The 239,500-nt window shown below is 41.6% G+C and overlaps 3 protein-coding genes across 4 annotated transcripts; 1 reads left to right on the top strand and 2 right to left on the bottom strand.

Moving 5' to 3' along the window:
• Window positions 1–5,157: 5,157 nt before the first annotated feature.
• Window positions 5,158–7,477, top strand: RPL30 (ribosomal protein L30). The gene is made up of 5 exons (XM_081266860.1): window positions 5,158–5,259; window positions 5,368–5,420; window positions 5,662–5,807; window positions 6,487–6,617; window positions 7,367–7,477. The coding sequence occupies exons 2-5, from the start codon at window positions 5,400–5,402 to the stop codon at window positions 7,414–7,416; spliced, it is 348 nt and encodes a 115-aa protein (XP_081122986.1). The 5' UTR covers window positions 5,158–5,259; window positions 5,368–5,399; the 3' UTR covers window positions 7,417–7,477.
• Window positions 7,478–12,130: 4,653 nt separating this feature from the next.
• MATN2 (matrilin 2) lies at window positions 12,131–149,354 on the bottom strand. 2 transcript variants are annotated; one of them, XM_081266855.1, is made up of 19 exons: window positions 149,072–149,354; window positions 135,635–135,802; window positions 101,376–101,945; window positions 93,207–93,329; window positions 75,751–75,873; window positions 61,257–61,379; window positions 50,656–50,778; window positions 43,807–43,929; window positions 40,863–40,985; window positions 40,493–40,615; window positions 28,298–28,420; window positions 26,103–26,225; window positions 22,930–23,052; window positions 18,705–19,118; window positions 15,983–16,135; window positions 14,867–14,938; window positions 14,409–14,486; window positions 13,956–14,054; window positions 12,131–12,359 (listed from the first exon to the last, which is right to left on the bottom strand). In XM_081266855.1, exons 2-19 carry the CDS (start codon window positions 135,774–135,776, stop codon window positions 12,304–12,306), a joined length of 2,814 nt encoding a protein of 937 aa, XP_081122981.1. In that variant the 5' UTR covers window positions 135,777–135,802; window positions 149,072–149,354; the 3' UTR covers window positions 12,131–12,303. The 2 variants fall into 2 exon arrangements, with proteins under 2 accessions (XP_081122981.1, XP_081122980.1); XM_081266854.1 differs by having other exon boundaries at window positions 14,409–14,543; window positions 149,072–149,353.
• A 12,783-nt stretch (window positions 149,355–162,137) lies between these two features.
• On the bottom strand, window positions 162,138–223,905 carry LAPTM4B (lysosomal protein transmembrane 4 beta). Its single transcript, XM_081266252.1, has 7 exons — window positions 223,565–223,905; window positions 202,556–202,667; window positions 190,579–190,652; window positions 190,118–190,240; window positions 185,786–185,884; window positions 181,006–181,101; window positions 162,138–162,379 (listed from the first exon to the last, which is right to left on the bottom strand). The coding sequence occupies exons 1-7, from the start codon at window positions 223,661–223,663 to the stop codon at window positions 162,302–162,304; spliced, it is 681 nt and encodes a 226-aa protein (XP_081122378.1). The 5' UTR covers window positions 223,664–223,905; the 3' UTR covers window positions 162,138–162,301.
• Between the last annotated feature and the right edge of the window lie 15,595 nt (window positions 223,906–239,500).

Here is a 239,500-nt window from a genome sequence, read left to right as displayed (position 1 = left end):
TTACTGTCTGAATTCCTGTTGGCATTCTGGTCTTCTGAGCTCCTACTCAAATCACCCATTTAGCTATGCTTATAACATTCTAAGGCTTCTCCGGCCTCCATCTCCAAAGTTTTCCAAACTCCTCCTGCAAATCAGTACTGAAGGGTTCTAAACCACCTAGTCAGGTTAGTCACAACAATGACTCTACCTACTCTCAGTACCAATCTCTCTGTTAGTCAGCTTTACATTGCTGAGACTAAAATACCTGAGAAGAGCAACTGAGAGAAGGAAAAGTTAATTTTGGCTCATGGTTTCAGAGGTTCAGTCCATGATTGTCTGACTCTGATGCTTTGGGCCCAAGGTGAGGCAGAATATCATGGCCAAAAGGTGTGGCAGCCAGAAAGGGGAAGAGGCTAAAGAGAAGATGAATGCTTCCCCAGGAACATGTTCAGTGACCCATTTCTTCCAGCTATGTCCCACCTGGCTAGAGATATTATTCAACCCATTCAAAATAGTTCTTTCAAACTGATTAGGTTACAGCTTTCATGATCTATTTATTGCACCTCCTGCATTAACACAGAAGTTTTAGGGGACACCTCAGATCCAAACCATAATGACTTAGTACTGATATGATCTAACAAGGAATACAGGCTGTCACTTTTCTCAGCAAGTAAAACCCAGAAAACACAATAAATGCAGGTGCCTACAGAGTATTAAGAAATAGGGTGGGACAATTTTGGTAAAGGAAAGATTTGTATTAATTATGTACTTATACCTGTTGGTATTTTTCAAAAATACTCTGAAATGCTATGGGCTAAAATCCAGAAGTAATAACATCCAAATGGCAAACTCTTTTCTCAAAGCATACACATTTCCATTTTAGTATGATGATTTTCAAACTTAGAAAGTTGACTAGAACAATGAACACCTGTATACCCTCCACCTAAATTCAACAATTGTTAACACTTTGCTGCATTTGCTCAAACTACTTATCCTCTAGGCCTACATATATTTTTATTTGAATCATTTGAAAATGAATTAAAGACATCATGACACTTCACCACCAAATAATTCAACATACATTTCTTTAGAATAAGAATATTCTCTATGAGAAATAAAGTATTTTTAATAATAGTGGTAGAAATTTTCTAATACAGAGTCAGCAAATTATGACCCACAGGCCAAATCTGGCCAGCTGACTGATTTTGTAAACAAACCTTTTTTTTTTTTTTTTTTTTTAACAGCCATGCCATGGTAAGTGTCGGGAGTCTCCCTGAGAACTCCCTGGGCCTTTCAAACATGGCGGTGGACAAATTGCCAGTGGACAGCTAGAACTCCCCGGGCCTTGGCCCCTAATGCAACATGGCGGTGGGCAAGTTGCCAGTGGGTGGATAACAAGTTGTTTTGAAAATTTTCTAATTGGTCCTCCCGTCTTCCGTGATTGTGGACAGCTTGTGCCCCCCATGAATCTTATGCAGGGTGGATGTGCGTGCACCGTAGGTGATGACCTGACCTTTACTATGATTGGCCCCGGGAGCTTCCTGGTTTAAGATAACTGACTCTCACTTTCTATATAAGCTAGCAGCAGTTTGCAATAAGCTGCTTCATCTTTGTCACTGCTATCTGTGTGTGTGCATTTTAATCTCGGACGATGAACCTTGGCCTTTCAGTAAGAACTCAGGGAGAAAGCAATCCTTTCTTTAAAAGTATACCAAGGAGGGCTGGGGATGTGGCTCAAGCGGTAGCGCGCTCGCCTGGCATGCGTGCGGCCCGGGTTCGATCCTCAGCACCACATACCAACAAAGATGTTGTGTCCGCCGAGAACTAAAAAATAAATATTAAAAATTCTCTCTCTCTCTCTCCTCTCTCACTCTCTCTTTAAAAAAAAAAAAAATTCCTAAAAAGTATACCAAGGACAGGAAACTAGGTATTATATAACAAAGAGCATCTCAGGAAAGTTGCTTCAAGTGCTTTAATCATTTTCTAAAATCGAAGCAATAGCTATTCTGATTATTTTGGGAGAAAGTGAATTATTAAAACACAATTTGTGTCCATCAATAGATATTTGTATAAAGAAAATATGATACACACAAACACATACAATAGGATATCACTGTGCTGTAAAGAAAGAATTAACTATGTCATGTGGAACAACATGGATTAGCTGAAATATATCATGCTAAATGGAATAGACAGGTACATAAAGACAAATACTGAATGCTCACATATAGATAGTATTTTAAAATGTTAAACTCAGAAGGGACATGGTGGTCAACAAAGCCTGAGGGGTGCGGGGATGGAGAGGGATGTTGGACAAAGGGTGCCAGGTTCAATGACAGAGTAGGAATACATTTTTGTGATCCATTGCACAGCGTGGTTATTATAACTAGTAATAATGTGTAGTTCATAATTGCTAAGGGATTAAGTTAAATGTTCTTACCACAAAAAAAGATGATGAGCATGTGAGGTGATAAATGTAATTAGCTAGATTTGATTATTCCAAAATGATACATATATCAAAATATCATACAGTAACTCATAAATACAATTTTGTCAATTAAAATTACAATAATTTGAAAATAAATATTAAATGTTTAAAATATTTTTTGTAGTTTTAGATGGACAGCATGCCTTTATCTTATTTATTTTTTTAAATGTGGTGCTAAGGATTGAACCCAGTGCCTCACATGTGCTAGGCAAGCGCTCCGCTACTGAGCTACAGCCCCAGTTCTTATAAAAAGTTTTGAAAGTCCAAAGCTCAATACAAAAGTGTAAGGCATCATTATTTCTTAGTTTGTATCTGTCTAAGCAAGCATGCCTCAGAAACATCTTGGTTATCTCATTCTTTAGGTCTTTACTTCTCAAATTTTAGGATTCATATGAGTCTTCTAGTCTGCTTATTAAACTTCGATTCCCAGATCCCACATAAATACATCTTTTCCATAGACAAATATGGGCCTAGAAGTCAGCTCCAGGTGGTTTTGATTCCTGTGACCTGGAAACCAGACTGAGAAATACTGCTTTGAAATATAAATGATGTTTCCCAAGACACCAATTCAAAACTACAATATTAAAAAAGAACATTTTATTATTAAAAAGGAACTTTTAATGTACTAACAGTTAATATATACTGTAAAACAATTTAAGCAGTATTGAAATATATTGTAAAAAAAAGATAAGGCTCTTTCTTCTCCTCTGATCTTCTAATTTCTTTCCCAGGGGTAAGTTTTGATGATTAGCTTTCCATACTTTTTTCTAAGTCTATGCAAATATATATACTGGTTAAGAATGTTGAGCATTTGATATTGTTTCTAAAATACTTTTGCTAGTAAAATAATGGTGAAATAAATATCCTTGTTTACATTTTTTTTTTTTTTGAGCAATAGTGTGAACATACTTTTGGATAGGTTTCTAAAAGTCTGATTGCTAGGCCAAAATATTTGAATACATAGAAGGGAATAAAATAAGATTTCCTCTTCCTCTTCCAACCTCCAGTCATTCTCCTGAGAAATCATTGAGATTCTGTGTTTCCTTATATTAAATGCTTTTATATGTTCATTTTGTTTTGACACAATGTTAATCCATCCTTCAAAAGAACCTGTTTCCCTAACCTATATCTAACTTAATCTTTCTGGTGGCAATCTAATATTAGTGTCTTCACTGTTTTCAAGTTCTACTGGCAATGGAATCATTGTTCAGATGTTACTTCTAATAATGCTATAAATCAAGGGTGTCCCTCAAAGGTTCTTCAGCAATGATAAGGAGTTTCCTGGAATTTAAATATTTCTGGGAAAAGTCTAGAATAAATAAGATTTTGAGCATAAAATGATTTTTATTTTTTTTTAGTTGTCAATGGACTTTTATTTTACTTATTTATATGCGGAGCTGAGAATCAAACCCAGAGCCTCACACATGCTAGGCAAGAGCTCTACCACTGAGCTACAACCCAGCCCCATAAAATGATTTTTAAAAATTAACTCTAAATCAAACTCACATAATTCTTACATTTAAATCGTGTTTGTTTGTTGCTGGACATCAAACCCAGGGTTTTGTGTATTCTAGGCAAAATACTGTATCACTGAGCTGTACCCCAAGTTCCTATCATTACTACATTTAAATTTTTTTTGTATTCTTATTATTTCTTCTCACAAATGCTCTACTCCAGCCACACTATACTAGCTACTTTATTGTTAGGTTAAATTCATCTCAAAGTCAGTCACACATTTGAATAAATTTTGGAAAAGAATCTGAGTTACAGACCAGGGTCTTAGACCTGACAATAACATTAGATATGTAAAGTTGAGAATGAAAAGGTTGTGTGTGAGGGCTTGGGGAAGAAAGACAGAAAGAGGTCCTTCCCTTTCCCGTCCTCAGGGCAAAATAATACGACAAATTGCTTACTTACCGGTCTGATTTTTTTTTTTTGAACTGGGGATTAAACCCAGAGGCGCTTCATCTTTGAGCTATATCCCAGCCCTTTTTGAGACAGGGTGTTGCTAAATTGCTGAGGATCTAGAACCTGCAATTTTCCTGCCTCGGCCTCCCGAGTCGCTGAGGTTACAGGTATGTCCCCCTTCGCACCGGGCAGATTTTACTTTTTAATTTATTTATTTTGGTACTGGTGAGGAGGTGGGACTTTCAGTACCTAATATCTTGTACAATTCGTCACTAGATATTTATATCAAGCTCCAAGGTTCACAGAAAAAAATTTTTTTAAAAAGTAGATTTCAGTGCCCCGAATCATTCTAACATAGCCACAAAAGCTGAGCCTTGGGGATGCTGCGCGTGAAGCCACCGTTCTCCGAAGGACCCGCAACCTGGGCAAGGGCAGAGGAGTGGATCCAGCTGCTTCTGCCCCGCGAAGGGTAGAGGCAGGAAAAGCGGCTCCGGCTCACCGGAGCTCTCCAGGAGCCTCCGCAGGAGCGGCGCCTTCAGCAGACAAACTGCCTCTTCTCCCGGCCCTTCTACTGTACTCTCAGTTGGTTTCGCCAGTCCTTGCCAGGTTCGACGCTTTGGTTTTCCTAAACTCGCAGCTTGTGTCCTAATGCAACATGAGGCAGAAAATTTAAGGACACAGAGAGAAGTTAACGGCCAGCCCACCATTAGAACTAGTGGTATCCATAGCAACCGACAGCGGCCGTACGCTTCTAGCTCCACCCCTTCCGTTTGCTATTTGCTTCCGCTTCCGGTCCTAGCGTCCTCCGGCTCTGCCGTAAAGAACTTTGCATTGTGGGAATTCCTTCCTTTCTAGCTCTCCGGCCATCTTGACGGCTGCTCTAGGTGAGTGAGCTCCGCAGTGCCGAGAGTTATCTGGCTCGGGGAACTCTCCCGATTGCCGGTTAAAACCTGGGGTCTTTAATCTCCTGTACTGTCTTCTCTATGTTTCAGGTTGGGGGCCGTCCCGCATCTAAGGCAGGAAGATGGTGGCCGCAAAAAAGACGGTGAGTGAGAAGGGCTGGGGCCTGAAGCCGATTCACGTGGAGACGAGTCTGAGCCGGGCCGCGCAGATCTGAGCGGGGAGGCAGCATGCCCACTGGCATTGGGAGGGTTCAAAAGGGAACCTGAGAGGCTCTCTGTGGCTTAAAAGGTTTTACTAAGAGGCTCGATTCCAGAAAGTTGGATCTTGTTTTGAGGTGGTTGTAAATGAGGCCTTCACGTTCGTATTCGATGTTTGCTTTGTAGAAAAAGTCCCTGGAGTCGATCAACTCTCGGCTTCAGCTTGTTATGAAAAGTGGAAAGTATGTACTGGGGTACAAGCAAACTCTGAAGATGATCAGACAGGGCAAAGCGAAATTGGTCATCCTTGCCAACAACTGTCCAGCTTTGAGGTAATGGAGGGAACTTCAACGTGTCGCCGACTGCAAATTCATCATGAACGAATGTCCAGAAAAGTAATCTGCGTTGCATGAATTTGATTTTATGTACAAGTTTATTTTTCGCAAACAGAATAATTATTGTGGTTGCTCTTTTGATGTTTCGTCCTTAACTTGTGTACCATCATCATTTGCTTTTGTTTCTCCTTATATTTTTTATTCTGCCATTTATCCTTATTTTTTTTAGCTTTGAGATGCTTGAAAGGTGCTTCATTGTATTCGTTGTAGTATAGAAAATCAGGTAAAAAAGTTTAGGCTGGACAAGTTGGAGGGTCTCATGGAATCACCAAATTCAGCCCTGTGTGTCACTTCTGAGCCCGGATTGATTTTTTTGAAATCGAACCTAGTAGATATTGTAAATAAGCTAAAGGAACTCGCAGAATATTAGCCATATGATTAATCCCCTACTCTCTATTTTCCATGCTAATGTATAACCTGCTCAGAGATCTTATGTAGATGTCTGGTTATTGGTGGAGCCTAGAGTGTTGGGTCTTATTCCATGTTTTCAAGAGTAGTATGTTTAATTAGAAAGTCTCACCAACATTACAATTAATAAGATAAAGAGTATCTTTTGTCTGTTAGTCACTTGGTATTGATTTGCCTCTTTTTTTTTTTTTTTTTTTGGTTCCTAAAGGAAATCTGAAATAGAGTACTATGCCATGTTGGCCAAAACTGGTGTCCATCACTACAGTGGCAATAATATTGAACTGGGCACAGCATGTGGAAAATACTACAGAGTATGCACACTGTCTATCATAGATCCAGGTACATTTTTAAATCATAAAATCATTTTTCCTTGTAATATAATACCAGTATTTCTTGTTATGGAAATGTCTTTGGTTCCTGAGTTCAGGTTGTGAGTTTGGCTAAGGGATAATTCTAGTTTTATTTTGCAGAGAATTGATAATAACGTTATAATTGGCTTTGTTATAAATCTTTTTTTTTTTTTTTTTTTTTTTTTACTTTGAGACTCTTCAATAAAACACCAAAATAATAATGACTTGGGAACTTGTAAAAAGTGAAACTATAAGGGGGAAATAATCAGATAAAATAGTAAAAAACTAATCTTTGGTTGCCTGAGAATGGACAGGTAAAATTAGATTGAGGGTTGGGGTGAAGTGTTATGTTTTGAACCTGTGAATTTTAGATAACTCACAAAATTCTGCGAATATTCTCGCTGTTCTGATGTTTGTAATAATCAGGGCAGGCTAAACATTCGCTATATTAAGACCATGCATGGTGTCCCCAGACCTAGTTCTTTCCCTGGGTCTGGTTTTATAAATGCTGGTGATAAACCCAATCTGATTTACAATATGATCATTTTGTATGACCATATTATGACTGTGATCTTGATCCACCTTTTGAAAAATGATAGTACAGCTAGTGGGGTAACTTGCAAATAATCAATACTAAGTTGCAGACTTGTCTAAAAGAACATGTAAACAAAATACAGAAATTTTGTTACTACCAGTTGCCATTAAATGTATTGTAAAATTACTGTTTTTATTTTCTAGGTGATTCTGATATCATTAGAAGCATGCCAGAACAGACTGGTGAAAAGTAAAACGTGTAAAATTTTTCTTTAATAAAACTTGGCAGAGAGTGTTTTAAAAACACTGCATTCATTTTGGTTATTTTCTTTGTGTCTTTTAGTTTTTGAAAACTTTCCTGGAGGTAATATAAAGAGGCAGAGGGGGGAGCTGGATGTGACAAGACTTTGGGTAAAGACTTATACATCATAGTTTCCATTTTCTTGTTTTTCTAAAGGGAAAGCATTGAGTATCCCTTACCTGAAAAGCAGAAGACCAGAAATGTTTTGCAGATTTTGAAATATTTGCATGTACATAATGAAATCTCAGAATGGGACCTGAGTCAACACAAAATTCATTTGTGAATTATATACAGTATTTTAAAAAATATATTTTTAGTTGTAAGTGAGCACAAATACCTTTATTTTATTTAGTTTTATTTATGTGGTGCTGGGGATTGAACCCAGTGCCTTATGCATGCTAGGCAAACACTGTACCACTGAGCCACAAAACTCCAACACGTATACGTATATTTAATAATTTTATGCATGAAACATTTTGAGGTCATGGATATTCTACTTATGTCAGTTCTCAGAAAATTTCAGATCGAGGATGTTCGTATGCTAGGTTTTTAAGAGACTTAATTTTCATAATTCTAGTCTGAGGATATTATTTGCATTTTTATATTTGAATGTGTTTGAGATGCTTTGAGGTTAAACAGCCAGAATTACAATTTATCAAATCTGAGTAGTAAGAGTTAAGCGAAATGTTTCCCCATCTACAGTGTTTTCATAGGCTGAGAAAAGTACTATTGAACTTTAATGAAGAGATAGAAGAAATATATGTGGATGACTTAAGAATAAGCCCAGATCTTCAGTAGGTTTTGTCAAATTGCTGGGATGAGTTTTGTATCATTTAGTCCTAAAAGACATGAAGTATGTTTGGTGTTGAGATTTTGGGGAAAATGTATACCATGTATCTCATAGAACCCCTTTCCCACATATATTAATGTACTTTGGAACATTAAGAGGAATTAATATAGGGGAAAATAATAGACAGGAAAAGAGGATGCCTTACATTTACAGTCCAAAAGGTCAGCCATTTACTGAACTTAGAGTCAGGGCTATCTCTTAATAGGTATATAATAGCATTTTGTTATATATTGTGTCATTCCCCTTGGGTTTATTTTAAGGTAACATCTCCTGATCTTGGTGTTAAATCAGAGGTTGTAGATACACTTTTGGGAGCATACTGATGTTTGACAGTGCAGTTCTTTGGGAGAGATGAGGATACTGAAACTATTTTTTATTTCTGGTTTCCATTTCATTGAAACATAACCACCAAATATCATGTCCACCTTTTTATTTATTTTATTTATTTATTTATTTTTTTAAAGAGAGAGTGATAGAGGGAGAGAGAGAGACAGAGAATTTTTCAATATTTATTTTTTAGTTATCGGCGGACACAACATCGTTGTTTGTATGTGGTGCTGAGGATCGAACCCGGGCCGCACGCATGCCAGACGAGCGCGCTACCGCTTGAGCCACATCCCCAGCCCACGTCCACCTTTTTAGATTAGCGTATCTTGTTAAGAGCCATTGGGTTATTTTAAGTGGTATAAGGTGTTCATGTTTACATCAGAGACTGTATTCTTAAGATGTTTGAAATCTTTGTCTTTGATAAGAATTGCTTGGTCTGACTACCATAGTTCAAAATTTTGCCTCTTGGTTAAGGAAGTATATGCTTCTTATATTTGCTTTGTTAATTTTTCCCACTAATGAAAGTTCCACCCTACTGAGTTATTTTCCCCTCTAGTTTAACTTGTTCCAATTTACTTTAAAAAGTGTGGGAATCTGGGGGGCTGGGGTTGTGGCTCAGTGGTCGAGCGCTTGCCTCAAATGTGTGAGGCACTGGGTTCGATTCTCAGCACCACATATAAATAAAAAATAAAGATCCATCAACAACTAAAATGAGTAAAATAAATAAAAATTTAAAAAATGTGGGTTCCAGTCTACTATATCTTTGCAGTGTTTTTGTGATACAACTTCTTGGCTGTGCAATCTTTCTGCAAAAGTTTAAATAGGAAACATTTCCTGGCCTGAGATAAAGTGCCATTAAACTGCTGCTGGAGAAAATGCCATTAGGACCGTCTAAAGTGGCATTTTCTTCTTTGATTGCAATAAAAATAATGTGTTTGCCTCTAAAACAAGAGGAACTACAGAAAATCCCAGTCAGTTGAATTTACTTCATACCTCTACTGTTAGGAATAGAGATAGCTGTCCCAATGAAGAGGTTGGTTGTTGTGAAGTGTAACAGCTGGAATTGGTACAGGATGGTGGCAGAAGCAAAAGGTTATAAAAAATTTTAAGTTTTAGGTTGGTCATGAATGCATGACCAGCTGGGTAATCTGGAAGATGATCATCTGGAGTTTTTGGTCTGCTGTCACATCTACAACTACCAGCTCCCATTCTGCATTTCTGGGCCTACCTATACTTATTCTGAGGATAAGTTCAGCATCATCTTTCAGTCTAGATTAGGTGCCTCTGAGTTACCTTAAAACCTATTTTATGGCATTAATATCTGCCTCTCATTAAGCTAAGGTCTTGAAGACAGTCTCAATTTTGTCACCAAAAACTATTCGAGTGAATAATATTTTCTAGTGCTTCAACAATGGCATTAAGCTTATGACTGTCCAGAATTTTATCTTCATCTAACTGATGGTACTTTTTCAGTAATTTTGTGCATTTATTGTTAAATTCACTGCCTCCTATTTTGTTCAAAAGATAATGTAGGGGAGGGAACTACCAAAAAACAAAAGCAGAAACAATTCATTCTCACTCAGCATACACTTACCATCTCTGGGTCAATACTGTTGGCTGCTGAAGAATAAAAATATAATAGTTAATTCTGAGCATTTGAAAGGTTTGGGTCCTTTTACTAAATGTATATACAATTGATCCTTTGATAACACATGACAGTACTGTTATTTCCATTTTAACAGATGAAATTAAGACAGGTGATAAATGATGAAAGTGGAATGCAAAACACTTCATGTAAAAGTGGCAAAAACAACAAATATTTTATATTTTAGGCATTCCCTAAGTTAAATATCTTGGATTAATCACATTTTGATGCTTTGGTTGGAAGCCTTTGTTTTCCATGAAACTGCCTCCTCTCCACACCAAGTTGTAGAAATATTTAATAGCTTAAAAGAGGAATTGTAGTCTTGAGCCACTAGAGGGAGCTTGAACACAACAGAATGTAAAGTCTAACTGAGCAAACTAAGCAGTGCCTGAATTGGTTATATCTCAAAATTAATGTGAATGCAAATCAATACAGCTTCCTAATGAAAACGTCTACATTTAGGGTTAAATGGGTTTTTCAGATAAGGTTGAGGCCTTAAGAGATGTTCTTCCCATTCTGCCACACTGCCTTTTGGGAGCTTATTCTGATGTAAACACTTGTCTTGAGATACTTCAGTATAGGCTTAATCAAGATGTTTTGTTTATAAGGCATCATTTGGACTCATTAAAGTATAGTGGCTTCCTTGGGGAAAGTTGACTTTTTTTTTAAAGCTTTTTTTTTTTAACACAATACCTTTATTTTGTTTGTTTATTTATTTTTATGTGGTGTTGAGGACCAAACCCAGGGCCTCACGCATGCTAGGCTAGTGCTCTACCGCTGAGCCACAGCCTCAGCCTGAAAGTTGACTTTTTGTCTTAGTTTCTTGTTCAGTTTATCTTCCTAAGCTGACATAGTTGAAGTCCTTTTGGACTATTCTCACTTCCTTATTTTCCTCATTAGATGTATGTCACTCTGGAATATTTTCTGTACTTAAATATACATGTTAGTGTATTATATCAGTTCCCCTTCTGATAATGTTTAGGTTTTTGCTAGTATGTTGCTTTTACAAACTCTAGTAGCATTCTTGTACAGATCTCCTTGTATGTATGTACTAAAATCATTGAGTAATATACCTGTAAGTCCTGCTACAGTTACAGGGTTGCCTGCATCTTCAGTTTCATTTAGTGAAGGCGGATTTATTCTGCAAAGAGACTGCCAATTTGCACTCTTCCTAGCAGTGTATAAAAGTCTTATAGTTCCACATCCTTAAGAATACTTGACAAACTTTCATTTTTGCCACTAGTGGAGTAAAAAAAAAATGTTTTTGTTTTACCCTGCATTTCCTAATCACTGAGATCAAACTTTTTTTTAAATGTGCATAATTGGCCATTTTCATGTATACATATCTTGCATTTAAAATTAAGAATTTGGGGGGTTGGGGCTGTAGCTCAGTGGTAGAACGCTTGCCTTGAAAGTGTGAGGCCCTGGGTTTGATCCTCAGCACCACATAAAAATAAATAAATAAAGACATTGTGTTCATCTACAACTTAAAAATATTTAAAAAAAAAAAATTAAGAATTTTGCACAGGATGCTATTCTCTGATAAATTTTAATATTGTATAAAAAATTCAACTTGTTACACAAGTACATATGTCCTATTATTTTGTGCATACATCCATATACATATATCAAGGTAAAGTCCAATACAAAAAATTAGCATTTCCTATGGCCAGTGTTCTAAGAAGTAAGACTGCAAAATATTTTGTAGTCGATGAGATTGCAACACTAAGGCAGGATGAGGCAGAAGCAAATTATATCCACAGAACATTACAAAATACCTTGCATAGCTTATTTATTCTTATGGTAAACTCATCTTAAAATTCTGAAATTTCCCCCCTAAATAAATTTATACAAGTTGGTATTTTATTTTCTTTGTATAGTAAACCAGCTTCCTCTGAACTGGTTGTGTTTTACTTCCTAACATTATAGACCTAATAGCCTGAGCTTTGGGGCTCTGTGCTGCTTCCATTGCAATTCTTGATACAGTGACATAAGGATGTGTGGAGTGTTTCTAGTCTTCATCTGTATCTCAGGCGATTTTCCAAGGCTTCCATTCTCTGTGTCATTTCTTCTAGTAAATCTCAAATTAAGGAAGAGGGATCTGAATTGCATATTTTCACTGACATTCTAATACAACTTGATCTATCTAAATAAAATTTTGTCCTGAAATATAAAAGGCTTTAAGCTTAAAAAAAAAATTCTTGTCAAGTATTTTAAAACCCTGACTTTTAAGTTTAAGAAACTCATTTAACACACTTTCAAGACAAATATAGTTCAAGTTAAGTTCATTTCTAAAGACACAACCATCCCACTGTTATATGTAATCATTACATACACACACCCAAATCAAGAAATAGTTTAATTTTTTTTAACTGATTCAGATTTTTAATGGCACTCATACCCCTGTTGCTTGTAAAAGAGTTTGCTATAGCACACCTCTGGGAACCAGAAATGATAATGTTGGGGATGTTGTAAAGAGAAGAATATGAAAGATTAGGACTTGAAAAGTAAAATATAAAGTCAGAAGAGAAGAGAGGGAGTTTTCACCCATGATACAAGGTAAGGCTAAAGGTAGCTTCCTGGAGGAATTTGATCTGTGCTCTTTTTATTCATAACTTTAGTATCTTGGGAAGTAGACCTTCAGAGGTGGGGTAGAAAGAGAGAAGAGGCATTAAATCAAGTGTCTTCCCAGTAAGCTCCTTAATGTCCTTTACCTGCCCTTTTGGCAGAATGGGAACCCAGATTCATCATCTATATTAACTACTGTCAAAAAGATTGTTCTGTTTTACTTAGGGGAGCCTGTCTGCAGCTTTTAGAAGGGGAATTGCTATGTGCTATTGTTTCTTATTATACAAGCCCCTTGGCCCAGAGGTAGTTCAGAATTAAACCATTTCCCTGTAGGCTAGTTGATGCACTCCGAGATACATATCAGCCAGCTTTAGTAAGCTTACTGTAATTTTAAGTTCAGAGCAGTTGGCAGTGTGATCAATGTGTAAAAAGCACCGAATCCTCATTTATCTATTATCCCAAAGTATTCCTTTTATTTATAATATTGTTTTAATGAATCATTGGATCTTACTGTTCCCTTGGTAGAATGTTTCATCTTCTAGAGTGCTGATATAAAGATATCTGCTGCCAAAAAAATGAGAAGGAAAAAAAGCCCAATAAAAGAGAAATCCTTTAGAAACTACACATTGAATCCAAATGTGGCTGCTGTGCAGTTTATGGCCAAAGAAAAGGTTGGGGGTTTAAACTGAGTTTGAAACCTCTTAAGTCTACCACATTCTCTACCTAGAGACACTGTACCTTTGATGCACTTCAGATCCAGTACATATCGTCCTAACCAAGAGGGAATTAAGTCCTTTATTTTATTTTCTTACATATTGCCTGGTTGACTGGCATTTCTGCTAATCCTCCTAGGACAGCAGATGGCAACTAAATGCCTGACACTAAATGCCTGACACTTGCCACTAAGCCTGGCTTGACCCTGTGTTGGCATGGCAATCTGCTTTTTTTTTTTTTTTTTTTTTTTAAGAAAAAGCTTTTCCTGGAGCTCACTATCCTCAACTTCCTGGGAATAATTTCACCTGATAAAAGCCATATAGAGCATTTGTAAGTTTTGGTAATATTCTTTGCATTCCATATGCAGCATAACACTAGAAAAGGATATAGCGCTGTGTTAATTGTTTTACTTCTTCATTTGCAAGGTTCTGGAACATTATGAGGTTTTCACATTTGCATTGATCGTGTTTTTCTTCCAGAGGGCTTCCTGAGAAAGCAGATGGAAAGTGTTCACCTCTGTCATCCACCAAACGTCCAGACACATAATAATAGGATTGAATCATCATATAGAGAAAACCATAGTGAAAGAAATGTTCCACTTTTTCCACACAGTCAGATCCAGTGAAGTAAATACCAGGAAAGGACTATATATGCTTCTAGCACTGAAACAGGCCTTAATTGTGGATTAGGGGACAGACTACTATTTCTCTTCTTTTTTTTTTTTTTTTGTTCTCATTCTATTTAAGTTTTCTTTTCCTCCTTCCTATTTCCTTTAAGCCAAGTTTTTTGGCAAGTTGCAATGCTGTTATAAAATTATAGTAACTATTTTACTTGGAATTACCTGAAGATTTTGTTGAGTGGAAAAGTTTTTGAGTAGACCGTGAAAGATGGTCTTCTTCAAATAGATATCTATGTTGCACTGCAAAATTAGAACAGGAAAGTAGGTCTTGGATATTTATGGTGACTGGCTCAGATTCTGTAAAGAGAAAGAAAACTGAAGTCAAACCTGCTTAACACCACTGTGGTCTAAAGTAGCCAGCAGCACGATATGGTGCTTGCTATTCCTGCCACCTAGTATAGAGCTTTACTTTGATATACTGAGGCAAAAAGTCTATTAGCAGAGCTACTAGTTACCAAATTACAAACTTGAAGTATAAATTTCCTTGTTACAGGAAAAAAGGCCTCAGTTAACATAATTTAAATCTGTCTTACTTTCATTATTTTACAACTTTTATTGGAAGAGAAACTATGGCAGAAACACCCACCAGAGATTCTGAAAACATTGTTTTAAAAAATTACCTGTTGGCTGGTGGACCCTCTTTGGCAGTTCCCCTGCTGGGGAGTCCTGTCTTCCATCAGAGTCTTCTAGAGCTGAGTGGAAAGAGGTGACCAGAAGGGATAACAGTTTTCCATACCCATGCATGTGCTTGAGGAAGCTTGTCTCAGACCAACTCCTTACCTCCTGCCATAACTCAGGTTTGGTTTGGTTTGTTTTTATTGGTAATACCAAATTCTCAAAAATGCAGTTGTTTACTGTTATAATCAATGACCATTTTAGGGCAGTTATAAGAGAAGCCTTCTCCCCTTATGTACAGCTTCTAAAGAATGCTCCCTCACATCCTCCCCCAAAATAAAAAACATATCTAGAGTGAAGGGTAGAAAAATGGTTAAATTTGTTGAATCAATTTGAAATGCCAGCAATCCAACTCGAGTGAGGCATTTCAACATGAACAAAATGGCCAAGAGGCAATGTATGATCTACTCACAGGAATCTGAAAGACCTTGCCTCCCTGGTCCCCCTTTATCTCAGAGTTTTCCTTTAGAGGATTAAGACACATCACTTAGATTGGATTTTAGAGGTGATTGTACCTGGGGCATGAGTAGGAAGAAAAATGGACAGAACTACCGTGTACAAACCTACTTGGCACAATTAGTGGATTGTGGAAAAACATTTAGAATTCAAAATTTGAATTCTAAAGGGCAGTCTAATATTCTATACACATGAGTTGTCCATGCAGAAAGGCATTTTTTAAATTTCCAACAGTGAGCTTGCAAGGATAACCATCCCTTTCCACTCCAAGTTACAGGCATATTTTGAAATTGCACCTCTTCTCTCCTGGTTTATATAATGATTGTTTCCTGCTACACGATCACTTTTCTAGGGCTTTGGTGAGGATTAAGTAGGCTGGCACCTCCTACTATTTATCACACCGCTCTGCACAGAGCAAGTGCTCAAGCTGTGGTAGTTATCAGTTTTGTCTTTCCCTCTCTTCTGTTCCCTTTTTTATGATTACTGATTCTAAGTACCACTGGCCCTGACCACCAGGAGGCACTTTTTTGATTATGCTGAAAGAATGGGTTGAGATTCCTCCTTTGATTGTTCATACTGGCCTTTCCTAGATGCTGCTATAGTACCTTCACAGATGCCTTTCTTTAGCTTTTCACTTATCTCGCCCATTGAACTGAAGTCTTCTGCATAGAAGAGATGCTTGTCAGTAGGCTCAGAGGCAATCTCCTGTAGTTCTTCCTCAATGGCTTTTCCAACCCCAACAGCATACATAGTGATACCTAGGGAGCAAAACAGGTAAGAACAAGGCAGTTAGGGATTTGCATCTCTGCTCTGGAAGTTATGTGTACTACATCCAAAGTCAGCTAGATATTAAGTGATGTGATTGAGGGAGGGGTTCATACCAACACCCCTTTCTTTGTATTTTCCCTCCATTTTGCTTTGGCCCTATGAACAAAAGAGAGGGACCCTAAAGAGAAGTGAGGGATCTGGGAGAGGTTGGGTACCCAACATGTTGCACAGCTTCAGGGAGAGTTATTTAACAAATCTGCAATTTTTCCCTGAATTAGTCTTTTGGATAAGTAGAAAAGAACACCTATCTTATGGCTTACTAAAATGGGGATCTCTTCTGGAAGAATTTTAAGAAGCAGGACAATTTATGATCTTATAACCAAGATGAACCTTCAATAATCTAGGGCCAAGTGAAACTGCCTTCTGCCTGTTTTTCTTAGGAGGACACAATCTTATGAGGAGATGGTAAGCTGAGGAGGAGAATCTGCAGATCACTGGAAATCCCCAGTCAAGAGAACAAACCTAAATGTCAACATTAGATTTCTTTGTTTGTTTGGTTTTTGGAACTTTACCACTGAGCTACATCCATAGCCATTTTTATTTTTGGTTTTGAGAAAGAGTCTAAGTTACTAAGTCTGGGCTCAAAGTTGCAATGCTGCCTCAGCCTCCCAAGTTGCTGGGATTACATGCATGTGCCTGGCTCAACATTAGATTTCAAAAGGGCTATGAATTTTCTCCAAAAGCTTTTCTAAATCAGATTAATCATTCTTCCCCCTTCCCTTGTATACTGTTCATTTGAAAGTAAAATGCAATAAGAATTAAGCTCTCCTTGTTTTCCAACAGTTTGCAGAACTGATATCTTTTTTTTTATTAAGTTGTAGATGAACATGATACCTTCATTTTATTTATTCTTTCTTTTTTTTTTTAACATGCTGAGAATCAAACCCAGTGCCTTACACATGTTAGGCAAACGCTCTACCACTGAGCCACATCCCTAGTCCAGCACTGATAATTTATTCTGGCCAATTCATTAGACAACATTTCTTAAACGCACATAAAAGGGGCCTTAAATTCAAGGGCTGAGAGTTGTGACTTGTTCTAAGTCTGTGTAAGTTCAACAGCCAAGGTCAGCATATTTGTCTAAGAGCCTAATGACTTTACATACAACTTCCTAAAAAGGGTAACTATTTTAGGATTATGTTAACTATATATAGAAATAATTAAATTCATGTGAGGATGTCACTTCCGATAAACCTTGTTTGAAGAACCATATATCTCCTACCACCCACCTTTGGGTAATGTGTGGAAATTTGTGGGGCAAGTGTAAGATAAATTTCAGTGAGTCAAGTGAAAGGGCTAACCTTTGTTCCTGAAGACGAAAATGCTTTCCCCAATGCTTTTTTAAGAACACAGGCTCTAGAGGAGTAGATGGGTTAGACATTAATTCTAGCAATCTAGTCTAATGTGAACAGCCAGTTTTACATTCCACCCAGCTGATTCAGAGCTGGACACTTTTTCTGGCTCCCACTCTCTTAGGCAAGGAAGCAAGGAGCAGACTGTACAGTAAGCAATGTCAATAAAATAGCCTCCTTTACAAAGAGAGTGGTTGAGGTCAGTGTGAACCAGCCTTTCTGTAGGAGGAATGGAGCTCACCAGTGGGGCTGGGAGTACTTTACTGAGCGTTTGTCATGCATCTTCTGCATGCCCAGTCTGATCTAGGCACTGTGCCCATAAAGTCTTGGGTGAGGCAGTGTTCTGTGCATCCCATTTGTCCCATTAGAGGATCTGCTGTGTCCTCAGCAAGTACTTACAGGAGGTGGCTTGCAAGCACACTGCTTCACAACCTCAAGTTTCCTCATCTACCCTGAGGAATCCACACCCTTCATTATAAACTGTCTCTACCAGTCATCCCAGCTTCTGGTTGTCTTTTGCCAAGGGCCACACTCTTCTACACTTCACATCCACACAACTGAAGAAACACTCAAATCCCTGCCTGCATTATACAGGAGGTCAGGAAAACCTCAAGAGGAGATGAGCTTTACTGCACAAAAAGAACTTAGTCATCATCCTTCCTAGCATTTTGATTTTCTCAAAAGCTAACTTTCTCTTCCTGCAAACACAAAAATGTTCTCTATCTTAAGGTGATCATAGTTTCAGAGCACTGGTATTTTTAAAAAATGTATGAAGATGAATGTATTTTTTAACAAGCTCTTTAAGTGATTCTAAAGCAGCATTACCAGTGTTTGGGCTCTGTTGTATGTCTGTCTGTGATTACATAGCAAGTACAGGGGTGAGTCTATCCACTGGAAGTCACACACTGGGTAGTAAAGCACATTGCTGGGTGTGGACTGTGTAGCCTCCCACTCTGGGAGACTTTCCCATCCTTCTTGAGCATTTTAACACCTCTGGGATCCCATTAAGGTTGCTAAGGGGTATAATGGTGATTGTCAGGAAACCTTATGAAAATCAAGGAATTTTATGCTAATGGTCAGCTGTGAGCACTTAGAGTTTAAGAAATCTGAACCTCAAGTGGTGGAAAGCACCTCCATTCTGTATTACCATTGGCCTTGGCTTTGCTGGCCCACTCGGACACGTCATCCTGAGCCCGTCCGTCTGTGAACACGATGGCCACTCTGGGCACCCGTGTGGAGAGGGGCCTGGCCCCTTCTACTTGGGTAAAGCTTCTCTCGAACATGTGTTTCAGGGCCAACCCTGTCATAGAGCCCTTGCCCATGTACTTCATGTGGGCTACCGCTTTCTTCATGTCTTTGGCGGAGTTGAAGTTTCTCAGGGTAAACTCTGTGCGGACCTGCGTGGAGTACTGGAGCAGCCCCACTCGAGCAGCTTTGGGAGAAATTGCCAAGGAACCTATAATGCCAGTGACAAACTGCTTCACGATCTCAAAATTCTCTTCTCCAAGGCTCTTGGATCCATCAATCACAAAGACCAGGTCAATTGGGCCTTCAGTGCATCCTACAGGAACAAAAGGAAAATTGATCTGGTTGGGTAATTAAAAATCATTTACATAAAAAAAATAGAAAATTGTGCTCTAATTGGAGGCATAACTGCTTTGGAGAACCATCTTGGTTTTTATTTAGACAATACACAGGACACGGAGCTCCAGTTGTGCAACCGGTTAGCGCATGGTACTTAGAAGACAATTCACAGGACAGATGAGGTGTTGGGAATGTCACAAGCAACAATAATTTTCATATATACTTTTATGTTTGGCTTGTCAAATCAGTAAAAATAGTAATTTTCATAAGCAAAAACACACAGCAAATGTACAAATCACCTAAGAAACCAATCCCACATTGTACCCTGATCAGTGATAGCCAGGTCTCTGAGGCACAGTGGCTACACTGAAGGGTCTGACTACACTCTAACCATTCCTATCACTTCATGCTGGGAGGATGACATCACATAAGTGCTGCCATGCTGAGTGACAAAGGAGAAGGAGATTCTTAAAATTCTGCTCAGTCATCATCTCTTCCAAGGATGGTTTCCTAGTAACCCAGATTGCATTAGCTGAATACCCGTAATTCTATCAATTTACTCAACCAAAATTTATTGAGCATCTGCCTTGTGAAAAACAGTAGACACAGCAGGATTATGGTTGTGACAAAGACAAATGTCTAATGCCAAGTTGCTTACAGTCCAACGTACTGGATGCAGCATTCCACGTTGTACAATAATTATTTTATTATGTGTTTGTCTCCTCCTTTAGTCTGTGAGTTCTTCCTCAGTAGAGGCTGGATTTCATTCATTTTTGTGCCCCTAATGTCTGGCACACAATAGGTGTTCAATAAATGTTGATTGACAGAATAAAAGAATGAGGCAGTTATCTATTGGTTAGTGGGTAGCACACCTGTAAGTACTTCCACTGCCCTGTTAAAGCTTTAAAATGAAGCTCACTGTGAATTCTGTATCTACACCAAAGATTTTTGAGCAATGCAGATGGTTGAGGGTAAAAGAGAAAAACGTTATGCAAATACTTAAGCAATTTGGGTGTGAGGAGAAGAAAAATTTCCAGATCCCAAATGGATGAGATCATTTCAAATAGACCACAGTATATTATTATAACATTCTCTTTTCTATATCAAGCTGCTGTCTAATCTTTCAAAGTGAAGCATAACAATACAAGCAAGTAAAGACCCATTTCTATGCCTGGCTGGTATAACATGCTAATGTAATCGTGTGTGTATGAATCTTGGGGACTGGGGGCTTGGGGTCCTTCTTTCTCTCTCCATTAAGTGCTTGTCTTCATTATTCAACCTATTGATTCTTTATCAGTGAAAGACGAAAAGGCCAATTCAAAGCTTCATTTACATTCATAGCCTGTTTCTGAGTCAACCAGAAAAAGACTCAGCTGGCCTCCATGTGCTTCTCCAGCAGATTTCAGAAATACTGGTACAATTTACCAGCAGCAAAAATTCCTTCCTGTTCCTCCTGTATACCAGCACTTGCAGCCTCCCCAAAGAAGGCTGCATAATGGCTCCTCAAGGAGACAGGAATGCCAGAGAGAGCAGAAAACGTCAGAAGCACCCAGACCCTTCTTTGCTTTCTGCCCCACTTGCCAGGTGCTTGTTTGCAGGAGGACCAGTCATGCTTTCTTTTGGCATTTTCTTTATGGTAGTTCATTTGTGAGCTGTGATTTACTTTCAGAACATAATTTTCACAGGGTTCTAGAATTGCAGAGTTAGATAAGACCTTGGCAGGTCATCTACTCCAGGCCTGCTGTGGTCTGAACTCCTCTCTTGATGAGAATCTATCACCCCACGACCAAAGCCCTGTCCTCAGACCACTCTGCCTGTAATGACGGCAACAGTGATCATTCATTGAGCACTTTCTGTATACCAGCCCTGGAAGACAGGGTCTCACGTATTCCTCATTCTGGCTACGTGAGCTGTTATCCTCATTTTACAGAGGAGGAAACTGAGACTCGGAGAAGTTAAATAGTCTGGCCGGGCAGTATGGGTGGGCATTCTAACTTGAAGTTCATGCTCTGAACTAATTAATCACGTATCTTTCCTAATAGAAAGTTTTTTGTCTTCATGCTGAGCTGTAGCTTCTCCCTTATGGCTGTCCCTGGGGTAGGGGTATCAAATAAATCATGAACAAGGAGATAGTTATTTGGTGTTTGAATGGTATCTCACGTATTTTTATTTTCTATAAAATTTCCCAGTTTCATTCTTTATTTACTGCTAGATATGGAACCAAATCCCCTCACCATGGTGCTTATTTTTTCTAATTCATGTTTATCTTGTTCCTTTAAATTTTCTGAAAAACAATACATGTACATAGAAAAATTCAAAAATTTCAAAAAGACATAGTGTGTGTGTTACAGTCTTATACAAAATACAGCAATGGTAACATAATAAAAACTATTGATCCCTATGCTTTTTTCATTTACAATATCTCCGGGCTATGTATAGAGCATCTTCATTCTTTTTTAAAAATATATATTTATTTTAGTTGTAATTGAACCTTTATTTTATTTATATGTGGTGCTGAGACTCGAACCCAGGGCCTCACACAAGCTCGGCAAGTGCTCTACCAATGAGCCACAACCCCAGCCCCTGCTTCATTCTTTTAACATCTACATCAAATCTCATTGTATAGATGTACCATAATTTATGTAACCCAGGGATTGAATCCAGGGATGCTTAACCACTGAGCCCATCCCCAGCCCCCCACTTTTTTTTTTTTTAATTTTTGAGACAGGTTCTCACTAAGTTGCTAAAGCTGGCCTCAAACTTGTGATCCTCCTGCCTTACCTCCTGAGTTGCTGGGATTACAGGTAAATACCACTACATCTGGTCCTTAATGAGACTCTTAAGGGCAGACATTTAGCTTGTTTTTTTTGCTGCTACAAGTAATGCTACACAAAATATCCACATGTATATGCCTTTGTGAACACACACACACATCTGTAGGATAAACTTCTAGAAGTAGAATTGCATTTAAAATATGGCTAAATTGCCCTCCTAAAGGTTGTGCTAATTCAGATATCCACTGATCTGTTTATAATTGCCTTTTTTTTTTGTACCGGGGATTGAACTCAGGGGCACTTAACCACTGAGCCACATCCCCAGCCCTATTTTGTATTTTATTTAGAGCCAGGGTCTCTCTAAGTTGCTTAGCCCCTCACTTTTCTTTGCTGAGGCTGGCTTTGAACTCATGATCCTCTTGCCTCAACCTTCTGAGCTGCTGGGATTACAGGTGTGCGACACAGTACCTGGTTTATAATTGCCTTTTACAACCTATCTTTGCCAACATAGGAACCATCAAACTTTGTGAAATCTGATAACCAATAGGTTAAAAAAAAAGTATCATAGTTTTAATCTCTTAATATATATTTTTCCTTTTATGATTTTTAAGTTGCATGCCATGTTTAAAAAGAGCTTCTCTGGGATTATCAAATAATTCTCTCAAGACTTCCTTTGCTATTTGGTGGTTTTATTTTATTTTATTTTTTTACGTTTCAAGCTTTGATCCATTATCTCATCTCTCTTTTTCTAAAGTACCATTTGCAGAACTAGCACAGTCCTACCTCTCCCAGCCAGATACTCTTCCTCAAAGATCACTCCAGCCTTTTGGCTGATAATGAACTGTCAACTAAAACCGAAAGTGCTTTCGCAGGTGCTGCTACAGTTACACCTCCTCCCCCACCCTCTGTGCACACACACTCTTCTTTATGGGAGAAGCAGAGGTGCCTGAAAATAGTCCAAAAGGCAGATGCTCCAAAGCCAAGAGAAAGCAGAGCCAAGTTCTCATCACTTACTCTTGCACCGCTTTCCATCCTCAGCTAGAACAAATCCCTCCGAGCACTTGCAGATGTAGGAATTGCCATTGTTGACACAAATGTGTTCGCAGCCATGAGGGGTCGATTTGCAGACGTCCTTCCCTGAGGAAAATGTGGGGAGGTAAACAATCCCACCAGTCAGAAAACAGCTGGCATGAACAGTCACACATGGAGAGGTTGAGGAAATAAGCCACTTAAAAAAAAATGTGCAAACCTTCTGTTTGGGGACATGGGGCAGGGGCAGAGGTGGGTATCAGGGCACTCAACCACTGAGCCACATCCCCAGCCCTATTTTGTATTTTATTTAGAGACAGAGTCTGACTGAGTTGCTCAGTGCCTTGCTTTTGCTGAGGCTGGCTTTGAACTTGTGATCCTCCTGCCTCAACCTCTCAAACCACTGGGATTACAGGCGTGTGCCACCGTGCCCAGCTGTGCAAACCCTCTAAATGGTGTCTTTTTTAGTCTCACACTTGGATAGCCCAAGATCAGGGATAAGCTCCTCCTCCCAAGAAGCTCCAATTCCCACAAGTCTGAATGGAAAGATAGGTGACTGGGTGTCTTGGATTTACTATCAAATTAGAATTGTTTGCTGAGCTTTAGCTTCTGATTCCTCTCCATGGAGATCCCAAACATTCCATTTTGTTGGTCTATGAACATTTCTCGTGTGTGAGGTTATTTTGAATTTTTTAAAGTAGTTACAGCCCTTTGATTCTCACCACCTTCTGGGAGGAAAGGAAGATGGAATAGTTCTACTCAAGGTATAAATGAAAAAACAGATCCTCAAAGAGTTTCACTGAGCCGAAGGTCATCCAACAAGCTGGTGGCCCAGCTGAGGCACAGCATCTCCTGAGTCTTCATCAGGCGATCCATAGATAACCCTTTGGCTCTTAGCCCTTTAAAAGGAGAAGCCCCACACAAAATTGGAATCAACAACTACAGAGCCCTCTAGGAAACAGGAACGGTGGGATATGACTTAGTGATCAAATTCCAGAGGTAGAAGCTGTACCTGGTGCAAAACTGCTCAACTTACTAAGCAATCAGGATGCTGAGTGAATAGATGGTGTGTGGGTGTGTGGTAGGGGTTTACACCCATGTTCAAGAAATAAAAGCAGGAACAAATGGATCAGGCAGACATAATGAGCAGAAGTGTGGATGTGGTCTCCAAAGAAGGGAAACCATAGTGTGAGCTAAGACTGAGGACGCTGGGGGGATGCCTGCAGTTGGGCCAGGGCTCCAAGGCCTGCGAGGACTCAGTTGTTCACACAGAACTTGTTGCTACAGGTAGGAGCCCTCTTCCTGAGGCAAGAATAAGGGCAGTGGGGCTGGGGTTGTGGCTCAGAGGTAGAGTGCCCACCTAGCATGCATGAGGCACTGGGTTCGATCCAGCACCACATAAAGTAAAATAAAGACATTGTGTCCACCTATTAAAAAAAAAAAAGAATGAGGTCAGTGACTTCTACCCCCACTTGGCTGTGTCAACGTGGGATATGGCTCTGCAGGAAACCCCCCCTAAATCAACCTCAAAAGCAAAGGGACTGATTTTGCCTTGCCCAATAAAGGACCATTCTGCCCACTGGGGCACAGTGTCACCAAATCAAGTAGAGATTGTGAAAACACCCACCAGGGCTGGTGCGGTAGCAAAAGCCTATAATCCCAGTGGCTGGGAGATGAAGGCAGGAAGTTGCAAATTCAGCCAGCCTCAGTAATTTAGTGAGGCTCTAAGCAGCTTAGTGGGAGACCCTGTCTTAAAGTAAAAGACAAAAAGGGCTGGGGATGTGGCTTGTGGTTAAGTAGCCCTGGGTTCAATCCCTGGTACCATTAAAAAAAAAAAAAAGGAAAACTAATAACTCATAACCAGAATCTCATGGTGAAGATAAATCCCTGCCCTATGCTTTCCTTCTTCTTTTTTAATCTTAGGGTTTTTAAAAAATTATTTCTTTATTTTTATATGGTGCTGAGGATTGAACCCAGGGCCTCACACGTGCTAACCAAGCGCTCTACCTCTTAGCCACAACCCAGCCTGGACCTTGTGCTCTTCTAATGCCCTCCTCACTTAGCTGGTGCATCCATATCTCTCTCTTTCTTGGGGACGAGGATGGCTACTTTTATGTGCCACCTTGCTAGGTTTTTGTGCCTGGTCATTTGGTCAAACGCCAGTCTAGATGTTGCTGTAGAGGTAATTTTTAGATGAATTGACATTTAAACTGGTAGACTTTGAGTAAAGCAGACTACCCTCCATAATGTGGGTGTGCCTCATCCAAACAGTTGAAGACCTTAAGAGAAGAAGACTAAGGTTCCCCAAGGAAATGGAAATTCTGCATCTAGATCACTTTCAGACCCCGGTACAACATCAACTCTTCCTGGGTCTCCCAGCCTGCTCTGCTCACATCATACTTTCCATCCCCCACATTCCCAAGAGCCAAGTCCTTCAAATCAATCTCTCTTCTTCCCTCCCATCTCTTCCCCCCTCTCTCACATACAATAGTCTTGTTTCTTCTTAATATTATTTTCTAGTTGTGGTTGGACACAATACCTTTATTTTATTTATTTATTTTTATGTGGTGCTGAGGATCAAACCCAGGGCCTCGAACATGAGAGGCAAGTGCTCTACCACTGAGCCACAACCCCAGCCCAGTCTTGTTTCTTTGGAGAACCCTAATACACTTTCTAGCCAAACTCTGTTCTGAGTGACCTATAGAAGCAAGTGATAGAAAGAATAGATTTCTCAAAAACCCACAGAAAACTCCCTTAGCCCCTCTCCCACCCTTTATCATTACTTATAAGTTCTGCCAAGAGGAAAAAAGAACTGTAGTTATCCTTGTAGTGTCCTTGTAGTGACTGCTGGCAGAGATTCTAATTCCTCCCAATGTCTAGCAGGCACTGTGCTAGGCTCTGAGCATCCACACAATGAGAATGGAAACGGTTGACAGCTGAGAGAAGAGAGAGAGAAGCAAAGAGCCTGACAACTCAAGATCCACTTAGAAATTCCCAAAGAACCAAGGTCTGAATGACTTGATCTCAGGCCAAGGTAGGAAGTCCTATTCGTGATACTGGTTAAAAGTTTTTAAAAGGAAGATTTTAAAGATTAAATGAAGGTTTGTAGCTGCCTGAGCACCACAGATGGAGAGGCTCTCCACCCCGAGGCTACTTACTTCTACAGCGCTTCCCATCCTCCGCCAGCCTGAAGCCCTCCAAGCACTTGCAGATGAACGATTCGTCACTGTTCACACAAATGTGCTCGCAGCCATGGGCCACATCTTGGCAGATGTCTTTCCCTGAGGAGGGCAGAGCCAGTCAAAACAACTGCACCAACAAAATTTTACCTGGACTTGTAGGATCCATCCGTCTTGGCCACTGCACCCCAGTGCCACTTGAGCAGATGGTAAAACTGGGGGATGAAGTTTAGGGGCTTTTGTAAGGGCTAAATCTTCCAAGTTTCTCACTAGCATCACCTTCACCATTTGCCAGCACCTACTTCAGTGTCTTATTGAAATGCAATCCATCATCAGGTTTCTGCAGACGTTGCTTCTGATACCAGAATGGAAACACTGTTGGTCTGATTACTTAGGAGATTAAACTTCAATTTAGATGAGCAGCACTGAAATCTAATTTTGGCTTTGTCCCTGACATAATATATGACTTAGGAGAATCACTTAACCTCCTGGAGTCTTAGCTTTCCTGTCTGAAAAATGAGGGTAATAATTTCAGTTACTCATCTTTTCTTCAAATAGTGTCAATTAAGTTGCTCTCTGGAAAGGGCTTCGGGAAGCTTGAGGAAGAAATGACCGATAGGGATGGGAATCATCTGCCCAGGTTACACCTCTCCCTTTGGTTATACCAAGATGTGCGTGGAGATTTACACCAGCAGTTAAGATACGCTAGGGCTATTTGTCCTAGTCAGGCCCTGTGTAAGAGGCTCTGCTTTCCGAAACAAGAATGACCTCCAGACAAGGTGGCCTCTGTGAGGGGATTGGTGCTACCAGAAAAATGACGACAACAAAATTATTAAAGGTAAATAAGCAGAGCTTCAGAGAATTTAAACAACTTTCCCAGCTAATAAATGGCAGATCAAAAAGTAGATTAAGGGTTAGGGATGTAGCTCAGTGGTAGAGTATTTGCCTAACATATACAAGGCCCTGGGTTTAATCTTCACTACTCCCACCCAAAAAAAAAAAAAAAAAAATTAAACCTTGGATTTCTTTTCTTTCTTTCTTTTTTTTTTAATTGGTACTAAAAATTAAACCCAGGGACACTTAACTAATGAGTCATATCCCCAGCTCCTTTTTATATTTTATTTAGAGACAGGGTCACACTGAGTTGCTTAGGGCCTGGCTAAGTCACTGAGGCTGGCTTTGAACTCATGTGTGATTTTCCTGCCTCAGTCTCCCGAGCTGCTGGGATTGGAGGCATGTGCCACTGTGCCCAGTTTAAACCTTGATTTTTCCACTGTACATCTTTCTGCAAGAGTATACTGCTGAACCTCTTGTTATGATTTGGATCTTAAATGTGTCCCCCTATAGTTCATGTGTTGAAAGCTCGGTCCTCAGCTGCTGATGACATTGGAAGGTGATAGAACACTGAAGTAGGTCATTGGGGGTGTGACCTTGAAGGGTATATTGGGACCCAGCCCCTTCCTCTCCTCTAAGTGAGCAGCTTTGCCTCACCATGTGCTCTCCACCATGACGCTCTGCCTTACCATAAGCCTAAAAGCAAAGGAGCCTGATCATGGACTGAAACCAAGAGCCAAAATAAATCTTTCCTCCTTTTAAGTTGTTTATCCTCGGGTATTTTGTCACTGTGACAGCAAACTAACACACTTATATGACACAGAGCATATAAATGAGCAACTTCAGTTACAACTCTGGCAATTACTTCCTTTTTATTTTTTTCCTTGTTTGACCATATTTCTTTAATAGACTTATTCACTAACTTAGGTGCTGGGAATTGAATCCAGAACCTCAACGCATGCTAAACACATGCTCTACACTGAGCTATAACCCCAGCCCTAGGCTTTATTTTTCAGGACAGTTTTAGATTTACAGAAAAAAAATGGAAAACAGTACAGAGAATTCCCATGTGCCCCACACCCAGTTTATTATTAACATCTTAAATTAGTATGGCATAGTTTTTATGATAAATGAACACACATTACTACATTATTAACTAAAGTCCATAGCTTATTTACATTCACTTAGGGCCTCCTTAAGTATCCTTTTTGTGTTTCAGGATCCCATCCAGAATCCCACAGTGACTTTTGAAAGTAACTGATTTATACGGAAATTAGAACAGTGAATTTCATGCCACGGTCTGACTCAGAGTAATGTGAGCCCATGCCAGTAAAACTTACTTTTGCAGGTTTTCCCATCGTCACGGAGTATATATCCTTCAAAGCACTGGCACACAAACGAGTCTTCACTGCTTACACACGAATGTTCACAACCATGGTTCCCCAAAGCACAAGAGTCCAATTCTGAGGATCAAATTGGAATTGGAAAACCAGAAGAAAATGACTCATATGTTAATGACTTATTCATTCATAAAAGACATTTCAGACACCTTCAATTAAAGCAGTGTCTTTTCCCACAGGGCACATTTCAGGATAGAACGTGTGTCTGTGAACAAAAATTCTTAATACACACAGAGCACACACAAACAAAATAATACAATCACCTCCACAGCAAAAATGAACAAAAAATACAAAAAGACAGTTTACAAAATGAGAGATATAAATAGCCTATAAATATTAGAAAATAAGCATAACTTCAATGGCTGTCACATGATATCAATTTATTTACATTTCTATGTAAGCATCTTTGACTCACACGTAGGTAATCCATTCATTCATTTATTTAGTCAACAAATATCCTACTTGGGCCAGGCACTGTTCTAGGCTCTGGGGATAGAACAATGAACACAACAAAATTTCTGCTTTTGGGGAAGCTTTATGTCTAGTAGGTGAGATGTGTGGAAGACCAACAGACAAACACATATGTGATATCAGGTGGGGAAAAGTGCTCTAGAGAAAAAGCAGGATATAAAGAGTGGCTGGTAGGTTGGAGCTTTTTACATGCAGCCAGATAAGTTGGCACTGAGCAGAGCCCTAAAGAAAGAGAGAAAGTAGGCTGGTGCACTCCTTTAATCCCAGGGGCTCGGGAGGCTGAGGCAGGAGGATCATGAGTTCAAAGCCAGCCTCAGCAAAAGTGAGGAGCTACGCAACTCAATTCCCCAGGACCTCTACCAAATAAATAAATGAATAATAAAGAAAGAGAGGGAGTGAGTGGTGGTGCCTGGGAAAGAGCATTGCCAGCAAGAAAGAAGAGCATTTGCCCAGAGCAGGGCCAGGAGAGAGCCAAGCAGGTCCCTGCAACCAGAGCTGGCCAGGGAGGGAGGCCAGGGAGGGCCAAGGAGGGAGCATGTGGGATTCACAGCAGGGCAGGACTGAGTGAGAAGCATAGTCATTGGAGCAGTGGAGTGACATGCCATGACTTCATTTGGAAAGGACTGATCTGCTTATAATGGAGTGTGGGGGAGGATGGTGCAGAGCGGAGCCCTGGGAACGGCCAACTGCAATCATGCTAGCAGCTCAGAGCAGCTGGTGAGAAATTGTCAGACTGTGGCTCTGTTTCTTTTTTTTTAATATTTTACTATTTATTTATTTATTTGTAGTTTTGGATGGACGTAATACATTTGTTTAATTTATTTTTATGTGGTGCTAAGGATTGAACCCAGTGCCTCACACATGCTAGGCCAGCGCTCTACCACTGAGCCACATGCACAGCCCCTGTGGCTATGTTTTGAAGGCAGAGCCTCTATTTGCTGATGGATTGATAGAGAATATTTTCACATGGACAAAGCAGAAGAGTCAAGGATGACCCCAAGGTTGCTGGAGCCAGCTATTGAAAGATGACTTTGCTCTCTATAGGACTGGGAAGTTTCTGGAGAACCGGAAGATTTGTGCACCTGTTAAAATCCTGATGCTGAGGACAGTGACTTTGTATAAAAACCATACACATTTCAGAGAGTTAACTCAATCCTCTTAGAGTGAGTAGACTTTCCACAATGTATATGCATATTGAAGGCATCAAGGCTCCAAATCACATGATGACTTTTATAATTAAGCACGAGCCATATACCTTTTTTGTGAAGCATTTTTGCAGGATTTCTCCTTGGAGGGGAGCCCTCAGAACCAACCTGAGGGTTAGTCAAGGCAGAGACTCTTATTTTCATTTACTACCAAGGAAAAAGAAGGTTTTGGAAGGCTGATACTGCCTCTCCAAGACCAATTGTTATTAACTGAAAAAATCAAACTAAAAAATGTTATCTTATGATAATAAATCTCATGTTTTTCCTGACTATACTGCATTGCTATATGCTAAAGTAAGCTTTCCAGCAAGAGAGGAATTATGCCTGTCTTTCTTCGGGCCAAAGCGTTGCCAAAATCTTTGAACAATGGGAAAATGTGGTTAACTGAATTTATAACTGCAGAAGAGATTCGAAACAAAGTTGGAGACTCTCGTTTGCTCGAACATGATTTGCTTCTCTGGGCACATTCTGAATTCATTATTAATGCAGAACATTTCCCCCACGGCTTGGGGTAGTTCCTCACGTAGTGGAAAGTACAACTGAGTGATCCATAACACAGATGGCTGGCTGGCTTACGGTTGGGGCAAGCTTCCCGCACACCCCACCCCCACACCCATGCATCTCTAATAAGGATACTCTATTTCCAAGGTAATAAAATAGCTATAGTTCTTCCAGGCCAGCTGGCCCTGCCAAGCCATAATCCAGACCCCTCTGAGCATGCTCTCCCTTCCCCCACCCTGCCCTCTTAGCTTCAGCTTAGTTATTCCTCTTGAAGAGAGGTGGGAGTCTCCCCCATCAGACCTAAAAGCTGCTGAACCCCAGGCTTTCCTGAGCCAGGGTGACCCCAGTCTGCATCTAGCAGATGGGCACTGCTTTCCCTTATCAGGGGCAGCAGAGGAAGAAGCCATGTGCCCACAGGGCATGTCTTCACCCTTGGCTACAGGCCACGAGCTCCCAGCCCAGTTGCTCAGTTCTCCTGCGCTTTCAGACTAGTAGCTGTTGGGAATTTTTGTTGTGTGCATGCTTTAAAAGCATGTGGGGAGGCCTAGCGGGTACAGCACAGTGGTAGAGCGCTTGCCTCGTGTGCATGAAGCCCTGGGTTTGATCTTCAGCAATAGCCCGCTGGGGGAAAAAAAAACCCCAGCATGTGTAGAGTTTTTACAAAAAACTGCTGCCCTCCCCTCAGAGCACCTGATTAATAGAGTAGAGAGGGTGAGTTCTCACTCTCAGAGGATCACCAGAACCTCCTGCAAAACAGGCACGTGGGCACACAGTTCCAAAGTCAAATCTACTAAAAGGCATTTCCCTCTAGAGGAGTATCTGGCAGTACCTACCAGAGTTCCAAATTGCACCTCTAACCTAGTAGCTTCACTTCTGGAACTCTCTCCTATAGACACCCTTGCATAATGTGAAGGGAAATATTTCCCAAGTCGTGTGTGGCAGCACTGTTTGTAATAGTGAAAACGCAAAACAACCCCAAGTGTCCAGCAACGGGGCATGGGCTGTTGGAGGCAAGCTTCCCGCACCCCCCACCGCCATGCATTTCTAATAGGAATATTCTATTTTCCAAGGTAATAAAACAGCTTTAGTTCTTCTAGGAGGATTGAGAGTTCAAAGCCAGCCTCAGCAAAAGTGAGGCACGAAGCAATTCAGTGAGACCCTGTCTCTAAATAAAATACAAAATAGGGCTGGGTACAACAGACATGAGTATGTCAATATGTAAATCAGTGGAAGTGTAACTGATGTGATTCTGCAATCTGTATACGGGGTAAAAATGGGAGTTCATAACCCACTTGAATCAAAGTGTGAAATATGATATATTAAGAACTATGTAATGTTTTGAACAACCAATAAAAAAAAAAAAGAAAACTTTTTTCCAGCTTAACCACTGTGTGTAAGGATCAATAAACAGTGTTTGACAAATAAAAAAAAAATAGGGCTGGGGATGTGACTCAGAGGTCGAGTGTCCCTGAGTTCATTTGCTGGTACCCAAAACAAATATAAAAATAAGAATAAACAAATAAAGGCATTCTGTGCATTTACAACTACAAAAAAAAACTTTTAAAGGAATAATGAAATTATGGCATTTGCCAGTAAATGGATGGAATGGAGACTATTATGCTAAGTAAAATAAGCCAATCCCCCCAAATCAAAGGCTGAATGTTCTGTTCTCTCTGATATATAAATGCTAACACACAATAAGGGGTGGGGGAAGAATAGAAGTTCATTGGATTAGACAAAGGGGAATGAAGGAAAGGGAAGGGAAGGATAGCGATAGGGGATAGGAAAGACAGTAGAATGAATCCGACATAACTTTCTTATATTCATATATGAACACATGACCAGTGTAACTTCACATCATGTACAACCACAAGAATGGGATTCTAAGTTATACTTCACGTATGTATAATATGTCCAAATACACTCTACTGTCAAGTATATTTAAAAAGAACAAATAAAAAACATCCAACATCATCATTTTTAAAGATTGCATTGCAATTCATTTAACCAATCTCTTATTTGATAGACACCTAGGTGGTTCCTAGTCTTTTGCTATTATAAACACTATTGTAATAAATATTTTTGCACACATAGTTTTGCATATGATATAAAGATATATCCAAAAAATACACCCGGATGTGGAATTGCCTGGACAAAGGGTCTGAACATTAAAAATTAATAAATATTTCTAAGGTATTCTTCAAAGAAGTTATTTCAATCTCTACTCCCACCAACAATGTAGGATAGTCTCTGTCATGGTTTCTAATTCAGGGTGTCTGGGGTGCTGCCTGGGTCTTCGGATTTTTTTTAAAAGTCCCATCGATGATTCTGTTAAACCCCCAGGGGTAAGATGTTGTCAGTGGACCCAAAATTTATATTTAGCAACCTTCTCAAGTGTCCCAATTATTCTTCCTCCACCATCATGGACCAAAAGCCCTCATCTTTCTCTTGGGTTGTTATATCAACTACTAACTGATCTCCACATCTCAACTCTCTATAGTCGGTCCTCCCCATGGATCCCTGGGTGCTCTTTGCAAGATGCAAATCTGCTCACATCACCCTTCTCCCTGCCTATGATCTGTGAATGCTTTTTGAATTCCAGTAAGACAGGAAGTCCTTGACAGGGCTGGCACAACTGCCCTCCAACCTCACCACCCCCACTGTCCCCTTGGCTTTAGGGTTTTGCACAGTCTTCCTTCCCCCAAAGGCTCTTCCTCCTCCACTGTCCTCTCCTGAGTCACCTTTTGCTCTTTTTCCAGCTCACTACCCTGGTCTCTCCACAAAGATCTCAAAGTTCCATGTATTTGCCTTTTTCAGTGTATCAAATTGTAGTTGAACATCAATTTATGTGATTTGGGGTTGGTCTGGGTCCGCTCCTCGTGGGCTATGTTATGGTTTAGATACGAGGTGTCCCCCCATGAAAGCTCATGTGTGAGACAATGCAAGAAGGTTCAGAGGTGAAACAATTAGATTATGAGAGCTTTAACCTCATCAGTAGATTAATCCACTCGTCTGGATTAGCTGGGTGGTACCTGTAGGCAGGCAGAACGTGGCTGCAGGAGGTGGTCACTGGGGGCATGCCTTTTGAGTTTGTATTTTGCCTGATAAACAGAGTTCTCTCACTGCTTTTCTCATGGCTATGCCCTTCCATCATGATGATCTGCCTATCCTTGGGCACAGAGACACCGAGTCAACTGACCATAGACTAAACCTCTGAAATCATGATCCAAATAAACTTTTCCTCCTCTAATTGTTCTTGTCAGGTCTTTGGGTCACAGTGACGCAAGAGCTGTCTAAAACAGGCCATGACTACGTGGGCTCTGATGCCCCAACAGACCACAGACTCTGTCCTCCTCTCCATTTCCAGAATAGAGATGGAAATAGAGAATAAAGAATGCCTGGCACACAACAGCCCCCAGAAAAGGGCTGTTGAATAAAAGAACATGTTTCCTCAATTTTCTACTCTAAAACCAAGGGTAATTAAATCCACGTCACAGGGTTTTATGCAGATGTTCCCAATGAAGTTCCCGTGAGGCGTGGATGCTGGTGGTCAGCTGGGCTCCCCCCTCTTTCCCACACATCAGCCTTGCAGAATGCATAATTCTCATTTATTCAGCAAAATGTTCAGTTTCTGCATGTTGGGGATGTTCTGAGCCACGTACAAATTCAGAGAACCACATTTAGAAAATGAGAGACGGCCAAAGGTGCATTACAATTAACTCCCTGGCCCTAGGTTCCAGTGCTTTCTACTAAGTCTGGAAATCAACTTGAGGTCAGTTTCTCCACAAATACTCCCCTGTGGAGCAGTGCTACAATGGCTCCCACCAGCTGGAGGAAGAGAGCCACCATCTCACTACAACAGGGGAGTCTTCAGCCTGGGGGACCACGGTGGGCACTCCAAGGATGGCTGCATTTGTTCAGCACGTGTTTATGGAACACTTACTCTGTGCCAGGTACTACTTTTACTTGGGGACTGGAAGAGACCCTGGAAATGCATTGATCCAGGGCCTCCCCTCCCCTGCCCTCACCCCTGTCTTTTTTTTTTTTTTTTAAGAGATAAGAAAACTGATGGTCAGGGAGAGGTAGGGTCTTTTCCAAGGCCACTGAACCTACACAGGTGATTTGTCTTGGCTATGCTGGGGGCAGAAGGAAGAGCAGATCAAAAATCTATGGATTCTGTTTCCTGGTCCAGCTGCACACCCTCTAGTCATCCTGCTTGACAGGTAGATTCCCAGGAGACAAGCTAAAAGTTTGCTCAAGGGAGGCCTGTGTCCAGACAGTTTCCTGTATCTCTCAGTGCTATAGGTGATGTGTCTTGCCTGCGTCCAATGGCTCCCTCTCAGAATACTCGGTACTGAGCACTCGAATGCTAATCTCCCTGCAGTTCACATCTGGACCCTGGGCCAGCATGTGCTGGTTAGCTTTTCTACTCCACCTCTGGTCAGATTCTCCACTCAATCTCTAGTGTTGGATTAATGTCTAGACCTGGGGATGATCCCCCTGCCACACACTCCCATGGCTTCTCCTACACATATTTCCCTAATTCTCATTCCTCAAAAGATAATATGTCCTTAATATCCCTCTTCCCTTTAAAAAATTTGAGGGGAGGTACCAGAGATTTTACTCAGGGGAACACAACCATTGAGTCACATCCCAAGACTTTTTTTGTATTTTATTTAGACAGGGTCTCACTGATTGCTTAGTGCTTCACTGTTGCTGAAGCTGGCTTTGAACTTGTGATCCTCCTGCCTCAGCCTCCCAAGCTACTGGGATTACAGGTGTGCACACTTCCCCCAGTGAAACTTTAAACTTCAACTGGGCAGAAAATAATCTAGGGCAAAAAATAAATCTGTGTCAATACCAAGGATCCCTGGCAATAAGCACATTGCAGGTGCACAGTAAATACTTGTAGAGAATAAGAATAAAAAAAACAGCCAGGCATGGTAGCACATGCCTATAATCCCAGCAGCTTTGGAGGCTGAGACAGGAGGATCACAAGTTCAAAGCCAGCCTTAGCAATTTAGTAAGGCCCTAAGCAACTTAGTAAGACCCTGTCTCTAACTAAACTACAAAAAAGGGCTCGGAATGTGGCTCAGTGGTTAAATGCCCCTGGGTTCAATCCCCAGTACAAAAAAAAAAAAAAAAAAGAATAAAAAAACAAGACCTTAAGAAAGTAACCAGACTCCAGTTCCAAGAAAGGAGTGAGAGGCTCAATTAGGAACCATTGCTTAAGAGGAACAGGTAAGGGACTTACAAGAGGTCTTAGGAGGTGGGAAGAAAACATTTCTCAAAGAAAAGATCATCTTCCTTTCTCACATGAGGAGGCAGATCACACTAGCTGTACCGAAAATGAGGTCTGCAATTTGTGATGAGGATGATAAGTTTCTAGAGGTAGCTCAGGTTTTTATGGTTGACACAAATTGCTGCTCACATCTGGATTACACATCTGGTGAGTTTCACAGGTCTGTGGGGCAGCCATGGTGGGGGTCACGTGTTCTATGCACTAGCACCTCTGTGGGTGATAGACCCTAGGTCTGGAGCTCCACATATGAAGTTATTAAAACCAACTCAATCCCAGAGGGAGACAGCCATGGTGGCCTCCTGCCAAAAAGGTAACTAAAGGCGGACAGTATTTCCTGGCTTTCTTATAATAAAAGTAGGAGCAGTGAGCTGGCTTGTAGTTCAGAGGTAGGATGCTTGCCGAACATATGAGAGGCGCTGGGTTCAATTCTCAGTTCCACGTATGAATAAGTAAACAAAAATCAAGGTCCATCAATGAGTAAGAAAATATTTAAAAAAAAACAAAACTAGGAGCAACCAATCCTTTGCTACCTCTGTATGAACTTTTGTCATACTGAGAAACAGCTGAACTGAAATTTCCATTTTTGTGAATAGCTCACAATGGGCAAGAGATCTGAAATCAGTGGACCAGGGTTCTAGTTCTGGTTCTGCCATTGACCCCCAGGCATGTTGAGGACATCATTTTCTTCCCTGAGCTGGCTTCCCACAAAAGCAAGGGATGGTCTCTAATGTTCCTTCTATTGCACCATGGTGAAGGTGGTCCTCTTCCCTCACCCCTGGCGTCCTACTGCCCGGTGGCCCATGCCCAAATTCACATGCTGACTCCCTATACTGGGATGCAGTGGTATGTGGAGGTGGGCACTCTGGAAGCTGAAAAGGCTTAGACGAGGTCATGAGGGTGGGGCTCAGTTCCAATGGTATTAGTGCCCTCTTACCGCGTAAGAAAGAGCTCACTAGTTCTCTTATGTGCACACTCTCTTTCTCTCCCCTCTGACATGTGAGGACACAGCCAGAGATGCTGGCTGTCTGCAAGAAAGGAGCAAGGCTCTCACCACAACCTGACCTTGCTGGCACCCTGATCTCAGACTTCCAGACTCCAGAACTGTGAGAAATACATTTCTGTGGTTAAGAAACAATGCCCCATCTGTGGCATTTTGTCATGGCAGCCTGAGAAGACTAAGACACTCCCCTCGCCTGGCTCAGGGCTGCATCATCCCTGGGAGGCCAAGCTAGGTGCCTCAGGCCTAAACAAGTCTTTGCAGATCAACCTGAGGTAGCTGGACTGGGAGCATGGCCAACCAAATCCCTAGGGCCCTAAGGCTGGTACTTAGATCCCCCCCCCCCCCCCCCCCGTTAGCATCCTCCACAGCCAGAGGGAGGGCCGCCCCTAGGACAGACCATGGACTCCAGAGTCCAACCCTTTCCAGGATGGTGGGTTTCTAGGGCCAGGCCAAGGAGGGCAGGCCTGGACCTGAGAGAAGGATCTTCAGGCAGCAATGCAGGGTGCCTCCTCGGGCCTCTCCTCAGTGCAGGGCAGTCTGATGGTAGGAAGTCAGATCCTGACAAGGGCACTTAGGGGTGCCCATCACTCTACAAGTTCATAAAGAATTCTGATGAATAGCTCTCCCTGTGCCACAGGAGCCCTCAGTGGATGCAGGGGAGGGAGGGAGGGAGAGAGAGAGAGAGAGAGGAATGATCCTTTCTAGTTTACAGATGAACAATCAGACCCAGAGAGGGCCAACTCCCTTGCCCAGGGTAAGAGTGACCAGATTTAATCTTTGGGGTCCCAGTTCAATACTCTTTATGTTCTGCCATGCTATTTCTCAGATGTCTGCAGAGAGCCACGGGGGAGGCCAGGTAGGAGAGCAAGCAGAAAGGTGCCCAGTGAGCCTGGGAATGGCAGGAGGAAAGGGGCACCCAGTCGGTAAAGAGGAAGAGGAAGTTCCCAATGGGGGAGGTGACACTGGTGATGGTGACACTGGGTTTCCATGGTAGGGTGAGGAGTAAGGAGAACATCCCTAAGTGGAGACGGGATAGGCTGGAAGGTGCAGGGTCTGCTCAGAGAATAGAGGACTTGCCACTTTGGCTGAAGCACAGGAAGGCAGTGTTAAAGAGGCAGAGGAGGGGTGTCTCCCATACAGCCACACCAAGGAAGGCAATTGGAAATCTACCCTACAAGACAGCGGGGAGTCATTGAAGCTTATTGAGCTGGTAGTAAACCATGTACCAGGGCCATGGGATGGAAACGCGGCTGGTCTGTCTACTCACTTGCCCACTTGGTTCACTTTACTGAGCCCTTGGGAGCTCTGACTCCAGATAAGACCGAGCTTTCCAACCTCTGACCTCCAGGACCTCACCGGCCAATAGGCTATGCACTCCATGCACATCCGGTCCATGGAGTCTTTCTTGGTGCTGGGAAGCCCTTGTACAAAGTCTACATCAGCAGTGGGGGACCTCTCAGCTGGTGGAAGAATCTACCCCAATGCTCTACCCAAATCTGAATTATCAGAGCCTGAGGGTCAGAGAGCTGAGAGGAAGGAAGGACAGGCTTCACTCCAAACCCAGAGAGCCAAGGTGCCCAGCGGGGTGTAAGGACCACAGTGTCCACTTGTACCCAAGGGCCCAACAACCTAGGCCTTAGCTCCATGTTTCAGAGAACTTTCTGGAAGGCAAGTGAGGGGCTCTTCAGACCATCTGCTGTCAAGGCTCTGAGTGGAGGCTGCCTTTATTCAGGCCAAGGAGGCCCTCAGCTACGGAGCCAGATTGACCCCAGCTGGCTCCCATCCACTGCCCAGCAGGCTTTACCAAAAGGAATAGTTATGTCATCTATCTCTGTGTCACCTGACGAAGGGCTGGGGAACAAACATCCCCATCCCCATCAGCTATGCCACAGTGAAAAACCTAGCCCACCATTACAGAACAGGGCAGTCAGACTGGATCATTCCAAAATAGGTAGAACGTCTACAATCAGGGGAAGCTCTAGAGGATACAGTGTCTCTCCTGTCCCGTTCCTGAGGACAGGGCTAACCCATCTGATAAAAGTTCTCATATAGATCCAACCATGTATAAGCATCCAGATTCATTTTTAATTACTCATAAGATGATGTCACTGTGCCATAAGTTATGAACCCACGATTAAATAAGAAAATGGGCAACATTTCAAAGTAGTGAGGGCATAAAACAGAGGTGGGAAAGCAAGACATTGAAAGGAGGGGGGCTGCACGGGCTTGGAAGGGTCTGTGAGAATTTTTTTAGAAGTCCTGCAACCATCTTCTGCTCAGTTCCTGATGATCACAGTAAAGAGGAGGACAAAGGAAGGGCACGCATAAGCTAAGATGATGGTGGAGAATTAAACCCACAAATCCCCTTGTGTCCGCCTTTGGCCTGTCGTCAGGTGGAGATGCTATTTGACACACTCACCCTTTTCTGAACCCCCAGTGCCCAGTCCCTCCTTGAGCTGGCTACAGTAGCAGTCTGGGAGGCAACTGGGCAGATAAATTATGGTCTTTTTTTTCTCCATGGCTTTTCTCAAAATGACCATCTTTTTCAATTCATTATCTTGGTCCAAGGAAAGGGGACAGCAGGGCAGCAAATCAGCTGCAGAGAAGGCTATCTGGGATCATGTATATATACATATATGTTAAAAGGAGACAGGGGTTAGGAACAGCCAAGGGAAACATGTACTCAGACAACTGCCAACCCCTCCATGTGCTGGGAGACCATCAGGGAGGGGGCAAAGGGTTTCTTAGGAGCCTCTCCTCCACCCAGAACTGACTCTGAAGTCACACAGAGCGGAATGCAAACCCCCACTTCATAGCGGGGGAACCTAGGTCTCTTTCCTTAATCGGAGCTGCAGTTTCCTCATCTGTCCTGGAAGGGACAAGGCATGTGCTAGCACAGTGCCCAGCACACAGCCAGCCACCGCCAGCAAGTGGCCCCAGTGATCATCCATATGCAAGGCAGGATGGCTGCAGGTGGAGCAGAGAGAGCATCTTGGTGCATTTTCTTAGTTCATGATTGTTATTTAGACTGAATGATTAGAAGGGACAGAGGTTTAGCAAGCTCATGGTTCTGGAGGCTGCCAAGTTCAAGAGGGAGCATGGTGCAGCTTCTGGCGAGGACCTCATCCTGCTTTTTTTCATGGTGGAAAAGTGCAAGAGAGCACATGCAAAAGAGGGGGACAAAGGAGCCAGTCTTGCTTTATGACAGCTGTTCTCTCCATAACTAACCCACTCCCTTGAGAATTAACCCTCTGCTCTGGAAAAGGCATTCATGCCTTGTGACAACCTAATCACCTTTGAAGGTCTCCATCTCTCAAGCCTGCTGCAATGGCAGTTGAATTTCAACATGGATTTCAGAGGGAACATATTCAAACCGTAGGAGAAAGCTAAGAACTAGGACTCTGTCCAGTTTCAAAATAGTATCGAGGCAGACTGTGGAAAGATCCAGAGCTGTGTCAGGGAGTGGGGGAAGGGAACCTGGGACAGAGGGAGAGGCAGGGCCCAGATGGCTAAGAGATGTAGTCACACTCATTCACAAGGGCCCAGTGGAGGCAGGAAAGAGGATGCACAGGCCCACGCACATGTCGACAGCACACCCACAGAAGGCTTGTGCCAGGTCCTGTGTGCCTTAGGACCTGAAGCATGATGGGACTTACTTGCACAGGTCTTGCCATCGCTGCGGAGCACATGTCCCTCGGGACACTGACAGGCAAAGGATCTGTCCGTGTTGACGCAAGAGTATTCACAACCGTGGTCACTTAGCAGGCAGTAATCCACCCCTGCAAAGCCAAAAGCCAGGTGAGGTCCCTGGGGCCCTGCCAGTGAGGCTTTGGGCCATGCTAACAGAAATCAAGTGACCATCATGCTGGCCACCCCTGAAGGCATGCAGTCCCCAACAGACGACCCCACAAGGTCCCTCGCAGAGGAAAAAAGGGCCACGCACGACCTGCCATCCTCTGCAGCAACTGCACATTTTACTCCTGTTGCAAACCCTTCCCTACCAAGGAGGGGCAGACAGGGACTCACTGGAGCAGGTCTTGAGGTCCTCGTTGATGAGGAAGCCTTCTGAGCACTGGCAGACGAAGGACTCCTCCGTGTTCAGGCACAGCTGCTCACAGCCATGGTCCTGCTGAGCGCAGTGGTCCACCCCTGCATTATGTCAAACACAGAAACATAAAGGGACCGAGAGGGCAACACCCCACCAGCCAAGGGATTGAAAAACAAAGCCTTCTCAGTGGCAGAGCCCCGAAGGTGGTTCCATTCTACCTCATACCCCCAGCCTCTCGGGAAAATCAGCCCTGCTTGTTTTCCTGTCCATCTCTTAGTTGATGAGAAAGTGCATACAGCTGAACGACTGGGAAATGCTGTCCCTGATGATAAAGACAGCGGCACTCTGGGCCAGGGCCTTAGCATGCCGAGTCTGCCGTCTCCATGTTGAGTGATACTGCGAACAGAAGCGATTTTGTATTCAGAGAGGAAAGTGAGGCTCAGGAAGGTCAAAGGTTCCTGCCCCAAGCCACACTGCTGATGGAGTAGCACTTAAGAATGAGGGTCTGGCATCAAACCACTTGGGACCAAGTCCTGCTTCCACCACTCCCTTGCTGCGGCTGCTGAGCAATGACCTGACCTCTCTGTGCCATCATCTTCTGACTTGAGAAATGGGGATAATGGCTACTTCTGATAGAGATGCAGTGAGAGTTAGAGGAGATGATCCATGGAAAACCCTTAGAATGGTAGCTGGCACACAGCAACCACTTAATGAATGTCTGTTATTATTGTCATCAAGTAGTGCTTAGTTTCACTTCTACTTGAAAATAAAAAAGAAAATGTGATTTTTAAACAACAACAAAAAAGCCTCATCATCAGGACACCCAAATTCAGAAAACAAACCAAAGCCTGGGCCTGCCTGTGTGGCCCATCCTGGCACCCAAACATTGCACATCTGGTCCCTGGGCAGCGAGGGCCAAAAGCCAGGAAACACACAGCTGTGGTGGACAGCTCCCACAGAGTGGTCCTGCAGGCTGCCTCCCAGATTTCCTGGATGGAGAAAGTTCCCCCTGAAACTGGACAAACACTGAAGGCCTTGTGGAGGGCCACCAAGTGAGCCTCTTCACTCCTGTAGAGCCTGGAACCAGTGCCTTCTGGAACAGTCCCCTGGTGTTGTAGGATCTCAGGAGCTACATGCCCATGTTCACATCCTGGTTCTGCCATTAACCAGTCATGGGACCCCAGGAAACTGACCTAATTTTTTTTTGTGCCACCGTTTCCCATTCTTTGAATAGGAGAAGAATACTAATGTTCAGAGGGGTGTTGGGAGACTCAAGAGAGTTGTGCATGGAAAGAGCTCATGAAATACCTACACTGAGCGAGTGCCTTCTAAGGGCTTGCTCTCATATGGCCAAGGGCTCCCTGAGCCTTGGGAGAGTGGAAGACCATGGCTTTCCCTGGGGACTCTTGAAGAGAAATGGCTTAATTGATACTTTCTTCAAGTTGACTAGATCCTAGAGATCTAGGGCCTTCCTGTGTGGCCCATCCTCTGAGTTCTTCTAAGTTCCCCAAGGCGTGCAGGGAGAGAGAGGCAGACAGGCCTGGACCTCCAGTAACCTAGGTGGGTCAGCCAAGTCATGCATGGCCTTAACTAGGAAATGAGCCAGGGCCAGCAGCTGGAAGATCCCAGCCTCCAGGAAAAAGGGAATCTCCTTTTGCAGAGGGTATCTCCTGATTGAATGGAAGATCTCCTGCTCCCCACGGGCTTCTCAGAAGGACTCAGAAACCCAGGGCAGGCTTTTACACCAATGTCCTCATTCATAGCCCTTTGGCCTCTGAGATCCATCCTTAGAAAGCCTAATCAGGGCACTTTGTTCCCTCTAAAGACTGAAGGAGAACAAGTTTCCCTGAGGATGGTTCTGGACCTCATACTTCAGCTGTGAAACTTCCCCTCCTGGCAGTTGAGGGTACAAGTGTTCAACAGCTGCACTGTTCTCATTCACAATCTATCTCTGTCTCCAAAGCTGCAGCAGATGTGTGGCTTGCTGGGTGGAAAGCCACACAAAGGGCCCCTTCTACGCCGGCCATGTCACTGAGCCTCAGCTCTCAGTGCGCCAGGGTCACAGGGACCTACCACAGCCCCCGTGTGCTCCCACCCCACTGGCCAGAGCTGGTGGAGACTGTGCCTCATAAAAAATGATGGAACCATCCAGCTGGCAAGGCCAGCAAGTTCCTATGCGTTTACATCACCAAATGAAGCTTTGTTGTGGCTCCAACACAAGAAAATTAAGAAAAGGCTTCACAAAAGTCCCATGTTTCTCAGCTCTGCCCTCGGATCAGCCAGGGTAGCCTGTTGCTTTCTGAGGTCTATTCCTTCTAGCCTCTTGTCCCAACCTGATCCTGGACACTTATCCCTTTCACAGGCCTCATGATATGAGCCATTATCCTGGTTTGGATGTTTACCTTGCACCAGGCATTGGGCCAAGAAATTGAAATGGTTCCAATTATTCCCTATCACAATGCTGGGGGATCAATGCTATTTTTTTTTTTTTGCTTAATTTATTTCAATGCCATTTTTATGTTCACTTTTTTGAATAGATGGGAAGTCAAACCTTGGAGAAGTTAAGTACAAGGTCACCCATGTAGTGTGTGGCAGAACTTAGATTTGGATTCATGCCTAGCCAACTTAGTAATTGCTTTTAATAGCAAATAGTAATATTAGTTAATACTTATTGAGGACGGGGTCCAGCAACACTGTTCTAAGTATTTTACACTTAGAATTGAATCTTTCAATCCTCATAACCCACACTATGAAATAGGCAGCACTTATGGTCCCATTTTATGGATGATAAAACTCAGGCAAGGAAATTTATGTCTGTTGGACCATCAGGCTCACAGGAAATCCAGGAGCACCAGCAATTCTTGGCTGCTAGTGATCCTGGGAGCCCCCATCCATTCATATCTGCACCCCTGGGGTACTCACGCCTGCAGGTCTTGCCATTTGGGTCTAGAGTGTAGCCCCGGCGGCAGCGGCAGTAGTAGCCCTCCTCTGTGTTGACGCATTCATGCTCACAACCAGGTTTGTTCAGTGCACAGTAGTTGATCCCTGAAGGGAGAGAGGAAAGACCCTTCTTCAGACTCTAGGCTTCTCCAGGCCTGTAAGGATGGCCTCTGGGGGTTATCACAGGCCCTAGAGGGAGAGCAGGTGGGTGCTGCCTGCAGAGGTGATCGAGGGACTGATCATTAGTTCATTCACGTGCCAGCAAGTTCCAGGCCCTGAGCTAGATGTGGGGGAGTGATGGTGAGCAAGACCAAGACCCCTGTCCTCCAGGGCTTCATCCTTTCATGAGGAGACAGACGAGGAAACAGAGTCATTAGACAACACATGGCAACACAGAGGAGGCCCTCCCTGCATCCTGGGGATCAGGAACATCTTTGAAGAGGTGATGACCAACCAGATTCCTTAAGGAAGAGAGAAGTCAGACAGGTAAATGGAGCCAGAAGAAGCAGAGAGTGATAACTCAGGAATAGGAAGCTCATGGCCTGGTAGTGAAGAGTAGGGGGCACATTTAGGGATCTTCGAGAATGGCTGGAGCAGGAGGACAGACAAGGCTGGGTAGAAAAGGTCATGCAGGGCCTTGCAAACCACAGGATGGAGCAGTGAAGGCTCAAACGGGTGGCTGGAGGTGGGAGTGTAGATGGAGGCCTTGAAGAGGAAGATTTTTGTGGTGGCGAAGGAGAGACAGGTGAACTTCGATAAACAGTGAATAAATACATTCTCCACAGAACACAGAGAAAACAGTGCCTGCTTTCCAGGAGCATCTGTGAAAGAGAACCTGACGCAGGAATTGTGCTTCTGGATTCTCCACCATTGGTTTCTTTCCCCCTTTGATGGACAAAGACCAAATCAAGGTTCAGTTGAATTGAGCTGAACTAAATTGATGTTAAAGAACTAAGAGCAGGGGTGAAGACCACATTACCCAAACCATCCCCTTCTAAGAAAAATGGAAAAGCTCATGAAATCCAATCAGACTCTTCCTTGACTTAACCTGATCACTAGGGCTGAAAGCATCGAGACAGCTTCTGTCTGCAGAGACATCTGACAATGACATTGAATGGCATGAGGCAGAATAAATAAAAGGCAATCTTGCAATATATCCAGCTACTTAAGGGAGTCAGGAAATGGCAGTTACTTTGAGAAGGTGCCAAGTGCTTCACCTTGCTCTGATCCTGATATCGTCTATATCATGAAACTGGGAATTCATATCCTGATGCTGCCCCAGGTTACTGTCCCATGGCAAATTCACTCCCATCCAAACTACTTTTCTGCCAGCAGGTGGGAGTTGCCTCCAAACCGATAGGCAATGAGCAATTGGTTTCCTGGTAGAAAAATGCTAAAACCACAGGACCCCATGCCTGTCAGTTTACAGAGGAGGTGAAGGATTGTAAAAGGAAATTAAATGAGCTTATAGAGGGTCTTTATGAGACTGGTGTTGAGGGGAAAGGTCATCGCCAACCTCATTGGTGGAGCTGGATTAGTTGAACTGCACAGCATTGTTCTCCTTCTTGGGTATGTGGCAGACACTGTTGGTTGTCTTGACAACACCATTAAAACCCTGTGGCCCTCCAGAGCATGAATCACAACTGGTGTAAGTCTGCCAGGCAACTATATTCTCCTTTGTCAGGGATTGGTTTTAGCTCTAGCCAAAAAGACATAAGGAGAAATTTACTGGGGTCCCCTAGAAGGACTGCAGACTGAGCACATGAAGAGAAGTCCATGGTACACAAGGGCTGACCTAAAAGAAATGTTGCCTTCTTGTGTCCTGGACCCTTAGCATTTTCTCTGTAATTCATTCTTCTGTACAAGGAGAAATGGAATATCTGCATGTAGTTTAAGGTCATCTGCTTGGGACTCATCAACAACCTTACCTGTGCAAGACAGAACTGAGTACCAGGAAACAAGCAAAGAGTTGTTTTGTTTTGTTTTGGGGGATACCAGCAATTGAACGCAGGGGCAATCAACCACTGAGTCACATCCCCATTCTTTTTTTGTATTTTATTTTGGGACAGGGTCTCACTGAGTTGCTTAGTGCCTCGCTGTTGCTGAGGCTGGCTTCGAACTCGCGATCCTCCTGCCTCAGCTTCCCAAACCACTGGGATTACAGGCATGCACCACCGCGCCCAGTGCAAAGAGTTTTGATTGAGAGAAATTGGCCTGGCAACAAAACACCAGCCACATACAAACAGACAAACACAAAGAACATGAAGGCACCATGGTCTGGGGCCATGTAGTGCAGGGCAAGTGAGAATCATGTTATTACTCCATCGGGGAAAAAGAAATAATCTTCAGTAAACTCAGTCTTTAAAGTCAGCATTTGGCTACTGTGTAAAACAACATGGCAGTTCCTCCAAAAATTAAACATTAACTTGAACAGATGATGCAGCAATTTCACTTGAAGGTATAGAAATACAGATTCACAACATACCAAAGCCAAGAAGTGGGAGCAGTCCAAGTGTCTACTGATGGATGAATAATGGATAAACAAAAAGTGAAGTAGACATGCACTGGGTTATGATTCAGCCTTAAAAGAGAAAGAAATTCTGACATCCTACAAATGGTTAAAACTTGAAGACGCTATGTTAAGTGATATAAGCCAGTCACAAATGGATGAGTCCACTTATAAGAGGTATTCAGAACAGGAAAAATCATAGAGACAGAGCAGACTGGTGATTGTCAGAGAATGAAGAGAAGAAGAAATGGGGAGTTATTTTTCAATAAGTAAAGTTTCAGTTTGGGGTAATGAAAAAGTTCTGGAGATGGATGGTAGGGATGGTTGTGCAAATATGAATATATATATATAATATGAATGTACTTGATACCACTGAGATGTACATTTTAAAAATGATTAAAATGAATCTGGGGATATAGCTCAGTGGTACAGTGCTTGCCTAGCATGTGGGAGGCATAAAAAAGTAAAATAAAGGCATTATGTCCATCTACAACTAAAAATTTTAAAAATGGTAAGTTTTATGTTATGTGTAGCTACCACCACCACCACCACAACAACAACAACAAAATCATTGTCACTTTGTTTTCTTTCTTTTTCTTCTTCTCCTTCTCCTTCTCCTTCTTCTTCTTCTTCGGAACCAGGGATTGAACCCAGAAGCACTTAACCACTGAGCCACATTCTTAGCCCTTTTTATTTTGTATTTTGATACAGGGTCTTGCTAAGTTGCTGAGGCTGGCTTCAAAGTTGAAATCCTCCTGCCTCAGCCTCCTGGGTCAGTGGGATTACAGGAATGTACCACCAGCCTAGCTCTCTTGGGCTTTCTCTACACACAGGAGTCATAGTGTCTTGAGGGTGTTACTTACATAATCATTCACTCATTCAAAAATATTTCTTGAGTACCTCCTGTGCACCCCATATCTGGTTATGTGAACCTCATAAACTGTGAAGTGGTGCACACAAGCCAGTCTTGGATGTAACTTGATCTGATAAAGTCCAGTGTGTCCAGTAAATCCTGAGGTCAGATGGCAGGACTGTCAGATAACAAATTAAATAGTCTTTATGCATACCAATTCAGTTGGAGACCTGAACGGGTCTGACTATAAGCATGAAAGATTAGTGACCTCAGGCAGTAAGTTATAATGCCAGATAATAGAACAGAGAGAAAGTTTTGGGAAAACTGAACAGTTTAAGGAGATGCGGGGCTGGAGTTGTGGTTCAGTGGTGGAATACTTGCCTGGCATATGTGAGGCCCTGGGTTTGATCCTCAGCACCACATATAAATAAATAAAACTAAATCCATATATAGATATATAGATATGTAGATAGATAGATAGATAGATAGATAGATAGATAGATAGATAGTTAAAAAAAAAAAAAGATGTTGAAGCAAGAAGTCCTGTTGCTCCATTTAGGAAATTCAGGGCCAGAGAAGTAGAAAGTAAGTGGCCCAAGGTGACAAAGCTGATACGAGTGACATTGCCAAGACTGGACCTCACATCTATCTCCTGGCTTAGTGTAGCCTGGGCACTTTACACTGATTTTTTTTTTTTTGAGTGTCTATGGAGAAGCCACCACCATGGTACCAGAATCAGGAATCCTGGAGGCCACCATCTGAGTAGCACCACATCAGTCCCAGGCTCCACTGGGACAGCCACCCAGCCCTGGCCTCTGTACTTGGCATCACCACCTTCGTAATTAATGTCTTAAATCAAAAACAACAACTTCAGGAAGAGAAACTGTGCCCAGATGAGGAGAAAGACAAACCCTGGCCAAGAGTCTTCAGTAAGATTCTTCCTTGAACTCTTTTTTTTTTCCCTGCAGTTTAATTGGATGACACCAAATTCCTTTGAAACACACATTTCTTATTCTGAAAATAGCCCACATCCATCAGCCTCTATTAAACATAAATGGCCATCTCCTGAACTGGATGGACATGTGTATTGCTCAGATCACTTGAGAGACATCAGACTCCTAATAACAAACCCCAGAGTTTAAGCCCAATTTCTTCACTTCCTTCTGCCACGTAATGCTCCATAGAGACCGTGAGCTCTTGCTTCTGTTTCCAGCTGTCGGCCATGATTGACCGAATGTGCAAGCATGAAGGCAGGGGTGGCTCTGAGAGGGTGACCTCAGGAGTCTAGGGCTGGGTGTTCCCAGCAAAGACGATGGAAAAAGTCACGGTGAGGCAGGACACGCAAAGAAGGGCTGCTGAGGACACCGGCTTTTAGGACACATTCTATTTTTCCTGGATGCAAAAAGTAGGCCACCTGGCTAAAGAGGAAATGAAGCTGTTACCAATGAATATACAGGAATGAGCATTAGGAACTCTGGCCAGTGCCACAGCCTGCAAAGGGGCCCAACTGCGGGCCAATTTGTGGTGGTCCAACTGCTACTCCCAGCCTCCCTCCTCCTTGGTAATGACGCATACACTGCCTTGAAGGCTTCTCTTCCTCCCAGAGCCTCTCCAGGCAGGGTGTGGGGGGAGTGGCAGAGCTCGAGGGAATCTTAGACCATTGGTAAGAGATGCAGAGCTTCAAGAAAAGTCTCCACCAATGGCCACATGCCTAACTTGTTTCCTTTTCCCCTCCATTAGTAACACAGAGGAAGTCAATGACCCTAATGAGAATCGGAGTTGAATCAGATCTAATTATTCCCTACATCAGAGCTCTGAGTGCACATGGGCATCCACCAGTGACTGGTTTTCCCTGGGTGTAATCAGGCCCTGACACACTCACGCCTAGAAAAAGGTACCAACAATGCAGAGGGGAGCAGCCAGGCCAGCAGAGTTGACCCGCTGACATACCGTAGGTATGTGTGGTCTAATGGAAAATATTCCACCTAATTGTTTTCACATTTCGAATGCTCTCAATTAAAGTTCCCATTTACTACTTGACTGTTTCCAGGTTTTTATATCCAAGCAGGGCAGTGGGAATTATCTCCTTTAAGACAGGCTCGTTTCAAAATACGGGCTCTGCAACCCTCTGCCTCCTAACAAGCTTTAACCCTTATTAGAATGAGCATGAAAGTCAATCTGTGCTTAGAAGCCGAATGGGACTCACCTGGATTCAGTTATACATACAGCCCACAGTGATTTGCAGAAGAGGTAGACAGTAAAAGTTCTGAAAACACAGTCCCGCCAAGCAGAACACTGCTATACCTATTGCCAGGAAGAGGTGAGGGTGGTAACATATAGAATAAATCCCTAAGTGGAAGCTCCAGAGAGTTCTGCAAATGACAGGGTCAGGTGACCACAAACAACCCAGCACGCATAACTGTACACTAAGGGAAGGCTCTTTGGAAAAAGTTCATGATATGCATGCCCAAAAAGGCCATCTTTTGTGGCCCTTGCCCTGTAATTCCAGCTACTCGGGGGAGGCTGAGGCAGGAGAATCACAAGTTCAAGGCTAGCAGAGACAACTTAGTAAGATCCTGTCTCAAAATAAAAAAAAAAATAAAAAGGGTTTGGGTGTAGTTCAGAGGAAGCCCCCGGGTCCAATCCCTAGTACTGTAAGAAAAAACAAACAAACAACAAAAACAATAACAAAAAAAAAACCCTTCATTCTAACAATATAGAGGAATTTAAATAATAGTTGCAATAGTTTCTGCAGGATGATGGATCTCAGAATGATTCCTTTACCCATGCATCATCCATTCAACAAACATGGGCTGCACCTGTGCATGCCAAGCACTCTGAGCTGCTGAGGACTTGGCAGTAAGAAAGACAGCCACCTCTGTCCTCGTGGGTCTTTCTTTCTGGTGTCTCTCAGGAACAGTCTGGTTTAAAGAGTTCCTGTTTGAGGTCTACACCTCTGATGTGCTGGACCACAGGTGTTTGAGTCACTCAGCACATCTCACTCTGATCTTGCTGATGCTTTGTACCCCTTGAGAGCCATGGGGGATGCTCCAGAGTCTTATTTTCCTTCTTCCTTCCTATCAAAGAGGACAGATCTGCCATCAAGTGTTTTGTCTTGTAGCACTGAGGACATCAGCTCCTTTGACATCCCATCTCTGGGCCCCGCTTTTTCTTTCTAAAGCTCCCAAATACATATTGTGGGAGTAAGGACGAGGGAGAAAGTGAACCCTCATTTCAGATAGGTGGGAACTTCAGCTTGAACCCTGACTTGGCTCAACAAATCCAATGGACAGACCCAGGGTATTCAATCTCTTTTGAAAGTCCCCTAAATAGGATCTAGTAAACAAAAAGCAAAATAAATGCAGAATCACATTCATCGACACAAATGCTGAGTTCAAGAAAAACTCGCTTAAGATTTACAAGAAGAGGAAAACTCACAAGTCCTTCCACAGCGCCCAGTGTGACTTACTTCTGCATGTCTTCTTGTCTGGATTCAGGGTGAAGCCTTTGAGGCAGCGGCAGGAGTAGGAATCATGAGTGCTAACACACTCGTGCTCACATCCGTGGTTAGGAGAAGCACAATAGTCTATCTCTGGAAAGAAAGAAGTCACAGGAATGACAAAACAATATACTGCAGCTAACAAAAGGAAACCAGGGCTTTTCAGGCTTCATTGTCCCTAAGTGGTTAAAATTCATGCCTCAAAGACTGAAGTCACGGGTAAGTCTCAATAAAGCTATCTCCACGTCTAGGGATACAGCCCATAAGAGAATCTTCTTGACAGTACGAAATGTTTTTGCAACAAATCAATTTGTGAACCTGATTCATGTCAGAGCCACTACAATTAAAATTGGGTGTTGTTTCTTGGATTACAGGCTAGGAAGAGAGAGTTTAGCTGAGTGTTTTGTGGAATTCATGCAATGAAACAACTAAACCTTCTCCAAATCCAACTTTAAGCCACTCGAACTCCCCTAACCCTGAGCCAAACAATAGGGCACAAAATCAGATCCTGGGAAGCACAAGGCCTCGGAGGGAAGGTCACAAATGAGTTTAAAATTCCTCCCTCACTACCTCAGTGGACTCTGCTGACGTAAATAGGATTTTTCATCTCAAGAATCACAGTCAGAGAATGTGAACTCTAGAGATACTCACTTAAACAAACATATTCACAAACAAAGGGTTTCAAGGAATTTGTTATAAAGGAATTTAATTTGTGTTGAAGGGTCTGAGTGAAGTATTTTGCTGTCATAGATCTTGAACATATTGTTCAAAATTGCTGGAAATGAGTGGCCACTGATGGGTTTTAAAAAAGTCTTTGTGGGGCTGGGGTTGTGGCTCAGTGGTTGAGCGCTTGCCTGGCATGCGTGCGGCCCGGGTTCGATCCTCAGCACCACATACCAACAAAGATGTTGTGTCCGCCGAGAACTAAAAAAAATAAATATTAAAAATTCTCTCTCTCTCTCTCTTTCTCTCTCCTCTGTCACTCTCTCTAAAAAAAAAAAAAAAAGTCTTTGTGGGGCTGGGGCTGGGGCTCAGTGGTAGCACACTTGCCTGGCATCTGTGAGGCACTGGGTTCGATTCTCAGCATCACACATAAATAAATAAATAAATAAATAAAGTTCTACCAACAACTAAAAAAAAATTTTTAAAAAGCCTTTGTTTCAATGAGGATTTTTATCGCTTTAAGGAACATTTGAACTATGAATATAATTTTCAAAATGAAGAATTTGGTTTTCCCAGTACATTCCAAATTAATTAAAAAGCAGACAGTAGGCTTGAAACACAAAACAATAAGATGCCAGTTCTTTCTGAATTAAAGTCATGGAAATTTTAAATGTATGCAAAAATGGACACATTTAAAATGGACACATTACATGGATGTAATATAGTACCTCCATGTGCATGTCACCCAGGTTCAAGAGAATCAATTTATGGCGGATCTTCTTTCCTCTGGGCTTCCCATCCCCATAAGATTCCATACTGCTTTAAGGCAAATCCCAGACATTTTATGTTGTCCATAATATTTCAGAATGTATCTTTAAAATACCAGGATTCTTTTTAAAGTCAGGTAGTTTCAAGTTCTCCAACTTTGTTCGTCTTTTTCAGCATGGAAGTACACACTTGTCCCAGGAACTCATGGCTGAGGCAGGAGGATTGCAAGTTCAAGGTCAGCCTCAGCAATCTGACAAGGCCCTAAGCAACTTAGTGAGACCCTGTCTCAAAATAAAAAACTTAAAAAAAAATTAAAATGGCTGTGGATGTAGCTCTGTGTTAAAGTGCCCCTGGGTTCAAAATAAGCACACACACACACACACACAAGCCCATAGATAACTGCAACATTGTAATCACCCATATAAAGGCATTTTAAAAACTTTTGCATTTGGAAGTTCTTTCAGACTTACAAAAAGTTTCAAACATAGAAATAGTATAAAAGACACCTATATAATCTTTACCCAGATTCATCTATGGTTAGCATTTTATACCATTTGATTGACCATTGGATTTTCTACATAGATAATAATGTTGTCTGATGATTAAAAAAAAAATGGTTTAGCCCTGGGTTCTAATCCCCAGCACCACACACACAAAAAATTGTTTAGATTATTCCTTTCCAATCTATGTACCATCTCTCTCTTTTTTAAAATTTTCTCTTCCTTATTGCACTAGCTAGAACCTTTACTACAATGTTAAATAGAAGTGGTGAGAGTAGACATTCTTTTGTTCCTGATCCCATAAAGAAAGTATTAAATATTTCATCATTGTTAGCTAATGGCTTTTCATTGATGCACTTTACCAGACTAAGGCAGTTGTCAATTACTTTAGTTTTTAGTTTATGAAAAGTCAATTTTTGTTTAAGTCACAAATAAATGTCATATCTTGTCCACCACTTTTTTAAAAAATCTGTTGAGATAGCTCATGTGGTTTGTTGCTTTTAGTATGTTAATATTATAAATTACATTGACCGAATTTTGAATGTTGAATGTTAAGCCAACCTTGAATTCCTAGGATAAATCCCACTTGGTCATGATGTATTATCATTTTTATATATTGTTGGATTTCATTGCTAAAAAATACTTGAAGAACTTTTGAATGTCTTTCATGAGGGATGTTTGTGTATATATATTTTTTTCTTATGCCTGATTCTGGTTTGAGTATCAGAACAATGCTGGCCTCACAGAATGAGTTGAAATATGTTCCCTTATCTTCAATTTATGTAGAATTCATATTAGTATTCTTCAAATGATTGCTACATTTCACCATGTAAGCTAACTAGATTGAGAGTTTTCTTTGGGGGAAGGCTTACAGCACAGACTCAATTTGTTTTAATAGATGTAGGCCTTTTCTGATTATCTATTTGTTTTTAAGTAAACTTTAGTAGTTTGTGTCTTTCAAGGAATTTGTTAATTTCATGAGTTGTTGAAGTTATTGGCATATATTTGTTCATTATTTTCCTTTCAGTGTTGGTAGGATCTATAGTGATGTCCACTTTTTTATTCCCATTATTGGCAATTTATGTCTTCTCTTTATTTTTTATTATCTCTATTAATAAACCCTTAGACTTACTAATTTGAATCTCAAAAAAATCACTGTTTTATTTTACCAAATATCTCTATTAATTTTTTAATTTCTTTTATTTTAGTTGAATTCTTTACAATTTTCTCTTTTGAATGTCTAACATATGAAAGTGTTAACCTCACTATGTATTAAATCATTCATCCATTTATTCAATAAACATTTTCTGAACATCGATCATGGGGCAACGCTGGATCATTAGTGAACAAAAAGGCAATCTTTTGACTGCTGAATCTTATAGGAGTCTCTTACAATCTACTATGTTGGAGAAGATTATTCATTAATCAAATAATGATGCCAATAAACATATATCCATAAATTGGGTATATATAAAACAGGATAATTTTATTAAGAAAGATATTAAAAACATGATATAGCAATGAGAAGAAAATTTCTCTTAGCAAATTATCAGGTTTTTAAAATTTCCTTTTCAAAACATTAAAGGTAGAACATAAATTGGTACAAAGTTGTGAGAGATCAGTTTTAAATATGCATCAAAAACTTTAAAGATATCAATAACCTTTGACTGAATAAATTTCCCTTTGTTTCTTGTTTTCTAATAAAATGATTAGAAATACAAGGATTTATGTGTAAGAATGTTTTTCCATTCTCAGCAGTCAAGAAACCTGTTGGACAAAATATGACATACACATCTGACAAATTTTAATGACATGTCAAAGTGATCTCAGTTCTATAAAAATATACCCATATATATGAATACATTATTAAAAAAGACTGGAAGGAAATATACCAAATTACTCCTAACTATAGTTATCTCTGGGTAATGGAGCCTAGATTATTTTATTATATGCAATTTCATTTCTATATGAACCAGTTTTCTACAATAAGTTGTGATTACTTTTGTAATCAAAAAAGTATTAAAAATAAATATACACATTCATAATTATGAAACTAGTTACCATGGAAAACAGCAGAAATAATATAAGAAAGAGAACAGTGTAGGAGGTGCCCAGAGATTTGAAGAAGAAAATAATTAAGGAACATTACTGAGAACAATGTGTATGGTCATGGATATCTCTGTCCAAATCACAAAATACAGACAAACTCAGTAGAGCAGAGTAACCACAAGCTCACAGGTATTGCTGGAATTGAGGGAGATAGGAAGTAAATGTATGACTATGGAGAAAGCAGGTCAAATGCTCTATGGATCACAGTGTCCACAACCCTGTCTCTCCTTCTATTCTGGTCACACAAGCTTCCTTGCTGACCTTCAACATGTCCTGTCTCGGGTCTTCACACTAGTGCTGCATTCCTTCTGCCTCAAAGGTCCTTCCTTTCTCATCTCCTTTAAGTGCTTGATCAAATGTTACTTTCTTTTTGAGACCTGAGGTCTTCTCTTACCCTACTCCAATACAATGTAAGCTCCAATAAAAACAGAGATTTTTTTGTTTGTTTTACCTAATGCTGCAAACCTTGTGTCTACAACTGTATCTGGCACATAGTAGATACTCAACAAATATTTGTTGAATGAATAAATAGTTCCTTAAAAAATGTTTTTTTATTTGTAGATGGATATCATACCTTTATTTCATTCATTTATTTATTTATTTATTTATTTATTTATTTATATATCTGGTGCTGAGGTTCAAACCCAGTGCCTCACACCTGCTAGGCAAGCACTCTGCCACTGAGCTACAACCTAAGCTTGAATAAATGGTTCTTAATATTAGTGGATTATTTTTTCAGGCTTTAGATGCATAAACATTGTTCATCAAGAACCAACCAGGGGGCTGGGGTTGTAGCTCAGTGGTAGAGTGCTTGCCTAGAACATGTGAGGCACTAGGTTCAATATAAAAATATTGTGTCTATCTACAACAACAACAACAAAAAAAAAAAAAACAACCAGGGGGGGAAGGGATTGGGAATACAAAAGAGAAGAATTAATTAGACACAACTTTCTTAAGTTCACATATGAATACACCACCAGTGTAACTCCACATCATGTATAACCACAAGAATGGGAAGTTATACTTTGTGTATGTATAATATGTCAAAAATACACTCTACTGTCATATATATCTAAAAAGAACAACAACAATAACAACAAAAAGGAAACCAACAAAGGGGTCACTAAGAATGGAAGACGGCTCTCATCCCCTTCTTAAGGCTTCTTCCTACTGGGCTGTTTAAAAACCTCCTTCTATGAGGATCTCAGTTCAGCAGCTCAGCACCCTCTGGGTACAGACACTCAGCCAGTTACAAACTCAATCTATCATTCTTTCATCCAGAACATATTTCTCCATCTGGTCCACAGTGACAGGTGGTGAGGGGCTCTTTTTAGTAAATTTCAACTGTCTATTAAATTCTAGATAGTTGCTATGGTATTTTCCATGGCTATTAAATGAGATAAATTTATTCTGATATGACTCATTCTTAGTAACCCCAAAGAATGTGAGAAATTCAGTTTGTTCTTTTGGTCTCTATGTGCAAAGTAGATATCAGCTCAGTCTGGGGAACTGCTTTCTAAAACTTAGAACTGAACAGAGCTGAACATAAAATTACTATGGAGCAGTTCGAGTGACCTGTCAGTAGGGGCATTCAAATGTAGGCTGGACAATATCACAGTGAGGATATTGTAGGATGGGTGGTTGGGCAAGAACTGATTGAACTTGAAGTCCCCTCCCAGCTGAGTCTCTGATTCATAGACAGAGGCCCTTGCAACAGTAAGTGGCTTTTTGCAGGCTGTAGGAGGGTATTGGGGCACAGCAAGTTAATTACATCCTGGCCAGGAAGCCTGACAGCCAATTCTTTCTAGGTCTTTTATTGCTGATTCAGTATAAAATAATGACATTCTTCTGTGTTTCTCTTTGAAAGAAAACATCAAATATTCATTCAGTGCTTTGCCTTCCTATTTGAAAAATAAGGTGGAAATATCAACCCAGTTATCAGTGGAGTCTGGAAAACAATGAGCATAATGATCCTAAAGTGAGAAATAAGGAATGGCAACATGAAAACTATGGAATCCACAATTGCCTTTATTCAGCAATATGGCATTAGATGATTATTAGGCTTGATACTGAAGACAAGAATACTTGTCCAGTGGACTAATTTCCTCTATTTATCTTATGGTAAAAATACCCCAAACAGGTGGGAGAAGGGGAGGGAGCGGACAAATGCTGAGGAATGATATTAGCCAAATTACATCATTACACAGTGTGCATGTATGAATATGTAACAACAAATCCCACCATTATGTACAACTGTAATGCACCATAAAAATATGTAGGGAAAAAATACCCTGAACCTGAAAGTGTTCTTTTTCCAGCTTGGCTCAAGAGTAAGGGTTTCAAATTAGACCTCACAACATCTTGCATCATATGATCCAACAATTCTAGGTACACACCCCAAAGAATGGAGAGCAGGGACTCAAATGGATACTTGTACACCCAAGTGCATAGCAGCATTATTCACAATCACCAAGAGGTGGAAGTAAGCAAAGTGTTCATGGATAAACAAAATGTGGCATATACATACAATAGAATGTTATTCAGCCTCCAAGAGGAAGGAGATTCTGACACATGCTACAGTGTGGATGAACCTTGAGGACACTGTGCTAAGTGAAATAAGCCAGACACAGAAGGGCAATGGTATGGTAATACCAGTCTACTTAACTGAAGTACCTAGAATAGTCAAATTTGCAGAGCCAGAAAGCAGAGGTTGCCAGGGACTGGGAGCTATTGTTTAAAGAGTATAGAGTTTCAGTTTTGAGGTGATGAGAAAGTTCTAGAGATGCATGGTGGGGACGGTTGTACAAGGTGATGTACTTACTGCCACTGAACTATACATTTACAAATGACTGCAGTGGTAAATTTTATGTTATGTATATTTAACCACAATAAATATATCTTGCCAATATTTTTCAAGTTGATGGTACATATGCATTTCTACTCTTTTCTCTGGAAAATGTTCAGACTGATTTGGATGGGTTGCTTTAGCATAAAGAACTGATAGAGGGGGTGGGGTTGTGACTCAGTGGTAGAGCACTTGCCTAGCTCATATGAGGCCCTGGGTTCGATCCTCAGTACCACATAAAAATAAATAAATAAAAATATTGTGTCCAACTAAAAAATAAATAATAAAAAAGAACTGATAGAAAAGGTGAAGCTTTTTTGAATACCACTTATTCTAAATTATCTTGCTTATTCAGGAATGTGGAGCTCTAATCATGAACATTTGGGGCCTAATTATAAATTAATGATGCTTGGTATATTAACTAGAATACCTTTTTTAGACAATAAGTGCACACTTACTAATTAGATTAGCTTTCAAGGATACTTTTGGTTAAAAATAGAGACTGAAATGTAAGAAATTGAGTATCTTTTCTTTTATTATGTTCTGGAGACCTTAAAAGAAGTAAGAAAAACATTTTTTTTTTAATCTTTCAACATGACAGCAGCAGCCACACTGCCTTGGCCGGAAGCTGCGATGGCTCGGTAATTGCTAACAAGGAGGCTGCCACGATTCTCAGCTTCTACCTCCACACTGTGTTTCTGCCTTTGCCACTGGTTCCTATTTTTCAGTGCTTATTCTTGTCTCTGCCACAAATCTGGAGTGCTTGCTTGAGTGTCTCAGCTCCCACAAGTGGGCCTTCAGCTTATTTCCTATCCTCAAATTTTCAAGTCCTCAGAGTGTCTCCATTCTCTGACCAGCCCTCTTCCAGGTCTAGCTCCTGCCCACCCACAAGCATGGTGGTAAAATGTCCTCTCTCGAGGTCAGATCACCCTGGTGATGCCTGTCCAGACCCCCAGATTTCCCAGCGCTCTGCTCTGCCCACACATTGGGGTGGCCAGTGTCTGGGTCTTGACAGGGCCCAGAGATAGCTGAACTCCTGGCTCCCAGCCTTGCTGGTGAGACCTCCCAGCTGGATCAGTCCTGCTCTGACTCCTCGCCAAACCTCCTTTCCCAGGCCCCTCCACTGTGGTATCTACTTGCATGGTCTGACTCCAGGACTCAGACCTCCTCTTTGCCTGCACCATCCTGAGACTTGGATTCTCTATATCCTAAGGAATTAGGAACAGGAGACAGGCTGAGCCACAGTGTGCGGGAGATGGTGCAGCTCTGGGAACTGGGCTGGGGGGGTGGTGTGGGGCTGGAAATCAGGTGACTCCAGCCAGGGATGACTTTCTGTAGACTGGATAGGATCTGTTTTCCTCATTCCTTACCCCAGTGAGGCAGCAGTTCCACCTGAGCTGGTTCCACTTGTCTCCTTCCCTTAACTCTTGCGGTGGGTCCTGTCTGCATCACACTGTGTCCCTCAGTCACATCCCTTCTGGCATTGTGACTGCACAGAGATGACTTGTGTTTCCCACCAACTTCCAGTGAAAGTCTTAGTTTTTTTATGTACATTGAAACTTAGCCTAAGCATGTGGTATATGCCCCCAAAATGCTAAAAGTCTTTGAAGCCAGTATCATCTTGCACAAGAACTTTACTTAGCACCAGGCAATTTGCTAAACACTTTCTATAAATTATCTCATTTAGTCTTCAAGATAATTCTACAAAGTAGGCAGTATTGTCATCCCCGTTACAGTTGAAGAAACTGAGGCATAAAATAACTTGCCCAAGATGGCCCAGAGAAAAGGCAGAGGAGCTGGGGTTTGAACCAGCAGTGCATACCCCCTTTCTGATGGGGAGTACTGACTCATCAGCCCAGAAACCACAACTCCTGGGATGTTACCCCAGCTGACTGCTGTTTCATAGTTCAGAGTGCTCAGAAGGGAATGGTGACTGGGCAGAGAGCAGTCTACTCACTCATTCACTCATTCTCTCTGCAAACAAAACAACCAACCAAACGCCAATCATGTGCTGGGTATGAAGATCCAGACTCCCCTGTTTGCTTCCCGTCCTTACATAGGTTTCCTTCTCCTGGAAGCCCGTCTCATCCTTCTTTGCCTGGTGAATGAAGGTCCTCCAAGGAGGGCCTTGCCCTGTTCACTCCTGTTGGCTCATGCTTGGGGCTTCAGAAAGGTGCATTTTCAGGGTGGAGGGTCCTAGGGATTGAACTCTCAACCACTGAACCACATCCCCAGCCCTATTTTGCATTTTATTTAGAGACAGGGTCTCACTGAGTTGCTTAGCACCTCGTTTTTGCTGAGGCTGGCTTTGAACTCATGATCCTCCTGCCTCAGCCTCCCAAGCTGCTGAGATTACAGGCGTGCATACCGCACCCAGCTCAGAAATGTGCATTTTTTTACTTAATGTGTCCCTTACTGTTCTATACACCTCCTGCCTCTACTCCAGTGTAAAGATGCTGCTGAGGGGCTGGGGTTGTACTCAGTGGTAGGATGCTCGCCTAGCATGCATGAGACACTGGGTTCAATCCTCAGCACCCCATAAAAATAAAATAAAGGTATTGTGTCCACCTAAAACTAAAAAATAAATATTTTTTAAAAAACGAAGCTGCTGATATTAAGGGATTACTTTATGTTTAAGAAGGTTTGGGGATGCTTTTTTTAATATTTATTTTTTAGTTATAGATGGACACAATATGTTCATTTTATTTTTATGGTGTGCTGAGGATAGAACCCAGTGCCTCACACATGGTAGGCCAACACTCTACCTCTGAGCCCCAGCTGCAGCCCCTGGGAATGCTTTTCTAAAAACTACAGGTCTATACAGCTTTATATAGTGGATGCATTTTGGAAAGGTTGAAAGCACTTGAACTTTTTTTACAAATTAAAATCTTATTTTCTCATTGATATGTTTCAAAGATGACTTATTCTAATTACTATTAAACCTCCCTTATTAAAAACATTGGTCCCCAATATTTTAAAAACAAGCTTCTCTCAAGTGACTCTCCCTACAGCAGGATAGTAATCCACACACACACACCAACTTCAGGGGCTCTCACATACTTTTATGTTTAAAAGAACACATTTGTAATCCTTTTGTAAAGCTAGTGATCACCTTTAGTTTATAGATTTTTATGTTCCAATTTGGGGAGCTAAAATTAATTTTGAGATTTAAGTATACACTGAAAGTCAAAGAGAACTAAACAGCTCAAACAAAAAAATTGAGCATTTCTCTGCGAAATGCCATCCACCTATTTCTACCCCACCCAGAAGAAACCGCGCTCAGTTCTCTTTGGCTCAGCGATTTTCTGGTACTTGTGTAGAGTCAGAGCTGGAGCCCACAAGCCACAAAGCATCAGTGAAAATATTCCTCAAGCCCTGTTAATACTGCCGGACACAGCCAGGCTGAGGCAGCACAGAGGAAAGTGGTCTGATTGGTAGCACACTCAGCAGATGCTGGAAGAACACACCCACATGTGGTCTTCAACAAAAGATACCCTTTGCAAATACACTGAATGGTGATATTGAGAAAGAGTGGGCTATAGTCTTAGGACAATTCAGAAAGGCCTAGGGAAGGAATAGGGGCAGACATAATCCTATGCTAATCTATGCTTGGGAGATTTCCACGGCCACAATCCCCATAGCATTAGCATCGCGTGTCTGTATGTGTGTGTGTGTATGTAACTTACTTTCACATGTTTTTTTATCTGGGTTAAGGGTAAATCCTTCATGGCACCGGCACAAGTAGGAGTTATCAGCATTTACACACTCGTGTTCACACCCATGGTTTTCTGAGGCACAGTAGTCCACAGCTGCAGAAAATAAAACACATTCAGAAATTAATTAGAAATACAGAATAAAAAAGAATGGCAGAATGGAAGCATAACTACAACAAATATAAATCAGGATCAATATTGTTGCCTCCCCCAAAGAATAAATAAGTAAATATAAATGAAAGGCTTCTGACCCCTCAGAAAAGCTTCAGGAGTCTAGATCAGACAATTCATAACAGAAGTTAAACTAAAGAATATATGAAAAATTTAAGAATAGTTTAAAAAAATCTAAATTAGCTGGTGTACACCTGTAATCTTAGCAACTCAGAGGCTGAGGTAGGAGGATCACAAATTCAAGGCCATACTCAGCAACTTAGCAAAGCCCTAAGCAACTAAGCAAGATTCTATCTTGAAATAAAAAAAAATAAAAAGCGTTGGATATGTATCTTAGTAGCAATTCCCCACTAGGTTCAATCTCCAGTTACCAGGAAAAAAAATGCAAATTAAAGTCAAAATAATCACTAGTCATATTACTAAACTGGCAAAAATAAAGGTGAGATTAAAAACCCAGTGCGGGTAGAAAAGATGGTGGAATGAGATGGACATCATTACCCTAAGTGCATGTATGATTGCACAAATGGTGAGTCTCTACACTGTGTACAACCAGAGAATTGAAATGTTATGCCCTATTCGCGTACGATGAGTTGGAATGCATTCTGCTGTCAAGTAGAACAAATTAAAAAAAAGAAAAAGAAAAGTACAATAAAAAAAGAAAGAAAGCAAGGCAGCATGAACACAGAGTTATTCATGATGGGTAGTGTAAATTAATAAAAACCCATGGAAATCAATTTGACAATGTTCATCCTGCAAATGCATCCCCAGTGAAATAACTGAAAAAGGTCAGGGAGTGGGTAAGTAAATTATATACGATAAACTATTGATTGTAGCATTACTTACAATGACCAAATATATCTGGAAAATAAGATGAACATATAATAATAAATATAAATGGTTTAGTAATTTATGAGAAAGTGCACTGGCCTGCTTCTCATTAATTCCACAAATACTGAGTATTTTTTTTATGGGCCAGGCCCTGTTTTAGGTGCCTAGTATAAGGCAAATATTCCAGTCCTCAAGGTGTTTATATTTGGATGGTGGTGGTGGTAGGAATAAACAAAATATAAAACAAACCAGTAAAGAAAACTGTCTCTTAGAAGATGGAGAATGTTCTGGAAAAAAATAATACAGCAAAGGGGAATAGGGACTGTGGGGAAGAGGGCAGGTGGGAGGGAAGATGAGGTGTGGTGGAAGTGGTAGGAAAGGCCTCTCTCAGAAGGTGGCAGTCAGGCAGAGACTTGAATAAGGTACCAGCCATGAGGTCATCTGAGAGACAGCATCCTTGACAATGGAAACAGCAAGTGCCAAGGCCAGGAGGTGGGAATATGCCTGGTGCACTGTGTGTCCATGAAAAGGCCAAGTGGAGCAGGGAGAAAGGTAAGGAATGAGAAGGATGCGGTCAGGAGGAACCCGTAGGCCACTGCAAGGACTTTGGTTTCTGTCTTCGTGAGTTGGGAGTCAATGGAAGATTCTGAACAGAGGAGTCAAGAAGAGACAATGCAGTCGAGTGTGGCAGTGCACACCTATAATTTCATCTGCTCGGAAGGCTGAGGCAGGAGGACTGCAAGTCAAAGCCAGCCTCAGCAACTTAGCAAGGCCTTAAGCAACTTAGCGAGACCTTGTCTTAAAATAAAAAATTTTTTAAAAGACTGGGGATGTTGCTCAGTGGTTAGGGGCCCCTGGGTTCAATCCCTGATACCCACCCCCCATGAAAAAATAAATAAATTGGGGCTGGGGATGTGGCTCAAGCGGTAGCGCTCGCCTGGCATGCGTGCGGCCCGGGTTCAATCCTCAGCACCACATACAAACACAGATGTTGTGTCCGCCGAAAACTAAAAATTAATGTTAAAATTCTCTAAAATAAATAAATAAATAGATAGATAGATAAGCAGTCGAGGGAGGACAAATGAGAGCAGAAAACCAGCCAAGAGCCTACCACAGCAAGAAGCAAGAGGCTTACACCAGGATGGGGGGAGGTGTTTGAAGGTTCATGGGTTGAATTGTGCCCCCAAAAACATACAACTTAGTCCTAACTCCTGAGGTGGCCTTATTTGAAACAGGGTCTTTGCTGCGGTAACCAGTTAAGATAGGTCATAGAGTAGACCCTCATCCCTTATGATTGATATCTTATAAGAGAACACCATGTGAAGACAGATACACCAGATAATGCCTCATGAGGACCTCAATGCAGCTACAAGCTGAGGACGACAAGGATTGACAGCCACCACCAGAACTAGGAAAAAGCAAGGAAGGATTCCCCCTCCTCAAGTTTCAGAGGCAGCAGGGTCTTGCTGCACCTGATTTTAGATTTCTAGCTATTTGTCCTCTGAGACATTGCTGCTGTTTTAAGTTGCACTGGTTAGGGAGATTTGTTATAACATCCCTAGGAAACTAATACTCTAGGTGTATGTTGAAGATGGGGTCCACAGGATTCTTGTTGAATTAGAGGCAAAGCAAGAGAAAAAAAAAATAAGTAAGCTGGCTCTGGGGATTTTGGAGTGAGCAATGAAAAGATGGTGTGGCCGTTAACTGAGATGGGGAAGGTGGAGGTGGAGCAGGTTTTGTGGGGAAAGGAGAAGAATTGCATTTGGGGCATTAGGTAGACATTAACATTATGATATAGTGACCAAATTATAAATAGGAAACATAAAACCTAGTTTTTTTTAAAAAAAGCAGTTCTCAAAGTTGCACATTCACAGTGATTATACCCAGATTTTCTAAAGGAAAGCCTGGAAATTAGAAATAAGAATGCTTATTGTTATGGTGATAAGATCATGGATAACTTTTTCCCTTAAAAAAAAAACTGTTGCCTTCTATAATGTTTGAGGAGATACTAACATCAAAAAATTGTAAGTAAGAACCAGGAGGGCTGGGGCTGTAGCTCAGTGGTAAAGCACCTGCCTTGCACGTGTGAGGCACTGGGTTCAATCCTCAGCACCACATAAAAATAAATAAATAAGATATTGTGTATGTCTACAACTAAAAAAAAAAAATATATATATATATATATATATATATATATATATATATATATATATATGTATGTGTGTGTGTGTGTGTGTGTGTGTGTGTATATATATGGAAAAAATATATATATACCAGGAAATAGAATCTACACAATTAATATATAAGCATCATTTAAAAAAATAAATGTATGGACAAGATAATGACACATTTAACATAATAACTAAAATATGCAAAGGGAAAAGCTAAAAATTTTTAAGAGGTAAAAGCCTGTGTAGTGTTTATTCTTTTGTTTTCAGACTTCATAATGTTTTAGTCTAAAGTATTATTTTTGTAACTTCACCTCTCTAAACAGTTCAAATGTCACCTAATATTTGTGGGTTTAATACATAAGTTGTTATGGTGGGAGCAAGATATCTACACTGACTCAGGGTCTGAATGTCATGGGACGTGCACCAGTCGCTGGAATTGAGTCATAATATAAATACTAATTAGTTCCAGATCCTTCTGGATCATCTTTCAAGAATCATTTTTCATCTTTCAAGAATCAATGGATTGTTAAACAATTTAATAGTCATGTTGGGGATGTTGAAATTAAGGAAAATCAAACCCTGGCACATGCTGCAGTCTGTATGTCACAGGAACTGACCATGCTGTGGCTCATGTGGGCCTCTGTTAGTTGTTGGCAATCCTCACTTTCAATCTCATGCTGGACCTGGCCCGCCATCTTGAAAGCCTCCCAATCCCTGATATGGGTGTCAGCCATAAGTCAGTCAATCTGATCTCTGGCCACCCACTTCTCAGTACCCCTTCCAAAAGAGGTGCTGTTCATCTGACATCTAGGTGCTAGATATATATGGTGCTACAATGATGTACAGTCACCAAAGACAGAAACTCAGACTCTTACCTCTCTCTTGAGCTTCTCTTTCACACCAAAAGGTGTAATCTCTGATCCCAGAAATTTCTGTCTCTCAAGGGACACCCCATTTTTATGCTGGTACCATAATTAGAATGGGGAGAAACTGGAGGTTTTGTTTATGTCTCAAGACTAAGCCACACACTCCAAACTTACCTTCTCCCAGAATGCTATAGAATAAAGTATCCAATGTTGGCCCAAGTGTTTAAAAAAAAATGTTGTACAGAAGTAGTTCTTCTAACTGACCTTCACTTAGCCAACTCTTGATCAGTCAATGCTTTCCTTCCCTCCTCCCATCTGGAACCTGAAGTCTGGAACATGCCAAAAGCACCAGGCAGTTGGAACATCTGTGGTTTGGAACATCCACGCACTTCTCTCATTGTATAACTTCCTCAGTTGCAAAATGCTTATAAAGCAGCCGTGGTGGCTCACCTGTGCTCTAGAACACTTGTGTACTTCTCCCACTGTTCTAGTTGTATGTTTATGAAGCATTGATTCTCAGAGTTTGGCTTGAAGAACCATCTGCGACAACTGTCGTTTGAAATCTGTCAGTAATGCCAATTCTCAGGCTCTACTGAATCAGAAACTCTGGGTACGGGGCCAGGAATATGTTTTTTGTTTTTCTTGTACTGGGGATTGAACTCAAAGGCACTTAACCACTGAGTCACATCCCCAGCCCTATTTTATTTTTATTTTTTATTTTAAGACAGGGTCTCCGGGCTGGGTTGTGGCTCAGCAGTAGAGCGCTTGCCTAGCCCTTAAAAGATGCTGGGTTCGAGTCTCAGCACCACATAAAAATAAATAAAATAAAGGTATTGCATCCAACTACAACTAAAAAATATTAAAAAAAAAAATACAGGGTCTCACTAAGTTGCTGATGTTGGCCTTGAATTTGCAAAATCCTCATGTCTCAGCTTCCTGAGGTGGTTTTACAGACATATATCACCAGTCAGGAATACAGAAATACATTTTAACAAGCCCTCCAGGGGATTTTTATGGATGCTAAAATTTGAGAGACTCTTGTTAAAAAGAGACAAATTCATTTTTGCTTCCAAATCTATATATGCCACTTATCCATATTATGATAATTACTTTAAATATAACAAAACTCAATAAAATAATAAGTACCAAGAGAAACTGATTTTTTTTTCTTTTAAATATTTATTTTTTAGTTGCAGTTGCACACAATAATTTTATTTTATTTATTTATTTTTTTATGTGGTGCTGAGGATTGAAACCAGGGCCTTGCATGTGCTAGATGAGCACTCTATCACTGAGCTATAACCCCAGCCCCGAAACTGAGTTTAAAAAAAAAAAAAAATTAAATTGATAGTTTTGGAAAGACTTGAGGCACTTTGCTATCCAAAACCACTGTAGGATCAGGCATAGATAAACAAGTGTAAAAGACCGGGAAATTTTTATTAATATTTATGAGGATTCTGCCCTTAGATTGGTTTATAGAGCTCTTCAAATGCTTGGTTCAAATTAAAGAGCCCCAAACTGACAGTTATAGATGACATATTGTGGGTATGATTTATGCAACAAAGATTTTTAAATATATTTTTTTCTTTGACCTACTTAGTATTTTTCAAAGAATTTTTAATGGTCATTGCTATTACATGTATATTTATTTATGTGTTTTAAACAAAAATTACTAGGGTAGATTTAGACATGTAGTTATTGTAGTTTATGTTATTGTTTGTTTTTGTGACACTGCAGGTTGAACCCAAGGTCTTGCATATGCTAGGCAAGCACTCGACCACTGAGCTACAGATCCAGTCCTAGGAATGATGGTTCCCAATCAGCACCACATGCCCAATTGTATGGGACAAGATGACTTCTCCTGAACTTTGATTCTTAAGCAGCTTTTATCTTTGTGTATGCAGTTCTCTGTGGAACTAAGGGGAGGAAGGCAGGATTCAGTCACTGTTGGACTCCAAGACCCTTGTCTATAAAATTCCAAAGTGTCAAATCCCAGCCTAATTTGAGAGCCACCCATTGACTCGCTGCTAGGCTGCTGGGGACAGCAGATGAGGCCACCCGTGCAGCAGCTGAACCCATTTCCAGGCACAGGAAACTCAAAGTGTTTTAAGTTCAAGAGAGATCTAGTCCATTCAACTCTGACATTCTTAACCAAATGTTTTGTGTTATTGCATAACTTCCTTGGTTGCAAAATTGTATTTGTTAAAAAAAAAAAAAAAAAAGAAAAGAAAGAAAGAAAGGCCAAGGATAGGGGGCAGAGGTATGGAGGGGTCCTTTGTGTGTCAACTTAGCAATGCCCCTGTTGTTCCAAAACCATTCAAGAAAATCCTTTTTCGGTCATTTCATCCTGAAATTTCTACATTCTCCTCTATAAGTGGAAAGAGTTCAGTAATTTCCTGGCTGTGGCTCCTTGGCCCTCCAGATCACAAAGTGCTAAGATCCTAGAGTTGGAAGTCAGTTTTGCCAGACGCAGAGTCTGCCCAATATTTAAGACATTATTCAGCTGTCTTCAAGGATAAATGACACTTTGATGCAAAGTAATAGAAACTAAGATTGACATTTCTGATTTATAATCTGCTCACATCCCAGGGTTTTCACAGCAGGGATCAGTCTGTAGAAACAGGATATTTTAAAGAGGAGCATTTGGATTTTAAAGTGTATTGATGACACAGTAAGAAAAACTGAATGTGTCATTTAGAGGATGGTAGAATCAACTTACTTGCTGAGCACATCTTGGACACACATGTAGAGGCAGACTCACACAACCTCTCTTCTCCAAGGCACAACTGAATCTCTGTATGCAGGATTGAAAAAACTCAGAGGTTTCTAACTGATTTTGATGATAATAGAAGAGTGTTATGGGCTGAACTGTGTCCTCCCACAGGTTCATATATTGAAGTCTTTACCCCTAATGCCTCAGAATAGTGACTCTATTTAGAGATAGGACATTTAAAGAGGCAAATAAATGAGGCTGTTAGGATGGTCCTTAACCAATAGGACTGGTAACCTTATAAGAGGAAATTCTAGGCCGGGTACGGTGGCGCACGCCTGTAATCCCAGAGGTTCTGGAGGCTGAGGCAGGAGGATTACAAGTTAAAAGCCAGCCTCAGCAAAAATGAGGTGCTAAGCAACTCAGTGAGACCCTGTTTCTAAATAAAATACAAAATAGGGTTTGGGTATATGGCTCAGTGGTTAAGTGCCCCTGTGTTCAATCCCTGGTACCAAAAAAAAAAAAAAAAGAGAGAGGAAATTTGAACACAACAAAGGTACTAGGGATGCATGGACATAGAGGAAAGACCATCTGAGGATGCATCAAGACAGCCATCAACAAGCTAAGGACAGAGATCCCAGAAGAAACCAACACACTGACATCTTGATCTTGAACTTCCAGCCTCCGGAACCATAAGAGATTGTATTTCTATTGTTTAGATCACACAGCCTGTTGCATATTTTTATGACAGTCCTAGTAAACACAGGAAGAAATTCAATATTTAACACCCTAGGGGTGCTGGGGGCATGTTTCAAACATGAGGCATTAGCTGATGAATTAAAATCTGATTTTTCAATCCAACCATCCATCTTCCTTGTCCCCCAAACAAATAGCAACCACACCTTCCTCACTGAGGATAACTGATACAGAAGAATGTTGGAGAAAGTTGGAAAGACTGCATTGATGCCATGCTAAATCCCCAAGCTAAGCACCACCTTCACTCTGGAGATGTAGGGACCTCCAGATGACTTTTTAAATGTACCATATTTTAGATATATTATTAAATGAAGAATTTCATAAGAAGAAAAGAATTCATAAAGAATATATAAATTAAGATTCAACTAATGTTTATCAGTTGACTCTCAGACATTGTGTGATAATAATGTTAATGAGTACTTAGCACTTTACTAATGGTTTCACACACATTAACTCATTTAACCCTCTAAAAGATTCTTTAAGGTAAGCATTATTATCCTCAATTTATAGAAAAAGCACCTGAAATACAGAAAGATAGGGGCTGGGGTTGTGGCTCAGTGGTAGAACGCTTGCCTAACATGTGTGAGGCACTGGGTTGGATTCTCAGCACTGCATATAAATAAATAAAAACAAAAATCCATCGACAACTAGAAAAAATATTTTTTTAAAAGAGCAACCCTGAAACATAGAAAGGTTAAGAGGTATAGCATGTGGATAGCAGTAGTACCTGTCTCATAGGGTTGTTGTAATACATGTAAAAGATTTCAAACAGGTCCTAGGACTTAGTAACATTCATAATGTCCTATTAACTCAAATGTGTGGAAATGCTGAAATGTAGTTTATATTTTTATCATGCAAAGTCTCCAATCAGGTAGGACAGAACTGGGGAGCAAAGAGATACCTAAATGTCTTTCATTCATTTTATATCAATTTACCCAGTAGTTATTGTGTAAGGCCTTGTGCTAAACCATGCATGACAAGCAAATATCACACATATGTTTTCTTAGAAGAAGGGCAGAAAGGATAAGCTGAACTTTTAGTAATGATTGCCTGTAGGAAGTGAAATTGGGAGAAGCAACTTCCAGATTTTGACTTAATATACATCTGTACTTTTAAAAAAAATGTGAGGACTTGAATGTTTGTGTCCCTCTAAAAATTCATGTTGAAACTTAATCTCCCAAACAAAAATATTAACAGATAGGGCCTTCAGGAGGTGATTAGGTCATGAGGGTTCTTCCCTTGCTAATGGGAATTAGTTCTTCATAAAAGAGCTACTTTTCACCCCTCAACCTTCCACTGAGAAAGGACGCAGTGTTCGAGGCACTATCTTGGAAGCAGAGAGAAGCCCTCATCAGGCACCGAATCTGTCAATGCCTTGATATTGGACTTTTCAGCCTCAAGAATTGTGAGAAATAAATTCCTATTATTTATAAATTACTCAGTTTGGGGTATTTTGTTATAGTAACATGAATGGACTAAGAAGACAAAAAAGAAAAAATTGACTATGTACTTTAAAAACCAACCAAAGGCAAATATTTTTTACATGAATGCTTGAGATTGCGATCAGTCATTTAATCTCAATCAATGATTCAATAAAAATGTACTGGAAGTCTACTCTGAAAGATGAAAAGTACAAGTGACTTCTGTCCTCAAGGGTTTACAACCTGCTTGGACAAATAAGAAGAAAATAGGACCAAAATTACCCCGAAATACAAGGCAATCAGTAACCATCAGGTGAGAGGAATTACAGCAGAAAATTCACCTCAAAGATACAGATAAATAGTCTTTGAAAAATGTACAGTTTCGGATGACAATAACATAGCTTCAGTGTCAGCTAATGAATTACAAATTCAGAGACTTCACTAAAGCAAATGGAGGATCATAGTGTAACTCACCATTAATCAACTAAATCTGGAAATGCATTCAGTACTGTCAACAGGGAAATGAGTGGTCAGGGAGATGGGACTCTGGTACTCAAATTTAATGTTCTATTAACTCAAATGTGTGGAAATGCTGAATAAAAAATCCTGAGTCAGTAGCTGAGAATTGAATTTTCACACAAGTCACAGTCATAACTCTGGGATGAATCAATGTACCGGAACTGCTGCTATGTTGAAGTCGAAAAACCACTGCACAGGTTCACCAGAAGCTGGCCAAGGTTAACTTCTACCAAACTTCTTTAATTAAAGAGGTTAGATCTGCTACTGCTGCTTTCTTATCACTTACTCCTGATCTTTGATATCTTCCCTTTACTGCACCCCTCTTGATCATTACTGATGGCTTCCTAGTCATCTTTGCATCCCTCGTGCCTAGCAGAGAACACAACAGGGGGTTCTGAAATACTTGCTGGGGTGAGTTAATGGTAGAAATCTATGACTTCTTATCCATATTCTGTTCACTTTGGCCCTGCTGAAGCAAGACATGATACCAACTTGGCCTCTTCCCCATTACATGTGACAGCTCTTCTGATGTTCTTCCTCTGTCTGTCTGTCTCTCTCCCAGTCCTCTCTTCCCTACTGCCCCTTGCCCAGGCTTAGACTGTCCCTTCAAAGATATTTTTCCCACCCTTATAGTTGGCTACAATTGAAGGCTAGATCCTCCACTTCCTTCTGTGCTTCACCGTTATCCAGGAAATGATGATTATCACAGGTGTTATGATAAAAGTCAGTGCCTAGTGTATAATGGGAACATTGCTCAATATCTTATACCCCACAATCCCCTGTGGTAGGTATTGTTACTCCACATTGTGGGTGAGAAAAGTGAGGCTCAGATATTAAATGACTTAAAGACACATGCCTAGTAAGTTCTAGAACAGGGATATAAGCCTGGGCCTTCCTGATTTGAAAACAAGTAACAAAATTTAAAAAATGGAGAAAGTAAAAACCATCATTGGTTCTAAGCTGTCTCTGTCAACATCGGTGCTGTGTTTCTGCTTTCTATGACATGTCCTCATTGGTAACCCACCTTAACTCCAAGCTCACCTTGCCGAAAACTGCTCGTTCCGTTTTCTTTTCCTTTTTAAATTTTTCTTTCTTTTGGTTCCAGGGATGGAACCCAAGGACGTGCTTAACCACTGAGCCACATCCCCAGCCCTTCGTTTAGAGATAGGGTCTTCCTAAGTTGCCTAGGGCGACACTAAGTTGCTGAGGCTGACTTTGAATTTGCAATCCTCCTGCCTCAGTCTCCCAAGCTGCTGGGGCTCATTTGGTTTTCTAAACCTGTTCCTGTCATTCTTCCATCACAGTTGCTATCACTCTCAGAGTCCTGGAAGCTCAAGTTCACAGAGCCCCTTTTGACTTTTCCTTCTCCTTTGTTTTCAAAGCAGATTGCTGAATGCCCTGCTCTCTCCCTCTCCACTCCTACAATCACTACTCAAATCCCAGCTGGCTCTTCTCCCTTCTTGCCTGATAATTGCCATAGAGTCCTAACTGGTCTTTCCCTTCTTCCCATCTTCCCCCTGGAATCTATCTTACAGTTTACCACAACATTAAGTTTCCTAAAATGAGGCTTTGCATTTGTCACCCCTAATTATAAACCTTCAAGTGGCTCTTTTTCAGGAATAAAACCCAGACTCTCTAGCCAGATTTTCAAAGCACTGAACAATCTGGTTTCTTTTGATAGCCTCATACCTATAGGAATTCTTCATACCTATAGGAATTCTTGCTGCAACAGGGCTGGTCTCCTTAACTGTTCAAGTTGAGATGGACACCTTAACGAGGGTGATGGTGTCACAAAGCATCCAAAATGGAATGGCTTTAAAAGTGAAAAGGAGCACTATTAAGAATCAGGCCAACAGGCATAAACTGGGATCATCCTGGACTAACTGGGATGTATGGTCACTCTTCTCTCAATGTCCCCCCATACACACAGGCCATCCAGAGCAGCCACCAATGGGATATGTCCAGGATCCTTACCAGTCTCTGTACCTGGAGTCCCCATCTTTGACAAGACCCTCCAGACTTATGCCCTCAGTGTAGGCTGCCTGCTCACCTTTGGTTTGGTGTGCTCAGTGTGAAAGTCTCTTCCTGACCTCCCAGCTCCAGAAGCAAGTCCTTCCCCTCCCAGGCCAGCCTCAGTCCTCATGCTTTGAGAGCACTGCCACCTCCATGTTGTCACTGCCCTTTCCTTGGACAGCTATCCAATTGCTTCCCTGCCCTGCCCAGATCTTCCAGCAGAGCCAGGTCTCTCTGATGGTTGTACTCTCTAATCTCTTTCATTTCTGGTATTCAGCAGAGCCCCATGGAACAGCAACTAAACTTGAAAATTGTTCAGACATGGTAACCAAAGATACTGGCTTCAAAGATCTGCTTCATCTTCTCCTGCTCAGCCTCTCACAGATCAGCTGCTTGGCCAATGGCTGTCCAGGAAATGGTTGTCCAGGGGATGGTCAAGGACATTTATCAAAGTTAAGCACCTGATCTGTGATGGTGGTGAGCATGGTGATGCTAGGATCATCTGCAGGACCTGGTTCACACCGGGATATGGGTCTTTCCCATTTTCCCACTCTTCTACTAGGATGTCCCACCACCACCAAAGGAAATGCAGACATTTTTATATGCTCATAAACAGCAGAAGGAGAAGTACCCATCTCTAATAAGCACAGCACACTACAGGGCCCTGGCAACCATAGAAGCTATCTGATCCTGCTTGCTACTCTTCAATAAATGTCAAATCCCAGAAGTTACCACAAAATCCTTAGAGATACAAAGGCTCTCTGCGACACTAGAATGATTAGGCAATTATTTGGCAACATTCAGAGAACTGGGCTTTTCCACTGTCCTCCAGTTAGTCTCCCAAGGGCCAAGACAGCCCTTCTGGTCCATCCACTCCCAAGAACCCACACAGGTTAAAGGTTCTCCTTGTTCCTTCCCTCATCCATCAGCCAGACCTACTTCCCCTGCTTCCTGAAGGTCATGCACTGACCCTCCTCACAATGGCCTGATTTCCTTTCCAGCACCCAAAGTTTCCACCCAGTGAACAACTGGTAAAGGAAAGAAGAGCAGGTGATAAAACAAAACAGATAGCATGACTTTATTTTTTTTCTTCCATATTTTTTATTGATGTCTTGTAGTTGAACATACTGATGGGATTCATTGTTATATATTCCTACATGCACACAATATATCAGTATACTTTGGCCAATGCCATTTCCCAGTATTTCCCCCAGGGGAAATACTTCCTTTGAGGGAAGACACTCAAAGATGGAAAATTTTAAAACAACTTTGACATATAACTTACTCATAAAATTCATTCATTTAAATTCAGTGGTTTTAAGTATATTTAGAGTTGTACAACTGTTGCCTCATAAATTTTGGAACTTTTTATTACCACAGAAACAAACACTGCCCATTAGCAGTCACTTATAGTAGAGTGACTTTATTTTGTTAAACATTAATGAAATATTTTGAAATAGATATTTCTTTGGTACCAGGGATTGATCTCAGGGGCATTCGACCACTGAGCCACATCCCCAGCCCTATTTTGTATTTTATTAGAGATAGGGTCTCACTGAGTTGCTTGGCGCCTCACTAAATTGCTGAGGCTGGCTTTGAACTCGCAATCCTCCCGTCTCCACTTTCCTAGCCACTGGGAATACAGGCATGCACCACCATGCCTGGCCTTGAAGTAGATATTTCTATGGAAAAACTATGGTAAGAAACACAATGGATAGTGACTTTTCTCAACTGTTTAAGTTCATTAGTGAAAATATATTACTTATATAATAAAAGTTAATGAAACAAGAATAATAATTGGTGTTTACATGTTGGCTTCTTTTTGTTAGTGTTAGCAAACATGATACCATTGACTCTCTTGTCATGGTTACCACCAGCAAATTAAGAAACAAACAAAAAATCCTAAGGTTCAGGAGACCAATTCCACTTGTGGACCTCCTATGAGAGTCATTTTTTTTTTTTACTAGTGCATAAAAACAAAGCTATGATATTCTCATTGTTCACCCCAAATCCCCAAATAGCAGGCTACCAGCTTTGCATTTGTGTTCCCCCCGCCTTCCATATCCCTTGTTAAGAATCAAGGTAGGTCAGAAAATGTAAACTCTATGTGCAAAAAAATAAGCACATTCTGTTTGTGGGACCTAAGATACAACCGGGTTCCTGAAAGCAATGGGATATGGAACAGAAAACACAGGATTCAGTCAGAAGATCTAGGATCCAGTTCTGATGCCAGTGATGTCCTTTTCATCTTCTTAAGATCCAATTCAGCTTCTTAAACACCTACTATTTTCCAGGCATCGTTTATTGGTGTGAGGATGAATGAGACCATGCAAGGGCTTTGTGGACAAACAACACACATATAGGGATTTGTTGGCCTGCCCTGCAGGTGCTAAGGAGACCTGTTATCCGTCACTGAACAAATCAGATGTCATCCCCCTCTCTCTCACCTCTCACCTGCTCACCCAAATCGGAAGGTGCTCAGCAGACTGTAAGTATGAGCTGCAGTTCCAAGAACTGCCCTTAAGACCTCTTTCCTGGACCACTGTCCAAGGTCACTGTTTGTTTCTGTGTCTTAATATATACAGCTGGGCTTACACCTGGTGGTCATTGGGCCTCTTGTTGTGGGAGGAAGGCAGCCAATGTCTTATAGTACCACACAGCACACCTGCCCGCCACCAAATGAATTTCATATGTAACACCCGAGCTATATTTAAGTCAGACCATTCAAAATATATGCTCCAAATTTTAAGAAAATCTATGGAGTCCTTTCCGAACAATGCAGTAATAGATGATTTTATTTACATAGATTATCATAAATATGTCTTTTGCTGAATGAGCAAATGCTTGCCTCAGCCATAAATGAAGTCTTTAATGTTCAAATTCTGCCTAAGAACTAGACCAAAGAACCCAGCACTTTGTTGAAATCCAAAGGAGAGTTACTGAGTGTGTAGGAGGCACATGTCAAGCGCCCCCCTCTCCTCCCTCACCAAGTGAGTCTGCAGGGAAACTCACCTACACACTTTTTCCCATCCTCGGCCAGGGTATAGCCACTGTAGCACTGGCAGACGAAGGAGCCCGGCACGTTCACACAGAGCTGCTCACAGGCATGGTCTTCCGTGGCACACAGATCCTGGACTAAGGCAAAGTTGCACCGTTAGAACACAGCTCTGGAGGAGGAGTACCCGAGGGATGCAATGACCAACTCTATTGCACTTGCTAAAATAACATTCAAAACCATATTATAAATATGTGATCATACTAGAAGATTTGGGGGAAAAATGCATAAAAGGCAATCCATCTGTAACTCTACCAGTCAGAGGCCACCACTGGTAATATTTTGGTGAGTTTTATGTATAGGTAGAAACACATTTTTCAGAGTTGGAATTATTTCTCACCTCTATGAAATACATTAAATAGTTTTTAATTAACATCAATTTGTATTTTCTGATGCCAATGGAAACTGCTTTGAAACTATTCCCAGGGCTCTTGAGAACTGTATGTTATGGATATGTCATTTGGAGTCAGTATTTATTACATGTCCACAAAGTGCTGAGCCCTAGCTATTTACCCACATGCACATACAGGCACACATTTACTGGCATACAAGAACGTGTCTGAGGACGAGAAGGTTAAAGGAATCTCCAGTCCACCACTGATTCAGTCTCTCCTTGGCACAGACAGCAGACCATACTGGCACTTTTTCCCAGCAAGGAGATGACTTGGATGCCACAGACAGCCAGCTCTTTCAGTGATTTTGCCATAAAAATTGGAGAAAATCGGAGAGTATGAAAGGGATTTAATATATTATAAGAGAATTTTCTCTGGTTAAAAGATATCATTATGACAGGAATGATAAAAATTCAATTACCTAGAAAGCTTGATCGGTCCCTGAATCCAACGGTTACACTTTTTAATAGCACCTCCTTGACCTTTGAGTTTCATAAATTATTGTGCTTTTAAATACAAAATATTAAAGTGATTAAAAATATTAAATCTATGTGAGTCAGCATCTCTTATTAATTGCCTTGAACAATTTTTAAAAATAAAATCTACATTATCACATGTTTAAAATGCTTATGTTTAAGACGCCATTAATAAGGATTCTTTCTGGTTTTAAAATGCTAAAAGAAATATTGTCACTCCCAAACCTCTAAAGTAGATGAAAAAAAAAAAAAACCTGATAGACTCAAATTCTTTTGCCTCTTAACAGCAGGTTTATATCTTATATTTCCATTTGGGAACTCCAGTTAGGATTTTCCATGTATATTTCCAGTGGATTTAGATATAAGGAAAACAGTAATAATCAGAAAAAGAACTCCAGCTGGTACAAAAATCATAGTGAAAAATCAAGTAAGGACAAAATCTACAGTCAGTTATAAACCTAACCCAGAGTTATAAACGAGATCTGAATCATAGGATATTCATTTATTTATTCAATAAACATGTGTTGAGCATCTACTATGTCCCAGACCCTGGAGATACGTTGGTGAACAAAGCAAAAAAAGGAATTCGCACAGCTTGTATTCTACTAAAAATTAGTAATTTGAATACATAGCAAATGTGTTTCTGGCTGAAAGAATAGCAAATGCAAAGGTCCTGAGGTGGAACAAACTGGCCCTGTTTGAGGACTGAGAGCCAGAGTGGCTGTTAGTATCTAGATTGCCCTTCCAGGTCTATGTGTTCAGAGGTGGGGGTTTGGGGAAGTGATTAGATCATGAGGGCTCTGACCTCATCAGTGGATTAATCCATTGGTGGCTGAATGGACCATTAGGTGGGATCTAATGGAGGAAGTAGGTCACTGAGGGTGTGCACTGGAAAGGTGTGTTTTCTTGGCAGCCCCTCCCTCCCTTTCTCTCTCTCTTTCCTTCTACTAGTTGCCATGAGCTGAGCAACTTTCCCCTGCCATATCCTTTCACCATGATATTCTCTCTCTCCCTCCTTCTTCCTCCTTCCCTCCCGCCCGCAGTCTTCCTGGGCTGCCAAGAGCGGAGCAGTGCCCAATGGTGCTCTGCCTCATCTTGGGCCCAGAGCAATGGAGCCAGCTGACCTCGGACCGAAACCTTTGAAACTATGAGCCAAAATAAATGTTTCCCTTTCTAAGTTGTTTCTTGTCGTGTATTTTGGTCACAGCAATGAAGAGCTAACACAGTGGCTTTCATCAGATGTAACCAAAATGATTAAAATACGAGGTGGACCATGATGAAATCCCCGGGCAATGCTAACAACGTGGGAGCATCAGAGTGGGGATGTGCTACTGCCAGTCAGTCAGAGACTGGGAAAGGCTGGCCGGTGAGGGCTAGGTGTTTGAAGAATGAGAAACAGCACTCAAGAACAGTGTGAGCAAAGTGCAGAAGACAGGAAAGCAGGACAGGCCTGGCAGCTGAATTTCCCTCAGGGAATTCCAGGGCAAGTAGCAGAAGATGATGGGGAAGACCACTGACCCCAGATGGCAGAGGACTGTGGACACACAGGTGGAATCTTCTGAACTCCAATCTGCAGGCAGTGGGGACCACTTAATGAGAAAACCTTAAGAAAGAGACTGGTGACTGCACCTCAGCTGTGCTTGGAAGGATCAGTCTGGCAGCATCACAGATTCTCTCAGTTCTGGGAACCTTCAACCACATCTTGCCCAGCTCAATGAACACCACTGCGTGGTTCAGCAACAGTGGCAGGTTCTTGAATTCCAGGCTGAGTAGCTCTGGTTTGCATGCAGGCTAATGAGAAGATTACCTCTTGCTACGAGGATCTTGAATTGTTCCGGGATTCTGACCTCATTCATCAGCTGTGAGTGTGTCCCTGGTCTTTTTTCTCCTGGCATGTATCATGATGCTAATTACTTAAGTGTTTGTGCAGTGATGTATTCATGCGTCTCCTTTACTAGACTCTAAGCTCCCTACACTGGTGGGTAGCATCCCTGCACAAAGTCCTAATGGCTGGGAAGTGAAGTTCCAACCAGCTGTCCCCCAATAGCCCAAGCCCATCTCTGGAAAAAGGCAGGAGCTTCTGCACCTGGACCCACCCACTCTCTGCTCCAGGTGCTGCCTGCCTCCTTTGGGATGCAGCAGGAACCCTGCCTAACTGCAGTGACCAAGGCACTGCAGGAAAATAGGTGATTTTTCTTCCCTTATTTATAATAGTCTGAATTCAAATTTTCTAACAAAAGTTTTTATAATAATGGGGAGAAATCAACATATTACAAAAGAACTCTTTTGAAAGCATTTTAAAAATAGTGAATCAGGACCTTATAGCAACAATCCCTGCCTCTCAAGACTTCCCCCTAGTAGAGGGAGAGGCAAGAAAATGCTCATTCCTTTCCAGACAGGCGGGGACACCTGCAAGAAGGTCCTGTCTATGGGATCAGCAGTGCATGCCTCAGATGCCCAGCAGAACCTTCTGGAGACTTTCTGACAATCCTGATGCCAAGGTACTCACCTTCCATGAAACCAGACTGGCTACGGGTGGGATTCAAGCAGTGGTGTTTGTCAAGGCCCGCCAACCCTCTAGGGTGCAGCCAGATGAGAGTCTTTGAACCCAATGGATAAAAAACTCCCTGCAGTCTTCCAGAGGGAAGGTGCCCAGACCTGGGAGTAAATCTCCCTCTATTATCTGAGACCCCTCCCCCACGGCTCAGTTTCCTCTTTCAAACAAATCTCAAGAGTGATTGCTCCCCTTGCTTCCCTCTCAGAGCAGCTCAAGGAACACCAGATGCACATGAGGGTGCAAAGTGTGGTAGGAAAAGGAAGAAGTACTGCTCGCATTCCAGAAGAATCGTCCCATGAACGGCGAGTGTGCCGGTTGGCTCCAAGTGCAGTGTCCTTTCATACTGTTTTTAGAAAGTTGGGGATTTATGGCCAGGAGTGATCTGTATGGACCCAAGGGAAACCATTGAGGGATTAATCTAATTAAACAAAGACAAAGGAATAAATACAGACTGGGTCTTGACAAAACCATCTTGTTGTTTTCCTGGCAGTGGTCACTTCCATTTGAAACAAGGACAGATGTTTTTGGATGATTCCTTATGCTTTTGAAAAACAGCTTTTTTTTTTTTTCTTCTTCTCACAGGCTGAGAGAATTTCACTGGGGGTGATAAAGCAAGCCAAGGGGGATGGGAAAGGCTTCAGTTACTCCAGCACAGCCTTCCTCCTTCTCTTCCTGGTGTCCACACTTAGGGCTCATGACTTCAGTCAAATGTGACCTCCTTCAGGAGATTTCTCCAAGCCAAACAGGGCTTAGGTCTCCTTCCTCCAGGCTCCCATAGCCTAGACACATGGCTCCCTCTGGGACATGGGCATTTATCCTGTTACTGGAAGGACTTAATCACATGTCTGCCTGCCCCAGTAGAGCATGAGCTGATCTACTTGGTTTTGATTCCCAGATCCTAGTGTAGTGTTCGGGTGCATGCAGTTAGTGTTCATTTGCCGAAGGAACAATGACAAAGGCTCATATGCCCTGTCTCCCAACAGGGCTGTTCCTAAAGTCCTACAAACACTCTCTTACCCTAGAAGTGGGTTCCTGAGAAGATGAATGAGAAGGGAACACAACTCCCTTCAAGTGCCTCTGCTCATCCTCAGCAAGAGGTATCCCATACTGAAAGCAGCCTTGGAGTACGGTGACATCTGGGCACCAAGCCCTAGCTGTGTAGGGAATCTGTGTGTCTTTCCTAGGGAGCTGGTGGCTATGCATTTCCCAGGTCATCACTATTGGGGGACTGACAATAAACAAGATGAATAGGTAAATATATATGGTCTGTTCTATAACTAGGAAAGGGCATTCAGGAGCATTGAGAAGAGGCCTTCCATTTTAAATAGAGTGATCAAAAAAGGGCTTTGCTGAAATGATTTTGTGCAAGGAACTGGGGAGGTGATGTGGAAACAGGCTGAGGGCCTGGCTGGAGCAGGGCAGTTAGGTTTCTTTGGGAAAGGTGGGGATGAGGCTGGCAGGTAGAAACTATATCCACTTTAGAGTCAAACTGTAGTGGCACCCCCTTTCTCCACAGAAAAGTCTTAACTGGGCTTCTCCAGAAATCTTCACCATGGCTGATTTTAGGACTGTCAGCAAAAGAGTCTCTGTAAAAGAGTTCAATGTAGATAAAACTCCTATTTTCGTGTTGCCCTGTCTTACTTGGCCACTAGCCAGGAAGAAATCAGCACTCCAGGTGCTGGACACCCCCTTACTAGTTTTGCACAATCATTTATCCAGTATAGTAGTTTGTAGAAATGTACAAACAAGGCCTCTGGCCTTGAGCTGGGCTTCACAGAGTTGTCTACATTTCTAAGATAAGTTACTAACTGGGCTCCATGGTAACAGTTGGCAGGGGGAGGAAAGAGAGGGGAGAAGAAGCTCCCCCCTTCTCAGGTGTTGTCCTTGAAGGGTTAACTTGCCCAAAACAGTGAAAGAAAAAAAGCTGCTTTTATGTGAACTTCTGCAGATTGTAAACGTCTGAGCCCCTTCCCTTACATGTTGGGTATAAAATTTTGAAACTACCTGAACTTGGGGTTCAGGGGATTGACTGATTATAACAAAAGCTGTGCCCTCTGAACCTGGTTGCAGCCAAATAAAACTGTCTCCTGCTATCTTCGGTGCTTTACCTCATGTATCCCTACAACAAAACCTGGCCCCATCTGGGTGACTTCTGTTAACTTCAAGTAAGTGACTTAAGTGAGATTCAATTTTCATCAAGAAGTTAAATAAAAATTAAATCTTATTTGCCAAATTAAAAAACAAAAGTCTACATGAAAGAGTACCTGGCCTACATTAATCCCCTTCTCCTTTCCTAAATCTGGAGGGAGAAAGAAGGAAGAAAAGCCTTAAGTTTGGGAGCAGGAAGGAGAAAGGGGATACAGGACTAGGAGAGAGGTGAACCCCATCAAATTTCGCCCACATCACAATTCTAACCATAATTTCATTTTATTAGATACATAGGAAAACTACAAACACGAATATTAGATTCAAAAATGTTTTAAAAGTACCTTTGGCTAAGTTTCGTTTGCTAAATTGATCTGTTACAGCAAAGTAGGCAATTTTGAGGTTTATAAGGAAAGATCTGGCCAAATTCACGCTCGACCTTGCCAGAGGCAACTGTCAGCATGCAGTGATGGTCCATAATATTCACTCCTTCCTCTTAGTTCCTCGAGAATCTTACAGGGCATGGTGGCTGCAGGGGCTTAGACTCCCCAGGTGAAACTAATTAGTAAGGACTGGCTCGCTCAGGGCCCCCGAGCTGTGCTGAAATCCACCCCAGTGTTTCCCTAGAGGTCCGCTTGCACCCTAGATTCCAGTGTCTTCTTTATTCATCATTTCAGCCCTCGGCACTGGGTCCCAGCCCAGAGAACTTGGGAAATTTTCATCTGGCTACACTGGAGGAGGGGAGCATGGGACAAAGACTGTGGCTGCCTGGCTGACATCATCTAGAGCTAAATCAAAGTTTTTTGTTTTTTTTTTTTAATAAACTTTTCAGAATTGTAGACAGGCCATGCTGAGTGTGGTTTAAACCAACAGTTTAATTCTTCCTTGGAGTTAAAGCAAATGAACACCTTTATAATAAGCCACTCTCTACTTTTTACAGCTCCTGATGGTATTTAACCCAAGATGTAGAACTCAGAAATTATTTACCACAGCAAGAGAGAAGTGTGTTATTAGGGCTGCAATTTCACTCAACTGGGAATGGTGGGGTCTCTGCCCACCCCACCCCAAAAGCTCTCTCAGGAGTTAGAGACCCACAAATGCTGGCAAAATCTAGGCCTGCATTTGGGGTACCATCCCCTTTCTTTCATCGTGTCTGAAAGCACTAATCTTATTTTGACAGCTGCAGTTTGGATTTAAAGACTTTCAACAGTAAATGTGAGTCATCGGCCTTGTGCTGAGAGAAACAAAACGAACCCAAAATCACAGAGAAAAAAAAACCTGGCCTTGCAGGCAAGCTCCAGCTGGGGCTGCTCCCCATTCTCTCAAGGTCCAATTCTTTTTCAATCAATTCTTCAATTCACTAACAAGATTTTGGTTTTCTTTGGAGAAGGGAAAAGAAGGAAGGGAAGGGGAATCTCCCAAATGAAGCCTTAAAACAGAAGTAAGTCTGACTGAATGAGGTTGATCAAAACAACAAATAAATGTGAACAGTGCCCTATTTCTGCTTTTCCATTTCCAAATGGTTGGCATATCATTATGTTCTGAATGTAAACCCCCTCCCGAGTGGACTCCCCCAGGGAGAAATCTAGTTTAAAACATGTAGGTCAATGGTCCTAAGCTAGAGTGGACATCAGACATCCCTGGGGACTTGAGAAAACACATGTTCCCAGGGCCCTGCCCCAGAGGGCCCGTTTAGTAGGTCTAAGGCAGGCTTGGGGACTGGCATTTTAATAAGGTCCCTGCAAAGCAGATGCTGCAGTCCTTCAGAACCACTTGTCTAGGTGCTTATGAAAATACTGAAGCAGAAGAGAAGTTGTACAAGGTGCAAGCTCGTCTCCCTTGCATAAGCATTGCCTTCTTAAACTGACATTTATCCACTCACATCTAGTTAATTCGGTTCTTCCATAGGGCTCTATGCACCCATGCCCTGGCACAGGCAGAGAGTGAGCAAGTGGCCCATCCTGATCTCTCAGCTACTAGGCCCAGCAGCCAGGGTCAGGAGGGAGCTGGCAACTGGATCTCCTCTGCTCACTAGGTCCCCACAGCTGCTCATGTGCTCCTGGCAGCAGCCAGGTCATTACTGTTGATTCTGCAGCAGAGGCAGCTGCTCTGTGCGTGAGGGTGGCTGGCTCTCACTCTTCCACTCTTGCCCTGCCTGTGAGCTGCCCCAGTGCTCACACCCTGACCTTCACTTTCCACACTCCCTCCTTCCATCTGATTTCTTGCTCTTTCAGGGTCAATGACCACCCCTGAGCAGGTCCAGCCCAGGCTTTTCCTTGAACTCTATAATCTTACATCTTGGCTGCACCCAGCCGCTTGTGTGGCCTCCCTCCTGGACTCTGCAGTTTGCCCTCAAAACCTGGTCTCCTTTCTGAAATAATCTGTCAGTGTCAACACTACTGCCCCACCCACCATCCCCACCTTAGGTCATCAACTTCTCCCTGGGGGCTGCAATTGTTGCTGTGGTCTCTTTAATTAATTGTTGCTGTGGTCTCTTTAATTGACTCAGTGTAAGAAGCACACACACTGAGTCAAAGGAACCAATCGGAATTGCAAACTGTCATTTTTATATCCTGCTCTGTGTGTGGAGGGAGCAAGGGAAGCCAAAATCTGAGTGTTTCTTGGGTCTCAAGTACATAAGAGCCCTATAAGAGCGTCCAGCCATACAGGGAAATCCACAGGGAACGAATGATATCTCTGCCCCACTCTATCCCCTTCTAGGCCAAAACATAGATTATTTTTTAAAATATTTATTTTTAGTTGTACACAATACCTTTATTTTATTTATTTACTTATATGTGGTGCTGAGGATCGAACCCAGGGCTGAGCCACAACCCCAGTCCAGAAGAACATAGATTATTGTGAGCACCCAAAACTGTGGTTTTGCCCTTGACCCCTGTGTTCTGCTCCTCCCAGTGATCAAAGAACACTATGTGCTCTCACCTTGAGATCTAACTGCTCCACCCTTTGTCTCCACTCCCATTCCCTCCCGGGTCCCCCTAAAACTATGCCTGCAGGTAGGCCAGTCTAGTTCCAGGGCGCCTTCTTTGATCTCTTTGCTTACAGCATTTTATCCATTTTATCTGAGTGCCACTTGCCTTCCCAAACCTTCTGATTCATATACACGAGTTTTGTTGAGTTACAACGAGCATGCAATGAACTGCACATGTTTAAAGTGTATAATTTGATAAGTCTGTCAAATTAACGTATCATTGCCAAAAGTAAGATGATGAACTTAGTCACCACTCCCAAAGATCCTCTTTTGGCTTTGTAATCCCTCCTCCTGTCCTGCCTCTTAGCCCTAGGCAACCACTGGTTGGCTCTTTGTCATTGATCTGGCACCTCTTGCTAATGGAATTATGAAATAGGTATTTTTTTCTTTCCACCTAGTTTTTCATTCAACATAGCTATTTTTTTGAAGTGCCAGGCTGCTGCCTGTGTCCGTGTTCACTCCTTTCATGGCTAGGTAGTCCTACCTTACATGTATGTGTCCCGGTGTATTATCCACTCACCTGCTGATAAACATGTGGATTGTTCCCAGTTTAGGTCTACAACTGGTAAAGTGGGTGTGAACATTTGTGTTCAAATCTTTGGACAGAAACTGCCAATTTTTTGGAGCAAACACTAAAAATGGAATGGCTGGGTCATGTGGTAGGTATGCATTTAACTTTGTAAGAAACTGCTAAACTCCTTTCCAAAGTGGTAGGACCTTTTCATATCCCCACCAGTAGTGCAGGAGAGTTCAACCTCCTGACTTTTTGCCAACACTTGGTATGGCCAATCTTTTACAGTTTATCTATTCTAGTGCCTGTGTAGTGGTATCACCCTCTGGTTTTAGTTTGCATTTTCCTACTATCTTATAAAATGTTGAACGTCTCCTCATGTGCTTCTTTGCCATACCCATGTCTCCTTTGTTTAAAGTCTGTTCAAAACTTTTGCCTTTTTTTATTGGGTTGTCTTGTTATAGAGTTCTGAGAATCTTTTAAATATTCTAAAATCCTTCATTGGACATATGTTTTGCAAATACTTTACCCCACTGTATGACCTGCCTTTTCTTTTTAGTAGAGGTGTATTTCAAAGAGCAAAAGCTTTAATTTTCATGAAGTTTATTGTATTGCTCCTTTGTTTTGCAACTTTGTGTGTACGCTAAGAAATCTTTGCTAAATCTGAGGTTACTGAGATTTTTTTCTTCTACATTTTCATTTGGATATTTAATAGTATCTACTCTTACATTTAGGCTTGACATCCATTTCAAATTGATTTTTTTACATGGTATGAGATAAGATCAAGGCTAATTTTGTTTTCTCTTTTGCGTATGGTGATCCACTGGGGCAGCACCATTGCTGAAGGCCCCTCTCACAGAACTGTCTTTGCACCCATGTCAGAAATCATTTCACCATATACATAGGGTTTACTTCTGGACTTTATTCTGCTCTGATGATCTGTATGTCCATCTTTACATCAATACCACACTGTCTTGATTATATTGTTGCTTTATAATTAGTCTTTGAAACACCTACAGGCTGGGGTTGTGGCTCAGTGAAGAGTGCTTGCCTCACATGTGTGAGGCACTGGGTTTGATTCTCAGCCCCACATAAAAATAAATGAATAAAATAAAAGGTCCATCAAGAACTAAATAAATTTTATTTAAAAAAGCTACAACTTTAGCTTTTCTTAAGTTTTAGTTAATATTCATAATTGTGAATTTGCTACTCATTAAAAATTTGCTTATAACCCCCAATCAGTACTTGGATCATTTTTTTAGTCAACTGTAGATAAGTGAAGGGCAGGAAAAAAAGTTTGAGTCTCCCAACACATCTGTTCCCAACAGAGGTCAAATAAGGCAATGCTCAGACTTCTTGTTTCAGCTCTTGTCTTATAAACGAGCAACTTTTTTTGTAGTATAGCTAGGGCCACTAGCTATACAACAAAAAAAAAGTTTTTTTGTTGTTGTGCTTTTGTACTTTTTCATGGTGATTTGATGGCACCAGAGAGTAGTGCTGCAGTGCTGTCTGGTGTTGCCAAGTGCAAGAAGGTGATGACATACATTATGGAGAAAACAACATGTGTTAGATAAACTTCATTCAGGCACGAATAGTGGTGCTGTTGGCTGCAAGTTCAATATTAATGAGTCAACAATATAGATTCAATAAAGTTGGCGTCCATGGAAACACAAGCTACTCTTCTGATAGGAAATTAATATACAGAACATATAAAAAACTAAAACAAAATTACCCCACCAAAAATAAAACCACCAACAAAATCAATAAATGGGCAAATGAAATAAATAGACATTTCTCAAAAGAAGAAATACAAATGGTCAACAAAAACCTGAAAAAATGATCAACACCATCTCACACCAGTCAGAATAGCAGCCACCAAGTATATAAAAAATAATAAATGCTGAAGATGATATGGAGAAAGAGGAACACTTTTATACGGTTGATGGGAATGTAAATTTGTATAACCACCATGGAAATCAATATGGCATTTCCTCAAAATACTGGGAATGGAACCACAGAATGTGACCCAGCTATACCACTGCTTGATATTTATCCTAAAAAATTAAAGTCATCATACTGTAGTGACACATACATACCCATGTTTACGGCAACACAATTCACAATAGTCAAACTATACAGCCAGTCTTAATGTCCATCAATGGATGAGTGGGTAAAGAAAATGTGGCATATGTACACAATGGAGTTTTATTCAGCCATAGAGAAGAGTGAATTATGTCACTTGTAGGTAAATGGCTGGAACTAGAGAATACCACGCTGGGTAAAATAAGCCAAACTCAGAAAGTCAAGGGTAGAATGTTTTCTCTCATATGTGGAAGTTAGAGAAGAAAAAGGTGGGGTGGGGGGGAATGGGAAGGATCTCATGAAAATAGAAGGCAGCCAATGGAGTGGGGAGAGGGGAAAGTGGGAGGAGGAGGGGGGTATTGAGGAATTAAATGGATCAAATTATACTGTTAAATTGTGTGCATGTACAAATATTTAACAACAAATCCCACTGTTGTGTATAATTGCAATGTTCCAATAAAAAGGGAAAAAAAATGGAAACACATGAAACAAGGTTGTTTACTGATTTATGAATGTTGTGATTAGCAGCTCATAGGAACCTAACCCGGCCTTCCCCTAGAAGTAATGATTCAGTATCTGCTAATTCAATATTTGTGAATTAGGATGAGAATTAATGAGAATTGATTATATTCGGCTATTCCGGTTTTTTTTTTTTTTTTGTATTTTCATATATACTTTAGAATCAACTTGTAAATTTCTTAAAAAAAAATCTGCTAGGATTTTGATGGGGATTGCTTTGAATCTACAGATAATTTGAAAAGAACTGACATTTTAGCCATATGGACTTTCAATCTATTGTAACAGGATAAGCCTCTATTCCTTTAGATCTTTTATTTATCTCAGAAATCTTTTGAACTTTTTCAGTGTATACAGATCATGCATATCTTTAAAACTCATACTTAATTTAGATATTCAATGCCATTATAAATGTATTTTAAAATATCAATTTCTTATTTTGTTGCCAGTATGCAGAAATACAATAAAATAATTTTTATATTTGACTTTTTATCTTGCCACCTTAATAAACTCATTAGTTTACTAGTTTTTTTTAAAAAAGAGCTCATTAGTTTTTCCACAGAGGCAATCATGTAATTTAATAGACAGCTTTACTATTTCCTTTCTAATCTGTATGATTTCTAATTTCTTTCATTATTACTCCAATTAGACCCTTCAATACAATGTTGATAGAAGCAATGATTTTTGTTCATTATACTGTTTTGTTTCTTATTTTAGAAGGAGAGCATTTAGTCTTTTACATTTCAATACATATTAACTGCAGATTTCTCTTTTAGAGGCTGTTTATGAAGTTGAGGCACTTCCCTTTCATTTCTACTTTATTGAGAGTTTTTATTATGAATGAATGTTAGATGTTATCCATTACCTTTCCGATATCTACAGAGATTATTTTTCCTTTTTTAAAATCTGTTAATATGGTGAATTACATTGATTTCTGAATGCTAAGCCAAATTTGCATTGATGGGATAGACTGTATGTGGTCTTGATATATTATTCTTTTTAGATACAGAATTGTTGGATTTTAGTTGCTACAATTTTGTTAAATCATTGCATCCAAATTCATTAAGGAAGTGGGTTACAGTTTTCATTTCTCTCTCTAATAATGTGATTATCTTTCTGGCTCATGCTCCTTGTTTAAACTTTAATATAAAAGCTATCAAATCACTTATATAGCTTGGGAAAATAATGTGAGAAACATTTCCACAGAATAAGAGTACAATGTATTTGGTATGGTTCTTGAGACAGAAGCAGAAGGACAGAAATCTGTACAAGAAAAATGGTACCTTTTGCCAAATGTTGCACTTTCATTAGACAAATTAAATGTTCCAGAAGGGAGGGGAAATTCCATATATATAAATATATAAAAGACACAAGATAAGATTCTTTCTTGTTAGTGAAAAAGGAATTCCAGGGGAGGGAAACGATAAGGGAAATATTCACATGGAGAGGGCCCACTCTGTGAGGTTTCTTCTCCCATATTTTTTAAATGGGGAAAAGGAAGGACATGAACCTTTATTGTTCTAGCACTAGGCTAATGCTTTTGATATGCAAAACATGATCTCATATAATGGTATTTGAAAGGCAAAAAGGATCTATAACGTTGAACTTCAAAATGTTCTAAATCACCCTAAGAGCAGATCCCAGAAGGTTAGATTCTTAAATGCACTTGATCTAGTCTTTGAATGGAAAGGCACTTTGCGGACAGCTGATTTTTCATTCAGAATGGGCTACCTGAATTGCAAAGAGACCTAATTGCAAAGTCACCTAATGATGGATTTATGCTACCCCTGAAAAAGAGAAAGTTAATGAGAGTGGGTAGAATGAGTGCTAATAACACTTCAATAATTGAAGGACTTTCTTTATTTGGGTAAGGAAATAGCTTTCTGGCAGATGGCTTCAGATGGCAGAAATAGGATCAAAGGTGGAGAGTAGGATTTCAGTTCAGCCACTAATCCAAGCTGTTTGGATGTAGCTTTGCAATGACCCAGTTCTTAAGAGCCATCGCCCATCTGGGATCCTGGGAGGAGATAGAATTCTGGGGTTATATGGAAGAGGGAGGGAGCCAGAACTCTGAGAATCAGCATCCATCACTTGTTACCACTCGAAGAATCTATGAATCAGCTGTCTGCCTCCTTTCTCCACCAGGCAAAGAATAAATAAATAAATGTGTGTGTGTGTGTGTGTGTGTGTGTACATGCAAATAAAATGCTTTGTCCTCCCTCTTCCTTATGAAATATTTTATTAGAGGTTGATAGCCAAAGAGAAAGCTCATCAAACACTCCCAAACCTCACAGCACTCAGGCTGCATCCACAGCAGTTCTGGGGAGCTCAGAGGGCAGCCGTGCAGAGAGACAGTGACCCTGTGCCACAGCTACCTGAAGAGACAAGTAACTGTCCATGGCCCTGCCTGGAGCTCCATCCAGCAGGGTCCCAAAGTGGGGCAGCCCTCTGGGTTATCTCAGCAGGGCAGACTCCTCACCAACCACAGCATCAGCAGCCTGGATGGTCCAACAGCCAGTCCTGAAACCACATCCAGGGTCACTGTGCTTTTGAAGATAGTTGCCTAAGTGGCTCTCCCACCATCATTTTGTGCAATGACAGTAGCACAGCATTTGGCAGTGAACTTGGGGAACTATCAGTTGAATGTTAGTCCTGGTGAATGAGTTCTGAGTCTCTTCAGGATCAGTGGGCCATGGAATCTATCTGTCCTGGGCTTGGAGAGGCTTCTCTGGGTTGCAGGGTTGCCCTGTTGCCATCTGGGCGCCCTCAAGTATCATGGGAGAGTATCAAACGGTGGCTCAGAGCAAGGACATAGCACGATTTGGATTCTGGTTTGGTCACATTGGTAGCCATGTGACCTTGAGTAAACTGTCTAACATGTTCGTTCCTTATTTTCCTTACCTGTAAAATGAGAATGATAAAATTAACTTTAAGAGCTCATTGTGAGAGCTGGGGTTGCGGTTCAGTGGTAGAGGACTTGCCTAGCATGTGTGAGGCACTGGGTTCGATTCTCAGCACTGCATAAAAATAAATATTAAGTTCCATTGACAATAACAACAAAGGTTAGCATTTAAAAATAAAAAAGAGCTCATTGTGAAAATTAAATGAGAAGACAGAGAGAAAGCATTCAGGAGAGCCTGGCACACGGTTAGGCCTGACTTTGCGTCCTACACACTGAGCTCCATATGGGCTGCAGTCCCTGTTGATCACAGGTACCTTGGCTGTTTATTGGATTCACCCATGAAAGAATGGGAGCTCCAAAATCAAAGCAGCATTGCTGTTTTATTTCCACCTCTTTACAGGCTGCCTGGTATGCCTTATATTCTCAATGCATGTTATATTGAGGAAAATAAATAAATAAATGAACCAATCAAGGAGGATTTGAAAGAATGAATGACAAGAACTTCTTAGGGAATAAGAGGTTTTTGGACAAGGGGGTGTAACCCACATTTCTTTCCATGTAGGAGATTATCCTGCTACATACAGGACAAAAGAGAAAAATGGAAATAGCAGTGTCTTGTTCCTCTTCAGGCCCATGAGAGTTTTGCAGGGACATGTTCCTGAGAGCAGTTGGCAAAGAGAGGTCAGTGGATGGCATAGCTGTCCCTTGACACAGCTTTAACTATTCACGAGTCCAAATTCAGAGGTTAACAAAGACTGATCAATAAAGTCAGTATTAATTTGTTGTCGCCATTCCCATTTTATGGATAAGAAAATTCAAAGTAAAGGGATTTAAATAACCAGCTCAGGGTAAGACAGCCACAAGGGGTAAAAATTTTCAGGATTCAAACGAGACCTGTAGACCATAAAGGCCTTGTTCTTCCTACAAGGCTATTGGTATTCCAATTTCAGAAATCAAAAAAAAAAAAAAAAAAAAGACTCTTGAGTATGATCTTTTTCTGACAGAGAGGGAATCATACATATGTTAAGCTAAGTCTGGTGCTGAAGGTAGTGATAGCTTAACTCCTTCAGGGTCATTGGCAGGCTGGTCAGTTGGGCGGCTGAGCCCTGCTCAGGCTCTTTCTCTTCTCTGGAGGTGAGGCCCTTCTAAAAGTCCACTCACTGCTCAAGGCTAATGAACCTTAGTGTATGGCAGCAATGGGTCAGAAGATCTTGGCAAATCCAGACCAGTTAACCCAATCTCTGACTGTGAACCCAGGAGTCACTTCCTGACTCATTCTTAGCTGTGGAAGTATGAGAGCCACTGCTTTGGGCCCCTATCACATCTCCTCCCTGCTACCCCACCTTGGTGTCTGTTAGAAGCCCCAGTGCAGCCCCAGGCAGGGGGTAGTCCAGGGACATCAGGGGCCACGGAGGGCCCAGGCAGGGATGGCAACCCTGCTCACGAAATCAGAGGGAGGACCTTTTGGTTTTTTATTAGAAATCCTCTGGCTTGACTAAGCCAGCCCATGGGAAATGAACATTGACAGCTTCCCAGATCCCCACTGAACACTGGGACATCCGACAAGAAGAATCCTTGTGACCCTCAGAAGGGCAGGGCAGAAAGGGAGTGGGCAAGATGGAGGGAGGCTGAGCACACCTGAAGAGGACAGGAAGAGACTAGGAGATGCTTAGGATGGTTGTTAAGTGAGGTGTGAGAGGATGTGAGCTGACCTTTCCCAGGCTCGCCCAATTCTTCTGTAAACTCCCTTAAACCCTGTGAGTATTTTCTGTGAGTGATTTGTGCTGTGGATCCTGATGAAGCGTCAGATCTTGGAGCAGAAGATGAGGATGATTCCAGGTACTTAACATCTGGGGGCCTGGGGTCTGAGAGGAGCCTAAGAGCACAGAGCTCCCTGGCCCTCAGAGTTCAGAGGGCTCCAGAGCCACAGAACTGGAGGGAGTCAAGCAGATGTTCCCTAATCTTGGGGAGCCTCCAGCCATGCAACTCTTTAACTGAAAAGTGAGAAGAAAAATGGAAAATGTGGTTTGGCTCTATAAACATGATACTAATTACAGCCATTTGTGCAAACTGCTTTCCATTAATGCTTAATTGCTAACCATGTGGTATAGGAACAATTATGCATCGCAAGAAGTACATGTCAGCTTGGCTGAGTTCTGCTTCCCTCCTGCGTACTGGTCTTCCTCAGGCTTTGCTTTTGTAGCCTGCTTGTCTGTGGGTTAGGACAGCAGCTACGCTCAAGTGTGGAGAAAGATCGAGCACAGATGTATGGGTAATTCTGTCCTGTAAGGGATGGTTACCTGGTGCTGGCTCAGAATATGCCCTTTTTTAAATTTAGGAGACCGATAAAGCATCCCTCACCAAAGCAACCAGATCCCTGCATACCTCTAAAACAGAACTTAAGTAATCATTCCCAGCTGAGGTAAATAACTCATCTTAAGTCCATGCTTTAGAGAGGAGAGTAAAATATGGAAACAATTCCTCAGGGTACACTTAATAAAGACAGCAGATAAAAAGGTTCTTCAGTAGCTGTCCCTAAAGAAGAAGTTGAGAGGTTTTGAAGGGGACCAGCTCATACATACCAAGTAACTTTTCTGAGATAGTGACTCCACTAATCTTTCACATTCTGCCTGGTGGCCTACTATGTGCCAGGGTCTGGCATAAGCACCATGATGGGCAGGTGGGGGCAGGGTCAGCACAAAATATGGAACCTTGTCTGTCCTCAAGGTAAGTGGGTTGGGAGAGGGACAAGAAAGAAAGAAAGAGAGAGAGAGAGAGAGAAAGAAAGCCCACATGAAAGAAGAGAAAACAATACAGATACATCTGCAAAGCAATCTTACTTCTGCAAGTCTTCTGATCCGAGTTGAGAATGTACCCTTGTTTGCACCTGCAGACATATGAGCCAGGAGTGTTGATGCAGAAGTGGGCACAGTTGTGTTCCAGGATGCTGCACATGTGGACCACTGAAAGGGAAGACACAGGCCATTAAGTGAACAGTGATGCTTTCCCTTACATCATCCCACCCTACATTTATTCTGAGCCTACTCTGTGAAAGAGAGAGCAGGACCAAATAGAAGTGAGCTGCAGGCCCTACCCTCAAGGGGCTTTACGATCTAAGGTACACAATACAGGTACAGATAGGTGGCATCAGCAACTTATAAAGGACCTTGTAGGATTGTTGGAAAATAGTGTTAGGATGAACCATATGAAATTGCTGACATCCAATTGTTTTTGACCTACAAAACCAGAAATTTCCAGTTTAACTTAATAATACCATTCAGCAGGCAGGATGATCAGAAAGTTTACTGACTACCAGAAGATGCGTTAGCTTATGTGGATTTCCATAGGTAGAATTGGAGTTGGAGAAAAAGCTATTAGTTAAATGAGGATGTGTTAAAGAGCCCAAAGTTTCCCAGGATCACAAGTTGTTGTTGTTTTAATATTTATTTCTTAGTTGTATTTGGACACAACACCTTTATTTTATTTATTCATTTTTATGTGGTTCTGAGGATGGAACCCAGGGCCTTGCACATGCTAGGTGAGTGCTCTACCACTGAGCCACACCCCAGTCCCCTAAATAATGCATGTTTTTAAATATGCAAAAGTATACAAAATTTTGGAGTAAGAATGAATTCATAGGTTTCATGTTAGCATGATTTTTATATCTCAATTTAAAATATTTCTGCATTTATTTTCTGAAGTACCTCAGCTCTTAGATGCATAGATTCTTGCATAAGTCTACATGGAGCTCATAAAATTCTCATTGTTTTTTACACCTTAATTTATGACTATACTCAACATAATGCAACTCAAACATATTTAAAATTAACAACTATCAGTGGGCAAGTTATGTAAGTGTTCTTACAGACACAAAAAATGATTATATGTAGAAAATAATTCTATGAAGTTAAAATAAAAGGGGCACTCAAAAGCTAAGAACAATTCCATTCATCTAGCACTTAGAAAAACTCAGCTATTGATGAAATCCATCCTAAAACCATGGCTCTTTATGTCTAAGTAAGAAATATGGTGAGCAATAAATGGAATAGGGGAGTAAAACTGTTTTATTTCATGACAGTATAATGTAGAATGTATTGTTCTGAGTTTATGCTTGTGTTTTAGCTCCTGTTAGGCACAAAAAAACATTAGGAAAGTTCATAGATTAAATCTCATGTGTCATTTTTACTACAGGGTAAAATAACCATCTTTTTTGTGATGCTGAGCAATTATATAAAGTGGTACACAAATAGCAATGGCTCATATGGACTTTGTGAAGGTTAAGTTACCCAAGATGGTAAAGTGGTTAGAAGAGTGTCCAATATGGGTGGTGGGGGGTGTGTACTCTGTACCAATTTATAAATGCCAAAGAAAATATAATGATGTTTTAATTGACATGTTTCGTTTCATCCTATAAGTACTGATCTTTGACTTTGACTTTGGATTTTCACTCCACATGAGTCAAAGTTCTATCTATACTGATACATGTATTGTATTTCTTGGAATCTAAAATGTACCCCAATTTCAGAGATGTTCAAATGTGAGGACACATAGAATCAATCCTCATTATTTGTGGATTCCATATTTGCAAATTTGCCTACTTGCTAAAATTTATTTGTAACCCCAAATCAATATTCACAGCACTTGCGCAGTCATTTGCGGACACGCTCAGAGAGGTGAAAAATTTGTCATCCGACGCAGATGTTCCCAGCGGAGGTCGAACAAGGCAACGCTCTGTTTTCTCGTTGAAGCTGTCATATTTCATACTGCAAAGAAGTCATTTTCACAGTCTATTTAGTGCCATGTTTTTGTCATTGTTGAGCTTTTCATAGGTGATTTTGCTGTTTGAAAGGGTGAAGAGCTGCCTAGTGTTCCCAAGAGCAAAAAGGTTGCGATGTGCCTTTTGGGGAAGATATGCATGTTAAAATAAGCTTCATTCTGGCACAAGTTATACCTTTGTTCATAAAGGTATAAATGTTAATGAATCAATATTCATATGGTAAATAAGTTTTGTTTAAACAGAAACACAAAATGAGGTAATTTATTGGTCAGTTGACAAAAACGTCAAATGACCAAGGGTCACAGGACCCACATATGTACCTGGGATGTTTTGCATCCTGCAAGGCTCTCCTCTCTCCCTGGACTGCTGCCATCAAGTCACTTGTGGGCATAAGGACACTCCTGAGGATCACATAGCATGTCACCACCATTCCTTCATAATGAAGGAAGTTTAGAGTTTAGGCAACTGACTCCACCCAGTCCCCCCTGGGGAGGCCCCAGCAATGGGCCTGGTGCCTGACTCCTCACTGGGACCTTGACAGACAAAATACGAGGAGGGTGAGGCAGGGAAAATCCCAGGTGGGCAGCAGGCAGCCCTGTAGGAAAGAGAGTGGCCTTTGGAAATAGACCACCCAAAAGCTCAGATTTGCCACCTATTATGACCTGTATGAATTACTTAATTTCTTTTAACTCCACTTTCTTCCCCTGTCAAATAGGGACCTTATAAGAACTATTGCATAGGGTTAGGAGGGGCAGCTTGTAACTAAGGCTCATTTTGGTCATATCCCATAAAAGAAACTAGAACCAGGAGTTTGTCACTGGGCACAGTTGGAGAGCACTGGATTAGGAACCAGAAGACTTGCATTCTAATCTCTTCTCCCTTGTGGAACAAGTGAAGGAAGAGAAGGAGGTGTGTAGGAAGCTCTTTTGAGGCCTGTTTCTTCACCTGTAGAACAAAGGCATGAGTGGGCTCTAGGGACCCTCAATACAGACCCCTAGTATTTAGTCTGTATAGCAGCCCCCTCTCTAGAAACAACACTTCCTGCCTGGTGACCATGGGAGCTGCCATGGTGGCCTGAGTTGGCTCCACTCCTGGCTGCTACAGGTTGGTACAGTGTTTGACAATCAGTCCTTAACTGGCGTTTTGAAACTAGAACTTAGTAAAGGGGACTTACTAAAGGGAGGTAAAGGGAGGGTCCACGGGGTGATGCTTCCTGCCCCATGGACCAGAGAAGAAGGGGAGCAGATGAAAGCAGGTCACTCATTACTCTGGTCCTTATTTCCATGAATAATACGATTCAATCCCCTCCTTTTCAAAGCTGATGCAAGTCAAATTTCTGATACTTTCAACAACGACAAAAAATAATTCCAATTTTATTAGATAGGAATAGGTTCTTCCATCTTTAGAATCCTATGGATGAGGGCTTGAGGGAGCTGAGGAGCATTTGGGCTTCGGGCCTTGCTCTCCTGTGGGACAGGCCTTTGCAAGATGACTAAAGGGAAGAAGATATCCTGGCTCCTGACCTGCCAGACCCATTAGCCCCTTTTCTCAGAAGATCTTCCAGGTTTACATTCGGTCAAGGTTTCATGTTTGGAGGGGAAAATAACTAACTAATCAGTCATCTAAGTCATTGGCAGGATTGGCTTTTGGTTAGGAAACATGAAGAGAAGTGTTTTTTAACAACTGTATCCATGACCAAGAGTGTTCACTATGGTGGGGTTGACGTGGGGTCTTGAAAGGAACAATTACTGGGTATATGAAACAGACATCCATCAGTCTGGTCTCCCCACTTCAGAATGGGGCCTAAAGGGGGTACAATAAGTAGACTTTGCCCAGGCCAGTCTGTGAAGGGTGTGTCTTCAGAACACTATTATGACCTTAAATTATGCCTGCTCTGGCTGGGACAGGGCTATTAGGGTAGGAATGGCCTCCTTCAACTCTAAAATGCCAGGCCACACTGATAAAGCTGGCACTGAGAGATTAATTAAAAGTAGCCCTGCCCAGGTTACAGTGAGCCAAAGGACAGATATGCAAAGGAGAGACACACATTTTTCAGCCCTGAAAAATGCATGTTCTCTCTCACTGGGCGGCAAAAATGGTGGATGTGTGGCTTTTGGTCATCTTGTAAACAGGACCTCAATTCATAGGACAGTTGGCCTCCAAGCCTATCTGGCAGTCTCGGGCATTGCCTGAGAATGGGACCTCAGGATTTTCCTTGGCTAGTGTGGGAGGTCACTGCTTCACCAGTACAAAGCTGCTGCTGTGCCCAGGTCCATGGCCACATAGCCACCATGAGCTGAAACCATGCCTCTTGCCCAAGAGACTGTGGCTGTAGAGCCTAATCAATTCTTAGCTGCAGGATAAAGGCTCCTGCCCTGATCCCGTCTAGACACTGCCTGTCTCTGTCTGCAGATCCAGCACCACTTTCTGCTCTGCCTATAGTACAGGTGTCATTAGCCTTTTCCCCACTAAAATCCTGTCCTTCCTAGGTGCACAGTGGCCTCTACTCCCCTGCCTGGCACTTTATGGACACTTTTCAAACTGTGGGTCATGACTCCTTATTGGGTAGTAAAATATGAGAGAACTGAGACTAGCATTTACATTTCTTTTTAAAATAAAATTGAGCCAGACATGGTGCATGCCTGTAATCCCAGTGGTTCAGGAGGGTGAGGCAGGAGGATTGCAGGTTCAAAGCCAGCCTCTGCAACTTAGCAAGGCCCTAAGCAACTTGGCAAGACCCTTTCTCAAAAAATAAAAAGAGGTGGGGATGTGGCTCAGGGGTTAAGTGTCCCTTGGTTTTAAAATAAAATAAAATAGAAATGAAATTGAAAATATCATCATTCTTTGCCTGGATTATTTCATTCACCCTCCCCATCAACTCTGGCCAACCAGCTCCTGCTCCTCCTTCAAGTCTGTGTAGCACATAACGGTTAGGATGTAGCTCCTGACCAGAGTGCCTGGGCACCCGTTTCAACTCTTTCACTTAGAGCTACGTGACCCTGGGCAAGTTATTTAACCTCTCTGGGTCTAAATTCCCTTTTCTATAAAATGGAAATTTTAAAAGCACCTATTTCACAGGCTAGTCATGTTAATAAAAAGATTAATAAGATTAATAAGATGCTAATAGCTCAAAAAAGCACATACACATGTTAATAGCAATAGATAGACTTTCAAAACCTCAGAGATGCCATCTATAATTGAAAGATGCTCTTTGATATTGTCTGATAACTGGAGGGCAGATCAAAACTGTGTAGCCTATGGATGCTCAATGTATTGACTATAATAATACACAAGACGTGTGCACTGAGCAGGGCTCTAACTCTGTCCACACATCTACTGTGTGTGTAAAACCCCCATTCTAAAGATGGAGCAATGGAAGCTCAAAGGGGGACCATGAAGAATCTTCTCAGCATTCTAGAGCTGGAGTCTCCTCACTTCCAGCCTTTTGCCTGTGGGTGAATGCCAATCACAAAGCAGGTTTACCAGGCAAGGTAGGGCATGGGGGTGGGGGTGCTGTTGGAAAATGGTCCCAATAAGTAAAAGAGTGAAATGAGCAAGAGGTTTGCAATCAGAGCCTTACTACCATCTCCTGGCTGTTTGCTGTTGGCTGATTTGTCTGACAAGCTCACCAAATTGTATGAAGACAGCGGGGGCAAGGGGCCACCTGGCTCCAGAGTTTCCAGGAGGCTCAAAAGCAAAAACCTAAGGGATAGTGCTTCATACATGTTAGGTACTGCAAGCTTGCTAAAGGGGCTCCAGGGCCTCTTCAATACCTTCAAAACAGTGGCTGAGGCTGCTGGGCTGAGCCTGGTGGGACCTAAAGAGTGCAGCTATGGGCAGGGGTTGTGGCTCAGTGGTACAGCACTTGCCTAGCATGTGTGAGGCACTGGGTTTGATCTCTGGCACCATATAAAAATAAACAAATAAAATAAAGGTATTGTGTCCATCTATAAGTAAAAAAATTAAAAACAATTAAGGAAGAAAAAGGAGTACAGCTATATCTCCTGCAAGATGGATGGGGGGTGGGGGATCCATTGTTCTCCAGCCACACAAATGAACGGGACAATACCAATGTTTTCTTAGAGCTTCCAGATTGCAAAAAAAAGATGACAGAGGAGGAAAATCCAAACTGCCCTTTAATTTTGCTGCTGAACCTTACAGCACACAGAGAAGAATCTTCCATGGACAAGTTCACTTTCAACAAGTTCACAGGGGTCAGCTGTGTTGCAGCTCTTCCACCTTATCAGATTATCTTTCCATTTGCTGATTAATCCAGAATGCTTACGAAAGAAGTCTTCCATTAAAATTTTCCAATACATACAGATAAACTGTCAAAAGTGTTACAGAACCAATTTCTTTTAAAAATATTTCCAGGAAAGGGGGAGCATAAATTCTGCAGAAGTCATTTAAAGTCATAAACCTTAAAAATGTTTGCAGTGTGTTCTACTGATTGAAGTTTTCCAGTTGACTTAGGCCACGACACACCACAATAACTCGGCCTCTCGGTGGCGCCAGGGAAATGGCACTTCTGAACATTTTCCAAGTGACATTGCAAAGAAAAAGGTTATTTTTTTCCTCCATGGCATTGATTTTTTTTTAAGTAAATCTTTTGATTCTGGAGTCAAGAAAAAAGGGGGTCTCAGGTTTTTGAGATTCATTCTTAGCAAGAGGATTAAAAAAAAAAAAACATCAAATGTTCATCCTTTTCTTTCTCCCTGAGGCCTATATCATGCGGGTCTAGGGTTTGTCACATTCTTTTTTTTTTTTTTCTTTTTGGTATGGAGATTGAACTCAAGAACCATTAACCACTGAGCCACATCCCCAGCCCTTTTTTATATTTTACTTAGAGACAGGGTCTCTCGGAGTTGCTTAGGGCCTTGCTAAATTGCTGAGGCTGGCTTTGAACTAATGATCCTCCTGACTCAGCCTCCCCAGCCACTAGGATTACAGGCATATGCCAGCACACCAAGCTATGTTTGTCACATTTTGAGAACTGGTCCTCAGAGCCCTTACAGGAGCAGGTCCCCCTCCGAGGGAGTTAGTGAGGAGTCGCCTTCTTAAGCTCATTCTCACTTTTTTTTTTTTAATACCATGGACTGAACTCAGGGGCACTTAACTACTGATCCCCATCCCCATCCCTACTTTTTGTATTTTATTTACAGACAGGGTCTCACTGAGTTACTTAACACCTCACTTTTGCTGAGGCTGGCTTTGAACTCAAGGTCCTCTTGCCTTAGCCTCCGGAGCCACTGGAATTACAGGCATGCGCCACCGTGCCTGGCTTAAGCTCATTCTCCACTCATATGTCAGAAATGCTAGTCATTTCAAAACAGATATTTCCTTTTATTTCTTCATCAAAGAAGCATGGTGGCTGGAAGGGACAGGGGCAGCTGGGGTGGACAAGGCAGGACGGAACACTGTTTTCCAGGTGAGACACACGTTTCCAGTTGTCAGGGACAGGAGTCGAGCCTGGATGAAAAAGGGACTCCCAGAAGAGAAGGCAGCTGTAGAGGCAGGAAACTGGGGCGAGAGCAAGTTGACCTGCTGAGAAAAGTGGAGCCAGGGCTGGGGTTGGAGGTCACTGGGAGGAATGTGGGAAGGAGGAGAGAAGCCATGTGGAAAAGAAGATTAGAAAGCAAGAGAGGGAAGAAAAATGTCTTAACATAGAAGAATGCAGATCCAGGACCTGGGGAGGTATCTTCCTGCAGAAGGAGTAGTGGGTGAGGAGAACCACCTGCCACCCTTACAGGTGGGAAGGTGCCAGGGCTACATCCTGCCCACACTCCCAGGCACGAAGTCTTTTTGTCAATTAAGAAAACATCCACTGCTAGTTCCACTGTGGGACAAAAATACCTTGGTACTCTACACCATCCAAGAGAACCAGATTATGGTTTCTGCCTTCCATTCCCATCCCCGTCCCAATGCATGGATTCTAATTTACAGAGCACCAGGACAGCCCAAGTGCTAGAGAAAAACTGTTTTAACCCCTGGCCTAGGTTAGGCCCTGCTCCATCGTCTCCTGAATTCTTCCTCCATTCCACTGTCACAACTGCACTTAATTATTTGTGTAATTAATTATATGCTTCCCATCTGTCTCCCTTGGCCAAAGTGTAAGCCCCAAAAGAACACTGTGTCTCTCCTGGCCTTTGCTGTAGCGCAGGATGAACCCTTGAAGATGAGGGAATGAGTCCTAGCAGTTCCCCTCGAAGAGTCGAAGAAAGGTTGGACTCACCGCACAACTTGTTCTGGAACACCGAGGTCAGCGACTCGATTTGGCTGAAGTTGGCCACCAGGAAGACATGGTCCTCATGGGGCTCACTCCCAATGGCCTTCAGTGTGTTGAAGTCCACTTGGCCCACACCAATGGCAAAGATCAAGATGCCTGTGTCCCGCGCCTTTGCAGCCACCTCGGCCACAGAGTCCTGGGGCCTCCCATCTGTCACAATCATTATGACTCGAGGCACATTCTCTCTCAGGGGCCGGGCCCCCTCTGCTTCTGAGAATGCAATGTTCAGGGCATACTGGATGGCCAGCCCTGTCATGGTGCCTGTGGACAGATGCCTCATCCTCTTGACCGCTCGTTCCACCTCAGATTTCCTCTTGAAGGTCTTGAGGGAGAACTCATTCTTGACCGTGCTGCCATATTGGAGCAGACCCACCCGGGTGACATCTGGACCAATGTCCAAGAACTGCAAGATATCCACGATGAACTCCTTGACCTTGGCATAGTCGTGGGTGTTGACGCTGCGGGAGCTGTCAATGATGAAGACCAGGTCTGCCCGCTTATTGTCACAGGAGCTCTCTGGGGAAAGAGGAGCAGTCAAACACTTTAGAAGGGAGTTAAGGATGTAGTAAAGATTGGCTATTGCTGGAAATCCTGGAATTGGTGATCAACTTTCAAACCTCCAGAATTCATCAGTCTCCTCCCTACTTGGGAAGATACACACACACACACACACACACACACACACACACACACACATATACATACATGACTGTATGATGGTAACCCTTGGCTATAAACATATTTTTTTTTTTACAAAATAAGTAAATATATTAGTTTCTAGAAAGTTGCCAATGTAGTTTTTAGGTGGGAAGAAAGAGATCTGATCAGGATCACATTTATTTTATTATTTTCTGCATGGCATAGAAGCTTAGCAGGACACTTCAGAGAATAGAAAAGAAACTTAAGACAGGGTCCATTGTCAAATAGCTAACAGTCTACCTAGGAAGACTTAACTAATGGAACAATGAAAGAGTAAGTAGTATGAAACCATGGTCCTGACAGAAGATACTAAGAGAATAGGGATATTAGTGAGCTGGGAGATGAGATGTGAGCTGTGTTGTGGAGCAGTGTTTAGACTGGAGAGAAGGAACACATGTAAAGAGACATGTTGGAAGCCCAAGTTGGAATGAACGTGGTGGATAACAGAGTAAGTGATGAGACTGGGTGGTAGAGGGAATACTAGGAGTTGCAGGCAGGAACTGAGGCTAGTTATAAAGACTTTTTTGGGGGGACAGGGGGGTACCAGGGATTGAACCCAGCAGCCCTTAACTAGTGAGTTACATCCCTATCCCTTTTTTATATTTTATTTTGAGACAGGGTAACACTGAGTTGTTTAGGACATGCTAAGTTGCTGAAGCTGGCATTGAACTTGCACTCCCCCTGCCTCAGCCTCCTGAGCTGCGGGGATTACAGGTGTGCGTCATTGTGCTGAAACAGTCATAAAGACCTTTGAATTCAGAAATCTGTAGGTGATGCCACAGGTGATGGGTCACCTCGGCATCATGTACTTAGCGTGTATCTCCTGTAGGGAGCTCACATGACGAAAGTCAACTGAGTCGGGGGCTGGGGGATGCAGCTCAGTGGCAGAGCATGTGCTTACCATGTGAGGCCCTGGGTTGGTTCCCCAGCCTCAAACAAACAGAGTCACTTGAGTGTGGCAGTGGTTCGCAAGGTGAATGAGGTGAATGAGGGACTCAGACCTCAATCTGGAAGGCAGTAGTGGAAACAGAGAAGGAACCCAATCCAGCAATATGCCAAAAAGGGCACAATTAAATTGAAAAGAGGCAAATATGAAGTTTCTCCCTTACCATGACTACCATTCTATGCCTTAAGCTCCTAAGCAAGGTTTGAGTCTATAGATGAAATTCAATGCTTCCAAGTTTCTGGAACAAGAATGGCACTGGATAGAATGAGGTCTCCTGCCTCAGTGAGTGGAGCTGGGCATTCCTGTTGGATTTTCTCAGATGTCATGAGCTATGGCTTACCCTGGTTTGAGTGTCTCCACCAAAGATTTATGTGTTGAAGTTTAATCCCAATTGCAAGGCATTACCAGGGTGCTAACTTAATCCAACTCTGAATTTGGAAGTGGGGCATTGTGGGATGATAATCCTTAGGGTAAATCCCCCCAGAATTAAATAATTAAATAATAATTAATAAAGACTTGGGGCTTGGGTTATGGCTCAGTGGTAGAGCGCTTGCCTAGCATGCACGAGGCACTAGGTTCGATCCTCAGCACCACATAAATGTAAATGTGTCCACCTAAAGCTAAAAAATAAATATTAAAAAAAAAATAGGGGCTGGGGTTGTGGCTCACCGGTAGAGTGCTTGCCTAGCACACGTGAGGCCCTGGGTTTGATCCTCAGCACCATATAAAGATAAAAAAATAAATGTATAAAACATAAATAAATAAATTTTCCTTAAAAAAATAAAAAATAAAGGTGACTTGATAAGAAGAGGGAGAGAGATCAGAAGATACACAACCACACGTATGCTCCCTGTTTCTTGCTATGTGATGCCCTGTACTGCTTCAGGATTCTGCCAACAAGAAGGTCATTACTAGATGCAGCTCTTTGACCTTGGCACAGAACAATGAGCCAAAATATAGCTCCTTCGTTTATAAAGTTATTCAGCCACAGGCATTTTCTTATAGAAACAGAAAACAGAGCAACATCACCTTCACCTGGGGCTAGTCCTCACCGCCACTTTGTCTACTCCCTTCTCGGACTTTGCAGCTAAATGGGGATTTAAAGGGAATTAAAAAAGGATCTCAAATGCTTGCCCTAAATCTCATTCACCACAGCTGCAAGGAACAGACAGAAAGCCAAAAATGAAACAGTGGAGCCAGTCATAAAAAGGAGAAGCGGGAAAGGCCCATGAAGTCATCCTGTCCAGGCCAGCTTGCCAGGCTGTGACTCGTCCCTGAGTGTCTGCACACACACCTCAGTCACTGCAACCTCACAGTCCTAACCACTTTAAAAGAGGAGGCGCCCCCAAACACCAGTAGCTTGGCAGGAAATCAACCTCCGCCACATCCACAAATCCACCAGGGGCAGGAGGAATCTAAGGTGAGTTTCTCAAAACCAGAGGCCCCTTGCCTTTGAGGACCCAGAAATAAAATCAACATAAAATCTGACATTCGTAGGATGTTTTAACATCTTTTTCCCTCCAGATCACTGACAGTCACAGGGGCCTCATTTCATTTTCAGAACAATCTGTTGAGAAAAGAGCTGGTCATACCATGTCCATCAGTTAGATGAAAAAAATGGAGGCCCTGAGAGTTTGAACATCTTTCATAATTCAGAAGAAAAGAAAATATATGGAGATGTCACTAAAACCCACTTCATGGGGTAGTTGTGAGAACTCAGGAAATGATGTGAGTGAAGAGCCAATGTGTAGTAGCTACATATGCAGGCTCTCCTTCCTCAACACCTGGTACTAAAATCCTTCAATCCTGGCATTAAAAAATGAGAAAGAGAAAAGAATAAAATCTTCCAATCCAGTGTGGCTTGGTAGGTAAAAATGTGGCCCCTTAGCCCTTCACACTAGCAGAGCCAGATAAGATGATTTAGATCCGAGCTCCTCTGTTTCCTAGGCAGCAGACCTTAGATAAGTTGTCTTACGCTCTACTCTCACTGAGTCTCACTGCAAAGGTGGGTGTGAACAATAAACAAGCCAACACACATAAAGCCTTTCAGACTAGTTATGACACCTATGAAATACTCAATAAATATGGCCTAGTAGTGTATTCTTGTTGAGTCTCTCTCAGTCTTAGGAGTTGTTATTCTCTACATTTTACAGAGGAAGAGACTAAAAGTCAAAGAAGTTAAGGAAATGCTCAAGAGACTATTTGCATAGAAGTGGCAGAAACTGGACCGGTACTGAGATCTTGGGACTCTGCCGCTATTTCACTTAGGATCTTGGAGTCTTTCCCAGAAATTATTTTACTCTCATCATAGAGATTCTCATCCCTTTCTACTCCAAACATGCTCTGACTCCCTGGGCGGATGAAACCAAGTATTTTTACTATGCTATCACACAGCCATTTAGCAAGAGCAGGGGAGGCTGATTGGTGACAAGGCAGCAGTCCCAAGAGGAAGATATGGTTCTGAGGTTGCACAGTGTCCTGCTGGGATAGAAATGTTGCTTAAAATCGTCTTAGAGGGCTGGGGTTGTAGCTCAGTGGCAGAGCACTTGCCTAGCACAGCACATGTGAAGCACTGGATTCAATCCTCGACACAACATAAAAATAAATGAATAAGATAAAGGTATTGTGTCCATATACAACTAAAAAAATTTTTTTTAATTGTCTTAGAGCTGGAAGGGTCCAAATAAAGTCCAACTCGTTTACTGAGGCTCAGGTGAGTTGTGCTGGGTCCATTACCCCTTCTTTGGAAGGTAAGAGACATCCCTTGCCCAGTGCCTGGACTTAAAGAGTTAAGCTGACTGAATGACATTTTATTATGTGCCTATAAACCATCTTCCAACTGCTGTTGGAAATCGGGTCATGAAGGCCAAGGAATCAGAGATGTCCTTCATCAGAACCAATGGTTTGCATGAGAGGAACATACAGAGATTAGAACAGTCCATTTGGGGGCAAACATCTTTCTACAGTTCCTCGTGCAGAATCTGCAAGACTCTTCACAGAAAATATTTCAAGTGCTCCCAAACATATGGAATTCTCATATCATAATGCTAACTATATTGAGAGTTGTCCAGGGGCACCTGCCATGAGGTGCTGGAAAAGGCACTTATCTAAGTCCCAGATCTGACTATAATAAGCCATGAGGACTTGCAGAGGTACCTCTTTGAGCCTCAGTAAAGTGAATAAGTTAGACTATTTGGACCCTTCCAGCTCTAAAATTTTATCAGTCTATGATTTCATGAACCAAAAGTTTAAAAATGGTTATGCCCATAAAATGGTAAAGATTTGAGTCCCAAAATCTCTGATCACATTAGCAGGACCACACTTAGAACTTTTTGACTTCACGATTGTCATTGCTTCCTTGAACTGACTGCTCTGACTCCATCCCTTCTACCTAAAGCCTTTTCCACCACCCAGAATTCCATTTAATTCTAGAAACATTGAAGACTTAACTGTCTTCCAACCACATGACTAAAAAGATAAATGACTAGTTTCTGCCTCTGGGAAATTCACAATGAGATAGTGAGGTCAAGAATTCTCAGAACTTCTTTTTTTCCAAAGGTCTCTCTCTTTCTTTCAGAGTGTGTTCTTGGATCAACAGCATCTACTTCATACTATAATTTGTATTAGAAGTGCAAATTTTCAGTTGCCATCCAAGACCTACTGAATCAGAAGTTCAGGAGGTGTGGCCCACTGATTTTAGCTTTTAAAAAGTCCTTCAGGGACTTGAGATGCATACTCCAGTTTGAGAAGCATGAATCAGCCCTTCCAGGGACAAGTTGACCTGTGGCTCTGAGCCCTCCAGGGACCTAAAGTTTTCTTGATGAAAACTCGGTCACTTGGGCTGCCAGGACTTGATGGTCTCAACCCAGAACCATCTGGGAAAAACTTGCACTGAATCCTCCAACAACATTTTGAACCTTTGTGATATTTTTTGTAATCGTCCAGACGTTGTGGAAACTGCCCATTTGTTTTGATGGGAACTAATCCAGTTTAGCACATAATTCCATGTGGGTTTTCCAGGCTTCCCTTCCAATCAATTGTGATGCTTGGTGGAATATTGATACCATGACTAAAATTTGTAATAAAAATCCCAGTTTGGGGAGAACTTTCTGCTTCTAAGATCTCCAGAAGAAAAGAGTTCTCAGGGGGCTGAACCTCTGTATACCTTCTTCCTTTCAAAGGAGCCTTTAATTAGTATCCTCCTTTTAGGCAAGGTCTATACTGGGTCCTTGTTCCTCAGCAAGTGAAAATCATTGGGCCATATTATCCCAGTAGTAAGTTCAGACATGAAGGCTGGGCAGGTGTGGCTTCTTGAGAGGGACTATCCTGGGTCCTAGAAATGCCCAGCCCTTCCCCTTCTTCCTGGTACCTGTGGATATGTCATCCATGGCTCCAAGCCCAGGGCCAATGCTAGACCATGGGCACCATCATGAAAATTAGAAATGTACATTTCCAGGATTTCAGGGTGGACTCAGTCTGTGGGGCTCAGGCCTCAGCTGGGTTTCAGTTCTCCTCATCTCCTTGGGCAGGTGCTATGTGCAGCACCAAGTACATAGTCATAGCTGTAGCCCTTCTCTTACCTAGCCTTGGGGAGTTGGGATTACAGGCATGCACCACTGCACCTGGCAGATTTTATTTAGACTTTCCATTTCCAGAATCCTCAAGATACAGCAGGACTGCATTGGTTCTCTGGGGTCAATTTTTCCTTGCCTGAAATCAGGGCCTGAGGGAGGGAGCCCAAACTTGCCTCCTTCCCACCAAGTGTTTTTCCCTTGCTAAATGCCTATTTGTGTTTCTTTCCTTTTTTTTTTTAACTTAAAATGATGAAAACAGATGCTTGCCTCCCTGAATACCAGCAGCCATGTAAGTCAGGCTGGTAGCTGTTCACATCCTCACGTACCTCACAACAGCTTATTCAAAGTCCAGTAGGTGCAGGTTCCTATAGGAGATTAAAGGATGGGACAGAGGTGATGGAAAGACAGAGGTCACCAATCTTTAAGAGATTGTGGGGAATTGGAGGAATATGGTCTGGACAATAGGCAGTGCCCAGGGAAATGGACCTCAGAAAATATGATGCTTCATATCAGTTCCTAGCGAGTTTCTACCAGCAGATGGTTTGTGGGCGCTCACCAAGAGAACCGTGAAAAATTTAATGATACAAGTGAAAAAACCAACAGCGTCTGGAACAGTGGTAGAGTGAGTGGATTAGGAAACTAGAGTGGGGTTTCCAGGCAGCATTAATTGCCTTCTTGAAGGTGATGATCAGGAATTCAAGTGAGACATGTGCATTGTGTTTTGTTGCAGAGACAATTAGCTACCCATTTAGGACTGGATGGGTGGGTGAAGGAACAGCAGGCAAAAAGTTGGATTTAACCATGTTATCAAGATGAGCCAGAAGGGATGGTAGTTGACAGAGTGACTACAGTGGTTTCCCATGGTATCATAGATGGGGAGGGGCTGGGGTTGTGGCTCAGTGGTAGAGCACTTGCCTCACATGTGTGAGGTATCGGGTTCAATCCTCAGCACCACAAAAAAATAAATAAATTAAATAAAAGTATGTGTCTGTCTATGACTTAAATATATATATATTTTTTTAAAAAGCTGGAGAAGTAGGGATTAGAGGAAACAATGGGGCAAAGGGAGGTGGAAAGATAGCAGGATGAATGGATCTAAAGTCCAGATAAGGTCATTGAATTATAGGAGTTGATAGAAGAGGTGGGCTGGAAAGATAGGAGGTTCAAATTGAGATCAGGAAGAGAGTGCAGTTACTGTGATCACAAGGTCAAGATAAGAGAAGTAAATAGCTGAGATCAGGTGGGGAGTACAGATATTGGAGAAAAGAATATCAAAGATATTGCAGGATGATTCATATGGATATTGAGATCACCAGCAAGGAGGACAAGAGTCAGCTGCAGAAGTGGTGGTGAGCCAAGAGCTGCAAATGTTCTTGTAACTAGGAATAACCAGAGGGATCTTTTAATTACTTAAGATTGACCAGATACCCTGTGTAACTTGATTAAAAACATGATTAAAATTTCATAAAGGAACAGAGAAAAAACTACCTCATTAGAGTTTCAAAGGGACGCTGGAGAGAAAAGTTAAAGCTGCTTTATGATAAAAGAGCACATTACAAATCAGCAGGAGTTTAAGACGCTGGGGGTGGGAGGACATGCAAAAATCCTTATTCCTGGATGGAACAGAGAAGGAAAATCCAGGGACATCTATGGTTTGGATCTCAGCAAGGCACATGACTAACTGGTGAGACAGAAATACAGATTCCATATCCAAAGCACAATAGAGCCTATCACTCAACAAACACTTAAGGAGCACCTACTGTGTATCAGGCTGTGGGGATACAGTGAAGGAAAAGACTCAACTGTGTCCGGCAGTCACACAGACAATAACAGGACACAATGAAGCAGGCCGACTAGATAGATCAGCACAGTGTTGTGGGGGGCCACCCATGAGCTATGTTAAGCATGCTGTCTCAGCCTTGAGCCAAGGGGGCGTTGGTCTGGCATTGCACGCTGTGGGCTGCACGATGCAGGTGACCTCCACCTTCGCTGGGCAAAGAAGGCTGCTTTCCCATGGCTCTGCACCTGGGCATTACCTACTGGGGCTACACCAGCCCACCCCCTGCCTTATTGGGTGAAGAAAATTCTATTGAAAATTTTTTGTTAATTTCCCTATAAATAAAGGGATTCCGGGTGCCGCTGTCTCTCGCTCTCTTGCCTTCCAGCATGATAGTAGGACTCTTAAGGTGGCAGAGCCATCTCTCCCCTGCTTTGTGAAAAAAAATTACTTCTGTGTCCGTGTGGTCTTTTTGCCACCAGCCCACACCAAAAGCAAAAGGATCCTGATTCCACCTCCCACACTGGCTGTAGGAGATTCAGTGTGCTGTTGTTGGTAAATTTAAATATTTCAAGCCAATCTGGAAAGAGGTCTCCAGGGAAAGGTGGAGAGAGAGGAGAGAAGAGAGTGAAAAAAAAAAGAGAGAGAGAGGGAGAGAGAATGGCTAGTGCATGGTACAGGTACTTGGGTGATAGGACAAGCTTAGTGAGGCCCCTTTCGGTTGTTGACTTTTGCCCCTAGCAAACAGGATTACTCAATTCTGGCCTCTCCCACTCAGCCTGGGCTCTGCCTGAGGATTCTTTCAACACCACACACCAAATACCTACAATCTATCAGAGTTGGCACATAAGATGGAATCATTTTGCCAACCTTTGTTGTTGTTGTTGTTGTTGTTGTTGTTGTTCTTTTTAGATACACATGACAGTAGAATGTACTTTAACGTGTTATACATGCATGGAGTATAACTTCCCATTCTTGTGGTTATACATGATGTGGAGTTTCACTGGTCATATATTCATATAGGAAAGTTATGTCCCATTCATTCTACTGTCTTTCCCATTCCCGTCCCTCTCCCTTCCCTTCATTCCCCTTTGTCTAATCCAATGAACTTCTAGTCTTCCCTCCCCGACACCCCCTTATTGTGTGTTAGTATCCACATATCAGAGAAAACATTCAGCCTTTGGTTTTTGGAGACTGGCTTATTTCACTTAGTATGATAGTCTCCAGTTCCTGACATTTACCAGCAAAAGCCATCATTTCATTCTTATTTATATTTTGCCAACCTTGTTTTAGAATCTGATACTCTACAACAAAGGTTAAAGTACTCAATTTTATCCATTTCTAAGAAACCAAATACAGGTAAATTAGCTAATCATACATCTGAGATACTATCTAAGTGCTAACTTACTCCTTCAATGTGATATAAGAAGAGCAGGCAGATAAGACTGGCCATGTCAACAGTCAGCACATGAGCTTCCAGACAAAGCCACATTTATGACAGAGGACTGCTAGGTGGGCACAGGGTCAGAGCAAGGAATGTTCTCCTTGGACTGTGAAAGTGGTATGGATCCTCCATTATAAGAATCTAAATAAGGGAAATTTGTACCTTATGAGTATTTGACTTGCATGCATTGAACTCTGTGGGCTTGTCAAAGATAGATGGAGAGACAGACAGGCTGAGAGCAAAGACCACCATGTAACACAGCACTATGACCCTACCCACGGTTTTGCCATGAGCATGTATTCACAGATGCCTGGGATATGGACTCTGCTGCCATTCCCCCACACACACACCCCACCATGTGGTTCTGTCGCCATGTACCTTCAGACTGTAACTAGCTGTCAGGGCTTATAAACGATTTAAAGGAGATTTCAGAGGTAATTTGGACCATCTTTGATTTTTTTTTTTGTCCCCAGTACCACCTGAGCTGCAATTCCCCTGTATTTAGGACACTTGATTAGGGTGCCATAGACTTTGGCCAGGCCTGGAAAGCTCATAATCAATTCTTCCCTCTCCAATTCCCTCATTAGTCAGTCACCAGCTGCTGCGTTACATCACACCAGACACTGTACAATGAGTTGATGAGCTGTGGCTTGCTTTGAATCAGCTCATGCTCTGTTCACATCTTCCAAAAGAACCACTGGGGAATATCCTGAAAACTTGGTTATATTATATTAGGGAGATACCCTGAACTACTCAATGGGTCTAGGACATATTTTGGACTTATTAGCAAATCCATTTCCTACTCAGTAACCCTTTCCAAACATTTTTCCAAATTCTAGAATAGGCACTTGTGTTTCCCTCTACATACATTGCTGGAAGGAATCGTTAATAGACCGAATAATAGAATCAGAACCACAAGGCATTTCTGAGGGCTAGAATAATGAGTCAAAACTAACAAGATGAAATCTAATTGGTGTAAATGGCAGGCATTGCAAGCAGGGCTCAAAAATTAACTGTATGAACCTCAGGAAGGGAGACATCTGGATTGGCAGCTAGACACAAGATAAAATCAGGAGCCAGGATGGCCAATCCAAGCCTGAACGTAGCTCCTCACACCCCTAGTCCCAGCACTGGCAGAACACTTCAACCAATACAGGCTTTAGAATCAAAGTTTATCCACAGGAGTCCCACCACCCACAGACTGGAGGGGCCATGGAAAGAAACCAGTGACATCCAGATAATATTTTCCATCATGTCATAAGACCCCTCCCAATCTCAGTGCCCCAACCATCTCATCAATGGCCCTCCTGGCCCAGGAGAAAAAGACTCTCTTGACAAAACAGGCCTTAGTCTTCCTACCTTCATATTAGAACTTCCCTGTCAATGACTATTTTGTTGAGTATCATTAGACTGAATCTGTGTAGCTGTAAGTTCCCAGGACAAATAAGACTCAGGAAACTGTTTCATCAAAGCCACTATCAGCAAGTTCTCTGATGTTCAGGGGAGGATGAACTCAGGAACTCATTAGCCTCCTTGACTAATCCACCCTCAATTGCCCTCTACCTCCTACCCCACAATGCCCAACTGCCTACCTGTGGCTCCCTCTACTCCATCCTCTCTGCTCAGGATGCCCTCAGCTGCCTTGTCAGTTTAAGACTTTAAGACTGTGTTGACCTATCTTAAAGATCTTTCCCAATGAACTTCCACTGACTTAAATGACCCTCCTCTGAGCCCTCTGTATCTGCTGCCCTCCTCTGCTGAGCATCTCACCCAGTGTCTCAGCATGGAGTTACCTAGCTACATGCCATGTCTTCTACGAATCCCTAGTACCCAGCATAGTACCAAGTACCTAGAGACCCTAATCTGGGTCTTTGCTTATTCCCTTTGGTGTGTACATGTTGGTGTGAGAGAGAGGGAGGCAGGGAAGAGGGAAGTTGAAGCTAGCCCTCCATGAGCTGAGATAGACTGAGAAAGTGGATCACTGGAGGTTCCATCAATAACAATAATAGACTATGCCAGGGATCCTCAATAGCTTAATGCACCAGAAACACTTGGTGTACTTACGTAAAATGTGGAATCCTGGCCAGTACCCTAGACCCAGTGAATCGGAATCCCTGGGGTTGAGGCCCAGACGTCTGCACTGGTAATTTCTCTAGGTATTTCTTAGGCATAAGAAATCTGAGAACTCTGTCCCTACTGACACATGAACCTGAAAGACCACCTGCCAAGAGTCTAAAAGAGAAGACAGTGGCAGGGTGCCCCATTCCTGTGTCTCAGCAACCTCTCCTCGTAACCATGAATGGGCTCAGAAATATGATGACCCAAATCCTGGAATTTCTCATATCTCCCAATGTGAACATTCTGTTCCATGGTTGGATCATGTACATGAAAGATATGTCTGGTATCCAGTGAGGCTCAGGCAATAAAGAAATCAGGCACCATTATTACCCTGCAATTACAGATGAGAAATCTGAGACTTAGGTTAAATAGCAAGTCCATGGTCATGAGGCTGATGGAAAATAATGGAAAAGGAACTTAAAACCCAAGTCAGTCTGACTCTAATGCCTCCATTTTTAGCCTTTGCTCTGCAGTAGGTGACCTAGCTAGAAGAATTTCTTTTCAATAGAACAATGTTCGAGAGAAGAGCCTTCTTATCCTCCCAATTACCAGATAACATATTTATTGGCATCTAGGACTGGAATGAGATCCAGAAGATAAAATGTACCTCAAGACACACTCCCTAAGGACAAATGTCCCCCCCCTTCACCCTCTGCCCTAGGCCAGTGCCTCCAAAGTTATCACTGAGCTTCAGGCCCCAGAGATTCACCTGTGGCACCCTCAGAAGTCCCAAAGTGCCTGCTAATAATCACTTGGTAGTGAGGACAGTAAATACGGTTAGTGACTTACTGTACAGTTATGTCATCCCACAAATGCTGATGGTATTCGCTGCCTACAAGCCCCACCAAACCAGATGAGGTCCCAACTGGGCCTAATTCATCTTTGTTTCATAGAAGCCTGGCACACAGAAAATAGGGACTTGAAGGTGCTACAGACAGAATACAATGCTTGGTGATGTGGGGGTGAGGACATTTAAAAGACACAACCCTTGTCCTCAGGAGGCTTACAGTCCAGGGAGTCACTGAGACAAGTACACAGGTGATTGCAGAGGAAGGTAGGGTGAGATGAATCATTATTCAATACACATAATATATGCTTAATGAGAACAGTCTAACCCTACATCACAAAGAAGTGTCACTAGAGAGAGTATTCTGAGAGCACATGACCCAACATAGATACACAGCAAACACACTCTACTCTTGGCCAAATGCTGAGGACAAAAGAAGTACTATACAGCCAGATGGAGGTGATTTTCATGGTCATCCTCACATACACCCTGTTTCCAAGGCTGGTTGGAGGCAAGAAAAGGAGGAAGATGGCTGGGGAAATGGAAGCTGTGATAGCCAAGCTCCCGGTTCTGCCAGACACCCTAGTTTTCTTCTCCATGCTCATGGTGTTCTCTGTCACAGACCCATTGTCCCATGAGCTGTGTAAGCAGCTATAAATGGCATTTAAGGTAACACAGCCCATGTGCTTCCCTCAAGAACACCTCAGAAGTGTTCTGAACGTGAACCTTTATTACGTGCTTTCTGACACCTACAAGTGGAATCCAAGTTCATAGACAAAAGTTGGGATTTCAGAATTGCCAAGTTTGCTCTGGGTGCACTTGAACTTGCATGCATTGAATGAGTAGGCTTGTTAAAGATAGATGGAGAGACAGAGCTCATGCAGAAAGATGAGCTTGTCCGGAGAGATACCACCGAATAGACTTTCTTGGTCATGGAGATATGCATAGGAAGTTTCTAGGCAAAATACACTTGGCAACGTCAGGGATGGTTTTTGTTATTGTTTTACAAAGGTCTTCAAAATGGGCCCACATTCTTTGAGTAGCAATGAAGCTCCATAAAGCAAAGACATGGGCCAAAGGGGCCCTGAGAGATCCAGGGTTGACACCAGCTCAAATTTCAGTTGTCCCTCCTGACTGTCATAAATTCCCTCCAAGGCCCTCAGGGAGAGTGCACCAATAAGCCAGAAAAATGGAAAAGGAAAAAAAATAAAAGAAAAACATGCCACATCACACCAGTCTTCTCTAGTAACTATTACATGAGCTGAAAGAAGAGAGGCATCCTATGAGGCTCAACAACTGTGGTTTCCAGAATCCTGGAGAATTTTCTTTACAAAAGAGCCAAAGAGAAGACTGCCCCAGTTTAGCCCTGGAGAAAACAGTTTCCAATGAATTGAATTTCCTCACAAGGTAAAGCAGTTTGCTCAAGCCTAAAAACGCCCCTTGCATCCTCTCTCTGAGTTTGCTACACAAATAGGCTTTCTCTGAATCCATTAAAGAGAAGTATAAATGGGCTGGGGATGTGGCTCAAGCGGTAGTGCGCTCGCCTGGCATGCGTGCGGCCCGGGTTCGATCCTCAGCACCACATACCAACAAAGATGTTGTGTCCACCGAGAACTAAAAAAAAAATATTAAAAAATTCTCTCACTCTCTCTCCTCTCTCACTCTCTCTTTTTAAAAAAAAGAGAGAAGTATAAATGAGCTCTGAAATAGCCAGTGGTTTTAGAATCTTCTAAAAAAAATTTTAAAATGAGCTAGCTGAATACATACCAGAAAGTTTAGTATTCTCTAACCAAACCCCTTCCCCATCTCTTTTCCTTTCTCAAATTGAGAAATGACATATATTTAAATTGCAATACACATGCATGCACAAACGCCATCCATTAAAAAGAGATGGTACAGAAGGCACTAGGAAACAATGAGGGGACTTCTGCTCTCTGCAAAGTAAAAAACAGAGGAGGCAGATTTTCAAAAGCAAACTGGCATTTAACCCACAGGAGTGTTTTGACTCAATAAATTGAGCAATTGCCTCATCTGCTTTCTGAAAGTTCAGCAAATGGTAGCCAGAAGCAGAGCAGAGAGGCCTGTGAACAGCAACGCAGGGCTGAGAGGTGACAGCCAAGAAGGGGGTGGGGGGACATCCCACCTCACCGCAAAGTCTTGGTGTCCTTTCCCTGCAAAAAGCAGGTCAGGTGTGCACAGAGTCAGGTTATACAGAGGGGCAGAAGACTCCACACCCCCGTACCAGCAGATGCAAAGTATATTTTTGGAGACGTTTCTCTTATTATTGCCACTTGGTTGCATTGCACAAACACTACAGAATCCCCCCTCTTTGCGCCAGGTGCTAGGAATAGTATGAGAACCAGTCTCACACAGGGAGGAGTCTACTGCCTGGTAGAGAAGACAGACTGGTCAGAATCATAAAAAGTGTGAACAACCAGGATTCAGAGCTGTGCACCAAACCCAAGGCAGTCTGAGGCATGGGGGAGGCTCCTGAGCAAGGTAAGAGTATTATATTGCAACATTTTATTATGATAGAATGAGCGGGCATTGGCCAGATAGTCATTTTTTTGTATTTATTTTTTAGTTGTGGTTGGACACAATACCTTTATTTTAATTATTTATTTTTATCTCGTGCTGAGCATTAAACCCAGGGCCTCGTAAGTGCTAAGCAAGCGCTCTACCACTGAGCCACAGCCCCTGCCCCCAGATAGAGTCTTGAGTGGGGATTTTAGGCCCATAGTCCAGACCAGAGTGGGACACACATGGACACAGGTGGCTACAACAAGTGTGGTGCATTGGATCCTGAGGGACAAGATGGGGATGACAGGGCTGGGGCAGGGCACTGTAGGTGCCTCCTATGTAAGCTTAGACTTCATTAAGGAGCCAATGGGGAGCCGTGGAGGGTTTAAAATCAACCTCCTGGGGCTGGAGTTATGGTTCAGTGGTAGAGCACTTGCCTGGCATGTGTGGGGCCCTGGGTTTGATACTCAGCACTGCATATAAATAAATTAAATAAAAGATCCATTGACAACTAAGAAATATTTTTTAAAAAATCAGCCTCCTTTGGAGCAGATTCCAATGGCTCCTGACTCAGCCTCAACTCCAATCTTGTCCATAACTGGCCATCTCCAGGCCTGCCTGCTGCTACCACACTACCCTGGCATGCCCACCCATCCAAGTCCTCAGTCTAGTGTCAGGTATAAACTAACATCTTGCTAGGTATAAAATACTAGCAAAAGCACTAGAGAGAATTTAAAGAAAACTCCTTCGTCTTCAGGAGCGGAACTTCTGCTCTTTGTTATCTCAGGTCAGAGTGAGTCTACCTGACAAACAGGAGCAGAAAAACACAACTGGGCATGCTCGGTCCTCTCCATGAATCTCACCTCATCCCCCCAAGCCTTGTGAAAGCAAGGTCAACCTTCCTCTGATCCCCTAAATCCTCTGCAAGCCTACCTAGGCCCACCCCATTCTCTACAGTGACTCCCCTGGGTGCCTAGCTTGTACTCAAACCCCAATTTATTTGAAACTTGTCTTCTCTCCACTTTGATACAATGCTTCATTGCCTCCATCCTTGCTTAACTTGGCTTTGGTTTTGACTCCCTAAACACACTGGGACAGTAGATCATACAAAAGGAGACGGACTGAGCCAGCAATTTGTTCCCTCATCACTTGGTGCTTGAGCAAATGCCGTAGTTGTATCGAGCTTGCCACCCAGTGCTAGGGTTGCCATGGAAGCCAGAAACAACATTTCAGGAATCCCCACAGCCCCGGCGACCTTGGTTTCTAGGCTGTTCCACAAAAAGCCTTTCTTGTAACTGATCATTAAGTTAAAGATTAGTTAACAAGATAGCAAGTTAATGAGCTGAAATGGTATTTCTTCAAACTCAGGAAACGTAAAGCACTTTGGGTTTGCAAGTTTTAAAGTTGAAAAGGGACTTTAAAGACTAGATTCAGTTTCCCTGTATACAAATAGAGAAGGCAGGTCATACTGGGTTATGGGTGGTACAGCTCCCGACTTCCAGCCTGCCTCATGTCCCACAGGCCACACATTCTCTGCCCTGGGCAAGTCACTTGTTCTTCTCTAGCCTTCAGTTTCCTCTTCTGCAAGCTAGGGACAATAATTACACCTGCCACATAAGGTGTAATTATGAGGATCAAGAGAGAGATTAAATGAGGATTAAATGAGAGAATATGTGTGGAGTACTTAGAATGGTGCCTGGAACAAAATAGGCATTAAATAATCATTCATTATTGTTATTATTCCCACAAGGTATTGCATTGTTTTAGTCGGCTTTTTCACTACTGTAACTTAAGGACCCGATAAGAACAACTGTGGAGGAGGAAAAGTTGTTTATTTAAGGGCTCAGAGGTCTCAGCTCCATCATGGTGGAAGAGTATGGTAGAGGGAAGCAGCTCACATGATGATCAGGAAGCAGAGAGAGAGTTCTTCACTTGTCAAATACAAATAGGTACCCCGTATGGGGTACATATCCCCGGATCCCCACCTCCTCCAGCCACACCCTACCACTTCAGTTACCTCTCAATTAACTCGTCTCAGGGGATTAATTCACTGATTGGATTAAGACTCTCACAACCCAATCATTTTTCCTCTGAACCTTCTTGCATTGTCTCACATGTGAGCTTTTAGGGGATACCACATGTAAACTATAACATGCATTAAGAGTCCTATGGCAGCAACGTTTGGAAGAGTCATTTCCAGAATGGGAGTCAGAGACATGCAGTCTGATCCTCACCCTGCTACCAGCTAGGTGACATTGGTCACATAATTTTTTTTTTGGCTATATCATTTTTTTAAATCTCTGGTTTTCATTCTCCGATAAAATGAGAGAGTTGGATTAAATGTGTCACGGTTCTTTTTTAACTTGGTATGTATGATTCTAAATAAGTTAAATAGAAATGTTTCTCCATCTTTACAAATGGTTATATTCATATTTATAATGATAGCGAATATTTATCAAGCAATGGATCTATATATCACCTGAATGCTAAATGCTGTACATGAACTAACTCAGTATTCCTCAAAACAACCTCGTGTTCCCATTTCACAGGTGGGAAACTCAAGCTCTGAGAAGTTAGGGCATTTGCCTAAGGTCACACAGTAAGTGGTGGAGCCAGGATTTGAATCCAGGAAGCTGACTCTAGAATTCATGAGAGTCTACAGGATACAAGAAACGTATACATACACAGCTATGCAGAGCACAACTTGCAGAACTTTATACAGGTTCATGTTCCCCAGGTGTAACTAGAATACTCAGGAGGCTGTATCCATAAATTTCTAGCAACCTGGTACTGTTCAAGTACCAAGGGGCAACATTCTTCCTCATACTCCAGAGATTACTTGACTCCACCATCATCCCTCACCTGGTAACAGCATCCACCTGCTAACCAGTGTTTGCCTTCGTCCTCTACAGACTGATCCCAAGAAATCATGTCATGCCTTTGCATAAATCTCCAATGACTCCCATCTCTCTCAGAAAAAATTCAGTCATTATGGTGGACCCGATACAGTCCTCTTGTTCTGCTCTGGTCCTAATCTCCTACCATGACGCTCACTCACTGCAAGAGCCACAGAGACCTCTCTGCTGGACTAATCCTTCAGGCCTGCTCCCGCCTGCTGTCCCCCAGCCTGGAACCTGCTTCCAGAAACTTGGCCCCTCACCATCTTCAGGTGTGTGGAGAAAGGCCACCTCAGTGAGGCCTCCCCCCTCACTTGACCTAAAGCTCAGCTCCATGGCGTGCTAAGCAAAATAAGGACCACACAGAAGGACAGATATGGCCCCATCTCACTTAGATGTGGATCCAAAACATCAAACTTGGAAACAAAGTGAATGGCTCATGCAATCAATTCCACAAAGAATTGATTTGAAGACTTGTATTTTATTTAAAATCGGAAAAAAAAACCCCTGCTATTTTATATTTAAGTCTGTACATACTCAAATAGATACTTAAATTTGAAAAGTACTAGTATTAACAATACATGCCACCTCCTCATTCCTTCAATCAATCAGTGCACATTTACTGAGAGAATGAAATGACCTAATTCCTAGTCTTAATGATTTTACAGTAGAGATTCATTAACATTACTTTGCAACTTACCAAGTGTTTTAGTTTTGTTTTGTGTTTTGTTTTTAATAACAGCAATAGCATGTGGTGATGCTGTCTCTGTGCCAGACCCTTTATATGCATTATCTCATTGCATCTTCATCACCACTCTGGGAGGCAGGTACCATTATCATCCCCATTTTACGAATGAAATGATGGGGGGGGGGGTTTCGGAGTGGTTAAGCTATATACACATGGTCACACAGCAGAGAGCCAGAATTCAAGTTTGTGAAAAATTAGCCATGGGGCTGGGGATGTGGCTCAAGCGGTAGCGCGCTTGCCTGGCATGCGTGGGGCCCAGGTTCGATCCTCAGCACCACAGACAAACAAAGATGTTGTGTCCGCCGAAAACTAAAAAATAAATATTAAAAAAAAATTAGCCATATTTAGGCATGGTGGCACACACCTGTAATCCCAGAGGCTCGGGAGGCTGAGACAGGAGGATTGTGAGTTCAGAGCCAGCCTCAGCAATTTAGCAAGGCTCTAAGCAACTCAGTAAGACCCTGTCTCTAAAAGGGCTGGAGATGTGGCTGTGTTTAAGTGTCCTGGGTTCAATGCCCAGTACCAAAAAAAAAAAAAGAATGTAAAATGGAGCCAGGGACCGTGACCCATGCCTATAACCCCAGCAGCTCAGGAGACTGAAGCAGGAGGATGTTGAGTTTAAAACCAGTCTTATCAATGACGAGGCGCTAAGCAACTCAGAGAGACCCTGTCTCCAAATAAAATACAAAATAGGGCTGGGGATGGGGCTCAGTGGTTGAGTGCCCCTAAGTTCAATCCCCAGTACCCCCCCCCCAAAAAAAAAAAGAATGTAAAATAGTACAGCCACTATACAAAATTTGGTAGCTCCTCAAAAAATTAAACATAGAATTGCCACATTTTCCAGAAGTTCTTCACCTTGGTATATATCCAAAGGAATTGAAAGCAGGGACTCAAACAGACACTTGTATGCCATTTTCATAGCAGCATTACATGACAGCTGGACACTGAAAGCAACCCAATGTCCCCAGATTAGATGAATGGATGAACAAAATGTGATATATATATTTCAGCCATAAAAGAATAAAATTATGAAATTATTGTACATGCTACAATATGGATGAATCCTGAAAACATTATGCTAAATGAAAAGAGCTAGACATTAAAAACAAATGTTATACAATTCCACTTATAAGAGGTATTCAGAAAGGCAAATTCATAGAGATAGAAAATAGAATACAAGTTACCAGGGGAAAGGGTAGGGAAAATGGGGAGCCATTGCTTAATAGGTATGAAGTTTCAGTTTGGGATGATGAAAAAGTTCTGGAAAATAGGGATGATAGTTGTATAACACTGTAGATGTACTTAACATCATCAGACATACACTTGTAAACGTTAAAAGAATCAATTTTATGTTATGCATATCCTAACACAATAAATGAGCAAATAAGTAAATAAATGCAAAGGATTAGAAAGGAGGCCAATTATTTAAGCTATAGTAACCAAGATACTGATATAAGCAAATTTGAGATATAGTAATATATGTACTTTTTAAAATAATATAATATGATCAAGAACTGTGTCATCTAAGCTGGGCTTGATGGCCCACATCTATAATTCCAGCAACTCAGGAGGCTGAGGCAGGAGGTTCAGCAAGTTTAAGGCCAGCCTGGGCAACTGAGCAAGGCCCTTAGCAATTTAGTGAGAACTTTTCTGAAAATAAAAAATAACAATAAAGGGCTGGGGTTGTGGCTCAGTAGTAGAGCACTTGCCTATATATGTGAGGCCCTGGGTTCCATCCTCAGCACCACATAAAAAATAAATAAGTAAGATTCAGGTATTGTGTCCAATTACAACTAAAAAATAAATATTTTAAAAAAAAACAATAAAAAGTCATATGGAAGTAGCTCAGTGGTAAAGCACCTCTGAGTTTAATCCCCAGTATCAAAAAAAAAAAAAAGAAAGAAAGAAAGAAAGAGAAAGAAAAGAGGTAAGTCTACTAACTAGCATAATTTTGAAGTTCTGCATTATCTCTAATAACTATAATATGCCTTGCAAACATGTGTGATCTTTACTGGTGACTCAATGCTAATACCCTTGAAGATTGTTACCTACAATCTAATAGACGGAATACTAAAGTACATTTACAGGTTAGTGAAAATTACATAATTTTCCCCATCTAAATATGGACCCACTGAAGTCTACCAAGGGCTCTCCGAGGATCTGTGGGTCTCAGGTTAAGAATATCTCATTAAAATGATGTGACCTGATCTAGGAGTGACTTCTGGTATCATTTATAAGTCATGGGTAAATCAACATCTCTGATCAGATTTTTCTTATCTATAAAATAGAGATCATTATAAAATCTACCTCTCAAGGACTTCATGAGGATGAGAGAGATAAGATAAGCAACAGGCGCTTTGAAAATTACCGTCTTTAATAAATGCCAGGAATTATCCAGGAAATCCTTGAATCCATAGAGACTTCCCCTCCCCCAACACCTGCCCCCCCAATCCTCTAGGATTTAGCGTTTCTTTCTTTTTTTTTTATTTTTATTTTTTATTTTTATTGGTTGTTCACAGCATTACAAAGCTCTTGACATATCATATTTCATACATTAGATTGAAGTGGGTTATGAACTCCCAATTTTACCCCAAATGCAGATTGCAGAATCACGTCAGTTACACATCCACAATTTTACATAATGCCCTATTAGTAATTGTTGTATTCTGCTACCTTTCCTATCCCCTACTATCCCCCCTCCCCTTCCCTCACATCTTCTCTCTCTACCCCATCTACTGTAATTCATTTCTCTCCTTGTTAATTTTCCCATTCCCCTCACAAACTCTTATATGTAATTTTGTATAGCAATGAGGGTCTCCCTTCATTTCCATGCAATTTCCCTTTTCTCTCTCTTTCCCTCCCATCTCATGTCTCTGTTTAAAGTTAATCTTTTCTTCCTGCTTTTCCTCCCTACTCTGTTTATAGTTGCTCTCATTATTAGGATTTAGCGTTTCTTCAGATTTTTTGGCTAAGAGTTTTGTGATGTATGGGAACAAAACACTGGGCACTTTTTGTTAAAGAATGGCATATCACCTATAAGATATAGCTTAGCTGGGTGCAATGGCACACACCAGTAATCCCGCAACTTCGGAAGCTGAGACAGGAAGATTGCAAGTTCAAGAACAGCCTCAGGAACTTATCAAGGGCCTAAGCAACAGCCTCCCTCAAAGCAAAAAATAAAAATAACTGAGTATGTAGCTTACTTGTAGAGCAACCTGGGTTGTTCAATCCCCAGTAAAAGAAAAAAACAGTAAAACATATAGCTGTGTTATGGACTTCGGTTTATGCCAATAGATTTGAAAATGCAGATAAACGAGATAATTTTTAAGGAAAATGCCAGTTACCAAAAGAGACTCAAAAAGAAAAAGAAAAGTCAAATAGACTGATGGTTTTTAAAGAAATTAGATCAGTTGTCAAAAATACACCCTTACAGAAGCCATCAATCCCAGATAGTTTTTCTGAATTCTCTGATACTAGGCAAAAACTTCCCCAAAAGATTATTTCTCAACCCACAGTGCCTGTGGCTGTGAAGTTGATACCAAATCCTAACACGACAGGTAGTGACCAGAGGTTGCCCTGACATGACCCCACAGGACCCTTGGCACCCAGCATAAAGCCTTGCACACAGTAGGTACTCAGAACAGTTCTATCTGTTGAATCACTGAGTGAGTGAATGGTAGGCAAATCATGAAGCAAAAAAATATGTATTAGAACTAAGTCATACTGGTACAGAAAAGAAGCTATGTAAAATGGATGAATTTCTGCCAGGTGCGGTTGCACACACCTGTAATCCCAGCGGCTGGGAGGCTGAGGCAGGAAGATTGCCAGTTCAAAGCCAGCCTGAATTGTGAGGCCCTAAGCAACTCAGTGAGACTCTGTATCCAAATAAAATACAAAAAAGGGGCAATAGCTCAGGGTTAAGTGCCTCTGAGTTCAATCCTGGGTATAAAAAAAAAAAAAAAGGACAGATTTCCTATTCCTCCTCATTTTGGAGATAAAACCAAGTTTGAGTGGTAGAGGAGAGTGGAGAGATGCTTCATTTAGTGGGTGGGACAATCACGTGTGACAGCCACAGGGACACCAGCATTTGGGTACATACAAGTGAAAGGTAATCCCATTAAGTTCCAAAGATTTGAGGGTTATTCATCTTTCACTGGGTTTAATTCAGCCCTCAGAATAAGGGGGTTCCCACATACATATTTATTTAACAAATGGGTGGATCTGGCTGGCACAAGCCCTGGTGTCAGGGTGGGGAATTCGGAACTGGAGATGGAAAGCAACTCCTCAAAGCCTTTGCCAGGTCTGAGCCCACTGAGTGGGATTCCTCTGCATTTACTTCATGGTCTAGCCTGACTTTCAGGCCCTCTGGACCCATCCTCCACGTCTTCACTTGACACACGCCTCTCCTAAGGTCCCTCCTGGCTCTGAGCCCTAGTGGTCCGGCATATGCTCATCTCCTTTCCCATAGACCCTTCCCTTGCCTCAGCTCTTGGCACATCTGGCCTCCCAGCTTCCTCTTTGATGTTTTAACTTACTGACTGGCTGTGAGCTTATGAGAACTTCTCCCTTCCCTCTCCCAGCCCCATCATCATTGGAGCAGCCAAAATATACAAATCGCCCTCCTTTCATCTTTCTCTACAAATCGGCCTCCCCTGGATGTATTGGAAGAAGACTCTTCTGAGCTAGTGTTTCCAATTCCTGGCTTTTGGAAAACCTCATGTGGATTGATTTCACACTCTGGCTAGATTGCGCTCATTTCCCATCTGCAGCCTGAAGATGCTGGCAGTGCTACCCATTGCAATTGTTTGGACCCACTTTAATGACTCAAATATGTGACACTGTTGAAGTCTTTGGATATACTTCCCCATTCTGTCAGTCAATAACCATTATATCACCCTGAAGTGGGAATATTAAGCAAATCAGAAAGGAAAAACAGGCAATTTAAGAACATGTCAGAAGATGACATATTGTCCCACAAACATGAAAGGAGGAAGCAAAGTGACTTGCTTGGAACTGAACTGCCCCCCCATCCCCACCCCCTGCAAATTCCTATGCTGAAATATATCTCCCAGCATTTTAGAATGTAACTATAATTGGAGAAAGGTCTTTAAGAGGTGATTAAGTTAAAATGAGGTCATTAAGGTGGGCACTAATTTAATGTGACTGGTGTCCTTACAAAAAGAAGAAATCTGGGCACAGGTACAGAGCAAAGGGACCATGTGAAGACACAGGGAGAAGATGACAGTCTAGAATCAAGGACAGAGGTCTCAAAAGAAAGCCATCCTGCCAAAAGCTTGATCTCAGACTTTTGGCCTCCAGGTGAGACCAAGAATTTCTTTGCGTAGGCCACCCTGTCCGTGGTACACTGTCATGGTGGCCTTAACAAACAAATACACAACTCAAATCTCTATCACATTTTCCATCAAGAATACATTAAATATTTAAAGATTGAATGTTCAGGCAACTTTTTGAACTAGCTCTTCTTGCAATTTCAGCATTTAATAATCATTAAATATTTAGACATGAACTTCTAGAAGATGATTATTTTTATAAACATTATAAAAGAATATGTACTATTTAAATAATTTCAATGGTGAGTTGGAGAAAAACTCAGAAGGCATTTTATCACATTTGCAAGTGATTCTAAATTGATAAATTAAGGAGGAAAAGATCTCAAAAAGCAAGAATGATGAACCTAAATGAAAAAGAAAAAAATTTTAATATTTTTAGTAATGCATTATATTTATGTATAAAAGTGGAATTTATGTTGACATATTCATATATGGATGGAATATAATTTGCTCCATTTCAACCCACAAAGAAGATAAAATTTGATACAAATAAATTTAATACCATGAGGCTCTGGTTTCATCCTCAGTATCAGAAAAAAAAAACAAAGAAGTAAACTAAAAGCTTTCCCCTTATGTTAAGAAAAAAGCAGGTACAAAGTGCTGGGGAGGGATATTGGTCAAATTCTATTGTTATATGGTGTGCATGCATGAATATGTGACAACAAATCCAATCATTACATACAACTGTAATGCACCAATAAAAAATGTGGAAAAAATATAGAAAAAAGCAGCTACATGAGAGCCGCTAAACTAAGTATAATAAATGTCATGATTTTCATGAATGACAAGTTTTACATAAATTAACTAAAAAGCCTAATACATTTTACTTGTAATCATCCACTCATCCAATTAACATGTTCAGAAGTATAACATTGCCAGCGGGTAATATGCATAACCAATTACAATCATGCACCAAAATGATGTTTTGGTCATCAATGGACCACATATACAACTGTGGTTATTCCACATAGCTTAGGTGTGCAGTGGCTATACCATCTCGGTTTGTGTATGCACACTGATGTTTGTACCATGATGAAATCACCTTCTGACACATCTTTTAGAATGTGTCCCTATTGCTACATAATGCATGGCTACATATAGTGCCAGCCACTAATAATTTCTAAGTTCTCTTGATTAAAAAACATTCACTCAAAAACTCCCAATGAGGGCTGGGGCTATAGCTCAGAGGTAGAGCACTTGCCTAGCATGCGTGAGGCACTGGGTTCGATCCTTAGCATCACATAAAAATAAGTAAAATACAGGCATTGTGTTCATCTACAATTACAAAAAATAAAAAATAAAACAAACAAACAAACAGTTCCCAGTGCAGATTTTTTCTCAGAATGCAAAAATTGTTTTGTTTTGTTTTAAGCAGGGAGGAAAGTTCTTATCTTCCAGCTCCTTCCCTAATTCTGTAAATACTTCCACAGAATCCTAGAAAGTAAAGGTTTGCAGATTAGAGATGTTCAATATCTCTGATGCATGGAGGATTCCTTTCCTTTGTGGGCTGATTCAGTGGCTAGACAGTTTCACATAGAAGCAAAATTGTTTTCCTTGAAAGCACAGGTGTTTTGTCCTGCCCTTCCTTCTAAAGGTCTTAATAACAATTCTAAAATCTTCATTACACAACCTTCAGAGAGTCCCTATGTCTTCTGTTTTTCAAGCTAAACATCCTTAGTTCTTTCCATTATTTTCCACATGCCCTGACTTTGGAAACTTACTAGCCTGGCAGCTTCTCTCTAGATATGTTCCTCTTTGCTCATCTGTTAGTTCATTTACTTGCATCTATCGGTATTTATCAAATGTCTGCTGTGTACCAGGCTCACTGCTAAGCGCTGCCAATACAATGATGAGCTGCAGAGGCAATTAAGCAGGCAATCACTGCACAGGCTAATGCAGTACAGGGAAATAAGGCACGCTGGGGAGAGGCATAGGGGGTACTGAATCCCAACCGAAAACATTAGGAATGCTTCTACTGAGACCTGAAAGATGAGTCCAATTCAGGTGTTTGAAACAGAAGGCTTAGGGGTATAGAAGAGAGTTTGAGCAGAGGAAGCAGCAGCTGGCTTCTAGAATTCTACATCTGGCTACTCAGTGAATTACATGACCTCGAATGAGACTTTTAACTTCTCTAAGCCTCAATTCCTTCATCTGTAAAATGGAGATAACAGTACTCTACGGAGTGAAGCGTGACCTGTGCAGCACAGTGCCAGTCAAGTAAAAAATTTAATAATAATAATAATAACAACAACAACAATGGCAGCCATCATTACCATTATTATCAGCAATTAGGGAGACCAGGGACATGGTTAACTCCTGAGAGGCGAGGCTGTATGCCTTGTCCCCACAGCACCGGCCACCAAATAATAGAAACAAAAAGTGGCTCTGTCACCCATTGAGAGTGACACATACACATAAATACACTGCAGGTACAACACACTTGGGCAAGATGAAGCTAGAATATCTTGGAACTGATGAAGGAAATAAAAGAAGGGAGACATGTATGAGGCTTATAGAAAATGAAGGAGATAAAGAAAGCTTAATAAGAGAAATGGGATAAGAAAGAGAATCTGTAGAAGGAAAAAAATCAAGTTATTTATTCATTGGCTAGGAAAGCTTTTAACTTTGTGGCGTATTGAAAGTCAGAAACTGTGCTTTTTTGGATTCTCCCAGCATTAATCACAAGATAGGAATGAGAAATTCATAGAGTTTATGAAAATGTATGATAACAGGTCAGTTTATACATTAAACAGAGCGCAGGCATGAAAAATGCATTTGATGGGGAACAGTACGTCTGCTGAGTTATAGCCACGACAGTCCTGCCATGGGTCCCCAGGTCCCCATCTCCTGCTGCGATTCCGCTGCAGAGGATGCACCGTGGGTGGGCATGAAAGAAAGAGGGGATTTTACTTCAAAAGTCTTTGCTGTATTTAAAGCAATTCCATAAACACTCTGCATCAACCTTCATTTTTATAATCAGTTCTGACAATAAGGACACACGCCAACCATCTGATTCTGAAGATGTCCCTTGTGATCTGCTGTGCTGTAAGAGGCTGGCTCCCTGTCCAGGCTTGGGGTCCACCTTTTGCCAACTCTCTCTGGGTAGGAAAGTGCTAGCAGTTTATTTTCAAAGTTTCAGAAGGGTGGGCCCCGCCTGCAGTTAGTTCATTCTCCAGCTGCAACTCTCCCTGCAGATGTTATTCATCTCGAATTGTCTTCCTGGCTCATGCTCCGCAGCATCTCCTCCTAAGATCTTTTCCTCCTTCCCATTCCCATCCCACCCCTAGATTTCTCTGTAGCAATGGTTCTCAAACTGAGGTTTCCAGAAATGCAGCTTTTTTCTTTTGGGGGAGTACCAGGGATTGAACTCAGGGGTACTCAACCACTGAGCCACATCCCCAGCCCTATTTTGTATTTTATTTAGAGACAGGGTCTCACTGAGTTACTTAGCATCTCATTTGTGCTGAGGGTGGCTTTAAACTCTGGATCTTTCTTCCTCAGCCTCCCAAACTGCTGGGAAGATAGGCCTGTGCCACTGAACCCTGCAAAATGCAACTTCTTGAGCCCCAACCCAGACCTGCTGAATTAGACCCTCTCAGCAAAAGGCCTAATATTTTATGCTCTAACAAGCCTCCCAGGAACTTCTGATGAACAGTGAGTTTGAGAATCACAATTCCACTTCCCTGGTCCTACTATCCCCATCACTTGTGTCTCAATATCTCTATCTTCTTGTCCTCCAGAATATAGCATTACGTTGGCTGTCCTATCTGGAGAGAATGAAAGCAAGCCAAGGATTGCCTCAGGCATCCCACACAGAAGGGGTGTGAGGAAGGCAGGGAATTAGTGATATCACCAGTGACTACCTACATGAGACCTGAGGGATCTCTAACTTCAACGTCTTCCTTCCAAAAAAGAAAAAAACTGAGTCCTGGAGTTTTAGTCAGCCTTTCACCGCTGTGACTTAAAGGCTAGACCAGAACAATTGTAGAGGAGGAAAAGTTTATTTGAGGGTTCACGATTTCAGAGGCCTTAGTCCACAGAATGCTGGCCCCATTCCTTGGGGCTCAAGGTGAGGCTGGACATCCTGGAGGAAGTGTGTGGCAGAAAAGTGTAGTGGAGGGAAGCAGCTCACATGAAGCAGAGAGGCTCAGCTGGTGCGAGGCAAAATATATACCTTATAGCCACGCCCCCAAGAACCACTTCCTCCAGCCATACCCCACCTGCCTCCAGTTACCACTCAATTAATCTCATCAGGGATTAAATCACCGATTAAGCCAAAGCTATAAAACAATCAGTTCTCCTCCAAACCTTCTAGTATTGTCTTGCACATGAGTTTCTGGGGGACACCTCAAATCCAAACCATAACACCTCGATCTAATCAGTGAATTAATCCCTGATGGGATTAACTGGATGGTAACTGGAGGCAGGTGGGGTGTGGCTGGAGGAAGTGGTTTATTGGGGGCGTGGATATGGGGTATACATTTTGCATTTGGCAAGTGGAGTCTCTCTGCTTCCATGTGAGCTGGTTCCCTCTGCCACACTCTTCCTTCATGATGTTCAGCCTCCTCTACAATCGTTCTGGACAGGTCTTTAAGTCACAGCGGCAAAAAAGCTGACTAAAACACCTCTTCTGTCTAGCTTTGCAGAAAGAATCCTCTATGAGTTTGACAAATTGCTTCCCCTCTCTGAGCCTCAGCTTCCCGGTTTGAGTATGAAATCTAATAATAACCACCTTGCAGTATTTCCCCTGTTGGATTAAAATGAGATAACATCCCTACTCACAGCAGGGGCTACCCTCCATTGGTGCTATGAAAAAAATATAGTCCCATCTTCAAGGGATTTACAGCCTAGTGGTTAAAATAAGGCAAATACAAAAATAAGGAGACTACAAATCCCTCTGAGGTAGGTACCATTATTATCCTTGCAGGGGAAGGTAGACAGAGTGGACACAGGGACAAAAGACCTGCAGCACGTGGGGGCTGCTGAAGGATGCCCTGGTCTGGCTGGCAGGCATAAGGTAGCCTTTGACTTGACCCTGGCCAGGGATGGGTCTTGGCTGAGGCAGGATACCCGTGGTGGTAGGAAGAGATTTTTAAAGGCCCCAGAAATCTCAGGGAAGAAGAAAAAAAGTTCTAATCATGAAAAAGTGCCTTCAGGGGATGTAAGGCTGGTGGTAGAGCCGAGAGTCTGAGGGCTTCTCCATCTGCTTTCCCACCTTATTGAGGATGTCAACAAATCTCAATTAGTGGTATTGTTTTAAGATGCAAGAAATCTGGAAATCCTTTCTTTACCAGAAGCCAGTGCTTGAAAATGTTCCTAGTGCCCAAGCTAGGTGAAAACCTGCACTGGATCTAACTAGCCCATCTAACTAGAAAATGCTACTGGAGCAGGGCTCTCAGGCCAACAGGAGGATGAACAAGCACATTCTCCAGCCCAAAGTCTGGAGAAAATCTGCACTGGCCCCAGTGCAGGATGGTTGAAATTCTCCAGCCAGACAACTCCTCTCATTACATTGCTAATTTAGGAGATTTCAAAGGGCACCTCAAAGCCTCAGATGCAATGTATCAAAATTTTACTAATATATTGGTGTCGGGTTTAATTACACATATATACACAAATGGAAACAAGTGTTTGATAATGTACTGTGATTTCCAAAGAGCAGAACTGGGGGCTGTATACGGTAAATTCTTAGATTTTCTTCATTCGCCCCATTTTAAAATGATGAATTAGCAATTATGAAAAAGTTTCACTAAATTCTGTTGCCTCTTCCCTGAACACCTCTACAATTTTTCCCAGCCTTGTGTGTGTGTGTGTGTGTGTGTGTGTGTGTATGTGTGTGTGTATGCACACACATGCATACATGCAGTAAGGCCTCCACTCTCACCATCCCCTGACCAGACTATGGGGCCAGATTCCTTTTAAATCTTTGCCACCCATTTCTCGAATCTACTGCCATATTGCTACAAAGTGCTCTCATACAACACAAAACATGAATTCTGACTGGGTAGTGTTGATCCAAAGGGGTCTCTATTATAGGGGAAGGAAAAGGCCTCAAAGTTCATAGAAATAAAATAAGTGAGGTGGTAAATTTAGAAAAGAAAGTGCATATCAATAAGACCTGGTAAGGGAGACAACCAAGAGAGCAAGCTGACAGAGGACAGAGTGGCCTGTGTAGTCTCAGTCTTAGGAATGAGGGGAGTTAAGAATACAGTGGGTGTTTGAGGAAGGAGGCTTGTTTTCCCAAAGGCTGATATGTCCCAGTGGTTGCCCTGGGAACAGGTCCACCCCCAAATGACAGTGATGTAACAAAGAGAATAAAATGTGCACAAATAACACAGGCAATAATTACTAGTGGGACCACATGTCTTGCAGTTGGCAGCCCTAGGAAGGGTTTAGGGAGGAGCTTGGAAGGGGACATGTGTGCCCCTGCCAAAGATGGGGCAAGTGGGGAGGAATCCCAAGGTGCTGGGAACAGCACAGCCTGCTGATCCAACCCCACCTGCCAGGGCCCTCACCTGGAAGGGACTTTGGGCTGGAGAATGTGCTTGTTCATCTTCCTGTTGGCCTGAGAGCCCTGCTCCAGTAGCATTTTCTAGTTAGATGGGCTAGTTAGGTCCTGCCCTTTGCCAAGGCCCAGAAAAGTTGACTCTGTCCCAAGGGTACCATGGGTGCAGAATCTAAGTGATCAACATCACTGTTGGCTGTAAGTAATCCTCAGGGCTCCCACTTTTGCAAAATGGGATTTGAGGTCTTTGTTGGAGCCTCAAATGTCCTAAATGACCAGTTCCTGACTCTTCTAGGCTTATCTCTAGCTCAGACTCCCTGTCCTACAGATGGCCCAGCATCCCCAGGGCCTTCTCTAGTTCCACCTCCACGCTCCATCCTCATTCACCCTTCTGCTGCCTGCTCATCCCTGCAGGCTCTACGTGGCCATGACCCCCAAGAGGAACGATTCCCTCTACAGAGGAATAAGATCCATCAAATTATGTTATGGCATGTGTAAAAGTGCCATAATGAATCCCATTATTAAGTATAATTATAATGCACCAATTTTTAAAAAAAGGCTTTTGCTTACAAAGGAAAAGAGAAGGGAGAGGGGAGAGAATGGACGAATTCCCTTAAGTCAGTCATTTTCAAAGTATGGTTCAGGGACCTCTAGGTGTATCTAAAATCCTTCCAGAGGACTCATGAGGTCATACTACTTTCACAATAACACTAATGTTTGCCTTTATACTCTCATGAGTACACAGGGACAAAAAGTTTTAGATTCTACACTGCAATCAACTCCAAGAAACCATTTGTCAAGTTTAGTGTATTATCGAAAAAGAATATCCACAAGTAAATGACAAGGCTATTCAAAATGATCCTCCTTTTTCCAACTCCATATCTGTGTGAAGTCATATACTTTTTCTATAGTCCAACCAATACAATATTTCATGACAGATTGGATGAGAAATAAGAATCCAGGTCTCTTTTATTAAGCCAGACATGATACAGAATTACAAAATTGTAAGAAAGGGCCACTCTTCTCACTAATTTCCTTTTTTAAAATATTTATTTTTTAATTGTATTGGACACAATACCTTTATTTTATTTATTTGTATGTGTTGCTGAGGATCGAGCCCAGGGCCTCACACATGTGAGTTGAATGCTCTACCACTGAGCCACAACCCCAGCCCTCACTAATTTCTTTATTACTGAGAAAATACAGTTCATACAGAAAATACAATTAATTCATGTTAGCATGCTATAGACTTATTTTTGTTATTCTTAATTAATGAGTATTTTTGAAGGTCTCCATTTCAATTTCTGATCTAGTAAATCTTGCTAGATACAAACTCAGACAAAGCTCTTTGGGCAGCTCTGGAGACCGAGGCAGGAGAATCACAAGTTCAAGGCCAGACCAGCAATTTAGAAAGGCCCTAAGCAACTTAGTAAAATGCTGTCTCAAAATAAAATATAAAAAAGGCTGGGGATGTGGCTCAGTGATTAAGTGCCCCTGGGTTCAATCCTCAGGAGAAAAAAAAAAAAAAAAAAAAGCTCTTTGGGATCCTCAATAATTTTCAAGTGTACAAGGATCCTGACATCAAAAAGCTGGAGAGTCCCTGCCTTATACTGAGCAGCCTCAGCAGGCAGAGTGGAGCTGTCACTTGGATATGTCTCTACTCCTGCATGCTGATTCCACCAAATTAATGATCTTTTTAGATGCCTGTCTCCTTCACTACATTGTGTACTTCCTAGTAGTGGCTATTTGTCTTAAAGTTTCCACCCCACACCACCCCCCTGTCTAGCACAAAGTAGAAATTCCAGCTGAATGAACCAGGTAAAAGAAGCCCATGTGGACAGACCACAGAGGCTGCTGGGTGAGCGGATGACCATTCGCCGGATGGGTGGATAGAAACATGCTTTTTTGTTTGTTTTTAAATTGGCTCAAGTTGTTACTAAGACTCTGATTTGAAATTAGGCATAAGTAGAAACATTTTTAAAAACAAAAAAAAATTGAACCTAAGAAACAATTCTGCCATTTCTGTTAAACTTTCAGACACACATGTACAAGCAAAGAACCTGAAGTCCTCCTCACTATCCTTGACACATTCCCCAGAAAAATGAGGAAAAAGAGGCAGTGCTGGATGTGGGATCAATGCCTTTGGCAAACAGGCTTCTGCCTCCTATCTCAGAAGCCGTGTGTGTGTGTGTGTGTGTGTGTGTGTGTGTGTGACAGAGAAAGAGCCAGAGAGCAGCTCTATAAGAAATGCAACTGCGCAATCACTGCTGGGAATTTAGGAATCCATCAACATTTTTTTCAGTTTTCTCTATATATATCTATATGTATTTATCATCTTGAAATTTTCTTTTTGGATTGAAGATTGAGCCTAGGGCTGTCTTACCACTGAGTCACATCCCTAGCATTTTTTTTTTAGTTGTCAGTGGATCTTTATTTTATTTATTAATATGTGATGCTGAGGATCAAATCCAGTGTCTCACGTAGGCTAAGCAAGCATTCTACCACTGAGCCACAACCCCAGCCCCCATCCAGCCCTGGCCTTTTTCTTATTAATTTTGAGACAGGGTCTAGCTGAATTGCTTAGGGCCTCCCTAAATTGCTGAGGCTGGCCTTGAATTTTCAATCCTCCTGCCTTAGCCTCCCCAGTCACTGAGATTACAGTCATGTGCCAGTGCACCTGACTTGAAATTTGCTTTTAAAAAACCCTTAAATCAATGTATTAAGCATCCCCAAGTCCTTTTCACATGTGCAGAAGTATTATATTTATATCATTTTGGAAGAGGGGTGTTCAACAGATGGGAGACATGAAGGACCTAGTAGTATCACTGGGGTCATTATTTAGTCAGTGTCAGTAACGATTCTGACTTCTCAAAACAAGGCCCTGTGATCCCTTTAGTCCCTGATTGTAATTTTGGATGCTGAGGTTACCAGGTTGCAGGACAGTTCCCTAAGTATCCTTCACGGGTGTCTGACTCTAATGACTGGCCAAGAAGCTATACATGTAAAGTACAGCTTCAAAGATCTTCATGGACTGAAAGCTCCGATAAAGCCATCATTTGCTGCCTGCTTATAGTTTACATATATTCCCTAATCCACTCTTCACAAAAATGAAGAGTGAACTTGCAATCCTCCTGCCAATGTTCCAAGGTTGGCATTCAAGTTCCCATTTTGTAAATAAGAAAACTGAGCCTGAGAAAAGTTACAGGTCCCAAGTATCACACCTGATAAGTAGCAGAGGCAGGACTTGAACCCATGTCTATACCAAAACCAGTTCTTTCCATTGGTCGACCTGCCTATTACCTCCATATCCTGGGCACCCTGGCCCCCATGCTGAGACCAGCCAATTTAAGTTCTGTCCCATTTCAGGACATTTCCTTTTTCCTGAAGAAAACATGTTCACTGGGTGGAAATAATCAAGCCTGATGTTCTTCATTCTGAATGTCTGGATTGAGCTCATAAGCCCAGCTCTCCTGGGTGTCTGCTTTTCCCTATGCCACCATGAAAGGAAGCATCATTCACAGATTTATCTGGAAAAGTCTAATAAAAAAAAAATTTCTAAGAACACTCTTGTCCAGATAAATCCAACAAGGACCTTTTCAATGAAAAATCTTGCCCTATTATTAGAGAAAAGTCCTGAGCCTCAGATTAAACTGAAGACTTTAAAGAGGTGTAATCATATTTTGAAAACCTGCTACCACACCGTCAACTCTAGCTGCTCTCAACAGCACTGAGATCCCCCTTCCCCCAGCACAGGCAAGAGAGGACCCAGGGACAGAAAAGCTCCAGAGACCCCATCCCAGGTCCAGGTCCCTCCCTCAACCTGTGGTTCTGTCACTCACCCAGGAGGGCCGTCTGGGGGTGGGTCCGAGCATGTCTGCCCTGGGAGAAGGACCTGGTGTGTGGACGTTCTCTGGCCACAGAGGAGAGGAAGAGGCTCTGTCCCAGGAGCAGCAGCACGCAGCCCACCAGCATGGACTCCATTTTCAAGAGGAGGAAGAAGAGCAAGGCTGTGACACATAACAGGAGAGAGGGATGGGTGAGATTTCCGGGTGTTCCTGAACTCCGGGTGCTACAAACCCCCACCCTGCCTTTTCAGGTCCCAGATACACCACTTGCATTCAGAATGCCATTTTTGTGTTAGGTGGTTTAGAACTTGAGTATCCCTCATTGGTAGGTTCTTAAATACTCTGAGCAGAGCATGCCCAGTAGGAATTTTTAAGTCACCAAAAGATGGAATGGAAAACTAGAAGGGGGGGGGGGACTTATCCTGAAGGAGTTTCAATCCATTAAGTTTGTTATCCACCAGTCACAGGCCCATTCTGTATCTTAGTTTGGAAAAATTGAAAATTCTAATTAACAATATTTTTTCAGTAGATTAATAGCAGATGGCACAATTAATATACATAAACTTCCCACGAAATGCACAGGTAGCTGACAAAATGTAGCATCACATGGCCAATAGGCCTCCCTGCCTCCCACATACACTTATTAAGAGGGAACATAATACAGTGATTAAGGGCTTGGACTCTGCACTAGACTGAGTCCATGTGCCAGGCACTATTCTAAACACTTTACATCTATTAGCTCACTCAACTAATATTCATCCCAAATCCCTATAAGGCTCAGGGTGGTTAAGTAGCTTGCCCAAGGTCACAAACAGTTAGCAAGGGTCAGAGCCCAGACTCAAGCCCAGGGTGAGCAAGCCAATTTGCCAATGCATTGATCAGCAAAAACTCAAGTAGTTTCGAGTCAAATCCCCGGAGGGTAATTCATAAAAGGTCATAGCTGTTTCACTGTCAGAGACAGGGGTGGGGCAAAGACCAGTTCTCAAAACTTCACAAAAAGTACTGAATAATTCAGCAAGTTGTCCAGCCAGTTGCTTTCAGGAACTGACCTGGTAATAGCCTGTGGACTCTCAAAGTCCCACCATTTTTCACACTTGCTGTGCAAAATACTATGCATTTTCATTCTATTAAGAATAGGGAATGTTTATTCAGCACTTACTATGTGCCAGGCACTGGGCCAAGTGCTTTAAAAGTACTAAGTAATTTAATTATTACAGTAACTCAGAAAAGTCACTCCCTCACAGTCACATGCCTCATCGGGGGTGAAACCAGAGCACACTTACTCCTCCTAATGGGTAACTACTTCCCACCCCCTTGAACAACTTACTCTCTGCCAGATAGACAGATCCCTTAACTCCGAGATTCTGAGAAAAGGAAGAAAACTTAGAATATTCTGCCTCTTCCTCTAATCTTAAACCTATTATTTACTTTTAAATATCTTTGGCATTTGTGACCTGATTTTATATGATGCTGTGTGTGACATCATTAATATGTGATTTATTATTTTAATGCCATTCCCTTTCCTCTAAATGAAGCAAATACAAAGTCCATGTTCACTCATCCAAAATGTATCCAACATATCCCTCTTCCTTCCTGATACAACTGTACTTTGAAGTCATTTCCAGGACTATTGCTCCTCCTTGCTCCTGGTTGTACATATATACCACTAAAGCCAGTGCCTAACACATAGTACATGTGGAATAAGTGTTAGCTATTTACTATTATTATTATCATCATCATTGTCACATCATTCTGCATGCAAACCAATTAATAGGAAGTATACATTGTTAAGTTTGTCATATCAAGTCATTTCATGATCATTAAATTAACTTTTATGATTACTTATGAATATTCTTATAATAAAATATAACACAAAATTCATAACTTTAAAATATACATTTTAGGGCTGGAGATATAGCTCAGTTGGTAGAGTGCTTGCCTCGAATGCACAAAATCCTGGGTTAAATCCCCAACACCAAAAAAAACCCACCACCAACAACAACACGCACACACACACATTTTACCTGAAAAACATTTAAAACTCTGCTTTCGCAATGCAATGGCATGGCAAGCCAAAAACTGGTAGATTATATCTGCAAAACATATATCTGATAAATTATTTATATCCAAACTGTATAGATTCTTATAACTGAAAAAGAAAAAAGACAAACAACCCACTTAAAAAGATACAAAAGGTTTGAAGAGTCCTGTTACCAAAAAATATACTTGTGGGTGGTTGTTTGTTTGTTTGTTTGTTTTGGAACAAGTATTGAACCCAAGGGCTCTTAACCACTGAGCCACATCCCCAGCCTGTTTTTTATTTTGAGATGGGGTCTCACTAAGTTGCTTAGAGCCTTGCTAATTGCTGAGGCTGGTTTTGAACTTGTGATCCTCCTTCAGTCTACCCAGCCACTGGGATTATAGGCGTGTGCCACTGCACCCGGCCAAGGAAAACATTTCGATAACAAACATATAAAAATGTTCGAGACTCTTAGTCATTAAAAAAAAAAATTAAAACCATAATAAGTTGCCACAACAAATCCAATAGCCAAAAAAAAAAAAAAAAAAGAATTCAGCAACTCCTTGTAAGGTTAAACATAACCTTGCCAAATGACACAGGGTAACCAACTGTCCCTATTCACCCAGGACTAGCCCTGCTTTAGCACTGAAAGTTCCCACACCCTGAGAAATACTAAATCTTAGGCAAACCAGATGTTTTGTCCCCACCAGCAACCCTGATCCTAGGTATTTACCCAAAAGATAAGACTACACATTCCCACAAACACTTGTACTCAGAAGCTCACAGAAGCTTTAATTGTAAAAGCTAAATACTAAAAACAATCCAAAAGTCCATCGACAGGTCAACAAAGTATGGCACGTGCACACAATGGAATCCTTCACAGCAATTCAAGGAATGATCTACTGGGTGAATCTAGAAACAATTACTGAGTGAAAGCAGCCAAACACAAAAGGATTAATATGGAAAGATTCTATCTATATGACATGTAATCAAGGGCAGACTGCAGGACAAAAGTAGGTCAGTGGTTCCCTGACAGGCATGCCAAAAGGAGATCCGATGTGAGGCACACTTGGGAGAAGAGAGAAATGTTTGCACCGTGATCATGGTGGAGCTAGACATTCATCCAAACCCATGAATCTGTACACTTAAAATTGATGAATTTTAATTATAGGTCTCTACCACCTACTAACACCAGGCTGGTGGCACAGATCTATAATCCCAGTGGCTCGGGAGGCTGAGGCAGGAGAATAAAAAATTCAAAGCCAGCCTCAGCAACTTAGCAAGGTCCTGAGCAACTTGGCAAGATCCTGTCTCTAAATAAAATACAAAATAGGACTGGGGTTACTGGCTCAGAGGTTGAGTGTCCCTGAGTTCAATCTCCAGTAGCCACTCCCCAAAAAGGGGGCTAGGGATGTGGCTTAGTGGTTTAACGCTGAGTTCAATCCCTGGTTCCCCCTGTCCCCCTCAAAAAAAAATGATGATAACATAAAACCAGTATGGTAATATTATTATCAGACAAGACAGGTTTTCCTTAAAATATATAACGGTAGGGAAACAAGAGAAAAACAAGCTAGTGCATGCACCCATCTCTAAGGTTGTCACCATTTGGCATTCACAGCTGTCAGCACTTAAAGAACAGGAGCCATCTCTAACTGGAAAACAGAATAATGTTGGAGAACAGTTCCTTTCAAAGATGAGCACATGAGAAGAATTGTTGTTCTGAGAAATAGAGGTTAATTCAATCTGAACAGATTCCATGAAGCATTTTGTGCACATGGAAAGAATATTTTAAAATAATACAAAGGCTATGACTTTTGTTTCAGCAATTTTTCTCCCCCGATGGAACAATGAGTCTTTTCATTTCACTTTACCATGGAGCTGGGGGAAGAGAGAGGAGATTGTTCTGACTGTCTTAGCTAGGAGTTCTTCTAAGCATCACTTGTGACTCAACAGGCTGGTAGAAACCCACCAGAGCCAACACTATGTGCTGTGGGCCTTGAGATGAGAGGCCTGGCTTTGGACACTGTGTGACCTCACATGGGTGACATTACCCTTCTGGGCTTTAATCAGTCGGTTGTAAAATAAGAGCCATGACCTGGAAGCAATGTCTTTCAACCTAAACCAGACACAGGCCAGGAAGACCCTGTTGTCCTAAAGAAGGTGGCAAGATACCCTCCTGGGTGCTAAGTCCCGCTCAGACAAGAAGAAAAAGCAGGGAGACAGTAATGTTTATTATGTGTCTATGGTGGACCAGGCAGTGAACTGGACATCTTGCAAATTATTATTTCACTTGAGCTCCACAATCATTCTGCAAGGTGTTGTAGGACCCTAATTTTATGGATGGAACACTAAAATTTATGGATAGTCCAAGCCTCACAATCAGATTCTGTTTTGCCACCTATCAGGCAGTCAGCTTACTTGTTGAAGAAGAAGAAGAAGAATGAAAGAAAAAAAAAGAAGATTTCCCCAATTTGTAAGTTTTTAGATGCTGGTTTCAATAATTTTGTCCCATTCAGACCTCTCTGTCACATCCCAGGTGTACATCCACTACTCGATGCATTCACAGAGAATCACACAATGCTGGAGTTGGGAAACATCAGGGGCCCTACCTTCCTGCCTGTCACCTACTGCCAAATTCCCATTGCCCATGTGACCACAAATGAGAAGCCAATCTCTGCTAGGACTCAAAGCCATCATGGTTCCCAGGCAGTTCTAGATATTAGACCTCAGTTCTTGTTGAGGTTGACCTGACATGGCTGTCTTTAACTTCTACCTAGTGGTGAGGGCCTGCTTGCCAACTCTGCCTGTCCAAGCATGAACTCATCTTCTCCCACTCAAGTCCTTTCATGGTCAAGGTAACATCATGTGCTCATCCATCTCAACATCCTGATCAGAAACTTGGAGCCAGCCCCCTGGTGTCTTCTGCATCCCCACCACATTCATGGCTACACAAACTAGTTTTCCCACCTTCCTTCTGCACCCACTTCTTTCTCCACCTTCCCCATCCAGGCCCCCTGACAGTTCCCACTGTGTAGCCAAAGCTGAGCTCCCACCCTTTTTCACCCAGACTTTTCCAGAAACCTCTGGACTGCACTCTTTTGTGCTGGTCCTTCACCTACTGGCCCTGTCCCTCCTGTCTGGAATCTTTCTTTGGCCTTAGTGTCTACATTTCCACTCAGGGCCCTCCATGACTGCCCACCAGCCATGTCTGCAGCATGGCAGCTCCCACATCTACTCAAGGTTCCCATCTGAGTCTGAGGAGCTCAGATTCTTTCACACTGAGTGCCCTCATTCGTACTGGTGTCTTGGCCTGCAAAGTCTGTGTTCTATGTAGTCATGATGACATTCAGCCATCACTGAAAGTTCTGCTCGTGCATCACCCAGTTGGTTGTCTACTCTAGCACTTCCTTTATTTTTCTTGCTACCATGTCTGTCTTCCTGCTTCAGTGGTGAGTTGCTCCTTGGGACTATGCCTTGTCACCTTTGTGTACCCCACATGCTGGGTGCCAAATTTTGTAAATAAATTTTTAGAAAAATCAATAAGTGTTGAATAAATACTCATTCAATAGAAGATCAATAAATGTCAAAAAAAATTGCCATTGTTCTATATAAAACTCAATGCCTGGCCTTCTTCTACAGACTATATTTGTTTGAAATGTAGATGACCCTAATAAAAGGCCCTCTCTCACTTTCCTGGTGGGAGGAACCCCATACAATTTCTTGGCAAACTTGAATTTACAATTTATAAAGAATATAGATGAAATATCAAACATCTACTTACAATAACATCAGTTTAGTCACAAATACGTATGTAAGACTTTAAATGATATTATAATATATTGATATTATGACTAACATAATATATAATAATATATCGATTTAAACATAATGTTTTGTCACCTTAAAAAATGAATAATAAAACATTTCATAAAACAATGTTCTCAAAAGCTTTACTTGCCTTACTAACATTGGTATCTTTGAACACTAAAGATGCCTTTTGAGAATTTTCACTTCTGAGATATTTGAGATATTGCATTTTTTAATCCAACAAAGTAAATAGAATGCTGTCACTAGCAATTGCATCCCAGACCACCACTCTCCATTTATGCAACATAAGGATAGCTAGAATTTTAATATGTCCTGAAAACAAATCCACCATGATCCCTACAACTTAACCACATATGATATTGTTCTTTAAAATGACCTTAAAAGTATGAGATTAAACTGTTATCCAACAGTTGCAGTCCTAAAGTTGCACCCTCAAGACTAATTACTAAATCTGAATTGAAATTTCTGCCAGTTTTGGTCGGTTGGTTTCCATAAGTATCCAAACTACCATGATTGAGGTCATTTTTGGCTAACATGCCTTCCCCAAGCAGTACTTTGTTCAAAATAGTTGACAGAGCTCCCTGTACTTGGAAGACTTTGCAAGGACTCAGATATAAAGCAATTTCCTCTCTTTCAATGAATAATGCCTTGGAAAAATCCTCACCTCCTATTTAGGCATACATGGTAATTCCTCCCATGTCTTTTTCCCTCTCGCCCAATCATGCAGAGTCCTGTCTGGTTTTTCACCCATGACGTCTCTCACGTCCCCTTCCCTTTCCATCCCTCCCATGGTCACAGATCTAGACCTGGCTCTTCTCCCATCAGACAGACTGCAAAGGCTTTGGCAGAGATTTCTAGCTGTCTCCCAACTCTCCTTTGTCCTTCTTCTTCAGCGGTGGAACCCCCACTTTCCCATGGGACACAGGCTGTGCCAAATAAGGGTCATCCCCTTCTTCCTGCCGGGTAGCTAAGTGCTGACTTGTGGGATAGCACTATACATGCTGCATATAGCTTCTGAAAGTGTCCTTAACTTTGGGGTGAGTGGATGACCTTCCTTGCTTATTCATTCCTAGAATAAGGACATCCTGGCTGAAGGCAGAGCAATTGTCTTGAACCGTAAGACACCACAGAAATAGAATCCATGCTCCAAAAAAGCTACAAGGCAGTAGAGCGTGGGTCCCTGACCCAACACAAGCTTTGGACTCCCTGCCTCCAGGCTTCTTGACTCTGAGACAGAAATAAACTTCCTTCTCTAAACCATTGTTATGTTGGTCTTTTTCTGCACTGTTATCCTGGTCTCTGAAGCTGAACCTAATCCTAATAAACTATTTACAAGTCTCTCTATTGAACTCATCTGGCACCAGTGCTAAATCCCATCTTGCCAACACAATATCATGCTTATTATACTCCTGCTTAAAAACAGTAAGTGACTTCCACATACCAATAGGATCAAATCTAGACTACTCAGCTCAGCGTTTGTAGCCCCATAATCTGGCCCTGTTACAATGTTAACAACTCCCCCATTAATACACACACACACACACACACACACACACACACACACTCATCACCTTCCACTGCAGACTGGTGATTCTACACAATATCAATGTCACTTTATTTCTTTTCTTTTCTTCTTCTTTTTTTTTTTTTTTTTTTTTTTGTACCAGGGATTGAACCCAGGGACACTTTACCACTGAGCCACATCCCTAGCCCATATTTGATTTAGAAACAGGGTCTCACTGAGTTGCTCAGGGCCTCACTAAGTTGCTGAGGCTGGCTTTGAACTTGTGATCCTCCTGCCTCAGCCTCCCGAGCTGCTGGGATTACAGGCGTGCACCACTGTGCCCAGCCACTGAAGCCCCTCCTTGGTCCCCAATTATTGCCTACCCCCTGTAGATACCTACAGTTCTAACTTTTGTCATCATAGATTAATTTTATTGTTTTTTTAAATGAAACTTTTAATTGAAGTATGTATATAAAAAAGTGCAGCTAGATTGATTTTTATGATGTGAACACATGTATAATCAGCAATCTGATCTATAAACAGAACAGTCCCAGTATCCAGAGACCCCACTCACTCCCATTTCTGTGCACTAACACCCCAAGTGTAGCCACTATTCTGATTTCTGATTGTAGTTTAGTTTTGTCCTTTTGGACAAGTGCTAGGCAAGTATTCTACCGCTGAGCCACAACCCCAGCCCCTCAAAGGGGTTCTCTCCTGAGTGGGGCATCATGCACCTTCTAGAAGGGAACAGTTAATAAAAATAGGGCTGCAGGGCTGGGGTTGTGGCTCAGTGGTAGAGCGCTTGCCTAGCATGTGCGAGACCCTGGGTTCGATCCTCATCACCACATAAAAATAAATAAACAAAATAAAGGTGTTGTGTACAACTAAAAAATAAATATTTAAGAAAATAGGGCTGCACGACAAATCACTGCTTGGGATTCACTTTCAGGCCCTCTCAGGTAGGCAGAGTGATGGCCTTCCAAAGATGTCCATGTCCTCACCCCAACAACCTGTAAATGTGTGGCTACATGACAAAATAAATTCAGATTGTTGATTAGATGACCTTAAATATAGGGAGATAACCCTGATTATCCATGAAAATCCAACATAATCACAAGAATCCTTAAAAGCAGAGAAGTGACAGTGTGAGGACTCAGCCCAGTGTTAACAAGCTTCAAAGATGGGAGCAGCAACAGCCAATTGATGTAGCCCCTTCTAGAAGGAGGAAAAGGCAAGCAAACAGATTCACCCCAAGATTCTCCAGAAGGCTCCAGTCTTGCCAATGCCTTGATTTTAGTCCAGTGGAAATCATTGCATAATTCTGACTTCTAGAACTGCAAGATAATAAATTTGTACAGTTTTAACCCACTAAGCTTATGGTAACTTGTTACAGCAGCAATAGGAAACTAATACAGATTCCCTAGGAATCTCAGGAAAGTCAAACATCATTAGGTGGGTATTTTCTTAGCACAGACCTTGCCCTAGCAGGCATTTTTTCTATTTCTCTGGAAATAGAAGAGGAGAAAGAGCTAGATAATTCTGAGCTGGAAAAGTCAATAAATGCTATTGATGGAGAAACAATTGTACTGAGAGGTTAGGGCCAAAAGTTTAGGTTAGACAAGGAAAGGGAAAAGCAGCAACTTCTGATATGAGTTCAAAGAATAAGATTCACAAAGGGTCTTTTCAGATGTGACTCAGTTAAGGATCTTAAGATGGGGAAATTAGTGGGGGCTTTTCCACTTGCACCAAATGCTATCACAAGAGTCTTTGTAAGAAGGAAACAATAATGAGAAAGGGGGAGAGAGAGAAAGCAATTGGAGCAGGGGAGACAGAAAGAGGGAGAGGGAGAGAGAAAGGGGGGGGTGCAAAAGACAGAAGGGAAGCCAGGCACAGTGGCGCACACCTGTAATCCCAGCAGCTCAGGAGGTGAAGGCAGGAGGATCGCAAGTTCAAAGCCAGCCTCAGCAATTTAGTGAGGCACTAAGCAACTAAGTGAGACCCTATCTCTAATAAAATACAAAACAGGGCTAGAGATGTGGCTCAGTGGTCAAGTGTCCCTGAGTTCAATCCCCCAAAAAAGACAGAAGGGAAGAGAGAAAAACACACAAAGAGCAAAACACAAAGAAATATTGGAAGATGCCATTACTGCCTTTGAAGATGGAGGGGCCAGGAGCCAAGAAAAGCAGTCAATTTTTAGGAATCAGAAAACAAGAGAACAAGTTTTTCCTAGAGCCTACAGAGGGGATGCAGCCTTCTTGAACCTGATTTTAGCCCCAGGAGACCCATTCCAGATGTTTCCCCACCATCACCACCACAAGTACTGAACCCAAGGCCTTATGCATGCCAGGTAAGTGCTTTACTACTGAGCTACTTCCCCACCCCTTTTTATTTTCCATTTTGAGAAACAGTCTCATTAAATTGTTAGGAGCCTCACTGAATTACTGAGGTGGCCTCAAAATTGCAATCCTCCTTCCCCAACTCTACAAGTAGCTGGGATTACAGGGGTACACTGCTGAGTGCTACCCCATTTCAGATTTCTGAACTCCAGGATTGAAAGGTAATTTTTTTTTGGGGGGCTACTAGGCTCCTTTGTTATAGCAGCCATAAGAAACTAATACAGCATCTAAAACAGCAACAAGTATTCTAAGGGGCAGTGAGCCATGCTTTCCACAAGTAGACAAAGTTTTCTCAGAAAACCCTCTTAGAAAAAGTTTCTAAAAAAAATATTAGTTGCCGTATGCAGTGGCCCACACCTGTGATCCCAGCAGCTCAGGAGGCTGAGACAGGAGGATTGCAGGTTCAAAGCCAGCCTCAGCAACAGCTTGGCATTAAGCAACTCAGTGAGACCTTATCTCTAAATAAAATACAAAATAGGGGGGCTGAGGATGTGGCTCAAGCGGTAGTGCGCTCGCCTGGCATGCGTGCAGCCCAGATTCAATCCTCAGCACGACATACAAAGATGTTGTGTCTGCTGAAAACTAAAAAATAAATATTAAAAATTCCCCCCCCCTCTCTCTCTCAAATAAAATAAAAAATAGAGCTGGGAATGTGGCTCAGTGGTTGAATATCCCTGAGTTCAATCCCCAGTACTATCCCCTCCCAAAAGTGTTACTTGATCCATCTGTTCAGCCACTGGTTTTTATGTACAGGTATTCTGTGAAAATTTCCTTATCAAGCAACTCATTCTGAATGTTTACTACATCTACACACTATCTTGGATAAATTCATGTTAGCTGCTTCAATTGACCCTTAAAACACCTTATGACAGAATCACACCCATCTATCTGGTGGATGATATAATTAAAGCCAAGGTAGTAACAATAAGTAAAACGAATAAATATCAAACATTGACTCTTTTTTAAAAAATATTTTTAGTTAGAACCGGACAAAATATCTTTATTTTATTTATTTATTTTTATGTGCTGAGGATCAAACCCAGTGTCTCAAGCGTGAGAGGCAATCATTCCACCACTAAGCTACAACCCCAACCCTGAACATTTACTCTTCATGTGTCCTAAGTAGTTTTATTTTCTCAACAATCCTATTCCTTATGTATAGATGAGGAAACTGAGGCATGGAGTCTTAAGTTATTTTTCAAAGTCCTTATAGCTGTGATAGACTATAACTGGAGCCCAGGTCCTTCCAGGGCAGTGTGCTACACTTCCACTACCTCTCATGACTGTCAAAATTGCTGTCATAGTCATTACTCATAGTAGCCGAAGCCTCTGGAATTCAGCCCAGGCCTGCCTTTGAGCCCCTTCAGGCAGTAGTGGCTGTCTGCTGAGCCACATGGCAGGGTTCAAGGATGACCTCACAGGCTGAAGCTCCAAGTGGCAACTGGTCCCTTGGAAGGGCCTCCCTGGCACTTTTTACTAGCAACTGTAATGACATTCTCAGCTCTCTCCTTGAGCTTCACCCTCCCGCTTCCTCTGAGCCTCCTGAGTCACCTCTTCATGTATCTTACCCAGGGGAGTCCTCCTTAACTTCCCTAGAAGATGGGACTTCTAGGAAAGGATTGCACATGAGGGCAGGGAGTCTGTGCAGTCACCTTGCCCGCTAACCACTCACCTTTGCATCTCCATTGTTGCTGCCCACCCAGTCTGCCTTTCCTGAGACCTGGGCCTGTCTCCCTCTCTTCTCCTTCCCTACCCTCACCTCATCCCAGAGAGAACTGCTTCTAGGCAAGCAGTGGGAATTTTTTTTCCACATCCTCAACGACTCTCTTTTTCCTTTCACATTTTTCAAGAAGCAATCATCTCTATCCTCTTCTTCAAATCTTGGGCCTCATTTCCACTGTATTCTGCTGACAGAGATACATGGTGTTAGCTGATAGGAGCTTAAGACCTAATTATTGTCTAAGGGTATTTCAGGTTTGAACTCTACCATGACTCTACCTTCAGCAATGAGCTCAGGCCTGGATGGTCTGGTATGTCTGGTCTGGAATCTGGGAGCCAGGGCCCCCAGAATCCTGATTTGTAGGAAAAAGAGAGACCTGGCAAGTTTGGGCCCTGAGATTGGATTCTGTTGCCAGAACAGAAGTGTGGATGGATATGGAAATAGAGGGCGAAGAGCCACGGGCATCTGCCTTTTCTGGGGAATATAAAGGACCAAGCTTCAGGGGCTCAAAGGAAACTTTCCAGGCCACAAACCCACCTTGGTACCTTTTTTTTTTTTTTTTTTAAGAGAGAGTGAGAGAGGAGAGAGAGAGAGAGAGAGAGAGAGAGAGAGAGAGAGAGAGAGAGAGAGAGAGAGAGAGAGAGGGAGAGGGAGAGAATTTTTAATATTTATTTTTTAGTTCTCGGCGGACACAACATCTTTGTTGGTATGTGGCGCTGAGGATCGAACCCGGGCCGCACGCATGCCAGGCGAGCGGCGCTACTGCTTGAGCCACATCCCCAGCCCCCCACCTTGGTACCTTGACAGGAATTTGTGAAGCCCTGTGCTTCACTGTGTAAGTGTAACTTCTGGGTGGAAAACTACAGTTAAATACATTTGGATTATCTGTCACCCTTACATACCCTCCAAGAGCCTTTCTTCATGAACTTAAGAGGGGGCAAATTCACTGCTCATACAAACTCCTTGCTTTGTCTGGAAAGACAGGTGATGGAGCTCACCACCTAATCTTAGCATGCTCCTGGAACTGTTTTTCAGGACTGGTCACATCTCCTTTAATCCTCACAGTCCTTTAGTATTATCATCCCTTATTGGAAGAGGAAACTAAGGCATGGTTCACCTCCAAGTATTCCAGCCTATAAGCTTCACAGGTGGGGATTTAATCAGGCAGGCTGGCCTGGTGTCTCTGCCTGATTAACACCACCGCCCCTGGAGCCTGGCTACCCCATTCCTCAAAGGCTGATGGGTGGTACTTGACCTTGATGCAGTTGCATTGCGGCTTTCTGATTTATGACGATTCGGAACTCCATTCATTGGGCTTGTCCTGGGAGCATGTCCCTAAGGAGGGTAACTTCCTGTGCACCCAGTCCTGGACGCCCTGCCAGGCATGCTCCCCTCTCGAACTGTCCTCCCGGTTTCTAGCAACTACCACAGAATGCCCTCCCTTTTCTCTCCCTCTTCCACAATAAGGGAAGCTGGAGCTCTGGCCGCCTTTGAGAAGGAGAAGGAAATCCAGATGACACGGGCACTGAGATACCAGGAGGATCAGTCGCAATCATTTCTTCCCAATTGAATAGGAATCTTCAGTGGATACCCGCTCAACAAGTCCCATTCCCCAGATCGGTGTAGACCGGGGCTAGGTGTCCCCGCTGCGGGGCACAGCGCCCTCACCCGGCCCTCTCGGGCTGCTACCGCTGTGAGCCCCGCGCAGGGAGCGCGCCCAGCCCTCCCCTCCCGGTGTGATGGGACTTCTCCCCCTCTAGACAGTGACGCCTCCTTGTCCCGCTCTTCCCAGAGGGGTCAGAGGCTACAGCCCAGCCGGGGCGCTCGGGTCGCGCGGAGCCGCGGGGTCGCGGCGCGGGCGTGGACAGTGCGCCCGCGTGCGTCCGCCAGCCTGGGCTTGATCTGCCTGCGCCCCGGGGCAGCCGAGTCGTGCACAATCCCGCGGACCGCGCGCCGCGCTCACCTGCAGCCACCGCCGCTGGCGCCAGCGAATCGAGGCAGAGGCGCAGCCCCGCGGGTCTCCCTCTCTGGCCTCCTCGCCCCGCCGAGGGCCGCGGCTGTCCTCGGGGATCGCTCGTGGGAGACGAGCAAGGAGCCCGAGCCGCTGCAGCCGTCTACTGCTCCGCCGCCTCCTCCAAGTCCCATTCCAGAGCGCTCCGCTCGCTCGCTGGCTGCCTGGGAGGCTCCGGGCAAGGGCGGGCGCGGGGGAGGCGGCGCCGCGGTGAGGGTGGGGAGCGGGCCGGCGGGAGGAGGGGTGTTCTCTTTGGGGACCGGGAAGGCGTGGAGAGGGAGCGGCGGCGAGCGCGGCCCCACCCTGTAGTCAGCCCCCCGAGCTGCACCCTGGCCGCGCGCCCTGCCTGCTGCCACCTCTGGACCTGACTCCAGGGGTCAGGAGCCACCCGTCCAGAACAACAGGGAGCTTCAGGGGCTTGTTCGGGTGGGGATAAGGTTGGGGAGGTATCCCCTGGGGATGAGAGACATGGAGAGAGTCTTATAACCTGAATTTGGGGGTTATTTTCTGCAAAAAGTCATCCATCGACAATGATGAAGAAAAAAGTGATGAAAATCTGGATAATCGGTGACAAGTGCCAGGAACTGCCTTGGCACTATCCAGATCACCTCACCAGAGCCAGTTCATATTCACAGAGCATCCACTGGCCAGGAACCAGGCCCCGAGGTGGGGATGGGGTAAGGACGCCAGGATGTAGAGGAGACAAAATTCCTACCCTGCAAGAACAGTAAAAGTCTAGTTCAAACAAGACTTCAGAAATTATGGGAAAGACATTTGTAACTTTGTCAAGTGGGAAAACCTTACTTTGGAGGTCCCCACTGAAACTCAGAGGGATGCAGATAGCAGGAATGGCCGATAGAGGAGAGAGGGCTGGCTCTCCCACAGCTCTCTTGCTCCTAGCCAGCTGGTGAGTGTGCTCTACAGGCCAGGGCATCTCCTAATAAAGCTCCAAAATTCTATCTCCGAACTACTAACCCAAAGCACCCAGTTCAGGTTTTGACAAGCTACTGGGAGAGGCCCAGAACTAACCAGTTTCAAATTCTCTGGATGTGCCAGAGTTTAATCATTTTAAGGGCTTTTGATTGCCTGTGTTTTGTAACTAACCATCACCACTATTTGATGGCAGTTAGTTTCTGGAATATGAATAAGTGCCATGTACAAAATCAATTCTTAAAAGCTCCAGGAGTGGATAATTAGAATCCTAGACATAAAGCAAGGGGTTAACTCACTCTGGTCATTAAGCAACCCAATGGCACCATAATAGCCAAGAAAGAATCTTGGATTCAGGTCTCCTATTCTGTTACCCTGCAGCTCACAGGACGCTCTTGGCTGCCTGTACTGATCAGAAATAGTTTCTTTGTATGTCTTTGGGAGGAGGAAGGTGGAGGTCAGAAAGCAGAGAAAAGTCTTCAGGAAATGTTTGGTCTCTGAAGCCTTGGATCCCACAGAAGAAAATTCTTCCTGAGTCCAGGCCAGGAGCTGGGGAAGTTGAGTTACAGTTTATGGAAACTTACAATTAAAATGTGTAGCCGATTCCAAGACACCAGTATGATCTAGTAAATTACCAGGAAAACAATAGCAATCTGGAAATCCTTCCAATTTTTTAAGGAAATTGTGAGTTCGAAACTGATTCCAATGACTGTTGTATGCCAACTAAAATGGGTGTTCTTTCCCCAGGGAGTTCCGAATTCTTTAGAATAGGAAATCTCTGGAACATGGCTGGGGCCAAGTCAAATAGGACAACTGAGTTGTTCTACCTTATGGGATGATCTTCTATTTTTCTGCCAAAAAAATAATGAACCAAAAGCAAGTTCGGAGTCTTGAAATATGAAGTCAGAACAAATGATTATTTAACTTTTGGGTTACCTTGCCCTTGTAGCAAGGGGTTATGGGATGCAAATGCAAGTTGATAATAAAAGCTGCTGGGGAAAAATCAGATTCACCTTTTCTGTTAGTGGCTCTGCTATCAGTTGGATGCACAGAGAACCTTACTCGGAAGTGTAGGGTTAAGATTTTCAGTTCTCATGTAGGCATTCATGCAAACACACGAGGGTGAGAGTGTGTGGTATCTGACAGCACACAAGTTGGATACAACTGATAACTACTTAATAGTACATGGGTAGCTATGTGTGGAACAATGCCTCAATTACCTGTCTCCATTTAGGGTTGCATAGTAAGGATGTGTTCAGGGGTGTGGGTTATTTGAAGAACCACAAATGTGGACTTTTGACATAAGCATCCATTTGTTCCCTGTAAACATTAGAATTTTTTGTTTTCCATTAGAATTATCCTGATTTGAGACCTAGCTATATGGCCTGGAGGACTGATCGAAATGAGACGAGAAACACAAAGGTGACCAGAGTATGAGGAAAATAAAGAAGAGAAAGACCAATAACCTAAGATAAATCTTGTATTGAATGCGTGAGTAGAAATGTAAAATTGCAATGCACCTCACTTGTACTGTGTGTCTAGATGACTGATGGTGTTCCAGTCCCCTGTAAACCATTGGTGTTCCCCTCTCCCTCCCTCAAGTAGAAGGGCTGATGTCACCTCTGGGAGAGGAAGCACTGGCCTGTCAGACAGCTGCTCGTCTGTTGGAGCTGGAGATGTGGGGTTGCAAGAGAAGTAGCTGGGTTTCCACTGTGGTTCAGTTTAGGAAAACTTTCTAGAAGGGCAGTGCTCCTTTCTGGATACCCTATAACATGGACTGCTGATTTCAGGTCCAGAGGGTCCCTTAAGGAAAAGATGACTGACGGCACTATTGTACTGGTTGAAATAATTTCTAAATAAACATAAATATATCATCCCACCTTAGAAAGTCAGATGATAGGGATTAGGAAAAAAAACTACAGCAAGTTAAAAAAAAAAACTAACTTGTTCAGGAAAACAAAACGCATTTCAAAGAAGACTCAAATGTTTTTATGTGGTCTTGAACTTCACCATGAGATCCCGAGGACAGGGACCAGGTAGGTCTTTGCCTGTTTATGGATCTTGTCCTATGCTATGCTTAGAAGGAACTGGGCTGCTATAGCTTTTAACCTGGTGTTTGGAGACGTGTAGTTTTGGGGCATATAGGTTGATGAGGCTGTCTCTCAAGAATGAGACAGCAGTAATCCCAGAGGCTCAGGAGGCTGAGGCAAGAGGATCACAAGTTCAAAGTCAGCCTCAGCAATTTAGTGAGGACCTGAACAACTCAGCTAGACCCCGTCTCTAATTAAAATACAAAAAAAAAAAAAAGGTTGGGGGTGTGGCTCAATGGTTAAGTGCCCCTGGATTCAATACTTAGTACCCCCTCCCCCAAAAAAGAATGAGACAACAGGGTTCAGTGGATAACCTTTGAGTACAGGCTAAAGTAAGTGGAAAGATTATTGTCTCCTTAAACATTGACAAGGCTGAATGGACCAGGCATTCGTGGATGCACCACTCAGCAGTACAGATTACTGTTCCTTTCATCCTTAAACCTAGGAACTGGCACGAAGTGATCTGTGATTAGAAGCCAACAGAGTCTTCCCTGTGACACTCAATTAATTACCTTCACTCGAGGACATTAATGAGTCCACGTCTGCACTGATTGCCTGGTGCTCCATCAGGTTGCAAGATATTTGGGCAATGACTATGTGCATCTGTCCTATGAGATCCCCCAGCACGCTGGCAGAGCTCAGTAAGTAGGGACTTGACAATAGCAAAAATATCAAAAGTTAGGACTTTTCCACATTCTCTCTTGCCAAAGAAAACAAGTAGGACATGGATATTAACAGAGTCCAACAGAAGGGGAAACATTACAAATGGTTAGTGGAAAGAAAAATGTGACACACATAAATCACAAAATGGAGAAAAATAGAAAGCAATGCAAAAAGGCAAACAATTTCATTAGTAGAGGAAGGAGTCTCTGAGAAGCAGCAAAAGGAATGTCTTGACTCATTTAAAACAAGAATTGACAAAGCAACTTCCAATTATAGAAAGTGCCAGAAAATCACTGGCTCCATGCACACCATCTATGAATATGTATTTTTTTTAAAAGAATGATGTTGAGAAAAAGATGCACTAATCAAAGTTTTTAAATTGAAAGTTTCTTTCTCTTACAGCAAAGTTTCTAAGATAGCCCAGCATCACTGACCCAGCCTAACAAAAGGGCACCAAGATTCCCCAGATGGCCAGCCCACACATGGGGCAGAAGAGAAAGTCTGAATAACGTTTTAAAATCATTTAATATAGCAATGGAATAAAGGACAAAACCTACCTGATATAAAATGTAATTTGACAAAATCCAATACCTTTTCATGATAAAAACACTCCACAAACTAGAAATAAAAAGGAACAGATAAAGGGCACCTACAAAAAACCACAACCAACTTTAAATATATATATATATATATATATATATATATATATATATATATATATATATATATTTAGTTGTAGATGGACACAATATCTTTATTTATTTATTTGTTTGTTTATTTATTTATTTGGTACTGAGGATTGAACCCAGAGGTGCTTAATCACTGAGCCACATCCCCAGCCCCTTTTTAATATTTTATTTAGGAACAGGGTCTCACTGAATTGCTAAGTGCTTCGCCAAGTTTCTGGGGCTGGCTTTGAACTCACAATCCTCCCACCTCAGCCTCCCAAGAGGCTGGGATTACAAGTATGTGTCACGGTGCTCAGCTTATTTATTTTTATGAGGTGCTGAGAATCGAACCCAGTGCCTCACACATGCTAGGTAAGCACTCCACCACTGAGCCACAAGCCCAGTCCCCAACTTTATCTTAATGATGGAAGGCTGAAGGCTTTCCTAGGATCAGGAGCAAGTTACCTTCTCACTCCTTACATTCTACATTGTACTAGAAGTTCTAATCAAGGTAAGAAAATGAGATGAAAGTCATCCAGATTGGAAAGAAAAAAGTAAAAAACTATTTGCAGATGATATGATCTTGTATAGAAAAATTCTAAGGCACACATTAAAAAACTGTTGAGCTAATACATGAGTTCGGTAAAGTTTCAGGATACGAAATATCTTAAAAATTGTATGTATTTCTGTATACTTGCAACAAATAATTGACAATGAAATTACGGCCAGGCATGGTGGCACATGCCTGTAAGGAGGTTGAGGCAGGAAGATCACAAGTTCAAAGCCAGCCTCAGTAATTTAGCAAGGCTCTAAGCAACTTAGTGAGACCCTGTCTCTAAATAACAAATAAATAAGAGATGGGGATATGGCTGGCTCAGTGGTTAAGTGCCCTAGATTCAATCCCTGATAACACCACAAAAAAAAAAAAAAGAAAGAAAAAGAAAATGAAATTAAGAAAACAATTCCATCTTCAATAGCCCCCACCAAAGAACAAATCATTTAGACATAAATTTTGAAGTGCCAACCTTATACAGTCATTGTGTCCATGGGGGTTTGATTCTAAGATCCCTAGAGGATAACAAAATTCTCAGATGCTCAAATCCCTCATGCGAAATGGTGTGGTATTTGCTCATGACCTACCTACATCCTTAAGTAATATCTAGACCACTTAAAATATCTAATACAATGTAATAAATGCTATGTAAATAGATGTTTTGTTGTACTGTTTAGGGAATAATGACAAGAAAAAGTCAATTCGTTTTTAGGACAGCTGATTTTTTTTTCCCCAGGTATTTTCAACCCACAGTTGGTTGGCTCCATGGATGCAGAATCTACAATATAAAGAACAAGGTTGGAGAACTCACACAACAGTCAAACAGTGAAAGCAGCCCAAACAACCAGAAACTAATACTTAGTAAAATATGGTATATCCATAGAATTGAATATTGTTCTGCAGGCTGAGACAGGAGGATCGCGGGTTCAAAGCCAGCCTCAGCAACGGCGAGGTGCTAAGCAACTCAGTGACACCCTGTCTCTAAATAAAATACAAACAGCGCTGGGGATGTGGCTCAGTGGTTTAGTACCTGAGTTCAATCTCCAGTACCCGCCCCCAAAAGAATGAAATACTAATATATGCTACATGCTACGAAACAGATGAACCTCAAAAATGAGCTTAGTGAAAGGCCAGTCATAAGGCACCACATATTGTCTATTTCCATGTCCAAAATAGGTAGATCCACTGAGACAGAAAGTAAGCTAGTGATGACCTTTAACTGGGAAAGTTAAGATGAAGAGTGACTGTTTATAGGTGCGTTTCTTTGAGAGGTGATGAAAATGTTCTAGGATTGTGATGGTGGCACAACTCTGAGTAGTATTAAAAACCATTAACTTGTATACTTTAAAGTGAATAGTATGGCACAGGAATTCTATTTCAATAAAGGTTTTGTTATAGGCAGAGGGCAAGTTTTAATTTTGAGCCCTCATGCAAATAATTTAGTCTCTCTTCCTGCTTTAGTCATCCTCCTTTGGATCCTTCCTGGAAGACTCTTATGCATAGGCAGGAGAGGCTTCTTGCTACACTTCTTGGCATCTGCTCTTGTTCTTTTGCACGCATACCTTTTCTGGAGTTTGTACTCCCTCCTCTTACGAGCACTTTCCACTGCAAGAAATGTCTCCTGCTGGAAATTTCTGTCCTAGTGTCTACTGTACCTGACACAGGGCAATTCACATTTCTTGACTATTGGAATTCTGTGTATTTTTCTAAAGAACAAAGCGCTCAGTGGTGGAGCACTTGCCTAGCATGTATAAGGCAGTGGGCTAGATTCTCAGCACCACATATAAAGAAAATAAAGGTCCATCAACAACTAAAAAACATATTTTTAAAAAAGGATAAAGTAACGGCCAGGCGCAATGACACACACCTGTAATCCCAGAATCTCAGGAGGCTGAGGCAGGAGTTCAAAGCCAGCCTCAGCAAAAGCTAGGTGCTAAGCAACTGAAGAAACACTGTCTCTAAATAAAATACAATATAGGGTTGGGGATGTGGCTCAGTGATCAAGTGCCCCAGGGTTCAATCCCCATGGTACCCCCTACCCCCAAAAATAGAATAAAGAACAAACATGCTTTACCATGAAGTTTCACATGGATTTTATTTAAATCTTAAGTGCCCAGGAAGTGTGTAAACATGTTACTGTACTAGAGTTGCACACCAGCTGTTCAGAATTCTCCTCTATATTGTCTAAGGTCTCAGGATTCCACAGGGTTTAGATTTGGTCATTTATTGTTTTAATGATGCAGTGATTTACAAGAAAAAAGGAAAGTTCTGGAGAAGGCACATGTAGCAAGTTTTCATTCAGAACTGTACTGAATTAAGCTCACATAAGAGAAACTGGATCACAAGAACAGTAAGAGCTAAGAATAACATTCCCTTTTGATTTCAAATTTAAACAGAACATTAGCTAGCCTCTCATCTCAGCAGTCCTTTAATCTTTCTTCGGAGACCAATCTTTTCATTATGGTGGTGTTGTTCATTCCCTATCACCTACCTTTATGACCCTCTGCTAGCAGTCAAGATGCACACACAGAATAAATAGGACTCTGCCTGTCAGGTCTGCTGGAAGAGTAGCGATGACATTTTTTTTCCCAGTGGGCTCTTATGAGACATGGTCTCTGTGGGACTCAAGCTCCTCTGACTTGTTTTTCAGAATTTGTTGTGATCACTGGGAGTGGGATTACAGCTAGCTTTAATTTTTCTCATGTACTTATTTTATTTTTCATCTAGTAAATATTTTTTTAGTTCCTTCTATTTGCCAGATGTGCTAGGCATGGATGGAATAATAAATAACACAGACTTACTGGGGGATTAAAGATAAGAAGTGACAATAACTGCAGAGCGTCAGATGTGCCTTGTTTGGAGATGCCGATTCTGCTACGGGAGAACATAAAATAAATGCCTTCCAGATCTGTGGCTCATAGGAAGCCTCTGAAGGGAAGTCACTTTCAGGTTGAGATGCAAAGTTGAGTTGCTGCACTTAGTTTCTTTTTATTAAAACATATGAGTTTATACAGTTTCCTGATAGACTAAGTCACACCTGTTTTTTCCATGAAGATGTTCAGGGAAGTTAACTCTCAGGGATACAGTGACAATGATTCAGTGCATTAACTTCAACAGGGCAGAAAAAAACTACATTCCCAGGGGAAATGACTGGTTTTTTCTTTCTTTCTTTCTCTTTCTTTCTTTCTTTCTTTCTTTCTTTCTTTCTTTTATTTTTTTTCTGTCTCTATGTAGTACAGGCTTTCTGGAGAAAGGAAGTTGGGTCTCAAGATTTCCCAGTACAAATTACAAAATAGTACAAATTACATCATTGCCTTTACTGGCCTGAGTTATGATGCTGGAAATCTTAACATGCGTAATCTCCTTGACACAGATAAATCACTGCAGTTCACAAGCGTGCCTAATTTCCTCAGAAGGAAATTGCTAATTTTAAAACAATTAACTACTCAAAAACACCCACCTCAGTTATCTTTTTTCTGGACTGAATAAAATCTTTTAATAAGAATGAAAAGCTGATATTTGCAGTACATCGATTAAAAGGAAACTGACAGCTTTACTTATGTAACACAACTTCAAGCTAAACACCCACCCCAAGTTTACATGGCTTTGCCCGACTTGCTTTCCACCTGTGGATGCGATAATTCCAATGAGTAGCGATCAACCATTGTTAGTATGAAGTGGGGTGAATCTGAAATTCTAAGTGTCTCAAATTCACCCACTTAGACCTATTTAAACTGCAGAAGACATCATACAAGTCACTGCACTGGGTGTCCCTACTGCAAAAAACAGGGTCCTCTGTGCTGTTGCTGGCCCTGTATCTGATCTTCCCAGAGCCAGGGCTTTCCTCAGGAAGAGACCACAGGTGGAGGCCTCATCTGCCCTTTAGAAGGCCTACATTGGAAGTCCCTAATTTAGGATACCAGGGATGGCAATGTGCATTGGATATAACTTTCACATTGTGACCAGGTCTAAGGGGGACGAAGACACCACAGCTCCAGTAGCAGCCAAAACTACCATCCTAGCCTTTTCTGAGCAAAATGCAGTTTGAATCCTCAATGCCTATGAATTGGGTCACACAATTCCTTTCAAAATTATCTTTTTTGCTCTATTGTAGCAATCTACCTGGACATTTTGATAAATAAAGACTTTTTTTCCGGGATGCGCTAGCTTAGATCTTAATTGTCACCCTAAGGCCCATGTGTTAAAGACTTGGAAGTGGGGCCTGGGGGCGGCTGGGGTTGTGGCTCAGCGGTACAGCACTTGCCTGGTATGTGAGATCCTCAGCACCACATAAAAAGTAAATAAATAAAATCAAGGTATTGTTTCCAATTACAACTAAAAACATAAAGTTAAAAAAAAAAAAAAGAGTGGGGCCTGGTGGTAAGTCTTTGGGTCATTGGAGGTGTGCCTGTGAAGGGGACAGCAGGAACTTAGCCTTCTCCTCTTCCCCTCTTTTGCTCCCTGGTCATGAAGTGAGCAGTTCTGTTCCACCATGAGCTCCTGCCATGATGTGTGGCTTTGTCACAGACCTAGAGTGACAGAGCCCACTGATCATGGACTGAAACCTTTGTAACTGTGAGCAAAGATAAACCTATTTTAAGTTATCTCTAGGTTTGTGTTATTAGTGATGGAAAGCTAACATACCAGGTTCAAGAGGTTCTCAGCTAAATAAGATAAAAACTGTACAATCAAAGGCTTTTTTTGCAAAGCATGTGTGTTAGATAGGCTAAAATAAACAAAACTTGAGTCCATCATGCTGTGTTTTAAGTCAAACTCTTCATCCTAAAGCAGCAGCTGTTCTTGCTAATAAGGATCCCACTGATGCATCTATAGGGGTCAGACTTCCATTTTGATGTACCTTTTTCTGAATTGGACAGGCAACATCTTCTGTCTTCTGCTGTCTTGGTGCTCTCTTCAGCAGAAGGTATGCACGGGGCTGTGGGCAGAGGGTGCAGATCTGGCTGGCTTCCATACACCATGAGCCATTTAGCAGAAAACTTGGCCAGTATGCAGAAACACTTGAAGTAAATTCCATGGGTGTGGAGACATCCCTGCAATGCCTCCTTTTTCCTTCCCTTCCAGAACATATGTCTGAGCTGCCAAAAACCATTTCACACAGCCCCAGGCACTATTTTTGGTGCTTTGTTAGGTCTGAAGGTAGGGAGCCCTGAAATGGCTTTGCCTGAGCTTTCCGCTGGCAGTTCTTTCCCATGAGCTGTTCTTTTAATACCTTGGCAAAGATACCTACCCTCTCCCCTCCAGAACCTGGGGCTGCTTACATGATTGGCAGTACTAATCTAATGATGTTTAGGTCAGTTTCCAGACTGGCTGCAAAAACTAATGCATCTTAAAAGAGGGGGAAAAACAAAATGTTTTTATGTCATGTTAGTTTTCCTCTATAATGAACGCTCAGTTTGCATAGCAGCATTTTCTCAAAAGATGAATATTTCAAATATAATATATCCCTCTTTAATGGCTATAGTCTTAAAGACAATCTATTGATATCATTAGTAATAAATCATTGATTAACGATCTAAGGGTGGAGAAGCAAGATAAATGAAAAAAATGTGGTTTGGCTAAGCAATCAAATTAAACATGTATTTAGGTCCAGAACAGAGTGAGGGTAGGGGGAGAGGGTTTTTTTGTTGTTGTTGTTGTTTCTGTATTCTTTTAGTTGTAGATTGACACAATCTTTGTTTTATTTATTTATTTTTGTATGTGGTGCTGAGGATCAAACCCACTGCCTCACGCATGTGAGGCGAGCGCTCAGCCACTGAGCTATACAGCCCCAGCCCCTGAACAAAATATTTATGTAGGAAGAAGTACAGGAAGCAGAGAACCTGTTGGCCTCTAACCTTTTGTCACTTGGTACCCTGGAAGTCCAACTAGCTTGTTCAATGGAGGCCTATTTTTTTTTTAAAGGAGAGACAGATCATTCTTTAGTCAAAAGCGTTAAGTTTTGCCCTTCCCTACATGGTGTGGTGGCACGTTTGTACTTCCAGATGGAGGCAGGCCTGACCTAAAAAGACCTAAAACTCTGTGTTCTACATGGGACGGGACTGGTGGATCCATTTGCAAACCTCCAGTGGTAGGCTCAATGTCAATGTCAGGGTTAGAAAATCAAGATTAAAAAAAAAAAAACTGGGGCTGGATATGTACCCCAGTTTGGTGAAGCACCTGCCAAACATGCTCCAAGCTGTGAGTTCAATTCCCAGCACCAAAAACAATTTTTTTGACGTTTTTTTAATTAAAAAAAAAAAAATCAGGGGTTCTCACCAGCAAAGTGCACAAGAAATATATAGGCATGAGAAACAGTGAGGTAATGGCTGTTCTTCTTTCTATGTGAACAACAAAATAGGAGAAAGTGGCAGGATACCAAAACGGAATTTAGAATACATTTAAAAGAGAAGCTATTTATCTGTGTTAGTAATGAGACAAAAACAGACTTCCAGGGCTATGTAGACCTTGCTCTACAAGGTCATTTTAGTGCCTTTTCATAGTGGAGGCAAAAAGAAAATGCCTCACTCTACAGAAGTAAATATGGAGGCTGCTCTTGAGTTTAGCCTGAGAACTGTTAAGAATCAAGTAAAACCAGCAACACCAACTCCTCGTGAGGATATTGGAGAATGCAGTGATAATCGGAAGTCCATAGTGCCACCTGGGTGCTGCATAAACCAGAAGAGCAGCTTTTGTTTCTCTCCAAAGATGCTACAGCATCTCTCAAGATCAGAAGCCCTCTCCACTCAACCATGTATCACTTGCAAAACTTATTATGCAAAGAGATGGAAAATCACGAGGAACAATATGAAAGTAACGGTCATTTCCTATGTGCCTTCCACAGGGATGACAACACTGATGGGCCTTTCCACTGAAATATGGCTACATGGATCCAAATTTGTGTGAATCTTTCACATTTAAACTTAGGGAAAAAAACAACAACTTATTTTTGTGGTGCTAGGGATATAACCTAGGGCTTTACACATACTATGCAAGCTCTCTACCACTGAGTGGAACCACGGGCCACCATACAGCTTCAAGGAACAGAATTTTTTAGATCAAGTTTGTAAAGAATACTGAATGAGATTTAAAAACAACTAAGGTAGAATCAGGAATAAAATCTCCCCTCCACCTTTTATTTTAATGTCCCTTGGAATGTAGTAGTATCTCGACTGCTTATTAAAAAATGCTGAACACCTGGTGCTTAGACCTAAAGGCAGGTGCAGGAATGCTGGAAGCTGAGGTCTGTTTGTACCCCATTCTTCTTGGTCTAAGAAGTCTGATTTTATCAAATATTAAAATATTTTGAACATTTATGTATGAAACGAGCTATAAAGCCCACTTCTTTTACCGAGTGGCCCTGCGGGGGCAGGAAGGGCACAATCACCACAGAATCAAAAGGTTATTTCTTGGAGGTGGGCGAATCTCACTTTAATTGCAAAAGCCTTCATTTACAGCACATTCAACAATAAACAAGCAGGAGAGCCGGTTTTTGAACATATGAACATATAAAAGTCCTTTGCCATTCAGGTAGTAGAGACTGCTTAACATTTTTAAAGGACGACTAGGCAGACTCAGAAATTCACAGTAGTAGGATGGACCTCAGAGGGAAAGAAGAAAACCTTTTTAGGCTAATACATATCAGTGATTTTACTTGATATGATTCTCCTTGGATCAAGGCCAGGTAGGACACATAGTAAAACGGGGCCCTGGGAAGGATGGAAACTAGGAGAAAAGAATACCAGGTCCCATGCGATGCCAAACCAATCAGTCCCTCCTCTAACGCAGAGAAGTAACATATACATGAGGACTCCTGTTTATCTAATAAGAACAATGATCACACAATTAACATTCCTCACTTTCATAAGTTTGTTCTATACACCAAACGGTTTAAAAAAGGTGTCGTTTAATTTTGATCTTATATTTTCAAAAGAGAGGAGAAATAGAAAAAGTGTGTCTAATTGCCCAGCTTTAGGGTCAAGCAGGTACAAAACCAGACTTTGGGGACTCAAGGTCTCTCTGTATTTTGGAGAAAGATGAATGGATCTGTTACTGCCTCACCCCTACTGAAAGAATCCTATAGCTACACTACCAAAGTGCTCTAGCTAAAGCATGTGTTCAAAACTACAGAGGGATTCAACTTAACATCTAAATTGTAAAATGTGACAATTCAAAAACAAACAAGCCTCAGAGAGCTCATCTCAGAATTGAAATTACAGAACTATTGCTCAGGTGTCTGAAAAGTTGAGCTGCTTGCTCTCAACTCCATCCACTCTCAGACTCAGGCAGACACGTAGGGTGGCGGTGGCTCCTTGGCAGCCCCATTCACAGTGGCATCATCATACGGGGGTAACAGCACCTGAGAAGAAAAAGGAAAGATGAGAGTTATGTCTGCCTCACAGAGGTTCGGCTTTAATTAAACTTTTATGCAGTTAAACATTTTCCATACCCAGTACCACCTTCAATTTTTCACCAGATGGATACATTTTCATGAGAGACTTTTTGAATCCTTAAAGAAGCAACTGGGGAGAGACTTTCAACCCCCTGAGTTTTTTTTGAGCCCTTTCTACATGTGCCAACATGATCAAGAAAAAGGAACAAGTGCCTGCCTAGGAACAAGGAAGCAAGGGTACCTCTAAAGAGGAAAAAAACTCCTTACGTGAGTGTGCACAGGACAGGGCAGGTGCCTGATCCACCACAGGAACCACCCATGGTGAGCCCCATAGCACAGTGGGAATCGCAGGGACTTTGGAATCAACATGGATTTGCAGCTTGGCTGAGCCACAGTTTTTATTAGCATAATCTGGGTAAGTTACTCAAGCTGTTGCTACATCTGTGAAACAGGGAGATCTGAAAACTAGGTGTATAAAATACCTAATTCTGCTTGGTGCCCACCTGCATGGAAGATGTGATTTACAGATGGCTGGAGAGGAACAAGAAGAACACTGAACCTACTGATAATCTCCTTGTTCACATTTCAAGTACAGAAAAATCTGCATATCACTGTTTATGAACTGTTAACAGAAGACATTGGTGATAAGGGTTTCTTGGATAGAAAACAAAGTACCATCTACCCAGTGTGCTGCCCTTCAGCCAAAAACATTTACTATGTATTTAATGTGTGGCAGGCAAGGCAGGTGCAAGAGGCAAGTGTCCGCCCTTTAGGAGTTCAGAGATGGAATGATAAAATAAAGCCTTATCTACCTCAAGTGCTGTGTGGAAAGAGAATACTAATGGACAAAACTATACTTAGTAGTTATGTTTTCTATTATGGGCGTCTCTGGGTGCTTGAAGTGGTAAATATTCATCAGTTTCATGAATTTTCATTTATCTGTCCCTTAGGCTCTGAGAGGAACAACATCAAGTTTGTCACAATTCTCTCTCCTAACCTTACACACACACACACACACACACACACACACACACACACACACACACAACCCTCCACCCCTCTCTAAGTCAACACACTTAACCTCTAACTTTTTCTCCTAGTCTTGGAGCTCCTGTTGGGTTCAAGCTGTCTTCCTTCACCTGAGGGGGAAGCCTAGTACCCGTTTAAAGGAGGAATAAATAAGTGGGGCATCATTTAGGCTGGCCCCCAAAGAACCCGTATGGTCCACTTGGTGGGAAGTGAAGCTGGCCATCTAAAGGAGAGGGCACCTGTGCTGGCTAGGTCCCAACCAGAAGGCAGAAGCCAAACAAAATTTAACAAGTTATTAACAGGGGATTTTAGAAATAGAGATTCGATTAAGAGAGTATAGATGAAAACCACTGGACAGCGGACAAGCCTTCCATGTAGAACTGGGTCAGAATGATCCACAGTCTCAGGTCAGGGCTTGTGAGTGTCAAGAAGCGCCTGCTATCAGAAGCTGTTCAAAGCAGTCCAGAGAAGCTAACGCCTAAAAGTCTCTGGACCCCAGGTCTGAAAATTCTTTAGATTTATTCTCAGCGGGGTGGTTACATGCCAGTGTGGTTACACAGCAGTTACTTTTTGTCCCATCTTAGGTCAGATAGAGGTTTTACCAGTTTTTAACCACAGAAAACAGAAACAGTAACTTTTGCACAGTAAGTTTCCTTGAAGCAAAGTCTATGACAACATCTAGTTGCAAACCTGGCTTTTACAACAAAGAGAAAGCTTCAAACTACAACGAGCTCTCTGCAGAAATCCTGCTGACATTACGAGAAGCTTAATTATAGTGGGGGTCCTCTTTGGTGGGTACTTTGTGGCTGCCATCAGTGTGTACAGGAGAAGCATGCCATTGCTGCTACTCCCACTCCCTACAAAGGCCAACAAGATCAGACACCCTGGGAACACACAGAAACTAGCCCTCCACTGTGATATGGCTGATGGGATCAACACGGACAAAGCCTAGCCCCAGCAGGCTAGCAGGAGGCTCTGGAGCTGCAAAGCAGTAAGTGGATACCTGGCCCAGCATCCCATAGTTAATGGCGACAGGCCAGAATCATGGCCTTTGTTCCGGAAAGTGGTAATAAGATTGTGCTTGTGTCCTGGACACTTTATGCTTCAGGGACAAGAATCTGGGGCAAATGTTCAAATACTGACTGGGCTATTGGGAAACGGAGCACCAGGACGTCAATCAGAGGCAAGGAGGCACATGCCAGTTCTCCCTACAAAGGAACCAGCTGCTCTCACATCCCACACACCCACCCATGCAGAGCACCCCTGTGTACAGGGCTCTTGACAGCAGCAATACAAACCTGGGAACACACCCCTGTCTGCTGAAGAACTCAGTCCAGCAGGAGGCAGAACAGGCAGAAGGTGATATGATCAATGTGGGAGTGTCACAGGATGATGAGGAGGACAGACAGGGAAAACCAGTTCAGGCTGGGGGGTCATGGAAGACCTACTGGGTTAAGTGGGAGGTGATCAGCAGAGGGAAGAGCACGATGATGGTTCTGGTAGACAGGTGGGGGAGGGAAACAGAGCACTGTCTGGGAACTGTGAGGATCTGCTATGGTGGCTGCTGATGGGAGAAGTTGGGGAGCTTGGGAAGACAGTTGAGGGTTGAGCATGGAAAGCACCCTGGGTACCAACTCATGTTTATGCAGTTAAACATTTTCCATACCCAGTACCACCTACAATTTTTCACCAGGTCGATACTTTTTCATGAGAGACTTTTTGAATCCTTAAAGAAGCAACTGGGGAGAGCCAGTAGCAGCATCTCCACTAGGAATACCAAGTCCCAGCCTGAGCCGAGGGGAAAAATGTGCTGTGTTCTCCAAAACATATGCCGTGTTATCTGCCTCTATGCGCTTTAGGATGCTGTGCACATGTGTTAGATACAGTAACATGATAAGTAGAAACAGCTGGGATCAGAACTAAAAATATTAAATTTCGCATGACTGAGCTTCAGCACTATGTTCCAAAACCTCATTAAACAATTAATGGGCTCAGATCTATCATTATCTTTGGAGAAATTATCTTAAATTATCTTTTAAGTCACTTAAAAAGAGGTGAAATCAGCCATCATATCCAACCTTTTTTCATTTTTACAGAGCAAAACGCAACACACAGCCCAAATTCTTCAAATTCTCAAAGATTAAACACAAAATTTTCTTTGAAAAACTTATCTGCTGCACATTTTCCTTCTGCTTGTCAAAGTAAAGCTTTTACACTGCGTTTGGTAATCTATCCCTATATTCCTAGCTATTCAACTCCAAACTTGTTTTAAAGTTCCATCCACAATGGTATGTCAACATCCCGAGAGCCTTTTCTCGGAAACACTCTGTTGCCTTTAGTTCTCAATCCAAAGCTAAGATGCCTAAGAATTTCTCCTACTGAAGTTGCTGACATCTCCCCCTCACACACACACTAAATGCTGACTGTAAAATTTTCTTCACATGACACCTCTTTTGCTATCAGACTACTTTAAAAGGTTCTCCAGATGGAACTAACTTTAAATCTTTGAAGGCACAGCATCGTTTCCTGATCTCAGTGATGTTGACACCAGGCTGACTTAATGGAAGGGTTGGCAAAGTAAGGGTTCCCTTTCTGCTTCTATGCCATTTGCTAACACTGAAAAGACTTGTCTATGTTCCTTTCTACAAGGGTCAGTGAAGTCTGTGGAAATCTGAGAAGAAATTTCTCAGGTCAAATAATATTAAATGTGCCAATTAAGATGCTATATAGGGACTGGAGTTGTGGCTCAGTGTTGAGCACTTTCCTAGCATGTGTGAGGCCCTGGGTTCGATTCTCAGCACCACATATAAATAAATGAATAAAGATGCATCAACATCTAAAAAAAATATTTTAAAAAAATGCTATATAGGGGCTGCAGGTATAGCTCAGTTGGTAGAGTGCTTGCTTGTCATGCACAAGGTCCTGGGTCCGATCCACAGCACCACCACCAAAAAAAAAAAAAAAAAAAAAAAAAAAGGTGAAAATGCAATTATTTTGACATTTTTATAAGTTGGCATTATCTCTGAGGACTGAGAATATGTCAATCTAAAGCCACTGCTGACAAGTGGTAGCTACGCAATTCTTTCTTTCTAACCGTGACCAGGGACATAACACAGCCCAGCAACATTCAATACAACTAAATTCCAGCCTAAAGCAGAGTGCCTTGAAGCTATCTCAGCATGACCTTAACTACAGAGTGAGCCCTCCGCACAGATGGAAAAAGCTGTGGACAGAAGGCACCTGGAGTTCTCTAGGAAGATTACCATCTATCGCTACAGATTCCCTTCTCCATGAGTGGCTAAGTGAGGTGACAAGTAGCAAAGAAGGTCATTCATGTCACTTTGACTCTGATGCGACTCAGAGTGTTACCAGAGCAAAAAGAATGAAGATTCTTTTTAGTGACATCATGGTATTAAAGGTGCAAAGTCTGACCAGAGGCAATTCCAACTGGACATAAATTTCACAAGCCAGGGGCTGAGGTTTGTGGCTCAGTGGTTGTGTCCACCTAAAACTAACAAATAAATATTAAAATTTTTTTCCACAAGACATTAAAATGCTCAAAGGAAAGAACTAGAACCATGCTCCTCTACTCAACAACAGAGACATCTTCTGAGAAATGTGTTGTTCTTGTATGGAACTCACAGCATGTACTTAAACTAAGTGGGCTACAATATAATCTCTTTTTTTAATATTTTTTTTTTTAGTTGTAGATGGATATAACATCTTCACTTTATTCATTTTTTTTTTTTTAAATGTGGAGCTTAGGATTGAACCCAGTGCCTCACACATGCACATGTGAGGCAAGTGCTCACCCACTGAGCTATAACCCCAGTCCCAAGGCAATATAATCTTATGGGAATACCATCATCTGTATGGTTCATTGTAGACTGAAACGCCATCATGTAGTGCCTCATTGTATTTACTGGGGAAACTAGAAAATATTTAGGTACTAGGGTAAAACCCTAAAGAGAGAAATAGGAGAAGATTTTAGAAGATGGAAAAATATACCCTGTTCATGGATAGGCAGAACTAACATCATCAAAATGGTGATATTACCAAAAGTTCTCTACAGGTTTAATACAATACCAATCAAAATCCCAACGGCATTTCTTGTAGAAATAGATAAAGCAATCATGAAATTCATATGGAATAATAAATAAAAGACCCAGAATAGCAAAAGCAATTCTAAACAGGAAGTGTGAATCAGGCGGTATAGCGATACCAGATTTCAAACTATATTACAGAGCAATAGTGACAAAAACAGCATGGTACTGGTACCAAAACAGGCGGGTGGACCAATGGTATAGAATAGAGGACACAGAGACTAATCCACAAAGTTACAACTATCTTATATTTGATAAAGGGGCTAAAAGCATGCAATGGAGGAAGGATAGCATCTTCAACAAATGGTGTTGGGAAAACTGGAAATCCATATGCAACAAAATGAAACTGAATCCCTTTCTCTCGCCATGCACAAAAGTTAACTCAAAATGGATCAAGGAGCTTGATATCAAATCAGAGACTCTGTGTCTGATAGAAGAAAAAGTTGGCTCCGATCTACATATTGTGGGGTCGGGCTCCAAATTCCTTAATAGGACACCCATAGCACAAGAGTTAATAACAAGAATCAACAAATGGGACTTACTTAAACTAAAAAGTTTTTTCCTGGGAACAAATTTTTACTCCTCACACTTCAGATAGAGCCCTAATATCCAGAGTATACAAAGAACTCAAAAAATTAGACAATAAGATAACAAATAACCCAATCAACAAATGGGCCAAGGACCTGAACAGACACTTCTCAGAGGAAGATATACAATCAATCAACAAGTACATGAAAAAATGCTCTCCATCGCTAGCAGTCAGAGAAATGCAAATCAAAACCACCCTAAGATACCATCTCACTCCAGTAAGATTGGCAGCCACTATGAAGTCAAACAACAACAAGTGCTGGCGAGGATGTGGAGAAAAGGGTACACTTGTACATTGTTGGTGGGACTGCAAATTGGTGCGGCCAATTTGGAAAGCAGTATGGAGATTCCTGGGAAAGCTGGGAATGGAACCACCATTTGACCCTGCTATTGCCCTTCTCTGACTATTCCCTGAAGACCTTAAAAGAGCATGCTACAGGGATACTGCCACATCAATGTTCATAGCAGCACAATTCACAAAAGCTAAATTGTGGAACCAACCCAGATGCCCTTCAATAGATGAATGGATAAAAAAAATGTGGCATCTATACACAATGGAGTACTATGCAGCAATAAAAAATGACAAAATCATAGAATTTGCAGGGAAATGGATGGCACTAGAGCAGATTATGCTTAGTGAAGCTAGCCAATCCCTAAAAAACAAATACCAAATGTCTTCTTTGATATAATGAGAGCAACTATGAACAGAGCAGGGAGGAAGAGCAGGAAGAAAAGATTAACTTTAAATAGAGACATGAGATGGGAGGGAAAGGGAGAGAAAAGGGAAATTGCATGGAAATGAAGGGAGACCCTCATTGCTATACAAAATTACATATAAGAGGTTGTGAGGGGAATGGGAAAATAAACAAGGAGAGAAACGAATTACAGTAGATAGGGTAGAGAGAGAAGATGTGAGGGAAGGGGAGGGGGGATAGTAGGGGATAGGAAAGGTAGCAGAATACAACAGTCACTAATATGGCAGCATGTAAAAATGTGGATGTGTAACCGACGTGATTCTGCAATCTGCATTTGGGGTAAAATTGGGAGTTCATAACCCACTTCAATCTAATGTATGAAATATGATATGTCAAGAGCTTTGTAATGTTGTGAACAACCAATAAAAAAAATAAAATTAAAAAAAATTAAAAAATAAAATTTAAAAATCTTAAAAAAAAAAAAGAAAAAAAAGAAACTGACTTGAAGAGCTACCGTTGAGCCACGCACATTAAAGCAAGTAGGTGGATGGATAAAGACCTACCATGAACCCTGGCAATGTGACAGACAGTGCCATACATGGGATGCTGAGTCATAGCACATAAGGCTTCTTGAAACCCTTGTGCCAGCCCTGCAAAGTAGCCATCTGGCTAGCATTGTAAGTGCACCTTCAAAAGGCCACACTGTTCTATCAAGACATTAGCTTTAGGATAGTAGGAAACCTGGTAAGACTACGGAATCCATGACTCTAAACCCAATTCCCCAAAGTAACTGAACAATAAGAAAAACAAAAGGGATCCCACATTTCCTGGAGGCTACAAGTCAGTAAGAGTTGTGGGCACAGAGACATAACTAAAATCCAAAGTGACATTTGGTTGAAACATCACCTCCAGTATTCCACCCCTTAACCACACACAGCTGAGGACCTACCTGAGGCCAGGCATGGACTAGGTGGCACAGAGGAGGACTGAAGATACCTGACTCCACTGGAGAAGGATGCCCATGCTCATCACAAGAGGGAAGAATATATGGAAACTGGGGTCACAAAGACCTTATGTGCAAAGATGCAGGTTGTTTGCTATAGTTGGCAAGTTGGTCCTAGTTACCCACATTTCTGTTTGCCTTGGCTCAAACTGGGAGTGTCTGTGACCTCTTCTCAAGTTCCACAAATTGTTAGGCAGTTCAGAAAACTCACGGAAACACATTTTCAGGCTTATTATAAAGATACATGATAAAGGACAGATGGTGAGCCAGTTGAAGAGGGAAACAGGCTGAGGTCTGCCAGAGCCCTGAGGGCAAGCATCCTGGTGGAGCTGGAGGTGGGGGTGCACCTGGATGTGTTCCTCGAATCTGACGCTCTCCAAACCCATCTACGGGATTTTTATGGAGGCATCATCACACAGGCATGATGGATAATTAATTCAAGCTCTGGCACTCCCCACAGGATGAGGGTGGGGCTGGAATTTTCAAGTTTCTAATCAATGTTTGGTCTTCCTGATGACTGCCCCTGTCCTGAATCTACCCAGAAGTTCATTAAGGGCTGCTTAATTAAAATGAAAAATACTCCTAAATCATCCAAGAAATTCCAAGGATTTTAGAAACCCTGTGTCAGGAACCAGTAGCAGAAACCAAACTATAGTTTGTTAAATACAAGTTTGATCTAGATTTGTAAGCCAAATAATAAATGAGGGAGAATTAACATTTTCTCAGGAAAAAGATATCCTTATAAAGAACCAAAAGATTAGGTGGCGCTATTTGTCAACATTCTTGCAGGTGGGGAAACTGAACCCGGGTCTATCCAGGCTAAATAAATTCTCTGGGATGGTTCAAATTGTCCTACAGTTACCTAGAAAACAGCTTAAATGTCAATGAACTATGTAGAACAAATGTAGCCTGCCACCTGCTTTTCTGTGTGTGGCCTGGGAGCTGGAAATGATCTTTATATCATCTGATGGTTGGAAAAATGTGTACAATGTGTGAAAATTACAATTTTAGCATCTTTAAATAAAATTTCACCAGATACAACCACCCAAATGTGCTTACACATTGTGTATGTCTGCTTCTGCACTACAGCAGCACTGAATGACAGAAGCCATATAGTCCAGAAGCCGAAAGCATGACCCACAATGCCAAAACTTTTATACCTGGCCCTTTATAGAAAAGATGTACCCTTGCCTGACCCAAGGGGAAACATTACTCCAAATTCAGACATTGGAAGATGTGACGATGTCAGCTGGCAAGTACACAGCCCCAAAATAGTCCCACTCTTAAAGAGGCACTGAAGTCTTCCAAAGTTCCATTTAAATTAATCACAAGTAGCCAAAACATTGTTTTTTCTCTTTTTCACCATCTGTTGTACCCCAACCATGAGTCTCCAGTAATCTGTTTAAAACAGGCAGGGTTTACATTAAATGCCTGGGTTATGGTTTAAAATAATAGGTGTCTCATGTATGAGACAATGCAGAAGACTTAGAGGCAAAATGATTCAGTTACAAAAGTCTTAACCTAATCAGTAAATTAATGCCCTGACAGGAATTAAATGAGTGGTAACTAGGCTGGTAGGGTGTAGCTGGTGGAGGGTGGGTCCTCGGGACTATCTTTTTATTTTTATTTTTTTAGATTTTTTTGAGAGAGAGAGAAAGAGAGAGAGAATTTTTTAATATTTATTATTTTTTAGTTCTCCGCGGACACAACATCTTTGTTTGTATGTGGTGCTGAGGATTGAACCCGGGCCGCACGCATGCCAGGCGAGCGCGCTACCGCTTGAGCCACATCCCCAGCCCATCGGGACTATCTTTGGAGTATATATTTGGTTAGCTGAGCTTACTCTATTCTCTCTGTTTCCTGATCATCATGTGAGCTACTTCCCTCCACCACACTCTTCTGCCACAATGCTCTGCCTCACCTTGAGCCCTGAGCTAGCTGTCTAAGGAACAAGACCTCTGAAACTCTGAGCACCCATCTAAAATTGTTCTTGTCAGTTCTTTTAGTCACAGCAGAGAAAAAGCTGACTAAAACAGCTTATCTTAAACTGGTCATGTCAATTTGCCCATTTAGATATGAGCTTCCTTTATTTAGGTTGAGGAAGGAGGTGGCAGGCAGCTGAATCATGACTCTCCATGATTAAATGAAATAACCACCTGACTTTTGGGATGGACTTACCACAAAGGGCAAGTCTGGGCTTATTTTTAAGAACTAAAATAACTGTTTCCAATTTTTTGAAAGCCTTCACATGTAAACAAATAAATACACACATACATGTAACTGCCTATTTTTTATACTAAGGCACACAAATTTCTGAACTTAGGCTATGCCTTATCATTGATAGCATCTACAGCTCCTAAAATAATGTTACAGAAGCTCTGGTGGCATCCTGTATTCAAGAACCTAACATACCAAGAGACAGGGAGAGCATGAACAAATTTTGGGGAATCCTAATAAAAAACTTTCTTCCCACCTACAGGAACCGTTTCTAAAGGCAAATAAGATAAAAGTTGATTTAATCTTCAAGTCACTGCAAAACTACTGTAATCTGTCCTCTCCTGATATTACAGGAGAGTAATAAGTAATTTCCATTAATTCTCAGCAGAGAAGTTATTAAAAAATTTTTATAGATTATATTCATAATATAGAATTAGTACTTTGAATCTTTCAAATTGGGTCCAAAAGTTCTCACAGGTAAAATATTTAGAAAAGTTAACATCAAAATAATATGGTAGTCTAAAATGAAAATGTTTTTACACATTTAAATACTTATATAAATATTAGATATTAAATGCTGAGAAAATAGAAGGAATGCACAGTGAATTATCATCACAGTAACCCCTCAGAGTCATCAACTGCTCTCTTTTGGTGCCCCTTAAGCCAGACTGAATGTGCTTTGCCACCTACCATACACATCTCCTTAGTGACACACCATTCCAGCCAGGGGTTCTAATGACTGGCTCTGTCAGCTGTGGCCTGAGGCTTAGGCAGGAAAAGGAGGGCTACTCAGACCCTCAGATCCCCATTTTACCTGTATCCTCTTCTCACCAACTTCCTGTCTCCCTTGTATTAATGAGAACAGAGAAACATCTATCTCCTCCTCCCCTTACCCAACAAACCAACTGTGGAAGTTTCTATTATTTCTTCATATCTGTCACCATAATAGAAACCTTTATATTCTGCTTTTTAAATCATCATAAGCCTTTCTTCTGCTATTATACAGCCAGTAATCATTTTAGTAACAATAAATACATTTTACCAAGTGGATATACCCCAATTATTAGACAATTAGGCTGGATGCTATTGCTACTAAAAGCAATGCTACATGAACATCTTACACATTTTTTATTACTTCCTTAAGATAGATTCCCAGAAACCCTTCCTAGAATGTTTAAAAAATTAAAAAATGAAGTCCAATGCTTCATCTGTCCCTACAGTAAAATCAATATGGACTTTATTTGGGGTATGTGTAATTAAATCAGAAATCAAATTGTGTATTATAATTTCCAGCAAAACAGGTGCTTTAAAACAATCTATATTTTACTGATAGAAGAATATTAGAATATTGTACAGAGGAAAGAAATAGGAGCCAAGTAAATGCAACAGTGTCCCCTGAACCTACCTACATAAAAGTGGAGAAAATCTCAGGGGGCATCTAGTCCAGCCTCACACAAGATGCTATCATGTACATATCTGCTCTATCAGGTAGATGCAGGAACTGGGTTATGAGAAGCAGGATTACCTAACATAGCTAGTTTGCTTTTTAGCCTTTATTTTCTTCTACCTCTTTCCTCTGAGTCAGTGGCAATCATAATCCCAAAAGATGCCTTTCCAAATGCCATAATCCTAAATGTTGAAATCTCAAAAAATTAAAAGCCCTGAAAATCATAATCCCAAATGCTGAAATCCTAAAACCCATAACTCTTATTTAAAAAAAATTAAGTTTATATATGTGAAATAGAAAGCTAAATCCTGGAGTACACACAGGAGAGGGGGATCATTTTAGGGGAAAGAATATCTAGAAACCTGGTAAAGCAATATATTGAATCACAGAAGAATTTTTAAAAGAGCAACATCAAGATCGTGAATGTCTTCCCTGAGGACAGAAAGTAGCTGTTCCTCACAATGGAAGACTTTATACAGTCAGTGATCAGGATTATCAGCCAGCTCTATGGACCACCTCTGTGCAATCGCCCATAATCCACCCTGTTAATATACTTTTATACACGTCAAATTTTCTCTTTTTTCTTTTGACTCCACAAAAGAACATTGTCCCAATGCTGATTTTGTGCCTAAGCATTGTGTGTGCATGTAAAAATATCCAAACTTCCTCAGTAAAATGAGATGTCCTTTTAGTACATCTGTGTTTGATAAAGATAAAATCTCTCAGGACCTCAACTCTTTGGGCAACTGCATATGCAGTGGTAACCCATGGTGGTTTTTAATATTTACTTTTTAGTTGTAGTTGAACACAATACTTTTACTTATTTATTTTTATGGGTGCTGAGGATCGAACCCTAGGTGAGTGCTCTACCACTCGGCCACAACCCCAGCCCCCATGGTGATTATTAATTGATCTCAAAGGACTTATGTTTCCATCATGATATTTCAAATGACCATGAAGTTGTATGCACAATTACCAACCACAGTGATATTCATCATTTATACATTTTGCGTTTTGACTTCGATCCTCAGCACCACATACAAAGATGTTGTGTCTGCTGAAAACTAAAAGATAAATAAAAATTCTCTCTCTTAAAAAAAAAAAAAAGTAGCCTATGAAATGTTCTGTCAGTTTTTTTTAAAGTAAATTGTCATTTAAAATTCTTTAGAAAATTTAAAATTTTTTTCCAGAATTATATTTTCATAATTTTTATCTTTAGGGATTTTAAACTATACAGACTTTGATCTTTGAGGATTTTAACATTTGGGATTATGGTATTTGGGACTGTGTTTTTCAGGATTATGACACAAAACCCTGAGTCACGTTCCTCTCCTTCCCACTGTGCTAAAAAGCAAAAACTAACAAACACCCAACACAAACTAGCAAATGCCACTGATTTCAGATCCCCTACTACTTACTGCCTTGGACCTAACCTCCAACCACCTTAACTCCGGAATTAGCCTACCACCTGCTCTCTTGGCTTCAGTGAGAGTGTTGCTCAGTGGTTAAGTGCCCCTGGGTTCAATCCCCCAAAATAAAAGGCAGTGAAATTAATATTTAGCTAAAATGGTGTCTGAAATTCCAATTCCAGATAAAAGAATTACATGGCACTGAGGTTGTGGCTCAGAGGTTTACAATCTTAGAAACCTACAATGCCAGCCCTTTGTGTTTTTGAGACAGGGTTTCGCTCAATTGCTTAGGGCCTCTCTAAGTTGCGAGGCAGGCCTCAAGCTTATGATCCTGCTGTCTCAGCCTCCCAAGCTGCAGATTATAGTAGGTGCCACTGTGCCCAGCAAATTCCCTATGTTTGGGTTTAACAAAATATTGGGGACTACCCTGGCCTAAGTCTTAGTATTAGAAACACAAGGTTGTATAATTAAAATTGTTTTTAAAACCTTGATTTACATACAGCTTAATGTAAAAGAAAACCTGCATATAAAGTGTTTTTCCTCTTAGGGCTATAGCTGGATGGCAGATTATGTGATATGTATCTACAAGTGATTTCAATAAAAGAGGGTACATCTCCCAAGGCACAAACACCGCTGGGGCCCCAGAAAGGTGACTCAAAGGGGCACCTTAGGATATTTTAAACTTTTAAAGGAAATACATCAATACTTCTTAAACACTGCACTGACTACTGCTAAGTCCTTTAGACATTAAAAAAAAACAAAACAAACAGTTAAGCAACTATTTTCATGGCTTAAGAGTGCTGTTGGGAAAAAAAACATCTCCAACCCCTAAGGCATCATAAACTCAGAGTTTGTGACCCCCAGGAATCCCCTTCAAGGTTTTTGCTTTGCTTTGGTTTGAACACTGGAGGAGAGATTAACACTGGGAATCATCTCTAATATCTAATAACTCTGATTTATGAGGATAAAATATCCTCTGAGCCGAATTTGGGAAAGCACATATCTGGATAAGAACATGTGTACTGTTTTAGAGAAGGATAAAAAGCACATTTATTTTCTACCAACAAGAGTCCCAGTATCGTTCCACAGAGGTCAACATGAATCTACTTAGCCTGGGAGAAGAGCCATCTGGTATAGTATCTGGAAGGAAGTGAAAGCCAGGCACGACATGTTAGTAAGTCAATGTGGCTTCCCTATAAAGATAGGGACAAAGGAGAAACATACATTATTAAGTGTGATGAGATTCTTAACGTAGCTATGAGACAAGGGAAAATAGCAGAACTAGATCATTCCAACCACCAATAGGGTCTCTGAGGGAGGCTTCAGTACATTTGATTTGCTTCAATTAGGATGCTAACATCAACTCCTTTAGTTTTGGCCAAGACAATCTTTAAAGAAGCAGTACTCAGCTAAAAGGAAAAAAAAAAAGTGTCCTCCAACCCTAAAAGTCCAGATTATAGTCTCTAGATATTATCTCTCATCAAAAGGAAGCAAGACTCCTGAAAAATGGCTGATTCCAGGTCTGGAAAAAAAAAATAATAGCTATGTAGAGAGAGTTTTAATTTTTTTCCCTTTGAAAGATGAGAAAGAGAGAGGGGAGGAGGGAGGGAGGAGGGAGGGGGAGGGAGGGGTGGGAGGGGGGGAGAGAGAGAGAGACAGACAGACAGACAGACAGACAGAGAACAATTCATATCACAAGTACTAATGGGTAGCCAAACAGCTCATGAAGGGAAAAGGTTTCTCTTTATAAAATATTCTAGGGGGCTGGGGATGTGGCTTAAGTGGTAGCGCACTCACCTGGCTACCCAGAGTGAGGCACTGGGTTCGATCCTCAGCACCACATAGAAATAAAAGAAAGTTATAAAAAACATTGTCCTACAAATGTGAAATAAATTTTTTAAAAAATTCTAGATAGTGAAGGAAAAAGGAAAAGATAGGAGCACTACCATATTATAACCTCGAAGAACCAGAATATCCAGGAAGTAAGCCTATAGGTTCTCTTACATCCCTAAAAGATGCCAACCAGATATTATCATCTCTTGATGCAAGAACAAATTATCAGCAATAACTCGTCTTGCAAAAAAAAAAAAAACCCCAAAAGTAACAAACCCCAAACATGGAAAGCCTCCAGATCCAACTGATAATTGTCAGGAAACACCTGGTATGTAGTAAGAAAAAATCTAGACTATGGGGCAAACTCATTTCTTATACAAAAATTTAAGAGTCTCCACCACTACATACTGACCCACAGATCCTATCTCTAATAGTCTGCTAAAAAATTATGACATTATGAGAAATATATGGAAATCTGGGGGCTTAATTCTTATTTATGATACTAAGGAATTATGGGGCTGGGGATGTGGCTCAAGCGGTAGCGCGCTCGCCTGGCATGCGTGCGGCCCGGGTTCGATCCTCAGCACCACATACAAACAAGGATGTTGTGTCCGATGATGATTAAAAAATAAATATTAAAAAATTCTCTCCCCCCCCCCTCACTCTCTTTAAAAAAAAAGATACTAAGGAATTATAGTTATAATTAAGAATTCTTTTTGAAAATAATACCTTCCTGAGCTGGAGTTTTGACTCAGCATTTGCCTCGCACGTGTAAGGCACTGGGTTCGATTCTCAGCACCACATATAATAAAATAAAGGTCCATCAACAACTAAAAAAAAATATTAAAAATAATACTTTCTTTTTATAAAAATCTTTTTTAGAAAGTACTATTAGAAAGCTGAGACTTCAGTTGGTGATCTAGTCAAATATTTTGGAGAGGACTACCAATATGATGGAGTTAGGAGAAGGTAAATCTCCCTTTCCCAGAAACACAAATCTTTAAAGATGACAAAGAAAAAGGTCACTGGGAAGTTGGGGAACACAGTGACATTACCAGCAACTCCATTTCCTCATCTTAAAAATGGCAAGCTAGCTGGGTACAGTGGCTCGAATCTGTTATCCCATCAGCTTGTGGTGGGCAAGCAAGGGGTAGGGGGGACAAATGAGGCAAGACAGCAGGAAACAGATTTATTTGGCTGCAGCCAGGTTCAGAAGGCAAAGCTTTCACTGTAATCAATCCCCTGAACCCAGAGTTTAGGCAATTTCAGAATTTATATCCAGTTTGTTGGGGGAGGGCCTCAGAAATTCATACAAAAGCAGTTCTTTCTTTCATTGTTCTAGGCAAGTTAAACCTTCAAGGACAGCACTTGAGAGGGGAGAGCTTCTTTCCCCCTTTCTTCCCTCCCCCTGCCAGCTGTTGTTACCATGGAGCCTAATTAGTAACTAGAAACATCTTCTCTTAACTTTGAAATGTAAACATCTCTGTGAAGCTCAGCTCAAAGCCAGAGGCTTTGAGAATCTCTCTTCCTTATCACACTTAGCATTTGCAAACACAATTCCCACTTGAAAACTTTTACAAACTATTGTTACTACACTAAATAGTCCATAAATGTTTGAAAAACTACTAGAGGGTGTTCAGAACCTGGAATGCTAATCTCTTTCAGGCCCTTGACCAAATTTAATTATTGTAAGACATGAGCAACAGGAAATAGGAAGCATAACTACATTGAACTCTTTTGCAGAGACCCTTTTTCTGATAGCCCTAAGATCAATTATGGTGAAGATTTCTGGAGATGCTTAATTAAGATTTTTCTGTAGAGGAGAGGGTGCCACTACCAGCTCAGGAGGCTGAGGCAGGAGGATCAAGAGTTCAAAGCTAGCCTCAGCAGAAGCGAGACACTGAGCAACTCAGTGATACCCTGTCTCTAAATAAACTGGAGATGTGGTTCAGTAGTGGATTGCCCTTGAGTACAATCCCCGGTACCCCCACCACCACCAAAAAAAAAAACAAAAACAAAAAACATAGGGCAAGCTAATATAGAATGGCTGAGAGAATGAGGACCAACCAACAACCATCTGTAAGCAATTCCTTAACACCTATGCCAGCACGCCAGCAACAGTCACAGGGGTCCAAATCCTAGTGAGCACAAACCAATGTCCAGCTAGAAGACTTTCTGAAGAGAGCAGGTCTTTTAGAAGAACTGGGAGCACCCAGCTGAAAAATACAACCTATTTTTTTATTATTATTATTTATTTTTTGGCACTGGGAAGTTGAACACAGGGGTGCTTTACCTCTGAGTTACATCCCCAGTCCTTTTCATATTAAGACATGGTCTCACTAAATTGCTGAGGCTGGCCTTGAACGTTCAGCCCTCTTGCCTCAGGTTCCCAAATCACTGGGTTGACAGGCATGCACCACCATGCCCAGGCTTGATAAAAAATTTTAAACTTATAAGTAAGCCTAAATAAAACTTTTTACTCTAAGAACCCAGTTTCTAAATAATTTCTACAAGAGGGGGAAAAAAAACCATACAGCCAAAAGCATAACAAACCAAGTACTTGCAGTACGGGCATCGTCTTCTCTAATGTGGTTCTACAAAATGAAAGTCCCACCAAGGGCAGTAGCACATGCCTGTAATCCCAGCAGCTAAGGAGGCTGAGACAGGAGGATCACATGTTCAAAGCCAGCCTCAGCAAAAGCAAGGCGCTAAGCAATTTAATGAGACCCTGTCTCTAAATAAAGTACAAAATAGGGCTGGGATGTGGCTCAGTAGACAAGTACTCCTGAGTTCAATCTCAAAGAAAGAAGAAAAAAAAAAAAAAAAGGATGGCAGTCCCACACACCATCACACTATGAGTCAGGCTAAGGTTTTGACATACAACTTTACAATTCCTCCAACTCAAAAATCTCAAACTCTATTCTTACTCAGCAGCACAATAATTGTACTAAGATGTGTTTTTTGTTGTTGTTGTTTGGATTTTAAGGAAAAAAAAGAAATTTACTGGTAACTTAATGTCCAACAATCCAGAAGGAAAAAATTTCTTGAGCCAGTCATTTTATCAAAAACACAATAATTCTTTAAAAAGACTTACTGATCCAAGAAAATTCTTGTGAACAGCACATGTGTTTACTGTATTCAGTACACAGGGTTTTACAGACCCTTAAGAAGGGCCTCCTCAGCCTCTGGGTTTGCTGGGCCTCGTGCATCAGTCTGATCAGTCTACTCTTAAACCCCTGGCTCATGTATATCTGATTCACCCCAAGAAATGTTTGATGGGCACATGGGGAAACTATTAATGCAAACATGCTCTTGACATTCCACGGAATTTCAGTAATAACAGCTTATACCCACATATTTAATATAAAATGTTATATTGTCTTATTCCTGTTTTATACACAAGGAAGTAAAGAAAGGAACAGGTTAAATTAACTTTAGTAAGATTAGTAAGTGAGAAAGTTACCAGCATTTAAAAACCAAACACAAAACTCTGTTCTAGTTTAGACTTGCCGTAACATTTATACTTCTTCTTTTAAGTGTCCTGTCCATCCTGTCCATCCAGTCCCACTGACTCTGCCCCATCCACATGTTCTTATCATGCACCCCGTCCTCACTGGCCACTCACTGAGCCCTTACTTGTACAGGGCACCACATCAGCACCATGGTGAACACAAAGATGAAGAACACAGAGAGTTTACTACCTGGAGGACTTCGATTTTCATCTTGCTGAGCCAGGGGGTTGAGACAATTTACAGGAATTATAAAATGGCTTCAAGGATGCTTCCAGTGAAAACATGTTTTTTTCAAATCATGTATCATGGGTTTAAATTTTTTGAGTATGAACAACTAGTAGCAAAAGAAGTCACACAAATTCTCTTAAGGTTTTTATACACAGGGCAAGTTATAAAGACACAATAACCTCTATCATTCTTATTTATCTACCCATAAAACCATACTTAATGGTTTAATTTCATATATAAAGTGAGATAATACAGTCGTGCTATGCAGAATTAACATCTAAAATTATATTCCATGGCTTAATAATTCAGGGACACATATCTAATATTTTTAAAAATGATCCACAAGTTAAGCCACTGAGATTTCAATAACCTGTAAGGAAAACAAAATACATTTAACTAAATCCTTTGATGACTAAGCAGCTGATAGATACGTTTCAAGAATAAAAAGTGGCAAAACACTTTAAAGATTAGAAGCCATGGTACAGTAGTGGGCAGGGGGGATCTCCACCTTAAGTGACATCACACCTACCGTAGTGTCATTGCTGGTAACGTAAACCAGGACATCAGAAGAGTTCCTGCCATTGATGTATCGGTAGCAGTTCCAAACACAGCTAATCAAGTAACCCTGGAAGTGAGTACTGGTTATTAGATTTTTTAATTTTCAAACTTTAAACAATTTAAAATATCACATAGATAAAAACATACTATAAAACTTTTTATTACATAAAACTAAAGCAGGTGTAACCTCTATTAACCAAAAAGCCTTTAAAGAGTACAAACGCTGGGTACAGTCACTCGCTGGCTAAGGGTGCTCTTGAACCTTTGTATTTTGTCACACAGTGCGGGCAGAAAAGAGGTACTGGGTTAGGAAGAGGAGGAGCTGAGAGCAGAACAAGAAATTTCGAAAAAAACGTGGTCCAAAGGAACAACCCCCACAAATACTTATTGTCCTCAAATTCATAGTACAAATTCATTAATCCGTTTATCACAATGCTTTACCTCTGTTTCATTGGGAATTTTTGTTCTACATGATCGTCTATGATTTAATCACAAGTCAATTTTTTAAAAAAGTTCATAGCCTATAAATTTACTTCCAAGTCATCAAAATTCACTAAAACATTCCCATTTTCATAGTGAGATATCCAAAGAAGATACTTCAAACGAATTACCAGAATAAAGACATATTACAAATAAAGCTTGAATTCATGGGGGAGGGGTTATGGTACTGGGCAATGAACCCAGGGGCATATCCCCAGCCCTTTTTATTTTGACAGGGTCTTCCTAAGCTGCTCAGGTTGGCCTCTGATTTGTGATCTTCCTGCCTCAGTAGCTGCAATTACAAGCATGCACCACCCACCTGGCTATAATGGGAGATGTTTAAGCAATGAACTCCATATACGTCCATTCTAATCATCATAATTTGATTAGAAATTAAATTGTTTCAAAATTCCTTCCTTAAACTTTTTTATTAAAAGAAGTTTAAATATACAGAGCACATGGAAACCTCACATATAGCTAAGAATATAAAATGGTATAGTTGCTTTCAAAAAGTCTGGCAGAGCCTCAAAAAAAGGAAAACTGAGTTACCACCTGATCCAGCAATCCACTCTTACATATGCAGCCAAGAGGTCACTTATACATGAATGTGCATATAGAAGCATTATTCCACAGAATTCTCCCAACATGATTCATAACAGTCAAAAGTGGAAGCAGGGGCTGGGGATTTAGCTCAGATGGTAGAGTGCTTGCCTCACATGCACAAGGCCATGGGTTCAATCCTCAGCACTACCCCCCCCCCAAAAAAAAGTGGAAGCAATCCAAATGTCTATCAACTGATGAACAAGACACACAAAATGTGGTGTGTATCCATTCGAGTGAGGGTCATTCTGTGATTAAACAGGAAGTAAACTCTGATACATAGTACAACATGTGGGTATCCATTGGAGTGAATGGTCATTCTGTGATAAACAAAGTGATACATGGTATAACATGGGGGATCCTTGAAAACAAGATGGTAAAGTGAAAGTTAGCCAAAGAAGCCAATATTGTATGACTGTGTTTATCTCAAATGTCCAAAACAGGCAAATCTATCAGAAAGTAGCTTAGTGATTTCTAGCAGTAGAGAGTGGGCAGAAGAGTGAATGGTGAGTGGTAAAGTATTCCAAAATTATATTGTGCAACCACGTGGTGGTGAATGCACAATTCTGTAAACATACTAAAGAACACTGACTTGTATACTTTAAATGGGTGAATTTTTTTGTGAATTATATTTCAATTTGTTTTCAAAAAATTTTAACAAAAAATAGGTAAAATATTCTGTAGAATAGTCAGAATGCTATCTTGAACTGCATTCATATTTGAAGGTGATTATTTCTTGCATTCAACTTCAGATGTTAAACTGAAAATGTATATGCTATTTTATAAAATTTCTTTAATATTTATTTTTTAGTTTAGGTGAACACAATCTTTATTTTATATTTATGTGGTGCTGAGGATTGAACCCAGTGCCTCATGCATGCTAGGTGAGCGCTCTACCACTGAGTCACAACCCCATAAAATGTTTCTTGAATGGCTATAATCTCAAAGTACAGATCAAGAAGGAAAAAGATGAAAAGTGCATTCTTTATTGAATAATGTACACAATATCTTCTATTCACTCAAACTTTCAGTTTAGCCCATAATGTTACAAGTTCTTTGTTGCCTGGGAAACCCTAGGCTTTTTAAGAATTTTAATGCTTGGATGTATTAGTTATATGTTCTGTAAAAAGACTATATTCATTTAGTATTTTAGCAGTGAACACTGGATTCGGTAAAGCAAGAACTCTTTCAGACGAGAGTTCCTTATTACAACAAATCCATGACAGAGGCTAAACAGCAGACAAATGTGAAGTGCCTGTTGTCTGGAATTCCACAAGACCACAGTCAGCACTCCCAAGGCCCCTTGGTGACACACACGGTTCATTCACTGCTCACCCGGGTAGGGGAAAACCTCTCTGTCTGTGGTCTCTAAACACCTAGTGACTTATTACAGTGACCTTATTTTTCATTTGACATTTCTTTAATCTTGAATTAAATCTTGAATTAAATATTTTAAATATTTTAAGAATTTTCCAAACTCACACTAAAATATTCCTTTCCTCATCTCTTTTTTATACATCCATGTATGGAATTTATCCAAATCCTTGATCATACAATATAAAAAAATTCAGTGGTGTTTTATGAGGGAAAACTGAATTGATTGTCTCTCTTTCTCTGTCTCCCACTTGCTGGGACTGAACCCAGGGCCTTGAGCTGCTAAGGATGTGCTCTACTACCAAATTACATGCCCTTCAACATATTTTCAATGAGTGATTTTTCTCTCTACTCCTCTTATCTATTTAAATTTTTTTTTCCTAAATGTACTTCCTTAAGTTACTGAAGCTTGACTTTTTTTTTTTTGAGAGAGAGAGAGAGAGTTTTTTTTAATATTTATTTTTTAGTTTTCAGTGGACACAACATCTTTATTTTACTTTTTAAGTGGTGCTGAGGATCAGACCCAGCGCCCCGCGCATGCCAGGCAAGCGCACTACGGCTTGAGCCACATCCCCAGCCCTGAGGCTTGACTTTTGAAGAAAAGGGTAATTTTATGTCAAAATAAAGATAATGAGTTTTAAAAGTTCGAAGCCTGGGCTGGGTGATATTGCTCAGTTGGTAGAATGTTTGCCTTGCATGCACAAGGCCCTGGGTTCAATCCCTAGCAACACACACACACAAAAAGTTCAAAGCCTAAGAACCATTTGAGATTTTCCTGTTAGCACACAAACACAGGCTATCAAAATACAATCTGATTATAATTACAATCACATTGACAGAAATGAAAAAAAAAACAGGTAATATCTGATGAGAAGGGTGGGAACACTATTGGTGGGAGTGACAACTCATTTAACTTTTGCGGTGTTCGATCTGACAGCCTACCAAAGGCCTTCAACTTATGCCTGTCCTCTGATTTTAAAAAACATGTTGTCTCTCTCTCTCTCTCTCTCTCTCTCTCTGTCTCCTCGCTCTCTCTTTAAAAAAAAAAAAAAAAAAAAAAAAAAAACTAAAAGGGCTGGGGATGTGGCTCAAGCGGTAGCGCGCTCGCCTGGCATGCGTGCGGCCCGAGTTCGATCCTCAGCACCACATACCAACAAAGATGTTGTGTCCACCGAGAACTAAAAAATAAATAAATATTTAAAAAATTCTCTCTCTCTCTCTCTCCTCTCTCTCCTCTCTCACTCTCTCTTTAAAAAAAAAAAAAAAAAAAAAAAAAAAAACATGTTGTCTGGGGCTGGGGATGTGGCTCAAGCGGTAGCGCGCTCGCCTGGCATGCGTGCGGCCCAGGTTCGATCCTCAGCACCACATACCAACAAAGATGTTGTGTCCGCCGAGAACTAAAAAATAAATATTAAAAATTCTCTCTCTCTCTCTCTCTCTCTCTCTCTCACTCTCTCTAAAAAAAAAATAAGCAAATCCCTTCACCTCACTGAACCTTCTTAAAAAAAAAAAAAAAGAAAGAAAAACATGTTGTCTGGGGATGCAGCTCAGTGGCACAGCGCTCACCTCACTCATGAGAGTCACTGGGTTCAATCCTTAGCACCACATAAAAATAAATTTAAAAAGGCATGCTGTCCATCTGCAACTATAAAAGAAATTGGGGGAAAAAAAGGAGGAAGAAAATGTATCTTGAGGACACAAATGCCTAAGTATTCTTATAGCACTACTAATAAATGAAAAATTAGACACCACTTCAATGTCCAACAATTGAAAGAAATAATAACACTCATAAAGGATTGATATTCTAAAAATGACAAGAATGTGTAATTCCAGTGTCTCAGGAGGATTGCAAGTTCAAAGACAGCTTCATCAACTTAGCTAGAACGTAAGCAACTTAGCGAAACCCTGTCTGAAAATAAAAAATAAAGTAAAAGCAGGCTGGGGATGTGGCTCAGTGGTTAAGTGCCCGTGTGTTCAATCCCTGGTACCAAAAAATCAACATCATCATCACAAGAATGTCTATTACATGGGACATTGTAATGCATGTTGCAGTGTCATAACATAAACTATGCAATGTATAATATTATATTAATTTATTTCCATTTAAACATATTTTGGAATAATCCTTGATTGGCCTATGTAATCCTGGTGTTTCTCTCTCATGTAAGTAACAGAAGGAACTGGAATATTAGGAAACAAATAGCAGTTCAGACAATTAACCGATCAGGCTGTTTATTTCTTTGGCATATAGAATATTCTCAATAATATTTAACCATAAGTAAAATCCTTATGCTTACCTTGAATGTCAGGATAATGCTGATAAACAGAAGAATAATAAGGACCAAACAGGTAGGATTCACCGACATGATATCATCTCTGTAAGGAAAATTAGGAGGCTGCAAAAGAAAAGGGCCTCGTTAGCAAATCTCTTTATAATCATTCAAGATATATTCGTTAGACAGCAGTTCTGATGGGCTCATCAGAAACCAACAGGCAAAAGCAGACAGTTCCCATTTAGAACCAATGCACAATTTCTTACCCACCTCTACTCATGAAAAAGCTACAAAAGGTGTGACAATGGGGACAGACTAGTCTGTCCTTAATGCGGGCAATAATTCTATAAAAGGGAAAACCAAAGGAAGAGTCATGAATGAGACCTGAAAATACCACTTTGCTCACCTACTACACAAATTTAGAAGTTAGTAGTCTGTGCCACGGAATATTTTGTACACCTGGATTTTCTGGGAATTCTAGACATTCTAAAGAGCACGTATAGGGTCAGGGGATGGATTTAAAATGGTGTTTTCTTTATGTAAAGTATTCTTGCTGATCTTAGAGAGCAGATTCTCTTATAATAACAAGAATTCACAGCATCTATTAGAAGGGTGGGGGCTGGGGATGTAGCTCAGTTGGTAGAGTGTTTACCTTGCTTACACAAGGCCCTGGGTTCAATTCCCAGCACCATACATGCACGCGCACACACACACAAAGTCAGGAGATGGGGGCTGGGGATGTGGCTCAAGCGGTGGCGCGCTCGCCTGGCATGCGTGCGGCCCGGGTTCGATCCTCAGCACCACATACCAACAAAGATGTTGTGTCCGCCGAGAACTAAAAAATAAATATTAAAAATTCTCTCACTCTCTCTCCTCTCTCACTCTCTCTTTAAAAAAAAAAAAAAAAAAAAAAGTCAGGAGATGGGAATAGAGCTCTGTGGTAGAGTGCCTGCCTAGCATGAGGGTTAGGGTTTGATCCCCAGCACTTGAAAACAAAGAAACAAAAGGAAGTCCTACCATCTGACTACACTGATGAAGTACCAGATCCAAGGAAACCTATTTAGGATGACCACAGTCGTCTATGATCAGTGGAAGAAACAAGACTTCCCCAGGACACACGCACACACACACGAAAAAAAAATCAAAAGGAAATAAAAATCAAAGTAATTTTTTGAGGTCAGGTCATGAAATCATTTTTTTTTTAAATATTTTTTAGATGTTGGTGGACCTTTATTTTATTCATTTCTTTACATGTGGTGCTAAGAATTGAAACCCAGTGCCTCACACATGCTAGGCAAGTGCTCAACCACTGAGCCACAACTGCAGCCTCCAGAAATCAGGCTTTTCCATTAGAGCCTGAAAGGGATTTTTGTAGTAGTGATTATTTTCTTTTCTTTTTTTTTTTTTTTGTACTGAGGATTGAATCCAGGGGTACTTAACCACTGAGCCACAGCCTCAGCCCCCCTTTTGTAAAGTGTGAGACAGAGTCTCACTATATTATTTAGAGTCTTGCTAAGTTGCTGAGGCTAGCCTCGAACTTGCAATCCTCCAGCCTAGATTCCCAAATTGCTGGGATTACAGCTGTGTACCACCTCGCAGTAGTAATGATCTTAAGGGGCAAGAATAACATAGTGTTGTTCATAAGACCAACAAGAAATCATATTGCTCCTATGGTCTGATTACAGGAATGAATTAAAGAAGAAGCATGTGACCTCTTTCACAAAGATCTTGACACTCTTCCTCCAGAAAAGTGGACATGGTTTCTACATATTGTTAAGATCTACAGAAAGATACGCATGTCTGTGTTTGACAAGACTCCACATAAATAAACTGAACATGCATTAGAATTAAGCAAGCAGGTGCTGGGGATATAGCTCAGTTGGTAGAGTGCTTGCCTAGCATGCAAAAAGGCCCTGGGTTCAATCCTCAGCACCACCACCAAGAAAAAAAAAAGAATTAAGCCAGGGGGCCTGCCTTCAGCCCTCTCAGATAACAGCCTCTCAGAATCACTCTATCTCAATCTGTCAACAGAGGCTCCATTATCAGGAGAACTTCAATGCTGCCATTCATTACTGTCTTTTAAGGCACTGCTGATAATGTGTAAGCCTCATTCCTTCAGCCTAATCTTTAAGTAGAACATAGAGAAGATATTCACTTGGGTTATGTTGGGGCTGGAGTTCTATCTAGTTCAGTGGGAGAGCACTTGCCGAGCACGTCTGAGGCACTGGGTTCAATCCTCAGTTCAACCCTTTATAATTATTTGTAAAACTAAATATAAATAAAATAAAGGAATTGTGTCCATCTACAACTAAAAAAAATGTTTTTTAAAAAAGGTAAATGTTTATTTTAACTGCTATTTTAATTACTACCAGCTCTAAAACAAACAAGAAGGGAATGAAAAAAACAATATAGAGCTTAAAAGGAAGTCTAGGTAGATTCTGAGCATTCTGCATGCTTCCCCTGCATGCTTTATGTTCCTTCTGAATCTCTGCAGCATACAGAGTATAGCACACCATCTCCTATTCAAATAGTCAAAGGGCTGCATATGGTTCACCTTCGTGTCTCCATCACCATCAACACCCTGTCCCAACCCCTCGAATCCCAAATCATGCTGAGATGGTATTTCTTCCTCTCTTCCAGGATGAATTTTGGGAGCCTAGCACCAGAGATCATCATCACAGAGTTTAAAAAAAAAAAAATCTTTCAGCACCAAGGGCTGTGACTCAGTGATAGAGCTCTTGCCTAGCACATGGGAGGCACTGGGTTCAATCCTCAGCACCACATAAGTAAAATAAAACTATTTTGTCCATCTACAACTAAAAAACATATATATTAAAAAAAGACCAGTCTAGGCAAGTTGGCAAGACCTGGGCTCAAAATGAAAACTCAAAAGGACTAAAAATGTAGCTCAAGCCAGGCACAGTGGCACACACTTATTATCCCAGCGGCTCAGGAGGAAGAGGCAGGAGAAATTTAGCCAGGCGCTAAGCAACTCAGTGAGACCCTGTCTCTAATAAAATACAAAACAGAGCTGGGGATGTAGCTCAGTGGAGTGCCCCTGAGTTCAATCCCCAGTACCCCCAAAACAAAAATTATATATTAAAAAAAAAGTACCTCAATGGCTTAATGGTAAAGCACTCCTCAGTTTAATCTTCAATTAAAAAAACAAAACAAAACAAAACACGTCACCAACTTCTCTTGCCTCATTTCCTCCTTTTTTCCCTCCAGCTCATCCACTGATCATTTCTCTGAACTTTTCAGTCCCCATTATCACATTCCCCAGCCATCTCTGCCATTTCATGAGAAGTCTGCTCCTTTCCCAGTGCTCAGACACTACTTTAAAAAAAAAAAACCTCTAAGAACGAACACTTTAGTTAAAACATTCTAAGATTTTGAAGAAATTTTAAGACAAATTCACAATTTTAAAAATAAAGATTATAAGATGTGAATAAGCAGATATTCCAACCTCTGCTATGTTTCTTTTTTTTAATATTTATTTATTTATTTTTTAGGTGTAGATGGACACAACACAATGCCTTTATTTTTATGTGGTGCTGAGGATCGAACCCGGGTCCCGCCTGTGCTAGGCGAGCACTCTACCGCTGAGCCACAACCCCAGCCCCTCTGCTATGTTTCTTAATACCCAGCCATAAATACTCACAAAGGACATTTAACAGACTCATCCCCAAATGACAATTGGGGAAGAAAAGAATTTTATGATCAAATATGTTTGGGAAACAGTATATAGAAGAGTCCCAAGTTCTCCCATACAATAGCAGAGGCATGAACTACATTTTATTCATACCTAAGCAAACTGCATTTCACAAAGCAGGATTATCAGCATCTACACTATAACTTAGGTAGATTCATCAAATGCCACCATCACTGCCACTAACTTATCTCTCTCCGGCTCAGGGAGGTTTTATTTCCCAAAAGATTTTCTAAGAAATTAAAACTCTTTTAAGATTACATTTAAAAATCTCTCATCAGGCCAAGCATAGTGGTGCATGCCTGTAATCCCAGCAGTGTGGGAGACTGAGTCAGAAGGATCACAAATTTGAGGCCAGCCTCAGCAACTCAGGGAGATCCTGTCTCAAAAATAGGGGTGGGGGGAGACAGGGGATGGGGAGGAGAGGCTAATAATGTAGCTCTGTGATAGAGCAGCTCTGGATTCAAATCCCAATACTACCACATACACACACACACACACACACACACACACACACAAATCAGTAATTCATATGCAATCTAAAACTCCACAAATGAAAGTATGTGAGCCTGTCGCTATACTTGTATGTCTCTTACTGAACCAGGTACCTCTCTGGACAAGAAGTGGTCATTGGGAGGGCCACGTACCAGCTGGCGTATGTATTCCTGAATGGAATTTGGATAAACAAGCACAGTGACTGCAACCAAGGTGTTCAGGGCAAAATCAAAGATCTGGTAACAGAAGAATGGGATGATCCAGGCAGCATGTTGCTAAACATAAGAGAAAACAGCAATGTTAATAATGCATTCCGCGTCACAAAACACTATTTTCTGGAGTTCAAAGAAATCTTTTTTTAATCTAAAGGGACATGGTGGAATTGAAATTCATTAAATCAGGTCATGACAGCAACTGGTGTGCCAAACGGAACTGGTCTGGGATTATAATATTGGTTTTACTGGATTTCCTAGTAACATGACGTCAGTGAAAGATCAAAACTTCTGAAAAAGAAAACTAGGAATAATTACTTCATACTGACTATGGTTAAATACAGAGATTACACATGTAAGAGACAAGGGAAAAGGCCCGGCACCTTATTATGGCTACTGACCTTGTACGCTCCATAAGTCGCCATTGCACATATCAGGATCATGAGGAGAGAAACTGCGATAGCGATGCACATGTCTGCCAAAAAGACAATTAGCAGTAAATCTACGGTTCAAATATTTTTTAGTCTATCCTCAAAGGCACTTTCTTTATAAACCAATTATAAGTAACAATTTTTTTAAATTTATTTTTTATTAGACACAATATCTTTATTTATTTATTTTTATGTGGTGCTGAGGATCCAACCCAGGGCCTCGCATATGCTAGGCGAGCGCTCTACCACTGAGCCACAACCCCAACCCCTATAAGTAACAATTTTATGCGAAACAAACCACTATTTTTTTGAGTAAACTATAGCTTATTAGCTTATTAGGAAAATAAAGTGACAACGATATTCTCCCTAAATCATAAATGATGGCAGATATGATATTAAAAGAACAAAAAAGAGAGATAGGTTACAGATATCAGCAAAATTGGGGCCAGGCGTAGAGCCACACACCAGCGACTCGGGAGGCTGAGGTAGGAGGATTGGGAGTTCAAATCCAGCCTTAGCAACTCTGCAAGGCACTTAGCAACTCAATAAGACCCTGTCTCTAAATAAAATACTAAAAAGGGCTAGGAATGTGGCCTAGTCAGTGGTTAAGCACCCCTAGATTCAATCCCTAGTACCCGCCCCCCAAAAAATAAGATAAAATAGAAAATTAAGTCTTTTGGTCCACTAAACTCTCTAAATAATAGGTGTTCTTTTATAGTCATACAGATGTCTAAATCCGATTTTGTAAACTTGAGTGCCTCATGACTCAAAATTAAAATTTCCCATAGCTTCCTAGTTCACTTAGAAATCTCAATTTCTTTTCATGGCCTTGATTCTATAATGTACCTACCTCTCTCATCTTACCTCATCTTTCTCACTCACTATAACCCAGCCACACCACTTGGTTCATTAAACACAACAAGATTGCATTACCATTTGCAGTTCCCACCGACGAAAAGCAGCTCAGTTATATTTCCACATCCTTTTAATCATTCAGGTCTCAGCTCCAATGGCAACACCCCAGAGTTTCCCTGAGTTCTATAGTTAGGATAACCCTCCCAGTCATTATCACATTACTGTGATAGTAATATGGTATCATCCTTATTGCAAGATCACTATTCTCTTATTTCTATTTGATACCAGTATACTATCTGCTTCCCCCTGAAGTAACCTTCCTACTGAAAAGGATCTTGTCACCATTATAACCCCACCATCCAGGCAAGCAATGCCCACCGTAGTAGCCTTTAGCCACATGTGGGAATTGAGCACTTGAAAAGAGGTTAATCTGACTGAGATGTGTTACAAGATTAACATAACTGCAGATTTCAAGGACATGGTACAAGGAAAAAGAATATAAAATATTTCACTGATTACATGCTAAAATAATATTTTGGATACACTAAGTTAAAAATAAAACAATTAAACTTAATCTCACTTGTTTATCTTTCTTAAGGTGGCTAGTAGAAAATTTATTTTTATGTACCATACTACATTCCTATTGAACAGTGCTAATCTAGAATGATACCTACATCATAGTAGATACTAAATGAACATTTATTCACAGGGTCCCTATCTTTAGGAAATTCTGATTAGAAGCATGGTAAAACTAGTTTTCTAAACACAATATATGGGATCATTATTTGGCTGAGAGCACAAAACCCTGCTTGACAGTTTTGAAGACATTTTCACAAATGTTTTAATCTTCTTGACTGAGGTAGATGTTATTATTCCTACTGAACAGATTATAGAACTAGGGCTCAGAGGTTATATAATTTACTGAGATAGTTATTTGCATCAAAAGGATAAGCTATGACTAATTCTGTTACAATTTCAAATCCCCGGTTCTTTCTACCATATCATACCACACCATGTTGCTTCTACTTAAGCTCTGAACACTGACCAACAACTAACCTGGGCTGCCACTTCCTCTAGGTTTTTCTCCAGTGGACAGCATTCTAGTTTTAGAGGCATCCTCTGTATCCTCAACTTCAGTTGAGATATTTTAAACAGGGGGTTTACAAAGTACCTTCTAGGACAGAAATGTAGGTATGGCAACAAAGACCTTAAAACAGTTAAGGTTCTAGCTGGCACCAGGGCACACAACTTTAATTCCAGTTAATTTGGAAGGCCAAAGCAGGAGGAGCCCAAGTTCTAGGACAACCTGGGCAACTTAGCAAGACCCTGACTAAAATACACAATTAAAAAGGGTTGGGGGGAAGGTGCTGGGGAGGCTGGGGTTGTGGCTAAGTGGTAGAGCACTTGCCTCACACATGTGAGGCACTGGGTTCGATCCTCAGCACCACAAAAAATAAACAAACAAAATAAAGTTATTGTGTTCATCTACAACTAAAAAAAATATTTTTAAAGGGCTGGGGCAGGGGGATGAGTTTGGGAATGGTAAAGCTCAGTGGTAAAATGACCCTGAGTTCAATCCCCAATACAAAAAAAAAAAAAAAAAAAAAGTGAAGAGTTGATTCTCAAAAACAAGGAAAATGAAGGTGATGAAAACAGGACAATTTGAATGCATTTAACATGCAAAAATCTTCTTTCAAAGAATATAAAACCAGAGAAATTTAAAAGGATTAAATAAAGGTCACAAAGTATCTGATTACCACTTATAATAAGATGCTTTTTTTTTTTTTTATTTTGTATTGGGGGTTGAATCCAGAGTCACTCTCCTCAGCTCGTTTTTTTTGTTTTGTTTTTGTGACAGGGTCTCCCTAAGTTGCTGAGGCTGACCTCAAACTTGCAATCCTCCTGCCTCAGACTCTCAAGTAGCTGAGATACAGGTTTATACCACAACACTCAGCAATAAGATGGTGTTTACCATAAAAATGTTATTAACATGAAGAAATTCTCAAAATTCTATCTATAAATGATTTTACCAACCACACTGCATAGACTGAATACATCCCAAGTGTGTGCAATAAATAACTTAGGTAGACCCAAAGTATAATAAAAAAACACAGAGCAGATAAAACAGGATAATACACATTCTATCTCCAAGCAATCTACAGCACCAGCTCACCACTCTGAAATAATGTGAAGTACACATAGTAAATAGGACAGTTACTCTGAGGAATTAAAATCCATTCCTTGTAATGATGTAAAGGCAAATAAGAAAATGATCCTAATAATATAGAGGTCTTTGGGGCTGGAGACATAGCTCAGTTGGTAGAGTGCTTGCCTGGCATGTACAAAGCCCTGGGTCCAACCCCTAGTGCCACACACACAAATAATAATAATAATAATAATAATAATAATAATAATAATAATAATAATAATAAAGGTCTTTGCAATTGATAAGTACAGTAAAGTAGTCTATCCAGCCCACCATCAGAGCATGCAGACATCACATTGTTCCTGCCTTAATAATGCAGTTCTAACTGAAAAAGAAACCTGGGAATGCTATCTAAAACATGAGTCACAAAAGGCATAATTAGAAAATGTTTCCTAATGCTCAAATTATCCTTGAAAAAAGGTAATTCTACTTTTTATAAATGTCTTGGATTTGTTTACTTCTCATAAAACTCATAGCTAGCTTGCAAACTGGTTTATTTCTCACAGATTTTGTCTAGTCATAAACCAAACTTCCACATAGATCTTCTCTAATTTCTGCCTGGCACTGCAGTACATGAAAACAAATAGTATTTAGGGTATACTGTCACCACGAAGTATAAAGAAGAACTACTTTCAGCTGAATTCATAATAGTATGTAGCTACTCTGAGCAAAATACAAAGACCTTGAACCCCACAGGGGCAACAGGAACACCCTAGTTCAAGTCCATGCCACCGGGGCCTACATTCTGAGGTTGAAAGCTTAAAGAATAACAATCAGACATTGCTCTGAAACAGAAGGCAGCATCTACTATTCTTCCTTTGCTTTTGTGGTGGACTTTTTCCTTTATACCACATAGGATTTTTTTGTAATGTGCTTACTTCTAGTTTTATGCTTAGACCCAAAATTTACTTCATATATGCTCAATAGGTAAGCTAGGATAAACACTGTGAAGCTACAAAAACTAACAGGACACAGTCTATTCTCAAGGAGCTTAGGATGGATAGGAAAAGGAATTCAGAAGACAAATGAAGGGAGGGGAGCTTAGAGGGATCATATCATTTTTCAGTCAAGAAGAAGTATATTTCAGCAGACCACACAGTACTTGGTCAGGGTCCTTTTGTCCCTCATATTTTTTTCAACTGAGATATAATTCACATACCATAAAATTCACTTTTTTTTTATTTGTAGATGGACAAATATATTTTGTTTATTTTTTTTATGTGGTGCTTAGAATCGAACTCAGGGCCCGGCATGTGCTAGGCAAGGCTCTACCGCTGAGCCACAACCTCAGCCCAAATTCACTCTTTTAACATGTACAATGGCTTTTCCTCCCTCCCCAGCGTCCGACACCTGTATCTATGCTGCCCACTCTCTATGTTGCAGGAATCAGACAAGAAGTGGCAAAGGGCACTCGCAGAGTGAGAGAACTTATTTTATGCCAGCAGGCCCAGAGATCAGGCTCCAAATCCTGGGTCCTCATCTCCAGTTTCTCACACCATTAGGCTATCTGGTGCCATAAAATTTCTAGTCTAACACGTGCAGGGGTTTCTAGAGGGAAGCATGTTTACAGAAGCAGAGTTTGATGATAAGAAGAAGAACTGGCTCCTCTCACAAGGACTTCAATAAATCTCTAGCCTTGGGCCTCCACAGGGGCGTTCACACTTCAAAAGGGAATAGTTAGATTCCTAGGGGTAGTTACTTACAATCCAAAATGTAGGGGGTGGGGGGAGTGTTAATCAGGCTTCCTGAAGGGCTGACTAGAAGAACTCTCCCTTACCCAGGCACCATTTCTCATGACAAGAGTTCTGATGGTTTATTTTACATCCAGGCCTGGGTTTGTCATCCACTACCATCTACTTTCTGTCTCTGTGGATCTGCCTACTCTGCACATCATAGAAATGAATCACACAGCATGTGGTCTTATTATGGTCAGGCTTCAGTCACTGAGCATCTTGTTTTTAATATTCACACATGGGGACTGGGGTTGTGGCTCAGTGGTAGAGCACTTGCCTAGCATGTGTGAGGCCCTGGGTTCGATCTTCAGCACCACATATGAATAAACAAATAAAAGTTAAAAATCCATTGGCAACTAAAAAGTATTAAAAAGATTCACACATAATCTAAAAAATAATATTAAAAAAATAATAAAGAGCTGGGGTTGTAGCTTAGTTCAGTGGTAGAGCACTTGCCTAGCATGGCGTAAGACAAAAGATTTAAAACAAGCTAGCTGGGGTTGTGACTCAGTGAGGCACTAGATTCAATCCCCAGCACCACATTAAAAAAAAAAAAACCTAAATAAAGGTATTGTATCCATCTACAACTAATATATATATATATATATATACATACACATATATATAAATAAAATAAGATATAAAAAATTCAATGTTTATTAAATAATGTATTTAAATACCAACTTCAGAGAATTTCTCGATTCACCATTCCCTAAAATAAGGAGATTAATTCCTGCCAACCAATCTTACATTGAGAAATTAAATTCACTTGATTCTCCTAAGATTGCTTATATAACAACAGAAAATCCAATAAACATTTACATTGTTTTGTGATTATGTTCACTGGAGATCCAAGCTGTGTGCCTGGACCTCAAGAAAATAAATTCAATAAAAAATATGCATGATCTATCTAGCCAGAAACAGGTCTGCATGCCTGTAATCTCAGCTACTTGAAGGCTGAGGCAGGAGTGTTAGGGGACAGACAAATGAGGATGATGCGAAAATTATAATTAAAAATATAATTCTACAAAATGGCCCACTGTGCTGACCCCTACCTGCTTTATTCACCCCCACATGCTTTCTTTCAAAAAGCAATTTACCTGTAGCCCTACCTGGCTTAAGTGGACAGGATATGTCACATTCTACCAAACTACCTGTTATCTGCAAGGAAATGCAAGCAGGAAATAACCTTGATAAGAGGAAGTGAGACATTTGGTCTTTTCACAGACCAGATTCTGAAAGATATGAACAACACCTCCTAACCACAAAACCTGTGAAAATGATTGAGAATCCAATTAGAACTGCTCAGCATGGGCAAAGGGAACCTAGAACTGTCAAAGCAATCGATACTTAAAAGTCTGCTATCCCCGCTGTCAAAAGTCAAGAGGTGGACCTAGGCAGGACCCTCAACAAAACTAGAGTGCAGGGGCTGGGGTTGTGGCTCAGTGGTAGAGCATGGGTGAGGCACTGGGTTGGTTCCTTAGCACCATATAAAAATAAATAAATAAAAATAAAGGCATTGTGTCCACCTACAACTAAAAAAAAAATTAAAGAAAAAAACTGAACGGCTGGGGTTGTGGCTCAGTGGGAGAGTGCTTGTTTAGCATGTGTGAGGAACTGAGTTCGATTCTTAGCACCACTATAAATAAATGAATAAAGGTCCACCAATGTCTAAAAAAAAAAAAAAAAAAAAAAACGAAAAAACACTGGAGTGCACTAGAGACACATGGTCCCTCTCCTATCTGAGAACACCCACTCTCTCCCTTGAGTGTCTCTGTTCCCTTATCCTGTCCCTTCAATAAATTCATTTTTGTTACTCTGGGCAACGTGTCTGAAATCTTTCTGACTTGATTGCAAGAAATAGGATTTGAAGAGGGGGGTCTTTGTGCTTCCTCAGTTTCCCAGAAGGTCCCAGCTTTGCAACAGGAGCATCTCAAGTTTGAGGCCAGCCTGGGCAACTTAAGAAGACCTGTCTCAAAATGAAATTTAAAACACAGGGTTCAGGATGTAGCTCAATGGTGGAGCACCTAGCATGTGGAAGGACCTGGGTTCAATCCCTAGTACTTTTCATCTAGGCCTCCATTATTTGGTACAAGAATCCCATAGGGTCAGTGTAGAGAAAATCCTCATCTTTGGTACCTGATATCACCCTCAATATCTGACCAAACTCCTACCCTCAGCCTCCCTATCACTGGCCTGCTGAATCAGTCTAGCAACACCCACCTCCCCAGCCCTAGCCCTGATATTTCCTCTTAGTAATTTTCCATCCACTGACCACCACCCTCCTCCTTGGCTACAGAAATGTCCACCCGTCCTTGCTGGAGTGGGAGTTGAGCTGGATCTCTCTCTGACTGCACAAAATCTCACTGCAAGAGTCACTCTTAAATAAGTCTTCTGCACCACCTTTAACAAGAGCCTAAATGATCTTTAACACACAGTAAAACTGAAAAAGCAAGTCCTGGGAGAATGCATACACTATGTAAATACTCTGCAAAGTTCAAGCTCCTGAGAGTTAAACAACAAATCAATTCCAGATGCAAACACATATGGTCATCTATAAAGAAGGGCAAAAAAAAAAAAAAAAAAAAAAAAAAAGAATGATAGGCAGTTCTGGGGCACAGGAAATGGTTCAATCAAGAAGGGGCAGACAAGACTCTGAAAGTTAAGGTAAAATTCAGTTTCTTAAACTGCCAGCTACACAAGTATTTGTAGTAGATGATTTGGCATATTTTATAAATATTTAATAACATTGTTTTGTACCTGATCAATACTTAATAAGATAATTTAAAAAAAAAAAACAAGAACTCCAAAAATGTTGTCAATGAAAAAAACTGGAAGGGGAATCTAGAAAGGGAAAAAATAGACCTCACATTAAATCTAGGCTACATTACAAATGACGTCCCAAATTCAAAAGTTTTAAAACAAACAACAGGCTGGGGTTGTGGCTCAAAGGTAGAGTGCTTGTCTAGCATATGCGAGGGCCTGGGTTTGATCCTCAGCACCACATAAAAATAAATAAATGTCCAACTACAACTAAAAAAAATATTTAAAAAAACCCAGCAGATCATGGGAAGCACACATTTCCTGTTTCAGACCAAGTGAATAAGTTTGACTAGAAAGACACATCTGCTATAAAAGCAATCAGGCATTAATTTGGACAATCTGCTGTCTAGCATTGTGAGTATAGCACGGACCCTTGTTGTTACAGTTGACTGTCACGTCATTAAAATCTCGAAAATAAAATCCTGAATCAACTTCTCAGAAAGTAAGTTCTGAGTGTATAATACAATATGCCACACATTCACACCTTCTCAGCTTTATTCTTCAGTCTTCTAAGTCAGTAGATCAAATTATTTTTCCTTTGACCTTTTATTCCGAAGTCATTTCAGACATATACAAAAGTTGCAAACAGCAGAGATTTCACATATACCCTTCTCCCTGCTTCCTCTAATGTTAAATTTTTTTCTAGCCCTAGTATAATGATCAAACCAAGAAGTCAGCATTGGTACAATGTTATTAAACTATAGATTAATTACAGACTTTATGTGCATTTTACCCATTAGTGCACTGTTTCCCCGTGATTCCTTATCCTGTTCTAGAATCTAATCTCAAATCCCATACTGTACTGAGTTAAATATTAAAATTCTCTTAAAAAAAAAAAAAAAAGCTTAAAAAAAATAAAGAAAAAGAAACTTAAGATAACCTGTTCCCCCCACCATCAAGGTCCCTACATACAAAAATCTGTTGTTGGGGCTGGGGATGTGGCTCAAGCGGTAGCGCGCTCGCCTGGCATGCGTGCAGCCTGGGTTCGATCCTCAGCACCACATACCAACAAAGATGTTGTGTTCACTGAGAACTAAAAAATAAATATTAAAAAAAAATTCTCTCTCTCTCTCTCTCTCTCTCTCTCTCTCTCTCTCTCTCTCTCTCTCTCTCTCCTCTCTCATTCTCTCTTTAAAAAAAAAAAAAAAAATCTGTTGTTACCCAGCCATCTGTACCCAAAGTCAATTCTAGCCTGCTGTACCCAAGGTCAGCTTGCTCTTGTTCCTTGTTAAAAAAGATATGAAACCTCTATTCAAGTGACTCTGCCTGCTGCGCCTGGCAGACATTCTCTGTCAATAAACATTTACTTGAACTTAGAGCTATGCCTCTTGTGGATATTTGTGCCAGCTACCCTAATACCTACAAGCTTATTAAAGGAGAACAGAACATATGGAAAGAAAATGCAAAAGGGAAGAGGTTTCAAAAATAGATTCACTCAAGTGAACATCTACTCTTCCGTACCTTCTTTTTTTTTTTTTTAAAGAGAGAGAATTTTAATATTTATTTTTTAGTTCTCGGTGAACACAACATCTTTGTTGGTATGTGGTGCTGAGGATCAAACCTGGGCCGCATGCATGCCAGGTGAGCGTGCTACCGCTTGAGCCACATCCCCAGGCCTCTTCCGTACCTTCTTAACTTTGTGATTTAAACGATAGTCTCAAAAGTAATTACCAACTATCCATTTAATCTTTTCAGATATATGAAACACAAGAGAAACCTCAAATGCACTGGAATTAATATCCAGGACATTACAAAACAAATACTATTTTATTTTATTTTAAAGAGAGAGTGAGAGAGGGGGAGAGAGAGAGAGAATTTTTTTAATATTTATTTTTTAGTTCTCGGCGGACACAACATCTTTGTTTGTATGTGGTGCTGAGGATTGAACCCGGGCCTCACGCATGCCAGGCGAGCGCACTACCGCTTGAGCCACATCCCCAGCCCCAAATACTATTTTAAAGTCTTAAGCACCAGCAAGCCTTTGAAGGCAGCTAAATTAAGCTTATCCTGTCACATAGTCATTCCCCAGCTTATGCTCTGGCAGTCAGAACAAGACATGCAGTGTTATCATTTGATCCAGATAGAACCACAGTGTTATCACTCAAAACTTAGATTTATCTAACCTCATTGACCTTAGAAGGAGAATCCTCCTCCTGAATATAGTATAAGAGAATTTACTTTTAAATATCAATCAAACATTTCATATGTAGTTTTACATAGTCTTTAAACTCAAAGAGAAGGAAAGCAAAGAGATATTATTTTGATATTAATGGAACTCATTAGCCTTTCTGGAAGAATTTGTAAGATTAACAACAGTTATTCAGAATAAAGGGAATAAATATTACAGCAGAAAACTTGTCTGTCTGACAAGGTCCCAGGCTCCAGGATAACATAATGCCCCTGATTCTTTTTATTTTATTATTTTATTGTTTTAGTGGGTCGGGGGGTTGCTGGGGATTGAGCTCAGGGGCACTTGTCCACTGAGCCACATCTCCAGCACTATTTTATATTTTATTTAGAGACAGAATCTCACTGAGTTGCTTAGCAACTTGCTTTTGCTGAGGTTGGCTTTGAGCTTGGTGATCCTCCTGCCTCAGCCTCCCAAACTACTGGGAGTATAGGCATGTGCAGCTCCACCACCGCCCTCCCCACCCCCATTCTTAATCCTTGCTATGAAAAAACATGTTTCCTGGTCTTCATTTATTTGCTACCTATTGCTGTTTCTCCTCCTCCTGATCTTACAGTTGGGGCCCCTTCAGGGCTTATCCTGGGACTCCTTCCCCTTTCTCTTTCCTCTCTCCTTAATACTAATGCCTCTTTTGGACTGATGTCCTCTTTGAATTATCTACTTTGGGACAACTAACATGTTTCAATCCCAACAAATCTAAATAATAACAGACAGCAAAATGTATGGAGTACTTAACTATGGGCCAAACTCCATTCTGAGCACTTTGTTTCCTTTTCTTTTAATAAGGAAACTTCACAAATATGCATGCCCTCTTTGCTCAGGAGCCATGCTAATCTTGGCTGTATGTGTCCAATATTGGTCTATGTGCTGCTGAAGCACTTTTCATGTAGTAACTCACTTAATCTTCACCTACAACCCCATTAATTAGGTAGAAACTTCTATTAGTTCCTTCAGAGGGGGAAACTAAGGCACACAAAGATAAGTGATTAAATCAAGGTTAGTAAACTTAACACACGGCAGGATCGGGATTCAAACTGGCTTCTAGCTACAGAGTCTACATGCCTAATAAGGATGCTTGGTTGAGTCACTTAAGTCTAGTTTTCTCCCACAAGTTATGTTCCCATCTCCTGACCCCTGACTTCCTCATCTCTAAAGACTAACACTAACAGTCATCTTGTCAAGCTGGAGACTGAGTCATCGTTGATTTTTCCCTCTTATTGCCCAGACTACCAACTTCTGTCTCTCTATCTCCAGTGCCACCTAGACTGTAACAATGGCCCCAAAACCAAACTCCCAGGCTCTGTGCTTGCAGTCAGTCTCTAAATGCACTCTCAGGAAAAAAAAAAAAAGAAGACTTCTTAAGATACATATCATTTTATGCATTTACCAAAAGCAGTGCACTGAATAGCTTTTTCTCATTCTGAGAATAAAATCCACAATCCTATCTTTCAAATGTTCCCATTCTCTTCTTAAATTGTATCTTTGTACCTTGGGCCACACTCTCACCTCCTTAATTTGCCTTCCAGACACTTCTTCCAACTCACATGAATTTTTCAAAGCCAAATGATGTAAACACTTTTGCCCAATCTTCTGTCTAGCATTCTGCACAGCTTTGCCCCTCAGCTTGGATGCAGCATGACTACCGTGTTCAATGCTCAGGCTGCAGATGCCTGGGAGCTGGTTCCTCCTCCCTGCTTTCCCCACACCCACAGCCCATTTGCTGGAAAGAGGCCTCAAATTCAACAAATAAAGAGCAACAGACTTTCTAGAATGGAACATCATCCCTTCCTGGAAGAGAGGTAAATACCGAAATGCACAATGAGATACCCATACTTCATTTAATCTTCCTTCCTGCCATTGATTCCTTCTCCTAAAATCAGTCAAAAGGCCACATAAAAAGTCTGTAACAAAATAATAACTTTAAAAAAAATGGATAAAGTAAATCAGAGCAAAGATAAAACATGGGCAGCACAAAAATTATTCCACTGACTTCATTTTTAACAAAGAAAAGAGAGCTCAAGTATCAGCTCAAGGGGGCCTGCGAATCAATCAATATTTGTAACCTAATAGGAAGGACATGCAGCTGGCTTCCCTGCCCTTGTAAATCCCAAAATAACTACAATTGTTATCTGATGTACTTACTGGCGTCATCCATGAACTCAAAGTCCCCTCCTAGTTCAGAACTTGAAAAATGGTACTGATCTGGATCAGCCAGGGCGCTGAGTAAAATCAACAGTACCACCGCATTGATGATCTGAAATAAGAAAAAAAAATAATAATAATAAAACCTAGAGGAACCATATGGAGTTTAATTTCACAGCGGCTTTACTCTCGACACTAGGCTTTGCTGTTGAGGGAGCTGACATGGGTCCCCAAGACAGGAGCACCTTTCAGTGTGGATACAGACAAGGGCAACAAGGTTGATACCCAGATGACAGGTGGACTTACCTGGCTCGCCCCACCCTATCCCTGGGCCCAGTACCAGACAGACAACAGCAGCCGAAAAACACAAAAACTCTGCAGTCAGCCAAGCGCGCTCTAATGAGCTAAGGGAGAGCAACCCAAGCTTTTTCAGGTGACCATTTTTCACAGGATCAAACCATGGGAGCTGTGAGACCTTCCAGGAAACTTTCAGAGAACAAATGGAAAGCTACTGTCTAGGGCAAGCCCTCATCTCCATCTTCTGGATTCTGCAGAGTATACTGCCCTCAGCTTGTCCAAGTAGAAATCCTCTTCATTCCTTAACCTCTCCCTGCTCTGCTCCTCCTTCTCTGTTCTCTACAGTATCACCATTAATAACTGAAATGGATAATACTCAAGCACCATGCTAAGCACCATATGAGGATTCTCACTCTTAAGCCCTACAATAACTGAATGAGGTAGGTGCTAAACCAGGCACATCTGTAATCCCAAGTACTCAAAAGGCTGAGGCAGGAGGATCCCAAGTTTGAGGCCAGCCTAAGCAACTTGGTGAGACCCTGTCTGAAATAAAATTAAAAGGGTTGGGGATATAGCTCAGTGGTAGAGTACTTGCCTAGCACAGAATTCAATCCCCAATATGGCCAAAGAAACAAGAACAAAATAGGTGCTAAGCGATTCCTATTTTGTAGGAATAGAGAAAACCAAGAACAAGTAGCTAACAAATTGCAGAGACAGGATTTGACTCCAGGAATTTCAATTCCAAAACTGAACTTCTTAGAAAGTCTCCCATTCATGCCTTGCAAGCTGATGTATCTTTGCGCTCACCATCTTCAACCCCCATGTGCAACCAACTGCAAACTCCTGCCCACTCGACCTCTGTATTTCTATTTCCTTTATTTTTCCTAACTGTTCTTGCTGAGAAAGACTCAAGTGTGGGCTGGGGATGTGGCTCAAGCGGTAGCGCGCTCGCCTAGCGTGCGTGAGGCCCGGGTTCGATCCTCAGCACCACATACCAACAAAGATGTTGTGTCCACCGAGAACTAAGAAAAAATAAATAAATATTAAAAAAAAAAAAAAGACTCAAGTGTACCAACTTCTATGGGGCTCTGGGAGAAGTATTCTAGAATTTAAGCAAGGAACTAACTGAAACTTTTCCCCTTCATTTTCCAGGGGCACTCAACCACTGAGCCACATTCCCAGGCCTATTTTGTATTTTTTATTTAGAGACGGGCTCACTAAGTTGCTTAGCGCCTCGCTATTGCTGAGGTCCTTGGAGTTGAACTCATGATCCGCCTGCCTCAGCCTCCAGAGCCACTAGATTACAGGCATGCTCTGCGGTACCCAGCTGATTGTTCTTTGAAAAAAATTTTAGTAATAAAAATAGCAACTCCCCAGAGTACACATATGTATAATTACTTTAAAAAGACACAAAACAAGCATGTGGTTAAACTTTTTTTAAAATGTACAACAGTCACCCAGTCACCCTTCCCACAGTAGTTTTTAAAATTACCACATTTTGTTTCTCTCCAAAGACAGACAACAAACACCTCTCAGCACACTCTGAACAGAGTATGACTAGCAAACTACTTGAAGAAAACTGCAGGCTGAATACGGTGACACATAACTGTGATCCCAGCAACTTGGGAGGCTGAGGCAGGAGGACTGCCAAGTTCAAAGCCAGCCTGGGCAACTTAGTGAGACTGTCTCAAAAGAAAAAAAGAGCTGGGGAAGTGGCTCAGTGGTAGAAACCACTGGGTTCAATCCCTGGTACCAAAAGTTTTAAGAAAACTGTTCGGAACACGCACAGGCAAGTCCTAGAGCAGACATCACTGTGGTACGCAAAGATGTTACTTGATAAACTGTAAGGTTTTCTTGGCATTTCATTCCCTCTATTCTCTTATCTTTGAAAAAGAGGTGAAAGATATTGGAAAGTAAGATCCAATGAAATTTCATAGGAATGTGCTTTGGAAAACACAAATGTGGGATTCATGGGTGAAACTGTAAAGGAGGGGTGGAGGAGGGAAGGTAAGAAAAAAAGACAAGAGCTGGACGGGAGGCTGAGGCAGGAGGACAGAGTTCAAAGCCAGCCTCCGAAACTTAGCAAGGCCCTAAGCAACTCAGCAAAACCCTGTCTCTAAATGAAATATCAAAAAGCAGAGGGTGGGCTCACTGAGTTCAATACCAAGTACAAAAAAAAAAGATGATGATGAAGATGAAGAAGAGGAGAAGAGTTAGTGCCATCCTGAGCCTGGCTAAGGAAACAGAGGGCCACTTTAGGAATCCTGTAAGGGCCACCTGAAGAATCTGGATTTCACTCTAAGTGTAGTAAGGGAAGAATGTCCTCTGCCTAGAGGGAAGGAGTGAACATATGTAAAACACCTAATGACAGTGACTGCCAGTCAGTTTCCTTACCTGTCGCGCGCACTGCAACAAGAACCGTAAAAGCTCTTGTCTGGCATCAGGAAACTCACCTGTTTTCCAGATCTAGCAGCTGCTTTCCTGTCCTTTCAGTTCCAAGGAATCTGTCACCTCTTAATCAGGCTTCCTCATCCCAACAGTCGCTAACTGCCTACAACATATCAGGTACTTTGCTAAGTGCTTAGGAAGAACTCCAAGGACTCAGAATAAGAGGTGAAAAAGTCTGTACCCAAATAACACAAAGCGTAAAAAAGAGTAAGCATGACAAGAGTTCAGAGAAAAAATTAAAGCTCAAGGAGAAAGATAATTCTGAAACCTGGAGCTGAGGCAGGTGACAGAAAATTGTAAAGGAGATGGCAGTACTTAAGCAGGGACTGGAATGACCAGCAGGATTTGGAAAAGAACAGTTCCAAGCATGAGAGAGGACATGGTAGGAAGGAGGGACTGAAAAGAGCAAGCTAGCTCAGTTTGGCTGGAGCATGGTGGGGTGGGGTGGGGGTAAGGGGTCCATGAAGGAAACTCTTAGCAGAAGAAGCTAGAGGTGCAGGATGGGGGCCAGATAGTAAGGAGCCCTCAAAACAAGGATAGGGATTGGGAACTTTGTTCTATTAGCTCTCAGATAATGTAAAGCCTTTGAGGTGGGACGTGATGTATCATAACTGTGTGGTTAGGAAGCTAAAACTGACAGCGGTGGGGAACCTAAAAGGAAGGAAGGGACTCTGGAGACTGCTGTTGAGAGGTGATAATCTTATCCACTTCATCTATACTTCCCCGACAACCCTGTAAGACAGCCCAATGAGACTTATCTCCCATGTTAGCTGGAGAAGTTAAGTACCTTGACCTTGGGTCCCTGCGTGGCAGAGCCAAGGTTGGGACCCCAAGGCTTTCCACATGGTGGCAGAATCTACAGAGATGCAGTAACTGACCAGATGCAAAGATGAAGGATAAGGGAAGCCAACAAGACTCTGAGACTTCGAGCCTGGAAGCCAGAAGTTGTCTTGTCATTAACAGAAATCAGGAAGGTTGCTAGGGGGACTACGAGAAGGTTGATTTTAGATTCACTGTCCAGTGCCTACCTGAGGGATAGCCATATAATCAAGCTGTTGGCTGCTCTACCTGTTCTCTGACCGCCTCTCATTATCCAGCTCAGGTATTCATGCAGAGCTGTGACTGCTTGGAACATTTCTGCTTTCCCCACTCAGTCTCTGTAGCTTCCACCCGGAGTCTGACAACAGAGTTCTGGCTACTGGTCTGGTGTGTGTCCTCTCCCTGAGGAGATCCTGGTGCCCAGGCCTGACTCTGCCCAGCTTTACTTGGAATAATCATATCCACCCCCAAATCTCAGCCTTGCGGCCCTTTTGATGTTCACAGCTACCATGGGTCCTGGGGCCAAGGCTCTTAAAGTTGCCCCTGCATTTTGTGAGGTATCCAAATAAAGGAGACAGAGAAAGAACCCAAAGAAAGATGGTAAGATCTTCCCCTCTACGAATGACTCACCCCTGCGCTCTTTAATCAGAAGGAGGGATTTTCCAAACAGAAGATCTGTGGGGATGAGTCTTTACTGTGTTATTATGTAAAACCTCAATAGTTGGATGGGAATTTGGCACATCAAGGATAAAGCGGATTCTGGGGAATGACCCATGAGGACCTGGGGGTGGGGCTAGTCATAGCAACGTGGTCAGATGGTAAAGTTCAAATACAAGTTAAAGAACATTGGGTGAGGAGAATTTCCCAAAAGGAGAAAAGAGAAATCACCCGATCATCAATTTTGACCAAGAACGAAATAGCACCACAAATAAGAACCAGGAAGATGGCCAGGAGCAGTTATGTAATGACCACAGTTAATCTCAATGCAGAAGACAGGAGAGGGCATGTTCAGCCCTCCTTCAGTTGCTGCTCACATGCATTTGGTTTCCTTTGTCTGTTTTGACATGTCATGTACAAACTGTCCCTGGGGTGTCACATATTTTTCCTTGTTCTTGACAATGATTACTTCCACATGTAAATAAATTCAACTTCTATCCAATTACTTAAGGGGTATGTTCTCCCAGGGATCCAAAAGAGCTTTTCACCCTTAAATCATGTATCAGTACCAAAATGAAGAGAGATTTTCGGCTTGAAAGAGGAATGGTTGGTTGGTACTTTTTTTTTTTTTTTTAAAGCTTCCACAAAAGACCCTTAAGGAGGAGCTGGGGCTGCTCAGTGGTAGAGCGCCTGCCTCGCCCATGTGAGGCACTGGGCTCGATCCTCAACACCACATAAAAATTAAAAAATAAACTAATTAAAAAATTTTTAAAAAGAACCTTAAGAACACTCAAACCCATGGAGATAGTAATTAACACAGAAAGTTGAATTCAAAAAACGATCACCACAGACTTTTATAATAATGAAAACTTGAAAGTAGAATGGCTAAATAACATTACAGCAAGTATCAGACTCCTATGCAAGCATTAAAATCATATTTTTAAAAAGGTTAATGAGAGGCTAGGGCTGTAGCTCAGTGGCAGAGCACTTGCCTTGCAAGTGTGAGGCACTTGGTTCGATCCTTAGCACCACATAAAAAATAAAGGTATTGTGTCCATCTACAACTAAAAATTATTTTTTTTTAAAAAGTTAATGATAAAAAAAAGTTAATGATAAGAAAATACTCACAAGTCAGGCACATGCCTATGATCCCAGTGACTCTGATGAGGCAGAAGGATCAAAAGTCTAAGATCAGCCTCAGCAACTTAGTGAGACCTGTCTCAAAAAATAAAAACAGCTGAAGATGTAGCTCAGTGGTAAAGTACCCTGTGTTCAAACATCAGTACCATGTACCCCCCCCCAAAAAAATCTAAATTTTAGAACTCTCAAAATACATTTGGGGGGCTGGGGATGTGGCTCAAGCGGTAGCGCACTCGCCTGGCATGCGTGCGGCCCGGGTTCGATCCTCAGCACCACATACCAACAAAGATGTTGTGTCCGCCGAGAACTAAAAAATAAATATTAAAAATTCTCTCTCTCTCTCTCTCTCTCTCTCTCTCTCTCTCTCTCTCTCTCTCTCTCTCTCTCTCCCCCTCTCTAAAAAAAAAAAAAAAAAAAAAAACATTTGGAATAAGAAAATAAGGCCCTCAACATAGTCCTGTTTGTTGCTATTTCAACTCAATCATGGTATTTGGGCAGGGGAGGGGGTGGGGCTGGATTTACCTAATCTTATTTGCCTAAGAAATTAACTAAATTAACTCCAACTCTGTGCTGAACTCTCCACTGGAAACTGGGTTATATGGAGATGATTAAGATATGATCCCTGCCCGTAAAGATTAGTAGGTCACTGGGAAAAACACACTTCACCTGCCAAGTAAAACGTAAAATAAATGCTGTAACATTCATTTAACTCATTCCTTCAACTGTGCACATGATTAAGCAACACACACATGCCAGAGATTATGCTAATCATCACATATATATTATGGCAAACCCCAAGGTAGCCCATTATCTACTGGGGTAAAGAATCAAATAAACCTGATGCTCCATTCAGAGTGAAAATGAACTCTGCTACACTAACAGCGAAGGGGGGGTGGTATGTGGTTGAAAGAATTTACAGGAAGGTGACATGATTAACACTAGAAAGTAACAGACTTGGAAATCTCGAGACAAAAGTCATGGCAAATTTTAAGGTATCAGACGAAGTGACTAAGAACTGTTAAGAAAAACTCCAAGAAACACAAACATGAAAATGGTCCTCTGAGCTGGATAATGATGGCACTAATGTTTCAAACTGCTGAAGCTAAAAATAACTTTCTAGGTTACAAACCAGGCAGAGTGGCTCATGCTTATAATCCTGGCAGCTTGGAGTTCAAAGCCAGCCTCAGCAAGAGACCCTAAGCAACTCAGTGAGACTCTGTCTCTAAATAAAACAGAAAATAGGACTGGGATGTGGCTCATTGGTCAAGTGCCCCTGAGTTCAATCCTGGTACCCACCTCCAAAAAAGTCATACTTAAGCAGCTGAGCCTCCAAATGAAGTGGGGTTACTATTACACCATTTGAGCACTAACTCCAGAGGAAACCTGAACACAATGAGACTCAAATGGTGACTCTGATCACAAGTGTGAAATACGCTCTTCCCAGTAATACACTTTCTTCCAAGAAGCCACCACACCCCATTCACAAGCCCTAGCCAACTCTGCAAACTGATCTCTGGCAGTAGGCTTCAGAATTCTTCTCAAGGGAGTGTTCCAGGCAGCCACTCTCAGTTTCTCAGTAAGTTGGTATATAAAATGAAACCAGCCTGCCACCGCAGCAGAAGCAATCCCAGTTTCTCTGAATGGATGTGGTTGGGTTCTGGTCTTCATTCACTCCAAGACGCCATTATATACTCTGAACACAGGTCCATGTTAATTAATGAGAAAGGTGTCTAGACAGTGGAAAAAGGCAAAGGATGGTCCCCTTGCGGAGGCAACAGCAAGGCTATCCAAAGAGTGAGCGGGAGACTCAGGAGTGCAGGATGTGGGAGTCAAGTGTGAGAGAACATTCTGAATTTCTGAATAGAAAGATGCAGACCCAGCTCAGAGCCTAGTTTGGGGGATGGGCAATGAAGAGCTAAGCTCTGTACATAAAAATATGAAGTACTCAGAGATTCAGAGGATGTAGAAAAAAACAGGGAGTACAAAATGGCCAAATTAATTTTTCGGTGCTATAAACAAGGTGTTCTTTGTGTTCTAACACACTGTTCCCAGGAGGTCGGTGAGGCCCTATTTGTAGCAGCTTACTGCAACAACTTGGATTAGCATAAAATATGCTTTCAAACACTGAAGTCATATTTCTTTACTCCCTATTTAGTTTTTTTAAAAATATTTTTTAGTTGCAGATGGACACAATACCTTTACTTTATTTATTTTTATATGGTGTTGAGGATCGAACCCAGTGCTTCACACATGCTAGGCAAGTGCTCTATCACTGAGCTACACCTCCCACCCCCTAATTAGTTTTAACATACATGTTAAGAGTGCTTTCTTTCTATAAGCTGTTCACCAAAGACAAAAGTGAAACTCATAAAACAGAATGAAAGTAAAGAGAGAAAGAAACAGGCTTAACCAATTATAAATTTTTTATTCCATTCAAGAACAGGGCTGTAGTGCTGGGGTTGTAGCTCAGTGGTAGAACACTTTCCTAGCATGTGTGAGGCACTGGATTTGATTCTCAGCACTGCATATAAATAAATAAGTAAATAAGTATCTACTGACATTTTAAATATTATTAAAAAAAAAAAAAAAAAAAAAAGAATAGGGCTGTAGGCCAGGCGCAGTAGCACATGCCTGTAATCTCAGTGGCTGGGGAGGCTGAGGCAGGAGGATCACAAGTTCAAAGCCAGACCCAGCAAAAGCAAGGCACTAAACAACATACTCGATGAGACCCTGTCTGTAAATAAAATACAAAATAGGGCTGGGGATGTGGCTCAGTCATTGAGTGCCTCTGAGTTCAATCTGGTACCCCCCCCCCAAACACACACACACAAAGAACAGGGTATGCTGGGCGCAGCAGCGCACACCAGTAATCCCAGCCACTCTGGAGACTGAGACAGGAGGATCACAAGTTCTAGAGAAGCCAGGGCAATTTTCTGAGACCCTGTTTCAAAATAAAATAACAAGGGTTGAGGATGTAGCTCAGTGATAATGACCCCCCCCAAAGAATACCCTGTTATTAAACTGTGCTTTATAGTTAAATTTTCTAATGGCAACACTTTCAACCCATCCAAAAACAAATTTTAAAATTAAAGTCAAAGATGGAAACATCTTTCTAGAATTGAAAGAAAAAGCCATCTTGACTACTAACTTTTTTGAAAAGTTTTAATCACCAAACTAAATCAAACACAAATATATATATATATATTCCAACCACCTCTTAGACAAAGAAATGTTTTGTAATCATAATGCTGAACTGTTGAATATGCCTTTTCCTTTCCAAATATTCATCACTATGAATCTAGGTAATGGAACATTTTTCAAGATAATGTCAATATTTGATGTTATTCTACAAAAAACACTATCAGATTACTTTAAAAATCTATGGTCTTTAAAGATCTTTGTTCTTAGTTGTTCTCAAAGCAAACTACTGAAAAGATTATCTAGTAAAGTATCTGTTGCTAATATAAATTTGGAAAAATCTTTTTAAGATTCTATTCTTACTTTCATATGAATTTCAGAATATTAAGATTTTTGTTCAATACATTTTGAAGGAATAAAAACTAACCAAGTTTTAACTACAAAGGAAATTTTTTAAAATAAGTTATACTCCACATATGTATACTTTTATTTGACTTAAAGGAATGATTCTAAGAAAAGGAGTTTTGCATCAGTAATGTATGTGTCTGTTAAACTACTACTACCCAAAGTGTGCTCTACAGACCAGTAGCTTCAGCATGACCAGAACTTAAGGAAGGTAGAACAATAAGACCCATCCCCATCAGCAGGAATCAAATATCCAGTCAGACTGACAGCTGGATTCTCAGCACCAAAACAGAGGTCAAAAGACAGCAGGACAGCTTCAGTGTGCTAAGAGACAAAACCTGTCAACTTAGATATGGATATCCGGCAAAAAATATCTTTCAAGAATAAGGGTCAAATAAAAACATTTCCAAAGAACTACTATCAGAATTCACCACTTACACTGGGGCTGGGGTTGTGGCTCAGCCGTAGAGCAGGTTCGATCTTCAGCACCCCATAAAAATAAATAAAATAAAGGTACTGTGTACAACTAAAAAAATTTGAAAATTAACCATTTACAGATACTCACTAAAGGAAATCTGAAGTACTTCTAATAGGACAGTAATCCTAGACAGCAGGTCTGCAGTGTAAAAGAGAATGACGGACCACAGAGATTCATTGTCTTGGGGGTTCAAGTATCCTTTTGTGTGTGTGTGTGTAGTTGTAGATGAACAGAATACCTTTATCTTATTTGTTTATTTTTATGTGGTTTTGAGGATTGAACCCAGTGCCTCACGCATGCTAGGCAAGCGCTCTGCCACTGAGCCCCAGCCCCAAAGTATCCATTTTTTAAAATAAAAAATTATAGCAACTGTAAAATAAGACAATATTGGACAAAGAAAAATAAATATGTGTATGATTTTAAACATTGTACTGTCAATGTTTAGAGGAACTTTTTAAAAAGACACTAAAAAGACAGGGCTGCGAATGTGGCACACACCTGTAATCAAGCTATCTGGGAGGCTGAGGCAGGAGGATCACAAATTCAATGGCAGTGTCTACAATTTAGTGAAACCCTGTCTCAAAATAAAAAAGGGCTGGGGATGTAGCACACCTGGATTTAATCCCAAGTACCACTAAATAAATAAATAGATAGATAGATAGATAGATAGATAGGAGGACACAAAAAAACATAAGATATAAATGACTGGAGTTAGAGAACTTGTATTACTCAAATGAAAGGCAAAAATAGTAACTCTGGACTTTTGATAAGTGTACATATTAAAAACCTCTGGAGGGGGCTGGGGATGTGGCTCAAGCGGTAGCGCGCTCTCCTCGCATGCGTGCGGCCCGGGTTCGATCCTCAGCACCACATACAAACAAAGATGTTGTGTCCGCCGAGAACTAAAAAATAAATATTAAAATTCTCTCTCTCTCAAAAAAAACCCAAAAAACAAACAGGGCTGGAAATGTAGTTCAGTGGTCAAGTATCCCTAAGTTCAATGCCCAGTACCAAAAAAATAAAATGGAAATGTAGCTCAATGGTAGAGAACCCCTGGGGTTCAATCCTTAGTATCAAAAAATATAAATACACACACACACACACACACACACACATATATATATATATTTTTTTTTTTTTAAATAAACTATAACATCTCTTGGTCTTCCTGGTAGCTAAGTTACACCTTCTTTTTGGTTACTGGCATATAAATGGAAGAGAGGTGTGTAAATCGCTGAGATTATAGGTGTATGACACTGCACTAGGCTAGTAAATCTTAAAGTTACTGTAAATTCACTTGCTCATGAGAACTGCCCTGAGCACTGTTCGTAAACCTACGCAATCTACTAACGCACGTACTTTCAGAATAAATAAATAGATACAATATTTTAAGGAACCTATAATAAAGGGTACATTCCAAATGTTACTTACACAGAAGAGATTGTGTCACCTCAAGATTCTGAAGACCAGATCACCATAAACTACTTGTGATCCATGACCAAAAAGAACTGAGTTCACCAGACTGATGTTATTCCCATGTGCATTACTATGCCTACCCCTCACAAAGTTTCCCTTAAAAAGAAGAGCCCTGGGCTGGGGATATAGCTCAGCTAGTAGAGTGCTTGCCTTGCATGCACAAGGCAGTGGGTTCAATCCCTATCAACAACAACAAAAAAAAGAAGAGCCCAAGCCAGGCATAGTGGCATGCCCCTATAATTCCAGCAACACTGGAGGCTGTCTCGGGAGGATCACAAATTTGAGGCCAGCCTTGGCAATTATCAAGACCCTGTCTCAAAATAAACAATAAAAAGGACAAGGGATGTAGAGCAGTGATAAAGCACCCCTGAGATCCCAAAAGCACCTCTCAGTCTCGAGATAGCCCAGAGTGTACTGTCACCTATCACTTTTCAATAAAACTCTTCCCCTTTAAGGACCTAATGGGTTCTTAAATTCTTTTCTACTAGGTATCAAGAGCCTGGAGGGTCAAGAGTAGAGGGGGTGGGTCTTCTGCCTCCAGAGAGGACCCTTGACAGATCCACCAGGCTGTCTAGATGAAAAGTTATTAAGTATTCAAATCATCCCACAGTCATAATTAGTGTCCTCTAAAGGAAAAAAATACAAGGGTCTAAAAATAGAAGTATTCATCTCAATGACAATTATATTTCCCCACTGAAGATGAACCAATTGGCATCCTAGTTTTATATACCAGTTTACTATGAATTCAGTCGGGATGAAACCAGTCATTCAACTTCAGAACATTGACATCCTATCTGAAGGTTCAACTAAGGAAGGACAGGTTTTTGTTTGTTTTTTTTGCTGGGGGAACTGGGGGTGGGGGGGGGACTCAGCCACTGAGCCACATCCCCAGCCCTATTTTGTACTTTTTTAGAAACAGGGTCTCATTGAGTTACATAGCACCTCTCTTTTGCTGAGGCTGGCTTTGAACTCGCGATCCCTCTGCCTCAGCCTCCAGAGCTGCTGGAATTACAGGCACCCTTACAGGCACCTGGAGGAAGAATCGATTTTGATCAGCCCATAGTCTAGACTTGTCTAGTGGTTTCTTTTTTTCCAACCTGTAAAAACTCCTTGTTTGCAGCCCTAAGCCCTCCGCTCTGGGCCAACAAGGGTATCAGTACCTATTCTGTGCCAAGGGTGCTTTACCACCTCAGCACCAAGGAACCAACCAGTCATGCAATTTCAGCATCTCAAAGTTAGTTTAAAAAGGAAAGAAAGCTCAATCTTATTTTTACTAATAATTTGAAATAATATTTCCAATGCTAAATAAAAATTGTAGGAGGTCAGCAGGGAGTGGTGGCGCCCTGTAATCCCAGAGTTTGGGGAGGCTGAGGCAGAAGGATTAGGAGTTCAAAGCCAGCCTCAGAAATGGCGAGATGCAATATGGCAGTATGTAAAAATGTGATGTGTAACCGATGTGATTCTGCAATCTGTATTTGGGGTAAAAATGGGAGTTCATAACCCACTTGATTCTAATGTATGAAATATGATTTATCAAGAGCTTTGTAATGTTGTGAACATCCAATAAAAAAAAAAAAAAGAAATGGTGAGGTGCTAAGCAACTCAGTGAGACCCTGTCTCTAAATAAAATACAAAAAAGGGCTGGGGATGTGGCTCAGTGGTTGAGTGCCCAGGTTCAATTCCCGATACCCCCCCAAAAAAATAAATTGCAGGAGGTCATTGTTTTGATCTAAACTCCTGCACTAGCTAGGTCCCACACATAAGACTGAAAATCAAAATGGAGAGATGGGGATATAGATACAACTCAGTTGGTAGAGTGCTTGTCTCGCATGTACAAGGCCCTGGGTTCAATCCCTAGCACCCAAATAAAATAAAATAAAATGGAGTCACTCATGCTCAGTTCCAGGTCACCAAATGGAATCTCAATTGCTTCATCTGGCCTTCCAAGAAATCAGGATTAAAAGAGCCAAATTTCCCAAACCAGCCAGTGTCAATTGGCAAGATAATGAAGTTCCCTGGACTTTAATCCTTTTACACAAAGAAAGGTAACTGAAGAAACCTGACACCAGTTACTTTCCTGTGGTACAGTTTTCCTGCCTAGCCTCACTAGAGAGTAATTTTGAAACAATCAATTTGCTTTTTATTCTCTGGTTCTGCTTTCTTCATCCCTTTCCATTCTATAAATCCTTATTTTAGAGAATGAAGCAATGCCCAACTCTACAGTGCAAAAATAAAGCCAAGTAACAATTACAAATTATTTTAAATATGGTTTTTGACTGCAAAGCCTGGGTCCTTTTTCCCTCTCAGAATTGTGGAACCAATAGCAAGACCTACTGACTGAGCAGTGGAGACTTCTACCAGCTAACATTTTCAGGCATTTGAGCCTTTATTCTAGGTGGCAGGGGCAAGAAGGAAGGAAACTGAACTTTTTTAAAACCCAGTATTCCTCACTATCCAAATGGAGTGCACTCCTTAAATCAGATGGTTAAAGTCTGGGTGACAAGAGACACATCATTCACCGACAAAAACCTCCATCTATGTTATTCACACCATTAGCAAATGGAGACCTGGGCTGGAAAGAACAGGTTATCTGCTCTATATTTCATATCTAGACAATTATAACACACCCTGACCTGGTTTCTACCCATCTAAAATAGCCTGCATTTCCATCTTCCTTAAAAGCTGCTTATCATATCACCCCTGTTCATAATTCTTCAATGACTCAGTGATTCCCGCTACCCAAATACATAAATCCAAACTCTTTTTTAAAATATTTTGTTGGGCTGGGGATATAGCTCAGTTGGTAGAGTACTTGCCTTGCATCCACAAGGCCCAGGGTTCAATTCCCAGCACCACCAAAATAAATAAACAAATAAATAAAATATTTTGTTTTTAATTGTAAATGAACAACACCTTTATTTTACCTTTATTTATGTATTTTTATGTAGTGCTAAGGATGGAACCCAGTGCCTCACACGTGCTAGGCAAGCGCTCTACCACTGAACTTCAACTCTGGCCCCTGAATCCAAACTCTTTATCCTGGTGTTTTAGTCTTTTATAATCTAGTATAGTGGGGGAAACACTAGGCCTAATATGTACCATGAAACAGTTCATATTTTGTCCTGGAACTGAGACAGGGATTTAGGATAAGGAGAAATATGGAATCTTAAAGGGAACACCCTCAACCCACTGAAATGTAGTCAAGCTACTGAGATGCAGAAAACATAGCTGCAAATTTTGGGCCGTGCCTTAGTACAATGAGACACACACAAGCACAGGAAAACTGGGGCAAAATTGCATAGCTCCACACTGGATCCACCTCCAGTCCAGCACCTGATATAAATATTGGACCCCAACCCATGGCAAGGATTCTTGCTCTTGAGACAGCCCGCATTCTCCCATTGAAGATGTGTCTACCTCTGGCTATGCGTTTGTGCAGCTCATGCTGATCCATCACCTATGTCAAGAACCCCACAGGTGCTGGGAACTCCTCAGACAGGAGACATCTCTTCTCCTGTGACAGAATTACGGGCCAACTCATTGAATCAAACAGCTGGAAAAACTATTAATCTTAAATGAGCATATCACCACCTATCCAGTCTGACCCAAGGTTGCTTTGAGGTCTAAATAAGAACAAACGTGAAAACCCACTAAAAACTACCAGTCACTCTACAAATACCAGTTTCACTCTTCTGTACCCACACCAAAATCAATAGCTGTTAACAGTAGGCATACAAAGAGAAGCCACCAGGCTTGGGTACACAAGCCAGCCACACCTTCAAAGTGAACTGCATTCAAAGTGAACTGATCTGAAAGGCCAGGTCACAAAGCAAATGAGACCAGCTATCCTGACCTCTTCCATCCTTTGCAAACCAATACACTTTAAGAAGAGTGTTTGGCACAAAGAGGCATTCAGTATGTATTTGCTGAGAACTAAATTCCTAACACACAATTATGAAAAAGGATGATAAGTGTGCAAAGGGGGACTCAGCCCAGATGTCAATGACAAATACTTCCAACTACCAGCCAGTACCACATGGTGAAACAGGAAAGGACAAAGGGGAAAGAATGCCTTGTGTGCAGTGAGAAAATCAGATCCTAAGGTAAAAATATTCTTAAAAAAAATAATTAATTAAAAAAAATATTCCTAGGGCTGGGGCTGTGGCTCAGCGGTAGAGCGCTCACCTAGCACATGTGAGGCCCTGGGTTCGATCCTCAGCACCACATAAAAATAAATAAAATAAAGGCATTGAATCCAACTAATATAAATAAAATAAAGGCATTGAGTCCAACTACAACTATATATATATATATATATATATATATATATATATAAATTCCTAAGAAATGTTGACTTTATCCTAAGGAGTGTCCTAAGCAGGCAACTTCCATGGTCTTCCAAACTTTCTCCCCTCCTCCCAGTAATTGTCTTGATTCTTTGAGAAATGAATTGTTCCCTTGGCTCTCAGGCTGGCTGTTTCAGATAAAGCTAATCTCACCCCCAGTTCACATTCCTCCTCATCTATTGTTCAAGAGAAGAGGACTATCTCAGACTTAAATTCATCAGCAGATTCCAGTCCTATATCCCTGACCCCAATGTTTGCTTCAGGGATGGACAGAAAAACTTAAGCTTATCAAATCAGAAAGAATTTCAGGGTTTAAAGCCTAACCATCTAAAAGGACAGCCTGGAATGGGAGGGGGTGCGTGGGAGGGGGTAAGATGTGCCATCACTAATAGGTTAATGTTTAAAGAGGAAGGCCAGTCATTGTAGGACAGTAGCCAAGCAAGAGCTAAGGAGAGCCTAAACCAGGAAAATGGTTACAAGAAAACAGAACAGAATAAGGAGACAATCAAAGTGGACTGAGATTTAGAGAAGTTCACCCTCAGTACCTGCAGGGGATTAGTAAGGTTCAGGGCACCCCTTAAATGTCAGAATCCTGGAACACTCAAGTGGCATGGTATTTGCGTAGAATCTAGCACATCTTCCTGACACTGTAGCTTGGCTAGTTTACTTATAAGAGCTAATACAATGTAAATGTGATATAAATTGTTGTTATACTAGTTGTATGTTTAGGAAATAACTGAGATAGAAGAAATAAACAGGGAAAAGGGAGAGAAAAGGGAAGGAAAGTGCGGCTGGGGTTATGAATCTAAAAGGCCCATTGTTATCCGGAGCTGGGGCCTCTGCAGACACTGAGGTGCTGTGGAGATCTGCCCTCCAAGATGTATGGAGGCATCTTCAGACATGTATTTCAGAATAAGAATAAGCTTATTGGGGCTGGGGCTCAGGGGTACAGTGCTTGCCTAGTACATGCAAAGCCCTGGGTTTGATCCTAAGCACCATATAAAAATAAATAAAATAAAGGTATCGTGCCTAACTACAACTAAATAAATAAATAAGATTATTGAAGGGATCGAAAAAGGGGAAGGGGACACTCTGGAAAGTAATCTCTAGTCATAGTTTTCCTCCAGAAAGTCACTCCCTAGCTTCTGAGAAAGCTACAAATCTTAGAATTGCTGAAAATTCACTCATGTATGAAAATTGCCTTCTTTTGATTAAAGCCTTTGTGCAGTGTTCACTACTTTCAGATTAAACAAAGATGATATATTTTAAGAAAAATCTATTGTAAGATGGGCCTGGTGGCACATGCCTGTAATCCCAGCAGCTCCAAGGGCTAAGGCAGGAGGTTGGCCAGTTCAAAGCCAGCCTCAGCAACTTGGTGAGACCCAGTCTCAAAATAAGACATAAAAAGGGCTAGGGATGCAGCTCAGTGGTGAAGCGCCTGGGTCCAATCCCTGGTATTTGTAGACAGAGGGCAAGATGCCAACCTGAAGATCCTGGGGAGGACTATCCTCCATAAACTGAAATCCATGATTGAAGAACTGCATTGACCAAGCTGGTGTCATTCCCAGGACTTCTCCCATGCCTCACCCCCACAATTCCCAGGCACACCACCCCCACCCTGAAGAATGTAGGCCTTCCCCTTTCACATTCTAATAAAGACCTTCCTCTTTGTTAAAATCTGAAGCTTCCTTAAATTCTTTTCTACCCAGGTCAGGGGCTTAGAAGGTTCCAGTAGAGGAATCCTCAGCCACCAGAGATACTCCCTTGAACTCCCTACAGTGACATTATGAGAAAGGAAAAAAAACCTATACATAATCAATCAATAATCCGATGTTGGTTGAATGTGCAGATGCAGAGCTCTCAGATACACAGGGCTGACTGTACTAAGTTTTGTTGGTGACAGAAGAGAGGAACCCCAGACAGCAACCAATCCGCCACAGGTATTTCTTTTAAAATCATGATGCCTCTGGAAACCAGGGCCAGTTGCTCTTCACTCTGTGAAAATAGACAAGCATCTTACTTGTCTATTCAAAGATGTCTGTAGTTGGGCTGGAGCTGTAGCTCAGTGGCAAAGTGCTTGCCTAGCATGTGTGAGGCACTGGGTTGGATCCTCAGCACCACATAAAAATTAATAAAATAAAGACATTCTGTCCATCTACGGTTAAAAAAAAAAAAAGATGTCAGTAGTTATTAAGTTATATAATCAAGTTTTTCATCTTAGGTAAATTGCCTTTTATTTTTGTTTTGATAAGTTTTGATTTATTATGTATATAAAAATGGATACAGATATACTGTGGAACCATCACTACAACCAAGATAAGGAAAATAGGGCTGGGGATGTGGCTCAAGCGCCGGTTCGATCCTCCAGCACCACATACAAACAAAGATGTTGTGTCCGCCAATAACTAATAAATAAATAAATATTTTTTTTAAAAAAAAAAGGAAAATATTTAAACTTGCCTTAAAAAAAAAAACAAACTTAAGTTCCTATTGCCCATCACACCCAAAATTAATGTGAGATAGATCACAAATATAAAAGCTAAAGTTTTTTTTTTTTTTGAAGAAAGCTTCCAGAATAAAACATAAGAGTATCTTTATAACCTTGGTATGGGTAGAGATTTCTTAGAACACAGAAAATATTAACCATAGTGGGGCACAGTGGCACACACCTGTAATCCCAGTGACTCAGGAGGCTGGGGCAGGATGATCACAAGTTCCAGGTCTTTGCAATATAGCAAGACCCTGTCTCAAAATAAAAATTAAAAAGGGCTGGGGATTCTAGCTCAGTAGTAAAGCGTTAAATCCCCAGTAACCCCCACACACACACAAAAAAAAAAAATTAAAGGAAAAATACTAATCATGAAAAACGACTGACAACCTGAATTTAAGGCAAAATTTAAAACTTCTATTCCATTAAATATACCATTATGAAATATACCATTATGAAAATGAATAAAGACGCCACATATTGGGCTGTGGCTGTGGCTGAGCGGTAGAGCACTTGCCCTGGCATGTGAGGCACTGGGTTCGATTCTAAGCACCACGTAAAATAAATAAAGGTCTGTCAACAACTTAAAAAAAAAATTCTTTTAAAAGCCACATATTGGGGAAAATGTTCACAAAATATTTAACAGAGGACTGGTATCCAAAATTAATAAAGAGTTCCTACAAATCAATATGAAAAGGAGACAAAGACCAATTAAAAATGAGCAATATATTTCCCAAGGGGAGATATTTGGTCAATGAGTAAAGACTGGTGAGCAGGATGTAGAAAGGTGTGGTGTTCTTCAGTAGCCCTGCTCCCTAGCCAGAGGGCAGTCTTAACAATATGTTGGGGGGGGGGGGAGGGAGTCGGGGCTGGGATTGTGGCTCTGTGGTAGAATGCTTGCCTAGCATGTGCGAGGCCCTGGGTTGGATGCTCAGCACCACATAAAGATAAATAAATAAAATAAAGATATTGTGTCCAACAACAACTAAAAAATAAGTATTAAAAAAGTCAAAAATTGTTTTGTGAAATGCAAAAGACTTTCAATGGATTACCTGTTCTTAATGCAAGCTTCTTACCTGTTTACCTAAAGCAGCATTCTTATACACATCTGCTGGAAAGCTTTCTAATTATCTTTCAAAAGGCCATATATTTTCAAATGCTAAGTAAATGCACACACACCAACAACTACTTCCCACAAAGAGCATGCTCAAACAGACAAAGCATGCTGAGTACTCTCCTTTTATCACACCAATACTGTCTGGTTGGATTATAGCCAACAACAGGGCTCAAGCAGATTTATCTTTCCTGTAGATCATGTAGTACATTTGCCTAATGCAGTGCCCTAGATTTTACAAATTACATTCACTGATGCACTTGCAAGTCTGCAGATTTGAACATTTTCAAGGAGGACACTAGACACTTATATAAAATAGTCTCCTTGATCATCAATAAAATAACTGTTTTGAAGCCACTTACCACCCTTTCACTATGATTTTAAATGTCTGTAAATAACTCCTTGGTTTTTAGAAAAGTCGGGGTTAAGCCAATACACTGAAGCTTAATCTGCATTCACCCTGCTCCCTAAGAACCCACACAGACCAAAGATCAGTTTGAAAGCTTTTAAAGCTAAAAATTTCTGCTGCATGGCTATGCTAGCCACTGAACTAAAGGAAAGCTGAAACCATGAACAGCACAGTGAGCACCATGGGGGGGGGGGGCTCTCTGAAAATAACACAATTCGACATAATGTCCCTTATATAAAAAGTGACCAGGGGCTGGGGATGTGGCTCAAGCGGTAGCGCGCTCGCCTCCCATGCGTGCGGCCCGGGTTCGATCCTCAGCACCACATACCAACAAAGATGTTGTGTCCGCTGAGAACTAAAAAATAAATATTTAAAAAAAAAATTCTCTCTCACTCTCTCTCCTCTCTCTCTCTCACTCTCTTAAAAAAAAAAAAAAAAGTGACCAAGTATTACCTATGAGCCAACAAATACTGACTCATGCTGTAGTAGATAAGAATGCATTCTCATTGAAAAGTTCCACATTGCCATTTGACTCCCTTTTCCCCCAGTATTGGGAACAGAACCCAGGGGCGTTCCACACTAAGCTACATCCACAACTCTAAGTTTTTTTTTTTTTTTATTTTGAAGGTATCACTAAGTTACTGAGGCTTTCCTTGAACTGGCGATCCTCCTGCCTCAGATTCCTGAGTTGCTGGGATTACAGGCGTGCGTTACCGTGCTTGGATTTTAACTATCATTTTTAAGGCATTTCCTCCTGCTGCAGCGCTATTCACTGCAAAGTAGCTCGGGTCTAACTCTCATCATGATGTCACAAAATTCAAAATGAGAGGAATCCGACTCAGTTGGTGCAGTCTAGGGTTGCCAACAATCACCCAACGGTGGCTTAGGACAGACTCCATCAGGTTTCCTCACGGTCTCTAGAATCCACTGCTCCCCTTGGAAATAAGACCCTAAAAGTGCCTACCTAAAAACAAAAAACAAAACAAACAAAAAGCCAATTCTGCCTGCTGTGCCTGTTGAGAAAAGGTAAAGGGATCACCTGTCCAGGGGCAGGAAAGAGGTGAATGGGTGTGTAAAATGGCTTCCCCGGCAGACTGAAACGCACTAAATTAAAAGCAAATGCCTTTCTAAAGTAAGGGCTTTAAAACAAACAGTGTCGGGTTCCCATTCACAAGGCAAACAAGAACTCCCCACCGTTTCAACGTGGATCCGGATCTGCAAAAGAGCGAACGTCCTGCACACCCGAGGCGATGCGCGCAGGGAGTTTGGGCTGCCGAATTTGCACCCGACCCTACAGGCACCTGAACTGCCCCAGGGACCCTGGACCCCCACCCCCCACTCCACTGCCGTCTTTACAAAAAACCAAACCCTGCGGGGGTTAGGACGAAAGAGTTCTGCGTCCCCGAGCGCACTTTCACCCGCACCGTGAGACACGCCGGAGCCCCGCGCGCTGAAGCCCGGCTCACCGCACCACCTCCCCCAGCCCGGGCGCAGCCATCGCCGACGCCCCCATGACCCCTAATCGCGGGCCTGCGACCCCGGCGGTCTCGGCCTCCCCCCGCCACAGGTTGGCCGAGCCCGGGGAACTGCAGCCAGGCTGGCCGGAGAATTAAGTTTCTAATAATATAACTTTAGGCGGATGAGCGCCGGCGTCACCCAACCCCGAGGCCGACCAACTTGGGGGCGTGCAAAGCGAGCTGAGGGCGCGGGCCGGGGTCCCGGGGCCCCGGTGCTGCCTCCCCGACGCCCGCGCCCGGCCCTGGCAGATGCGTCCTGTCGTGTGGCCGCGCTCACCAGGTACCAGACGCCGAGAAGGATGGTGCCTGTGCGGACATGGCAGCACAGGCAGCAGCTGTTGGAATAGAACCGCGTCCAGGGCGCGACCATCTTCATCGCTCGGGCGGCGGGTGCAGTGACGCGAGCGCACCACCAAGTTTGGGAAAGCGTCGGCCGCGTTGCTCTCGGCCCTCCGTGCCGCTGCTGCCGGCTCCTCCGCCGCTCACGCTCCAGACCAGCTAACCCACTCGCCTGGCGCCGAGCTGTCCCGAAGAAGCTGCCGCGGCGGGACCGTGCGCTCGAAGGCTGCGGCGCGGGCAGGAGGATAGAGGGAGGGGCGGGGCGCCCCTAGCGTCACGTGACCGCGCGTGGGCTCGTGACGTCACCGCGGGTTCTTGCCAGCTGTGGGCGCTGAGATCCCGGAGTAAATAAATACATCATTGCTGCACCCTAGGCCCGTTCCCGAGTCTGCCTACAGTGGAGTTCCGGGCGTTGTGTCTTTCCTCTGGCTGTGGGTGTAACTTTTGTTAGGAATTCTAGATTCTAATGTGTATGTTGCGTTCCCCTCCCCCTTCAACTTCTGTCCTGCAGATAATCCATAGGTGTAATGCTATCACTGTGGTTATCTTATAAACTAGAGGAAGGAAAACTGTGATTCCAGTCAACTGCAGTACTTTGAACCACTACCGAAACCCGCTGAGAGCAATTTGTCTCCACTTCCCAGCTCCAATTACCATGGTAGTAATCTTTTCCCAGAAAATAGAATGTGTGTCAAGGGCATCCTCGCTGTGCTTGGGTAGCATTTTTAATCATGACTGCTGCTCTAAAGAAACAATCATCAAGCCAATTACTGCCTGGAGGTCTCTGCAAGACACAACAGAGTGTTAAGAGAATTTATAGGACTACAATTCGTGCTTTATTTTCTCTCAGCTGACTTTTTGTTTGATGTTTTTGTTGCTGTTGTTTATCTTGAAGGCCCTCATCCAAGGTTAGCCTCTGTGAAAGTCAAGAAACTCAGATCTCTGATTGGTTTTCAGCATGTGCAAAAGTTTAATTTCAGACTTGGAGCAAGGGGGGGGGAATTCAGTTTAAATTTCTTTTTTTTTTTTTAAAGAGAGAATGAGAGAGGAGAGAGAGAGAGAGAGAGAGAGAGAGAGAGAGAGAGAGAGAGAATTTTTAATATTTATTTTTTAGTTCTCGGCGGACACAACATCTTTGTTGGTATGTGGTGCTGAGGATCAAACCCGGGCGGCACTCATGCCAGGCGAGCGCGCTACTGCTTGAACCACATCCCCAGCCCCCAGTTTAAATTTCTTAAGGGTAGATTATGTAGGAAGACATATGATGTCAGATAAGGCTGTTAAGTGCTATACTGGTTGTTGCAGAACAGGCTGAACAAATGTTAGCTGCAGGGTGGACTGAACACTCTGACACTCACCCTCACCTGTCTGGTTCCTTATCTTCTTTGCCTCAAGTCTGAACACTCGACCCCCACACCTATCTGGTGCCAGGGAAACCGACGTCTGACCCCTGCCCCGTCTGCCTGAAGGCAGAAGATGACACCCTTAGCAACTACTGTATGAGCCAAACATTGTGTGCCAGGCTATAAAAACTCTCTCCTGCCGGGCCCCGCCCCCCCCCCAGTCTCTCCTCTCCTCTCCTCTCCTCTCCTCTCCTCTCTTCTCTTCTCTTCTCTTCTCCTCTTCTCTTCTCTCTCTCTCTCTCCTCTCTCTTTCCTCTCTCACTTTCTCTTTCTTCTCTTTCCTCTCATGCTTTCTCTCTCACTTTGCTCTCTCCCTTTCTCTCTTCTCTCTTTCCCTTCTCTCTCTCTCTCTCTCTCTCTCTCTCTCTCTCTCTCTCTCTCTCTCTCTCTCTCCCTATTTATCAGACACTGCCGCAATAAAGAACTGTTGGTCACTCCGAGAGTCGTTTTCCTTTCACTGGTGAATTTTACAAAGTTGTAAAGCTGCCATATTCTTATTGTATTGCTTAAACCTGGACCCTAAAGGAATCAAGAGCCATCCCCCACTCCATCCCCCACCTCAGGCCTCTGAGCAGAAATAATAAGTAACATTGTGAACATGAAAACTTAGCATTTGGGGGGATGTGGCTCAAGCGGTAGCGCGCTCGCCTGGCATGCGTGAGGCCCGGGTTGGATCCTCAGCACCACATACCAACAAAGATGTTGTGTCCACCGAGAACTAAAAAATAAATATTAAAAATTCTCTCTCTCTCTCTCTCTCTCTCTCTCTCTCTCTCTCTCTCTCTCCTCTCACTCTCTCTTTAAAAAAAAAACTCAGCATTTGTTTCACTTTCTCCTTACAGAGGTTTTTTTTTCATTAGAGATAATTTTCTTTCTAGAATCTTATAACGGTTAATATTTAATTATGAGCTGGGTATGTAGCTCCATGGTAAAGCACTTGCTTGGCATATCCAAAGCCCTGGGTTCAATTTCCAACAATGCAAAAAATATATATATATTTAATGAAGCATATTGTAAGCATAAATGATGGAGGCAGGAGGAAGGAAGCAGACCTTGGAACACCAAGCTCTTCTTTATTCAGCTGGTCAAACACCTGATGTGGTTCATTTTCACGGTAGAAAAATGGCGCTGGGCTAAAGCAAAGGTCTGAGCTTTACAGGCTTAATTTAGGGAAAGATAGGAGGGTAGTTCCAGGGGTTCATTGTATTGGGGTCAGCTGATCCATTGGGGAGGAGTCAGGTGCCAGTCAGGTGAGAGTTTCTTTTGAGTTCTCCTGAGTTTTCCCTTCCTGCCTTCCCACTTCCCACAGCTTTTAAATGACAAAAGCTTCCATTTTACCCCCCACAAGGCGGTTGGTGGAACAACTGCAGATAGCCATGCACACAACTTTTAACCAGATACAGGTCAAGCATTAGTGCTTATTAGTGCTTTGAGAAGGAATGGAAATATAGAATCAGAATGGGGACTGCTGAGGCTAGGTTGTGGCTCAGTGGTAGAGCACTTACCTAGGTTCGATTTCAACACCACGTAAAAATAAATAAATAAAGGTATTGTGTCCCAGAGGCAGTGGCACAAGCAGTTCCAGAGGCTGAAGTAGGAGGATGGAAAGAGTTCAAAGCCAGCCTCTGCAAAAGTAAGGTGCTAAGCAACTCAGATCCTGTCTTGAAATAAAATAGAAAACAGGACTGCGGATGTGGCTCAGTGGTCGAGTGCCCCTGAGTTCAATCCCTGGTACCAAAAAAAAAAAAAAAAAAAAAAAAAGAATTGAGAGAATTCAATTGAAGGAGGCTGGAAGAGAGAAATAATACTTGCAGAGGCCCTACTTTGACATACCTGGGTTACTCCCTTTCAAAAACTGAGATGCTTAACTAGAATACTAATTGCAATAATGCAGTTATTGGGAAAAACCACTTTTCTTTCATCCCTCTGAGCCTGAACTTTGGGCCACACTTGCTCTTTTCCTGCCAGAGCCAAGAATAGCAGCTTCTGTCAACTAGTTGGGTTGTTTTGCAACTCACTCATGTGTTCTCTCCCATTCTTCAGTGTTGCCACAGAGCCTTCCCTACCTGGTTTTAAACACTTCTCACCTTTAGCACTTTAGAACTTGCAACTTCTTTGATACCCAGGGTCATTCTCTTATCTTCTTATACTCCAATTTTTCCCCTCTTATGTTATCCCTTTTCCCCTTCCTCCAAGTTGAGATACTCTTCAGTAAAATGGGGAAAACTTTTCTTTCTTTCTTTTTTTTTTTTTTTCAGAGTAGAAATTAGAAGTTTATTAAAGGACAGCAGAAAAGACTTCTCCAGGAGGAAGAAGGGGACCCAAGAGGTGGAATCCCGGGAAAACTTTTCTTTCCATCAGATAAATAGTTCCTCTCCTTTCTTTTTTCAAATCTTGTTCTTATGACTAATTGTGTTTCAATTCATCTGTGAGAAATCCAACTGGCCCAGTAGTCATTTGTGTGTCCCACTCTGTGTAAGGTATAAAGACTTTGAGGCCACAAAGATTAGTTAACATTCTGTTCCTGCTGTCAAAGTTGATCATTTAGTCTAGTGGCACAAGTCACTATGTGCTAGCCAGAATGTATGCCAAGCAACATTACAGGTAAAAACAAACTGCAGTGGGAAAGCACAAAGGGTTTAGCTACAGTGAAACTCATGTTAGTTCACATTTCGGTTGGGCCTCCTACAGGGTAAACAGGCCAGGGAAGGCAAAGGAAAGTCACTGACACCAGGAGTCAGGTAGGGCCAGTTAGGTCTTTGGGGTAGGGAGGGTTTCACTTAAACTACTTCCATCACCTGGGCAAGGATCTTCCCCAAAAGAGACATAAGGAACTCTCCAAAGGAAGACTACCATCTTGGTTTCCTGGAAAGGAAAAAGACAGGTCATGCCTCCACTAGATGTGTTAGGAAAGAAATTCATGTACCTATATTAGGGGTGTTGTTGAATGTCTTCTGCAGTATTGAAAGTACTGCTCTCCTCCTATATAAGTCAAAAGAAAACTTTGGAGGCCCCTCATGCATTCTCCAAATAAGTCAGGGATTTATTCATCCTCAACTCAGTGAACAGGAACTTACTGGGTATTCCTTGGATCTGAGCATGACTGCAGCTTCAGAGAACAAAAGATAGTCCCTATATGTACAAGGAGCTCACAATTTAATTAATGAGAAAGACAGACCACAAAAGAACATATTAGCAAGACAGGTGTTTCTATGTATTTGCACAGGTTGCTTCCCATATATCAGCTTTGGGAAGATCAGGAAGGGCTTCTCGGAGGGAGTGACATCTAAGTTCTGGCTTGTAGGGTAAATTGGAGTTGGCCAGGGATAAAGAGAGACAAAGGATGTCCCCAGGCAGGATGGAAACAGGATATGCAAGGGCTGGCAGCTGGCAGGCTTGCAAGTTTAGTGACTGGGAATTTACATTTGAAGGGAAGAGGGGCCAAGTCTGGAGAGGGGAAGCTAAGGAAGTTCTAGGGATGTTATGTGGGTGGGGGAAGAAATCAGATGAAAAGCTTTTCATGCCGTGCTACACTGAGTATATTTTCTGAGGGAAAAAAAAGAAGGATTAAAGAACTACAGAAAGTTTCATAAATATTAAATGTCACCTGGTTAAGTTATATGCAAAAGAGATATGTAAAACCATCTACATAATTTGTGGGCTGCCATGTAAAATGAAAATGTAGGAGCTCTTGTTTAAAAAATGTTAAGAACTTCAAGATAGCAACAGCAGAATATTAACCCAAGATGGGAGGTCCTCTGAAGGGTGGGACCTTGTGCTACCGTTCAGCTCACACACCCATGAAGCTGGCCCTTCGGATAGGCCCCCATATCTCTGTTAGATATTAAAAACAAAACTAACCAAAAATATATTTTCTGAGAGCTGTCTCTTGTTTCAGTCAGATAACAAGGAACTGCTTCATGGAAGCTATGATAAATGTCAATTTTATAGGAGTGTGTGGAAGAAAATAAGTAGTATGCCAGATGATTCATTAAGGAATCTGGATCTTATCCCAGTCGGGGTCAGGACAATGAAGGTCAGAATATGGGGCTGACTCCAGTCCTGAACTGCAGCCAAAGTAGAAGTCAAGAATCAGGATTGATACACTCTCAGAGGCCCATGTAATTAATCATGTATTTATTAAATCTCACATTTGGGCTTTGGTTAGGTCCGAACAGTGAAGGATATGTAAAACAACAATCCCCAGGGAGAAAAGGAGGGAGGGCAAAGGGTCCCAGGGAGAGAAGGAAAACAATGGGCTCTGGACTTTCACAATTTCCAGTTCTATAACTGTTTCCCTGACTGTCCAATGGACTCATTTTGCTATGATTACATCTCATTAGACCCTATAAAAAACCTTCTCCTGGGATTGCGGATATAACTCAGTTGGTTGAGTGCTTGCCTCACATGATACAAGACCCTAGGTTTGCTCCCCAGCACCATCAAAAAAAAAAAAAAAAAAAAAAAATCAAACCCCTATTGTAACCAGTTGCCATTTTCTCTCTTGAAAATGTCCCACTCTGCTGATCCATTGTGGCCTGTCACTATTTCTTTTACTTTCTCTTTCATGGGCTTTCACACAGGAGTTTGAAAGACACAATCTTTGCCTCCCAAACACTCAAAGTGTTCCCAGAGTCCTTGGCGAAGGCCCCTTCTCCAGTAGTCCAACAGGCCAGATTCTGCTTTGTATCCCAATATGCCAATCAAACAGTCAGCAGTGGTGAAGGACGGGAGGAGTTTTTCATCAGCGTGGCCACACCAGGAAGAAATATAAGGGCACAATGACCAAAGATTTGTCTCCAAGGGACTGACAGGAACTTTGAGGACTCCCCCACTTTCCTTGCCCTTTTCCTTCCCCCTGGAACTTTGAGGTTTCTTAGAAAAGGAGGACAAAGTCAAGGGTTGGGAGCTTGCATGACTGGGGGATTTGTATACCTGATAGAGTGAGTAATCCTGGTCTGGTTGATCATTGTCTCCGGTGCCAGTTCTGTGAAGCTCTGGGAGGGTTATCATTGCTTGAGGGGATGATTTGATTCCCAGCAGGAGATGATTGTTCCTGCTTAGGGGCACAGCCTGAGTTCCCTCTTGGGGTAATTGCTTCCTTTTAGGCAAAGTCGACAGGGTGATCTGTTCTGCAAGAAGAGGAGTAGTTTCTTCTGTACCTCATCCTAAAAATGCTTGTCAACCAGGCCTTTCGTTCCTGGAATCCAAAGTAATGGAAGAAAGTGGCTCAGAAGAGAGTCAAGCTAAAAAGGCAAGTGGAGCCATGGAGTTGGTTAGATCATTGATTGGGCCCTTCTTCATAATGAGAGAAACCACCGGTGAGCAGATGGAGTCATTAGGAGGTAGGTAGAATGGCTAACAATAAAACAACATATTCTAATTAATAGAGATACTAAAATGGCACTCTATGTAATGTTCAATGTTTAAAGATTTAGAATGCAACCAAATACATCTGTGTTGGTCAGAGTCCAGTCAGGAGAATAGAAACCATTCTTGATATTTCAGATGGAAGGAATGTAACATAGGGAATTGGTTGTTGTAATCAAACATTTCACAACTATGATCTTGACCATGAAGTAAGTCATAAGCTGACAACTCTCAATTCCCTGTCATAGGCAGTTCACTAGGCCCTGACTCCAACTGCTCCTTTTGTGTGTGTGGTCCCAGGGATTGAACCCAGGGCCTTGTGCATGGGAGGCTAGCACACTACCAACTGAGTTATATCTCCAATGTGTCTAACTCCTTTCCTTATCAGCCTCTTTCACACACTGATTACAATACCCACATATCCAAGGCTAGAGGCTCCTGATATCAAACACCAGGGATGGCACTTTCTTTCTTGGATCCAGGGAATTTTTCAAAATACCCAATCCCTGGGAAGCACATAAAACCTAGCTCACTCCACCCAGCTTGCCCTACAGAAGCACCTCCTATAGTTCCAACTTGCTTTTACCTTGTCCCCCTGCATGGCCCGGTGGGGCAGCTTTCTCTCGTGGGGATCTGTATGTATCAAAGAGTTCTGCCTTTTATCTATTGAAGTGTTACTGTGTTGTGTCTCAGCATCAAAAGAATCTTAAATTTTAGTTACACAGACATGGGAAGGCAGGAAAGAGACAGCCGGGTGATACAGAGGTTGGCGAAGGTAGAAAGGAAGCAGCTGGCTGGAGCTGAAACCTTGAGGGGAAGGGCTGTCCAGACCCCTCCAGAAGCAGAGAGCGAAGAGCAGAAAGACTCTCCACTCTCCCTGTCTCTCCCCTTCTGATCTTCTCCCACAGCTTTCCACTGGTCAATTTCCCAGAAACCAGCTGCCAAGGGGACCTGGAAGACATAACTTTCCACCACACAGGAGCAGGGGATATACCCAAGTTCATAGCAGTACTCTGGACAGGAGTCAAAAGGGGGAAGCAACACAAATATTAAATGAATGGACAAACAAAATGTGATATACACACAGAACGGAATACCATTCAGTCACAAAATGGAAGGAAATTCTGACATCTGCTATGATATGGAACTTTGAGGACCTTATGCTAAGTGAAAGAACCAGTCACTGTAGAATTCTATTTATCTGAGGTACTGAGAGTGGTCAAAATCAGAGACAGAAAGTAGGATTATTGCCTTGGGCCACGAGGAGGCCAAGTTTCAGATTTGTAAGATGAAAAAGTTCTAGAGATCGGTTTCACAACAGTGGGAATAAACTAAACACTGCTAAACTGTACACTTGATATGGTTGAAGATTTTTTACCACATTAAAAAATAAAATACGGGATGAAATTGAAATACATATTACAACCTAGATAAACCTGAAAAAACACTGTTAAGTGAAACAAACCAGATATAAATGAACAAATATTAAATGATTTCACTTGCCTGAAGCGATTAAGTAGGCAAGTTCATAGAGGCCGGAAGTAGAATAGAAGTTACCAGAGACTGTGGGGAGGGTGGGAAATGATTGCTTAATGGATACAGTTTCTGTTTGGGGTGATGAAAAACATCTGCAAATGGGTAGTGGTGATGTTTGCATAACCTTATGAATGTACTTACTGAATTGTAGAAGTAAAAATGGTTAAGTGCAAAAGTAATAAATTTTATGCTATATGTATTTTACTCAATTAAAAAAAAAAACAGCAGGGAAAGGGGGTGACAGATTTGAGAGCAAGCAGACCCATGATCTAGGCAATGCATTATCTAACCCTGAAGTGATAGCAAGTACCGTTTACCTGCTCTGATGATATCGAAAGACAGACTCTAGTAACGCCTTAGGCCATGAAGCGGGAAGACCAGCTAACCTCCTCTTTCTTGGTTTATAGAATTTTAAAAAAAATATATTCTTTTTTACTTTTAGGTGGACACAATATCTTATTTTTATATGGTGTTGAGGATCCAACCCCGTGCCCCGTGCATATCAGGGGAACACGCTACGCTTGAGCCACATCCCCAGCCCATAGAATTTTTAAAAAATATATTTTTAGTTGTAGATGGCACAATACCTTTATTTTGTTAATTTATATTTCTGTGGTGCTGAGGATGGAACCCAGTGCCTCACACATGCTAGGCAAGTACCCTACCACTGAATGACAACCCCAGCCCCTGTAGAATTTTTTTAATAAAAGGCATGAGCTCAATTACATAATTTGCAAATGACTGTGTCCTTGAGAAAATCACTTGTTCTCTCTGAATTTTACAAAATGGGAATGATAATCCTGCAGTTGTGATTGCTGAGAGGATTACAGTATAACCATGTTAAGTGCTTGGCACATAACTAAGTGTAGAGAATCATACATTTTAACAAAATTGACACTTACGGAGCGCTGCTAGTGTTTTATATGTACAATCGGCCCTCTGAACCAGAGGGTTCCAAGTCCTTGGATTCAACCAACTGGTGATAGAAAATATTCAGGAAAAAAAAATTATGTCTGTACTGAGTATGAAACTATTTTCTAATCATTATTCCCTAAGTAATATGGTACAATAATTTGTTAGATAGTAGCTAGCAGTGATCAGTGAAATAATGGTAAGGTCATAAAATGTTCTTTAGGGCTGGGGATGTGGCTCAAGCGGTGGCACGCTCGCCTGGCATGCGTGCGGCCCGGGGTTCGATCCTCAGCACCACATACAAAGAAAGATGTTGTGTCCACGGAGAAATAAAAAAAATAAATATTAAAAATTCTCTCTTTCTCTCTCTCTCTCTCTCACTCTCTCTCCTCTCTCACTCTCTCTTAAAAAATGTTCTTTAAATTACTTTAGGGTCCTTCTTCAAACTATCTTAAGAAATCAAATGGTAGCAGTTAATCTGTAGATAACAAACAGAAGCAAGGGAGCTATTTGTAAAACACATGAGGAGAAAAGGATTAATGGGACTGACTCTTGACAGGGACCCACTGAGGTTGATGTGAAGTTAGGAATTAGGGCTATAAGTGTCTCCAATTGTCTGGGAAGGAAGATTCCTTTAGTAGCGCAGGGGACCTAGGGTAACTCTTGACCAGCTACTGACCCCAGTGCCCACATTAACATGGGATTGACTTGTAGATGAAGCCCCCCTAACTAGGATGGCCACCATGACAGTTCCAGAGAGGACCCGCTAAGGTCAAAAACTCTACCACCTAACGTGAAGGAGGAGTTGAACACCTGATTGGGGTGGGTTGCTGAAGGAGGACTCCAGCTTTCGAGTCAACCATAAAACAGTAATAAATTTGAGGACAGCATTGTCTCCTTTGTCGTTCTCTGTTTGGAAGATGGCCGACTCTCTCTCTCTTTTTTTTTTTAACCTTTATTTTTATTATTATTATTATTATTATTTATTATTATTATTAGTTGTTCAAAACATTACAAAGCTCTTGACATATCATATTTCATACATTTGATTCAAGTGGGTTATGAACTCCCATTTTTACCCCGTATACAGATTGCAGATTCACATCGGTTACACATCCACATTTTTACATACTGCCATACTAGTGTCTGTTGTATTAAACGACTCTCTCTCTCTTGAGAGTGCTCTCTGCTTGAGCTCTACTTTGCTTCTACTTTACATTCACCTATAATAAGTTCTTTTGCATGACTTTTGGTGTCTGACTTTCAATTTTCTTTCACTGAAATATAAGAACCGAGGTTAGGAGTTTCAGCTCCCTGCTTTTCTGTGACAAATTTACTTAGAATTTACATTGAATTAGGTGTTATAAGTAAAATAGAGGTGATTTAAAGTATAGAGAAGGATGTATGTAGATGATGTGCAACTACTGTACCATAGACAAGGTACTTAATTATCAAAGGGATCCTAGAACGAGCTCCCTACCGAGAGCAAGAAAGAACTGTATTTAATAAGGATCACAACAAACCTGTGAAGTAGGCATTAAGAAATCCCCATTTTTCAGATGAGAAAGCAGAGGTTCAAAGACTTTAAGTCACTTGCCTAGTGTCCCCTGCTGGGAAGTGTCAGACTGGGATTGGCTTCAGGAGGGTCTCACTACATTCTGCTCTTGATGCACAATCCAAGGCACTTGTATAAGGCACTAATTTAAAATGTCAGCCAAGTATAGGTAATCTTGTGTATAAAATATACACAGAGCTAGAATCGCTACATATTAACACAATAGAGTTTCTATTCCCAGAGACTTAAAAACATATAATTATATCTCAACATTTTTGTTTTGTGGTGCCGGGGATTGAACCCAGGGCCTTGGGCCTATCCCTAGCCTTACATCTCAACTTTTTTTTCCCTTAAATATATTTTTAGTTGTTGATAGACCTTTATTTTATTTATTTATATGTGGTGCTGAGAATCAAACCCAGTGCCTCACACATGCCAGGCAAGTGCACTACCACTGAGCCCCAGCCCCAGCCCCTACACCTCAACTTTTAAGAACAAGCTTTAGTAGTTTTTTCCTGAACCAATTCATGTAATATAGTAGCAGGTGTTTTTGTTCTGTCTAATCATGTAATGTACTACCTGTAAATACAGTTTTCCATTTGTAAAAGAAGAAGAAAAAGAAGCTTTAGTAACATTGATTTAGCTTTCTACATTTTTAAATTTGTTTCCTTCACAGCTGATCAGAGTCAGCTCAGAATGTCTGGGGATCCTCTAATTGAGATAGTCACATCTTCCATGTACCCAGAGTTTTGTCTCCAAGGCTTTAAGTTTATGAGACCTGTGTTTCTTATGACTCACGTCAGCACTTTAATTTTTCACTTTCCATCCATGGCTGTAAATTAAGAAGGACTAAATTGCAATAAAATATTTAAATGTTTGCACAAATAGTTCATTAAGAGGGGAACACAGGGGCTGGAGTTGTAGCTCAGTGGTAGAGCACTTGTCTAGCATGTGTGAGGCACTGAGTTTGATCCTCAGCACCACATAAAAATAAATGTCCATCTACAACACACACACACACACACACACACACACATGCATGCATGCAAGGCAAATCTATATCTATATCTATCTATCTAGATAGATAGATAGATAAATATAGATATATAGATATAGATATATAGATATAGATATTTATGGAACTCCGCTGGGCTGCTGGCATATGCCTGTAATTCCAGTTACTCAGGAGGCTGAGGCAGGAAAATCACAGGTTCAAGGTCAGCCTGAGAAATATGAGACCATATTTCAAAATAAAGAAAGGATTGGGGATGTAGCTTAGCAGTGCTTGCCTGTCATACCTGAGGCCCTAGTGCTTCACTCAGACTGACAATTCTAGCAAATGACATAATGGAACTGTTGCTTGTTAGCTGAGAGATGGAAATTCAAACTCAGCAGAAGTAACTTGCTCTTCGTGTGGGGTAGATAGTATTACTGTCCTGTTCACCAAACGATCTGATTCCCACTCCATGATGCCCTTCAAAAACATTTGGAATAATAATATGAACAATTTCTTGCTCCATCACTCAAATCTCATCACATCCTAAAATTTTGCCTTTTTTTTTTTTTTTTTTTTGGTACTGGGGATTGAACTCAGGAGCACTCGACCATTGGCCACATCCTCAACTCTATTTTTTATTTTATTTAGGTACAGGGTCTCACTGAGTTGCTTAGTGCCTTGCCATTGCTGAAGCTGGTTTTGAACTCGTGATCCTCCTGCCTTACTTAGCCTCCCGAGTTGCTGGGATTACAGGTATATGCCACCTCGCCTAGCCAAATTTTGCCATTTTTGCCTCGTATTATTTTAAAGAAATAAAACATTACATACACACTTAGTTCAAGCTTCCTGCATAGCCCTCCCTATCATATTCCTCTCCTTCAAAAATCCATTGACCTAAGCAACTTAGTGAGATATAAAATTTAAAAAAGGGCTTGGGAGCCAGGTGCAGTGGCGCACACCTGTAATTCCAGCGGCACTAAGGCTGAGGCAGGAGGATCACGAGTTCAAAGCCAGCCTCAGCAATAACAAGGCACTAAGCAATTCAGTGAGACCCTGTGGTCTAAATAAAACAAAAGAGGGCTGACTCAGTGGTTGCCTGTCCCTGAGTTCAATCAGTGGTACCCACCCAAGAAAAAAAGAGCTGGGATTGTGGCTCATTGCTTAAGCACCCCAGGTTCAATCCCCGGTACCAAAAGAAAGAAAGAAACTAAAAACAAAAGCAAAAACAAAATCATTGAAAAGCTAGAAACCATCAAAATAAAAAACCCACTTTGAAAAAAATACACCTCTTTTTATGTAAATTGAGAAAGATTTTTAAATATGAAACACAATTTCTTTTATTTATTTATTTATTTATTTTCTAGGTGGACACAATATCTTTATTTTATATTTATGTGGTGCTGAGGATCAAACCCAGTGCCTCATGCATGCTAGGTGAGCACTCTACCACTGAGCCAGCCCCTTTCTTTTCTTTCTTTTTTTTAAAAATATTTGTTTTAGTTGTTGATAGACCTTTATTTTATTTATTTACATGTGGTACTGAGAATCAAATCCAGTGCCTCATACATGACAGGCAAGTGTGCTACCGCTGAGCCCCAGCCCTAGCCCAGGATTTCTTTTATTTAGATGTAAACATCAGATAATCATTAAAAATGCCAGCCTGGAACATGGCAGCTTTTAGAGGTGGGAGAAGAGCAAACCTGAGGTGTTGGTAGTGGTGGTAGAAAAGGGAGCCAGGTGGCACCATGATGAGTTCTTGTCTCCTTTCTGTGGAGGCTGAAGACCTTAGGAAGTCAGAAAATGCCTATTGGTTGAACTAGAAGACCATGGTCCATGTGATTGATGCCTGCAAGAGCCATCTTAAGAACCAGGAGCTTCCCTACCAGGAGAAGCAGGCCTTAGGACCTGGTTAGGGTGCAGCTAAACAGGGTTCAGAGCTTTGGACTTCTGAGGCCTGTGAAGTCCCAAGGATATTGCTTCCTCTTTGCCCTTTTTCTCAGAACAAATCACCCAGGGGTATGGTTCAAGTGTTTTGTTTTGGTTCTTATAGTCTAAGGCAAGTTATCTTTTTTTTTTTTTTTTTTTTTTTTTGCATTGGTTCAAATACCATTCTTTTGGCTGCAATTTAAATAACTGGAAACAAAGGCGACATTTACATTTTCTTTCCTTCTTCAAATGAGGGATTAGATTAGATGAAGCGGACCCCAGGAAGTTTCTGCAAGGGTCTTTCCTTGTGGTAGTCCACTATTTTAGATTGCATGAAGCAGTCTCTGGTTTCTGTGCCAAGTCCCTGCAGCACAAAGGATTTAACACTCTCCTGAGACCAGCTTGAAACAAGGCCGAGGGTACTTTGTTCATGGAAATGTTTGGCAGCCTTTCCTGTTTTCCCTACAGGGAAAAAAAAAATTGCTCTTTTAAAAATGAACTGCTCTAACATCCGGAAGTCCATACTGATATAAATAAATGAGTGAATAAATAAATATGGGAGAAGATGCATATTCTCCATGTAAAAAAATTCCAAATAATTTATGTAGATACTTTGCCCTCCTTAGGTGTGGGCTGTGCATAGTGACTGCCCCTCAAGAACTTGGTATGGCAAGAGAGGATAAGAAAAGTGACTTTAGGGGTGGAGGTGTAGCTCAGTGGCAGAGTGCTTGCTTAGCATGTATGAAGCCCTGGGTTCAATCCCAGCACTTCCAAGAAACAACAACAAAACAAGAGTGACTTTGTATTGGAGAAATTTGCTCTATACATCACTTTTCCCTCACTGTAATGAAATACCTGAGATGACCAATTTATAAAGGGAAAAGGTCTATTTTGGCCCCCCAGTTTGGGAGGTTTCAGTCCATGATAAATTAGCCCATTGCTTTGGGCCCGTGGCAAGGCAGCACATAATGGTATAGAGTACATGGTATAGAGCAAAATCACCTATTGGCCAAGAAGTGAAAGAGAGGAAGAAAGAGGAACTGGGGACCCACAATTCCCATTGAGGAATCCACCTCCCATGACCTAAGGACCTCCAATAAGTCCCCACTTCTCAATGGTTCCACCACTTCCCAGTAGCACCTCTCTGGGAACAAACCTTTAACACATGGGTTTTTGAAGAACATCCTAGATCCAATCTACAGCACCTGCTGGATGGGGTGTAGCTCAGTGGTAGAGCACTTGCTTAGCATGTGCAAGGCCCTGAGTTTGATCACAGCACTATAAAATAAATAAATAAAGGTAAAAAGGTCACATGCTGTCTAACAATATTTTGGTCAATGACGTATCATACATATGAGGGCAGTCCCACAAATTATAATACAATTGAAAAATTCCTGTTGCCTAGTTACATCACAGTCATGGTAAAGTAACACAACACTACAATACAATAACACCCTAGGTACTTACTATGCTATAAATAAATACTTCTTAAAAAAAAAGGAACAGTCTGCTCTTATGTTGGCAATGGCCTTGTAGATCCTTCCTTTGCCACATAGTGATGGACCTATGTCATCCTTCTATGGTGCTTGACCTAGATAATCGAGGTTTACATAAGAAATCTGTGAGGGTCACATGATAAAATCACCTAATAAGCACTTTTGTCAGCAATAGCTCGTGTGTTAATCGACATAATGATTGTAGTTCTCAAAAAGTTTGTTTTTCTTTTTCTTTCTTTCTTTTTTTTTTGCATTGCTGGGATCAAACCCAAGGCATCAATCATACTTGACAAAGGGTCTATCATTGAGCTCCATCTCCAGCCCCACACAAAAGTTTTATATTCCCCAGGTCCACATTGTGGATCCCAATTTAAATCAATTTCAATTTGAAAATTCATATGGGAATCCAAAGCTAAACTAACTTTCCTTTTTCTTTTCACTTACTTATTTTCCTTGTAGTACTAATGATTTCACCTGGGGCTTCAAGCATGCTAGGCAAGTGCCCTACTACTGAGCTATATCTCTGGCTCTTTTTAAATTTTATTTTGAGACAGTACCTCATTAAATTGCCTAGGCTGTCCTCGAACTTGTGATCCTCCTGCCTCAGCCTCCTGAGTAGCTGGAATTACAGATATGTACCACCATGCCTGGCTAAACTTTCTGTCTTCCTTTCTTCCTT

Source organism: Spermophilus citellus (genome assembly GCF_964194105.1).
Source record: "Spermophilus citellus genome assembly, chromosome: 14".
Taxonomy (NCBI): domain Eukaryota; kingdom Metazoa; phylum Chordata; class Mammalia; order Rodentia; family Sciuridae; genus Spermophilus; species Spermophilus citellus.
This window is presented reverse-complemented; position numbering and strand designations above follow the sequence as displayed.

Bases quoted from the DNA above. Each gene is read 5' to 3' on its own strand.
- RPL30 (XM_081266860.1), top strand. From the start codon at position 5,400: ATGGTGGCCGCAAAAAAGACG. The intron at 5,808-6,486 runs GTAATGGAGGGA...TGGTTCCTAAAG, and splicing joins AACAACTGTCCAGCTTTGAG to GAAATCTGAAATAGAGTACT. The intron at 6,618-7,366 runs GTACATTTTTAA...TTTATTTTCTAG, and splicing joins ACTGTCTATCATAGATCCAG to GTGATTCTGATATCATTAGA.
- MATN2 (XM_081266854.1), bottom strand. From the start codon at position 135,776: ATGGAGTCCATGCTGGTGGGCTGCGTGCTGCTGCTCCTGGGACAGAGC. The intron at 40,616-40,862 runs GTGAGTCCCTGT...TTGGCTTTGCAG, and splicing joins GGACCTCAAGACCTGCTCCA to GGGTGGATTACTGCCTGCTA. The intron at 14,055-14,408 runs GTAATTCCAAGT...CTGCTTTCTCAG, and splicing joins CCACTCAACAAAATCTTCAG to GAAGCCCTCTGGAAGAAAAA.
- LAPTM4B (XM_081266252.1), bottom strand. From the start codon at position 223,663: ATGAAGATGGTCGCGCCCTGGACGCGGTTCTATTCCAACAGCTGCTGC. The intron at 190,653-202,555 runs GTAAGTACATCA...TCTTTTTGGCAG, and splicing joins TGAGTTCATGGATGACGCCA to ACATGTGCATCGCTATCGCA. The intron at 162,380-181,005 runs GTAGGTGTGATG...TTTTCTTCTCAG, and splicing joins TTACCAGCAATGACACTACG to GTGCTGTTACCCCCGTATGA.